The sequence below is a fragment of the Xenopus laevis genome, chromosome 8L (assembly GCF_017654675.1).
Source record: "Xenopus laevis strain J_2021 chromosome 8L, Xenopus_laevis_v10.1, whole genome shotgun sequence".
NCBI classification, from domain to species: Eukaryota; Metazoa; Chordata; class Amphibia; order Anura; family Pipidae; genus Xenopus; species Xenopus laevis.
In genome coordinates, this window is record NC_054385.1 from 38271852 (window position 1) to 38560209 (window position 288358).

Below are 288358 nucleotides of genomic sequence, written 5' to 3' on the forward strand. Positions count from 1 at the left end.
GGGATGCACCGAATTCAGGATTCGGTTCGGGATTCGGCCAGGATTCGGCCTTTTTTAGCAGGCCGAATACCGAACTGAATCCTAATTTGCATATGCAAATTAGGGGTGGGGAGGGAAATCGCATGACTTTTTGGCACAAAAGGAAGTAAAAATGTTTTCCCCTTCCCACCCCTAATTTGAATATGCAAATTAGGATTCGGATTCGGTATGGCCAAATCTTTCCACGGAGGATTCGAGGGTTCGCCCGTCTCCGAAATAGTGGATTCGGTGCATCCCTAGTTCTAACCAACAGTGCACAGAACAGCAGATACTGCTTTAGTATCATTTTTATTTACAAATAAACTTGGGGAAAAAACTCTAAAGAATGTATATCAGATCAAGGCTTAAAATCACATTTGCTTTTTTTATGGAAAAACTTTCTATTTAGGTTTGCATCCCCTTTAAAAATAGGTTGTTTGTTTGATCCATAAGTTCTTCAGGGATATTTAGGGGTCACTTATTAAAGGAGAATGAAACCCTACCTACCCCCTCCAAAGGCCTCCATCCCAGCTCCTGAACCACCAATGCTTGGCCCACCAACACTTTAACACTTTTTTACACTAATTTACAGCCACAAACTGCCGACTACTCCAGCTTTGCTTTCCAGTACAACGAGGGACAAACTCAATGCTTACATTCCCGTTAATGGAATACCTCAATAGAAAACAGAATAGATTTTTAGGCAGGTAACAAAGGGATGTGTCATTGGCTTTACCCTCTCAGTAATCCTAGCGCAATGTATTTCCTGCTCCTCTAGATGCCAAAACAATATAATCTCCTTGTTTTTTCTTTAAAAAAAAACATATTCAAGTGCCGAAAAATAGAAAAGTAATTTAATGGGGGGGGGGAAGCATAAAATAAAAATAACTGTCAGGGCGCTCTTGCTATTTAAAGCTCAGCTGTGATTCGGCGAGCGAATGCAAAGGAGAGAGTGGAGGAAAGCTTTGATGTTACAGCAGGAGCAGAGTTTCCAAGGAGACAGATGAAGTGATAAACTCAACTGTATTAAGTGGAGGGGCCAGGCAATTCTCTCTCGAAAGTGGAAGATGTCATATTTGTACTAACTGGCAGCTAGAAAAACCTTATTTTGCTTGAATTAATTGGCACTGAGCTACGAAGGCTTGGAAACATATACCAAGGCTGCTTATTTGTTGGGGACAATGAGGGTCAAAGAGAAGTCGGCACAAGCTATATGAAATTTAAAATATATATATTCTGTATGTATGCATATCATTGACCTGCACCCGGCATTTGAAATGTGAGGATTAAGAGTGCACCAGGCTGTTTGGATATATATATATATATATATATATATATATATATATATATATATATATATATAATATCATGTAAATCAAGGCACTCACATGACTTAAAATATGGTGAAAAAAAGATCAAGTTTATTTATTATTCCAATAAATTTGATCTCTTTTTCATCATATTTTAAGTCCTGTGAGTGCCTTGCTTTTAGTGATGCACCGAATCCACTATTTTGGATTCGGCCGAACCTCTGAATCATTTGAGAAAGATTTGGCCGAATACTGAACCAAATCCTAATTTGCATATGGAAAGGGGAAAACATTTTTACTTCCAAAAAGTCACACAGTTTCTTGCATATGCAAATTAGGATTCGGATTTGGATTGGCTAGGCAGAAGGATTTGGCCAAATCCGAATCCCGATGGAAAAGGCTGAATCCCGAACTGAATCCTGCATTCGGTGCATCACTATTTACTTTACATGATATTCTATATGACTTTTCTGCAATGTGCACCCAGGCTTTTACTCCAGTAAGTGAGTGCAGCTATTTTCCTATATATATATATATATATATATATATATATATATATATATATATAATATATTAGGGATGTATGGTATCCATACTATTTGGATTTGATACTAGTAATTAAATATCAAATCCAAACCCGAATTTGAAATCACCAGAAATTGCTGAAAATAAATTTTCCACTTTCAATAGTCTGTGCTCAATGGATAATCATAAAACAAGGAATGATTTTTATACAGGTTTTTATAATTCGTAGAATACTGACTATGAAGATTTTCATTCATCCAGGTCCTGTATATCTAGTATAGGTAAATCTATAACAGCTGGAATAGTGTTCCACAGCAACAAAGTAAGCCTAGATTTGAACTCTGACTCACAATCAAGGTGCCATACAGTGGCAGACCCTTCTATCTTCTGACTAATTGTCCCATAAAACCAGGATCGGACAGGCCTGGCGGGACACCGGGAAAAACCCGGTGGGCGCCGGCCCTCATGAGCCCCTGCAGGGCCAGACCCCCTCTCCTGATTTCCTGGCCATACAAAAAGAAACCATTTTCAGTGCTGTACAGCACTGTTCGCTCATGCGTGCCGTCACAGTGGTGGGGCCAGGGAGTCCAGAGGGGGGCCCTGGACAGTAATCCCGGTGGGCCCCAGGCCCCCCAGCCCAACACTGCATAAGCCAGTCACTGTGTAAATGGCCATACATAGGCTGATGGGTACAGTGGCAGTTCCTCTAAATTCTGTCTCTGCTGATGCACCATGCACACACCTACAGCAGTGTATCAGCCGTTTGCACAGATCAAATGCCATGCATAGGACTGCCCAGATGATCAGGCAGTAAGGTCGAAAGCATGTATGTATTTTACAGCAGTAACACATGCTACACATACTCCTGATGCAGGCATATAACGCTCCCTGACAAGAGGCAGGAACGTAGAGAACCGATAGAGCAGCTGCGCCTTAAAGTTAATTGTAAACACATAATATTACACAATAAATGTTTTTCTATATACTTCAGGTATACGCTCCCTATATTTTTACTTAATGAATAGTAAATGGTAACACTTTACTGCTGACTGGTAAACCTCAGATATTTATACATATTTATATATATAATTATATTTTGGTCATTCTCTTTTTATATCTCTCTCTCTATATATATACTGTATGTATAGATATATTGTAAAACGTCAGCACACACAGGACAAGGAAAAAAGTAAAGTCGAATCTATCGTTAGGAAGGCGTCCTTGTTTCTGTGCAACCTGCAAACCCGACTGGAAAATAAGAACTTCTAGTTGCGCTGCCTTTGTGTGTGCAGCTATGCTGCCAGTGATCTAGGAGTTCTTTTGGCACATAAAGCTCATTAGCCTCCTGTTCTCCTCCCCTGGACATTGTACAATATAATTCAATGGCATGGAACTCAAAATGCAACGCTGAAGTTCAGGTTTTTGTATATGTGCGGATTAATGTATATATTCATACACGCACACACACACACACACACACAGTGGTGAAGGAGCTGCACTATCCCACAGTGTGACTGGAGACAGAATCAGCGTTTACAGCTTGGGGTGAGAGGGGAGCACAAAAAGGCAAAGTTAACTCTAATCAGACCATTCATTTTCTTCAAGTTCGGAGTCATCGTCTGACTCGCTGTACTCCACGGCAATCCTTCGAGACAGTATGGTCGCCACGTCATTGCCCACAGGTTCTTTCTTTGCCTCCTGCTCACGTTGCTCTTGGACTTTCCGCAGCTGGAAACCTTGAAATCATAAAAATAGAAATATTGTAAGATATCTGTCACTGAGATACATAGGCAATAAATCAGAATTTAAAAATTTGATTTTTGAGCTAATTTTAGTGTACTTTGACTATCAAATAGTCCAAAATTAGATTATTCGAATAACAAAATTTATCATGTACTGTCTCTTTAAAAATGCAACTTTGACTATTTTTATGACTGTTTTAGTCTATGGGGGACCTCCTAGAATCTATTTGGAGTCATTTGGTCATTTAGAAGTTTTTTGGGGCAAATCCTTTGATTCGAATTCGATCCAGTGCGGTAAAGCTTTGATTCGAACGATTAGAATACAGCCTATTCACCCAAAGTTTAAAATAAATTTCGATAGTCAAATTCGAGTTCTTAAAGGACCAGTATATGATAAATCTCAAAAACTGAATTAGAATTTTTGGAAAAACTCGAATCGAATTGGAATAATTCCCTAGTCGAATTTGACAGTTTTGACCATAAAAAAAACTTGATAATTTGAATTTGAAATTCAATTCAACACTTGATAAATCTGTGTTGCTCTGGAGGTACATTGTTGCTGTAATGTAATTGGTGGGCTTGGCCTAGAGCAGGGAATCCCTAACGGGGGGCCCAGTCTGCAGATTAGGGTAAGATCTGGTTCTATACTTGAATAAAATCCCTTTGCAGTTTGCACAACTCAAGCTGATCTTATTCACTTTAATAATATAAATACTTATTTCTTTATCTGACATTTAACATTTCCGATTTCGGCAACTGTGTCTGCTTGAAATATTTTGCCTGCTGGCTAAAGCACATAAAGGATTGGTACATCTACTTTGTCAGGTGACCATTTTCCTCCAATCAATTCTCAGGCACCATACAAGAAAGCAGAAGGTACTCAAACTATAAGGTAAATTGCAATGCTGTTAAGTTCTCTCTCATGTCACTGAAGGAGCCTGTCATTAGTAGTAATGGAAACCACCTGTCATCATCAGTAATAGTTGATGGGCTTTTTCCATAGAAGGCTAATTGGAACAACCTGTCCCGTGTGCATGAGTCTAACCAACTATCCGGCATAGATATATAATACAGCAGCTGATTCCTTCTTTCATATACACATTGCTCCAATAAATGTTGAACGGAGATAATCCACTTACCCCTTCGAATGGCTGACAGTAAGTCGCTCCTGGCATCACTTATTGGCATGAGTGGAATCTGAGGTTTCCTTGGTTCCACAGTGAGAGTTGGAGGAGAGGCTGCATGAGCAGGGGAAGCAGTGATAGTTGGTGGGCCTGGCGGTGGGGGAGGTGGGGCAACTGGGGGTCCTACAGGCCCAGCTTGAGGAGGAGAGCCAGAATATGGACAGGGGGGTGCAGGAGGAGGTGCAGGTATGTATGAAGAGAGAGCAGCTATGTTGGGGGCCACTGGCGTAGGAGCAGAAATAGGGCTATCGAAGGCAGTTTGTGCAGAGGGAATCACGGGAGGTGGTGGTGGAGGAGCGGGAGGCACAAAGTATTCTGTCATTGGCACCTGCTGACCACTGTAAAAATAAAAAGGGAAAAATAACTAAAATTCTTCCCTCCATGCATGCCATCTCCATACACAGTACCCGGTACATTTTCTTTCTTTAAACAATATGATAAAGTGGACATTCCACAAATTTTAGTGGTATTGTATTTACAACTGCTTTTGGATGAATTTGGTCAGTATTCGTATGTTTATTATTGGGTTGATATGTTTTTATGTATATAGATTTATGCTTTTGATGTAATAAATTGGCAATAGTAGCTAGTAGTAGGCGTTTATATATATATAAATTGCATACATACATACATTACAGCTAAACTGTGAGCTCTCCAAGGTGCTGAAACCTTCTGTTATAGCCAAATGCATGCAGAATGGCAGTAAGTGTGAATGCTTATAGTACATACTGCCTCATTGCTGGGGTAATAGTGGAGTCACTGTTTTTATTATAATTGTAGACATTTCCTGAGTGGATCTGCCCAAGTGTTGGACCAAAGAGATAGACTTGCAGCACCTTCAAACCCATCTCTTTAATGGTATCATTTAAAAATTAGTATTGGTCATAGAGATCGCTACCCTAGAAAAGCTACAGCACGGGATTAGTCAGGAGACATATTTCAATTACTATGAAACCATGTAGATGCCAGTCTATAACCACTGGTACACCTTGGTATTGTATGGATATTCTAACTGAAAACCCTTCTTTTTCATTATGTATGCACTTATACCAAATAATTATGACAATGGACGCCCTTTTGTAAACTATGCTGTTTGAAATGATGATGCTTTTCTTGCCATTTTATGAAAGAAGAAATATTCTTTACCCATAATCCTTCATCACTTGTGGACGTGGCCCATTTAGTATAGCCTCAGGCTGCTGTGGTGCATGAGCTTGCTGTGCTCTGTTCAGACTGTTCTGTCGGCTACCAGGCGCAGAGGAGCGGTAGCCATGCTCTTGGGCCTGAGTGGCCATTAGGATGATATCCTTGTTCTCCAAATGAGGGGCAGGGGCCATGATTTGCTGCCCTGGGTGATTGGGGCTGGCAGGGTAAGAGTGATCCAGATCTGAAGCATAAGACCTGCAGGGAAGAAAAGAATGAAATTACAAGAAGGTTTATCATAAGAGCCCAAATTGCATGATGTCCTGTCAGCCCACACAGAATGGATGTTTGGTAATGTATTTTCTAAATTTAATTCAGAGGGGAAGCAGTCCCAGACTAATGAGATTATTCCTTTCCATATGTTTGTGTTGCCATTTTGCAATCACAGATCTTAAAAAACAAAATAAAGGTATAGGACATGTTAACCAGGACCTGGGGTTTTAAGATAAGGGGTGTTTCTGTAATTCATTTCACCATAATTTGGGGGTTATTTAATAAATGGCACTAAGTCCAGGAGCAGTAACCCATAGCAACCAATCAGCGGGTAGCATTTACTGGTCATCTGTTTAAAAGCAAAGATCTTATTGGTTGCTATGGGTTACTGCTCCTGGGCAAACGTAGTGCCTTTAATTACATATGAGGGTTTCATAAATAATTTAAACATGAATAAAACCAAATGGCATTGTTTTTAATAAGGATTAATTATTTCTTAGCTGGGAATCAACTTCAAGGCATTGTCTTATTATTACAGAAAGATGTGAATTATTATAATGGAGTCCATGGCTTTCCTGTAGTTTGGAGCTTTCTGGTGAATACGTTTCCAGATCATGGATCCTATACCTGTACAGTTCTGCAATCCTCATATTACACATCTTCAGTATATAATGAGCACCATTAATATATATATATATATATATATATATATATATATATATATATATATATATATATATATATACAGTATATATATATATATATATATATATATATATATATATATATATATATATATATATATATATACTGTATATATATTCAGTAAAACCCAACAACCATGTTGATCGCTTCTAGGCACAGATAAGATACAGTTTACATAGGACTGAAATGTCTCCATTAGTTTTGCCTGCTTCCCCATCCTGCAAACATCTACATTCTGACACATCATATATGGAACCTGCCTATTATCTGGGGACAGTGATCCCTCGGATGAAGCCACATGATATGGGGATGGTGAGAACCTGTTATCTGGTCTGAGCTCCTTATCATAGGCCATCATATTCCACTCTAGCCTCCGGTTCCGGGCTTTGCGCACTTTCTTCACCTCTCGTGTTGGATCCTCAACCAACCTTTGCTCCTGTGAATATACAAGTGTATCGTTACAGGGAAATCGGGGTATAAATATAACTAAGTCCTGTGTTTTACATTTTGAAATTTCTGCAGTGAACCATTAGAAGAACTAAGTGGCTTTTGAGAATCACTAGAAGAGTTAAGACCAAGAAGTTGGATTCTTCAAGAAGCAAAATGGTGGCAATCCTGTTGAAAACAGTTTAATACTTTCTAAAGTTAAAAATGTAAAGCTTTGGGGTTCCAACTGTAATATTGCAGCTTATTTGTCTCCTTCCTCAGGCCTCGTGCCACATGCTGTCCTTTTGCACTGCCCTTAAGGGGATGGTTTACCTTTAAGTTAACATTTAGTATGTTATAGAATGGCTAATTCTACGCAACATTTCAATTGGCGTTCATTGTTTCTTTTGTATCGTTTTTAAATTATTTGCCTTTTTCTGACTCCTTTTACCTTCACCTTAAACATGGGGGTCACTGACCCCCTTCTCAAAATCAAATGCTCTGTAAGGTTACACATTTATTGTTACTTTTTACTATTAATTGTTCTATTCAGGCCCTCTCTTATTCATATGCAAGTCTCTTATACGGATCAATGCATGGCTGCTAGTTTAATTTGGACCTTAGCAACCAGATCACTGAAACTACAAACGGGAGAGCTGCTGAATAAAAAGCTAAATAACTCAAAACCCACAAATAATTAAAAATGAAAACAAATGTCAAATTGTCTCAGTATATAATACATTTAAACATGAACAACCCCTTTAACACTCCAGGGGGTAAGAGGCAGGATTGCAGTGGGAATATGGACATGTGCAATAGGGAAAAAGCAGGATTGCAGGGAGAAAAAAAATATCTCATGTATACTTACACATTGTGCCAACCTATCCCACTTCTCAGGAAACACAGCTTTCCATGTTGGCCTTTTCCTGACCCCACCCCGTGAAAAATAGTTGTCTCATAATAAATAATAGGGTTAAAGTGATATAAACAGCAAAGCATTAGTTACCCATAGCAATCAGTCAGTACTGTTTGCTATGATTCTGCTCTCTTAATACATTGACTATAAATAAATATATATACAGTATATATATACATATATATATATATATATATATATATATATATATATATATATATACACTTCAAGAAGACCAGCAACACCAGGATTTTTGTGTATCAAATCAAAGTGTATTCATTTATTGCATGAATAGCCGACGTGACGTTTCGGGCCACGCAGGGACCTTCCTCATGGCTGGTGTTGCTGGTCTTCTTGAAGTATTTAAATTTTTTACCGTGCACCTAGGGAACACGATAACAGCAGGGTGCTGCCCTTGTGAAGATGGACTACTATATATATATATCCAGAAAGTAGATGAGCACTCATGGGTCTTATGAAGAATAAAAGTGAATTTTATATAGCAAATGTATAAATAAATATTGTACTTTAAATATCTTAAATAAGCAAGACAGCTTAGTCCTTACTGAAGGTGACAAATTGTTCTGTGATGAAACAGGAGGAGAGGTGAAAAAGCGTAAGCCCTGCGGCGGGGGGGGGGGGGGTGATGAGCTCTGGCTTTATAGCGTGCCATTCCAGGGTGACAGTAAAGAAAGCCGCCATAACAAATCAACATCAGTGCACATGCAAACTCCAATTACTGCCACCCAGAGCTGCAAGCTGAGTGCTGAGATATTTGGCAAGGATCCCATGCCAGAGGCCTTCACATTAACATCAATGCTATATGTCCAAGACAATTTCATTTGCATTCAAATGTTCTGGGCCCTATCAGAATACATTATAGGGTCACTGGAATGCAGTGGATGGTAAGAAGCTCCTGAATGTAGATAAACAGCAGCAAAAATACAAAAAGGGCATTCTGCAGTACAATTACTTTTTTATTTTGTATTGCAGAGCATGTCAAGATACTGCAGAGCATGTCAGGATCCCTGGAATATGTGGGTGGACAGACGTCCCTTTCCATTCCAGTACCTGAGGGTCTGTGCTACCAATATCATATTACGGGATTTCATAAGAAGCCTTTCCAATGTGTTGCCAATGGTTACAATGATGTATGGTCAGGGTATGTGTATATCACAGAAAATGTCACTATCTGTCTCTGAAATGAAAGACAGACTTAAGGAAGAAACTACCATATTGAAAATGTGTATTATTTTGTGTAAAATTCTGAGCTGTGGAGCATGAGGCGTGGAGTCGGAGTCAGAAGCAATCTTGGGTATCTGGAGTCGGAGTTGCCCACAATGTACAGACTTCGACTCCTAATAATTTAAAATACACCGAAAATAAAATCAGATGTAAGAGCTTCTGTGAGGAGAGTATGACAGAAGCAATTCTGTTTCTAAGAACAAAACTTTAGTTAGTTTTGGATTGTATTTAACAATTATTATACAGCTATATGCAAGGTTCAGTTAATATATATGTTGTTTTAGGTTTTACAGTTGTTTTTGGTTTATGTAGTTTAACTTTGATTTTGGCTTAGAATTACCAGTTATGAGCTATGTAACTGGTGCCTTTTCTACTTTATTCCAGCTTGAATGGCTGCCCCGATGGCTACACAGCAGCTTGTATATAAAGAAGTCGTTCTGAAGCAAACATGCTAATTTTACCAGTGCAAAGCAACAGTACATTATATTTTAATGAACTCACTTTCAGTTTTACTGTTCCTTTACAAACAGAGTAGTCGGAGTTGGAGTTGAAGGATTAATGTACCGACTCCATAGCACTGGTAAAATTCTTACAGTTATTCTTGTTTTTAACTTGTGACTCACAAGTAGGTGAGCAGGTGAGTCAGTGATCATTCATAGGGAGCTTCAGAACTCCCACATTGTGCAGAGAAGATGGTTCTTCCCCTGAGCTGCTCTTTATAATGCATTGGTTTCTCACAGATATTTATTCTAATGCACATTATTTCATTTTATTTCCTACCTAATCCAGCCTCTCCGTGCACAATACACACTCTTCCCCCTTTCTCCAGTTTCTTGGTTCCTCTTGATCCTCCTCTATTTTCTGCTCAACAATGGCTCCCAGGCCTCTCTCCTCTTTTCCCATTCCAGAATCTTTTTCCATTCCCTTGCACGTCAGATCATTCTGTTGCTTTTCTACATCCTCTCCCTCCTCCTCCATTCGCTTGTTTTTTTTACCACTTTCTGACTCCTTTTACCTTGAATCCCATTGATGCACCTGAAATTCCCCCACTACCAGCCAGGTAAAATTTATTATTTTATGCTAACGCTCAATCCCAGCTAAAAAAACACTAAAAACAAGAAGACAAGACTTACTTTCTGTCTTCTCTTTTCCTTCCTCTTATCCTCAGTAGCTTGCAACATCTTTTCCTTCCATAAATTAAAGAAGTATGATGGATCAGTGTAGAATCTAAGGCCATCCTTCTTATCATCTCTGAAATGGAAGCAAAGAAAATATATCCCAATAAATACAGTTTTAGCAACTCATCAGGTCCCTTGATTAATAATTACTATTAATAATTATTGTACTTCCACTAAAGGCATATGGGAACTGATATTTACTGCCCTATATATTCCTGCAAAAAAAGTAGGATGATTGATAAAAGTTTTCACATATTTTATACTTGTTCAGACTGTCCGCCAGATGGACTGCAATGTGGCCATCATCACCATCCAATGCAGGTAAACACACAGTTTTTTTGTCCAAATATAGCACTTGCACCCCAGGGTAACGTAAATCTCCCCTACAGAATATTGGATCTACTGCTACTCCTGGATCCTTGAGAATATTACTCTTAAGAGTGTAACCTGTTTCTTAAGCTTCAATCAAACCTGCAGCAAGGCAGCTTACTGCATGAGCGACAAGATCTCTGTGATTAAGTCACAATTGCAAGATGAAAAATAAAACATTGCTAATTCTCTAATATGCACGAAAACATCTAAAATAATATTTAGGCAAAGTTCTTGTTATTCATGAGTCTTATCTTAATCCTGTGTAAATCAAATCGGTAATAAAAATCATTATTTACTATAAAAAGCCCATTGGCTGCCTAATACACAAAATTCTGAAGCTCATTCTAAATGTATCCGCTACTAATTGTTTATGTGCTTCCTACATTCGAATGCAGAATCACTTTCCTGCCCTTACAGTTTATCATCAGACAGTTCTCTCATTAAAAGGAGTTTATCACCTGTAGGGTGTGAGGATATTGAGCGGAGGAGGTTTGTCGCAGCGATGGTATATTTCCATGACGGGGTTGGGGATTGAGTTCCGGGACACCACCTGCTGATTCTGCACCGTGGAACTTTTAAAAGCCTTCCTCATATTTATATCTTGCAAGGATACTGCAAGCACAAGCACAGCCATATTATTTGGTGAAACACATGTATGTAATATAACTCCAGAGTCATTGCAAGGTTCTCACTTAATCCCATCACACAAACTGGTGGACCTAGCCAGCGCAGACAACAAGCATTAACAGGGAGACAGACAAGAGCATTCAACATACAGATATGGAGTGGAATTAGAAGGGTAATTTCCTTTTGATGACAACCAGGAATATTCTGCACTACTCTTAAACTTCCCCACAACGAGAATACTTAATTAGTACTGAGATGCCACTGAACTACCTATTGCAGCTGTAATACCTGATTTATGATAATTCTACATTCAAATAAATGTATATCTAATGCAGTTCTTTAAAATCAAAATTCATATTCCAGCTCATATTTCCACCCAAGACTGCACTAAGGTAAGGTCTTACTGATTCAGTTCTGTGCTGTTATTAAAGTTATTGAAGCTTCACTTTCCATTGGAGCATAGAAGATAATACATTTTTATGGTCAAGGTCTTTCCAAGTGACTCTTCTAGTCTTGACCTTTAAATGAATAAAACATTGTTTTCCCTACAAACCTGGGACACCAAATGTATCAAGATCAGGAGACTGGAGCTAAAATTAAGATTTTGTGTGATAATTTTCCTTTAAAAATAAGCCTAATTATGTCATAGAATGCTAACGACTCATTTATAGTTAGAAGCTGCTTACTGTGCCAAGACCAAAAGTGTCAATTATGTCATTTTATCTCAGCCATATTCCCTTTTTATTAGTCTATTAATTGCCGGTTTAATTATTTCCTAATGAGCACATGGCCTGATTAGTAGGATACTCATTACGGAAAGGTTGAGTACTTAGAAAACAAACTGCTCTCTCCAAGTAGGTCTGATGGCTCATCATATAGAGCCAAGAAGTGGCTGAATTAATTAAATGGCAATACTAATTATAGCAAGCACCTAGAAGAGGCAGGGCAGGGAGCATAGTATACAGTATTTAGCAGCAATGTGGTATGTGCCCCTCACGCTAGTTTTGCACCAGTATATCAGATAAAAAGTGGATATATTTCTGAGGATAATTATTATGAATGCTATCACCACCCTCTCTAAAATCCTTATCATTCTTCAATATCCATTAGTATTATAGAGTACCCATGGTTAGTATGCTACAGAAAGGGAATTACTCAAGAGTTACATGTTATATGCTAAATCACTTCCTGGATAAAGACCAAGGATCAACCACTCAGTATGTTTCTGGGTACCCTAAGAAGCAAGTCGCAAAGCTGGAAAAAATTTAAATAAACAAATACACAAAATGGAACATTTAAGCGCCAGTTGAAATAAATCTGATTGTCTGAGCCTTCTACTAGAATGCATTTTCTGTTTTTCCATCTTATGTCCTCTGCTAACAAATACAGTTATGGTCTTATCTACTGAGCAATGCTCTTTCCTTTAATAAACAGGGGAAAATAAAAATTGATAAAATCCTGCAAAAGAGGTATATATCTAAAGAGATAACATAAACAATGCCTTGTTATAAAGCACATTTCGTTCATTATACTCCACACATACCAATCATTCTAATGCTGACTACTGGCTATTCTACTTGATATCTATACAGGTATAGGGCCTGTTATCAGCACCTGGGGCTTTACATAATTTGGAATTTCATTACTTAAATCTCCTACAAAATCATGTAAGCCAACAGGCTGGTTTTGCTTCCAATAAGGATTAATTATATCTTAGGTGTGGTCAAGTACAAGCTACTGTTTTATTATTACAGAAAAAAAGGAAATCAAAATGTGCATTATTTGGATAAAATGGAGTCTATGGGAGACAGCCTTTCCGTAATTTGGAGCTTTCTGGATAATACTGGATCCCATACCTATACTATGCTCTACATTTATACTGTACTATTAATAAAACATAACAAAAGCCATGCATTATGCTTAAAAACTAAAACTATGTGTCCAAGCAAACAGGCTTCATTTCATACATATATCACAACTTCAAATAAATAACGTTAATTATATATTCTTCTTCAGGTTAATCAGATTATAACAGAGCAAGTGATGGGGCCAAAGGCAAATACTACTTTGCCTGGTGTTCTTCATTCAACCCGTCCCCGGCTTGCTCACCCCAAGAACTCCCATCCCCTGCTCTGCCCACCACACCTCTACCTGCACACCTACTGCTTGCCTCCCTGAAGTTTGCTGCTTGCTAGCTTCTCTAATTGCACCTCCTACCATGCCTACCCTTAGTTTTGGCGCTGGACTATACATTCATAGAAAATCTGAATTTACATGGTCAAAAAACAATCATTTCCTATTCAAAATAATCACATTGCATACCCATGAATCCCTCCATATGTCTTGAAATTAATTCCAATATAAATTCATGTCCATGAGCACAGTGGGCAGTCAGTAGATCAAGGGAATGTGGAGAGTTGAATTTTAGCAATGATAGAAAGGAGACCTCACTATTCCATTCTGGTACATGGATATAATTTACAGGATATTCATGGCTTCTGTGTATTATAACATATAATAGACAAGAGCCATGGATAGCCTGTAAATTATATCCTTCTAAACAGTGCTTAGTGATGTCATTGGTTATAATCGGAGATTAATGATGTCATTTCTGTCACAGGACTCACTGAATCTTGTGGATTATAATACCCTGTTGCAAAATATGAGGATATTATTCACCTTGGAATTCCATGACCTGTATAAAAAAAAACACTAGGGTCTTTTGCCTTGTTTTTATATGGTCATGGAACTCCTTGGTACTTATAATATATTATAAGTACCAAGGAGTATTTGAATTTTATAACAGGGGGTACATTAGTCACTATATAAATACTGAGATCACTTAAGTAGTATCCAGCAAACTTATATTTGACAGTAGTACTACTGGTTGTATAAAAGCTAAAGGCCCCCATACAGGGGTCAATAAAAGCTACTGACAGACCAAGTCGTCAGCTTATTGGAACGTGTGTCGGGCCATCCAACGGGTGCCCCCGATCGATATCTGTCCAAAATTGGCCAGATGTTGAAAGGGCAGTGTAAAAAATCCCGTGGGATCGCGGCCGCATTTGTTCATTGATGCGGTTGATTGTAATATTTTTCCCTTCCTCATTTACACAAGAAAAGCCAGCCACACCTGAACTCTCAGTTGTATCATTTGCAGGCCTGGACTGGGTTCTGGCAAATGCCAGAGGGGCTGCTGTGTGATGCCATACACAATCACTATTTAGTGGGCTGGTGAAGGGGCTGTTTGTGCCTCTTTGAACTTAAAATGCCAGGGCCTATTTTGACCCCAGTATGGGGTGATGCATGTATAGAATAAACTTTATTAAAGTTACAAGGAGGGGAGGTCAATAGAATACTTCTTTTCTCTGTAGACATGGCAGTTGGAAGGTGATATGACAGTTAGTTTTTTTTAAGGTCAACAGGGTCCCAGAGGAGCTTTTTTAAGTAGAAAAGGCTGTCTTTTATACAGTTGCAAGCAAAGGTTTTTTCCACTATAAGAGCAGTAAGAGTTATGATGGTAGATCCAGATTGGGATTCAAAAACAGGCATTGGCTTTTAACCCTTTGCCTGCCAAGCACGTACGGCGTACGTGCTGGCAGGCAAATGCTCAGGCTGCCAAGAACGTACATTGTACGTTCTTTAGCAGCTGAGCGCTCTCTCTGCTTCGGCGGCTTTTGCCGCCTCCGCAGAGAGTGGGGAGAGAAGACAGCCCCCTAGGCAACGAGGCTGGGGGGCTGTCAAGTCGGATCTGCGACTCGATTGTCGCAGATCCGACTTCAAAGTAGCAGACGCATCGCATGGAGCGTCTGCTACTACACTCACCTTCTTCCTGCCTGCAGAGCCGCCCACGCACTTCCTGCTGCGCAGCAACTCTGCAGACACGCTGCCAGGACTCCTCCAAAGAAGACAGCGATTCTCCTGCTCCAAAAACGGTAAGTGCACGTTTTTTTACACACTTACCTGCACCTACACATACTTACAGTACATTTATGCATTTTAGTAAAGATTGGAATTTTTTTAAATTTTTTTTTTTTAATTTTAGCACACTTGGTCCCTTTTGTACAGTTATTTACACTTATTTACACTTATTTACATGTATTTGCACACTCAGATAACTTTTATTAGTGCACAAATATGTATACACAAACAGGTGTTTTTTTTTTTTTTACGAATTCATTATACTGTTATCTTTTGTTTTTTTTGCCTAAAAACGTGTTATTTTGGCAGCGTGACTATTGGATAATCGATTTCGGCCACTAATTACGCTGTCAGAACAATTATTTTGTTATTTCATTGATTTACGCTATTTTTGTGGTTTTATTGCAATTTTATCCCTGCATTATTGTTCCCTATGTATCTTTAGTATCGTTTTGCTGTTTGGTGCTTTGGTATAGAAAGATAGATTTTACTTAGTTTGATCCGCCAAAATATGTGCTTTCCAAAAATATATGGGTTTCTGGGGGTCTTTTTACAGTTTGGGGGTCTTACGGCACATAACGTACAGTTAGGGTTCTCTTTTCTGCAGCTTAGTTGGCTAGCGTGAAAATTCATAGTTACGTTTTTCATTTGGGGTCCATACACAACACATACTTTGGTAAATCTATACATATTGGGCATCAAACTATTTATTAGACCTCTGACGTCCATATTTAGAGAGATTTTTCTTTGTACGTAAAACATTGTGTCCGATAAATGCGGCAAACTGCAACATTTTTAGGCGATTTTCAGAAATGTTGTAAAAACCTATATGTTTAGAAAAGCTTTGCAGTTTGGTAGTTTCGTGTAGAAAGACGTCGTTATCTTTGTTGGAATCGGCAGAATGTGTACTTTCCAAAAATGTATGGTTTTGGGGGGTCATTGCTGTTAGGAGGGTCTTGAGGCAAATAATATGAAGTCAAGGGTCTATGTTCACAGAAGGCGAATGGGCAGCGGAGAAAACTCATATTCACTATTTTTATTTGGGGTCCGCACATGCCAGCTGCCTTGGTATATCTATGCATATTGGGCATCAAACTGTTCAGTAGACCCTTGGCATCAATATTTATGGTGTTTTACAATTGTATGTAAGAAATTGGGTGAGATAAATGCGGCCAATTGCAATATTTTTAGGCGATTTTCAGAAATGTAAAAACAGTTGCTTTTATCGCCAAATTTAGGAAAGGCTTGCGACTTGGTACTTTGGAGTACAAAGACATGCATACCCAATTTGGATTCGCAGGAATGTGTACTTTCCAAAAATATATGGTTTTATGGGGTGAACGCACTTTTTTCTACCTTTGCCCCCCCCAAAACAATGTAAATGTGTTGATTTTGCAGTACCTGAAATGACAGACCATATGGGGGTCTTTGTTTTGGGGCCCCTATACGCCACGTGCTTGGGTACACCTATACATATTGGGCATCAAACTGTTCAGAGGACCCCAGGCTTTCATATTTGGGGTGATTTGTCTTGATACCTAAAAGTATGTGGGTAACACAATGCTGCAGGGTCGAAATTTTGAAGTCATTTTTGTAAATGTCCCCCAAATCACCAAATTTAGGAATGGTTTGCGGCTTGGTACTTTGGAGTACAAAGACATGCATACCCAATTTAGATCCGTGGGAATGTGTACTTTCCGAAAATATATGGTTTTCTGGGGTGAACTTACTTTTTTCTACATTTTCCCCCCTCAAAACAATGTAAATGTGTTGATTTTGCAGTACCTGAAATGACAGACCATATGGGGGTCTTCGTTTTGGGGCCCCTATACGCCACGTGCTTGGGTACACCTATACATATTGGGCATCAAACTGTTCAGAGGACCCCAGGCTTTCATATTTGGGGTGATTTGTCTTGATACCTAAAAGTATGTGGGTAATACGATGCTGCAGGGTCGAAATTTTGAAGTCATTTTTGGAAATGTCCCCAAAATCACCAAATTTAGGAATGGTTTGCGGCTTGGTACTTTGGAGTACAAAGACATGCATACCCAATTTAGATCCGTGGGAATGTGTACTTTCCGAAAATATATGGTTTTCTGGGGTGAACTTACTTTTTTCTACATTTGCCCCCCTCAAAACAATGTAAATGTGTTGATTTTGCAGTACCTGAAATGACAGACCATATGGGGGTCTTCGTTTTGGGGCCCCTATACGCCACGTGCTTGGGTACACCTATACATATTGGGCATCAAACTGTTCAGAGGACCCCAGGCTTTCATATTTGGGGTGATTTGTCTTGATACCTAAAAGTATGTGGGTAATACGATGCTGCAGGGTCGAAATTTTGAAGTCATTTTTGGAAATGTCCCCAAAATCACCAAATTTAGGAATGGTTTGCGGCTTGGTACTTTGTAGTAGAAAGACATGCATACCCAATTTAGATTCGTGGGAATGTGTACTTTCCGAAAATATATGGTTTTCTGGGGTGAACTTACTTTTTGCTACCTTTGCCCCCCCCAAAACGATGTAAATGTGTTGATTTTGCAGTACCTGAAATGACAGAACATACAAGGGGGGGTCTTCCTTTTAGGGCCCCTATATGCCACGTGCTTGGGTACACCTATACATATTGGCATCAAACTGTTCAGAGGACCCTAGGCTTTCATATTTGGGATGATTTCTCTTGATACCTAAAAGTATGTGGGTAATACGATGCTGCAGAGTAGATATTTTGAGGTGATTTTTGGAAATGTCACCTAAATCACCAAATTTAGGAATGATTTGCGGCTTGGTACTTTGGCGTAGAAAGACATGCATACCCAATTTGGATTCGTTGGAATGTGTACTTTCCGAAAATATATGGTTTTCTGGGGTGAACTTACTGTTTTCTACTTTTGCCCCCCCCAAATCGATGTAAATGTGTTGATTTTGCAGTACCTGAAATGACAGACTATATGGGGGTCTTCATTTTAGGGCCCCTATATGCCACATGCTTGGGTACACCTATACATATTGGGCATCAAACTGTTCAGAGGACCCTAGGCTTTCATATTTGGGGTGATTTGTCTTGATACCTAAAAGTATGTGTGTAATACGATGCTGCAGGGTAGATATTTTGAGGTGATTTTTGGAAATGTCACCTAAATCACCAAATTTAGGAATGATTTGCGGCTTGGTACTTTGGCGTAGAAAGACATGCATACCCAATTTGGATTCGTTGGAATGTGTACTTTCCGAAAATATATGGTTTTCTGGGGTGAACTTACTGTTTTCTACTTTTGCCCCCCCCAAATCGATGTAAATGTGTTGATTTTGCAGTACCTGAAATGACAGACTATATGGGGGTCTTCATTTTAGGGCCCCTATATGCCACATGCTTGGGTGCACCTATACATATTGGGCATCAAACTGTTCAGAGGACCCTAGGCTTTCATATTTGGGGTGATTTGTCTTGATACCTAAAAGTATGTGTGTAATAAGATGCTGCAGGGTAGATATTTTGAGGTGATTTTTGGAAATGTCACCTAAATCACCAAATTTAGGAATGATTTGCGGCTTGGTACTTTGGCGTAGAAAGACATGCATACCCAATTTGGATTCGTTGGAATGTGTACTTTCCGAAAATATATGGTTTTCTGGGGTGAACTTACTGTTTTCTACTTTTGCCCCCCCCAAATCGATGTAAATGTGTTGATTTTGCAGTACCTGAAATGACAGACTATATGGGGGTCTTCCTTTTGGGGCCCCTGTATGCCACGTGCTTGGGTACACCTATACATATCGGGCATCAAACTGTTCAGAGGACCCTAGGCTTTCATATTTGGGGTGATTTGTCTTGATACCTAAAAGTATGTGGGTAATACGATGCTGCAGGGTAGATATTTTGAGGTGATTTTTGGAAATGTCACCTAAAGCACCAAATTTAGGAATGGTTTGCGGCTTGGTACTTTGGCGTAGAAAGACATGCATACCCAATTTGGATTCGTTGGAATGTGTACTTTCCGAAAATATATGGTTTTCTGGGGTGAACTTACTGTTTTCTACTTTTGCCCCCCCCTAACGATGTAAATGTGTTGATTTTGCAGTACCTGAAATGACAGACTATATGGGGGTCTTCCTTTTGGGGCCCCTGTATGCCACGTGCTTGGGTACACCTATACATATCGGGCATCAAACTGTTCAGAGGACCCTAGGCTTTCATATTTGGGGTGATTTCTCTTGATACCTAAAAGTATGTGGGTAATACGATGCTGCAGGGTAGATATTTTGAGGTGATTTTTGGAAATGTCACCAAAATCACCAAATTTAGGAATGATTTGCGGCTTGGTACTTTGGCGTAGAAAGACATGCATACCCAATTTGAATTCGTGGGAATGTGTACTTTCCGAAAATATATGGTTTTCTGGGGTGAACTTACTGTTTTCTACTTTTGCCCCCCCAAAACAATGTAAATGTGTTGATTTTGCAGTACCTGAAATGTCAGACTATATGGGGGTCTTCCTTTTAGGGCCCCTATATGCCACATGCTTGGGTACACCTATACATATTGGGCATCAAACTGTTCAGAGGACCCCAGGCTTTCATATTTGGGGTGATTTGTCTTGATACCTAAAAGTATGTGGGTAATACGATGCTGCAGGGTCGAAATTTTGAAGTCATTTTTGGAAATGTCCCCAAAATCACCAAATTTAGGAATGGTTTGCGGCTTGGTACTTTGGAGTACAAAGACATGCATACCCAATTTAGATCCGTGGGAATGTGTACTTTCCGAAAATATATGGTTTTCTGGGGTGAACTTACTTTTTTCTACATTTGCCCCCCTCAAAACAATGTAAATGTGTTGATTTTGCAGTACCTGAAATGACAGACCATATGGGGGTCTTCGTTTTGGGGCCCCTATACGCCACGTGCTTGGGTACACCTATACATATTGGGCATCAAACTGTTCAGAGGACCCCAGGCTTTCATATTTGGGGTGATTTGTCTTGATACCTAAAAGTATGTGGGTAATACGATGCTGCAGGGTCGAAATTTTGAAGTCATTTTTGGAAATGTCCCCAAAATCACCAAATTTAGGAATGATTTGCGGCTTGGTACTTTGGCGTAGAAAGACATGCATACCCAATTTAGATTCAGGGGAATGTGTACTTTCCGAAAATATATGGTTTTCTGGGGTGAACGTACTGTTTTCTACCTTTGCCGCCCCCCAAAACGATGTAAATGTGTTGATTTTGCAGTATCTGAAATTACAGAACAAACGGGGGGTCTTCCTTTTGGGGCCTCCTATGCCACGTGCTTGGGTACATCTATTCATATTGGGCATCAAACTGTTCAGTGGACCCAGGATTTTATATTTGGGGTGTTTTACATTGATACCTAATGATGTGTGGGAGATATGTTGCTGTAGAGTGGAAGCTTTGAGGTCATTTTTCAAAAAATTCACCAATTTCTATAAAACACTATAACTTTAGGAAACAATTGCAACTTGGTGGTTTGGAGTACAAAGATATTTCTACCCATTTTTGATTCACCAGAATCTGTTCTTTCTAGTAATGGGTAGTTTTCTTGGGTAAACCTACTGTTAGTGGAATGTTTGGCCTTGAAATCAAAAGTATGCCGTTTGGGGAGTGTTGCTTTGGAAATTTGGTTGTGTACTGCTTGTAGATTTTGAGCTATACAAGTGAGAAATCTCCATAAAACTATATATATTTGGTATTGTCGCGTTCAGGAGACATAGACCTTTCTAAATCAGCTGTGTTCTCGTACGTAAAATGAATGATGTTTCTGATATATGTGATTGTTCTTCGTGCAACATGATTTTTTTCATTTTATTTGACACTTAGAATCCAATATTTTTTTAGAGAAGTAGAATTACACCAAAATTCTTGCATATTGTGAAAGTTCAGGTTGTCCTGAAAAAAACAATATATTGTTTTCCTGGGTTAACTAAAAGACCACCCCAGGAAAGGCCCTTAAAGTGAAAGAGTGCAAAATATCTAAAAACTGCTTGGCAGTAGATGTTCGCATCTAGGACAAAACGGCTGGCAGGGAAAGGGTTAAAGTACACAGAGGCACAAATAGCCTCCACCTCTCCCCCCAGGTCTGTTAGTCACTGATGATATCTGATACAAGTATAGGAAGCCTCTGGGGCTCTGGATATATAACAGAACTTTAAGTGGGGATTTTGAAAATTGTAGTTCTCAGCAGTGTGCCAAAGGGTTCCTATGCCTAAACTAAAAACCACTTCAAAGAATAAATAAATAAAAAGTTACCTTCTTCCACGGTGGAGTCCAGCTGAGTGACTTTTATCACCAGCAAGTCTACCCGTTCTTGCAGAGAGTTCATGCGCATGTAGAAGCTATTGGCTTCATTAAAAAGCTCCCCAAAGATGTCCTCTGCATGGCGGCCTGTGCCAACAGGGAAACATTATAAGAGAAAAACAGAAATATTTGGAATATATTGTTCCAAGGTAACAAAGAAACACCATGTTACACCGTGATATTTTTACAGGCAATTTATTTCTAATTGATAAGCAGAGTTCTATAAAAAGAAAGGGCCAGGGCATTTCCGTGGATGAAAATACAATTAATTTGCCATGTTATGGATGGTGAGTGTATACAGGTGCACACTGTGGGCAGTACCAGCTATATTTACAAGGGGACGAGATGCACTGATTCTGTGGTTGTTATGGTTACAGCCTGCATAGCTTACTCATTGCATATTAGGATGGGCCATTGATGAAACATAATCTGCTCACCTACATTGTACACTCATACATGGCAGCAATCGTAATTCCACCCCAATGAGTAAGATACAGGGGGATATTTACAAGCATAATCATACAGATGGAGCTGACCTTGCTGATTCATCTAGTCTAGTGTAACAAATACAAAAGGCACACTTTATTTAATTGGTAGAAAGGCACGTCAGATGCATCATTTAAACCAGATTCACCTGTGGCAACCTGCGTGCGCTTATATATTGTTTTACAGCAATAAGAAGAGCTATACCTCACCCCTTTTTGCTCAGAAAGTTGTATCAATAATGGCAGGATAATACAAAGTCAGCCCCCCCCAACTCCCCACACACCTTTAGTTATGGTTGGGTTTCTCTTTGCACATTTCTAACTGCGCAGCACTAGAAATATCTCACTGCTGTATATATTTAAACTGTGACTAATTCCGTGAATCATAGATGGTTTTCATTCCGGCTCTCCAGTGACACCTAGTGACAATTTTTAATATCCTCAAGTACACATCCTCAAGATTACAGACATATCCCCATATGTAATAAAAGGCGCTCAATTTGCCCAGGAGCAGTAACCCATAGCAACCAATAAGATGTTTGCATTTAAACAGGTGACCAGGAAATTCTACCAGCTGATTGGTTGGTATGGGTTACCGCTACGGGGCAAACTTAGTGCCTTTTATTACATAACCCCCTCATTTAAAAACACTGGCCAAATTTGCACCTGGGCAGTTACCCAAAGCAACCAATCAGTGATTAGCTTTTTTCAGCCAGCTGCAGGGTGAGCACTGAAAGCAATCATCTGATTGGTTGCCATGGGTTACAGCCCAAGAGCAAATTTGCCCACTGTTTATAAATGACCTCCAATAATGTGTTTTTTTTGTCCTGAAAATATCTATAAGTTTTATAAAGATACAAGGCTGCAGGTGACTTGTAATATCCTTATATTTAACAGTAGTTGTTCATCATCTCAGTATAATAGGGATCATTTTCCAAAGCCCCAGGGGTAAGTGCAAGTGCACTAAGGAGCACCAAAAATGTGCCAATGAACTTACGTGCTGCACTCTGGGCAATCGATTCTGCATACTATGCCCTGTACATTTTCTTTCCAAATCAAAATATAACACAGGGTGGAGAAAATTAGTTGCAGCTCACCAGTGTTGTCAGACCATTGTACCAAGGACCAGCGCAGGACCACTAGATGCCAGGGGTTTCTAGACGAAATTGGCCACTGACATTTCAGTTTGTTTGCCTCCTTTCTGCTGGGCACCTCATATGGTAGGTGCTCCTGATACTTCGTTACCTTATCTCTGTTGAGATTTTGGCCTGTGTCCGACCCTGCTGGATTGCTGCCTGCCCTGAACCATTGCCAGGACTTGTTTAATTTGAATATTTCTTACCAGTCTTCCTTTCTAGCCTGTGTGCCTTACTGCCGTGCCTATACAAGAACCTACATGTTAACCTTCTGCCATGACTTCTTACCCTTACCAGTGCTGCAATAAAGTTAATGGAAACCTTACAGAATGGTTTTCTTTCAGGAATGTAAATATAGAGGAAGCAGACCCTGCGGCTGCAGGGGGGTCCATGAGGTATAGGGGGCCCCATGAGGCCCTAATTCATATACAGTTTCAATAAATATTGGTAAAACAAGTCAACCTCTAAACATTTTGGGGGCCTGAAAAATAATTTTCTGTGGGGCCCAGTAATAACTAGTTACGCTACTGTTTTCTTTCTTTTAGTTAAAAGGGCTGTTCACCTTTGAATTAACTTTTAGTATGACATAGAGTGTGATATTCTGAGACAATTTGCAATTGGTTTTCATTTTTTATTATCTGTGGTTTTTGACTTATTTAGCTTTTTATTCAGCAGCTCTTTAGTTTGCAATTTCAGCAGTCTGGTTGTTAGGGTCCAAATTACCCTAGCTTCCAAGCATTGAAAAAAGACTTGAAAATGAATAGGAGAGGACCTGAATAGATGAGTAATAAGAAGTAGCAGTACAAATGAATTTGTAGCATTACAGAGCATTTGTTTTTTAGATGGGGTCAGTGACCCCCATTTTAAAGCTGGAAAGGGTCAGAAAAAGAAGGCAAATAATTCAAAAACTATAAAGGAAAAAATGAAGTCCAGTTGAAAAGTTGTTTAGAATTGGCCATTCTATATCATAATATTAAGAAATTGAAAGTTTAATTCCTAGTTCTGTTTTTAATTATTCACAACCTAGAATTAAGTTATCTATTCTTCATAAACCAATGAACGAAGACGGTTGTGCAATGCCTATGTGTATATAGTCCCCTGTGCACTGAAATCCAATGTGTACAAAAATAAATCAAAAACCAGCACCAAGGGTCTCGCAATGTCAAAAAACAGTGTATTATCACATAGTATGTACAACCTTGTACCAGCCATTCGATAATATTCTGATGAGGAAATACGTTTTTTTTATTTTGCTCTTGTTGAACATATGGGTATACTGCACCTTTAGCCAATGGACCAAATTGTCATCATATTTGTTAATGAGCCAAGGCCTCTCTGGGTACTTACTAAGGCTGCCGAGCTGTTTGATGATGGCAGCAAGGGTGCTGTTGGTGACACACTCCAATTCACTGGTGACTCCATCTGGCACAATTCCTCGGCATAAATGCCGGGGCTCTATGTTTCTCTTAACTAATGGCATTCTTTTGGATGGGTTGGGCTGGGATAAACATCAATACAAGCCTGAAACAAAAAAAATGAAAGAAAACAATGAGTATTTATATCCAGGACTGAAAGCAAATCTGCCAGCCTTTTGTACCTCAAAACTCTTATTCAGATTTAATACAGTTTTGGAGGGTTTGGGCTAGGCTCCTGTTTCTATTAAAAGCAAACCATAAAGGAGACGGAAAGGCCAAAATTAAACAAGCTTTATGAGAAAGGTATATATAAATACACACTTGAGAAAGGGCCTTTGCAGCCCGAAACATGTCTTGTGGACAAAAATAAAAGCATAATAGCAGACAATTTCTGACTGTGTATGATTCTCAACCTCTTTGAGTTATCTATAAATACACCAATAAACCCTCAAAGTAATGCTGCTCAGAGTCCTCTGTCAAAAGAAACACCACATTTCTTTCCTTCTATTGTGTACACATGGGCTTCTGTATCAGACTTCCTGTTTTCAGCTTAAACCTCCAGGGCTTGGGCTTGAGCATGCTCAGTTTGTTCCTCTCTCCCCCTCCCTCCTCCCAACCCTGCTGTAATCTGAGCCCAGAGCTGTGAGTGAGCAGGGAAAACCTCGGGCAGGAAGTGATGTCACACATGAAACCCCCCCACACACACCAAGCTAATATGGCAGCTGCTATCCTAAACATACAGAGAGCTTAGTTGTTTACTCGGCTATGGTAAAGCATTCTGCAGAATAAATATAGTGTTATAGCTTGCACTATTGTGGCTCATATATTGGCAATAAACTGCTTTGGTAGCTTTCCTTCTCCTTTAAGGCTACAGTCAGCAATGACATTCTTCATAATTATGTGCTTTCTATTTTGAGTCAACAGTTTGGGGAAGGCTCCTGTTTCTGCACAATAAAGTCCCCATGCAATAGGTCTCTAGTGAAAAACCTTCCCAGAATAACAAAAGCTGTGCAGACATGGCAGGACCAATATCAATCCAAATCAATCATATTAAAGGGTTTATTCACCTTTGAGTTAACTTCTAGTATGTGTGTAGAGTGATATTCTGAGCTAATTTGCAATTGGTTTTCATTTTTTATTATTTGTGGGTTTTTGAGTTATTTAGCTTTTTATTCAGCAGCTCTGCAGTTTGCAGTTTCAGCAATCCAGTTGCTAGGGTACAAATTTTCCTAACAAACATGCACTGGTTTGAATAAGAGACTGGGATATGAATAGAAAAGGGGCTGAATAGAAAGTTGCAATAACAATAAATGTGTAGCCGGAAGTCGGAAGAAAAAGGCAAACAATTAACACTCATCCCATTTTTTTTTCCACGGGCTACTCCACATGTGCAGTCAGCTCCTTTTTACAATCTGGTCTGCAAAATTTATGGGCCGATGTATTAATTAGCGTTTTCTTTATGAGCAGTACCAATGCATACAACTTGTTAAAAATATAACGAGCGCTGCCGATCAATAACACCCACTGGTAATGACTGCGTTTGATGGCTTAAAGGAGCCAAACATTCTGACAAAGTGAAAGACCTATCTGCTTTGATATATGAGACACCTTGTTAAAACTCTCAGTCTTGATTCCCCAGCTGATCTTGAATAAATCTGCTTTTCAAATAAAATCTTCCCTTTTCCCCCTTAGTACAATAATGTCCCATTTAATTCCACTGCCCACTCCTTAACGTTCAATATTTTTGTCTGCACAACGAGCACTTCTGTTCTGTTCCACCTCTCCATTGATCCGTTCTCATAAAAAAACAATTTATTACCTTCCCAGTATAGTCTGCTTCTAAATATTTTCCTAGGAAAATAATGTATTAATTAACATGAAAATTGCAAGCCCTTAATCATAATCATTTACTTACTCAATTAATTGGCCATTTATGATGGTGAGTACAGTACAGAACTATTGGAAGACGTTATTAATCTGAATTGTGAAAACATACAATCATTTTTGTTCTTGTATAGGCAAGTATTATCCATCCATTCTGTCTAGGTTTAAGACTGAGATTTAAATGATATTTATCGCAGACACTTTAGATTGCAAGCTCTTGTGAGCATGGTCCTCCAATCTTCCTGTTTCGTTTGCAACCATATACGGTAATCATTCTGCAGTGATAATGATGATGGTGAGATCCTTCTGTCGCAGCAAACCTTATCATATAATGCTTTTCGCTTTCTCAAAACTTGAGAACATAAAAATCAAGGTCGAAGCAGGTAAGATTTTGATTGCGGAGCCGGATCAATACGATTTTCATTAGTAGCGGCCCCCAATTAAAGGAGAAGGAAAGTCAAGCTAAGATATAATTAATCCTTATTGGAAGCAAAACCAGGTTTATTTAATGTTTACATGATTTTCTAGTAGACTTAAGGTATAGAGATCTAAATTACGGAAAGATCCCAAGTCCCAAGCATTCTGGGTAACAAGAGTAGTTCACCTTCAAGTTAATTTTTTTGTATGTTATAGAATGTCCAATTCTAAGCAACTTTTCAATTGGTCTTCATTATTTTTTTTTTTTACAGTTTATGAATTATTTGCCTTCTTTCTAGCTTTCAAAAGAGGGTCACGTCTAAAAACAAATGTTCTGTAATGCTACACATTTATTGTTATTGCTGCTTTTTATTACTCATCTTTCTTTTCCGACCCTCCCCTATTAATATTCCATTTTCTCATTTAAATCAATGCATGGTTGCTAGGGTAATCTGGGCCCTAGCCACTAGATTGCTGACATGCTGCTGGAATGCTGCTGGATACAAAGCTAAATAAGTCAACAACCACAAATAATAAAAAATGAAAACCAATTGCAAATAGTCTCAGAATATCACGCTCTACATCTACATAGTAGAAGTTATCTCAAAGGTGAAAGTATCAAGACGGTAGCAGTTTTTATGTGACGGCAGATGCAGCAGCAGCTCCAGTGGGCAATGCGCAGAACTCAGCATCTCCGCCAGCCATCTCTATGGAAACACTGCGAGTAGACAGTCCCTACAGGGAGCTGTGCAACTGATTTTCAGCGTCCTTTTAATTATAGCGCAAGAAGCTCACATGGCTCCAAGCACAGGCACATTAAGCGTGAGTCACACAGGCCACTTGCCTTAAAGAGCATTGGGAGGTGCTGCAAGGAGTTCCAGCTGCAAAATCACTGTATTGATGTACAATTGAGTCAATAACTGCAGAAAAGGGCAACATTGCCATTAATTGCAAATGAGTCACGAGCCTTTTGATCATAGCAATGACCAAACCCACCCAGTGTGCCAGCAGTCTCAAATAGGAGTCATTTATCACAATATCAATTAGCGGAAAGGTGGGTGTTGGTATTACTGCACCCCTTTTGCATCTGCCATTTTTATCGATTAGAAATAAATGAACATGAAGGAATTGATCAATCAGTGTAGCCAGAAGTGTGTTGTACATACCGTAGTTATTTTCAGTTTAGGCAGTAAGTGGCGGTATTGCAACAATAGTTGCGAGTCCCTCCAAAAACAGTCAAGATTATTAAAAAAATGCTAAATTATTTATTAGGACATAGTAAAAAATAGCCTAACACGTTTCATGCCTGTTAGGGCGCTTACTCATAGGCTAATGGGCATACCCCTGTACAGCCCTTATATAGGGGTATGACCAATCAAAACAACATACATCACAGCCAATCACCAAATGAGTAATTACCAATTTACCCATTTGGATACCTATTTACATACAGGCTTATCACATTGGGTTACAAAAGAACCAACATTAAAAACATGTCCCAATGAAATGTACAATACAAGGGTACAAAAGAATTTTAGACATAAAATTACATTGGATAAGTATGTGGTATTGCAAGAAAAGTTTTTTTTAAAATGTCTTATATTTTCAAGCTACTAAGGGAACTTTTACTGTCAACAAGTGGCAGTAACCCTTTAACGTTGGATTTGTTTATTGTTCCTCTTAGCTGTTTCTTATTTGGGGGGTGGGGGGCTCCTAGGCCCTGTAAGCTATATAAGTTGGTGGAGAGGGAGAAGGCCTAATTAAAGGGATGGTTCTCGTTTAAGTTAACTTTTAGTATGCTATAGAATGGCAAATTCTAAGCATCTTTTCAATTGGTCTTCATTATTTATTTTCATAGTATTTTAATTATTTGCCTTCTCCTTCTGAAGCTTTCCCAGCTTTTAAATGGGGGTCATTAACCCCATCTAAATAACAATTGCTTTGCAAGGCTACAACTGTATTGTTATTGCTACTTCTTATTACTATTCTTTCTATTCAGGTTTCTCCTATTCAGATCCCAGTCTTTTATTCAAATCAATGCATGGTTGCTAGCAGGGGCGATGCGCCAATGAGGCAAGTACCCACTAGGTACCAGGGGCGGCAAAAATACTTTTGGCTCCTGGTACTTTATGAGCTGAATTTCCTGTTTTCAAACCAGAAATTCGGCTCTTCTAGCGCAGAGAGAGCAATTATGCTCACTGTACTAGCGTTCTGGCCCTCTCCGCCGCCCTCGTGGAGCCCCCAGACCCCCTCCGTCGTGAAAAAAGGTGAATGACTGGGGGAGGGGGCAGCAGCAACAGCAAGATGCCTCAGGCAGTGGAGGGACCAGGATCGCCCCTGGTTGCTAGGGTAATTTGGACCCTAGCAACCAGATTGTTAAAATTGCAAACTAGAGAGCTACTGAATAAAAAGCAAAAAACCACAAATAATAAAAAATTAAAACCAATTGCAAATTGTCTCAGAATATCACTCTCTACGTCTAAACGTTAACTCAAAGGTCAACTACCCGTTTAAGCTTATGGTTGGACACCAGAAGTAGATTCTTGTGTTTCTCTGGGAAGATGGCCCTGCATATGATGTATACAGCTATCAGGTAGGTAAGTCCTGCTAAAGCTCAATCTCAGTGTTGGAAGGCAGTTGGGTTAGTTAGAAAGTAGAGTGTAGAAGTTAGTGATCCTGGCTAATAGGTTGCCAGTTAGGGAAGTTCATTGCGTAGGTTTAGGCTAACTCCTGGGAATGTGAAATGTTGCCAGTGTGCCAAGTGGTTTGCACATGACAGAGGGTAAGTGGGGGCCAGCTGGTGGGGGGGTCACTGTGTGCTTTCCAGCTACTTTGCTATGAGGCTGGACAAGGCAGAGAGAAGTGGGACTGGGAGCTGAGTAACAATTGGGGCACATACCTGCTAGTGCAAACATGTGTACAACAACTGTAAATGTGTGAACTGCATCTCAAGCAGGACTTTCAGTTATAAGTCCTAAAAAATTCTACTTTATAGAAACTTATGGGTACATGCTTGAAGACAATGGTAGTGGTGTATCAGGCAGATTAAACCCCCAATATTCATGTAGTATAATTGTCTTGAACTCTCTAGGCAACAATAAGAGTTGACAAATATTTTCTTTTGGTAGCCCCTTATCAACATGGAAAGACCTTTACAACACTGTGCCAGTATCACAAGGGTCTGGACTGAGAATTAAAATAGACCCTGGCATTTCAGGTACACAGATGCCCAAACAGACAATTAAATAGTGACTTTCTATGGCACCTTATAGCAGCCCCTCTGGCATTTGGCAGAACCCACAGATTGCCAGTCCGGGCCTGGTACCATACAATGGATTGTGGTAATTATGACGAGCCTGCTCTTTAGGAACCACAGTACACCTTCTCCCAAAACTGCACATATGTACAATAGACACAGAGCTCCCAGAGCTCAACTGTCACTCCAGGCTGGGACATGGTTGTTGGTTCAATAATGGCTGCTCCTAGGCATGTATAACCATAGAAACCTTGTATAAACCATAAGCACAATGCAGAGAGGTGATTAGTGCAAGAATGCAAGCACAGTCCGGAGATTCAGAAGGCAAAATAGGACTGTAATGTACAACAATGTCCTGTAGAACCCCCACTATATAGGATATTCACTGCTCATTCCCACAGCTGCTTAAGCCGTGATTATGCATGGCTCTCATACGATCAAGTGATGCTGTTACTGGGATTATTGTAGCTGTAGACAGTGGCTCCATTGCCAATGTTAGGGGCACAAGTGCTGGAGCGCGACATGAGGGCATGGTTGTAACCCTATAGGACAGAGGGCACTTATGTCTGTGCTACTGGCAGCTTTTTAATCCAGTGCAAAAGGCAAGGTAGCCCTGTACTTAACCACTTGCCATAAGCAGGCATCACAGACAGGGCTCTAGGGTGTCGATTCTGCTGAAACAAACTCTGTCTGTGTGTCAGTTATCAGTTCCCTCTTGTGCCTGTGACCACATGATAAAAGAACTGGCATCTCAGGAAGAGCTGCAGTCGAGTGATTCAATTTCCACCCACTACCAAGCTATTAGCAAGAATACAAAGAAACAAAACCACTTTCTACTTCCTGTACAATAGCGTTGCCCTTTCTAATTCCCACAGTCACCCAATAATAGTACTATTCTACTACAGGTATGGGACTTGTTATCCAGAATGCTTGGGGCCTGGGGTTTTCCAGATAACGGGCTCAGATTACAGCAGGGATAGGGAAGGGAGGGGTGGAAAGGGAGGGGGAGACGAGCAAACTGAGCATGCTCAAGCCCTAGTCCCGGAGGTTTAAGCTGAAGGCAGGAAGTTTGATACAGAAGCCCATGTGTACACAATAGAAGGAAAGAAATGTGGTGTTTCTTTTGACAAACTGAGAACTACTTTAAAGGTTTACTGGTGTATTTATATAGACTTGTCACTTAATTTTAGCCTTTCCTTCTCCTTTAAGTCTACTAGAAAATCATGAAAACATAAAATAAACCCAATAGGCTGGTTTTCTTTCCAATAAGGATCAATTATACGTTAGTTTGGGTCCAGGTACTGTTTTATTATTACAGAGAAAAAGGAAATCATTTAAAAAATGTTGGATTATTTAAATAAAATGCTGTCTGCGGTAGATGGCCTTTCCGTAATTCTGAACTTTCTGGATAATGGGTTTCTGGATAACTGATCCGATACCTATACTACATGGAACCCGTATATGGAACATCAGCTGTTACGGAACTGCAAAAATTTGCATTACCACTTTGGCTCTGCCACATTAATATTGCACTTTCTACACCAATACATTTGGGCTGTGGGCTTCTTCTAGTGCTTCACACAGAAGACAATTAGAAGAGACCTGCAGAGATCCCTAAGTGCCACCATCAGTCTGGCTGACCAGGAGCAGCCCACTCTAATACAGCCTACCATTCCCAGCTGATCATGCCCCCCTCTTTAACCCTAATGTGTATTTACCCAAAAGCATATACCTGGACAATGTGCTCCCATTAAATTCGAAATGTGCCATATTGAGGATTTTCCTAAAACTGACTCTTTGTCCCCTACCTTATTTACAACTGCAAGGTAAACCATCCTTTCCAGTGCTATGTTAGTCACCTCCTTATTACATCACATATTGGAATTACTGTGTAAGTCTTACCTATTAATAATATTACATAATATAATCAGACTTCAGAATGGCAGAGATAATGCAGAGGTTAAGAAAAATACAGTAGAACTCCAGTTTTTAGTTACCCAGGGATGGCATCAAAACCGTGTAAATTCCGAATATAATTTGGGGGTGCTGCTTGCCTGTATGGGACCACGAATAAATATGCATCAATTACAGGCTCTTATAATAAACCAATAATAGTCAAATACAAACAGGCAGGATAATTATTGTTTGATCTTCTTGACATAAATACTATTATTGTGAATGTTGCTTTAAGAATCTATCTCTTTTTTTGGAGAACTAAATATAAAATATGCTGAAGAATGCAGTGAGTTGTAGTCTGGCAACATTAGGGTAGAGCAGCACTGCTATACAAGGTACAGGTATGAATATCCAGAATGCCCAGGACCTGGGGTATACCATGTAAATATTAAATAAACCCAATAGGCTGGTTTTGCTTCTAATAAGGATTCATTTATATCTTAGTTTGGATCAAGTACAAGCGACTGTTTCATTATTACAGAGAAAAGGGAAATCATTTTTAAAAATTTGGATTATTTGGGAGATGGCCTTTCTGGAATTTGGAGTTTTCTGGATAATGGGTTTCTGAATAACAGATCCCATGCCTGTCTCCTTTAAACTGCATTCCCAGAGGAAGCATAAGCAAATTTCAGGCTAACTACTCCAATATGCAAGTCCAATTCCGTGTTTGATACATCTGGTCCCAGACATAAGGTGGTGCGCGGAGCATATGCTTGTATGAAGGAATGTGCTTTGTGTTATATGAGGAACAGCTGTTGCTGTGGAGCAGGAGAGAAAGTGTGCTGCCCGCTAGACACCATGGTTTCATTTCAGGGTTTAATTAGCACCAAGAACGGCAGCATTTTTTTTACGCATTCTTTGTGCTGCCAGAAAGCTGTTTTCCCAATAAACGATTTTTACTGCTTATTTCAGGAAAAAAAGGGTTCCTTCTCAAATTGTCCAGATTATCAGACTGCGGAGTCAGAAAAGCTTATAATAATCACTATGCGCATTAAAGGGGTGGTCCTTCTTCAAGTTAACTTTTAAGTAAGTTATAGAATGGCCAATTATAAGCAATTTTTCAATTGGTCTCCACTATTTGTTTTTTAATTATTTGACTTTTCTTCTGACTCTAGTAAACTGAACAAACGCTCTGTACAGCTACACGTTTATTGTTATTGCTACTTATTATTACTCATCTTTCTATTCAGACCTCTCCTATTCATAGTCCTGCCTCCTATTCAAATCAATGCAGGGTTTCTAGGGTAATTTGGACCCTAGCAACCAGATTGCTGATATAGCAATCCGAAGAGCTGCTGAATAAAAAGCTAAATATCTCAAAAAATACAAATAATGAAAAATGAAAACCAAATGCAAATTGTCTCACAATATCACTCTCTACATCATAAAAGTTAACTTACAGGTGAACAACCCCTTTAATAACAAGGGTACAAACCATATATTTAGTACAATTATCTTCCATCTTTAAAACAGAAGAGCAAATTTTATTTTTTACGTAGAAACCGGCATTGTGAAAAGAAAAGCCCCATTTAGGTCGCTTCAGTCATTGGTTTCCATGGAGAATGATTACATTTTATTCTGCAATGAGAAGCACTATGGAAACTCTGACTGATATGTATATAAGAGAAAACAATAGGCTTTGGCAGAGAGAGAGAGAGAGAGAGAGAGGAAAGGTAGCAGAGATGGTTCAGCTCTGTGCTGGGCTATGGGAAGGGAATCCCAATCATTCAGCAGACTGGCAGCTCAATCATTTTTTCTAATCTCAGCAATAGAGTTTCCAAACTCAATGACTAATCGAGTGGCGTAACTAGATCTCTAATAAAAATCAATGCATGGTTGCTGGGGTAATTTGGACCCTAGCAATCATATTGCTGAAATTGCAAACTGGAGAGCTGCTGAATAAAAAGCTAAATAACCACACATAATAAAAAAAGAAAACCAATCGCAAATTGTCTCACAATATCAGTCTCTACATCATATTAAAAGTTAAATTGAAGGTGAACAACCCCGTTAATTAGGGCTTCATGGGGCCTCTATACCTCCTGTGCCGCAGGGTCTGCTTTCTCTGTAGTTTTGTCCATGGACTAAACGTTTAATAGGATAACAAGTCCTACACATCGCTTTCCTCCCTGTAGAGGCACCCAGCTTTTCATCCCAAATCCCTTGACAGGGAGATCTTGCTATCATTAGTGACAGGGGTTACAAGAGCTGGGGCGTAACTACAGAAGAAGCAGACCCTGCGGCTGCAGGGGAGCCCAGGAGGTATAGAGGGCCCCATGAAGCACAAATACAACAGGGCCTCCTGCAACTAAAGGGTTTGCTTCCCTGATCATCACACTAAAGACCCATTGCACTGGTATATTGTAGGAGCTGTAAATGTTTCTTAACTGTCAATAAATGTTTTTTTACAATCATTATTTTCTATTGGACAGGGAATCAAGGCCATGGTCAGATACAGTAAATGATGGAACAGTATTGCCATCGGCCACTGAGCGGGTGTTTTTTTGCTTAATCCCCTGTCCTGTTTGGTGTAAGATATTAGCAGTCTAATAAAAAGAGTTTTAAATAACCTTCCTGAGATGACAAAAAACATGTCAGACATCTCTTCTCTCCTTACTAAGCAGAGCAACATCACAGGGAAATTCACTTTTAGGGCAGAGACACACGTGGAGATTTGGGGAGATTTAGTCGCCCGGTGACAAATCGCCTCTTGTGCAGGCGACTAATCTCCCCGAACTGCTTGCAAAGCCGGCAGGAAGGCACTCTGAGCGATTTGTTTTCCGAAGTAGCCCGAAGTTTCCTCTTGAGGCAACTTCGGAAAATAAAGTGATCTGAGTGCCATCCCGCTGGCGATTTACATTCTAGATTAGTTGCCCGAAGGAGAGGTGATTTGTCCCCAGGCGACTAATCTCCCGGAATCTCCACGTGTGTCTCTGCCCTAAGGGCAGGGGCACACAAAGCTACTGGGGGAGAATTAGTCAATCGCTTCTTCTTCTTCAGCCGACTAATCTCCCCAAACTGCCTCCCACCGACTAGAATCTAAATCGTCGGCGGAATGGCACTTGAAGCACTTCGTTTTCCTCACGAGGAAACTTCAGGCGAATTCGGAAAACAAAACCCATCCCGCCAATGATTTAGAGTCCCATCCCGCCAATGATTTAGATTCTAGCCAGCAGCGAGGCAGTTCGGGGAGATAAGTCGCCAGAAGAAGAATCGGTTTGTCAACTAATCTCCCCCAGTAGCTTTGTGTGCCCCTGTCCTTAGCCAACTTTAGTGACAGATGGCCAGAAAGACCAGCAGGTGGCGATGTTTCAAACTGATTATATTCGTGCTTTAAAATTGATAATATCTTGAAAACTAGAAAACAATTAATTCATGTAAATTGAAAAGCGCTTAGAAGCCTGCTCTAAGCAGTTTTACAATAATATGAGGGTTTGCATCTTCTTTAAAAGAGCACTGGCAATATGTATCCTTTTTAATGTGTGCACATTCACCTCGCTGGGATGTCAGTATCACAGCTATAAGTAGTATATCATCCACACTTCTCACTAGGAGGTTTGGAAGCAGTTCAACACATATTAGCAGAGTTATTAAGAAGCATTAACAGTGTGTGTATTGATTTCTTCCCCTGGTGCTATGTCCCTGCACTGCTCTCGCTCGCTACATCTCTCAGCCAATACTGCCTGGAAGCGTGCCATTCTGTAGGATAAAAGCCATTTCACGTATAAAGGGCCTTCCCAGTGTGGGATACTGTTAAGTCAGCAGTTTACACCGGAAGGAGCAAGGGAAATAGGCAGCAATGATGGACAGGTGAACTAATAGAATAGAGATCTGGTTTCCAGCACAATGTGGGACATAGAAATGAATGTATAAGGAACTGTTACAACACAGGTCCCCAAACCTTTCTATAAACTATATAAACTGCTTGCTTATATCTATATCTATATAACTTGACTTTATAACGTGCTGACACAAATTCTGGAAAATTGTTCTGTTTAAAGCAGTAGTTCACCTTCAAATTCACTTCGAATATAATGTAGATAGTGATATTCTGAGACAATTTGCAGTAGGTTTTCATGTTTTATTTTTTGTGGTTTTTGAGATATTTAGCTTTTTATTCAGCAGCTCTCCGGCTTGCAATTTCAGCAATCCAGTTGCTAGGGTCCAAGTTACCCTAGCAACCATGCACTGATTGGAATAAGAGACTGGGATGTGAATAGGAGAGGGCTTGAATAGAAAGAGAAGTAATAAAAAGTGGAAAAAAAATGAAGGCCAATTGAAAAGTTGCTAAGAATTAGCTATTCTATAACATACTAAAAGTTAACTTGAAGGCAAGGGTTGTCTGGGGCAGCCCCTATTAATAACATTGGCATCAAGCATCGTTGTTTTCGGGCCAGGCTGGTAAAATACTAGTCAGGTGGCAGATCTATACATGAGATCAAGGGGACACCCATTTGCCAACCCTCAGGCCAAGCCTCATAAATAGAGTGCTGCTGAATCCAAACGCCACTGCATTCACAAGTGTTCCAGTTTTAGTGCTTAATTCTGGACCTGCAAAGGCACATGGCAACAAATAAAGGCCCGGTATTTCCAGCTCTTATAGAAGTTTATAGACTACATTCCTGCCTGATACAAGATACAACAGACAGTGATCCAAGCCTGCTTTTATTCAAATCTCACTTGCACAATCAAGAAAATGTGTTGCTGCTGGATCTAATAGTCAATCCAATAACAATGCCTATATCCTTACACTGTCGCTGCAGATGAACCAAGGTATCGGATCCCTTGAAATTGGATCTCCTTTTTAAAACTGATTTTCTTTTATCTATATTAATAATAAAAACTGTACTGGTATGGGATTTGTTATGCAGACCAGCCCGGACTGGCAATCTGTGGGTTCTGGCAAATGCCAGAGGGGCTGCTATTAGGTGCCATAGAAAGTCAGTATTTAGAGGGCTGTTTGGGCCTCTCTGTGGGCTGATTGGGCCTCTGTGTAACTGAAATGCCAGGGCCTATTTTAATTCTCAGTCTGGACCTAGCAGCAGAAACCTGCTATCCAGGCAGTCCCCAATTACGGGAAGGCCCTTTCCCATAGACTCCATTTTAATCAAATAATTCTGATTTGTAAAACTGATTTCCTTTTTATCTGTAATAAAAAAAGTACCTTGTACTTGATCCCAACTAAGATATAATTAATCCTTATTGGAGGCAAAAGAATCCTATCGGGTTTATTTAATGTTTAATTGATTTTTTAGTAAACTTAAAGGGATACTGTCATGGGAAAAAACATTTTTTTCAAAATGAATCAGTTAATAGTGCTGCTCCAGCAGAATTCTGCACTGAAATCCATTTCTCAAAAGAGCAAACAGATTTTTTTTATATTCAATTTTGAAATCTGACATGGGGCTAGACATTTTGTCAATTTCCCAGCTGCCCCAAGTCATGTGACTTGTGCTCTGATAAACTTCAATCACTCTTTACTGCTGTACTGCAAGTTGGAGTGATATCACCCCCCTCCCTTTTCCCCCCCAGCAGCCAAACAAAAGAACAATGGGAAGGTAACCAGATAACAGCTCCCTAACACAAGATTACAGCTGCCTGGAAGATCTGAGAACAGCACTCAATAGTAAAAACCCATGTCCCACTGAGACACATTCAGTTACATTGAGAAGGAAAAACAGCAGCCTGCCAGAAAGCATTTCTCTCCTAAAGTGCAGGCACAAGTCACATGACCAGGGGCAGCTGGGAAATTGACAAAATGTCTAGCCCCATGTCAGATTTCAAAATTAAATATAAAAAAATCTGTTTGCTCTTTTGAGAAATGGATTTCAGTGCAGAATTCTGCTGGAGCAGCACTATTAACTGATTTAGTTTGAAAAAATTTTTTTTTCCCATGACAGTATCCCTTTAAGGTATAGGGGTCAAAATTACAGAGAGTCTCCTTATCTGGAAAACCCCTGGTCCCAAACATTCTGCATAACAGGTCCCATGCCTGTATTAATACTGCATCTTAACGTGTCTAATTAAGAATAGGGTAAGTACATTTTTAATCCAAAATGGATATGTACCCAACAAGTATCTCTACACTGTAGTCTCCCAACAGGCTTGTCCCTCAACAAAGACACCAAGGGGGATGTAAGAAAAGTCAAGAGTATAATAAATATGGCCACTGCAAACAATTTATTTATTTTATGACTTTTATAACATTTTCACAAACATCTCCCTTATTTTCTATGGAAGGTTCCTGTAAAAAAGTTGCATCGACTGGATACCGCGCTGGAAACGTGTATTGGATTTGTAACAACGAAAGAAGAAGCCGCTCAAGGGTGGAATGACTTGTCTCCCATTTGTTGCTTATGTTACACGGTGAAACCTATCTAAATGTAATCTCCTGGAAAACCATGCGGAAAATTCACAGAACTCACCTCTCTGCGTTAATACTAAATTGATTTCCTAACAGAAATTAGCCACCTCAGCTGTTCTTTTGTCAAATTAGCTAAAGAAATAAAGTAATAAACAGGTACGGGATCCGTTATCCGGAAACCCGTTATCCGAAAAGCTCAGAATTATAGGAAGTTCATGTTCCATACACTCCTTTTTTAATCAAATAATTCACATTTTTTAAAAATGATTTCCTTTTTCTCTGTAATAATAAAACAGTAGCTTGTACTTGATCCCAGCTAAAATAGAATTAATCCTTATTGGAAGCAAAACCAACCTATTGGGTTTATTTAATGTTTACATGATTTTCTAGTAGACTTAAGATACGGAGATCCAAATTATGGAAAGACTCCTTATCTAAGTTATGGTCCAGAGCATTCTGGATAACAGGTCCCATACCTGTAAACATTTTGTGAAGCCATGTGAAGAATAATGCTATATTTCTGTTTAAAATAACCTGCTTTGTTTAGCAAACAAATGCCTACAGCTTACTTTATTTTTTCTTTAAAAAAAAAGTTTTTTTGCAATGGTGTTTACCATCTCATGGGCGTTGCATGTCATAATTTTGCTCCAGTATAATAACCCCTAGCAAGCAAAGAGATATATCCTCTCAAAAGTAGTTGAAATGAGTAACTCCATTTGAAACAAACTCTCAGTCGCTTATTACATTAAAGGGGACACGTCACCCAAAAAAATTATTACAAATCCTATTTTATCCTGTTAGTCAAGCAAAATTAACTTTAATTGCACTATATCAGTTATTTGAAACTTGTTTCCTTCAGTCTGGGAACTTATTATTATAGCAAGCAGGCAGGAGCCATTTTGGGGACATTATTATTAAAGGTGGCCATACACAGAGCGATGGCGATGTTGCCAAATGAGCGGATCTCTCCCTGATATGCCCACATTGATGTGGACAATATAGGGCTAATCCGATCATGGGCCCTAGGGATCAGAATTCTGATTGGATCAGAATAGAAGAAATACGGGCGGTTTTGCAGGACCGCATCAATGAACAGATGGCCCCACACACAGGCCAATAAGCTGCCGACTCGGTCATCTCAAAGTCTTGTCTGTGCAACAGAATGGGGGAACCTTGTGTTCATCCCCATGTCCTGGTTACACAGTTAAATAGTGAAGAGAGAGGGGGAATGTGGGGAGTGCAGTGACATCTAGGAAGTGCTGAATGGAAAGTGAAAGTAATTGCCTGCACTGTCTCTATGTGGCAGGTAATATTCGATTGACAGATGAAGTTTTGAAATGCATTTACAATGGCTATGAACGCTTAGATAACAAAAAAGAATTTGGATTTGATGTTTAATTTGAAGATGACTTTTATTATACAGCTTTGTATATCTGTGTGACAGGCCCCCTTTCAACCCAAAATTCTAACAAAGTACAATAATTATTAAAGGACAATGAAAGTGTAGAAATAGCCGTAGGGCTCCTGCACAGAACCCTCTCTCCCTAAATGCACAAAGGACTACCTCCCATTAAGACCCTTATCCCTTGCACCTCTTCTGAAAATGCCTACCAGGAGTATGCACACTTGAAGGGTCCGTTACCACGCAGAATGCAATGTGCAAAGTGCAAGAAAAGACTGCAATCAGCAATCATGTTTGCAAGTTGCATACTGTATTTCTATTTCTACAGGCAGCACTTTCCATTTCTGATCAGTGGGAAGCACACTTTCTGCAGGTTGTATTAATGAAAAGAGCTGCTTAGTGAAATACAAAATGTGCACTTCTTCTATTGCTAATTTAAGCGCAGTTAAATAAAATGTAATTACTATTCACTTACATTACTTGCTTCATTATTGGCTACTGCTCCTTTGCAGCAACTGCCGAAATCAAGGAAACAGAAGAATGCTGTTCGCTTTGCTCTGCGCAGCTATAGTTATACAGAAGGGTAGGCTTAAAGGGTAAGTCAACCCCACAATGCTTTACAGCGATTGTACTGAACGTCATGGCCAACAGGCCCTGCCCATGGGGTGCTTACGATCCAATATATATTAGTCGTACAAAATATAGTCACTATTACCGAATGTGAAAATAATAGTTTGTTTCATGCTGTAGAAGCTTCAGTTGAGTCGTAGTTGCACATTTTTTGTCAGTGTAAATGACGCACAAAGCATTATGGGAGGGCAGGGTTGGTTCAGTAAATGCAGACACATCTAAATGTGGTCCTTTTATCAGAATGACTGTGAATAGGATAGAACATGAATGGTAGAGTCTGGGTGGACAGTAGTCCTTTCATAATATACTGTCTAACATAGCTGCGCTGTACAAGATTCCTGTGATGACAGATAATCCATATATCTGTCAGTTCAGCACAACGATTACTGCCCACCCTTTATACCCACACCAGGCCTCTATTGTTCCCTGAACGTCATCACTCCCCCACTTACAGTAAGTACAGTGTACAATGACCCTCGTTTACATAGAGTCTGGCTCAAGCTCTATGAAGTCCAAATAAAGATCTTTTTGAGATGCGGAATTCTATTTCAATGTAACAATGTATTTGACCTTAGAGAAGCTTTCAGAGAAGATGTAAGACATGTACTGTATGTGTCTATAATAAAAGGGGAGGTCCAAAGCAAAAAAAAAAAGGGGAACTCTACCCAAAATCAAAGTATTGATGTGAGAAACTGTCAGTCAAAGCAACTTACATTCCTATATTTTTTTTTATTTTTTTGGTCATGTGTAAGGGTAATTGCAATTGCAGCAGCAGCTCTCCTGTTTGCAAATTCAGCAATCTGGTTGCTAGGGTCCAAATTATCCTAGCAACCATGCACTGATTTGCATAAGAGACTATGAATAGGAGAGGACCTGAAAAGAAAAACCAGTAATAAAATTTAGCAATATAGCAATTAGCAATAGAAGAATAAATCAGTAGCCTTACAGGGCATTTGTTTTTCAGATAGGGTCATTAACTTCTGGAAAGAGTCAGAAGAAGAAAGTAAATAACTAAAAAACTATAAAAAATGAAGACCAATTGAAAGGTTGCTTAAAATTAGCCATTCTATAACATGCTAAACGTTAACTTAAAGGTGAACCACCCCTTTAACTGCAATTAACTTAAAAATTGCTGAAAATGTTGCTCAGAATGACATTTCCTTAAGTTTATGCCAAAATAAAAAACATCTTGATCTCTCTTTTAAGGATACACTGGCAATAAGATATTCTTTACAGTAATCTCAGTATTTATAAGTATTCCGGTGTGGAACCTGCCAGACTGCTTGGTGATAAATAAATAAATATATACTTATTTAGTTCCATTTGCAAAAGCTCCCGTTACCAAACAGCCCTGGGTAATGGATTCCTCTTTATTCCCAATACTTATGCTAGCACAAAGCTCTGACTTTATACAGGTAAGGGTGCATGTTTGGGCCCTGAATGAAAAAGTTCACATGCCACTGTCCACATCACCCTACTCTACATACACTACCTAAACAGATCAATCAGTAGGGGTTATTGGCTACATATTTTAGACCATACCCAAAGCAGTGCAACTTGAATGCAAATAAAAGGGCTTCTAATAGTATCAATAAAATAAAACATATTGCAGAGTTGTTTCCTTACTAGAAAAATCATATAATTACTAATGTCACCAAACTCACATATTTACAAATGTATTTAGCTGGACTGGCAGACCAGTATGTAGGACTGAAGTTTATCAGAGCACAAGTCACATGACTTGGAGCAGCTGGGAAACTGATAATATGTCTAGCGCCATGTCAGATTTCAAAATTAAATATAAAAAAATCGGTTTGCTCTTTTCAGAAACGGATTTCAGTGCAGAATTCTGCTGGAGCAGCACTTTTAACTAATGCATTTCGGGGGAAAAAATTGTTTTCCCATGACAGTATTCCTTTAACCTCTGCATACCATGCAGCTGTATTTAGAGCATGTCTAGAAATCCAATCTCTAATGAGAGACACATTTTGGCACAGTCCTTAGTACCTTGCAGTACTGGGGCCCTTGGTTTGGTTACTGCCAGGACCCTATCTACACAGGCTCCCATAAAGGGCTCCCTTCTGCAGTCCCACACATACCAGCAGTCTTACTCCTGTTTGGGTAATCTCACCTACAGAAATGAAATCTTATGATGAAGGGACAGATGTGAATGATATTCAAGCAATTATATGCCTGCATATAGTAGTAATAAAGAAATGGAGCATCATGTGGCATCCCAAAAAGCCTTGATAGAAGGCTTGCCTTCTGAAAATTTGCTCATTGTGCTTAAAGGATAAGTAAACCTTTAAAATAAGTGAATGTAAATTTGAATAGGGTGCTATTCTAAGCAGTTTTGAAATTTACATTCACAATTTTTTTAATTTATTTATTTATTTTTTATTACAAGATATTAAGGGATACATGTACTGTTAATATGAATGAATTTTGTTATAACAGAATTTTGTTATAACCTGCTGGTCAGTTTCTGACCAGTCTGACCACCAAGTAGTCAAGAAAGTTGTCAGGAGAAAGAAAGAGGCTGCTCTGATGTTCTTCTGCTTAGGAAACATTTGAGAAAAGTTTTACATTTTTTTTCCATAAGAGGCGCTGTTGTAACAAAACTCATTCATATTAACAGTACACGTATTCCTTAATATCTTGGGATAAAAACAAAATAAATAATGACAGTAAATTTCAAAAGTGCTTAGAATAACACAATCGTCAATTTTTCATTCACTGATTTTCAAGGTTTACTTATCCTTTAATAGAAATGACTGGGAGCTACCATACTTTCTTGAAAGACTCTTCATGGGTCCCATTAAAAATTTGGAAGGCAGATAGTACTGCACATGGGTGCCACTAGAACCTTGGAAGGTATATAGGACTGCACATGGGTGCCACTAGAACCTTGGAAGTTATATAAGACTGCACAAGGGTGCCATTAGAAACTTGTAAGCTAGATAGGACTGCACATGGGTGCCACTAGAACCTTGGAAGGCAGATAGTACTGCATATGGGTGTCACTAGGACCTTGGAAGTTATATAAGACTGCACCTGGTTGCCACTAGAACCTTGGAAGCTAGATAGTACTGCACATGGGTGTCACTAGAACCTTGGAAGTTATATAAGACTGCACAAGGGTGCCATTAGAAACTTGGAAATAGATAGGACTGCACATGGGTGCCACTAGAACCTTGGAAGGTAGATAGGACTACACATGGGTGTCACTAGAACCTAGGAAGTTATATAAGACTGCACAAGGGTGCCATTAGAAACTTGGAAAGTAGATAGGACTGCACATGGGTGCCACTAGAACCTTGGAAGGTAGATAATACTGCACATGGGTGCCATTAGAAACTTGGGAGGCAGATAGGACTGCACATGGGTACCATTAGAAACTTGGGAGGTAGAGAGGACTGCACAGGGGTGCCACTAGAACCTTGGACTGTAGAGAGGACTGCACATGGGTGCCACTAGAAACTTGGAGGGCACATAGTTCTGCGCATGGACGCTGCTACAAAATTGCTAATAATCTTTGGGGAAACGTAGTAAAAGTCTCAATGTTTACAACCAGAGCAACCAGCTCAGATACTTACTCTCAAGCAGATGTCCATTAAATGAAACCACTCTCCCCTTGGTTGCTATGGGTTGCTTGTGCTTGTGCAAATGTTGCACCTTGTATTACATTAACCCCTATTTGTGCACCAACAGACTCAGAGCAGCAGTTACTATCAGCAGTAAGCGTCATTGCAAAGGTGGACGTCACAATTAAGTATGTACTAGTGTGTGGTAGGATCATGTGACCCAGAGGAAACAAATAAACACAATATCAGGTTTGTAGTGCATGTTGCATTTGTATAGGGGCAAGTGGCAATGCTAGTTAGATCAGTGCAGTTATGCGGAGGGTTCCCATAACAAACAGAATGGTAAACAGCTGGGGGCTATGGTAAGTTAAGTGGTGCTACAAATCAGGGCACAGTGGAGGGAGCTTTGCAGGCGGAATCTCTCAGAGGTTAGATCTGGTTACAGGAGTAACAGGTGCAGGAAGAATATTGTTCATTCCCAGAACTTCTGGATTTATTAAAGTCTCAGATCAACACCAGACACCCTCTAGCATTCCACAGCAACTCCCAGCATCCTAAGCCAGACAATAATCAACCTGGGTTTATCATCACGGGCTTATTTACAGAAAAATAGCAATACACAGTGGGGGGCTGATTCCTAGTGCAAAGGGCAGTAACCCATAGCAACCAGTCAGCAATCACCTCTATTCAGCCTGCTGTACGTTAGGGAAGGGGAACCAAGTGACTGGTTGCTATGGGTTACTGCACTTGCACACTGTTACAGGCTCCATTTATCCTGACAGTTATATATTAATAATACGTAATATGTTATTATCAGTACGGCTGCCATTCACTCCTCGTATTTCAATGGATAAGATACAACTACTCGCAGCATCCTCGGAAGAGTCTCATGGGTTTCAGGGGGATGCTGGGAGCTGTAAATTACTACAATCCTGACTACATATTTTAGTGCATATGGACGCCCCTCTCGTTAAGGTGGGCATACATGGGCCAATTAAAGGTGCTGATTCAGTCCTTCCAAACCAGACCTGGGGCCAACAGAGGAGCCTGCCTGACTAATATCAGCCCAATTGACCCAGCATGTGGGTGGCCCATATTGGGCTTAGATCCTTACCAAACAAGCAGATCTGGCAGTGCATTGGCAGCTTCATACCTTCACCTTTTCTTGCTTTGCCAATGCCAAACTATTTAATGGGTAAATAGACTACAACTCTCAGCATCCCCTAACTGCCTGGAAACTAGAAGTGTTGGCTGAAGGGCTGCACTGTGAATATGCTTGGATCCTGTATAAGAAGTTATTGGCATTATATGCCCAGGGAGGGTCCATAAGAGCTATTTTTAGGGTGGCACTAGCAGGTACGAACATATGAGGCCAATTATTTTTCACAGGGGCAGTTGTATGCCGCTTAGTAAAGGAATTCCTCTGACCCCCAATAGTTTCTTACTTCACTGTTGAAGAGTTGCAGTGAGTAGAAATGGTGTGTATAGTAAGGCAAGAAGGTCTTGGGTCTGTCCAGTATTCAGCCAGCATCTCCTGTTCCACTACAACTCCCAGTATCCCCTCGCAGCACTGGCAGATGGAGCTCAATAGCAGAATGAGAATTACAGGTTGGACAGTTCTGCTTGTCTAAATCATGGTGCCAATATGTGCTCTAATGATATAATAAAGCAGTTTTATTTCCATCTGGTCTATAGAGAGGCAAGACATTAGAGTACGGGGAATCCCTGGCTTATCTTGAGACCCAACTGGCTGTTGCTCAGACACAGCCCAGAGTCTGATGGCAGCAGCTGACTCACAAATGGCTGCTGGGATATGTAGTCCATCCACATCTGGACTGACACTGGGCATGGAATCAGCGTGCAGAACAGGAAGGGTTCTCACACACATAGAGTGACACGCGTGGGCAGCCACTGGATGTGGGTGTAAACATCAGTCACAACCTGGGAACAACCCCCTTATTATTCAGCCCCTCTTCCCAATCCATATTCCCAGCAGCATCAGCAGCAGCATCCTACCCGGACCCACACAGGACCGAGGACTCCCCCGCCCCCAAGCATTGGTACAACCCAATTACTGCCGAACCCAGCCGGGTACCCTATGCTACTGTACCACGCACCTGTCTATGTGTTCTCTTGCCTCCCAGTCTCAGCCCTCCACTGCTCCACATGAGCGTCACAGCCCCTGTCTCCCTTCCCATGGCTCTTACCTTGGGGTCCGGTGCAAGCGGACATGCAGGAGAGGCTCTGCAGCTCCCTTCACTCTGCAGTGCAGCCAGTGCGCATGCGCGTGCCATCCGCTGCTGGGAGTGGGCTGTGCCATGGGAGGGATGGGGGAGTGTGCTGCTGCTGCTGCTACTGCTGCCCTATGGCTTTAACCCTAGTCCCACCAACACTCTTCTCTGTGGGAGCGTTACAGGGACTGAACCCCCAATTGTATCTAAGCCATCTAGCCAGGGGCGCTCCACCAATGAGGCGAGTTGAGACACTCGCCTCAGGCGGCAGCGCCCCCCTGGTTACCAGGGGCGGCAAAAATGCCGCTCCTGGTAACTAAGAGCCGAATTTCCGGTTTTCAACCCGGAAATTCGGCTCTTCTAGTGCAGAGAGCGCAATTGCGCTCTCTGCACTAGCGTCGTGCAGCGCCCCGACCCCCTCCTGCGCAGAAAATGTGAGCGCCGTGAGGAGGGGTCGGGGCGGCAACGGAAGGCCGCCTCAGGCGGCATAAAGGCGCGGATCGGCGCTGCATCTAGCTGTGCCTTTACCCACTAACTGCCATTAAAGTAACATCTAATGTTCATTTGTAACAATGCTTTATCCACTCACCTGCCACTGTTCATAAACAGTCACACACAACTCACCTGCATTGGGGGGAAATGGAATTTCCCTTTCCTAATGTGTCTGTTTTCATTCTCTGCACCTTTTTGACTCCTGAAATAATGTAGCAGAAGCCAGCTTCATTTTTAGTATGATGTAGAATGATATTCTGAGACCATTTGCAATTGGTTTTCATTTTTTATTATTTGTGGTTTATGAGTTATTTCGTTTTTTGGCTCTCCAGTTTGGAATTTCAGCAATCGGGTTGTCAGGGACCAAATTCCCCTGGCAACCCTGCACTGATTTAAATAAGAGACTGGAATATGAATAGGAGAGGGCCTGCACAGAAAAAAAAACAAAAGTAATAGAAAAGTAGAAATAACAATAAATCTTTAGCCTTATGGAACCTTTTTTTATTTTAGATGGGGTCAACAGCCCCCCATTTGAGCTGGAAAGAGTCATAAGAAAAAGTCAAATAATTAAAAAAAATATATAAAAAAAAATGAAGACCAAAGGGAAAAGTTACCATTCTATAACATACTAAAAGTTAACTTAAAGAGAAACCACCCTTTTAAAGGAGAACTAAAGCTTAAATAAAGAAGACATAATCTAGAAATGTTGTACATTATATTTTGTGCTTCTGTACCAACCCAAGGCAACCACAACCCTTTAACAGTAAAGATCTGTGTCTCCAAAGATGCCCCAGTAGCACCCCATCTTCTTTTCTGCTAATTCACTGCACATGCTCTGTGCTGCTGGCACTTACTGAGTTTTAGGGAACCACTCACAATATACAGTACACATCAGGCCCGTATTTGTATTGAGGCACCCCAGGGCCTGTGTCTAGGGCAGCAGGTTTTGGGGGGCAGCCCTCGGGTGCCTATAAATAATTTTCTTGAAATTAAAAAAACAAATTGCCTGCCTATTCTATGGATTTCCATTGGGAATCCGGTGAAAGAGCTGGGGGGTGAGGGGTAGGGGGCCAGGCTGGTTTGCAGAAGTGATGTCACGAGGGCGCGTGACGTCACTTCCGCGAGGTCCGTGCGTATGATGTCATGTGCACAACATGCTGACATCACACGCACGACACTGGGGCATATTTAGGTCTGATGCCTAGGGCAGCATCGGACCTTAATACAGTCCTGGTATACATAGAATAGAAATGTCAAAATATAAGGCTGATTAGTAATTAATACAGATAATTACTACATGGCAGCACAGAAACCAGTGCAATTAGTGTCAGAATATAATAATCAGTCTGTAGCATCAATTTATATTACAGACAAACCTAATTTTCTGCTTGATAATTAGTGACGACCCCTAAGCTGGTGTTACTGATCCCTGGCATTGATGGCACCTCTAGCTAAAATCCATACAGTGCCCCTCATTAATTCTAACTGAACTAGTACAGAGTCACATCAACAGTGGGTGGTAGGGAACGTGCTGTAAGTTGCAATGGGTTGCACACACATGCTCCTCTCATTGGCTCCTTTGCTTAACAACAATGGCTCAGAGACCAATGCTGAATGAAAAATAAATATATAAAGGCATGGGAGGCCTTATTTGGGAAGCTGTTATCCAGAAAGCTCTGAATTATGGGAAGGCCATCTCCCATAAAGTCCATTTTAAGTAAAGATTTCTTATATTTAAAAATGATTTCCATTTTCTCTGTAATAATAAAACAGTAGCCTGTACTTGATGGTAACTGAGCTGCATGGATCAATATTGGTGTAAAAACAATCCTTTTGGGTTTATTTAATGCTTATATGTTTAAATGCTTTAAACCTTAGGTCCCAAGCATTCTGGATGATATAGATGATATATAGACAGACAGACAGACAGACAGACAGACAGACAGACAGACAGACAGACAGATAGATAGATAGATAGATAGATCAGTTAGAGCACATCTGCTGTAGTCCCACCTTCCACCAAAAGATGGTGTTATAAGGCAACACTTCCATTGCTGATTATGCGTACTAGACATAGATTTTATTTGGACCTATTACAAATGATGACCTTTGAGTTAACTTTTCGTATGATGTAGAGAGTGATATTCTGAGACAATTTGCAGCTGGTTCATCATTTGTTATTATTTGTGTTTTTTTTTAGTTATTTGGCTTTTTATTCAGCAGCTTTCCAGTTTGCAATTTCAGCAATCTGGTTGCTAAGATACAAATTGCCCTAGCAACATAGCAGCATTTAATGGAATACGAGACTGGAATATGAATAGGAGAGGGTAAAAGGAGAAAGATGAGTAATAAAAAGTAGCAATAACAATTAATTTGTAGCCTTGCAGAGTATTTGTTTTAGATGGAGTCAGTGCTCCCCATTTGAAAGCTGGAAAGAGCGAATAAAAAAAAAACTATAAAAAATAATAACGAAGATCAATTGAAAAGTTGCTTAGAAGTTGTCATTATATAACATACTAAAAGTTAACTTAAAGGTGAATCACCCATTTAAAGTGGAATTCGGTCATTGAGGTGTGTCACCATAATACACAATTTGGTAGCTTGCACCATTAACACTTATGCCTTTAACAGCTGTATAAAGGTGGCTGCTTCTATATGCAACTTTATTAGTGAATGTTCTTTTCCTCCAATATATATAATATTTAGTGCTGCAGCAAGTGAGACCTCTGTGGTGTGGATAGCTATGCACTATAAAGTCATTTAGCCTTTGCTTTAGGTTTGATACATTGCAGTAGGTGCCCTTCAGCACTGTACAAATTCTACAAAGTACACTGCATCTTTACTCTAAATGGAATTAAATGAAAAATATGGGGTAGGACAGTGATTCCCAAATTGTGGGACTGCTTCCCCTTCCAAACCAGTGGAAGGGGGGGTGTATGAAGGCTAGTTTGAGACTAAATGTTTATATATATATATATATATAGTCTTGGATATTATGGGAACTATATTAAGATGGAGTATTGTGATATTTTTGTAACATCATATGAGCTCAGTAGGGCAAAAACGAAAAAAAAAGTCCATAGACCTCTGCATTAGGGGGTGAATTGCAAATGTTTGCTTAAGTTGTAGATACTCATTACAGGTAGAATGTATTGCTCATATAAGCAAGCATCTGGTTACTAGACCTGAAGCAAATGATGTGCCTGTTATTACATTGTTCCCCTTCCCTGTATGAATGATTAAATCAATTAGAAGCATGAGGGTTCAAATCCTGTTCTGCTGTCCATGGTACTGCTGTTGTGTGCCTTCTAATTAAAAAGGGACAGTTTTTGGGGCTGCTAAAGGAAAGCAATATTTCTTTAAGAATATGGTCCTTGTGTTGCTGGACTACATTTGCCAAAGCAGAATTTGTCAGGGTTAGAATGCTTTGTGCATTGTGTTCTGAGCAGTGTTCGAGCTTAGCAGCAGTGCAGACCCGTAAAACCCCTCATTGACTCCATGATTTCTTCCGATTAAAGAACAACTAAACATCCCAATTTTAGGTATTTTCTAAATAATACTCCAAATGCAGAGTAGGGATGTCACAGGCACATCCAGTATCCCACTCCCTGACATCACTAAGCAAAAGCATTTGCACTAAATGCCAATGGGGCACTGACTTCTACTATGCATTTTCTTGGCCGCTGCACAGCTCTGCATTTGGGGGGCCTGGGGAGTTGTATTCAGTGACAGTGATGAAGTTAGGGAGGCCCTTTGCAAGGGGAGGGCTAAGACATGAAAACAGGCGGTGGGGATGGGGGTTTAGTTCCCAGTTATTTTCTGGGAATTATTAATTCTCTTCACAGCACAGGAAACCCGACAACAACTTGCCAGATAGCATTTCACACTTATTAAAGCCCAACAACACCATGAAGCTATTCTGATTAGCATATGTATGTGGCTTCCCAGGGCCGTTCCAGATAGGGAGATCACAAACACTGACCTGTGTCAATATGCAAAGCAGTGACTTGTTTCCAGCCTGTAGATTCATTTTTAGTTGTCTTAATCAGCACTACACCAAGTGTATCTCAGTTTCTTTCTGGGCTGCCATAAAATGGAGAAATTATAGCCAACATTGGGCAGTTCCTATCAAAAGTCCTTGTTGCACAAAAAACAAGAAATGGAGCTGTTGACCATGGTTTCTGCTCTTCCTTTTTATAATCAACCATGTGTGAAACTACATACATCTGAATAGGCTTTACATATGATGATCAGAGATCCTGTTCGACATGAATGGGCTCCACTGAATACAAAGGGCTGTTGAAAGAGACTGAATCTGCCCAAAGGGCTTCTAGAGAAACCCTGCTGCTAAAACATTGGCTACAAAGTTTAGGATTATTATTATTATCAACATATTCAGCATCTTATACACTGGAAATGCAATTTATAACAATATAGGAGATGATTAGGGCCTCCCCTAAAAAAGCTTGCATTTAAGAGTGGGCACAGCATATTAGCACTGCAGAGTTACAGCTCCAAATTCCTTTATGTGCATATGCCTACTCACATTTATGATGGGTATATACAGATCTGATTTAATAAAATCATAGGTCCGCACAGGGTCAGAATTAGGGGTAGGCAGGATAGGCATCAGCTTATGGGAGAACTGGCAGTGGGCTCAAATTTCGACATTATGGACTCAAATTCTGTGGTTGTAAGCGCACTACAAGTACATTTTTGGATAAAGAACACTTCTATTAACTATTTGTATTGTTCATTTAAAATTAATACTAATTTCTCACTATAGCAATTTTTTTGGGGGGGGTAACTTACCATGGGGTTGTTGAGCTTAAACTCTCTGCACTTTAGTTTTTTGAAAACTAGATGCGTGAATGCACTTGCACTATTTGTAATTTTGTGAAAGGTATATACTTATATTTATATACACTTTGCACTGCATTTCATACCTCCCAACATTTTGTAAATAGAAAGAAGGGCAAAAAGATTTGAAAAAGTTTTTGTGGCCACACCCCCTAATTACAATGTTCATTTTACAAAATTTGGCAGGTTATGGTTACACATTTCTGTGTTTTTTATGTGTTATTACAGTTTTACTAATGAAGGGGAATTGTCCTTTAAGTTGTTAGTCACAGTTTTCCCAAGAGACCTGCTTTTGTTAAATTGTTACAATTGCGTCTTTGCTTATCTTAAATTGTTACAAAAGTATTTACAAAAGTAAAATTGCTTATCTTAAATTGTCACAAAAGTATTGAAGTGCACCTGCCACATATTCTGGGCTCTCTGCAAAAAGCCAATTAAAGGGGAACTCCACAAAACCTAACTTAAGCTTTTTGAAAAGTAAACATAATTTCAAGCAACTTTGCAATACACATCAATTGACTTTTCATTATTTTAATTGGTTTCTGACAGTTCCCTAAGCCTAGCCCTCAGCTCTCCTGCTGATCTGTCTGACTACTTTGCTGAGCTGGCTGACTATTGTTACTTTGTATCAACAGCCAGCTGTCCTCAGCCTGAATCCTCCAAACCCCATAATTCCCTGCACACGTTCCCCTTTAATTTAGAAACTTTGTATCTTTTTCTGGCAGTTCAGTGCAGGAGATCAAAGATAAAGTCAGGACAGTTCTGTAACAATCCGGGACTGCTGGTTGAGCTGTCAAAATTGGAACTATCCCACAAAAAATGGGACAGTTGGGAGGTATGTTATATGACAACTAAAGTAGCTGTTCTGAACAGAATATGGCGTGTGATGGTACAACTCACTTAAAGGGCATGTAAAGGCAAAAAAATGTAATCCAATTTTTACTTTCTTTAATGAAAAAGAAACCTATCTCCAATATACTTTAACTAAAAAATGTGTACCGTTTTTATAAGAAACCTGACTGTATGCAGTTAAATTCTCCCTTCATTTACTGCTGTGGATAAGAATTGTCAGACGGTCCCTAACTGCTGGCCAGGGAAACAATCATACTTATGAACAGTAGGGGGAGCCCCCGCCTTGCTTCCCAACCATGTAGAACTCAAGCAGCTTTGTTTGTTTCCCTGTAGAGCAGTAGGCGATTGTGTAAAGATTTGTATTGGATTTTATTTTGGCTTTACATCCCCTTTACTGTTTCCAACTTGGTGGGCCCCTAGGATGAGGTTCTCTGGTTTACCCCTGTCCGACATTGCATATCACACAAACACATACCAGCAGCCATACATGTGAGCTTACATACATCAACACATATAAATAATATGTAGACTCATTTATGACTGCAAGTTCAGAGTGCGAGTGATGTGTGTGGCCTATACTTTTTTTTTTATCACTGTGCTGATGCAGATCAGCGCCCAATTTGGGAACACAAGGCAGGAAGGATTAAGCACTGCTGAGCGCAACTATTTGGAAGTACGAACAACGCATTTTGATGCAAGTACTTTTAATGAAAGTGGTTGCCCACTGCACTTGCAGTCATAAATGAGCCCTAATGTTTACATCCTAAACTGTTTTGCAGTAAGGCTTTCTTGTGATGGATACAAAACTCTTTAAAGCAAAGAGATCTAGAATGCATCCCTATAAGCCCACACTTACATATACATTCCAGAACATAGTCTTACTTTTAAAAAAAAGGAAAACCCCCACTGACAAACCTACACACACAAAATTGACAAATTTAATGATAATGGAATGGAAGGCAGAAATATACATCTGACTACTCACAGCAAGAAGGGATGAGAGCCCTGTTGAATAATACATAGTGTCGGGATCCAGCAGATCTGGCTCAAGCTGAGCCGACATCTCCTCAGGCCTGTGTTCCCACTCCGGCGCCTGTTGCTGGGTCGAGCGCGTGTCCTGATGCATTTATGTGCGCGCGCGCGCTCTGACGCGAGTGCGCGCTCTGACGCGAGCGCGCGTTCTGACGCAGGCGCGCGTTCTGATGCCAACATGCGTCCTGGGGTTAAAAGGTCACTCCGACCTAGGCCCAGTGCGAGGTGATCGTCTTACTGACACTAAGCGTATTCTACTGATGTCTGTTCTGATTTCGACTACGGCTTGTTCCTGACTACTCTTCTGATTATCCCTGGATTCCTGCATTTGCTCGTCTGATCTCGACCTTGGCTTTCCTGACTACTCCTCTGGATTTCCCTCAACTGGTACCTGGTTCTTGTTCGTTTTCTGTGTATGACCCGGCCTGTTCCTGACTTCGCTTCGTCACCTGCAGATAAGTGCTGGCCCTTATTATGAACTGTTATTTCTGCGGGCTCACCTAGCACTCCTGCTATTCCTTATCTGGGGGCGTCCTGTATCAACCCTCAGGGCGCAACCCAGTGGGAAGCGTGGGGGAGGCTCATACCTTCGGACTCGCCTCGACTCCTGACACATAGTGACAAATCTCATGGAACCAGCAGGGAGGGAGAGAGACAGCACAACAAAGGCCAATGAGCAGCACACGTACCCAGGGAGAGGGCACGTCATGGGGGCTCAAAAATATTATTAGTGATCACTGCAAACTGTTTTTATCTATTTCTGTTTCCTTCATTCTCCTGCACTGGTATGCATTTAATTGGAGTGTTAATTGCAGTTGTATTCTGTGGGTTAGGATCTCCTAAGGATCTACTGAGTCTTTAAATTCTGTATTAGGCAGAATAATTTATTATTTCAAATAAACCAATCCAAAAATTGGGCCAACTTTAACCCCCCATGTCATCTGCACAGCCTGCTGATATACCTGGGTAATAAGACCAGGATCCATTGTTTATTCTTGCAGTGCTTGGCAAACCAGTCTGCCAGAATGGTTGCCATCCTTCTAATATGCTTATCTTTTTTCCCTATGAATAACATTGGGATCAAGCGCCATTTTTACCAACAACCCAAGCCAAAACAAATGGCTCAGAAATATTCACCTTAACTGGCCTTTAACCTTTAACCTGCTTTGTTTTTAACATTACTGATGAGGTCATGATAATATATAAATGATTTAGTACGTAGATAGGGGGATTTCTCACATGAACAGTAATTATCTCGTTATGTTAATCATTACATGACATCGTCATCGTAGTTTCCCGCCAGTTTGTGTATATAATGCATCCCTGTTTGTGACCAATGCACTTTGAGAAAGGCCTCGGAGGAGGCCGAAACGTTAGGCTGTAAGCTTTGCAATAAAAACATTTTTATTTCTATGAATAAGACCTGAGAGTGCGGATCTTCTTGGATTTCTGGTGGATAATATATTTGATACTGCACCCAGGCATATGAACTTTTTATTCGAGAGTGCCGGCTTTCTGTGGTGTTGTTTGTGAAAATTTGAGCCTGGCACCTGTGTTTCAAGTTTATCTTTATGTAAGTATTGTTTGCTGCTGAGCCATTCTTGATTTGGAGAAGACTGGCTATTCATGTACACTTGTCTTGCAGTGGTAAAAGGAACCCTCCCTTCACAAGTGTCTACCCATTATCCACACCGGCGGAGAACAAGGGAATCTTTGGTCCTACAATAAGGGACGCCCTAGTGTTTGCTCGATTCTGGGATGGCAGTGGATGTGATTTACTTGGACTTTGCTAAAGCATTTGATACAGTGCCACACCAAAGGTTACTGGTTAAATTAAGGAATGTTGGCCTGGAACATAATATTTGTACCTGGATAGAGAACTGGCTAAAAGATAGACTACAAAGAGTGGTGGTAAATGGAACATTTTCTAATTGGACCAGTGTTGTTAGTGGAGTACCGCAGGGCTCTGTACTATGTCCCTTGCTTTTCAACTTGTTTATTAATGACCTGGAGGTGGGCATTGAAAGTACTGTTTCTATTTTTGCAGATGATACTAAATTGTTCCATGCAGGATGCTGCCACTTTGCAGAGTGATTTGTCTAAGTTGGAAAACTGGGCAGCAAACTGGAAAAGGAGGTATATAATATAACATGCAAGTTATACACTAAATGGCAGTGTGTTGGGAGTTTCCTTAAATGAGAAGGATCTAGGGGTTTTTGTAGATAACACGTTGTCTAATTCTGGGCAGTGTCATTCTGTGGCTACTAAAGCAAATAAAGTTCTGTCTTGCATAAAAAAGGGCATTAACTCAAGAGATGAAAACATAATTATGCCTCTTTATAGGTCCCTGGTAAGGCCTCATCTGGAGTATGCAGTGCAGTTTTGGACTCCAGTCCTTAAGAGGGATATAAATGAGCTGGAGAGAATGCAGAGACCAAGTGCAACTAAATTGGTTAGAGGGACGGAAGACTTAAATTATGAGGGTAGACTGTCAAGGTTGGGGTTGTTTTCTCTGGAAAAAAGGCGCTTGCGAGGGGACATGATTACACTTTACAAGTACATTAGAGGACATTATAGACAAATAGCAGGGGACCTTTTACCCATAAAGTGGATCACCGTACCAGAGGCCACCCCTTTAGACTAGAAGAAAAGAACTTTCATTTGAAGCAACGTAGGGGGTTCTTCACAGTCAGGACAGTGAGGTTGTGGAATGCACTGCCGGGTGATGTTGTGATGGCTGATTCAGTTAATGCCTTTAAGAATGGCTTGGATGATTTTTTGGACAGACATAATATCAAAGGCTATTGTGATACTAAACTCTATAGTTAGTATAGGTATGGGTATATAGAATTTAATTAAAAGTAGGGAGGGGTGTGTGTATGGATGCTGGGTTTTCATTTGGAGGGGTTGAACTTGATGGACTATATTAATAATGCTATAGGGTTTTTGGGTTCCTTTTCATTGAGGCTTCAGATATATTTTGGTCCTTGAGAAAACAAAAAGAACAGAAACATTTCTATACTAAATAATCCTTTCTAAAGATGATCATTATAATTTAGGTTTCAGATATATTTTTTGAACAAATTATATTCACTGAAGAGAATATGAGCAACGGGGAAAAGCTGCTAGAACACAAATATTTGTGCAATAAATAATACATTATTACAGGGAGCTGCTTCCGGAGGTTGAATGATAATTTACATAGCGCCCTTGGTTGAACTTTACCCATCCCTCTCATCGTGGTTGGGCTCTCACTGATAAACATAATAGCACATAATATGTTGTGAAGTGGCCTCCATTCAGAGAGTAGGTCAGAGGGGTCCCACGGGCAGTACAAGCTGTGTGTCTGTGTCCCACAGAAATGGCAAGGAAGGAGGGCAGGAGTGTGTGGGAGTCTATGGCAAGGGAGGTCTTGCTACTAAGCTGGCACCTGTAATAATAAGCAGGCTTACAGCTCAAACACAGCTTTATTATTCTACAGTAAAAAAAATATATTTATATATTATAAAATCACGATTATACATTTATACATTCTGAAGCCATTCCTAAAAATGATTTATTTTTCTAAAATCCTTTGGCATGCCTTGCTGACACTTTCAAATGATGTATTATGCAGGATTGATACAATGTTTACATTTTTACTGTATATAGATTGGGCTCTAGGGGGAAGCACTGTCACAACAACAATATGTCCAGCTGTAGAGAATCGGAAAGAAAGAATCTGACAGCAGAAAAGAACCAGGCTGCTCTTTGATTCTAGATTGCTCATTTAATTCAAAACTAAACAGGCCTAAGGGTTTTATAGCTGGTCCCTAAAGACTATGAATGTTGCACTTTTTAAGGATACTCCTTGCTTTCTCTGCTTCCTCCGACAAAGGTGCTCAACCTAAGGAAAGGTAAGCCAAGTTTACTAAATCTACTAAAACAGAGATGTGAATTGTGAGGTGTCTGACCATGTCCCATGGGTCAAAGCCCTTGCTCCCCAGCTGATATATGACTCCCCGAAAAACTGTGCTGGTTGAAAGAAGTAGGTGCCCTCTACCACAAGGGCTGGTTGTCTCCCTTTTGCTTGAATAGTTATATTGGTGGGGGGGAGGGCACAAAAACAAGAAAAGCTGGCTTATGCCGGTGCCATTGCATTTATCCTTAATGATGGAGACAACCTGCAAAGCCATTGGTCTGAGGATTTATAACAAATACTGTAACATGCGGTGCCATATAGACTTCATGAAAATCACAGAAGAAAAGCAAGCAGTCCTCTGCTTCTTCAGGGATTCACTGACATTTACTTACACCGGGCAAATTTGCTCCCGTGCAGTTATCAATGCTGGCATCCAATCAAGTTAAATAATAAAAGCAAACATTTGATTGGTTGCTATGGGTCAGAGCATAGAACAACTGTTGGCTCTGGCAGCTCCCAAAGGATTAAGAATTCATAATTATTTACCCACAGCATTAATGTTGTTTAATCAGAAATACTGAGCTCCAAACACAACATTCCATTTATATGCAGGTTTCTGGATCAATCCTGTTTGAACTGGGATTTCTGTTTTGGTTTCAATACACCTACAGCAGCGCTAAAGACAAATAAATTGGTTTTCTGTGCAGTATGCACAGGGATGAATAAGTTAGAGGAACACAGCAGTAGAGATTAGCCACTCTTTGCAAATGGAAGTTGGACAGGTGCATGGAGCTCCATGGGGCTTTGCAGCTGAGCAGAAACTAGGCAATGCTAAATTTATGGAGGTGCCTTGCAGGGAGTGCCAGGCAAGTGCCCCTATCTAGTTATCAGCCTCAGTGCTTGGGCTGTCAATATCTAAGTTACATTAGTGATTGCAAATGGTGCATTTCCTAAACAGTACCAGGAGGACAGAATATGCAGCTGCCTAGTGCTTTATTATGTTTTGGCAAAACAGGACAATGAATTATTGTGACCTTTATTTGCAAAATTGCTCTGCTGCCTTTCTGTATGCCTTTTAATACATTTTGGGCTGTAGCAAGTCACTTTGATGTCAGATGACATATGTCTGATGATAAGGTGGGAACAACTATTGCAATGCGTCCTTAACTGCCTAATGCTGCACTGAACGTTTTCCTAAGTGTTCAGCTCTCACCAGTGGGAATGTTGCTCTGAACTAAAGGAGAAGCAGGAGGACGGGGCGGTCTGGAAATCACATGGACATCGATTTATTCATTTTACTCCAGTTTTGTCTGTTTGTCTTGTTTTTCCAAAACAACCTCCAGTATGTAGTCCCCTGCAGAATCTATCCACCATCATGATTGCTTGCTCTGCACTATGGTGTGGGGTGGACAGTTTTGTAACTGCTTAAATTCAACCAAAAAGTGCACTAAAATACACAAAGTGCCTTAGGGTTGCAGGTAGACTGGTCTTGTAAAATACAGATTCCCAAAGTCACTCCAAGTCACCATGACAAAGACCTGCAATAAAATAGATCATTCAGTCTGTGCTTTGTGGAAGCTAGGGAGAGATCTTTTGTCCTGGTCAGGCCCGGATTTGTGCCCCGGATTTCAGGGGCAACATGCCACCTATACCTCTCCCCCTGCCCACTGCTTGTATGTGAGCGTACGAGCGCACGTGTGTGTGCAAACTCTTTGATGTTGGAGAACTGACTGGACTAGGGGTAGCCAACAGGGAAGGTACATGCCGGGTGCCCGCCACACTTTACACTCTAATCACAAGCCTTTTCTGCATATCCCTAGTTCCTGCCCTGGCTATGGTGTTCCCTTTATCCCCCACCCTCCAGCCAAAAGACTTCCAAGGGTAGGAAGAAACAACAAGATCACTGGGAAAATCCTTATAATATTTACACCCACAATAGTGCTGGGTTCAGGAAGGAAGAAGCCTAATGGTCACACATCCCTCCCTAGATCCGTGCTGGGACCTGTAGGATCCATTGCACTGAATCCATAAAGAAAGACAATAACAAAGTGATAAGTGACATATAAGTGGAGGTGGAATGACCAGTGATACTATATGTGAAAGCTTGCAGCCATAGAATGACCTCCATTCCATATCCCTTACTAAGGTTTGTATGAAAAGTAGTATTTAATATGCAGGGACTCAGTTCATTTACTTATATTCGTGTGTGTGTGTTGGTTTTTTTTTAACTAAAGAAGAACTAAATTGTATTGCGCTTTTGTTAAGTACAGTGCCAACCTTCCTTGCATGTACGTTTTATTCTACAAAGTCTACTGAAGTTCCTCAGTTTTCATATATACGGCATGTCCCTGGTTACAATTGGACAACTACATTCTACATATTTTGGATAAGGACTTGGCTGAGGTTTAAGTGGAAAGGGTGTCTTCTCTAGAAATTAAGTTTCACCCTAGGTGGATATTTACATACTCTCTTAGGAAGTTAAGAGAATATATACTTATAGAATAATAGGATAAAATGAAAATTTGCAGCTGCACATAACCCATATCTTTATTTAGTCAGGTGCAGGTAGAAGAAAAAACAATTCATTCATTGCCATGGGTTACTGCCCAGGTGCAGATCTGCCCAATGTTAATAAATGACCCGCAGTAGACTATCACCATACTGTATTACCCCATTCAAGACCTCAGCTCTCTCCAAATCAGTTAAAAGTAGAACCTATTCCTCTTTTTAATATAACACGTACTGCATCCAGTTGAAGAATTGGTGCTGCTACAAAGTCACAGCTGCAAAACTGCTGAACTAAAATGACTAAAAATTAAAACCAAGTGTTGTAGATCAAAAACAGACCAGAAGAGGTCCCCCTATTACAGCTCAGAATCATTCAGTGAAGGCAAAGTGCTGGCTCATGCATCAATCTGCCAAGTATTTTCATAACATCTTTTTAATAAATACATTCAAATGCTGCCAAACCCATGATATGTAACATTCATGGTTGCATCCTGTTAAGTCTTAGAACCAGAGCTTAATTATCCTTTTGCAAACGTTAATAATCTTCTGATTGCCAGAGAGGCCAAATCGATTACAGAACATGCTGGCATGGGAAGCCTGGCATCATTACAAACCCTGCTGCATTATTTGTCTGTGAGCCATTGTGAGCTCCACTGCCAGTACAAACTGTTACAAGGAACAGAACCAGCAATTGCTCATATCAAAGCATGGGTTCATTTATATAGATTGATAGAAGGGTACATGAACCTATAACAATTTGTTCTGGCCCTGAGTCTGAACCTGGGCTTTGATATTTAAATAAAAACATGCCCTATTTAGTGATTATATGCCATTGCTTATTTAATTGCTTTTTGAATGCACTGAATTCTTCTTAAAGGGGTAGTTCACCTTTAAGTTAACTTTTAGTATGCTATAGAACGGCTAATTCTAAGCAACTTTTCAATTGGCCTTCATTGTTTTCTTTGGAATATTGTTTTTGAATTATTTGCCTTCTTCTTCACAAACTTTCCAGCTTTCAAATGGAGGTCACTGACCCCATTTAAAAACAAATGCTCTGTAAGGGTAAGGACACACAGGCAGATTTGGGGAGATTAGACGCCCGACAACAAATCGCCTCGTCGACAATCTCTCTGAACTGCCTTCCCCTACCTTTCCGCTGGTCTCCAGCGGGATGGCACTCGCCGTGCTTCGTTTTCCGAAGTAGCCTGAAGTTGCCTCACGAGGAAACGTTCAGGCGACTTTGGGAAAATGAAATTCGAGTACCATCCTGCTGGCGATTTTTCATTATAGCCAGCGGGAAGGTAGGGGAAGGCAGTTCGGGGGAGATTGTCGCACCGAAAATAAGGCGATTTGTCATCGGGGCGACTAATCTCCCCGAATCTGCCAGTGTGCCCTTACCCTAAGGCTACAAATCTGTTGTCACTGCTACTTTTTATTACTCTCCTCTTTGTTCAGGCCTGTTGCTTTTCATATTCAAATTAGTACATGGCTGCTAGGGTAATTTGGACCCTAGCAACAAGATTGCAAATTGGAGAGTTGCTTAATAAAAAAATGAAAACTAATTGCAAATTATCTCAGAATATCATTTTTTTACATAATACTAAATGTTAAAGAGGTGGTTCACTTTTAGTATGTTATAGCATGGCCAATTCTCAGCATCTTTTCAATTGGTTTTCATTATTTATTCTTTATAGTGTTATAGTTATTTACTTTTTTATTCTGCAGCTTTCAAATGGGTCGTCGCTGACCCCTTCTAAAAACAAATGCTCTGTAAGGCTACAAATGTAGTGTTATTGCTAATTTTTATTACTCGTCTTACTATTCAGGCCTCTCCTATTTATATTACAGTCTCTTATTCAAATCAATGAATGGTTGCTACGGTAATTTGGACCATAGCTACCAGATTGCTTAAAATACAAACGGAGCTGAATTAAAAGCTAAATAACTCAAGAACCTTGAATAATAGAAAATGAAAACCAATTGCAAATTGTCTCAGAATATCAGTCTCTACATCAGGGATCCCCAACCTTTTGAACCCGTGAGCAACATTCAGAAGTAAAAGGAGTTGGGGAGCAACACTACCATGAAAAATGTTCTTGGGGTGCCAAATAAATGGTGTGATTGGCCATTTAGTAGCCCCTATGTGGATTCTCACCCTACATTGAGGTTCTGTTTGGCAGTACATCTGGTTTTTATACAAACAAAACTTGCCTCTAAGCCTGGAATTCAAAAATAAGCACCTGCTTTGAGGCCACTGGGAGCAACATCCAAGGGGCTGGAGAGCAACATGTTGCTCACGAGCTACTGGTTGGGGACCACTGCTCTACATCATATTAAAATTATCTTAAAGATGAATTCAATGGTTAACAACCCCTTTGTGGGGCAAATTCACTAAGCGCCGAAGCGCCTAACGCTAGCGTCAATTCGCTAGCGTTGGTCATTTTCGTTACTTCGCAAATTCACTAACGGACGCTGGCGTACATTCGCTAGTGTTACTTTGCACCCTTACGCCTGGCGAATTTGCGCAATGGACGTAACTACGCAAATTCACTAACGCGCGCATTGTACTGAATGCTACCTTTTACGCTAGACTTCCTTCGCCACCTCAGACCAGGCGAAGCGCAATAGAGTAGATAGGGATTGCTTCAAAAAAAGTTCAAATTTTTTCTAAGTCCCAAAAAACGCTGGCGTTTTTTCTATATTATGGGTGATAGGCTTAAAAAGATCGAAAAATTTTTTGGGGCTCCCCTCCTTCCCCCCTACATTTCCTAACTCATGGCAACTTAACTTTACAGTGGGCACATGTGTAGGGCAAAATAAAAATTTTATTTGATGTTTTGAAGGTTTCCCAGGCATTTGTAGTGCTGCTACATATTCCTCCATTGAAATTTGAATTTGGTGCCGTATGCAAATTAACCAACGCTAGCGCAACTTCGCAACCTTACGCTACCCCTGAGCGCAACTTCGGATTTTAGTGAATTTGCGGAGCGCTAGCGAAACTACGCCTGGCAAAGTGTGGCGAAGTTACGCCTGGCGCAACTACGAATCATAGTGGATTTGCCCCTAAAGGTGAAGGAAAGGCTGTATTTACTTGGGGGTGCCAAAAGTGATTGTATATACTTACCTGACACTCTGGGCCGGTGCTCCTATCAGGTGAAAACTGCACCAGTCTGGGGGTTATACCAGCGACCACCATGGAATGATCAGCTTCCAGGTTTCTTCGCGTGGGTGCGCATGCGCAGTAGTGCAAAAAGCTGAACTTTAATGAAGAAGGTGGCTATTTTAAACACCCTCCATACTGCGCATGTGTCTGCCCTGGGAAATTTGATGAAAGAAGAAGAAGGAAGCCAATCGCTCTGTGGTGCTCGCTGGAAGAATCCCGGGCTGGTGCAGTTTTCTCCATGAACACCGGCCCGGGGTGCAAGGTAAGTATATACAGTATAATCACTTGGGGTGTCTAACTTTTGCCACCCCCAAGTAAATAGGTCTTTCCTTCTCCTTTAACATATTTGGATGCTTCAGAGCTGCAATGGTTTTGATATATAGCCTTTTGCGAATAATGCTTTTTCAGGAGCCGCTACAGAAAATAACCAGATAATTACTATTGCAGGTAAGCAACAGAATATGTGCTCATACTTCACTATCTAATGGAAAATCAATACCAGCGAGCGATGCTCTTTTTTAGTTTAGGTGTAGTACCAGATGTTGCCGAACCTCGACTCTCAGCATCCCCCAATAGGGATACTTTGAGATACACAGTATTTCTACAAAATCTGCAGTGGAAAAGGTTGTTACTGAGTGTGTATTTAAAAGAAATAGTTTCAGATTGCAGAGAAAAATATCACAGCACTGTTTTTATCTAGTTATTTTTATCTAGTGACCTTACAGCCCAGGTAACAAGCACAATCCAAGCCACCCGAATGTTCCAAGGCATGTTCAGACCTATTAGCTGCAGAGTGACTCAGCTGTATATGTGTCCCTTTCTCTTTACTGGCAGCTGCTCCCTCGCAGGTAACATCCTGCTAGATTGAAGGGCACGTGACATGGTTGGAGTTGGCACAGGTCCTTAAGGCAAACATGGAAGCAGAGAGACAGCAGACAAGGATATGCCTGTTAATTTTTTTAGATAACCAGTTATGCTGTCGCTGAATGCACTATATATGCTGTAAATAGGAAAATGTACCCTTTATATTCAGTATTATAAACAACTATGCAATTAGGCTACTATATGTATTGTCACAAAGCAGATATTCCCATACACGCCCTGGCATCAGTTTGCAAAGGTGCCTTGCACAGTGTGGAGCTTCTCACTACATCTGCTCGTGCCGAGCAATTAAATATCTTGACAGCTCAGTGTGATCCTGGCCTGGATTCTCTTGGCACATATAGCAAGACCAAATTTACTGTGAAATAAAGGCACAGAGAAGAATTTATCACTGTCGGCTGCTCTGCCCTGTATATGTCACGGAGATTAAACCCACAGCTTTTCATGTGTGATGAACTACATATCCCAGCATTCTTGAAACTGTTAAAAGGAGCAGGTGTAGGATTTTTGTATTGTGTTCAAATATGAAGACCCTTATTGTGGTAAAGCCTCGGTTGGCCCACTAGCTGTTTTCAAAAAATGCATCCATTGGATTTTGGAGGATGATGGGAGGGAGCTGTATTTCTAAGACAGCTGCAATATGAATAAAATACTTCTTTCACAGCTCCCAAAGCATTTCAGGCATGCAGTCTGGCACATTTTCTTAGGGTGCCATGGCTAATATATATATATATACATATATATATATACATATATATGTGTGTGTGTGTGTAAAATGGGTATAGGGCAGAAGCAGATCTAGACCACCAGTTCCCCTGCCCCACTCACAGCTCGCAACCTGCTCAAGCCGCTAGTATTGGAAACAAGGGAGTTGCATTGGGGACTGGATGGGCAGACAGTTTGACAGATATTTGAATGTTCTACCGTGCCTTTTTGTGGTTCCATTGTTCCTCAACTAGTGTTACCATCAAAGATTTAGAGTATAGAGAACCCTGGCCTGCTAGACTAACAGAATATCTACCGATGGGTCACTGACACAGAATTCCCATCAAACCTTTATCATTTTCTTAATACCTATATCATATAGCAATATAACTACATCTAACTATTGTGAGAGTGGGTTCAGGTGGCCTTGTGGCCCTCTAAACACCTTCTAGTAACCCAGAGCAGTGGTCACATAAGAATAAGCTCTTGTGACATGTGGTGATACAATATACCCTGCTAGTCTATTAATTATGGTGCTTTTAAGGGAAGGAATCATCTTAGCCATGTCTACATTGCGATTTTTCCTGTAGCCAACATGCTGGTGTCTGTGCTGCACGGTTTTAAATGAATCCCAATTGAATATGTAGCAGCAAGTGCTACACATTACAAATATTCCCAACCATTAATTTTGGAATAAATGGTACTTGGTTCACAAAATATGTCATCAAAATAGACATGTACACATATATTACAGCACTATATTTCAGTATTAGCCTCACCACCAAGAAAAACAAACACACACGTATAGAGAGAGCAAAAGAGAGAGAAGGAAATGATAGCTAGATAGATGATTGATTGATATATAGAAAGAAAGACAGATCGAGAGACTGATAGATAGACAGATAGATAGACAGATAGATAGACTGATGATAGATAGATAGATAGATAGATGATCAATAGATAGATGGATAGATAAAGAAATAGATAGATAGAAAGCTAGATAGATGATAGATAGATTGATTGATAGATGATAGATAAACTGATAGATAGATGATAGATAGACAGATGATCAATAGAGAGTTAAATAGACATATGGATAGATAAACTGATAGATATATGATAGATAAATAAATCTGTTGCAACAATGTATCTAAAACGTAACTTTTAATGATGTTCCAATTAAAACTTGCTAGCCAGACCAATCAACAAACTCACAGCTTATTGAACTCATAGCTGTGCCCCTGATGAAGCTGACTATACAGCGAAATGCGTAGGGTGGTGTAGGTGGAAGGTGGTGTGGTTAGCTCCCACTCTTCCCAACGTAGACAGGTAGCGGGCGAACAAAGGAAAGGGGTGGAAGGGAGGGTAGTACTAAACTACTTAATTTCTGTAAAATATGATACCCGCCTTTGATGAAATATGGATATTTGAATCCTATAAAGCTTTTAACGTTACCCACCACTGATCCACACTATGCTGATGTTTTAATAATGTTTTATCTTAAGGACATGGTCCTGCACAACTATGAAAAATGTGTATAAATAAACCATCGCTGATAGCTCGGGGTAAATAGGAGACATGAGTTCAATAAGCTGTGAGTCTGTTGTTTGGTCTGGCTAGCAAGTTTTAATTGGAACATCATTACATTTACATTTTATTATTACATTTTAGATACATTGTTGCAACAGACACCCAAACTGGTTTGCTTGTTTCAATAGGCTAGGGGTGTGGATATCTCACATTCCTTCCAAATTTGTTACAGTTTTGTTTCTTGAGCGTCTTACTAATTTGTTACAAACTTGCGGGTTATCTGTTGTCAGAAGCACATTCTGCACTACCCAATAGCTTATAGTTATCTAGATAGATGATAGATATATAGATACCAGATAGATAAATAAATGAGAGATAGATGATAAACAGATAAAGAGTTAGGTGTTTGATAGATAGATAATAGATACACTGTATTTTTATTTGGCTAGGCTGAGAATGCATTTTTCACATGCACAAATTTTTAGCAGAACCAGCTATTAAATTCTCTGTTCTGCTCAATGGCGGGATGTGTTTTCAGTTTTACTTGTGAGGATACAAAGGCCACAGTTATCCATAAGTTGCACAGGGACTCATGCAGACTAAGATTACTTCACAGGTCAGGTTAATATTTGGGTTGGATGCTGTCTGAGGTGTGAAAGTGAATACGATGTGATCATCCTGTGGATAAATCATACAAAATATCAGTGTTTCAAGATAATCTCTGAGCAGCTGAGGCAGCTCCCCAAAGTTAATATATATATATATATATATATATATATATATATATATATATATATATATATATATGAAAGCCGTGGTCTCACGCACTTCAGTTAATCACTTGATTTAAATTTTATTTACCACATTTTATTATATAAAAGCATTAACGTTTCGGCTCATGGTCTGGTGCCTTTGTCAGAGTGCATCACCATCACCAAGGCTCCAGACCATGAGTCGAAACGTTAATGCTTTTAGTTAATGAAAAAAAATCACATTTCCTTTATGTATTACTTTATTGTGCTGTTTCTTTGTTCTGTGGCTCTTTGTTTTGGAATTGAAATTAATATCTTATTGTTACGGTCACTGACCTTAACAACTGGGCAGCAGTTTGGATTTCTGAAAGAAAAATTAGAGCACAGGAAGATAATGACTAAAATATTATAATAGCAATAACAATGGGGCCTCACAGTTACCGACTCTGACAATTGGGTCAGCACAGCAGGGAGATAAATATATATGCAGAGAGGGCAAAATAAGAAATTGCAATGTAGCATAGTGGAACACATTCGATTCACCTGATATGCAGAGTTGTTGGGAGAAGACTTTCAGCCAGATATTTGTTGGAATGGCACCGTACACAGGCTAATAGGCTGCCAACTTGGCCTGGACAGGTGGCTGGAGTATGGCCAGTTTTAGAATACATCAATCTACACTAGGGATTGTACTGAATTCACTATCTTGGGATATGTCTGAATCCTGAATTCTTCATAAAAGATTTGGCCTGAATCCCGACCCAAATCCAAACTCTAACTTGCATATGCAAAATAGGGCAAGGGTTAAAACATTTTTAACTTCCTTGTTTTTATGATGAAAAGTCACGTGAGTTTAAGGAATCAGATTTGCTTCGGCCAGGCACTTGGATTCAGCCAAATCCTGCTGAAAAAGGCAGAATCCCAAACTAAATCCTGAATTCGGTGCATCCTTAGTCTACGCTACTAGATAATGGTGAACTCCCCAGTAAGTAAAGGGGAAAAAATCATATTTAATTCACACCCAGGAACATGACATATCCCAGGTTCACATGGACACTAGGGTTGCCAATTTTATGGGAATAAATTCTGCCCATCCTATCTCCTTTCTTCCCTACTGGTAATATTAGCATCAAGTACAGTATAGTATTGTTGTTTCCCTAGAAAGACTAGAAACATGCCCCCCACCCTACTGATCTCCTCACCATGTCCTGGTACCTTACCTTTGCCATCAAGGTCAGTGGGTTGTGCCTGGGTTGAGGGGCCATCGGAGAGGAGCTGAAACTGGGGGGCGGGGGCAGTGTAGTCATACCCGCAGTCTGACACTGTTTGCCATCCATTATTCCACCAATACTGAACACATAAAAACTGTAAAATCTCAGTTACAAATAAGTATTACATTTAATCAAGGGTAATAAAGTCAATAATAGTGCCACACTATGTCGCTTGCTGAAGCATCGGGTGCACAGCTGTGTTCCTCTCTGCAAAGGTGTATATCCACAATACAACAATAAATGCAGCAGCACTCCGGTGAATCAAATATTTATTCGTGCCACAAGCAAAGTAAAGTTCCCGGCTATTCCAGCCCTTTATCAAGGCTTGATAAAGGGCTGGAATAGCCCGAAACGTGGCTTTTATTGTTATATATTTAATCAAGGAAATGCAAATATAATATAAAATCTTAGGGCAGCCCAGCGTAACAGCAACCTACCCACTGCCTCCCCTCGCCTGCTCATGCTGCCGCACAGCTGTCTGCTGCTGATAGTTTGCAGGGGTGTGTGAAATTTCAGGGACTACAACAACTACAGAAGAAGCAGGCCTTGCGGTCCCAGCCCTCGCATGATATCGGGGTCTGCTTCCTCTGTACACAAAAGATAAGGAATGGAGCACCAATCTTCGTTAAAAAAGCTTTTTTTTCTCACAGTTGGAAAGAGAGCACGCAGTATTACCACACCTGACACATTTCAGTCGCTTCCTCTGTAGTTGCACCACTGGAACTTTCTCATTATAATCAATTCCATTTCTAAAAACCCTCTTCACTATCCCCCCTCTCAGCAATTGGTCTCTTTTCATTCAGATTTTGATGGACAGTTAGGTCAAATTCATTGGTGTGCGCTCCCTTTGCATAGGCATGACGTTAGAGATAACTGCCTTATACAGTGGATTACATTTTAGTTCCCCTTTAATTACAACCTTCTGTATGATACATGTGAGAAAGCAGTTGAGAGTAGTAAGGGACAATAGAAAAATAGAACGCAGTTTGTGTAAAGCTGCTCTTCCTATGACACACCTGGGAAATACAGAGAGACACACTGTTTACAATCTCTTTTTAGAGTCTCAGGGTTACAGTATTCCTATGTGAGAAAGTATTTTAAGCCTTGTTTTCGAACACCATTGCAGATAAGTAGGGTTCCCTTTGTATATCTTTTTAATTAACCAGATAACTGGTTAACATATATATATTATTCTTTTTTTTTCTGGATAGAAGGACTAACCCCTGTACCTAGTGCAGAAAAGAACACAATTCTGAGCAGTTGTCCAAGTTGCTGACAATTGTCCGGTAGCTGACAAAATCCTAATGAAGTGTGACATTCAAGGAAATGTTCCCTCCATGAGTTGCAGTTTCAAATTCAAAACATCTCAGAAGTTCTGCATTTTTTTAAATTGTATCAGGACAGGAACTGAAATACTGCCTTTGTACTACAGGTATCAGATCCTTTATCTGGAAACCCGTTATCCAGAAAGCTTCAAGTTATGAGAAGGCCATCTCTAATAGACTCCATTTTAATCAAATAACTCTAATTTCAAAAAGTGATTTCCTTTTTCTCTGTTATAACAAAACAGTAGGGTGTACTTGATAGAATTAATCCTTGCTGGAGGCAAAACAATCTTACTCGGTTTAAATTATGTTTAAATTATTTTTTTAAAGGCATTCTTTTAAAGCAGATCTTTTTGAAAAGCAAATATCTGATTGGTTGCAATCGGTTACTATGCTCAACACTCAGGGGGATTTGTGGCAGGGGGCCGTGCGGATGGTGGAGGGGGATAGTAGGGAGAGATGGTGCCTATAGTAACAGGGGTATAACAGTCTCTGGGAAGGGACTGTGGCTGTGGGATAACAGGTATAGTAGGGAGAGATGGTGCCTATAGTAACAGTGGGGATAAAAGTATCTGGGAAGGGACTGTGGGATAGCAGGTATAGTATGGAGAGATGGTGCCTATAGTAACAGTGGGATAATATTCTCTGGGAAGGGACTGTGACTGTGGGATAGCAGGTATAGTAGGGAGAGATGTTGCCTATAGTAGCAGTAAGGAATTGTGAAAGTATGATGGTATTTATAGTTGTGCAAAAGCTGTTCCTGTAGTATTCATGTTCCAAGACATGTACATTTTGCTTTATTATTTTCTTATTTGGACCCCTTACACATTATTTCCGATTTAACCCCACCCATGCAGTACAGCATTTTTTTTATAATATTCTGTAGAAGAGACTATAATATTGTTCAGCCTATAAGACCGTTTTTCCTAGCTTTGGTGAGGAGGCAGATCTTTAGGCATGCTGTTCATTCTGTAAAATAAATAAAATCTGTTTTTTTTTTCATTGTGTTAATTGAATTTGTATTTTTTTACATTTTAGTTGCACTTTAGCTCCAGAACCTTTCATTCGTCTCATTATCATTATAATAACTTGAAAGCAAGTAATGTGTGCCCTCAGTCCATGCGTCTTTGTTCAGATTCTGACAGGCAATTACTGCTATTTTAGAGAGCCCAAGTACTGGCATGATGATGACATCATTGCCTAATGGCTCTGCATTACATCATGGACTCTGGGGATGCAGGTTGTAGCCTGTGCCCTGTAGGTTCACTGTGCCCAAGGTAGCTGTGGTCACTAGTTTATCCCCCTGGAGTAAATGTGTGCTAGTTACATACTGCTGCTAAACTGCACTGCGGTTACCCATTAGCCGTCCTTTGTACAGATGTCTTTAATGCTGTCTTCATGAAGAGACAGCATTAAAGAGACAATGACCACATTCTTTTCAAGAAGGGCATACACTTGGCAGTTGACACCTGAGCCCTATTCAGATTAAAGACAAAAAAGTAACGGCATTTAAGAATTGCTTCACCTTACCTCACCTATCTCCATTTTTCAGATAAGAAAATAAAGGCTCCATTCTTTGCAGCACATTTGAGTGGAGTATTAGTCTTGCCACAGTATATAGCACCTTCAGAACAGAATCATACCTTGGAACCTAGATATCAATAGGACACTGGATACTTAGAATTCCCATAGACAACACCATCCCATAACTGAGGAATTAAGATAATTCATCCCAATTTCAGCCTAATTTTCCTTTAGTCTGATACCCCTCCGCTGTTGTGGGCTTACCTAGGTAAATTGAGCCCCACAGTATGGAAACCAAGTTGTTGGATTGTAAGCTCTTTTTGGCAGGGCCTACTTCACGGCTTCTATTGGTCGATATGTAAGTAGGTTCATTGAATAAACCCATTTATTGTACAACAGTATGGAATATCTTTGCGCTCTATAAATACATGTTAATACTAAAAATGTCAAAAGTTTTATGTCAGATTCAAAATTTGGCTTACCTCAAAAAAGACAGACCAGGTGTATCTGGGACCTACTTAGTTAAACTGCTAAATGCTGTTCACCATACAGTGCTTGCTGTAAACCTTGTAATTTTTTATTTGTTATGATTAAGCATTACGAGGCAGAAGACCCTGTACTTGCCATGTCCTCCTCTATGAAGGGGTTAAAGGGATCCATTACCAATCTGGCTTCTTTTTATTCCCGTTTTCTCCTTCGTTGTATAGTGCAATACAAATGCAGTGTACTGTTTGGCACATGTAAGCACATAAAGGGGAAAAAAAACCATCCAAAATTGTATCAAATCCTAGTTCAGTATTAGTGAGACCCATTATTTCAATTTCGCACTCTGGGTCTGGGGAAGACTGGTCCATGCAATGGATTGCTTGTACCTTTACATATTGCTTAATTACCTGTTTATCTGTTAGATGCTGAGCCCTGTCCAGAAGTGAGTGATCTTTTCCCAACTAGTCACAGCTGGCTACAGCTATCATAAACTCATGGTGAGAACCAGCAGTGCAGTTTTAGAAACATTGTCTCGCCCCTTACCTATACAGGGAGCTAATAGACGTGCAGATGTAACTGGGACCCCATTTTAGGACCCAAACAAGCTTTGGTAAGAACGGACTTATTGAGATGGATAAAAACTGCTTAGCAATCAATGGAAGCATACCATGTGGATGTATGGGGGCCTAGGAGTAAAGAGGACCCAGTAAGGCCCTAATTAATGAGCAATTCCAATATATCTTGGTACACCCAAAAAACACTGGTCAGCTTACAAATGTTTTGGGGCCCCAAATCAAATTTGCTATGGGTGCCAGTAACATCTAGTTATGCCACTGCACCCTACACGTATTGGGCTGCCCATAGAGTTGCACCCTTGCAGGCAGCTTAAGAATTGGAATGAATAAAATTAAACCACTTGGTTTATTAAAATAAAAAGCCTGTTTGTTTTCCTTCATGGAATAACACCTGGCAGCATAGAAGGGGTATCTGTCTGCTAGACTACTAAAATGGAGCCAGCATCATTAAAATATATTACAAGACCAAAACCCTATGCTGGCATTTGCAGTTTAGCCCCACTTAGAAGGTGAACACCAACACATACATGTTGTGTGTGTGTGTGAGGGGGTATTCTTGCTACAATCATTAATGCCAGAATTCCTATTCCACAGGGATGAGTGTAAAAAGCTGCAATGCTCCCGCAGTGATTTCCGATATTCAGGGACGCAAGCAGGGAGGGAAATGGCTTGGCTTTTTAGGAAACTGCACAGATAATATTTATGATCTCCCCTTGGAATCCCTCCTAGGCGTCTTATTATTTGAATAAATATGAAATCAAGTGTGATGTGGCTTTTCCAGGAAGACAAATGTCCCCATTAGAAATAAATGTCCGTTCTAGGTTATTTTAGAGAAGGAGATGGTTTTTCCTACCCAGACAGGATCACACAGTCGCAGTCATTCATGCTCACAGAACTGAAGAGCTCTGCGGAAAGCCCTGGCGAGGGCTCAGTAGTACAATGTGCTCCTTATCGTGCCAGAATCAAGGCTTGAATGTGGAATTATGAGTGGAACCTTCTGGCTGTGCCTTGGGATCAGCACGTGTTATTTGGAAATGGGTAACCTCCCTCTGGTGTGTGTGCAGAAGAACAAACTGTTCAGGCTGCGCCAGTGCTGCTGTGCACTAGTGTCTGGCCGCTGATAGACTCACAATGACAGCACCTCCCCTGCTTCCCACGTGTGCAGTCTGGCTCCCAGCCGCATGTGCATGTTGTGCTGCAGACAGCCCTCCCCTGCCCTACAGAATGTAAACAGAACAATGCTGCAACTCATACACAACTTCCTATACTGCTACAGTATGCCCAGCCACAGCAGTGTGACAACAGGCATGGCCCAGAGGTGCACCCCACACCCATCTCCATAGATTATAATGAAGATCTAGGCAAGCTTACTCTGCCCCAAAAGATATTTCTATAAGTTCTGCAATTAATAGCCTCTTAAAACAAAAACTGGCCCCCTTCACCCAATGTTCTCTCTAATTCCTTCTTGGCTATGTGCAAAAAAAAAATTTTGTGCGCACGTTTTTATTTGAGCGTGTTCGGGTCAGAATCAATACAAAATGTCTTTGTGTGCACCACAATTTGTTGTGTGCTCTGGCCTCATGGGTGGTGCACATCTTAGAGGGAACATTGCCTTCACCCCCAGCTGGAAAGAAATGATACATTATACACAACTGCATTACCCCCCCCCCCCAACAGGAGCACAGGGTTGCCACCTGGCCGGTGTTTTACCTGCCTGGCCGGTAAAAATGATGGCTGATCCCAATGTTATAAATAGGGAAAAAAGATAAATATATAGGAAGGCCGGTATTTAAAGTGGCAAGCCTATATGCAATGAATACATTATAATCATGGGTCTGTCTTTAAATAGAATAAACGACTGGAAAATCCATGCACGGGAACATGTTATGCAACTGCATGGATGGAAAGGTGTGTTATATGCCCTGCAGCAAGAGCGTTATATCTCATGCATGCACACAGGATAGCAATGGGTGTTTGTGTGTGCAGAAGGGTTATTACATTGCAGGGTTGCCAACCATTGTGTTGCTGGAGCTTATAAACTGTGCTGGGTGCTAATCATCATGTGGTTATAAAATATTTATGGTTTTAGGTGTCAGGGTTAGTAATGCAAATTCCTGCTTCCGGGTGCCAGGTACAGACAGTGCTCAGGGTGCTATTACCATATATACTGTTAGCTGGGAAGGGCAATTGTCATGGGGTAGGTAGGGTGTAAGTGACAGGGTATTGAGCCTATTAGTTGTAGTTAGGGCTGCCACCTTTTCTAAAAAAAAAAAAAGACCAGCCTTCCTATATCGTTGCCCTTTTTTTCCTATTAATAACATTGGCATTAAGCATAATTTTTACCGACCAGGCCGGTAAAATACCGACCAGGTGGCAACCCTAGTTGTAGTGTACTGAAATTCAGTATTTAGTAATGCTGGGTAACCCCTAATATCCTACAAAGAGGCTGGCTGCCAGGCCCGGACTGGCAATCTGTGGGTTCTGACAAATGCCAGAGGGGCTGCTGTAAGATACCATAGAAAATGGCTATTAAGTGGGCTGGTAGGGGGCTGTCTGGGCTGGTAGGGGGCCAGGTTCGGACTGGGGGGCCGGGGGCCCACGGGACTGCTGTCGGGCCAGCAACACCGGCGCTCGGCGCACATGCGCAACAGCGTGTTTCGGTGCGCATGCGCAACAGCGCCGTTTGGCGCGCATGCGCAGGCGGCGCTGCGCATCGCCAGAAATTTTTTTTCCGCGATTGGAAAGGGTTCTGGCCCGGCGGGGGCCCACGAGGGTCGGGGCCCACCGGGTTTTTTCCCGGTTTCCCGCCGGGCCAGTCGGACACTGTAGGGGGCTGTCTGGGCTGGTAGGGGGCTGTTTGGGCCTCTGTGTACTTGGAATGGCAGGGCCTATTTTGACTCCCAGTCCAGGTGCTATGCTGTTGGTTCATCAGGACCCAAAAGACTTGTCATGTGTGACTAGGGAAGAGCTTTTAGGGTGCACTGTGTTAGGGTGCACTGTGCAATCCATAGATTGATCAGAGAAAAGAGAGATTGTAGAACATATGCAGGATGCAGTGACCATATGAAATATACTTTATGTGGTCTGGGGTGCACTGGGTGCAATACTGCAGGTTAGTTGGGGAAGCATGCTTTTGCTTGATATTGGGGTGCATTGCAGTAGTAGTTGGGCAGGACAGTACATAGTGCAGAGTGGGTGCATGTGAGTGCATTGTGTTGGTGGGTGGAGGTGCAGAGAGTGCACAGAGTTGGTGGGTGGAGGTGCAGGGAATGATATAGAAGTTAGGGGCTGGTTACTGCAGGATATTCAGAGTGCAGCGAATACATATGAATGCAGGTTATTAGTGGGAGCAGTGAGTGCATAGAGAGGGGGTTATTAAGGGGTGCAGGGAGTTGAAAGCGCTGGGGATTGTGGGGAGCAGAGAGCGCAGTAGAAAGGAGGCAGATTCCCCACGTGCAATAGACATGTGGGCTGTACAGGAAGCAGTGCAAGTGTAGCGAGCAGTGTGCGCACTTACAGTCCAGCGTGTGGGAGTCGGCGGCTCCCTCCTTGACTGTCTGGGGCTGATATAACGCCGCTGCGCGCTAACTTCTGCATCGGAAACGCAGCGCAAAGTGCGTCTGGAAGGAAAGTGTAGGCAAAAAGAGGGGAGCAGGTAGAGTGGGGCGGGAGGGATGGGAGGGTCCGGGGAGGGGACCAAGGGAGGGAGCAGTGGGGAGGAGGAGGAGAGCCAAGCGATGGAAGAAGAAGCAGAGGAGGACGAGAACCTGCCGCCGGGGGAAGAGCAGGGGATGCGGGACAGCCTGCTCGGGGGAGCCCCGGAAGGGGTTGCGGTGTCAGCCGAGGTGCCAGTGCCAGGGAAGCGAGAGGAAGATGTCAGGGGTCGGGTGCCCGACGGAGGCTTCGGCTGGGTCGTAGTGCTGGCGGCCACCTGGTGCAGCGGCTCCATCTTCGGCATCCAAAACTCATTCGGGATCCTGTATGTGATGCTCCAGGAGGAGATGGACGGCGGCACCAAGGGACAAGGCATGGACTTCAAGACAGGTAAGTGCTCCTGCTGCCCCTACAACTTCTCACAGCACTTGCTCCTTCTCTCTTTCTGGCATCAGTCCTACTACCCCTGTGTAGCACTACAAGCGGACTCCCTGTGCAACTTAGCAAAAGCTCACCGACCACATGGTCCTTTTAGGTTTCAGCCGATGATCACAGGCCTGGGAGAACATAGTTTTGGGTATATAGACACCCAGCAGGCTTTATTGATTGACATCAGCTGTATGGAGCATCTATAGGCATCCACTGGACATATATAAGCACAGAGAACTTATTGGCATCAGCTATTGGTAGTGTGTTTAGCAACCCAGTGCAGTCAAGGCTTTAACTATTACCCCTTACACTGATCATTACAGAGACATGAGCTACACACAGCAACTCTAGGCAAGTATCAGGGGGTGCTCGAGGGTATATTCTCTGACTATATGTCTATGGCATCTGAGTTGTTTCCTATATCCAAGATTGCAAGGAGCACATTCAGTACCTGGCACACAAGACACCTTTCTGTCATCACTTACTGATAACACAATTTTTAGTCCTATACCAAATTACCAACGGGCACTGATAGCAACATGTATCTCCCACCTCTTTCTGATGCTCAGATACCTCTATACAGTTTATAAATACAGTAGGACAGGCCTGTCCCAACTGCAGACTTTCCCTATCGTTTCCCTGTTTAGCTCAAGAAATAAACATTGTTTATGCTAATTAAACCAATAGCCAAAAAATAGAGTCAATACAAGCCCCTTCAGAACTCTTGCTATACAAGGGGGGGTTATACTGCCCCTTTAATAGGAACATGCACCCAAAAATAACATTTTGTCTTATGATAGAAATAAATATACATGAATGAAACATTTTGATGGTTTGAAAGTTATTTGTAAATATAATTACCATTGAAACCAATATGTGTCTGCCTTTGAAGCTTCTGACTTCTGTAACAAAATCAGCTACTAACAGAGCTGTGCAAAATTATTGAAAGTATACTTCAACAACAATATAAGCATCATTACTACTATAGCATCAATTCTCCCTATTTTATCTGTTATCCCACAGCCTTTCCCAGAGACTATTATCCCTCTGCTACTATAGACAATGTCTCCCCCTACTATACCTGCTATCCCACAGTCACACTCCCTTCCCAGAGACTTTTATCCCTCTGTTACTATAGGTACCATCTCTCCCTACTATACCTGCTATCCCACAGTCACACTCCCTTCCCAGAGACTATTATCCAACTGTTACTATAGGCACCATCTCTCCCTACTATACCTGCTATCCCACAGTCACAGTCCCTTCCCAGAGACTATTATCCCACTGTTATTATAGGCACCATCTCTCCCTACTATACCTGCTGTCCCACAGTCACACTCCCTTCCCAGAGACTTTTATCCCACTGTTACTATAGACACCATCTCTCCCTACTATACCTGCTATCCCACAGTCACACTCCCTTCCCAGAGACTATTATCCCACTGTTACTATAGGCACCATCTCTCCCTACTATACCTGCTATCCCACAGTCACACTCCCTTCCCAGAGACTATTATCCCACTGTTACTATAGGCACCATCTCTCCCTAATATACTTGCTATGCCACAATAGCAGTCCCTTCCCAGAGACTATTCTCCCCATAGCTACTATAGACACCGTCTCTCCCTACTATACCTGCTAACCCACAGTCACAGTCCCTTCCCAGAGAATATTATCCCCCTGCTACTATAGGCACCATCTCTCCCTACTATACCTGCTATACCACAGCTACAGCCCCAACCTGGATACTACTTTCCCCAAAGCTACTATAGTAATTGATGTGCAGCCAGAGTCAGGAAGTAAATTTATATTGGTAATTAAATTTTCCAAGCTTGCATACAACAGATTTTATGTAGGGTCCACTGTGTGTGGGACAGAGTGCAATTATCTCTACCAACCAACCCAGAAAGAGTTTGCAGTCATGCAGTAGTATTTATACTACATCTTCCTGCAGTGTGTGATCCATCCTATATCTGTGTGTGTCATCCTATATCTTCAGCAGTTTTCAGAGGCACATGTTGCTTCCCCCTTCCCAAATCTGGGATTACACACAAACACGTTGCAGATTAATCCTGTCCTCCCTAATTAGACTGCATTGTTTAATAAGATTGGTTACCCGCTCGGTGTCCCTTTCAGTGAAACCATTAAGCCAAAATATATTTATTTATGTGATGTGATGCCATCTGCTCTCAGTAGGCAGATGGTTCCTTTCCATTATCTGAAAATACACTGTGCACGAGGGCACCTTCCTCCCCCGCCATACTATAGTAATAAGTGAAACCTGAGCTCTTTATTCTTATTCATTCACTAGGGACTGGTGTGTATACCTGCGTTGGGCTCTATAATCTTCCCAGACATTTAGTGATTAAATGCCTTTCCATAAATTAACACTCTTAAAGCAGCAGTCTGTGTTATGGCTGGAAATCAGAAACAATGCAATTAATATAGCGATAGTAAGTGCTAGTGCATTAGCTACATTACTAGAGACAGATATAGAACTTTTTTGGATGGAAACCTTCAAACTGAGCATAAACGGAAAGTTAATCTTTATGTCTGTTGCATATGCATGTAAACACCTTTGTACTTGTTTACTCTTTCGTTATGTTTTTTTTTTAATTATATACATTTATTCTATTATTATTCTACATGTCTCTGAAGTAAAACCTTTGATGCTATCTGGTTGCTTGAGATAGTGATCTTAGCAACCAGAAAGTAAGATACCAACTCAACCTCTTTACTGCTACTGTTCTGATTTTTCTGCACGTTGATAGGAAAAACACAGCAAGGCAAAGTTCAAAAAAACAACAACCCTGAAATGTAAATTTTAATAGTGTCGCAGTTATGTCCCTGAAACTACAGGAAGGACGTCTGCCATAGACTTCACTTTATCCAAATAATCTAAATATTTTAAAATTATTTACATTTTCTCTGTAATAATTAAACAGTATCTTGTATGTGATCCAAAGTAAGTTGTAATGAATCCTTATTGGAAGCAAAACCAGCCTATTGGGTTTATTTAAAGGAGAAGGAAAATCGTTTACCACTTGGGGGTGCCAAATGTTAGGCACCCCCAAGTGAGTGTATTTACTTACCTGAAACCTCGGGCTGGTGCTCCTATCAGCAGAAAACTGCACTGGCCCGGGGTTATTCCAGTGAGCACCGCAAAGCGATCTTCTTCCTGCTTCTTCTTTCTTCTCACGGCTGCACATGCGCATTAGAGTGAAAAGCCGAACTTTAACTAAAAAGTCGGCTTTTTAATTCTACTGCACATGCGTCTGCCCCGGGAAATTTGAAGAAAGAAGAAGCCGGAAGAGAAGTGGTCTGTGGTGCTCGCTGGAATAACCCCTGGCTGGTGCAGTTTTCTGCTGATAGGAGCATTGGCCCGGGGTTTCAGGTAAGTAAATACATTCACTTGGAGGTGCCTAACATTTGGCACCCCAAGTGGTAAACGACTTTCCTTCTCCTTTAATCTTTACATGATTTTCTAGTAGACTTAGGGTAGGACTCCACAAGCGTTTTCATCGCAATCTGATGCGCTGCGACAAAACGCATGTGACAAAAATAAGGTAAGTAATAGAATTGTCGCATGTCGTCGCAGCATTGATCTGACGCGACACAACTGTCAGACGCAGCGTCTGCATCCGGCAGTCGTGACGCGTCGGATCAACGATGCGACAATTCTATCTCTTACCTTACTTTTGTAGCATGCGTTTTGTCGCAGCGCGTTGGATCATGCCAGAATTGTTAGTTTAGTCCTACCCTTAAGGTTTACAGATCCGTTATCCAGAAAACCCCAGGTCCCAAGCATTCTGGATAACAAGTCCCGTATATACATGTTTATATATATATATATATATATATATATATATATATATATATACGAGAGTGAGTGTGTGTGTGTATAGAAAGGAAGCGCCTTTTTTCCCATAGAAAACAACCCCAACAATCTACCCTCATAATTTGTCTTCCATCCCTCTAACCAATTTAGTTGCACTTAGTCTCTGCACTCGCTCCAGCTCATTTATATCCCTCTTAAGGATTGGAGTCTAAAACTGCACTGCATACTCCAGATGAGGCCTTACCAGGGACCTATAAATGCATATGCAAATTAGGATTCGGGATTTGGTTCGCTGGTTTTCTCTCTTGAAGGAGTCAGGGGTTCGGCCAAATCCAAAATAGTGGATTGTGTGCACCCCTACTTGAAATATACCGTATGTCATAGTTGAGCTAATGGATAGAAGTCATAGGTACCTGACAGTAGCTGTGAAATCTAATTTTTTTTCCTTGAGGGGGTCTCAAGTATCAGTAGGCTTGAATGGGCTGCACTTTGAAAGTGTTCCACAGCATGGCAGTATGGCATAGGTTGCAGATTCCCCATCAAGAATTTTCCTAATGACCTATTTCTACAGGCTCCAGACATCATGCAGTGAAGGGTTAATGCAACACATATATAATGTATACACATTGATATCTGGGGGTCTAGACTGTGAAACTAGTCGGTCTTGTTGAGAAATGGGGCTCGTGGCATGACCAGGCAGGTATATGGAGCTCCATGATTTCTGATGTCATTCACACCTCTGGAACTAACCTCCTGTGCTACCAAAACCTACTTGCACTGGAGCTTTAACAAGGCACCTTTATAGACATTTCAGGACTGATGCAACCACCTCTTTCAAATGCCATGACATCAACTTACACATGAATGGCTGATAAGATATCATTCACTTTTACCAGCACATTTGTTAATTCTTCACCCTTTATGGCTGTTGGCAAAACATGCTTCTCTAGGCCACCTGCTCCTTTGATTTATACTTAGGATCTCCGACTGAATGTGGCGTATTCCCAGCGCACAGGCACAGTAACTGTCTTTGTACATCTGTTGCAGTATCTTAATCAGGCAGCTGGTTTGGTTTTTCGAGGTGTTCCCCTCCCTACAATCACACTTCCTCTGTGGCCTTAATAAGGACTTTGTTGGGGGAGGCTGCTGCTGCCTGTAATGGATAGGAAACCAAAGCCTTGGGTTTCTGCAGGCCCTATCCCATTGTAGATTCTGAGTGCTTCCTAGAGGCGGCTGCCATGTTCACTGTTCACTTTTTAGAGAAAAAGGTTAAAACGATTTATCAGTGTAATCAGCGCCTGGCTATAACATGCTAGTCTGCTAAATGTTTTCAATTATTTACAAGGTCTGATTTCTGTGCCTGCCTTTGTTTTTAACTCTTGCTGGTTTTCTCCTATGTGAGACAACAACCCCAATTCACTCTGACTGTACACCTTGTATTGTTATTGCTAAATGCACTTGTGTTTATTACAGTGTATACTTTAACCGGCACAACATACCTGTTATGGACTTACCATCAGTTCATGTTTGATGTGCAAATAACAAGAAAAAAAGAAGGGCACATAAAGTATCTTAAAGTGACATTGTAGATCTTTAGTGAGACAACTTCTGGCGACTCCGGAAAACGAAGTGCCGCGTGCCGGAGGGTAGGGGGAAGGCAGTTTGAGGAGATTGTTGCCCCAAAGAAGAGGAGATTTGTCGCTGGAAAATCACTGGGGTTGGAGGGGTGCAGTTCCAGCAATCTGCACCCCACAGGGTTAATAATCACTAACCTTGTTCCCTTTTTGCTGAAAAATGCCCCAGCCTGAGGTATACTTCTAACAGTGCCGTGCCATCATCTGTGGCCTTTTATCAATGGCCAGTGGCGTAACTAGATGTTGCTGGGCCCTACAGCAAATTAATTTTAGGGCCCCCAACATATCCAGTGTTTGTCCTGTTTTACCAATATATGTTGAAATTGCTCATCAATTGCTGTACCTCCTGGGCCCCCCTGCAGCCGCAGGGGCTCTGCTTCCTCTGTAGTTACGCCCCTGTCAATGGCCCATTCAACTATATGGGATCCCATGCATTCACAATATACCTGCCCGTTTCATGCATGTGTGCATTATAATTAAAATAGGAAATTTGCTATACTAAGCATGCCCATGGGGCATTGGAAAACAATGATGGTAGCATGGCCCTGTTAGGAACATACCCTGGGTTGGTCCATTTTTCAGCAAAAGGGAGCAATGGCCCAGGGATCTACTGTAATCATTGGGAGAGTGCCTGCCTCACCCCAGTGATGTTTACATTTTTTGTCTTTAATAATTATTTTTCACAAATATTTTCTTAAAGGTATATTTTAATTAGTGCACTAATATTATTTAGCTACCGGATCCTGTACCTGGAAATTCACACTAAAGGCTATGTATAGAATTACCACGGCACTAATATATAAGCCTATACTTTTATACACTTGATAATGATGTATCGTCCCTGAAATGTGTTTCCTAGCAGGGTTTTTTTTCTGTTCTTTGATAAGTTGATGCTCTCTAGACATATTTAATTATCATTATTAATTATTTCATCAGCTTCACCCCAATTAACTTGCTTTTTTTAAATAAAATTTACAAGTACTGACCATTTTGGTGAGGAATAACCCCCTCCAGCCTTGGCTTTTAGGCTGCAGAGTCTCCCTTATGTTTCCAAGAACATAAACACAGGTAACAGGTGTAGGATCCATTATTCAGAAAGCTCAGAATTATGGGAAGGCTGTCTCCCATAGAATATATTTTAATCAAATAATTTGAAATTTTTTGAAACTTCCTTTTTCTCTGCAATAATAAATCTGAACCTTGTACTTGATCTAAGATATAATTAACCCTTATTGGAGGCAATGCAATCCTTTTGAATGATGTTTTAGCAGACAATTTATGAAGATAATAATAAGAATTGTAAAGCTCCCCATAGACGCGACGATTCTTCTTGCCGAACGACCGATTTTAGGGAAGTCCGACCAATCCCTCGAAATTATCGTGCGGTTAGTGGGATTCGAACGATCGTACATCTTACGATTTTTCGGCCGACATCTGTCAGGAAATTGATCGGCCAGGTCAAAAAATCTTTGTCGGTCCCAGTGCAATCTATCTATGTTTGCAGGGCCAAGCAGGCAGCTCCCCTTTGTTTTGGTCTCACGATGAGGATCTGATCTTTTAAAAATCTCAACATCTATGGCCAGCTTTACTCATCAGGGAAGTATCCCAAGGTGCACCGCCCTGAGCCCTTAGCATGGGGAGCGGACAACCGAAAACAAATGTGGAGCAGGCACCCAAATGAAGGCAATCTTCTTTCTTAGTTAAAACAAAGTAAAATAATTTATTGTGTCCTCAGCCTTACGTGTTACAAACAGTCATAGGCTAAATGTACAGAGCTTAATACCAGTATTTAAACATTTGTGCACCAATCAAAACACAACATCAATTATCCAGTGATCCAATCCCTGAGATCTCCACATAAACCAACCCCTATGTCTAATAAGCTCAGGTGTAGGTACTATAGAAAATGAAGAGCTACACCCAGCTTTCAATGGGTGCCATTTTGGTACACCTTTAGTAGGTTTATTTTGTCAGGTGTTAGTCATAAAAAGATACACCCAATTTTAATTAGGTACCATTTTTGTGCACCTTTAAAGTTGGGTGCCATTTTGATACACCTTTAGTAAATGTATTTAGTCAGGTGTACACAAAATATAAAAATACACCAAGTTTCAAATAATTTTGGTGCACCTTTAGTGGGTGCCATTTTAGTACACCTCGGGTAAGATTTGTTAGGTCAAGTATAGATAATATAAAGAATGGGTGCCATGTTTTTTTGTATACCTTTAATGGACTAGAGGTTGGTGGGAGCCATTTAAATACACCCAAGTACAAAAAGAGACTAAAATACAACTTAACAAAATGAATAAAGAAAATATGTGTGTATATATATATATATATATATATATATATATATATATATATATATATATATATATATATATATATATATATATATATATATATGTATGTACTCAAATGTATATAAAACAAAAAATAGATACAAAGAACTATTACAAAATAAATGAATGATTAGTGGCATATGTCACTGAAGATAAAATCTTATTGGATGAATAGGAATACTGACCTCAACAACATACAATGTTGGTAAAGCTGTTAAAAGCTCATTATTAATTTCAAGTACAATACTTAGATTAAGACCCAATTTCTAGAAAACCACATATAAATGCAATGTTGTAGTCTCTTTCCTAAGACCATAGGAATCAGGAATTAAATAATGAGTAACAAATCAAAAATAACATGTCACATCATACTCATTATTTAATCCATTGGGGAACCTAGTAACCAAATTAAATATCCATTAAGTTTCTAGGTAAAGTAATTTTTTAAAATCTATTAAGATCCAAATGACCCCTTATCAGGAAAAACCCTAAGTCCGAAGCATTCTGCATAACAGGTCCCAAAGCTCAACTACTGTATGATGTTGTCAATAGTGCAATACAGATTGCAGACACATGTTGAATTCAGCCAATCAGAGCAGGGGGTTTGTCGGTAATTCACAGCATGAGTGTGTTGTTTTTATTCAAAAAAAATATTATTGAATGTACAAAAAAAACTGTAACTCATAAAATCTATTTGTACAGATTTAATAAACATAGAGCACAGTGTAATGGATTTTTTTATAATCCTGCAGTAAACCCTGTGTGCCAGGGCATATGGCTAAAATCACTGCTGTTTGTTTTATATTTGTATTAAGTTTCACTGTGGCATATTGAGGCTTCTGTGCTGGTTCTTTCTATACTCCCACCATCCCGCTTGTTATAGGACACACTGGAGAGCTATTGTTTGCCCATTGTCAGGTTTTTTTTTTTTACTAAAATCAGATTTAATTCATTTTTTAAAATGGATATTGGGCAAATATTTTCCTCCCAACTAAACTTTATGGGTAAAAATAAGTCTTTATTTAGCCTAGCAAACCACTCTGTTCTGTAATGTGCACAACAAAAAGTCTCAAGCCTGGGCAGAAGCAGTGCAAGTCTACATAACGTATCAGCATAAACATTGGTGCATCTCCGTTTGCAGTATTGTTTAAATGAGCAGTCATTATCTTTCACTGGTTCATGGTAATTTGATGTTATACAGATAAGGAAGCTTCAATATGTAGAATTCAAAATTCCCCTGGTTCTTCTCTTCTACAAAGAATGCACCAGCCTGGCATATTGCTTGCACAGCAAGGCACTAACATCTTCTTTCTAGGAGAGGAGCACCAGTCTAGATAACAGGTAAGCAACTACAGGTATGGGATCTGCTATCCGGAAACCCATTATACAGATAGCTTGGACGTAAGGGAAGGTAGACTCCATTTAATCCAAATAATCCAAAATTTCTCTGTAATAATAAACCAGTACCTTGTACTTGAGTCAAACTTAGATATAATTATTCCTTATTGGAAGGAAAAAACAGCCCATATCTGTAGAATCACTAAGGGGGGCACAACATGGTACTCCTAGTGATTTGACCTTTTCTTTGTCCTTTAAAGTTTAAAAGCACAAAGGGCTTTAACTGAAATCCTGTGAATGTGGCACCCAAACCATAGATTGAAGGTATATTTCCTGACAAGCTATTATGGCAGCCCCTGTGAAGTGATATCCTGGATACACAGATACGTTCAAGGCTACGAGGAGGGGTGATTTGGTGCCCTGTTTTCAACCTACTAAAAAAAAAAACACAGCACGCCCAAAATGGAAGAAGAGGTCAGCCCCTAAGTAAAAGGAAAAGTTTTTCCCAGAGCACTTTTTTCACTTAAATGGGTGGTTCACATTTAGGGTAACTTTTAGTATGGTATAGAATGGCCAAATCTAAGCAACTTTTTAATTGGTCTTCATTATTTATTTGTTTGCCTTTTTCTTCTGACTTCGAAAGGGGGTCACTGACCCCATCTAAAAACAAATGCTCTGTAAAGATAAATTGTTATTTCTTCTTTTTATTACTCACCTTTCTATTTGGGCTCTTTCCTATTCATATTCCAGCCTCTTCTTCAAATCAATGCATGGTTACTAGGGAAATTTGGACCCTAGCAACCAGATTGATAAACATTGCAAACTGACGAATATAAAGCCAAAATAACTCAAAAGGCACAAATAAAAAATTAAAAAAATGCAAATTGTCTCAGAATATGACTCTCTAAATCAAAGGTGAACAACCTCTTTAAATGACCTGTTGTTTAAAGTGATACTTTTTATAGGAAAGTGTCAGTATTACTGGAGAGTTGTCGCACCAAAATCTTCCAAGCCAAATGTCCCCCCAAAGTTACCCCAGCCCAACAGTACCTGCTTGTCAGGAAGGGGGACAGAGAGCAGAAGAAACTATGCTTTTCTTACGCTTGGCTGGAGGTGAAGCGATCTTTCCAGGCTAATTACAAATTACTCTGACTTGTGAAAGAACTGTGCTGCCTGCAGCCCAGAGTGAATGTTGGGTCAGGTAATAACTCCTGGGCAGTAGGCAAATTCGGGGGACTTCTGGCCAGAAACATGTAGGTGCCATAACTCTGAACTCTAGTAATACTAACAAATTCTTATGGATTTTCATAGGAACATGCTTTGAAGGAGAATGCTCCAGTCGATGGAGGTGCCAAATGTTAGGGCACCCCCCCAAGGATTGTAATGAATTAACTAATACCCAGGGCAGTACTCCTGTTCAGGGGTGCTCCATCAATGAGGCGAGTTGAGACAAAATGCAGCTTCTGGTAACTAAGAGCAGAATTTACGTTTTTCAACCCAGAAATTCGGCTCTTCTAGAGCAGAGAGCGCAATGAATGAAGGCCGCCTCAGGTGGCAAAATGCACAGGATCGCCGCTGCTCCTGTTAGCAGAATACTTCATCAGCCCGGGACTAGCAAGTGAGCAATCCTCTTCCTCCCTTCTACTTTCTTCAGAATCCAGTGGCTAACGCATGTCTAGTAGAGGGGAAAACCCAGAATTTTTGTTTGTCTGGCTTTTAAGTTTACTGTGCATGAGCTCCCCCGTAAAGAAAAAAGCAAGGAAGAGGATAACTCTTTTGCTAATTCCCTCAGGCCGGTGCCGTTTTCTGGTAACAGGAACGCCAGCCCAGGATATCAAGTAAGTCATTACAATCCTTGGGGTGCCCTAACATTTGGTTTCCCCATCTACTGGAGCTTTCATTCTCCTTTAAGAAAAAATCTTAGAGAGTTGTTGCAGAGCTAGTGGCTTAGGGCTTATTTCTTTATGCAGAAGCCTCGTACTTAGGGCTCCTTCTCGGTGCTGTTAGCTCACAGCCGTGGGTTTAGAGGTGATAGACCAGCAACCCTCAGCTGCTTCAGTGGGTACCAAGTTTCTGACAGTGATCTGACAGTAGCACCGTGCATGAAATGCAATCTCTGTCAGATCACTGATAGGACTACTGTGTGTGGATAGGGGGGTAATGGGTCTAGAGCAGCTTCTGTGGAACCTAAACGGCCCGATGTGCTGCAATGTTTGCCCTCTGCAGACAGAGCGAAAAGAATCTAGGAGAGCTCTTTTTAAAAATTAACTTACATTCTATAGCAGCCTTTAGACAAATTGACTTTGGACATTTCACAATTTGTCTGGAATGTTATTGTCCAGTTCCTGTTGCAAACAATTGCTTTCAAAATCGTTCGGTATTATTTCATTTTTTTTAATTACAATATGTATTTATAGAGGCTGCTTTAAAGGGGCAGTATACTTTCAACACAAGTTAAAAATATAGGGCTTGTGCCTAATATACATTATTTAATAAGAGATATATACTGTATGTTTTTTTGCTATTTATTGCACTTAACATGGAAAAGACTTCTCAGTTTCCATATGGCTCTTGTGAGCCGCTGTGGGAGGAGCTGAAAGTTATTAAACAAATAAGTCCATAAATACATAAATAAATTCTCTTTACTGGGAGATTTAGTCGCCTAGCCTCTTCTCCGGGGGGCGACTAATCTCCCTGAACTGCCTCCCGCCGGCTAAAATTTGAATTTTTTGCCATGCAGTCGCCTTCCAGTTTGTTGGAAACAGATGGAGCATGTTCATAGGGACATTTCTGTTAGAACAGACGGATGAAGGGGGGAAAAAAGTAGCTTTCTGGTCTAGCTTCTTTTAAAACCAAATGCAAAACAGTTTCATGAGATCTGTTCCCAATGTGCTTATTCCTAATGAAATACTGTCTGCGCCCTAACTAGTCGCCCAGCCTCTTCTCCGGGGCGACTAATCTCTGATTGCCTCCCGCCGGCTAAAATGTAAATCACCGGCAATTGGTGCACTTCTTTTTCCAAAGTCGCCTCACAAGGAAACTTCGGTCGATTTAGATTCTAGCTGGCAGGAGGCAGTTCGGGGAGATTAGTCGCCCTGAAGAAGAGGCAAATTATTGCTGGGCGACTAAATCTCCCTGAATCTGAGCGTGTGTCTCCAGGCCCTGATTTGTGGAAAGGCCACCTAGGCCCGGGCCTAGGGCAGCAGGATTTTAGGGGGGGCAGCACGCTGCCCAACCATACCCACATTGGTTCAAAAACACTGGGGGTGCACTGGAGATACAATAATTTTTTAAATTTCCCGTGCGCCAATCTCCATTGCTCCTGTCCCCCTGGAGAGGACAGGGGTGACGAACAGTAGTTGGCCTAGGGGCGCCCACTATGTAAATTTGGCCCCGTGTGTCCCTAAGACTTAGACGGTGGCTGGGAGAAGGTGCGGGTTGTTTATAAAGTCCTCATTATCTCTGTTTAAACAAAGCATCCTCAGATACAGATGAAAACAAAACAATGAAAAACAGAAATATTGAGGAAGTGTTTTATAATAAACTAAACTATAAACTAAAAAAATAAGTGTTATAATGATAAGAATAAGCAGAAAATATTTGTGCTCCTGTTGAATAAAAATGTATATAGAAGTTAAGTTCACAGACTTTGTTGCAGGTGCTTCTAGCATGAAACTTATTTGAAGGCCAAGGTGAGATGCCATTCTTGGGATATTTGCCCTGTAGTAGCACTGATTTAACCAACAATCTTACCGCGTGTCATCATTTGACTATTTACCAAATACCCCTGTTCTGTAGGTAAATTGCATTCAACCTGCTGCCAGGCAGTCACCTTCCAGTTTGTTGGAAACAGATGGAGCATGTTCTCAGGGACATTTCTGTTAGAACAGACGGATGAAGGGGGGAAAAAGTAGCTTTCTGGTCTAGCTTCTTTTAAAACCAAATGCAAAACAGTCTCATGAGATCTGTTCCCAATGTGCTTATTCCTAATGAAATACTGTCTGCGCCCTAACTAGAGACAGGAGTTTGCATACGTGTACTGTTTGGCTGTCACGTCACGTCACGTCATGTAGCATTTTTAATGACAGGTCTGCTACTGCTGCTTAATAAATCTGGCATTATAGGTAAAAGGACAGCATTGGAGCAGAGCATGTATTCTGCAACAGCCTTTGGCTGTGTGGTGTGTAAGACGGCTTCCATTTTTCTTGACTGCCCTATTTCTCTATGGTGCACGTGGGAGTTTTGCAACACACTGTGCATTGTGGTGGCTGTGCATTGTGACTTCGCTTTTTTGTACAGGTATGGGATCCGTCATCCAAAAACCCATTATCCAGAAAGCTCCAAACTACGGAAAGGTCGTCTCCCACAGATTCTATTTTATCCAAATAATCTGAATTTTAAAAAAGATTTCCTATTTCTTTGTAATAATAAAACAGGACCTCTGATGAAGTGCCAGAAAGAGGCATGACACATGTCATAGAGTAGGAAGTACATCTGTAATCTGATGCCTGTTTGTTATTTTAAATAGTCCTAAATAAAGTCCTTTTGATTTTAACTTCTGCCTGCTGGACACTTTCCTCACCCACCAAACCCTGTGAATAATAAAACAGTACCTCGTACTTGATCCAAACTGAGATATAATGAATCTTAATTGGAAGCAAAACCAGCCTATTGGATTTATTTAATGTTTACATGATTTTCTAGTAGAATTAAGGTTTGAATATCTAAATCACAGAAAGATCGGTTAAGGCCCCGAGCATTCTGCATAACAGGTCCCATACAGGCCCGGATTTGTGGCGAGGTCACGAAGGCCCGGGCCTAGGGCGGCACGATTTTAGGGGCGGAATGCCGCTCAGCCGCAATCTAATATACAGACTCATAATTTAACCAGCTTCATCACGGATATATGAGTGCACACTGCCCTATACTGATGGACCCCTGTGTCTGACTTTCATATAAATGAAAGATTAGCGCCATACCTTGGCATTTAGCTGTGGGCATGTTCAAATCTCTTTGTTGTGAACCAGATTCCAGTGAAAAAACAAAAAAGCAGGATTGGCTGCGAGCCAGCGCAGGTTTATTATAAAAGATGGACTGAAAGGGGTAGGATTAATTATTTAAGGATTAAGATATATTTTGTAATTATTTGGAACACTGGATTGCAGGCCTGTTCATATTTTAGCTGGTTAGGTATGGGCAACCTGTGGATTTTCAGATTTTCTTAAACTACAACTTTCCGCTTTGAGCTGCTGGTAAAATGCTGGGGCAGTAGGTCAGCATTTATTGAGTTGCATTTATCTATTTTAATTTATAGTAATTAATCAGTCAATGAGCTTTTTTTTTAATTAGCAGAAACGGTAATTGAAAGGGTTACATGGATAACGATGGAGCGAGGCTGCCTGTGATGATTATTCAGCAAATCCAATAACAGGTGGAGAGAAGGTATTCTAGCCGTGGGCTGTTTTTGTTCGTCCTCACTCTCTGCAGGAATGCTGGGGGTTTCACCATTGGAAATACTTTCGTTATTGAATGTGGCCGTCTGCTTTGTCTGCCACGGGCATAAAAGCTTTTCCAAATTATTATACCCTCCTATTAACTTGAATCACATACATTTTAGCGCAATGCTTAATAATTTTCGAAGACTTAAAGGGGTTCACCTTTCAATGAACTTTTTGTATGACTATCTTTTTGCTCAGCAGTTCTTCGGTTTGGAATTTCAGCAGCTATCTGGTTGCCAGGGTCCAAGTTACCCTAGCTACCAGCCAGTGGTTTGAATGAGAGACTGGACGATGAATAGGAGAGGGACTGATTAGAAACATATGAAGTAAAAAGTAGTTAGAAGAATGTTGAATCAATGTCAGATGTTAGAACGAAAAAGGAGAGGGATTTGATTATATTAGAATCGTGACAGACCTAAACAGGGGCTAAGACCTGTGGCAAATGCAGCATTTCCTTTACTGTAGTGCTCTCAAGCTGAATTGTATTGGTGAAAACATCCTTCCCCTTCTGCAGCCTCTCCCATTCATATGAAAGAGAAACAATCTGCCTGTGACAGATGCTTGTGCTTTTTTAGACAGAGCTCGCTTATGGACACCAAAGTGAGCTATCGCTGGACTTGGACTTGATTCCATGTAGTTTAATACATCATAGGACATGGCATAGCAGCCCACAGCTACAGCAGGCTCACTACAGCTATAACAGAGCTCACCAAACTTGTCCCCTCTACCTCGGCCGTTAGATGATTGAAAACGTCTTCTTTTAATTTAAAATAAATTATTTAATTTAATTATAAATCATTTGTTAGTTGAACACAATAAACTGTATTTGCAATATATACATTATTAACATTTTGTTTCTTTTTTTTTTTTTTTTGAGTCTTTAAATTCACAATCGTAGCAAGCAGGCAGGTGCCATTTTGTGAACACTGTTATCTAGGCATGTTTTGTATCACCTCCAAATCTTGTGTATGTGGCAGAATCGGGGACCTAATGCCTATGCCCAGACAGTGTCGGACTGGTTGGGTCAGGGCCCACCGGGGCTGCCACATCAGGGACCCCCTCTCCTTCAACTTCAGGCCCCTGACCCCCCTGTTACAACTTCAGGGCTCCCAACCGCAAACCTCCTCTGGCCATCTCTCTCCCCCAACCAGCACGTACCTACCTGCTTTTCTTTCATTGGTCGGGGTGGGCAGAGATCACAGAGCGTGGCAGGCAGGTAGGAGCAGATGTGGGCTGGTGGGGCCCACTTGGGCTGTGGACCCACTGTGTTTTTTCCCGGTGTCCTGCCAGCCTAGTCCAACCCTGTGCCCAGACATAGACTACACAACTATAGACCATTAGGAGGGAAAGGAAAGCAATAACATCTAGGAAGAACAGAATGGAAAGTGAAAGTAATTGCCTGTGCCATGCTTAACGAATAAGGCGACAGGCAATATATATTATTGACAGCTTAGATTTTTAAATCCCTTTATAATAGGTATGGATGTTTCAATAAAAAATAGAATTTGGGCTCCATGTTTAATTTGCAAAGGACTTTTATTATGCAGTCTTTTATGTGTGGGTGACAGGTCCCCTTTAAGTCAAAGACCCAGTCTTCTAGGCTTTCATAGGTTGTCCACTGCTGGTAAGACACTGGGTGGCATTTAGGTTTGGGAAGGAAATGCTGGGGGGAAGGGAGTGTTGTAGGATAGATTTACTTGCGCATAAAGGTCATCTGAAGCCCTAGCCGTATTAATTAAAACTTGGACCATATCTTTGTAAACGTAATCACATTCCATCATAGCAGAACATACCTACAGGGTTTCTCCAGTTGACTCTTTCTCATGAAGCATCCTGAGCTGGCACTGTGGGCCCACACTTTTGCTTTAGCAAAATAGAAGGAAGAGAATGGTCGCCCAGATGAAGGTTAGAAGCTGTGGAATGAGGTGCAGCTGCCCTGTACCCCAGTTTTATTTGGTCCGTTAAAAAGAATAGATTTTTCATTCTTCTGAGAAAGAAATTGTTATTGGTTAATTTTTCTTTGCGCAAACGTAAACTACACTGTGTGCTAAGGATGCAGGGATCTGTAGTTCACATCAACTGGCAGGGTGCCAAATTGGGTTTATTTATATTTCTAAAATGTCTAACTGCTGAGAGGAGGGCATCACGGTGAAGTTCTCTTGGCTGGATAATGAATAGTTTATTCGACTTGCTGGATAATCACAGAGGCAATGGCTAAATCTGTGTCTTTTCAGCATTTGCTTGATGATAACAGCCTGTTATTAGTCACTGGTAAACAACTCAATTCAACTGCGAGAGCCCTCCCCTCCCATCTCCTTCCCAGAGTCTTGAATTAGTAATTCTGCGTCGACAAAAATCTGTGCAACTGGGCATGTTCCAGGCCACTATTCTGACAGGAAAAAGCTGCACATTTCTTTTTTAGTTATGGGCTTCTACCGGATTAGAGATTTTGCCTGTAGGCATGTGAGCAGGTCACACTGACACATTCACTTGTTGCTCCAACTGCCAGCAACTTCCCACTGTCACTATCCATTCCCCTGGACAAGATGTTTTGAACATATATTTGCTCTAATATATATATATATATATATATATATATATAGGTATATATATATATATATATATATATATAGGTATATATACACACACACAGGCAGGACAGCCATCAGGGGGGAGAGTTGTAGGGGGCGCCGGGGGTAAGGGGGGCCCCGGCCACGCCACACTTACTTGATTAGCCGGGCCCCCCATCTTTCTGAGAGCTGCTGACTTCGGGAAGGCATGGACGTTTAAGTGGCCCTGGCCACCCAATTTCCTTATAATGTGGGGGGGGGGCCTGGCCACCAATTTTTTTTTCTCATGTGTCTCATATTTTTGAATGGGGGGGCCCTGGCCACAAATGTTTTTTTATCGGGGGCCCTGACCACCAATATCTTCTTATTTTTTATTAACATGTGGGAACCCTAGCCACCAATATTTTTTTTGTTTTTTTACTGTGTAGTGGGGAGGGCGGACCTGTAGGTGGGGCTTGCAGTGGGCACAGCCCAGGGGGCCCAGGAAATTTTGTCGTATGGGGCCCTGCGATTTCTGATGGCAGTCCTGCACACAGATATAGGACTTGTTATCCAGAATGCTTGGGACCTGGGATTTTCTGGATAACGAATCTTTCCATAATCTATGGGAGAGACTATGGGAGACGTCCATTCCATAATTCAGAGCTTACTGGATAATGGGTTTCTGGATAATGGATCCTATACTGTGTCTATATATATATCTATATATATATATCTATATATATATCAATTGTGGTTGGTGGAGATGATGCTGTTGTGGGCTGTGCAGCTTATTTAGTTCCCCTTTAGGGCAATGGCCCTACCACATATTTAAAAAAAAACCATCAGAAAATACCTTTGCATTGGTATCAATGTGAATCGCAGGTGGTAAATCATTTAAATCAGGTACAAAAGGTATGTGATTTGAATGTTTTTTTTCAACGCTGGTGTTTTGTCGCCCAGCCTGAAGGCGATTAAGTGTCGATGACAAAACCCACTTTGTGTCATTGCACTTAACGTGTGATGGGAGATGTATTCCAACAACTATAGGGTTGGATTCTTTAGCAACAGATAAAAGTTATTTGTGACAGTGATGTGTGGGCTGGGCTGATACCTGCAGAAACACAGGGTCAGGCGGGTTCAGGTCAACTTTCACATACATTTTGCGGGTTTGGGTCGAGCTCTTCTTCCTCTCTCCCTACCCAAAAGCTTACTCTGCCAGCTTTTGTTTCTGGCAGCCTCCATTTATAGGCGCACACCTACCTAACCCCCTTTTGTCACATCACGGAAGGGTCTATAAATGGAGGTACCGATAGAATGCGGTTTGGGAGAGGGCAGGTTAGAGTCGTACATCACTAATTTGTGTGTCCTCTAGGGCCAGTGTCACAAGAGGTGAAAGAACATCTTCCAATGATATTTTGGCAATTATCTTAGTATGTGACTGGTAAGGATGCTTCCCAGAGGACAATTCTCTTGCATCGGTAAGACTTGGAATACCTCATTTGGAAAGCTAGACTAATACTAATTGTTCGTTTTAGGTAAGGAATATAATCTTTCTGCCTTATTGTTGTCCAGACTGAACACTGCTTTGGGTCCCTTCACAGGAACTGCCCCCAAAAGAAGGCAGTATCGCTGTATAGAAAACAAGTACAATTTACAAATAAGGCGTATGTTCCACTTCAGTTTAAATGAATATTTTGTTCAGGTTAAAATATTCATCCAAGTGAAAATGTTTTGGTCTCTGCATCTAAAAGAGATCAACAGGCGTGCTGGAACGGAGAAAGTGAGAATTAACAGCTTAAGTTGCCATGTGAACGTACCAGTATAATCTTTGGGCATTTTCAAACTATAACCCAGCGTAGCTATAAAAAGAAATGGGAGGGCTGTTTTACATTACCAATGTTATGTGTGAGGATGTGCATCTTGAAATCCACCAGTTTACTGCACACATTTGCCATAGACCGCTGGTGGTATGATGGCGTGTTTGACTTAATACATTGCAAAGCAATATAATAATGGTATTACTGGTAATGGCAAATAAACAGGATGAAATGGGGTACCTCTGTAATGGTCTTCTCTATCTTCTTTTGAGCCACTTGCTATGCATCTGGTCTAGGCAGTATTGGGAAGAATTCCGGACCCATTTCTGTGGATTGTTGCACTGTGGAGGTCCTCAGGGCCACTCTTCTCCCAGTGGGGTGTCATTATAGACCCTTAACTTCCACCCTTTATTCTGATGTCTTGCAATTGACAGTCCAGTATAATTGTCTGGTATAGTCATGGTTAGACATGGTTCTCTGACCTCCAAAGAGCAGATTTGAGGGGAGGTAAGGGGGTACCTTCACGCCTTCATTCATTGGCCTTCAGCAAAGAAACATGAGCAGATTCGATTTTTATTTTTGACAGACCAACTACCATCTGGTATGCTCTCCCAGACAAGAAGTCATACAATCTCTGATTAGACAGTTTAGGCACCAGTGGCTGACTACTCGAAAATCTGGGCATGTACAGCCATCTTTTTTTCTGAATGATCTGCTAAACTACCAGTGATATAGGGAGCTATTACGGTGTTACTCCTGGAATCCCAGCAATCAAAGAAGAAATACTGTTGACGCTTTGATATGTGTTTGTGGAAGCGAACATGTGTGCGAATGTCTTCAGTAATTTCTTCATACAGGAGACTTTGTTTCCTTTTTTCGTCCTCTAGAAGCAATAAAATAAAGTACTGACTGTCGGAAATGCTTGCAATCGAGACACAAACATTAACATTTTCCCTGCAGATGTATTCAAAGCAAGAAAGCCCCACAGAGGCCCAGACTTTTGAAGCATTAAATATTCCAGGAATGTTTCTCCAAGCACAAAACAAAATGCATCTGATCAGATAAAGGTAACTCTTGCTATGAAAGGGACTTTTTACTGAAGGGCAATCAGAAAAGTCCCCAGAAAAGCAGAATGTTAACTAAGGTGTGTCCTTTGTTGCCTTTTCGCCATGTTAAACATTGGCAACACTAGAGCATATATATCTATATCGTCACACATCTGTATAGTGTGTTAGCTGTATCTCTCAGAAATCCTGATGAATTTAAACCTTTCATAGTATTGATCCGCCCAAGTGTTAGCGATATGCTCCAATATATTATCACAGTGTTATTTAACTTTTTTTTATGTGTGATTATTTCTCATACTGTATGTTCAAGGGCCATAGTCAGCCTGCAGATCTGTATACACCCAACTTCCTTGTTGGGTTTTTTGTTCTTGCAATCAGACCAAAAGGCAATAAACATGTTTTTGGTTTTTTTCTTGCACCAAATACTGAATTCTAGTACAGGCATGGAATCTGTTATCCGAAAAACCTGTTATCCAGAAAGCTCCAAATTACAGAAAGGCTGTCTCCATTTTATCCAAATAGTTACATTTTTAAAAATTACATATAGTACTGGAAGGCAGCATTCTCACCTGGACAGCTGTGGGTCAGATGGGTTTGCTCAGAGAAAGTACTCCATGTGCAGATAGCTGGAGAGTAGTGGGCCTTTCCCTGCCCTACACATATCATGCCCCCAGGTGACGCCTGAATTAATTGCTTTCTTCTTCTGACTCTCTCCAGGTTTCAAAGGGGGGGTCACTGACCCCATTTAAACAACAAATGCTCTGAAAGGCAGGCACGTTTTAGGGGCTGCTGCCGCCTGAGGCAGCAGCCCCAATGCCGCCCCAGCGTTGGAGCGGGTGGAGGAGGGGCCACATCACTAGTGCAGTGAGCGCTATTGCGCTCGCTGCACTAGAAGAGACTAATTTCCGTTTTAAAAAACGGAAATTCGTCTCTTAAAGTTACCAAAGGCGGCTTCTTGCCGTCCTTGGTCCCTGGACGCTCCGTACTGCCTGAGGCAAGATTCTCACCTTGCCTCATGGCCGGAGCAGCCCTGCTGAAAGGCTACAAATATATTGTTACTGCTACTTTTTATTACTGACCTTTCTATTCAGGCCCTCTCTTATTCATATTCCAGTCTTTTATTTAAATTATCTCAGAATATCACTCTCTACATCATACTAAACGTTAATTTAAAGGTAAACAACCCCTTTAATGTTGCGTAGACAGCAACGCATACATTCATAGTGAGTCTTGTAGGGGTTGGAGCTAACAGCTGGAGAGGCACATGTTAACAGAGCCACAGCTATACAGAAGGCTAAACAAATGGTTATCCAATTGCTTATTACTGCCAGAAAGTTCTGTGAGAAATTTAAATTGGACATATGTGGTGTAGCACAGATACAGAATCCCAACTGATCTACCAAGATCAAAATATCACACTGTGGACATAGTTGTTTGTCCCAGAATCCCACTGGCAGCATTAGTTATGGTCATATGTCATAATGAGATTAACACTCCCTATAATGCTACCTCTAAACCTAATTATTGTTGAGTCACTTTCCATTTTTCATTCTTGTTTGTTAAAAATAAAAAATTGCCATTCATGCAATGTTGATATCCAGCAATGATCCAACACAATCTAAGATCACTAGGGCAGCTTCCCTCATTCACATACAGAAAACGCCTGCCAAAACCCTTTGTTGGTCAACTGTAGCCTCTTTTATTCATATAAATCCGCAGGGACCAAGTTGGGTTTTTATCGCAGCAAGACAGGCAGCAGATAACATAAATCACACAATTAACATTGTCTCTTATATGCGAATATAAAAATATTTCCTTTGATGTTTCTGTTCCTAAACATAGAACAAACATAGTTACTCAGAAGTAGTACAAATTCTCAGAGGTGTTTATAAAACTTTCCTCCGGGTCACGATTCCTCTGGAGGTGTATGTTATTATTCAAGTTGTTCTATTACTTTAAATAGACCGTTTAGTATTAGGTAACCAGTTTATTGTTTATTATAGTTGATATGAATATCTTGCATGCAAGTTACTTACTATCGCACTCATACATTGACTAAACCTGTAAATAAGTGCAGTATTTCACACAGGCATGCTGGGAAATATTATTTGCTCCATTCCAGGAATGCTGCCTCTAATGACAGAGAACTATAATAATTCATGAAAATAAGACTGTATCACATTTTTTTTTCCATCTCTGCTCTATGTTCACTGGAAGTAGGACCAGATCATGTTGTTAATCTGCTCCAGAGAGCCAGGGACTGGAAGACAAGAAGGCAAACATGGCAGCCACCAATCCTAGGCCACAGCTCTTCCATAAGAAGTCCAGTAATGTGGGCAGGGCCAGCCTTAAACTGGTTTCTGTATTTGGGTAGGGGACCTATGGTTTATAATTGGGGGTTACTTCTCCTTTAAAGCTCACTTAGCCCCCTTTTACAAAACTGAGATATGTACTGTGGAAAAACGACAATGGGAAGAAATTGGCAGTGTGCAAAACAAGATGACTAATGTAGCAAATCTTCATAATGGGATTTTAGATGTAGGAGAAAAATTTATCTTGTGCTCAATCCCAGGAAAACTTAATTTTTCTCACTAAAAATGACAGGTATAAAGGAAACCACTAGTTCATATATCTCTAATGTCATACATTCACAGTTGCACAAGTCCTTTCTTGTACGTTTTGCATTGGCTTCTGAAAAGAAATGTGCTTCTTGATGCCTGTGTAGACAAACATAACCATGTTGCTTTCATTAAGACGACCAGATCCCATTGTGACCTGCAGAACTACACTGCACAGAATGATGCCTGTTAGAATGGTCCCCTCTGGAATTACAGAGGAAGCCTGGCCATGCTAATCTGGTACGAGTTTGTCATTAGTGCCTCCGTGAAGTGCAGATTATTTATTAATGTATCTTTATAAAAACGAAGGTGCTTAGGAAATGCTTTATCCTTATCTGTATTGCTATCGGAGTGTCAGATCTGAAATATTTAGGGCTTGTTCTCACTAGCAGTTGAGAAGCAGCAGAGGCAGCTCGGGAAAGGTGCTACAGCCCTGTTAGGATCTAGAACTTCTCCCTTAAAGTCCCATGGAAATCAGAAGGGCCCCTTAACATACCTGGAAACATGCTGAATTTGAAGCATTGGTTTCGAACATGACCTATGCCAACAGACAGTTGTAAAACATAGGCAGTTGTTTTATTATAGTCATTTATTAAGGTGACTTAATCTGAAAGTTTGGAACCAACACCAATACTGCAGGACTACACATACCCATGGGAGTTGACCGCATCAACATGCCGCTGCAGTTTTGCCCCAATGGGATTTTCAAACCTGCCCAGGGACCTTCAAGCCAATTTTGCACCAATCACGTTACTTTGGAGGAGGAATGAGTAGAGAGGGTTGCTATTTATGTACCCACTAACAATCGTCTTCTAAATTGTTTCAGACCTCAGAACCAGAGGACAGAATGGGTTAAGCAAATTCTGCTTTCACTAGCAATTACTATTTTGCTAGTGATTTTGCTTACTGGGGGGTACCTAACAATTTAGGCACATTTAATTAAATTTTTGGTACATTTCACAAATCCCAAGTAGGCATCAAACACAGAGGTAACACATAGTTACTTAGCTTCATGGGGGTTTTTAATGTTGCTGTTCCCCTTATGTTCCATCACTGAAATCCATTATCCTTAAGTTGACAAGAGATTGGGAATCACAGGCTGAGGGCATTGAAACTTAGATTTTTATTGGGTGTCCACACCAGTGCTGGACTGGGATGTGCTGGGGTCACCAGGGCTGCAATATCAAGGGTCCCTATGTGACCTCAAGAGCCCCCCTCCTGGTTTCTGCTTCCCTCCAGCCCTGGCACCCTGCTTACCTTGCAACCAGTGTCGGACTGGCCCACAGGGATACCAGGGAAAGTCCCGGTGGGCCAAGGTTTCAGTGGGCCCTCATGCTGCTAGACATTTGGCCTATTTTATGGCCATTCCCTATTGCTATAAGAACAAAGTGACAAAATAGATGGAATAATAGATTTAGAGTATGTAAAGAAAAGGAGAATAGATGAGTGAGGAAAGATAGAACAATAGTACTAAGAGTGGGCCCCTGGTCTTAGATTAATTGGTGGGCCCCTAGTCAACGGTTTTTGGCTGGGCCCCTGGTATCCCAGTCTGAAACTGCAGGGGATGGTCCACAGGGAGCGGATTGGGGTCAGCAGGGTCCTATTTAGGCTGAGGCCTAGCAGGTTTTTTTCCCCCCATCAACCCAGTCCGACACTGGCCCACATGACATGTTTCGGGCACCAAAGGTGCTTTCTCAAGTGTGGTCTGTGATTCCTAATCGTATGTCTATCTGAAGCCTACCTTTCTTCTTTTGTGATATATTAAACCAAATTATATATATATGGGCTCTGGCAATAATAGAACCCCTTACAATCATAACCACTAACTCAACCCCAGCTGCTGTCCTGATCCCAGCACAAAACACAGTGCATCCAGGGATTAATCAGTGCCGGGACCAGTGTCGGGTTGATATCTCCTTTCAGTTAAAAAATGATCTTCTGCTACAGAGTCACATCATGTAATGTTATAGTCTTTCAGGGAATTCAGACAAACTTTATGTGGACTCCTAGAGCACTTGGCATGCCCTCAATGCTTGTTTTCTAATTGGGAAGAGGAGTATTCCGACTCATAAGTAAATATATTCCTATGTTAAACAAAATGCTCTTTTAAAGAACATTTCAGAGACATCCATTTAGTTTAATAAACTGAAATAGAAGACAAATGTGTTTTATTATCACCATCTACACTATTTTATCTCTTAAACCTATGAAGGAAAATGTAAGGCAAAGCTTCTGCTTTTTCTCTGTAGGAGCTCTATGTCATTCTTAATGTGCTGGAGCTGGCAGGATACACATTAACAAATAAACAATTAATAAGGGACCAGACTTTCTGAATCATTACATCAGTCTACTGGACTCTGGCAAATGTTTCAGTTCTTTTAATTGGCTTTAAGAAGTGAGATGTTTTCAATTTTGAAACATACTAAAGGAACCTATGAACTGCCCACGTGCCACCTCTTCCTTAATGAGGACTTTGAGGTCCATTTTTGTGGAGTTACTGGACTGCCTCAAATTTGCATTTGACAGTTTTTTTCCCCAAAAGAAAATTGAAATAATTCCAAGCTGCTTACCTTAGTTGAAATTTCCCACCGAGTTCATTAATTAGTACAGAGCAGTCTAAATAGTGACAGCTGGATCATTGACCTGTAGACCCTCCCTGATTTTTCATGAATTATTGGTATTTATACTCCCATCTAGGGGGCATAGCTATTGGCATAGTTGGGATGTTCCATGGGTGGGCATGGATACAAATCACCTACATTCCAGATGCCTCTGTGGGCAGGGAGTTTAAAACCATATTACCCTTTTCTAGTCCTTACCCAAAAATGTAACAATTTATTTCTTGCAGATACATTATATAAAAATGTACAGCTATTTTTTGTTGTATCTGTATCTGCTAATGTTCTCAAGTGTTGTTACCCACTGTATAAAGAGAGCATAAGCCTTGCACTCAGTGACACTTTGTCCTGAAACACTGAGTAAGTGCACGTTATGAGCTCGGGGGCTGAATCATAAGTGCTCTTTCTGCGCTCAGGAAACAAAATATAGAATTTGTAATCAGAAATGTATTGAGATTTTAAGGGGGTATTTACTAACTCAAATTTATATCATTTTAGTATTAAAACAAGGTCAACCTAACTCCCATCCATGAATTTAACAAATTTATCAAGAAATAAGCTTGAAAAATTTGTTTTGTTCTAGTGTTAAAGTGATGCCGACTTGTTCCTATCAAATACAGAATTTGCATCAGCATCATGTAAACAAACCAGCATATGTGTCTTTAAAGCCTCCTTTGCCATTCTCTTTAGCCATTCCCCTTTTGGTGTCTCGTGCTCTAGATCCAACATATAGTCCACTCATTTCTACTGGTTCACCTTTAAGTCAACTTTCGGTCAACTTTTTTTTTTACGCATCCATGTTGAGTTAACTGAACGGTGAACAATCCCTTTAACCAAGTTCCTCAGAACCGATCAAACTGAATGACTGTTGCTTGGATTATACAATAGACCCTAGGGTCTAGAACCATCCACAAAGTAGTTTTATACCAATTAGAACAGAAGTCAAAACATTTAATATCTGAAGTGCCTATTCCTTCCAAAACCCAATTGCCCATCCTAAAAGAAATGCTAATGATAGGCTTTCGTTGTAATCATTAAAATGTAAGTTCATTTGGCAAGATAATATTTTGTAACACTCATTATTTTATATCTAATGGTTGCTGAAATTATATGGTTTGTAAGGTTATAAAGAAAATGCCTATATAGTGCCACTATCTGTTTCAGTTGGAAGAGAATTGTTCAAGGGAAATGAATATGGCAGGACGTTTTTTCAAACTATGTGCAAAATGCTAAATGTGGGCCCATTTTTATCCATATGCAGCATTTTTCCCAGAATTCCAGCTACATAGCAGACAACCACTAAATAGTATCTTCTCCATATGTGCGTGATGCACTAACATGAATGCAAATTAGGGAGGAACTCCACAGCGATTTCGTCGCAATCGTAAACAACAGGAACGTCAGATGGTGTCACAGCGTTCGTCCGACGCAACACGACTGTCGGAAGCAGACGCTGCGTCTGGACCCGACAGTCATGTCGCGTCGGATGAACGTTGCGACTTCATCAGATATTTCCATCTCTTACCTTATTTCCGTTGCATCCGACTTGACGCCTGTGTTTTTGGCCAGCACGTCGGATCTCGCCGAAATCACCCGTCGAGTTCCTCCCTTAGCATCTGTTTTGGCAAAAGTTTGCAATTTTTAGCACACTGCATCTGTGCTTAAATGCATCACTTGTGGCATATGGCCTTAGTACCAACATTGGTGCCTTATTCAATTGGCACAAGTGGCTATGGACATTCTGGAATCTAGTTTCAGGCTTCCATTAATTCCAGGGTTCCCTTGTGTCTATGGGGTAAATTTATCAAAGAGTGAAGTTCCGCCACTTGAGTGAAATTCCGCAGCTCTCAATTAATTTCTATGGGATTTTAAAAGGTGTATTTATCAATGGGTGAAAGTGAAAGTTCACCCTTTGATAAATACGCCTTTAAAAATCCCATAGAAATGAATGGGGAGCTGCGGCATTTCACTCTAGTGGCAGAACTTCACTATTAACTTCACTCTTTGATAAATATACCCCCATGTGAGCAAGGGCACTAAGTTTATCAGAAAAGTTTGGGCAAGTGCTTTGGTGCTTGCTGCAGGCTGCAAATAAGCATGCATGGGTACAACTAACTCTTCCAATAATATCAACATGCTTGAATTTGCAAATGAGCCTACTTGCCTTAAAGTTCACCCTTCCCAGCCTCTTCTCCTGGACCCCCAAGAGAGACTGTTAAAAAACCACAGTCCACTCATGTTCTAGATTTTCTTTTATAATAGAACATAAGCCAGAGTGCAATATCCATGTGTCTAAAAGGTGTAAGTGCATGTGAAGGGTAATATCACTCTGGCTCAGTGAGATATAGAGCAGTGTTGTACTTTTAGTCAGGCCTTGAGCTGTGGCTTGAGGAAACTATGGAAAGTCCTGGCAGCTGAGACCTTGCGCTTTTGCAGCTGATTCCCCAGCAGGCTCATTCTCGCCGTTACAGTGAAATAAGCAGCCAGTCTCTTGGGGCTTGTGAGCCCATATGTGGTTAGCCACAATGGGTTGGCTGGATTTTATAAGCAACAGGGGAATGTCAGTAAGCCAGTTAGTAAAACAGCTGACACTCCATCCAACATCATTAGTCACATTCTGAGCAAATCTCAAGTGAGCAGACTGGGACTTCATGTTTCAACCCCAGCTGATAGAGCAGTCAAAGAGTACAGTGTCAGCAGATGGCACCTCTGGGGGTCATTTTCTGACTGGCATGTGGGCTTTTGAGGAATAAAAATAAATATCTTGTCCCTTGTTATCAAACTAGGTGATCTTCCATCTTCAAATAAATGTAAAGGTAACTTGCTTGTTGTGTGATATATTGCCACTAAGATATCACATGATCCAGTGTTGGCCATGAAGCTTGAGTGTTGCCTCAAAGATTCAGGCATTACAAGGTAACCTTGCAACACATTTAGTCATGGGTATTTTATTGGGACATCACTGTATAGCTAAAGTGTTGCTGTGAATTAACTTTATTACCACGAACAAGGCCCACAATACTTTCTGCCTCTGCGGTTGATACTTTTGTACTTATGTTACTGATCCTGGAAATACTTGGCATCATCTCAAGGATGTCGTTTATTAAAAAGAGGGATAGTGAAGGTCTGACAGGGTGGGCCATATAGTGTTTCATTTGTGTCTCGGGAGAAGCAGGCAGATGCACCAGCAGGGGTAAGAGAGATGAAATGAATTCCGTAGAACCTTCCATCCTCTGCAGTTATCAAACCCCTTGTGTAGTCGGGCTAGGAGTAAACCATTAATAGTCTTTCCTTTGCGGAGGAAGCATGTTGGACACAGCTGCCTCCAAGATTAGCGGCTTTCCTGGATTCTACAGGCGCCTCCAAGAGCAAACGGGGGTTCAGCAGGACATCAAACAATGAATTCTGTGTGGTCTTGCTAGGGTAACATTTCCCTTTTTTTTCTGTGAAATTAAAAGCAGCATTCATCCAAGGGGTAATAAATAATCTGGATATTACATGGCGTCCTAAAGTCTTAGAAATTAAATCCTACGCAGTATCATGGGAAATTCATACTTTGCAGAAACAACAAGGCAGATATGTGATTTATTTCTGCTCTAAAGACCCCGAGGATTATGTATCGTGTTGTGTGCATTAAAGGCCCATTTTATTTCTCTTGTCATTTATATTCTGTATGGCGTTGGGTAGGGAAAGGTCCCCTAATGCCAGCGACTCCACCGTCATGTGACCAGAATTTCTTATTTTCCCATAATGTTTTGGCTTTTTTTCACTTACCAATGGGAATTAGGAGCTGACTGAATTGGAAAGGCATTTAACTCATCTATTATGTTCAGATTGCAAGCTTAAAGCACAAGTAAAGACCTGAATAAATATACATTTTCCTAATTGCTTTTATTGTCAGGCCACCATAAAACTCGGGACACCTTATGTATAATCAGTACTGTACTTGCCCTTTTAAAACACATTTTGGGGACAAATATAGTACATACTGTTATCTGAGCATGGTTAACCTTGGGGTCAGGCTTGAGTAGCATTTTCTGTGAACAGAATGAAACTCCATTGTTATAGTTTTTCTGCAAATGGTTTACAAGTTTGATGGTGTGTAATGTGTATAGTACGGCTAAATGATGTAAACTGCAATCGCTTTATCTTGTGCTACTAATGGCTGTTGAACGATTCTGGGAGTTGTAGTCCAACAGCTGTGCAAGTTGGAGAGGCCATTTTGCCCATACATGACAGCTTACTGCTTGGTTATAGTCTGTTATAGACAGCTTTTAAGATTCCCTGACCCTTACTTTTGGTGAACTAAAGCTCAGTTTGTGATGTCTGACATTTTTATGGCCAACAAACCACTTGGTAATTGAATCTGTGCATGTTAGAAAGGCTCTCATCCCTCAGTGAGCCTGGAAGAAAAATATGGCGATATAACAATTAGCAGTGGTGTTAATAACTTCACTTCATTAAAAGAAAACTTAATTTCATTGTTGTACTATTATCTCAAAATCTCCCTTAGAAAATATTCTGCTTAATTTTTAGGGCTCTTACTGACGAGCAGTTGTAGCTGTGCTCCCCTGCGTTCCGTTTTTCTGCGTTCAGCCGCAGGGGAGCGCAGGAATAGACGCATTACGTTTTTTCCAATGGGGCTGTACTCACACAGGCGCGTGTAGGCACCGAACGCAGGTTGAGACGCAACATGCTGCATTTTTCCTGCGTTCAGAGCCTACATGCACTTGTGTGAGTACAGCCCCATTGGAAAAAATGTAATGCGTCTATTCCTGCGCTCCCCTGCGGCTGAACGCAGAAAACCGGAACGCAGGGGAGCGCAGCTACAACCGCTCCTCCGTAAGAGCCCTTATGCACTTCTAGTTAATGCTGCACAGTTTTCAGCTATTCATATTAGATACTTTAAACCTGCAGTTGATTGTCTTGCTATTCTTATTATTTACATGTGTGTATATATATAAAGCACTAACTGTGCATTGCTGTACAATAGAAGGGTGTATACATCAAACATATAAAGCTAAAGAACTAACAATCTAATCATTCTACTAGCTAAAGGGGAATTAGCAGAATCCACCCAAGCTATAGTGGATGTTTAAAGGAGTGGTTCACCTTTAAGTTAACTTTTACTGTGTTATAGAATGGCAACTTTTCAATTGGATTAAATTTTTTCTCTTTTATAGTTTTTGAATTATTTGCCTTCTTCTTCTGACCCTTTCCAGCTTTCAGGGTCACTGACCCCGTCTAAAAAGACAACTGCTCTGTAAGGATACAAATGTATTTTTATTGCTACTTCTTATTACAGATCTTTGTAATCATTCCACCCCTATTCCTATTCAGTCTCTTATTCAAATCAATGCATGGTTGCTAGGATTAATTGGACCCTAGCAACCAGAGTGCTAAAAGTGAAAACTGGAGAGCTACTGAATAAAAAGCTAAATGACTCAAAAGTCTGAAAAAATCAACAATGTAAACCAAATGCAAATTGCCTCAGAATATCATTCTCTATGTCTTATTAAAAGTCCATTTCAAGATGAACAACCCCTTTCTGAGCATCTTTCCAATATGAATAAAATCAGGAAAAAAAATCATTTTTTTTTATTTTTTATTATTTCTTAACCTAAACAGGGATACTTAAGGTACTCCATGTTTGGTCTTTGTGAGGTAGATAATTAGATTCCCAGTTCAAAGATAGTCCACCTGCATAATGGACTTTTGTAACTGTCAATCTTATTATCTACCTCGCAAGGACCAAACATGGAGTAGCTTTTAATCTCCTTGTTATTTTAATCACACAAAAATCTATGTTCAGCACAAGACCTGTTCATTGAACTCATGTAGGGCTAGGGCAGACGTTTATGAAAAATGTATAGAAAAACTATAACTGAGCAACCTTATAGTTAATAGTAGTAATTGTATGTAATACTGCAATAATATGCAATACTGCACAAGACACACAGCCCCTAAAACAAAGGGCGTAGCTCTGTGCATCAGATCCTCCAATGCCTTAAGTGCCATAGATGTCCTTTTGTGTCATGGAGTCTCAAACAGACAGTAGAATCTAATTTCCCCTTATTTGCATGGTTTACAAGGAGTTATTTGCCAATTTGAATTAAACAAGTGGTGGGCAAAATATGGCAGATCCAGTTGTCTCTGACTCTGAACCAACAGTTTAATAACCTGGATTCTTTGCAGCCTTGTGGCAGTGGACCTCATCTACAGCCTGATGCAACTGTCACCTGATGGATCTTGGTTAGTGAATTGTCTACTAAGAATGCAACTGCAAGCCAAGTTCAGGGGGATCCAAGAGTCTGTGGGCATTGGGAAAGCTAGAAAAAGACAATTCCTTAACTACATTGGAATGTCAGTAGTGAGTTTCATGACCAATCCTAGTCCTGGGCAGCCTTGTTGAGGACAGTATGCTTTTTATATCTTGGGTCATACTCAAGAAAACTGAAGCTCTCCAGAGGTGTAAGAAGTTTGGTAACTCTAGTTCAGTTGTGCATGGAGGCATACAAGTTTGTCATCAGTTTAATATAAGTATTTCCCTGTCTGCATCTGTGTTAGTTTGGGCTTGCATGCTCTGGGTTGTCCTGAGTAGAGGGGCATCACACCCCGCAGCTTGGCAAAGTTGGGATGAGGCATAGAAGGTGAGGGTCATACATCAAAAGGCCACTGTTTTGTATGCTTTCTCTTCAGCCCAGTAAAAAGGTATAATGTAGTTAAAAATCATGAAAAACACATATAGCCCACACCGAAAAGGCATCTGCATGAATATGAGATTATGGCAAGTGTTTCTTTCTTCCTTAGGGACCCCAAATTAAGGCGGAGCATTAGCTTTATGGCCCAAAAGTTGGTTTATGTACCTTTTTCTGATTACTTTGTATAGTACAAGGAACATTCAATGTACTGAGGGTGGTCATGGTGACCTATTATTAATTAGAGATGCACCAAATCCAGGATTCGGTTCGAGATTTGGCCTTTTTCAGCAGGATTCGGATTCAACTGAATGATTCTGCCTGGCCGAACTGAATCCGAGAGGATACGGGGAGGCGGAGAGGGAAATCGCAAGACTTTTTGTCACAAAACAAGAAAGTAAAAAATGTTTTCCCCCTTTCCACTCCTAATTTGCATATGTAAATTAGGGTTCGGTATTCGGCCGAATCTTTCGCGAAGGATTCGGGGGTTCCCCAAGTCCAAAATAGTGGATTCGGTGCATCCCTACTATTAACACAGGCTAAGAATCCCTGCATTAGATACTTGAGATATGAAAATTGTATTTCTTCATCTACAGTCGAGACAGAGAGACACAAGCCCAATATTTGACATTCTTTAAGGAAAATCGTTGACAGTCGCGTCCTGAAATCAAGTCAATGCTGCCCATGTTCAGAGCTGGAAGCATGAAATAGCAACAGGTTGGTTATGTTCTGAGCCCTCTAGGGGGGTTAAGTAAGGACACCCGGAGTCAGTTGATGTGATTGGCTGAGAGCAGCAAGTGCTTTTGCTTTAGAGCTCAAAGATCTAGCTTTATTTTCTCTCGTTATGAAATAGCTTTGAGTGATTGCATAACATAACACAACACCAGTCTATATATCTGGCTGTTTGCTGCAAGGAAGCACCCCCCCCAGTCATAATGTTCTTGATCCGATGCCAGCTAATAATCCGTGTGTTTCCATTTAAAGACGTCCATTTCCTAAAATGCATGTAAACAATGGACGCCCGAGGTCTGGCCCCCAACTGGGCAATAGCTCTGAACTTAGGATGTAACATGGAGGTTGCTATAGAAAGCGCAACTCGACTGACTTTGTACGTCAGGAGCAATAACATGGGCTTGTTTTGTTTCGTTGGTTTAGCATAGGAGGCTTAGAATACAGTGTTACAGCACCGGGGAAGCTTATAATGACATTCATCCTCCGCTTCCCAACACAAAAGGTACTCTGTGCCTCTGTGGAATGTGACAATCGATTATAATCCGGTTTAACAGGCCAAGTAGCTACAAAGAACAGTTGCTACAACAAATCTATTAACCGTATCAAAGCAACACTTATGCACTAAAATAAATGGAAATGATTTATAATGTAAGCAGGTGTCCCCAGAACACACGAGGTTTGGCTGAAACACCCACAGGCTCATTTATTAACAATGGTCAGATCTGCACCTGAGCAGTAACCATAGCAACCAACCGTTTTGTTCAGAACAATGAAAGCAAACTTTTGATTGATTGCCGTGGGTATCTGCCCAGGTGTATATTGCCCAGTGCTAGGGGTAAAGAAGCCCTTTGGTGTCTTATGTCCCCACAACAGCATGTGGTAGCAGTAGATTCCTTTCTACAGATGCATATAACAAAAATACTTTGAAGCCCTTGTTCATCCTGCTCAGTTGCATTTTTTAATGTGAGACAGAGTTCTGCTTTAGTGTATGAGCGGAACCTTTTGCCAGCCAGAGTGTCCCATATCTCTTGCATGGTTAAAATATTTCTTAAGGACAGCAAGACAGGTATGACACACCTGCAAGAACATGAGTGGGAATGCGCTTTATTTTTATTTTGGGCACACTTCCATTTTCCTGAGATGCAGTCGGGGATTTCAAAGAATGCACTCTAAATTTTTTCCTACATCTTGAAAGAAACCAATTTAATGCCATACAGGTGGCAGTGGCGCACTGGTGGTAACTGCACATTCCTAATACAAACTCCTCCATAACAAGTGTCAGATATATATCCAAAGATTCAAATAAACATATATATATATATATATATATATATTCCCCACAATAGCTGTTCCCTGGAAGTAGGGTTAGGGGGTATAGAAATTATTTTTGCTAAAATGCTGCTATTGGTATTTATTGTAGGACTGCCTCCTCTAGCATTGAGAGCATGGTTAATGCCAGCTGGTTGTTCTCATGAATTGTATGGTTTACCTGCCTTAATCTGAGGGGCATGTGCACCAGGATGTCATGTCTTTTTTTTGGGAGTATACTGCAATATCTGGATTCCTGTCTAAAAATAGGCATCCCAGTTCTTCCATGAATGTCATTAAGGTGGTACAGGGATGGAACACCAGGAGATGCCAGACAGTCATGGTATATAGTAAATGAACTAGTGTCTTGGCTGCCTGAGTTATTTTTTTTGTGTATCACAAAAAAGGGCAGGACTGGTTCTTTGTAGTTCATGCATTTTATTAGCCATAAGGTACTGTGTTCTTTTGAGTTTGAGTTCTTTTGAGCGAGTACATCATGCTCACGCATGCTGTGTGTTAATCTTTTTGGATATGAAAAGGCAGGTTTATGAATAGCAAATTGTTTTGCTTTTCTTTTATTCCTTTTCCAACTCGGCGTTAGACATGGTCTACTTAAATGTACTGTGTAATTTAAGTTTCACTTGGGGTTATGCAGAGGAGGAGGTAAGGGAAGGTGAGGCGGGAATTTGAGAGGCTCGCTAAATTTACCAGAGCTTGGATCGAATAGCAGAATAGAATGTTCTTGTGCAGGTACACTTGGTAACAAAGAGCTGAAACATTAGGATACAGGGGATCCGCAGATGAACAGAATGGAAATTCTCAGTTTAATGGACAATAAAAGCCAAAAATGAGAAACGTTGCATAGGTTGTGACCTGTGATGGTAATGTAAGATGCATAACAGCAACTAAACTGAAGTATTAGGGGAATTAAACTCCCCACTGACCCTTTATCTACTGCCATCCTGCAAAGTCCTTGGTCTCCTCCCAAGCCACATCAGGCCAATTAGCAAAATTTAAAAACTTGCCCCATATCTGATGGAAAAATGTAAAGCTGCAGGTTTGGTGGCTGCCATGTTCAGAAGAAAAGCATCTGGTCAGCGCTTATTGCCAAACAGAATCATGCACATTGGAGGCAGACTTGGTCCTAGTTCCAAGGCACATGTTCCTTTTTTTGATGTGGGGTTTAGGGCCGAAATAAAAATGGTAGAACAAGCATCATAACATTTTTCTTACATTAGGGTGAATTTTGAAATTGTCTCTTTAATATTGGGCCAGTCTCCAAGATGACTAACTGTAAGAATAAAATAATGATGCTGTGGGAAATGTATGACTTTTGCATGCTGCCATCTCATTTTCATGGTATACATCCAGAATGTAGGGCAGGAATATCCAATATGGATTTTGGGAATTACAGTTCAACTACAGCTGGATGGGTGCGGGTCGAATATTTGTGAGGTAGAAGATTGCAGCTGTGCTTATTAAAAAGCTGAAAGGAGTGGCTGCTCTGAAAAGTAATTAGAGATTTATATTTGGCTTTGGTTCTTCTGAAAAATGTTTATAGTCCATGTTTATTGTGTAAGGAACTGGCAACACTTACCGTATATAACACAGGGGAATGAGGGAGGCGGAGAGGGTGAGCGTGAGAAAAGTTGAGATAGGGACAATGAAGAATGTGAAGATGGTTTAAGACAAATGGGAGGTATGATGAAAGGGGTATCGGTGGGGCAACAGAGGAAAGTAAAGGTAAGGGCAAATACAATTAATTGTCACCTATATTCAGCACTGACAGCGCTCTCCAGATTGTTCTTCATTCTCTGCCCCAGTGCATTTTACAATCTAGGATCTGCCTGTATGTTTTTGGAGTGTGGGAGAAAACCATAGCACCAAGATATAACCCATGCAGACACAGGGAGTGTATAGACTCCTATAGTAGCCAGAAAAAAAGAAAGAATTAAGCTTTGTGTATGGGGTAGCCATGGGAGGTCCTACTAAGACCTACTAAAGCTGTATTCAAATCCTGAGTAGTGGTTTGGAAAGACTAAATTTTCAGTCTGGACAAAATGAGTAACATCCAGTGGGATCAAAACAAATGATGATGGTGATAATTATCATGATAAAAAGGCAGCTATCTTCAACTGCCCCTGATGATTAAGCCTTGCTTTCCAGCATCAACATAGCTTCATCAGTGAAATAAACAGTTCACATTCATAAAAGGATGGTTCACCTTCACGTTAATTTTAATATTTTATAAAACAGCCAATTCTATGCAACTTTTCAATTGGTCTTCATTATTTAACTTTTATAGTTTTTTTTTTATAATTTGCCTATAATTTGTTTTCTGACTCTTTCCAGCTTTCAAATGGGGTTCAGTGGCCCCACCTAAAAAACAAATGCTCTGTGAGGATATCCATGTATTGTTATTGCCACTTTTTACTACTCCAAGACCGTCTACTATTCATATTCCAGTCTCTCTCGTTTAAATCAATGCACGGGTGCTAGGGTGATTTGAACCCTAGCAACCAGATTGCTGAACTTGCAAACTGGAGAGCTGCTGAATAAAAACTCGAAAAAACTCAAAAACTGTAAATGATAAAAAATGAAAACTAACTGCAAATGTTCTCCGAATCAATCTCTCAATCAGGCTAAAATTTAACTCATAGATGAATAACCTCTTTAAGCTGCAATTTTCAGTAATATCAAATTAAGATAAGAGTAAATCAGTCCCTGATTTCGGTCACTAAAGGTGGCCATACACGGATAGATCCGCTCGTTTGGCGATGTCGCCAAACGAGCGGATCTCCCTCCGATATGCCCACCTTGAGGTGGGCAATATCGGGCTGATCCGATCGTGGGCCCTAGGGCCCAACGATCGGATCCTAGCATTCGCCAAACGGGCGGTCGGATCGCGGGACCGCTTCAACGAACAGATGAGGCCGCGATCCGACGGGATTTTTAATCCCATCCGATCGAGATCTGGCCGACCTCGATCGGGGAAGCCCGTCGGGGGCCCCCATACACGGGCCAATAAGCTGCCGACACGGTCTGTCGGCAGCTTTTATCGGCCCGTGTATGGCCACCTTAAGATTCTATGCAGTTGGTCATAGGTGCAAAAAAAGAAAGAAAGATGCAAAGTATAAAAACCATAAACCTTTCTGTGCCGTGGTCAGCTCTCTGATCTATGCCATGGGCTGCCACATCAAAAAAAAACACTGGATCTAAGGCAGAGGTCCCCACAGTTTTTGTACCCATGAGCCACATTTAAGGGGCCGATTCACTAAGGGTCGAATATCGAGGGTTAATTAACCCTCGATATTCGACTAGGAATGAAAATCCTTCGACTTCGAATATCGAAGTCGAAGGATTATAATTCCTTCGATCGAACGATAAAATCCTTCGAATCGAAGGATTTTAATCCAACGATCGAAGGAATATCCTTCGATCAAAAAAAGTTAGCCAAGCCTATGGGGTCCTTCCCCATAGGCTAACATTGACTTCGGTAGCTTTTAGATGGCGAACTAGGGGGTCGAAGTTTTTTTTAAAGAGACCGTACTTCGACTATCGAATAGTCGAACGGTTTTTAGTTCGAATCCTTCGATTCAAAGTCGTAGTCGAAGGTTGAAATAGCCCATTCGATGGTCGAAGTAGCCCAAAAAAAACTTTGAAATTCGAAGTTTTTTACCTTCGAATCCTTCACTCGAAGTTAGTGAATCGGCCCCCAAGTGTAAAAAGAGTTGGGGAGCAATGCAATGCCTAAATAAGGGTAGACCTTATGTGGACTAGTAGGTTAATGGATTCTCTTTTTGGCAGTAAACCTGGTTTTTCTGCAACCAAAACTTGCCTCCAAGCCTGGAATTGAAAAATTAGCACTTTCTAAGCCACATCCAAAGGGTTTGTGAGCAACATTGCTTACATGCCACTGGTTGGAATCACAAATATAAGGTGTCATAACTGTTGCTGGTTAATTGCTATACCAAATCTCTCCCATGAACACCTTAACTTTTTTGTCTGTGCTGCACAAGCATTGTTTTTGCTTACTCTTATGAGTCCAAGAGCTGAGCAGAAAAGGTGTTACAGATCCACAGATCTCAGCACACTCAGTAAGTTGTGATTCTGCAACAGCTGCCCTGATGAAGGGTGCTAGTCTTAAGGTTTATAGAACAAAGATCTTTGTAGAAAAGAGAGAAAATGGAACACAAAGGACATGAGATATGTAAGAATAGAGACAGATAAAGAAATGTCGGAGGTGGAAGGAATCCTCCCTTGAAATGATAATTATGTACTGGTTAAAACAAATATCTGCTTTTGCTTGCAAAGAAAGGTTAAAAAAACCCAAAGATCTGCCATGCTGATCCAATTAGAATGCTGAAGTCTGACAGGCTCAGCATGAGTAAGAGAGGAAGACAAGCTTTTGCACTTCCCTGTGCCGCTGGAAATCATTCAGTGGTGGTATGCAGCTATCACCGGCCACAAGGGGTAAAACAGACATCACAAATTCCTCGATCTGCAACTTATCAAAAGTTCTAAACAAATTAGCCCCAGAGCCATACATACAATATGAACGTGGGCGGCTGATTTGGAAAGGAAAGGAGTGGTTCATTTCTTTATTTTACCGCTGTGCTCAAGGGGACTGCTTGATTACATTGTGTAATTATGGCGGGACCCTACAACCTTCTGGCACCATGCAAGGAACAAGGTTGGACGGGCCTGCAAGGGCGAGTCTTCTACTGTAGGACAATTCCCATTAGCTGTCTAATTTTCAGCTTAGCAATGTGTCAGACCAATAATATTTTGCTTATTTTATCTCTAGTGGCGCTTACAGTGGCCTTAGATAATAAGTTCTCTGATGGACGATGTGTTTGTGAAGATTCTCATTCATTCAGGTCAGGGGCGTAACTATAGAGGAAGCAGACCCTGCGGTTGCAGGGGGGCCCAGTGAAACCCTTATTAATTAGCAATTTTAATATATCCGGGTAAAATAGGCCAACTTATAAATATTTTGGGGCCCTAAATTGAATTTGCTATGGGGTCCAGTAACAACTAGTTACGCCACTGATTCAGGTTGAACTTGATGGACGTGTGTCTTTCAACCTAACTTACTAATATGTTACTATGTTACTATGGTAGATCTGTAGAAATAAGTAAAATCAACAAGATTTGATGTTTTTCTTGAAGACATTTCACCAGTCATCTCAATTCTGAATTCTGAATTAAGAAAGCCAGTTTAATGATTGGTGAAACGTTTTCAAGAAAAACACAGCAAGTCCAGTTGATTTGACTTATTTCTACAGATATATTCTCTGGTGGACCATAGGAGGCCCAGTCTGGCATTTCAAGTCCATCGATTAAAGGAGAACCTTCTATGTTGGTGATGTGTTTTTTTTTATATAGAGGTGAGTATTTTAACCAGAATTGCCCACTTTCCACTCCATATAAGACCGGTTATTAAACAGCTAGTAAAGTCAATTTATATGTTTACCAGTGGATGGTACTTTTTACGTTTCCAAGTGGATGGTACTGTAACATAATATCAAAGTAAAAATGCAACTGCGTATTGTGTATTTAATTCCAGCCTCCTTGAATACTTGTAAGTTAATATTATAGGAGTTTGATTATTTACAATTAGGGATCATTTCTAGCACCACTGCAAACTAATCAGCATTTTGCTTTCATGAGTGTACTAAAGGTATGGGATCCGTTATCCGGAAACATTTTATCCAGAAAGTTCCGAATTATGGAAAGGCAATCTCCCCTAGACTCAATTTTAATCAAATAATTAATTTTTTTTCATTAAATGATTTTTCCTTTTTCTTTGTAATAATAAAACAGTACCTCATACTCCCAACTAAGATATAATTAATCCTTATGTGAGGCAAAACAATCCTATTGGGTTTAATTAACATTTAGATATAGGTTACCTACACTGCTGCAGTTTAATTATTGAACTTCATTAACACTGGGCAAATTGGACCCCACAATCTTCAACGTTATTGGAAATATTCTAGTAGATAAGGCTTTGCTACATTGAGCTGTTTACTGATTCACCTCCCAACCTTTTCTACTTTTCATTTCTATGATTTTGTCTTTACCTTCATCAACAGGAGAGCTTAAATATCCTAGAAATAATAATTGTAGCCCACGATGTGTACAATGAAGTATGTTAGCAGAACAGATCAGGTATACAATCCAGGTTAAAAAGCCTAAACTATTCAGAAAAGTAGATATTTTGTAAATGATTGACATAAATGTACTGGCAGATGTCTACTTTTTCATTAAATTTCAAAATTATTATCATTTTATTTATCATGCTCAAACATGTTCTGCAAACTTTGCATAATTTGAAACTTATAAAAATAGACTTAAATTGATGCACCAAATCCTGAATTCAATCTGAGGCTTTTTTCAGCAGGATGAAGACAAATTCAAGAGCCTGGCTGAACGGAATCCTACCCCCTTAAAATCATGTCAATTTAGGTCACGTGATTAAGAGGATCAATTTTTTTTATTCAGTTTGGGATTCAGCCGAATCCTTCTTAAAAGATTTGGGGTTCAGCCAAATCCTGAAACTAGGGCTTTGGTGCATCCCTAATTATTTGTCAGACACCTCTAGTCCTAATTATATTTTCAGAAGAGACGTGTAAGGCCTTGGCAGAAAAGGTTTTGAGAACTGCAGGTGTAGAGGAGCTACATTACTTGCATTAGAACCTGTATATTTATTCTTGCTACTAGAGATATTGGATCCATATCATAGGGAACATTTTATTCTATTTTTTTAATTGCTTTTTTTCTCTGTAATAATAAAGCAGGAACATGTGCTTTAGCCTAACTAACCTAGTAAAAATCCATATTGGTGGCAGAACAGTCCTATTGGGTTTATTTGGTCTTTAAATGGCTTTTTGCAGCCTTAAAGGAGAAGGAAAGTTTTTTTCCACTTGGGGGTGCCAAATATTAGGCACCCCAAGTGATTGTATATACTTACCCGAAACCCTGGGCCGGTGCTCCGATCATCAGAAAACTGCCCGGGGTTCTTCCAGCGAGCACCACAAATCGATCCTCATCTGGCTTTTCTCGCGGCTGCGCATGCGCAGTGGAAGGAAAAGCCGAACGTTAACTAAGAAGTCGGCTATTTTGTTCTACTGCACGTGCGTCTACCTGGTGAAATTTAAAGACAGAAGAAGCTGGAAGAGGATTGCTCCGTGGTGCTTGCTGGAAGAACCCCATGCCGGTGCCGTTTTCTCCTGATAGGAACACTGGGCCGGGGTTTTGGGTAAATATATAGAATCACTTGGGGATGCCTAACATTTGGCACCCCCAAGTGGAAGAAGACTTTCCTTCTCCTTCAAGGTATGGTGATCCAAATTATGGAAATTTCCTTATCCATAAAACAATGTAATTTCTCCTTCCGCACACCTGTAGTTCACCAATCCTGCAACTGGTGGTGCGTTTCTTCTGTTGACCCGGCCAGGTCCCTTAGCAACGTATATGTATAGAAAACGGATCCTCACACACACTGGTTAATGCAGTAGGGGAGTATCCCCTTTTATTTAGCCACCGTTTATATGTGTGGATCCGTTTTCTATACACATACCTTATCCATAAAACCCCATTTCTGAAGCATTCTGCATAATAAATGCCATACCTGTAGATGATAAAGGATGTTAAATGCTTATGCAGTAAAATCCAAGTGGGCTTTGGTGACAGGACGTCTATTGCCACCCATTATGATAACATCATGGCAATTGTATTGTTCAGTATTTATTTTTTCTGCTACAATACTGTATTTTCCGGACTTAGGGGGCCTCTGGTTGAACCTGAAGTCTGTTTCCAGTTGCCTGTGGGGGGTTTTCTGTTCTTGAAAGGGATTCTGATATCCTGTGCATTAACCTTATATTTCCTATCTGTTCTATGTGTATAACTCAGCTCGAAAGAATGTCAGTCTGTGATCTGTTTACCCCAAGATGTTGTAGGATTCGTTTCATGGCCCCAGTATGTCTAAGATGTTATTCAGTGCCACTGAGAAAATGAGGTTTACATTCTGCTATGTGTATATTGATCGGAAGGGAATAATCATCTAAAATCATATTTATACAGTTGAATGCAAACATTTGGCAAACTTACTTGGTTACCTAATTTTGTGAAAAATAGAAATCAACTACTGCAGGAATCAGGCTGTTAAAAACATTTCTGAATGTTGATGCACAGTTACATTTACAGCACATCTTATTTCACCAACTGTTACAACAGACAAATAAAGAAAATAGTAACGACACCTTTCCATTTCACCAGTGATAAATTGTTTTTGCATGGTCCCTAATTAACCAATAAGGCCTTAATAACCATTATATGTTGTCACTTGTTAATGATATCTCTGACACCAGTGTCGGACTGGATACAGGAAAACTCCCAGTGGGCTCAGGTATCAGTGGGCCTCTTGCTTCTTAACTTTTGGCCTATTTTATGGTCATTCCATAACTGTGTATGGGAAAAAGAGTAAATGAATTGAAGAAAATATTGTAGTATGTAAAAAACAGAGACTAGGAGAATATTGAGGATGGCTGAAGGTTTTCTGGTGGGGTCCTGGCATCTCAGCCCTACACTCTCTGACACCCCAACTTTAGGATTTCACTCAACAACCATGGGCTTCTAGAAACAACTAAGTGAGGATCTAAAATTAAGTGATGCCTTCAAAGCAGGGGAAGGATATATATATATATAAGATTACAAAATGCTTCCAACTTCCATTGTCTTTGATATATTTAAGAAATAGCAGTAAAGGCAAACTGTGGAAGTCAAGGCAAGATCTGGAAGTGCAAAAAATATCAGAGAGAACTGCCTGTGTTCTGCCAGAAATGCCAACCCTCGTATGCTCAAATAATATTTTAAAAACCAATGTATTTGGGGCAATTTTGAACTGGAGTATGGACCTATTCGTGAACTGTATACCTTGCAGTGTAAGGCTTTGGTAAGACATTGCTCTTTCTCAGTCTGAATGCTCCGCTTTTGGATTTGGTTCGGCTGAATACTTCATTTGAATCCAAGGTGCTAGTATTTAATCTATTCCTGGTAAATTTAAACTAATCCTGGTAAATTTAAGAGTCAAATTTCCTGTTATTATACCAGAAATCCAGCTCTTCTAGTGCAGAGAGCGCAATTTTGCACTCTACACTAACATTATGGCCCCCTTCTGGACCCACTCCTGCACAGGAAAGGTGAGCGAGCAGGACGGCTCAGGGGACAGAATTGGGTTTGGTGCATCCAAATTAAGCAAAGATTGTAACTGATGAAATCACTAATGAAAAATTAATTTTATAGGTTATTCACAGCTCTTGTGAATTGCAATGGGTCAGTGTCGGTCTGGGGTACACAGGGCCCACCAGGTGCCTGATTGAAGGGCTCACCACACAACCGACGCATCAAAATCCCCCACATCTGCCTACTGCCTTTCCACCGCTCTGCACCACACTCACCCTTCTTTCTACTTACTGTCTTACGTCAATCAGGCCACACACCTAGTAAAAAAAATAATGATAACAGTTCTTTCAAAGATGAAACGCACAGCTATCTTTTTTATAGTTTACAAAGTTGCTCGTTGGTGGCTGACTTGTGGGAAAGCGGCAGGACTCAACAGGATCGGGGCCGACCAGGATTTTTCCTTCAGTTTGACCAACAGTAATTTTTGATGCCCAAACTAGTCATACCCGTTTACAAATAATTGGGGATTATGTAATAAATTGTCTAAAGTTTGCTACTTTTCCCGTAACCTATCGCAACCAATCTGCATGCAATATTTACTGCTCATGTGTTTGAAAACATACATCTAAATGTTTGCTATAGGTTACTAGATGTGGGCAATTTTTAGACCTGTTATTACATAACCCCATGTTTGTCTTTTGGTGCATCTGATATCTTTCCATCCTATTAATAACTTTCGCTTCAAGCCTTATTTTTACTCTCTGGCCCAGTACAGTACCGGCTACGTGCCAACCCTGGCACACAACAGCACCTATTTGATGAGGCTTCACAAGTTACTAAAGCAATACAGAAGAGATCAAGCATCTAGTAAGCTGGAGAGACAGATGTAAATGCCAGAAAAGTTATAAAATCTTTGTATAGAGTTTGCAGATCCACGCAGTCAAGTTGGTCCGAGGCTTGTACTCTCAAACATTAATAAAAAACACAGGATTCAAGCCATTTCTCTAAACATTTTAAAGTTGTCTGTAATCTTTAATCCCAACGTTTTCAGTAAAGTGGCGTTTTCTGCTGCTTAGTGAATTAATCGGGATTTTGCAGCTGAATCTTTGCTCCCTGGTGCATATCTCATGCAGAGAGAAAGGATTCAGACAATTATTTTCCTCTCTGGAAATTGTATGATCAGAAGGGGTCGGGACGAGCTGTACCGCTCGTTAAGACTTTTGACAGATCCTCTTGTGTTAAAGTATGCTATATTCCCCCTCTGCTGTAACAACAGATTTAGCAATAGCTGGAGATTATGCAAGATACAGTCACCGGGCCAGCTATTGCATTTGTCTCAGATGAATTGAAAATGAAACTTGTGTCTTGTAAGCAAAACAAACAGTCCTTTCTTCTGTTTTTATAACATTTAGTATGTTCTAAGATATAATTAATAATAGTACTGGGGCTCATTTATAAACACTGGGCAATTTTCCACCTGGGCACTAATCCATGGCAACCAATCAGATGATTGCTTTCACTGTTCAACCTGCAGCTGAATGAAAAAAACTAATCACTGATTGGTTGCTATGGGTTACTGCCCAGGTGCAAATTTGCCCACTGTTTATAAATGATCCCCAGTATGTTCAAGTTTTTTTAAACCATTTAAGATGGCAATCGGTTCTTTTTGAAGTATTCCATGTTGTGGGCCATTTCATGTGTTTGGGGGCTGCACTGAGTAGAATACTTCAAAAACCATAATTCATCATAAGAGGTTTATATATCATGCTGCGCAAATAGTTGAGTGAAACATTACCGGTGATGTGACTCATATCAACCAATCAGAGCCTTGCTTTTTCTAACTGTTGAAATCGAATTGCTCTGTGCAACATCACGGGTAAATGTTTATTTCATTGGGAACTACCCCTTTAAGTATATATATATGTATGTCTTTCCAAGTTCCAGAAACAAATAACCACATTTCTGGAATTTTCCTTTCAACTTATTTAAGTCACAAAGAATGTAAACGTAAAGGTTTCTGCAGATGTTTGTGACAGCCAGTAAAAGTAGCTTTAACAGATAGTCTCATGCTAAGCTCAACTGAATTCTGAGTCAGTATTTACCCTCCACAAAGCCTTGGAAAGTGTTTTGTAAATCCATTATACTTGTATGTTAAGGTTTTTAGGCACTTAGGGGGAAATATAATAAAATTCACAAAGAGAACAAATTTGCGAATAAAAATGTGCATGTCGCAATGTAATATTCTTTATTAGGCTTTTATTGCGAATCTTAATTGCGCATCGTGAACCTTTAACACCTGTTTGAAGGTGGCGTCAACTTTTGGAGCAAACGTAACAACTTTTTCATTAAGAAGTTTTATTACATACACTGTCGCAAACTATAAAATTCGCAATCGCAATCCTACTGTCTCGTGAGGGGCAAAGTGTTGGCAAAGGCAAAATTGTTCACTTCAGTTATTCGCATTGCGACCAAAAAATATTACATTCCCCCATAAATGTATTTTGCCCAGCCTTTCTTGCTTAAGGCTATGGACACATGCAGTCCGCGCAACGGTTTTTCAAAAAGCTGATTCACGCCACTAGCTGACCGCAAGAACAAATGCGTTAGTGTAGCATGCCATTGCTGAAAGTTGGTACCGCACAAGTATTTACGTGTGCGGTACCAACTTTCAGCAATGGCATGCTACACTAACGCATTTACACTGCGGTCAGCTAGTGGCGTGAATCACGCCGAAAACACGGCAAGTGTCCGCATGTGTGTCCATAGCCTAAACAACCTTGGCCAGATCCGTGAAAGGAACATTCAATTCCTTTATCTTTTCTACTACCATTAAAGAGTTACCGAACAGAAGGAGCCAGCTTGTAAATACATGCACATTGTAGACAATAAGTCGTATAATTAGCCTAACTTTAAGCTATGAATCTAACATGGCAGGAGAACGCAGGTACCGGGCTTGGTTCATAAAAGATTAACCTCGAGGAATGGTCAGTTACGTTCAATAAATATTTTACCACATCTGCCTTCTAAATACTGTATATACTGTACATATATATTTACAGTATTTTTATGTATAATGTTTTGCCAGAACGTCTCATATTAAATTCCAAGCATATATATATACATTGTGCTTGATGAACCCTGCTGGTTCTTTTTTTGGTTGCAATGTTTGTGATTCAATGGCGGTTATCTACCCATCCGGAGTAACAGCAGCCCTGTTTTGCTTTATGGTATAGATTCAAGAGACACACAGCCATCTCAGCAAGAAGGTCACAAGACAGGATTTTGTTAAACTTTATCTGAAAGGCACATCAACTTTGACAGCACTCATACTTGGTCGGTGACTGATACTTGGTCTGTGACTGATCTAACTGGGGGTGGAAGAGCAATGATCAGCAAAGAAAATACATGCAAAAGTTGGGCAGCTTCCTTGCGCGATACAAAATATTTATGACACATTAAGTACAGCTTAAATAAAGGAGCAACATTGGCTCCAACAGAAAGGACTGCAGGATCAGTTCAGTGTAAAAAACTGGGTCATTCATGCATGTTGCCTAGCACTGTCTGAGTACAAGGGTACCTAAAATTGGCAGCTTCTGCCACTCTGAAGCTTTCTCACAGAGTTCTCTGGGCGCAGATCGGCTCTGGGAGGAGGAAGTTCATGCTCTTTATATTGCTTCATACTTTATACATTAGATGGAACAAGCTACTTAATAGCTAGACCACATTGTGAAATGCCCTTTGCTTACCCCAAGATCCTTCTAGTGTTTAAAGCCATATACTCCTCGCACTATATAGCTATTATTTGGGTAACCACTGAGTGTGAGTGTTCTATCCTGACCTTCATTCCATGAGACATAGCTGTGTGTGATTATCCCCGAGCACAGGATATTTAAGTGCACATAAGAATTTTTCTTTGGGTGTTAAATTTCATTTTATAAACTGTCTGTCAGTTTGAGTTTTCTGAATGGTGGAGGGGGGGGGGTTAAACTGATTGGTGAGGAGAGAAGGCAATGGGTCTAATTTGCCAACCCAAGGGACACACAGTATTGCACTTTTCAGTTTATACAAAACATACAGAAATAGACACCAACTCCCTAGCAGTCTCTTGGTCGCTGTGACATCATGTAATATTCATCCTTGAAATGTCAGCTCAAAAAAATAACAGATCTGGTGAGGAAAATCTAGAGTGACAGAGGTGTAACTACTAGTGATGTGTGGTTCTGTCACAAATTCATTGGGGCAGTATGGGCCCACCAATGGTCCCTAGTCCATGGTACATTAAACCAGCCCTGGATGTTTTATCCAGTGGAGAAGTACCCTGCAATGGAAACTGCCTAAAGCAGCTAGTACACCTATAGGTGAGATATTCAGCTGTTCCCTTGGTTGGTTTTGAGTGTTTTTCCTATGGTATATAAGATTTTCATCTAAAAACACTCACAGGCCATATTTTGGGCTGAAAGACGCTGTTACTGGATGTTGTAGGCATTTCTCATCATTTATAGGAAGCTGTAGGAGCTGTTTCTTTGCATTGGACCAAGATGTCCTAAATGCACCATTACAATGCACATTGAACCTTCACAGTGAATTTCAAAGAGAAACCCATACTTGAATGATAATTGTCACTGCAAGCAATTTCATGCATGACAAACTTTTCAAGGTATTTATGCTTTTTCATAATAATAGCAACACTCATATGAGGGGCATATACTTATGAAAGTCCCTTAGTGGGTCTTATTGGTTCTTCTCAAGAGAATCTGGAGTCACAAGTTAAATGTGCAGCCAAAATAGATACATGTTTGAACGAAGCATTTCATCCATCCTAGTTCCCTAATTTCCCTTGGAAATTGGAACAGCCCTTTAGTTTATAGTCCATGGTTTAAATACGCTACCTTATCTACTCAGTTATGGAAGGCTTCTTAGAAACCACTGGTGTCCCCTAGACCAGCTGAAGCCTTTATACATTTGGAGAAGATGTAATTCATGCATCAGGTGCCTTTTGACACACATTAATTCAGAGCAGCTGCCTGGTTGGACATTGAGCACCACAATACTAAAATGCCCTGTTTGTGTGTTTGTGTAAAAAGGAAAATTAAACCTTAACTAAAAAAAACCCTACCTTTCTACCCTATGTAGACCCCTCCTCCCCTCCAACATAGCTGCTTACCCGGGGAAATGCCCCTAACTTTTTACTTACTCCTTGGTGCAGATTCAGGGATCTTAATCTGAGACTGAGACCGGTGAAGTGGCGCATGCGCAGTTGGAGCAATATCCCGGGTTTGTGACAACTGCGCATACTCCAAAATAGACTGAAATTGCGGAAGACACAAAGACCCGGAAGATGGCTGCTGTGAACTGCGATCCCTGAATCTGCACCGAGGGGCAAGTAAAAAGTTAGGGGCATTTCCCCAGGTTAGCAGCGGGGGCTCTATGTAGGGTAAGGTTTTTAAGTTAAGGGTTGAATTCTCCTTTAAAGAAGCAAAGTTCATGTGAAATGAGGAGCTAAGAAGGGTTAGCGGATGGGGTATCTGCACCACCATTATCCCATGGGAAATGTATTTTACTGTAATTTTCTTTCGGCTGCAGCTTGAAGGAATTGTTTGCTTTTGGCACAAACACTTTTTAATGACCATCATTATGCCATCAGTAATTAGTAATTAGGGAAGGGTCTGGCTGTAGGATGTGGGTATCATTGTTTTATCGTCCTGCCTATAACAATGTAAAGTCTGTAGGCACAATAGCATCATGCTGGGTGCACGCTGGGTTAAATCCTGTTATGCAACCCTAAATATACATATACATTGAGATACGTGTGTGTATTTAATTTAGATGTTTGAGAAAGCACTGCCCTTCAGTTCAATGTCATCCCCATATCTCCAAATCTTTTGCAGCCTCGGCCACTGTTCCTAAGCGAAGCTCTGTTCCTGGTCAGGCCTTGCTGGTACTTTGTGTTCTGTTTCGTCTAATAAAGAATTTCCTGCCAGTTATATCTCAGCTCAAAACAATACAGGAATCAGTATCCCCAGAGAGCTGAAAATCCCACACATATCCAAAACTGAAATAAGTTCCTTATTTTGAATGAAATTTCGGAGCATATTTAGGATTTCATGCTGACTTAACCCCTTGCTGGTTTGCGCGAGATCTAAGAGTCTTGTGGTTTGTGTATGAAATGGGAGCACTTGCTGAGTCCTCTGACAGGAGACTTTATTGTGTGTCTGGAGAGTGCCAGTCCTATAATTTGTAGCCTTAAAGGAGTTGTTCACCTTTTAGTATGATGTAGAAAGTGATATTCTGAGACAATTTGCAGTTGGATTTAATTTCTTTTTATTTGTGGTTATTTAGCTTTTTTATACAGCAGCTCTCCTGTTTGCAATTTCAGCAATCTAGTTGCTAGGGTCCTAATGACCCTAGCAACCATACACTGATTTGAATTAAAGACTGGAATATGAATAGGAGAAACACTGAAGCAAAATATAAAGTAATTAAAAGTAGCAAAAACAATAAATTTGTAGCCTTGCAAAGCGTTTGTTTTGTACATGAGTCAGTGACCCCCATTTGAAAGCCGGAAAAAGTGAGAAGAAGGTAAATAATTAAAAAACTATAAAAAATAAAGACCAATTGAAAAGTTACTTAGACTTTTAGCTATTCTATACCATACTAAAAGTTGATGTAAAGGTGAACCAACCCTTTTAAGTCTTGATATATGGACAACAGAGAGAGCAATTATTAACCCTCTATAATAAAACGTGCTGGATGCACACTGGGTTAAATGCTGTTGTGTATCCCACTAGAGCCATGCACCTACACACACTCCAATGCGGTTCAGCCTGCTTTAATGATTTACTTACAGGGTGCAGAGTAGAGGGCCCCGGGAAGCAATGGACCTCTGACATTCACACAAGGAGGTTGCTCCTACACATGCATTGATTTGCACCTAGACGCATTGACTAAAAAAATCTAATATGTTAATTATGCACAAGTTGCTATTTTGGTTAAACGCTGTTATGCTGGAACACTGGGAAAAAAAACTCTGCTTTGTTGTTAAGAGACATGGCAATTTGTGTATATATTTGCACCTAGTGGTTTGCCACTGTGTTAGTAAATGAGCACTTTAGGTTGCATATATATATATTTATAGATATATATAATGTTCAAAGTGGACCAGCGCACCAAAATCTTCAATTGAAGATTTTGGTGTGCTGGTCCACTTTGAACATTGTATACGCTGATTGACCAAGCACCCACATTCGACTAACAAGGAAGGAGTGCAGGTACTTTGTGAATGTCTATATATATATATATATATATATATATATATATATATATATATATATATATATATATATATATATATATATATAGACACTGATATGTGTATCTAAATAAAATTTGGAGAATTTTCACAAAGGGAAGTGCTGGTCCTGGGATGATTCATTCATACAGGCAGTCCCTGGGTTACGTACGAGATAGGGTCTGTAGGTTTGTTCCTAAATTGAATTTGTATGTAAGTTTAGACTGTAAGCCCTACGGGGTAGGGTCCTCTAGCCTTTTGTTTTCTTGATACTGAGCACTTAATCGCTATAGAAAATTGCACCGTTCACTACTATGAGCTTCATCCCTAATACTGTACTCCGGATGAGACCTTAATTCTTAGGGGGTAAGCCCTCACAAACAGGCCCGAATTTATGGAGAGGCCACCAAGGTCCGGGCCGAGGGCGGCAGAATTTTATGGGATGACATGCTGCCCAATCACAGCCACATTAGTTCAGAAACACCAGGAGATACGATAGTTTTTTAAATGTCCTGTGAGCCAATCCCCATTGCTCTGGTCCCGATAATTTGATCGAATAAAAGGGAGGGGACAGGGGCAATGAACGACAGTGGGCCTAGGGCTGCCCGCTATGTAAATTTGGCAGGGTGTAGTATAACTGTAACTTGGTGCAGGGTACAATAATTGGGTGCCAGTGGTTCTTATAACTTAACCAGATAATATATTTATTGAGCAAGATAATCCACACAGGAGTGTACATACAGAGCAAGCAGGATCATTCAGCAACAGTGAATAGGCATAAACTCACAGCACCTTTGGTCAGTATCTGTCCCCGTAGGGAAGATAACATGTACAGCAGCGAGGAGGTACACCCAGCTTTTAGCCTATTCCATAACTGGAACCTGAGGGGAATCTCTATATCCCTAAATCTGTACACTTAGTCCCTACTTCTAGGCAATTAGTACCCGGGATCTTAATCCCACTCACAATACTTGGAGGAGCCTCAAGCTGCTTGGCTAAATAGCCTGTCTGTCTATCATTCCTTGAGTGACCTCTTAAGGTGAGTAGCCTATCCTGACTAGACCTGACCTATCTAGGTTCCACTAGAGCCCTGCCTACCTGCTAAGGCCAGGACTAACACAAAATGGACCCTGAGCACATGGCTGCCCAGGACTTTATACTTTAGCACAATGCCATCTACTGGGCACTGACAGAACACCAAGCTTTAAGCAGGATAAGGAAACAGGTCCCCCTCCTAACTGTATTTTAGGACCCAGTTAGGCATCTATAACACTAGGGGAATGCCTGCTGAATAATACTGGGAGACTAATTTACCAGTCCCCTACATATGTGAGTTGGGTGTACGTAACTCGAGGACTCCCTGTACACACATATATATATATATATATAGATATATATATATATATATATTAAATACAAGTATATTATGTCTGGATTTCTTGATCTTTAAGTTCATGCACGTATAATTTATAGTCAGTAGTGCAAAAGGATTATTACAAAATCATGTAGATCAAGATGTACACCTGAATCAAGATGTACACCTGAATGCATTTGAACCATAAATGCTCTCTTTTTTGTGTCCTCAGCAATCCCTCTCAGTTCCTATTCATCTGTGTGTAAACATATCCATAGGGTACAATGATCTCTGTTTTTTCTTCCATTGCTGTTCATTAGACGACTATACAATGTTGTACAGATATGGGATCCATTATTCGGAAACCTGTTGTCCAGAAAGCAGAAATTATTGAAAGGCCATCTCCTGTAGACCCCCCCCACTTTAATCAAATAGTTTTTTTAAAACAATTTTTCCTTTTTCACTTTAATAATAAAACAGTACTTTGTACTTGATTCAAACTAAGAAATAACTAATCCTTATTGGAAGTAAAACCAGCCTATTAGGTTTATTTAATGTTTACATGATTTTTAGCAGACTTAAGGTTCCAAATTAAGGAATGACCCCTTAAACAGCAAACCCCAGGTCCTGAGCATTCTGGATAACTGGTCCCATACTTGCACACGTTATTGGATTCCTTAATCTTATACTTTTACAGGTTTGGGATGCCTTATCTGGAAACCCATTATCCAGAAAACTATGGAAGGGCCATCTCCCATAGACTCCATTTTATCCAAATAATCCAAAATATTTAAAAATTATTTCCTTTTTCTCTGTAATAATAAAACAGTAGCGTGTACTTGATCTAAATTAAGATATAATTAATCCTTATTGGGAGCAAAAGCCTATTGGGTTTATTTAATATTTACATGATTTTCTAGTAGAAAAGTATAAGGTATGAAGATCCAAATAACGGAAAGATCCATTATCCAGAAAACCCCAGGTTAGAAGCATTCTTGATAACAGTTCCTATACCTGTATATCATACCTCCCAACTGTCTCTTTTTTAGAGGTACGGTCCCTCTTTTGACAGTTCAACCTGCAGTCCCTCGTTTGTACTGGAAAGTCCCGTTCTTCTCTGCTCTGAACAGTCAGAAAAAGAAACAAAGTTTCTAGCTTAATTGGCTTTTGGCAGAGAGTCCAGAACAGCCACAGCAGCAAAGATATTTTTGTAACAATTTTGAGATAAGCAAATAAGCAAATAAGTAATTGTAACAATATAAGATAACAGGTCCCTTGGGAAACGTTAGACTCACAGCTTAAAGGGCAATTCACCTTCATTAGCAAAACTGTAATAACTGAAAAAAACACAGAAATATCTTCAAACTTTCCTAACCTGCCAAATTTTGTAAAATTAACATTAGGGGGTGTGGCCAAAAAATAGACGTGGTCAAAAAAACTTTTCACCGCACTACGCACGCCAACCTTTTTGTCGCTCTTTTTATTTCCAAAATGTTGGGAGGTATGCTGTATATGATTTACCACCAGACAGTCGCTACCCAAATATTACTGTAAATTATACAAATTAAGCCATCGGTTTAGCCTTATTTTTTTTTGTAGTTTGATGTTTAATCCAGAATAAATTTGTACATTTTAATCAATTTTCATAATTTTTCATCACATGTATATCTGTGGAGAATATGGTAGTTCTCTTTACTTGACCGGCAATGCGATTTACAGATGTAACTATTTCCTGGGTCTTATTCTACACAATAAAATGGGGAAGATGGAAAATGTAGTCGCTTGCCTGTTTTTAAAGTTACAAGGCTGTAAAAATGCAAGTAGCGTGGCCTTCGTTTCAGATCATTAACGATGTACAGTTGTGCTCGAACTCTTTATTATTTGATTCAACCAAAACTAGTGTAAATTTCAGCTCTGGAAAAAATCCAAGGTTTTTTTTTTTCTTAACATTGGTCTCCGCTGAATAAAAGATTTACAGTTACTGTGATAGTTTTAATGCTCACCTGAGAATATTAAGAGGTTTCCAGCGGCAAAACAATGCAAAATTTAACCCGTGGAGCGAGTGCAGCTGTAATGCCAATATATAGTTATGATAATGTATTTATGAAATGCCAGAATATTTGGGAGCCAAGAATGAAAAGGAACTTGCGTAACAAAATGAGCAAAGCAAAAGGTCTCAAGTTTTCCTGTTACCCCTAGCAGCCAATTTAAAAGTGACATTTGCTGAGCATCAAATGGGTGATGGGGTTTTGTAGATCAGATCCACTAAAATGTGTTTCCTCCTGTAGCTCCATTGACAGGTCTGTGCCATGCACTTGTGTATGTTTATCATTGTCCATTTTTTTCTGCTCTAAGCAAGTACAAGTAGCTTGAGGGCTGATTTTTTTTTTAAATATGTAGACCCCTCTGAAGCTGCTGCCTTAGGCAAGTACCTCAGGTGCCAATATTGAAAATACACCCCTGACTACTTGTGTAAATGGCGTTTCTATAATATAAGTATGGGATCTGTTATTCAGAGTGCTTGGGACCTGGAGTTTTCCGGATAAAGCTCCCCATAGACGCCGCGATTCTTCTTGCCGAACGACCGATTTTAGCGAAGACCGACCAATCCTTCGAAATTATCGTGCGGTTAGTGGGATTCGAACGATGGAACATCTTACGATTTTTCGGCCGACATTTGTCAGGAAATTGATCGGCCAGGTCAAAAAATCTTTGTCGGTCCCAGTGCAATCTATCTATGTTTGCAGGGCCAAGCAGGCAGCTCCCCTTTGTTTTCCTGGCAAATTTGTCTTTTTAGTTGATGGTCAATTCGTACGATCGAACGATTGTTCTGAGAAAATCGTGGTCTCACGATGATGATCGGATCTTTTAAAAATTTATGGCCAGCTTAAGGGTTATTTTTGTAATTTTGATCTTCATATATCTTCATAGATTTATCAACGGTTGAAGTGAAAATTCAAATGAAAAAAATTCGAATTTCGAGCTATTTTTCATGTACAGGTATGGGACCTGTTATCCAGAATGCTCGGGACCTGGGGGTTTCCGGATAACGTAATTCAGAGCTTTCTGGATATCGGGTTTCCGCATAAGGGATCCTATACCTGTACTTCGACTAGGGAATAGTCCAAACTGGATTTTACTATTGTGTGCTCTTATTAGATCTACCAGACAGCTGTTGTCTTGTGTTAGGAAGCTGCTAATTGGTTACCTTCCCATAGTTTTGTTGTTATGCTGCTGGGGGGAAAGGGAGGTGGTGATATCACTCAAATTTGCAGTACAGCAGTAAAAAGTGACTCCGTTTCCCAGCAGCACCCAGTCACGTGACTATCAGAGCACAAGTCACGTGACTGGGTGCTGCCGGGAAACTGACAATATTTCTAGCCTCATGTTAGATTTCAAAATGAAATATAAAAAAAATCTGTTTGCTCTTTTGAGAAATGGATTTCAGTGCAGAATTGTGCTGGAGCAGCAATATTATTAAGTGATGCGTTTCGGGGAAAAAAATTTCCTTTAAATAAACCCAAGAGGCTGGTTTTGCTTCCAATAAGGATTAATTAAATCTTAGTTGGGATCAAGTAGAAGCTACTGTTTTTTTTATTACAGAGAAAAATGAAATCATTTTTAAAAATGTACATTATTTGGATAAAATGTCTATGGGAGATGACCTTACCATAATTCAGAGCTTTCTGGATAATGGGTTTCCGGATAACGGATCCTGTACCTGTACATTCATAGTATAGCATCATTATACCCACAATCGCTGGAGAAGGAAAGGGCTAAAAGTGTGCACCAATTAAGCCTGCATATGGCAGCTAGGTAGTTGCGTAGTTGAAACACATCTTGTGAAAGAAACCCAGTACAGAACAAGTGACATCTAACAGGCATGAAGCCACCAAGGAGATAGAGACTGACTGTTACCATGACATACCCAGTTAGTGCTTGTGCTTTCTGATAATAAGTTAGATAGAACGTTTGAAGTTTTTCCAAACAGATTTTTACCTGAAGCTTTTAACAAAAAAAAGTATCTGATTTCAGAATAATCATTTCTCTTAATATTAACCAATTAACCTTTGAAGATTAACCCCCAGGTGATAGTAATAGAAATATGAGATGTTACTACTCAGTATAGTCTTCTGTGTCTTTTTTATACCCCCCTCTCCCGCGTGTTCTAAAATTACAGTAACACATAAACTTAAGAACAGAGTGAAAAGGTAGAGATCTCCTTGTCATGGATGGAAGTTATAGGGGGATTCTTTGTTTGGATTGGGTAGTACTAAGGGATTTATTGGTTGGAATTGTTTAGTAATGAGGCATTCATTAGATGGACTTCTAGGTGAACCATTTTAACGAGGGCTAAAGGGATTCTGTCATGATTTTTATGATGTCGTTTTTATTTCTAAATTACACTGTTTACACTGCAAATAATTCACTCTACAATATAACATTTCATTCCTGTATTTTCTTTTAGTTGTAATATTGGTGTGTAGGCAGCTATCTCAGGTCATTTTGCCTGGTCATGTGCTTTCAGAAAGAGCCGGCACTTTAGGATAGAGCTGCTTTCTGGCAGGCTGTTGTTTCTTCTACACAATGCAACTGAATGTGTCGCAGTGGGACCTGGATTTTACTATTGAGTGACTGAAGTTTATCTGAACACAAGTCACATGACTGGGGGCAGCTGGGAAACTGACATGTCAGATTTCAAAATTAAATATAGCAAAATCAGAGCTCTAGAGGTCCACAAGTAACCCAGGGCCTACAGGACAGTTGTCTCCAGAGAGCTGTAGCATTCTACTTTGCCTATATAGTGACACAGTGCTATAATGGCATCACCATGACTCTACCATGATGTCATGACATGTGCGGGGCCTATTTATTATTATAGGCATGCCCGTATAAAAACCAGTGTACTCATCAACCTTTGTACTGATTTCTGGCAACCACGTACCTCAATTTTCCCTTCTGACTTTTATGGATTCAACAAGGTCTGAAGTAGCAAATAATAAGGCCTGGATTTGTGGAAAGGCCACCAAGGCCTGGGCCTAGGGCGGTAGGATTTTAGGGGGCACCATGAAGACCAACCACACCCACTTTGGTTCAGAAACACCGGAGATCCGCAGGAGATACAATAGCTTTTTAAATCCCCAGTGCTCCCAACGCAATGATGAAAATTTGTGCATTTGCACAGATAAAGGGGAGGGGACAGGGGTGACGAACGGCAGCGGGCCTAGGGGCACCCGCTATGTTAATCCGACCCTGCAAATAGTCAAGGTGTACACACCTTGGTGAATTCACCATTTAATTTACATTGCTTTTTCTCAGAGATTTATTTTACACAGCATAATAAATAGGCCCTGTGGATTTTGGTTGGGGGTTCTCAATAAGTTTCTAATGTGTTTGTGCAGTGCTCATGAGTTATGACATAATAATAGTTACATAAACATTACATTATAATAATTATTATAATAACTATTATTATAGCATTACATTTAGCATGCACACTTTGCTCTGATCCCGTCATTTATAATAATCATTTTTGCAAGTTAGAAAGAACATTGACGTGTCTTGGTTTCTCATGTGGGAGTGTTGTCAGGTATGCATTCTTAACATAACAAAATGCCCATCTTTGTCCTTATAATATAATTGACACTACTATCTAATGTATATACATGGAACCATTTAAGCTGCCAACACTTTTGGTGTGTTCCCTGTATGCTGCAGCCAACACTGTACAAGTGCTGTACATAACATTGTGGAGTGTGGCTACACTTCAAAAAGATTTTTTTAGAAGTCATTTAAGTTGTATAGTCCAGGGGCATTTCTAACGTAGGTTCAAGGAGACATTGGAAAGGTGGCTGCTGAAATGACTCCAATGTGTATTGGCTTTTAAAAAACAAATGTTATAAAAGTAAATATAACATTGGCCACCTCCAACTCTTTTTAAACTATAACATACAGCATCCTGTATCACCCTTCGGCTGATGTATGTAGTTCAGCAACACTTGCTTGCATATACCTGCAACATTTACCTCTGTATTCTGCATGAAGGGTAACTATATGGCAAACCAAAACCAATTGGCTTTGGCTAATAGTAGTTTAACAACAGCGCCACACAGGTTACATAGCATGGATCCAGAGGATTGATGGCATTCTTTAGAAATTCTTTAGAAAAGAAAAATAAAGATTAGCTGGTCCACTCTCTGTCAGTGAGAAACAGATACAGATAGTAACGCAAGTAAAACAATGTGGAAATGTAAAGGGCTTCTTTTGTGGTGTTGGCTCAGCCTGTGGTTTCATTCTAATTCCGGTACATATTTTCAGACACGCAACGCCAGTATTAGGTTGAAACCATGTGTTACGGCCTTTAATTGGAGCGTTTATGGTACTTTGGGCAATTTGCAGCATTATGGCTGAAATATTTCATTGGCAGCAAATTTGAAATATACCTTTTTTATTGTGCCGTTGAACACATTTCTTTTCTGATGTCTGTGGAACCGATTTATCTTACTGTCATAATACAGCAGATAAGAGGATTTTTTAATGAGCTCTAAAGGCCACGATCTTTAAATGCCCCTGAACGGATAGGGAAAGGGCACGACCCAGAGTTTCTCCCTGCTAGTGCCTCTTGTTGTAATGTCAGCGGTTCTTGGTTTAAAAAGAAAAAAAAAAGTATCCTGTTAATGGAAATCCTGATTTATGGCATGTTTTCTTATTCAAGAAAGCAATATGTTCATAAAACACCAATTGCTTCCATATGGGCACAGTGAACCCTAAAACATTTTTATAACCGGAGCGTACACGCACTGCTCTTAATCCTCTTTCCTATGGACTTTTCATTCCCGTTGTTATGCTTGGATCCCAATCTATATCTTTATTTTTTTGCACTTTCCTTTCCCTGTGTTTTTGAAACGTTAAAAAATCTGCGCTCAGACTCCTCTCTTGTTTCAATCCCAGCAGGAGCGGCTGCTCAAATATTTTGAGGTGCAGAGAAATGGGAGTGCAGAACTGTGTTTCCTGCCCCTGCAGAGCCCACCAGTTGGTTTCTGTATGCTTTCTCTGATGCCCAGCGTTAGCAGGATATGTATAGATTCCACAGTGCTCTGGGAAGGTAAATATACGAACACTGGGGAAACAGGTCTTTGTGTCTTAGCAAAACAAGAAAAGAATTTAGCATTAAAAAAATAAATAAAATATACGTTAAGACAGTATTTCATTTGCAGGGTATAAAAAAATGTGGTTATTTCCTAGAAATCCATGTGCTGTTTTTTTTAAGTATCTATGGTAGCAGCTACTATATTAAATTGTTTGTTAAGATGAGTTATTCAGAGAGCTCTGCACAAGTCAGTGCCAAATACAGATTCTGCAAGGTAAGGCTGTCAAAAAATTAAATTATTAGGACAAGGATTTATTTCTATATGGAAAAATTAGAATAAAGAAAAAGGCTTGGCCCATTTCCAGACAGCCAAAAGGCCATTTGCACAATATTGAATGCACAGGGAGATGCTCAGAACCTGGGGTTTTCCAGATATAGATCTTTCCGTAATTTGGATCTTCACACCTTAAGTCTACTAAAAAATCATGTAAACATTATAAATAAACCCCATAGGCTTGTTTTGCTTCCAATAAGGATTAATAATATCTGAATTGGGATCAAGTACAAGGTACTGTTTTATTAATACACAGAAAAAGGAAATTATTTTCAAAAGTTTGATTATTTGATTATAATGGGGTCTATGGGGGAAGGCCTTTCCATAATTTGGAACTTTCTGGATAACAGGTTTCCAGATAAGGGATCCCATGCCAGTGACATGCTGGAGCATAGAACAGTGTAAGACCCATAAAGGTAGGATCTACAGTCCTGGTCCAATGGTACTCTGCTATAAATGAGTTAATGGGGATCATACCAAGGCTATTTTTTAACTGAACTCTCTTTCGTGGAAACCACTGGAAGTCTCCTCTTATTATAATTATTAGGAATGCATGATCTGAGGGAAACAAACTGGCAGCACGATCATATTTACTGTATAAATTGTAAATACATAGAATAGGAGAACCTTGTAACACAATGAATACAATAGGCAAGCTTGGAACTTAGGGGCAGATTCACTAACCGCGAAAAGTCGCCAATGACCGCTTCGCACCCATCGCAACACTTCGCCAGGCGAAAAAATTCACTCAAACAACGCGAATTCATTAAAATGCGGAGTTTCGTCGTGGATGGCAAACGCTGGTGACTATCCGTAAACGTAACTTCGGCAGTGCGAGCAATTCAGAGTGAAGATGCGCTAGCGTTCATTTCTGCCTAGCTCAAATACAGCGGGAAATTTAAAGTTGAATGGACGTCTTTATATTATACGTTGCAGCAAGTACATTACATTTCCACTGTTAATTACACATGTCCAAGGAACCTTACACAGGAGCCCACTGTATAATATAATTCCATATGTTAGAGAGTGTATGGGGGAAACCAGTTACCCCAAAAAAAATTTTAAGGACTTTTGCAGGCTGTCACTCTGAAAAAGATGCCAGCTTTTTTCGAACTTTGATGCTTTTTCCACTAAAGAATATGATGTTGGTAACAGAAGATCTATGCACTCCAGTGCACTTCGCCAGAGGAGTGAGCGCTAGCGCCTATCTCTTTCGCTAGCGAATTGGAGCCTGTGCCCACTAGTAAATCTTCTATGTCACTGTGGGCGGTAACGCTGGAGAATTGTCGCCAGCGTTTGCCACTTTGCCCTTTAGTAAATCTGCCCCTTCATTTCTACCTTTTAGCAGTGCATATCTCCCCTTTCAACTTCAGCTTTATTGCTGGAGATTTTCTTTTGTTCTTCTCCACTTAAAGGTGCTGTTCACCCAGGTGCATGGGTCATTATCCTCTGTATTGGGCCATGCACTAAAACTTAATTTGCTCCTGCTTTAATGAATAAGGTGCAAATTGCATGGTGCGGGTTACATGACCAAATGAACTTGTGCCGGCACCATAAACATTGGCACTTTAGATGCAAATTAGCATTGGTAAATTGAATGCTAGTTAAGGTACATAATACTTAGTGGGCACCCACAGTTGCAATGGAATTCTGGGAAATAATACTGCTTTGTGTGGTTTAAAAAAACATCATAATTTGAAAGCACTTTTGCCCAATGCACTGGTGTTAGTAAATGATCCTATTTTAGTCATTGAGTTTGGATTCCAAGTGTTTTTGTATTCATTTATTCAATGAGCCTTAAAGCACAGCCCTGTTAAAATAACCTTTGCAGAAACTTGCTTCTCTCGCTGCATGCATCTTGCTTCTCTTGGACTGCCTTCACATTCATTTGGTGGTGACACATGTACTAACATTTCCTAAGGAAAACTTCCTCCTTATTCCCCCTGATAATCAGCACAGTTGAGTCCTCATCACATGTCGTGCCTTGAAATTTTTGTCTGTAGAAGAATTTTCTTTTCTGAAGCTGCGTTGGAAGCATCTGAGTCTCATGAGCATGTGGAGAAAGAGCCGTGCTTTGTTACTTAAATTATATTCATCTGCTGCCTGTTTTGGTGCCCATTGGCTAAACCGCAGAATGGTCATATAGTTGAAATGTTGCTCTTAGCTAAACATATCACTGGGAATAAATCCTATTAAGCTGTTTAAACCAAACAAAACAATAAAGATGTCAGAAATAATTGTTCTCTGTCATTTTATTTCCATATAATATGTGGGATTAAACATGTCAGTAAATAAAAGGCCACGCCTCAGTTCTGTGATTTGTATTAAAATACTTTTACATTTTTAAAGGGAAGCTATACCTTTGAGCATTGCAGGCCTCTATAAAATATATCAAACAAAGAAGCCAATTTGTAAGACACCATTTCATATAAATAAAGCCTTTTTTTGCAGGGACCTGACCCAATGCAGGAGTCTACCTCAAGGTAAACGATGTATTTGACCGGAAATAATGTAGGTTCTAGTTGTAACCAGAAGTAATGTAGGAGTAAAGGACACAGCTCTGTCCATTCATTGGCAGATGTAACCTAGCATGTATGTATGTGTGTGTGAGCTCAGTGCTGGTGCAGTGTGAGGACAGAGCCTCATAGTGATGTGCACCCGGCCCGACCTGAGCCGCCTGCAACCTACCTCCCCTCCTCTATTTATAGGCATGCGCCACCCTGCTGATGACATCACAAAAGGGGCAAGGCTAGCGAGCTCCCATAAAACCAGAAGCAGAAAGCTGGCAGTGTAAGGGAGAACAGGCAGAAGAACTCAACCCAGGGCCAGAACTTGGGGTAGGCAGAAAAGGCACGTGCCTAGGGCACAATGGTGATGGGGAACAAGGCAAATACCTCTTCTACCGCCTTCCACTATCTCAGACCCTTCTGTCTCTCACCTCTGGCAGCTCCTCTTGGCTCGTTGGCACGTGCCTGCGCTTTTCTGTGCATACGCACATGTGCTTGTGTTTGAACTCTTGTGTCCCCCACCACTGGCAGCACTGGTATCCTCGGCACATGCACTCCCACGCATGCAGCGTAGTTGAACGGGTTGCCTAGGGTACCCATCACTGGCTCAACCCGAACCCTCCCACCATCCACAAATGGTGTGCTGAGCTCAGCCCGAACCCGCCCGATCCAGGGGGCGACCCGTTGGTATATTTACCCCCAGTAAATCAACCTTTAATTCTTCCTTACATTAAAGGCTAGCAAATGACTATGCTAAATTGCATCTTAGAATCTCACAGTGCTCAAACTTGTGGACAAGCAGTGGCTGCCAATAATAACATACCCTTGAACTAGCCTTTCATTGAAACTTGTTGAAGCTGAATTATGTCTTTGTATATGTAATGTGCGTGTGTGCCATAATAACATACCCTTGAACTAGACTTTGGAAATAAATAATCTTTGGCTGTGTAACATATTGTTAAATATTACTTTGAGAAACATTGAGGTTGCAAATATTATCTTCATTGTGTTCTAAATATTGTGTCTAGGCTGAAGGCACCTGCTCCCTATGCCCATTCATAGAGAATGCAAAAATATTCAAGGCATCTAGTGCAACTCTTTACTATATCCTAGCTCTTGTACACATCCTATGATTTTATTTTGCTTCTCTTCTCCTATTATGTCACGTTCTCAATTGCCGGATTTCTCTTTCTAGAACTCCCTGCCACAGACCTTTTGGGGCCCACTTTTATATGGACCCTTAGGGCAGAGACACACGCTCAGATTCGGGGAGATTAGTCGCCCAGCAACAGATTTCCTCTTCTTCGGGGGGACTAATCTACCTTAACTGCCTCCCGCCAGCTAGAATGTAAATCACCGGTGGGATGGCAATTGGTGCGCTTCGTTTTCCGAAGTCCCCAGCAGTTGCCTCACAAGGAAACTTCGTGTGACTTCGGAAAACGAAGCGGTCCGAGTGCCGACGGGAAGCAATTTGGGGAGATTAGTCGCGAAGCTGAGCGTGTGTCTCTGCCCTTAGGTATCTTAATATTAACATACCATAAAGGATAATTACCTGTGCTCTACAAAGTCCTTTTGTCTCCTTTATTCTGCAAACCTTATAAAAGCTTATAACTACTGAAATGACATTGCACAAACCAGGAAATTAATAGAACCTGGTGGAGATGTTAGTTCTGCTTCATTATTTCAGTGGTATGGCTACACAAAATACAGCTTCAGAGTTATTATATTTATACAAATAACTTTAAAACCACTATAAAATGTTAAATATATTGGGAGGTTGCTTAAAGAGGTTGTTCACCTTTAAATTAACTTTTAGTATGATGCAGAGAGTGATACTCTATTTGCAATTGTGTGTGTGTTTTTTTTTTTTTAATGTATCAGCTAACCAGTTTGCAATTTCAGCAATCTGGTTTCTATGGTCCAAATTAACATATTAACCATTGACTGATTTGAATAAGAGACTAGAACATGAAAAGGAGAGGGCTAAATAGAAAAAATGAGTAATAAAAATGAACAATAACTATAAATTAGTAGCCTTATAGAGCAAATGGTTTATAGATGGGGTCAGTTACCCCAATTTGAAAGTTAGAAAGAGTCAGAAGGAGAAGGCAAATACTAAAAAAGCTAAAAAGTAAAGAAGTCAGAAGGAGAAGGCAAATATTTCAAATACTAGAAAGAAAAAATGATGTCCAATCTAAGGGTTTCTTCGAATTGGCCATTCAAAAACATACTAACAGGGGAATGTAATTAAAGTCGAAAAGAGCAAAACAATTTGCGCCGATAAGACTAAAAATCCACATCTCACAATGTAATATTGTTCCTTAAACTATTATTGCATTTCGAGTTGTAATTGCGCACTCTTTAGAAGTGTTTGACGGTGTCATAATCTTCTGGAGCAAACATAACGACTTTTTCAATAAGAAGTTTTATTACATTGACTGCACATTGTCGCAAACTATAAAATTCGCAAACGGTCTTCCACTGTCGGGAAGTGGTCGCTAAACAAAATCCGGGTTCGCAAAAGCTATATTAAATTCGCGCAAAGCAAAATTTGTTGGTGCAAAGGCATAACTTTTCGCATTGCGACTTATATTACATTCCCCCCTAAATGTTAACTTAAAGGTAAACAACCCCTTTAAAATGATATATTTTCATTATGCAATGGTTAGAGATGTAAGGCCCTTACTGATTCTAATATTATGTCGGCGTGTCGGTTGCTGGTGCTGTATAAATAAATGATAAGAACGATCATGGATGTGGTAAGCAAGGACTTCCATATATTGATGAGACAGGAAATAAACAATGCTACATAATGCTTTCTTGTGTATATGTGGGGAAAGATATTTCTCTTTATACGTTTCCCTTCCTGTCCAGGAGACTGTTACCTGACATGGCAAGACACAACAGGATGTCATAAGGTCGAGCTAAATTTATTCCCCCAGTCAATACCACAAACCGGAAATGTTAACACAGAGAATTCATCATATATAACTGGAAATAGTACACATTATCTTGGACATGAGCAATTTAGTTAAAGGCTCCTTTAAATCGCGCCCAGATAGAAGCTGAATGTATAGGGTTTCCAACTTTCATGCAAATATTGACACGGATTAGTGGGGCAATTTCCATTTTGTAATAACTCACAAATGTAGAACCACTACTGAGCGCAGGGTTCTGCCTGAGCCAGACCTTTCCTATGTAATTTAGTTCCTAAAACAAATGAACATTCCGAGAAAGGAGATTATAGGGATTTATGGAAAATTTGCAATGGAAGGCGAAGGATTTTCTGCTATAATGTTTTTCCTTAAAGACCGAATCAGATGTCAAATCGTCATTGAAGTGGAAGTTTAGCCAGCAAATTTGTCTGACTTTAATGGAAGGTTTCAGACGTGGTGTCACTTGTTCACAGCCTATAGATGGAAAGAACAAAAGGGCGGGAGAAGGAATAGAATATCAGGTTGCGTAAAGCAGTTTATTTAACTGTTCCTTTTTCTGCACAGGGACTGTGGGCTGATATGTCCAAATACTTATTTGTATTGTGCTGTCCTGTTGGTTGGCAAACAGGAGACAGGGTCATTACCTGTGACAGCGTTAACTAAGGTGAGGGGGCAGAGGTCATACATTAATGCAGACTGGGTTCTGGGTATTGTAAGCTCACGACAGACGGTCACAGTTAATCAGTATGGTACAGGATGGTTTCAACCAGTTAACTTTGTTGACCTGTCAGCTCAGAGCTCTTTAGAGCAGATGCCATGTCCAAATTCTGCTTTACAATATATATATATATATATATACATATATATATATATATATATATATATATATATATATATATATATATATGTACAGGTATGGGATCAGTTATCCGGAAACCCGTTATCCGGAATGCTCCAAATTATGGAAAGGCAGTCTCCCATAGACTACAAATAATCCAAATTTATAAAAATGATTTATAATATTTTAATATTTTTTTAAACTTCCCCATTGCTCCAAAAATTTTCAGTAATAAAGGGGAGGGGATGGGACGACGAAAGACAGCAGGCCTAGGGGCGCCCACTATGTAAATATGGCCCTGATGAAGAAACAACATTACGGACAGATCCAGAAACCTCCAGGTCCTGAGCATTCTGGATAATAGGTCCCATATATATATATATATATATATATAAACCCAAATTGTACTTTTTTTTACCGATTAGCTAAATTTTTTCGGGTTTTTCTCAGATTATTATCTGTCTAAACCCAGAACAACTTCCAATTGGGATAGGGCCATCTCCCATTGACTCATATATTATCTTGACAGGTCTGAGATGGCGGATTTTCGTATTTGGGCTTTTTGCAGCATTGGATTATAAAAAATCTAGAAAAATTCTTTTTTCTTTTTCAGACGAAAAATTTGTTTTTGCCCTTAGTTTTTGTTTTCAGGATAAGTCTGATCTCCATACCTTAAGTCTACTAAAATAAATCATTTAAACCTTGATTAAACCAAGTAGGTTTGTTTTGCCAGCAAAATCTTAGTTGGGATCAAGTACAAACTACTGTTTTATTATTACAGAAAAAAGGGAATTTAATTTTAAAAATGTTAATTATTTGATTCAAATGTCCATGTCCATGTGAGATGGGCTTTCTGTAATTTGGAACTTTCTGTATAGCAGGTTTCCTGATAACTGATCCTATACCTGTACATATCTGTAACTATTAATAGTTAATTTTTTTCCTGCAGTGAAACATTCAGGCATGCTGAAAGGCAGCTACAAAGTCCTATTTTTTGCTGCTGTCAGGGAAATTATGATTGTCACAACATAAAATATTCACCTGTCTCGTTTATTTAATTAATGTAATAATGTACAGCCTTTAAAGTTTGCACAGATTGTATACAGATCGATTATGGATTCATCTGGATACAGGTGGAAGTGATGTAGGTCCTACTCATTTACACAAGTGAGAACAAGCAGTTAGAAATAGTGCAATATGTATGCAACTTGCATTATATTGTTACTTCTTGTGTCTCGCAAAGCCTCCCACCACCCCACTGTGGCCGGGGCGTGCCTATTTAAGGAAAGAAATCTATATGGATTTATTTTGGGGAGAAGTTTTCACTTTTCTGATGATAAATATGGGGCAGTTCCTCCACATGCATTTGCAGTCTGTACGCTACAGTATTATACCAAACTTTTTGTGGGATGATTTAAAAAAAATATTGATATGTAGTCGCCTTTTCCTGATCATGCCTTTGAGCTGGAAACATCTGAAATGAGTGATTGTAGCACCATCTGCCCCAAAGCTGTTCCTCTTGGCACCCAGACTTGTTTTCTTTATAGGAAGGTCGCTGATAATACAGTTGTCCCACTGAGTCTGAGAAGATGGTAATTTTCCCTCTGCACATGTGGGTGGATTTTTGTGGTATGTTAGACAGGATTCCAGATTGTTTCTCACTGCAGCTGCCACAGGGAATATGCAGATATTATTCAGCTCCAAACAATTATTTCATATTCTATTTAAAGGCATTAACCCTTCCTTTAATTATTTTCATTTTGCAGTCAACAAGGAAAATGTCTTGTTTAGGACTGGTGTTCTGTGGCCCTTTATTTTTGCTTGTTTCCCAGCATTCTGTGCACTTTGCCATGGTGAGCGAATATCAAGAAGAGTCCACAAGTGTGTTCTACAGTTCTATTTGTGCTTTGCTCTGGCTTGCATGTTAAGAACACCCTCAGCCACTCCCCATACAACAACCACCTCAACTGAAATCTGGTTGAGGTCTGGCCAGATAATAATTCAGCTGGGTGGAAAATCCGCCTTAGATTATGGATTTGTCCTCTCCAGGATTGGCCTTTACTGGCCCATCCTGTGATCAATCATGGTGCCAAATAATTATATCTGCCCATACATGCAAACTCACCAAATGAGCTTATTTTACTATTTGCAACCAGCTTTATTCCTAAAACTCAAGGTCAGATCTTCTCCCAGTTGGTATGGAATCCTGGTAATTATGGTCTACTCTAGTAGAGGTGGGATATGCACAGCCCTGAGCACGGTGCCGTAACAGTGGCATTAGAGTTCTATTTACTAAAAGTGTATCCATTAAAAAAATGTAATATTGGGCAGCAGTATACAACAGAGACACACCTATATTTTGACATTTTGGTTTCTTTGATTTCTAGTACTGGTCTGGGAGCTATTATACAGAATGCTTGGGACCTGGGTTTTTTTTGGTAAAGGGAGCTTTCCATAATTTGGATCTCCGTACATATAGGGGGTATTCACTAAAACTCAAATTAATCTCAGTTTTAAATTAAACCACAGTCGAACTAACTCTCATCTATGAGAGTTTTCAGAGTGAAAAAACATTGTGACAAAATTGAGCGTCAATTCGAATCGTACAATTTCTGCTCCCAAAACTCGACTTTATCAAATTGACGCCACGAAAACTCGACTTTTATCATATTGACGCCACGAAAACTCGAATTTATCAGATTATTGGGTGAAACCCAGCGTGGATCATAATGTCAGGAGACACCTGTAATTGATTTATACGTGACCTTGACAGGTTTTAGGTGGAGTATTTTTGAATTTGGATTTTTAGCAGCTTTGGGGTATAATAAATCTCCAAAAATTGAGTTTTCTCCTTTAAACACTCAACCAGAAAAATGTGTTTAATAAATGGGCCCCTAAGTCTACTTAAAAATAATTTAAACATTAAATCAACCCATTAGGATTGTTTTGACTCTAATAATAATTATAATAATGTGAATTATTTCATTAAAATTGAGTTTATGGAAGTATGCCTTCCCGTAATTCAGAGCTTTCTGGATAATGTGTTTCCAGATAACGGATCACATACCTGTAGAATAATCTATTTCTGTTTTTATTTTGGATAGCTGAAGTTTCTTCCCGAACATAAATGTCCACTCAAGCCATTCTGTCGCTGTGTATGCAGCAAAAACAGAGCCCCAAGTCATTCATACTTGAATTTAGCTGTATATAAATAAAAAAGCAGTTCATCTATAAAAGAAGGATATGCATCTTGACTTGTGGCACTGAACAATAAAGCTTCAAGGACTTGAAAGACTCCTCACAGTAAGGGAATGAAGGTTGAGTTATTGAGTAATGTAAAAAAAACATCCCTGTCATGTCAAATCAGGTGAAACACAAGTTCAACAGCTCTATAGTGTTCAGAGCACCTTATTTATTAACATGATGCCCTTATGGAAACTGGAGTTTCTAGCTGCTGGGTTTTTCCCAGTACTCCCCTTATTCCCAAATACTTAACTATAAGAGTAAGTGTGGAATTAAAGCAACCCAACCAGCAGAAACTGATAATAGCAAATCGATTATTCAGAATATTAAAAATAAATTCTTTTAATCACAGGCCTTTATCTTTTATTGGTTATTTTGCGTTATTGTGCGTAAATCTTTATGTTCAGTATATACATCCATTTATTGTACAGCCCCGCGTAATATGTTGTCACTTATATAAGTGATAATGATAATATCTTCACTTGGTCCGGTGAAGATGGTGCACATATCGTTCAGAATTGAACAGGTATGAGACCTGCTCGGGACCTGGGGTCTTCCGGAGAACGGATCTTTCCATAATTTGGATCTTTATACCATAAGGTATTTGAAAATCATGTAAACATTAAATAAACCCAATAGGCTGGTTTTGCTTCCAATAAGTTTGCATTACGAACAAGCTACTGTTTTAATATTATAGGGAAAAAAGGAAATCATTGTTAAAAATTTGGATTATTTGTATAAAATAGAGTCTATGGGAGACGGCCTTTCCGTAATTCTGAGCTTTCCGGACATCAGGTTTCTGGATAATGGATCCCATACCTGTTTTGTTTATTGAATTCATTGAATGCCTAGCAAGTACAAGATATGCAAACACACTCACGTGCATACCCGAGCCCTATGAAGTAATAGACCCGGTGCTCAGACCCTAGGAAGTCGGCACTTCCGCAATACGACAGGAACGAAGAAAACAGGTACCGGCACACAGGTGCGATTCAAGTAGGGGACTTGACCCTTACGTGTTTATTAAGTCGACACAACGTTTCGGGGGCAACTCCCCCTTCGTCAGGTGACTTAATAAACACGTAAGGGTCAAGTCCCCTACTTGAATCGCACCTGTGTGCCGGTACCTGTTTTCTTCGTTCCTGTAGCAAGTACAAGGTCATCTTCTATATTGTCAAAGAAAAATGTAAATGAAATTGCCCTACACAACAGATATCCTTCTCCTCAATTGGGGAGGAGAGAAGAATCCTTGCTTACCGCAAAAATGGCAGTTGGATCAATAGTCATTATTTGATTGCACTATAATTAAACACAAACGCCCTTCATACCAGAAAGGTATTTTTAATTCAGCCAATCATTAGTCATCCATAGTGTGGGACTTGTTAATGGTCACCTCAATTCCCCTGCTTTTTAATATAAACAAATCCATTATCACAAGTCTGTTTGTTACTGAACTTTAAAAGTACTTTAAAGTAATGTACTTTATGCCACATTGGTTTTCCCATTTACGTTCCCGTGTTGCCTCTTCCAAGTATTAATTCAGTATTGATTACTCTGGCGTCTCCAGCTTTTGGGTTAATAGCTGCAGATGTTTAGTACTGTATGACTACATTGTCACATTACTTTTGCATGCAGAAAGCATGTTATTTGACAACATTCGAGCAGATGAAGTCATGCATAGAAACAATGGCAGTACAACAATAACAATTTATTATATATTCTTGACATTTTTTTCATCTTTTAAGCAGCTTCAAAGGAGGATATAGGAATTTTCCATATTGTTCAATTTGGTTATTTGCATTTGTAAACTAGTACTTATTATCTTATTATTAAAGCACAAATAAGCCTTTAAATCCTCTTTCATTTTGTAGCTTTTACATCCCCTTTAATTTTTCTGTACTCATACAGTTTACATTAGTAATTTTGTTGGGAAATTGTGCTGGCTTTTTGAAGGACAAATTTACCCAGTACATTATACCTTTAAAATCTTGGCGACTGTTAAAGGAGTGGTTCACCTTTATGTTAACTTTTAGTATGCTATAGAATGGCTACTTCTGAGCAACTTTTCAACTGGCCTTCATTTTTTTCTGTTTTATAGTTTTTTGAATAATTTGCCTACTTCTGACTCTTTCCAGCTTTCATATGCAGGTCGCTGACCCTATCTACAAAAACGAATGATCTGTATGGCTACAAATTTATTATCGCTACTTTTTATTACTCATATTTCCATTCAGGCCCTTTCCTATTCATATTGCAGTCTTTTATTCCAATCAATGCATTTGTTAGTAGAACCAGAGCTGTACCTACTATTACATTATCCCTTAAATAACCTAGATAATGTAGGGACCCAGTGAGTTATTACAGAGTTGCTTCAGCCATAGGCAAGCAGGTGCTTTTCCAAAGTTGCATCAGGACAAGAGAAATGGAACTCCACCCAAATTATATATATATATATATATATATATTTTTATATATATATATATATATATATATATATATATATATATATATATATATATATATATATATATATATATATATACTATGTATGTATGTGTGTGTGTATATATATATATATATATATATATATATATATATATATATATATATATATATATATATATATATACTTTCCAGAAAAGAACCAGCAACACCGGGATATTCATTTTGTTGAGATTCACCTATATATATATATATATATATATATATATATATATATATATATATATATATATATATATATATATATATATATATATACGAAAAAGGTTATCGAATAAATCAAATTATTTAATCACATGCAAAGTTCAATGTGTATAGAGTACGTGTATGTATATATTTATATTTGTATATATACATGCATACACAAGTCACTTGAAAAATTGACATTTATAATTAAGGCATCATGGAAAGGTGCTTAGAATGCAGTTTCTTTCATTATAGAATAAACTGTTTTTGGGTGGAGCTTCCTTTTAATATGACTGGTAACATCCCAGAAGGCACTTAGTAACTGGTTACTCACTGCCTTATTTAATCTGTCAGGCAAGAGGGTTAATATACAAGGAATAGCAACTTAATTAAGTAACCCAGCACCGCAGCATATATGACGTCAGTACAATATTAGTGCCAAAAGAAAGATATCACAATGCATAACTCATCATGAAATGTCATGAATAGGTTATGGCTGTGGGCGAGGGCGACCCATTTGTAAAAAATGCAGTAAGCAAAAGAACATGGATCCTACACCCTGGGAGTTGGGTTGGTAAATAATTGCATGGCCTGTTGTTCCTTATGGATCTATCCTGCCAAAAAACACTACATACAGTACATCTTGCCAAAATACTGCACTGCGTTTAAAATGTCAGAGTTCAGTACGGTTACATACAATATAAATATAAAATAAGTTTATGCTCAAGGTGCATTATAGGTGCAGGCATTTTAAAATTACAAATAGTCTTATTCAGTAGTAAGTAAGTAGTAAGTGTGTTTCACTAGTGTAAGATAATGAAGACAGATGGATTGTTAATGCCTTAGCAATTTATAGCCTGTATTAAACAAAGTGGATTTGATGGCATATTAGAACTTACTGCTACTAATCCCCAAAAATGTCAAACATTCTCTATTGGCATTGCCTGTGTTATCTTGAAGGTGTTTTTGAGTGCAGAAGGACTTTAAGCCTTTTGGTGCCAGAGGGGAAAGGACTATAATTGCAGCTAAAAGAATTAGTAAGGGTACAGTTAATCTACACAATATATGACACATCAGTTATTCATACATCACAACAAATACATTATGATCAGCACAAAGCTTGTGAATGCAAGTCTGGGAAGCAAAGAATACCGCTCCTTGTGCAGGAATATATAATTATGTGAGTAACCTTAGAATTTCTGCTTGGCCCATTTTACTTTATGTAAACCTGATGAAAGCAAACGATGCTGTTAAATCAGTTATGTCGATTATTTTATAGACTTGTCAATGTTGTGTAATTAGAGGAACAGAGGCTGCTTTTGTTAGCGCACATAATTGGGCCTGTTTTGTACCATATCCTAACCCATATCTTGCAAACATGCCTTTATTTTGGGGCATTTCTAGTTTCAAGTGTCTTAGAATTGTAAGGGAATGCTGTTAAATAGCTCATTTTGAATGCTCTGGTTGGCTGCTGCATTTTCAAAAGCAGCAAAATGAAAGAATATTAGATGATCAAAGACATCCCCAAACACGCTTAAGAGTGATGTTATGCTTAGGTGCCATATACTCACTTCCGATTGGCTCCCTCTGCATAAAGAAGACAGCACTAGCACTTGCCAACTAGTTTCATTTCATTAAATCTGGGGCACCATATGGGATATTTCCTGATTGGTAAAAAAAAAAAAAAAAAAGTAAAAGGTTATTTTGATGGATTCTAAGTAAATCTCTACACTAACTGCCATTTTTAGTACCTTTAAAGGAGAACTAAACCTAAAAAATGAATGTGGCTAAAAATGGCATATTTTATATACTGAATTTATTGCATCAGCTTCTCAATAGCAGCAATCCAGAACATCAAACTTGTCACATCGGTCACCATCTTGGAAAGTGTCCGACGCTTACCTGCTCAGTCTAATCAGTCTTATCAGCCTAAAAGAGGATGGGGAGTTACAAGGGCACATTCAGAGACACAGATATTGCCTGCTAAAAGGCTGTGGCTGCCTTGGGTTGATACAGAAGCCCAAAACATAATGTACAACATTTCTAGCCTACTTCTTTAGTTAAACTTTAGTTCTCCTTGTTATAATATAGATTTATTTAGTACTCCTTTAGCAGGTTACATTAGCAGAGTCACTGAGATAAGAAAACTTAGCAAGGCAAACAAAACAACAAGGCTAGTGCCACATGGGGCTGAGTCAGAGTCTTGGCCTGGGTGCAGACACATGGAGTGGATTTTGGTGTCAGTATGCGATTTTGCTCTCAAATACACTCTGTATGTTTGTGCGGAGGTCAGCACAGTGCAAGTAAAGGAATGAACAGAGGCTAGTGGATCGGCCCATTCTCAGCCTGAGTTTATATGCAGCCGAAAATCAGACCCCATGGCACTACCACTATTCCAATGGCACACAGGCTGAATATGGCTGTCATTTACTTAAATAGAATGTGCATGTCACTTTCTAATGACCATATTTTGAATTCAAATAAATGACAGGACGTTTGGGAAATGGTCCTACAGTAGGAAACCTACAAAACGGTTCAGACCCTTGATCAATTCTCTTATTTTTGAGCCACTCTAATGTTAAGTTTGCCTTGTCTTTGTGATCATTGTCCTGGAAAGGTGGATTTTAATAAGACTGAAACAGGTTCCCTTATAGTATTACCCTGTAATTCTTCCCATCCATTCTTCCCTCTCTTTTTACAAGATACTCAGTGCCTTTTAAATGTCTCATTAAAAAAAATGCGCTGGGGGGGCTGCATTCTTCCTTCGTTTTTCATGTGGCTTGCCTTCCCCTTTAACAATTCAGAAGAACAAATGTAGCAGCTACTCAAAGAAAACTTTAAAATTGGGTCTTTAATTGCCTACCATATTTTCCAGCCCCCGATTGTCTCCTAATTACCGAATTACCACATTCTGTTTGTCATTTTCTTTTCCTAATTTTAGACTTGGAAGAAAACAGTGTTTCTTAGTAAAAGTGCTCAGGGGTTTGGCCATTTTCACAGGCTGGTTATTCGCAGATCCCTTTCAGTCTGTGTATAATTGGGCAAATCTTTGCCTGTTACTTCACTTAATGATTTCTTTCCTCCTTCTTTCAGCTAATTAGTTTGTACCAGAGCTGGAGAGACGGTGGTCCCCCACTGAAGTAGTAGTAGTAGCAAACCTACCCAGAGCTACCAATGGCGGTGGGATTTTAGTGAGTCTCATTTATGGCCAATAATTAGAATTTGGGTGAGCAAACATTTTATTAATGGCAGAAGACTGATTGCTCAAATGAGCACTTCCACTGGGCAAATCATTTTGATTTTCTCATGGCTTGTGGGTTTCTTTTAAATTCTGTACACAGGTTTGCGTGCAAGGCAACTTCCTCTCGAGCCTCATTTTAAAAAAAACAAAAACGTTTTCTGAAGGAACTTGCACAATGACTTTGAATGGAAAACAAAAGTAATACAGTATAATTAAAGGGGCTGTTACCCAATGAAGAGTTTGTATTTGTGGCTGAAAATAATGCCGGGAAGGGGATGATTTCTTAAATAATATCAGGTGTCAGGGGGCCTCAATTATTAACCCATTGGTCACCTGGGTAGAGGGCCCTGTCAACAAGTACATTAGAGACCGAATTATAAAAAATGGCCTGCTTATTTGACATTTCATTGATCCGATTGGCTGAACCTTGCCAGCCAATCATATAATAGATTGCAAAGGAGGCAGATGAGACGGAAATCTATTTATTTATCTTCCTGCATATCATACAGTCAGTGGTGTTAGCGATACCCTGATACAGAAACTTTTAACATTACTAATCCACAGTTTAGATGCCCTACTTCTCAATACACCTGTCCAGAACAGCAGAGTAGATCATCGGACAAGAACACTTACTAGCATAATGCGATAATTGCAGTATATCAGCATTATCAATAGTTTCCAGCTATGTGGAATGGGTTAAAGAGATCCGTTCAGCAGCTTGCTCATATTTTGTTCCTCTGTGTTTATTATTGGTGTATATAAGAATACATTTGTATATGGGATTTGCATACAGGAAAAATAGCTGATAATTTATTGGATAATGCATTGCATATATTGTATTATATAATCTTTCTGGCAGGGCTGGAAAGGCAGGATTCTTGCTTGGGGACAAGTTGGACGTTGGAAGGTATCATTAATTGCTTGGATCTTCTTTTCCTGGAAAAATACATTTGTGGCCAGATGTGTATTAGGCAGCTGCCTTACTTCCCTGCATATCTGGGCAGGAAAGAATTGCTCATTTGTTTAGGACAACACAGCCTGTAAAATGTAAACAATAGCAGCTGCCGCAGAACACCTTGGGTTTGTCACAGATACAGCATGCAATCCGCAGAATTTGCTGAGTTTTTTTTTTTTTTTTTAATTGATATTTTAAAAAATGTATTAAAAAAAAAATCCTTGAGCAGTCTTATAAATCACCAACATATTCTGCAGCGCCGTATAAGAGAACTTTACTCTGTCTTCTAGTTATCTAATATAACCCATGGGAAGTGCATTTGCAAATATCCCTTTGGCTGCAGAAGTTGATTCTGTATGAGCAGCAAAACAGCAGATTTTGGTTGGCAGAATTGAGAAAAACATTAGATAGCAAAGTTAACAAGTTATGCAACAATATTTGCTGCTGGGAATTAGGAAAGTCTGCCAGGAGTAGTTGTTTTTACTTTTGTCATGCTGTTAAAGGGATACTCCTACCTCGTATCTTCACTTTTCGATTTTTTTTAACACAGGCTAAAATACTGCTGTATCATTTTTCATGATGTTTTTGCAGCTCCATGTTTTTCTCATTCTATTTCTAAAATTGGACATAAACTGATTTATACAATTTATACTTCCATGGGGCAGGCAAACGTCAGACCTCCCATGATTAACAGCGCTTCAGCTTATATAATAAGTAGCCAGTGCAGCTCTGGGCACCCCAATTGTCACCATGATTGTTTGGGCACAATGACATTGCCAATGTAAGCTGGATATGCTGCAGTTTGAGGAAGACCAGTGATAAACAATATACAAGGGATAGTGTTATTAGTACAGTTAGTAGGAACTGTTCCTATGTTACTATGCCTTTAATATACTACCCTGCCCTAATTTCACATTTCTATTATGCCCCCAGTTTACCCACAATCCCTGTTGCTACTGACCCTTAGTCGCTCAAAAACACAGCTCCAGTCCCTGTTTGAAGTTGATATTGAGTGCTGGGGCGCATGGCTTACATTCTAAATAGACTTTCACACAGTTTACATTTGTCCTCAGCCAATCAGGACTTGTAGCTCACACCCATGGGCAAGTCCCAACAGATTTGGGCAATAAATGTGTCAGCGACCAACTCACTTTAGTAACAGGGACTGCAGGGGGCAAAATATAAATGAGAGATTATCTTATTAAAGGTATAGTGACACTATCATACTATTGATATCACAAGGTAAATAATAAAAAAACCTCTGCTCTTTGCAAGCAAGAACATTGCAAAAAGTGTATTTTACTATTATTCTTTGAGCACATTTTTGCAACCGTTATAACATTCTTCATGACACTTCTTTAGCCAAATAGAAACAGCTCTATGAAGTTTAATGACAGTTTCAGAACTAGGGGTAGACAGGAGAGGCACCTACTTATTGTGCAGTTGTGGGGTCTGGGGGCAGGTCAGAGCAGGATCTGATTGACCAACAGGTAAAGGGGGTAGTGAGCAACTGGTGGGGGAGTGAGGAAGTGAACAAAAGACAGGTGTAATTGGAATGGAGGGGTAGCGACTGGTTAGGGAGATGCAGTGCAGGCTATTGCTTTGGGCACCAATCAGGCCTGGACTGAGAATCAAAATAGGCCCTGACACTTCAGGTACACAGAGGCCCAATCAGCCCACACAGACGCCCAAACAGTCCCCACCAGCCCACTAAATACTGGCTTTCTATGGCACCTTATAGCAGCCCCTCTGGCATTTGCCAGAACCTGCAGATTGCCTGTCCAGGCCTGGCACCAATACATATTTTATGATTTATCAAAGGTTTCCTGACAGTTGGGAAAGTTTTTAATGAGTATACACATTTATCAAAGCAGATACCAGTGTCAGTTTGTCAGAACATGTTGGCTGATTCATCTGTCCAAATCCTTGCTCTTTGCTGCCAATCTCATGCAGGGAGAAAGTATTTAGACAATTATTTTTCAACTGGCACTTAACAAGTAATAAGTAATGTGTTACCAAAGTTTAATAAATTAGTCCCTTCATATAAAGAGATACTTCTGTGATCATTTTTGTTTGTCTATGGTAGGGCAAAGGTTGGATGAACTTATAAGACCCTTCACAAACCTCCAAGTGAAGTGCCTGTAAAATATTATCTCAAACTCAAAAAACAGTCTGGTTCCAACCCAGTGTCCTGGATAGGATTGAGTTGGTGGAAATCATTCATGATGCTTCCTGGAAATGTGACATTGACAACTTTGTCAAAGTTCAGGCTTTTATTTGCAGACTATGCAGCCGGTCTAACCTGTTGGACTATCAAGGATTTGCAGATACGCAGCTGTAATTCATAGGGAGTCGGTTCCCCTGGCAGTTTATTTTTATCAGTCTAAAAAGCTGAAGTTAGCACTTTGCTCAGCACGAACCAATCACTGACAGCGTGAAAAGATAGCAGTTTTCTGGTTGAGCATTAGCAAAGAAGAAGACATTTGCACCAGCAAGGAGCCTGTTTTGCAGATTAAAATAATTCTAGAAAATATTGGTTTTCTTCAGATATCCTTTATCAATCAACCAGATATTTGCTTACTATCTAGGATGTAGACTGTACTTGGCTGGGGCAACATACTCAGGGTCGGACTGGGCCGGTGGGACACCTGGAAAAACCTGGTGGGCCCCAGCCCTCATGGGCCCAGACCAGCTTCCACCGAAACTCTGGTACCTGTGCCGCCACATCGTTTGCTGAGTTCGCACAGGAGTCGGTGAGAATTTGGGGGTCGGAAGGGGGCCCCTGGGGACTGAACAGACTGTTACCTCCATAATGAGTGTGACCTATATAGCAATCACCAACCTGGGCAAAAAATATTTCTCCATTTTCTCAGCAACACAGGAATCTTCTTTTAGAAAGCAAGGTGCAATACTGCTCTGTTGCATTAAAGTGGATGTTCATTTTTAAATTAACGTTTAGTTTGTCGCAGAGAATGATATTCTAAGGCAATTCGAAATTGGTTTTCATTTTATAATATATCTGGTTGCTAGGGTCAACATACGCAACCGTGCATTTATTTGAATAAAAAACTAGAATATGGAGTGGAGAGGGCCTGAATATGAATAATAAGTAATAAAAAGTAGCAATAACAATACATGTGTAGCCTTACAGAGCATTTGTTTTTTAGATGGGGTCAGTGACCCCCATTTGAAAGCTGGAAAGAATCACATGAAAAAGGCAAATAATTCCAAAGCTATAAAAAAGAAAAAATGAAGTCCTATTGAAAAGTAACTTTGAATGAGCTATTTTGTAACATGCTTATAAATGAACCAACCCTTTAACATACAGTTCTGTATGTTTTACAGGCTGGGCTCATAACTGCTTATGGGAATTGCCCTTGGACTTGTATACAAGAGTACGGCACATTTAGTGAATGATGTCTCTCCCAGAACATTATTAGGTGTGGTGCTAACTCCTTAGTCAGATCCTGGCTTGGTCCTGCTGAATCTGATTCATGGCATGCACCATCCCATATCTGCCCAGGTTTAACAAATAAAAGGTACTGGATTGTTTGAAATTTGGATAAATTTATTTCAAAGGCTGTCTGACAAGTTGTCAATGTTCCATTTCTGTTCTTCTGTGACATCACATGGGCAGCTGAATAATTGTTCTCAAATCACTTCTTTTGCAGAAAAAAGACTGTTGAATGTTAATCGGGTGGTTCACGTTTAAGTTAACTTTTAGTATGTTAAAGAATGGCTAATTCTAATCAACTTTCCAGTTGGCCTTTGTTGTTTCCTTACATCTGACTCTTTCCAACTTTCAAATGGTAGTCACTGGACCCATCGAAAAATCAAGTGCTACAATTATTTTGTTATTGCTACTTTTCATTACTCCTCTTCGATTCAGGCCCTCTCCTATTCGTATTCCAGTCTCTTATTTAAACCAATGAATGCTTGCTATGGTAATTTGGACCCTAGCAACCAGCTTGCTGAAGTTGTAAACTGGAGAGCTGCTGGATTAAAAGCAAAATTATCTCAAAACCGCAAATAATAAAAAATGAACCCCAATTGCAAATTGTCTCAAAATATCACCCTCTACATCATACTAAAAGTTAATTTAAATGTGAACAACAGCTTTATTGACATTGCATATGTTATTTGTCCCAATATATTATAAAGTATTACAGAGATTAGAACCTGGATAAATTGTATTACCTGCCTATCTATTATCTATTGTTATGCCAGTGTACCTTCTAAACACCTTTATTACCATAGTGCTATTCCCTAATAAATATTTTTGTTCAGACAAAAGTAAATATTCTTTTATTGATCTGTGTCTTTGTACCTGCAGACATGATAGAACTCATTATCATTAAATTCAAAACTTGAGCCTTGCTCTGCTCATCTACCCCACTTTTGTAAAAATCGTATAATCCCAAATGGCAAATGATAAATACTCCCTGGGCCAGACCATGGTAATACGGTTCATGAAGCAATTAATATTGTAGATAAAACAGCATATGACTCTTTATGCAAACATTGTAAAAAGTATGGTTGACATCACCGATGTAACATCTGGCCTGGGGTAGTGGGGGAAATATTAAATCCGAAATGTTGATAAACACAGTCATTTGTAGACACTATCAACAAATGGCATTCAAAATTAGTCAGAGGATTTATTTTTTCAACAATAGTTCCTTTCTCGCAGCTGTTGTCTTAGCTGAGTCACTCAGAGGCAGACGTTTATCGCTGTAAATTGAGTGGTAGTTGGCCAATTAAATAAATGAAAATAAAGAAAAAATATCTATAGGGCCCTCAATTTTTTCTCTGCACATGCTATTGAAAAACCTACATAGTTGTCCCTGCTATGGAGCGTGCCATTTGCAATCCAGTTTATGAACTCAATGACATCTTTCCATGCAAGCTTCTCTCTTCTATTCATGGAATTAGAAGACAATGGGGAGTAGTGATATATAAGCTAGCTGCAAGCTAAACCTTTAATACCTGCAGATAATGTAACATTAAAATAGATGTAATTTCCATTAGAAAAAGCCATAGTAAAACCAAGAAAGAAGCTATAATATCCATTTAAAAGTGTGTTATCGTTTTACACTATTCAAGTTTTAGCACATTTTTGTTTGTTATGAGCAAGTATTAGTTATAATAAATTTTCCATTACTGTTAAAACCATTTTTAAGGGCTCTAAAAAGTAAAGTGCTAACAATCATACCTTCCAACATTCCTGATTAAAAAACTCTTGACATTTTAGGGCACTTCCCACCCAATGACAGGCTCAAATTCTCCCACCTTCAGGTAACACCCTCCAGGTATACTAAATTAAGAGGCCTTTTTGCATGGACCAAAAAGAACCGTCAAAACTCGAGTAACTTTTTTTCTCGAAACGCCAGCAGGAATCACATTGTTCCATTCATTTTCGATTAAGCTAAAAATTTTTAATGTTTTAATGAACTGAGAAAATAAATAATAAAGTTGTTAGAGACAATTCCCATTGACTTTTAGGGGCAGATTTATCAAGGGTCGATTTTCAAAGTGGAAAATACTTAGAAATTTGACCATCGAATTGAATACTACGAAATTCGAAGTCGATCGTACTTCAAATTGTATGATTTTCCTTCGAATACAAAAAACTTAGAAATATGCTCTGGAAGGTCGCCAAAGGTTAACATAGCACTTTGGAAGGTTTAAGTTGGCGAAGTATTGAAGTCGAAGTTTTTTTAAAGAGACAGTACTTCGATTATCGAATGGTCGAATAGTTAGTCGAACGATTTTACTTCGAATTGAAGTTGAAGTCGTAGTTGCCTATTCGATGGTCGAAGTATCCAAAAGTTACTTCAAATTTTTTAACTTCGAAAATTCCCTCGATTTCACTTCGACCCTTGATAAATATGACCCTTAGTGAACCTCGACGGCTTTTTGTTTGAAAGTTTTTTTCTGGTGACTTTTCACAGTTTTTTCTTTAATAATTTCTGACTCTTCCTGGTTCCGAAAATCTTTTTGAGTATATTTGCAGTCGTTTTTTTTCGCAGCGTTTTTCAAATTTTGATAAATCTGTAGTTGAATCAGTCACATGACTTGCTTAGTGGAGTTGTCTTTGCATTTTCCAGTCCAATGTCCTTTTAAAGATAGTACTTTATGGGAGTATTCTGCTTCTGCTAGTGACTCTAGCAACTTATTCACGCTTTTAGGATTCTATTCTGTTACCTAAGAGATACTTAAGGGGTTTGTTGCTGATCCCTACAGCTGTTTTTACAAACGTTCCAAGCTAATAACGTCTGTAAATAAAACATAGGAAAGCTTGCAGAGTTCGAGTGAACAATGTATCTATTTAGGAACTTGTCTCTCATCATTAAGGAGATGGCTATATTATATGTTCTATGCATCAAAGGGTTAAGTAGAGTTGCTTGTGAGGGCTTTGTGCTGGTATTTCTGAAGCAGTGCCCCTAATCCTACTGGCCAGACTTGGCTTTAGAATCCTTATTCCATCAATGGAAAATATGTCCCGAAGACAATATATGCCACAACCGCACCACAATATGTCTTCTGGATTTATCATTTTTCCACTCATGAACAGAAATGCCTTTTGAATCTTCTGCAAACGCAGATTCCCCTCTTAGTGAAGAAAATATTGTGTTTACTTGAAGGACTCTGACCACTTATATAATTTAGTGGCCATCTTTCAATCTGATCCGACGGGACATGTTCCTCAGGCTTGTAGTTTAAATTAAAATAAGGCACTCACGCTTGTTATTAATTAAATTAATTTTGTGTTTTTAGCTATCTAGTAGTAATTATGACATAAGCAAATAGCATCACATGCTCAGAGACGGCCACCCTCATAAGTAAGTGATCATGGTGTCTACTCCTGCCGGCCTCCAAATGCTATTGTTTGATTCAGGTGCTTATTATTTAATAATAGAGTGTAGCATAGATCCTCAAGTGAGCGTTTGGGGAGTGGTTTGGATAAAATGCGGGCATGGTCTATTGTGTCTCTTGTTTCATAATTCAACTCCTGAGAGGTATTGTATGGCAATGTTCTAACAAATAGTAAGGGTGCCAAGACCTACCGGCTCAGATATGGACGTCAGGACCAAGGAGGAAGCCAAACGGGTAGCAAAGTCCAAGCGAGGTATCCGAAGGGTTAAACAAAGTTTGTGTTTGTCTTTATCCAGGCAGAGGGTCAATACAGGCAGCAAGATTCGTGGTCAGAATGAAAGCTGAGGTCAAGATCAGGAAACAGTCCAAAAATAGCAGAATTAGCACACCCAGGAATGTAGAGAAAAGATCCTATACACAGGCAGTGATTCAAATCTTTTGCCAGCTTTTAAGATTTGAATTTGGCACCATTGTGCTGCTCGTTGACATCACGTGCCGGTGTGATGACATCACTGTGCCGTGACGTGGCGTCTTCTTTCCCTGGGTGATGCCATCTTGCAAACGGTGCAGAGGAGGAGTGCCATTGGACGCTCCTCACAAAGGGATAGCGGATTATCAGTAAACTTAGTACTGGTTTTGTCATGGATAGTGACAAAACCAGGCAAGATGGATAGATAGACAGATGATAGACAGATGATAGACAGATGATAGATAGATGATAGATAGATAGATAGATAGATAGATAGATAGATAGATGATAAAAATACGAATATGAATAGAAAGGGTCCTGAACAGAGCACACTGTAATAAAAAGTAGCAATAACTATACATTTGTAGCATTACAGAGCATTTGTTTTAAGATGGGGTCAGTGACCCCCATTTGAAAGCTGGAAAGAGTCAGAAGAAGAAGGCAAGTAATTCAAAAACTATAAATAAGAAAAAAATAAAGGTTGCTTAGAATTAGCCATTCTAAAACATAATAACCCCCATATGTAAAAAAGGCACAAAGTTTGCCCAGAAGCAATAACCCAGAGCGGCCACTAAGATCTTGGCTTTTACAGTAGTCAATCCATGCTTTGCTATGAGAGAATGAATCAGAATTTTGGTGGCATCTTGGGTGATAAAGGTATTTTAGAAATATTCCTTAAGTAAAAGTGATATGATTAATTATTGATTGGCTATAAGAAGTGAATGACAAAGCAGAATCAAAGAAATCCCCTAGGGTTTTTCCAGTCATTGTGCCTCTATATAGTTATATAAATATTTGAATGCCATTCCCTAAGCAGATTTCATGACACAATAGGGAATCTTTTATGGACACATAGAAAGAATAAAACAAAGTCATTTCATTGAAGTGATACATGACTTCATCAAATGGATCCTCTTCACAATTGCCTCGATATTGATTTACCATAAGATATTACTGTAAAATCACTAACACTTGGGAACCCAAAGGAAAGTGAACGTATTAAGTAAAAGTGACATGATATAGTTATTGTTTGGATATGAGAAGTGAAAGACAGGGCAGAATCAAAGATAACCCCTAGGGTTTTTTCCTGTCATTGTGCCACTATATAGTTATATTAATATTTGAATGCTATTCTCTTGGCATATTACATGACCCAGTAGGGGATCTTTTATGGAGAAATAGATACAAAAAAAACCAAGCCATTTAGAAGGTATACATGACTCCATCTGAGCCTGTTCACAATTGCCTTGATTTTGATTTGCCATAAGATATAATGTAGAATTACTAACACTTGGGAACTGAAAGGTGCTTGTTATAGATGAAGCTTCTACTTTGCTCCTAGCAGTTCTCCTACTTTTAAACCTCCTTTAAATGTACTTTATGTTCCTGATTCTGAATAGAAACAAAGAAAAAAGTCTGAAGGTACTTTTCTGTTGATATCAGTGGGTGATACAAAGGGTCACCAACATTTTTGGGTGATAAACATGCTTCTGGGGTGACCCTCTGCACTTTGCTTTCATAGCAACAGAAGAGTGAATTAGCCAAACCGTATTATGCCTTGACCTTGCCTGGTAACACCACTGGCCACAGCCCCAGCTATGTCCAATGGTTTCTGTGCTGAGGTTAGGGACTGGGATGGAGACAATTTACTTTTTTCCCAATTTATCAGCCACCAATGGTATACTAGGAAGCTGAGAACTCGATCCCGATGCCTGAACAGAGTCTCCCTTTCTCTTGCTGACAGAAGGATGTCATCCAGATAGTACCAAATGGAAGTCCCCTCCAGCTTGAGGGCTGCAATCAGTGTGACCAAAAGTTTAGAGAAAACTCTCGGAGTGGTGGACAGGCCGAAGTGAGATCTACTGCACCCTCAGAGATGAAACCTGTGGCAAACCTGAGCTCTGATAGGCTAGAAGAAATCTCCTTCTTGTCCACTTCCTTAGTAAGGGCTCTGTCAATCCCATCTATCCAGAAGGACATGGCTTTGGCCACTGAAACTAGAGCAACTGGTTGCTTACATGCTGCCCCTGCCGCCAGAAAACCCTTTCTGAGGTCCAGTTCCACTCGTCTGTCCATGGGACCTCTCAGGGCAGAACTTTAGTCAATTGGCAGGGTAATCTTTTTTGCTTAGTGTATAACTGCTAGATCTACCGAAGGGGCAGTAACCCAATCCTTGACCTCTGAATCCTTGAGCAGATACAACTTGACAAACCTTGTCCCCTGAGAGACAAAAGAGGCCTTCTTAGCAGCCTTCTGCCACTTAGCTTTAATAAGTTTAGAAACCTCTTGGAAGAGAGGAAAAACATGACAATTTTTTGCAGGGTCGGCAGAACCTTTAGGGTAACAGACCCCTCCCCATCCTCTTTTAACCCTAGAGTCTGCCTCACAGCCTTGATAAGTGGAGTGATCAAGGAGAGATCACAATATCTTTTGAACTATCTGCCTCCTCAACAGAGTCCAAAAGTGCATCAGAGTGTAAATCAGGGGACAGACATTCATCCTCAGAGAAATCCTCAGCTGCACCCCAAGCATCATCCCCCACACTGGGTATCAACATTTTGGCTCTCTTCTTCATTCCCAGGGACAAGATCCAGAAGCAGAACTGCAGAAATATCTCCAAGAAGATCTGCAAAATGTTTTGCCTGCTAGCTAGGACTAAAACAACCCATGCATTCTGGAGGACCCCCATGAAGAACCTAACAAGCTAAAACAAGACAAAAAGAGAGACTTTAACAATAGAAGAGATTGGCAGCCAGAGCAAAACCCTCCATCCACAGTCACCTACCGACACTGAAGAGAGCACTTCCACCAGTGCCCTAGAGCTCGCCCCTAAACCAAGAAGGCCACTGCATCCCCACAGAGGAATGCGTAGCTCCCGATAAGAAGACTGAGCGCACACCTCCCCAGGCAAATCGTCAGGGACCCACAACAAGAATGGCCGCAGCATCCCTGACGGAGGCTGGGCAAGCTGGTGTCCCAGGCCATTTCCAATCCCCTCCTATGGTGGGAGTAGCAGCGGGGTACTGCAGCACAGACCCCTCTTCCACAGGAGATAATGAGATTACAAGGGAAGGGAAGGAAAATTGTATTACTTCTGACACATGCAACCTAAGTGTCATCTCCATAACATGCCTCAGTAGAAACAAGGAGCATCTGGGACAGCGCTACAGTACTCAATAGTCCCACCACTACACCTGCCAATCCCTACCTTTACAAGAAAGGGGGGAAGGGGAACCCACTCTGCCACCAGGAAGCTTACAACTGCCTAGGGAATCTGATACACAAACTAGTAAAGCACCCTCTGGTCAGGTGGGCTCTGGACGTGCCTTTAAAGATTCTGGGAGGGACTGTCTGGTCTATGGGTGGAGATGGGAGGAGCCTCGGTTGTAATGCTTATAAGGGGGGGGGCAGAAAAATAGAATTCTACCTGCATCTGGCAACTCAACAAAATTTTCCAACTTGTCCGATTGATGAGCCGACCGTTATCTAAGTCTTTTGCGGATATCTGTCAACTCTTCTTCCGCCATGCACAAACCAACTTCAACTTAAACATGTATATTTTTTTCAGTCAAGTGTATGCAAATGATACACAGTTTAGGTTCTGTAGGACAATATTTTCTGTGAATTATAGGACCAGCAAAAACTTATTTTAGTCTGAGAACAAATGGTTAAATTGCCCTGAACTTTGGGATTTGAAATTCAGGGCACTGAACGGCGGCAGCTATTGCAGGTTATGTGTACTCAGTTTGTGAACTGTAGGGCCAGTGTGCTTATTAGTTCTGGCGAAAGTGGGTCAAGTACAATGGTTAGTTTGATTGCACTGGATTAGAAGAGACTGTTTTAGGAAGTAGGATTTAAACCACAAGATGTGTTTTGTTCAGTCTTCTCATTAAAATATTTTAGCACAATAAAATGTATTTATATCTTGGCACAGTGTATCACTATCAGATGTGTCGCCCACATCACACACTGGTATTGCTCTTCCTGTGTTGCTGAGATGCTTAAAATACCTGCGTGTTTTTTGTTTAACTCCATGTGGAATCTCAATGGTCCAAATACATTTCCAAAAATCATATACTGACCACCTATGGAGTTCGGAAATCGGGGATCTGAACCAAATAGCCCTTTAAAGTGACTTGCCAGAGTGGTCCGGAACCTGTTGAATTTATAGTAGTTTTTCCCAGTAATAGAAGTTGTGCTTAGCTTTTTATGCTGGTTTTGTTTTGCCAGAATCAATATATTTTTGGAGCTAAACTGGTCTGAATATGAAGCTCTAACACTCCACTAAGCACTGGAAGCTATAATTCTCTCTGGATGCAATGTGAATTGCTCTGCTTATTTGTGGGCTGCACCAGCTCTAGTTATTTCCATGAAACAAAGTGCCAACCCCAAGTCGTGTCCTGGGTATGGCACTAATGCATCACTTAGAAAGGTGTGTGTCAATATTTGCAGGGTTTACTTTGTCAATTGTTGTTCTAAAGATATAGAAGTGCCCTTTGGGGAGCCCTCACCTAGGGTCACCACCCGGATGGTATTTTGCCGACCTAGCTGGTAAAACACCTGCCAAGGCGTGGGCCGGTATTACAACTTTACCGGCAATGTAGTTGCCTGTAAATTTGTAATACCCTAAACAAAACCCATTGGCCTGCCCCCAATCTGCTGGAAACAACTTTTTTTCCTCCTGGCCATCGTTGCGATGTGGCTCTGCCCCTTTGTGTCAGGGCCTGCCCCTTTTTTGTCACGACCCACCCCTTTTGTTTCTGCCCCCACAACAGCTGGTACAAATTTTATAAAAAGGTGGCAACCCTACCCTCACCAGAAACTGGTGAGTACCACTATAACTCATCTGAGACAGCAAGTATGCAGTATTTCCCACTTGTAGTTTGTTCAGGCCAACGTTGGAATGAACCAGATAGATAGACTATGCTGAGATACACGAGGGTACAGCATATGCCAGTGAGCCTTCACATGACATCAACATTAAAGTCAAATTGACTTTCCCCATTAATCAGGTAGGGTGATCATATGTGTACAGTATGTAGAATGATGGTGCCAAAGAATGGTGTTTCTGACTGGTTACTGACTTTGTTACACTCATGGCTAACTCACATCTTTGTTGTAAATGATCATATGTCCAAGAAAGTCTTGGAAGTCTTTATGTGCATGAATCATTGTTCTATATATTGTACAATCTATCATATAGACGTTGCACGTGTCCCTTGCAAGATTTTTCTCCATCACTGTTTGTTCATGCATAGGGTTTCATTTTCCAAAAGTGGACTGCTTTAGTATTCATAATATTCTTCTCGATTGTTTAGATTTAAGATATTCCTGGGGTGGAGAATTAGGCAGGAGAAGGGTTACGAGGAGATTGAAATAGCTCTATACAAGGACTGAATGAAAACCATGTGTAGGTTATCAACACTTTAGTTAAGGCTAGAAGGCTTCAATCTGAGCAATTTCACGGTTGGTGCGAAAAAATAAACATTTGTGGCTTTTGAAATCAACAGGCTGTGTAATAACGCAAGGACCATCTATCAAAGCAAAAGAGTGCTCTTGTTGGCTCCTGGGGGGGAAAAATGATTTTCAGTTTGCAAGCCCTTCAGATTATTAGGTTAATGACAGCACAATGGGGGAGAGAAATGTTTGTAAGTGCAGTATATCATGAGCTGACCTACAGTATGGAAAAGTTCTCTAAATTCTTTGGCCTTTTTACATAGGCGTTGGATTTCCAACTGCAGCTGTCAAAAAATCAACATAAAACTGCAACTACAATAACCTTATGCAAAATGATTGGATCTGGTTTTTTATGGAAAGATATTTTCCAAAAAGGATTAGGAACCAGCTGGTCAGAGGTGAATCAGTCTTCATGTAGTTACATGAGATTCCATATACGGGAGTGGGTATTTAATAATTTTTGTGACTGGTTGGATGGGACAAAAATATGCGTAATTCTCACTGGCTGTACAGATTGGGATCAAAGTAAAATACCAATGGACAAGAGGCCTTAATCACTTTACAATCACATCAGAGTCAACTTGCCTGTGAAATATAGCTCTGCTTTTTAGGGATGCCTTCTGAACACGTTAAAACCAGCCAGATGCATAAATAATCAAATGCTCAAAGGCTAATGATCATTTTATTTATGTGAATATTATATAACAATTTTTTATGCATCATACATAGTTACATAGTTACATAAATAGATAAATTGGGTTAAAAAAAAGGCCATCAAGTTCAACGCCTTCAAATGAAAACCCAGCATCCATACACACACCCCTCTATACCCTCACATAAATTATATATACCCATACCTATACTAACTATAGAGCTTAGTATCATAATAGCCTTTGATATTATGTCTGTCCAAAAAATCATCCAAGCCATTCTTAAAGGCATTAACTGAATCAGCCATAACAACATCACCCGGCAGTGCATTCCACAACCTCACTGACCTCACTGTGAAGAACCACCTACGTTGCTTCAAAATTCAAATGAAAGTTATTCCTCTAGTCTAAAGGGGTGGCCTCTGGTACGGTGATCCACTTTATGGTTAAAAATGTCCCCTGCTATTTGACTATAATGTCCTGTAATGTACTTGTAAAGTGTAATCATGTCCCCTTGCAAGCGCCTTTTTTCCAGAGAAAACAACCCCAACCTTGACAGTCTACCCTCATAATTTAAGTCTTCCATCCCTCTAACCAGTTTAGTTGCACTTAGTCTCTGCACTCTCTCCAGCTCATTTATATCCCTCTTAAGGACTGGAGTCCAAAACTGCACTGCATAAAATATAATATATGTGGTTGATATTTATCAGCTGATAAAACATTGTTCTATGCCCTTTGAAAAGCTGCTATGGTGGTATTTTACCAGACCGGCAAAAAGTACGTGAAAAATCGTGAAACCGGAAAGTTCACGAAAAATCTTGACATTTGAAGTTTTCACGTAAAAATTGTGAAATTCTACAGTTTTCACGAAAAAATGGAGCAATTCCAACGTTTTCACGGAAAAATTGTGAAAATCGGAAATTGACGCTGGAGAATTTTCACTGGCGAATTTCGCCAGAGATTCGTGAATTTATTCACCAGCGGCAAAACGCGGGAATTCGTCGCGAATTTCTGCCAAGCGAATTTATTCGCCCATCAATACAGCTCAACGACGGCAAAGGCAGGCAATCAGGATGAGGACCTCATTAACAAGCTGATGCAGCCCTCGCTCTGATGGGAATTTTAAACTGTATAACAATATCATATCTGGCTGATTTTCATGGGCAAAAATACAAAAAGAGGTTGTGGGAGCACTCCAAGGCTAAGAAAAAATATAAAAATACCATAGAAGTTCAACTGGTTTAGCCAGATTAGCTACAAGCAAACAAAAAAGAGGGGGGATTGATCAATGCACATTCCCTGGTACCCTGATTCATAAGTAATTTAGTATCTACGCAAGTGCTTATATTTTTAAAAAAACATGGGTTTTTTAGTTACAAAGTTATCATAAAATTGACATGCCGCCTTACCACGTCAAGGTAAACCCCATACTAGTTACCTCCAGTCTTATTTTTCAAAGGTTGGCACCTCCCTGCATGGTAGCATTTCTTGGGATAAGGGCCCCAGACCTAAGCATTGGTTTCAGTCAGAGGGCTTAGTTCTCCCCCGCCATTAGCTTTTACAGGAGAGAGAATGCCAAGACCACAGCATTGGTTCCACAGCCATAATCCTCCCCCACTTACGGCTTTTAAGAGAGAGAGACTACCCAGACCAACACCCATTTTAAAGGCATAAGACCACCTTGTAAAGGGACAGGTGTGGGGGTTCTATAACCACATGGAAGCCTGGCCTGCAGAATGTACAAAAATACAAAAAGGGGGGTTTGGGGAGCATTCCAAGGCTAAGTAAAAATATATAAATACATAAATAAATATATAATTACAACTGCAACTGGTCTGGCCAAATTAGCTACAAGCATACAAAATAATATTTTCATGGGCGTATAGGAAAGACCTGTTAGCTATTATGTGGTAAAAATGACAAGTTGGGTAGATATCATGTTGGCACACTACAGTACTTAAAGCCACAAGCTAATCTTTCAAAGCCTACACAGCTCAGCTACGTAGAAACGTAATAGAGTTACTGTGTTGGGTCACACAGTGTCATATCTCTCGCACTGTACTGACAGATGTTCAGCCTGTGGTATGACGGACACACAAATTGATGAGTTTTGTTTTCTTCCTGCAGCTTGGGTTGGATCGCTAGCTATGGGAATGATCTTTTTCTGCTCTCCGCTGGTGAGCATCTTCACAGACAGACTGGGCTGCAGGAAGACATCATCTGGAGGGGCTGCACTCGCTTTCGTTGGATTGTTGTCAAGCTCCTTCACAAAGTATGAATTTTTCTTTCCAAGTAAAGGGTGGCTTTAAAGGAAAATTCTGTTGCAATGAGTGATAAAGTATTGGGAAAAAGTACCGTTATGGAAGGCTCTGTATCTCTGAAGGAGAACTTGTATACCTTATTCACAATGCTTGCACCATGGGTAACACTCTGAAAATGCAGTTAAGCTTAGTCCCATGCAGCATTGACTCTTGGACTCTTGGCCTTCAGACTGCCAGTATGGCAGAGGGACCTCTTCTTCCTCCTCCAGATATACTTTCCTTCACGAAAAGTTATTAGTCCCACATAAGCACGAACATGGCAAGCAACAGAGCAATTATCAATCTACTTCATTACCATCACAAGCAATCCATTTCATTCTTGTGCATTATTTTGACTTAGTGGAATAACCACATCACTGTTATCTTTATGGTATAAGCACTGAACCACTAACCTCACTGTACTTCTCCTGTTGTGTTAGATGACAGTAGCTGTAACCAGGTGGCAGAGATACAGGGGGAATTCTTACAAGCAATCATGCCCTTTTTTCCTACTTTCTATACCACTTACACTGAGTGTTTTATAGAGATAGATAAATATAACCCATTGATCCCTGGAATCCTTGGAGAACATCTACAGAAAATTGCAGGAGCCACACAACTGCATCATGTTTTGAGGCAACAAATACTCTTATCTCTTATCAACTGAATATTCCCCTACTGTGCAGATGTCTGATTGGACCAACCAAAAAACATGCTAAGCCAGATAATGTCAGATCTACTGCCCTGCTGCTCATCTGCTCTGCCTGCACCTGGAAGCATTGTTTCCTCTCGGGTTCAGGGCAGGCAGACACTGCGATGCAACATTTTCCGCATGCAGTTCAAAGGGCAACTGGGCAACATATTTTGGTTATACATCATCTGGCCCTAGCCATAGACCGATTAACTTCTTTGACTTGACTTTGACTTTAATCAGGTTAGCTAGAGCCTTCTAAACAGAAATTTCTGGTAGTGATAGATCCAGTTACAGAAAGTGCTGAAACTGATTTATAACTAAACTTTATCTTGCTTATAGAGTTGTAGGTCTTTACTGTTGACTTAAACTTACAAAATGCATAGCAAGTTACTGGTTCAGAACATAGTATAAAGTAGGCTCTAATAATATTGTTGCACCTCTGATTCTCTACCAAAATATTTATAAAGAAAAATCCACTAACCTTGTATATTCTCTCTGCAAATACCCCTAAATGTGTAATCATGCCTGACACCATTCTTTTCCCATAATTAGATTCTTCTGGATAAAAGGCAGATGAATTCCAGATGAACCATAGCCTGGCTGTAACACTTTTATTACTTTTCCCTTTAAGTAGAGCAGCCTCGGCCTGCTAGCATTAGGCAAACCATCAAAGCAACAGGAATACTAGTTAATGAGGCACAACATTACAGTAATTATTTATCAGTTCACAGAGTGTTCTTGGGTACAGTACACTGTGTCTCACAGCCATATTCACACAGCTCTGCTACAGAAATAGAGGTAAGCCTGGGAATTGGCTTATCCTTTATCCTGCTAGCTCCTTGTGCCTGAACAACACAGAAGACAGGTCTGTAACTACTTGCTATTGTCTCTGTGGGCACTTTTTGAAGGGCTTATCTGGGTTTATGATGCGTTTTGCATATCATAAACCCACATGATTAACAGTAGTTACTCAGTGCTTTAATTAGAATACAAAGCCAAAACATTATTGCTATTTAGGGCAGAGACACACGTGGAGATTTGGGGAGATTAGTTGCCCGGCGACAAAATCACCTCTTTGGGCAACTAATCTCCCTGCAGAACTGCATTCCCTCTGGCTAGAATTAAATTGCCGGCGGGATGGCACTCGGATCGCTTCATTTTCCGAAGTTGCCCAAAGTTTTCTCGTGAGGCAACTTCGGGCGACTTTGGAAACAAAGCGATCCGAGTGATTTCGATTCTAGCCGGCAGGAAGGCAGTTCGATGAGATTAGTCGCCCGAAGACGAGGCGATTTGTCGCCAGGTGACTAAATGTAAGGTACAGTAACACAGCCTTATTAGACACATGACTTTATGATCTGCAACAATTGCAATTTTTCTAGCCTGCTCCCGGCCCTTTATCAACTTGGTAAAGGGCTGGGAGCAGGCCAGAAACATTGTAATTGTTGCAGATCATAAAGCCATGTGTCTAATAAAGGCTTTTTTTTAAATGTGGGACCTTTAACGGTGCTGTGTCATACATGGAGATCCAGTTGGTGAGTGGAAAACGGAACACGTGCACCAGTTTGTTGAAATAGTTGGAAAAGTGGTGATTGCTAACTGCAAAGCCATTGATACAGTAATATATCTTAAAAAGAAAAGAGTCATTGCAAGAGAGAATACTAGTTGTTTGTAGAAAAAGGCCAAGTAAAGCTGTCTATACACATGTGTACAGTCAAAATATGACTTCCCTGCCAATTTCTAATCAATGCTTATTAGAGTTCAGTCTGGAAGGTTAGAAAATCTTTATAATGTGATTGGTGGCCATTAATAATATATAATAAACTCATTTTCTTCCTTTCTACCTCTTGCTAGGTCCCTTGGAGTTCGTTATTTCACTTATGGAATCCTTTTTGGCTGTGGTTGCTCTTTTGCTTTCCAGCCCTCCTTGGTCATTCTCGGTCACTACTTCAATAAACGCCTTGGTCTAGTAAATGGCATTGTGGCTGGTGGCAGCTGCGTGTTCACTATGTGCCTTCCATTTTTACTGAAGATGATGGGAAGAGCCATTGGCCTTGAGCACACCTTCCAGGTGCTCAGCGTGTTCATGTTTATCCAGATTTTCCTCTCTCTCACATTCAAACCACTCCTTCCACCACCAGTCGATTTCAGCAAGGAAAAGGAAAAGGTGGCTGGGAGGAGCAAGGCCCAGCAGTGTCTGGCACACACACAGAAATACTTTAATATGCAAGTGTTTCGGAAGAAAACCTACACAATTTGGGCATTTGGCATAGCCACTACAGTCCTTGGTTACTTTGTTCCCTATGTCCATCTGGTAAGCCTTTTGTTGAAAATTAATTTCTGCAATATTTAGAATAAGACTGTTCTAGGAGACATATATATATATACACTAGGGATGCACCAAATCCACTATTTGGTATTCAACCGAATCCTTCGTGAAATATTTGCCCGGATACCGAACTGAATCCGAATCCTAATTTGCATATGCAAAATTAGGGGCGGGAAAGGAAAACATAGAAAAGCATTTTTTTACCTCCTTGTTTTGTGACAAACAGTCATGTGATTTCCCTTCCCAAATTCGGATTCGGTTCTGCCAGGCACAAGGATTCGTTCGTATCCTGCTGAAAAAGGCTGAATCCTGGCCGGCCGAATACCTAACTGAATCCTGCAAAACTAATATGCACACATGGACACATACTGTATGGTTGACTAAATCATTTTTGGTCATTATGCACAGTTTAGATCAGTGGTCCCCAACCAGTAGCTCGCGAGCAACATGTTGCTCTCCAACCCCTTGGATGTTGCTCTCAGGGTCCTTAAAGCAGGTGCTTATTTTTGAATTCCAAGCTTGAAAGCAAGTTTTGGTTGCATAAAAACTGAGTATAGTGCCAAGTAGAGACTCCTGTAGGCTACCAGTCCACATAGGGGCTACCAAATAGCCAATCACAGCCCTTATTTTGCACCCCAAGTGACTTTTTTATGCTTGTGTTGCTCCCCAACTCTTTTTACATTTGAATGTGGCTCACAGGTAAAAAAGGTTGGGGACCCCTGGTTTAGATAATAAGTGAGATCTACTCTAATTATATGAACCCTATTTAGTAAGTAATAATGGAATTACTACTGAACATTTTCTGTAACCATTAATAGCTTTAGAAAATGTTGTTCCATTCTTCAACACCGGACTGTTTCAATTGTTTAATCCTTGTTAAAATTGCTTTGTTCTGGTGATTAGGGTTTCATTGTTAAAGCACACTTTTATTGCATGTGCCCCCCATTGTGAACAGATGGGTGACTTGATATTCCTCTCTTGAATTTAATTCTGCACAGCTATCATGGCTCCATAAATGATGGTAAGATCCTAATGCAGAAAATTGTTTCTAATTCCTCTTCTGTAAAACCAAGCATTTGGGTATGCTTCCTTGGAGTGGTCTTTTTTTTTTATTTTGCCTATAAAAATCACCCTTCAGCTTCTGAATCAGTCTGTAGGGGCTGCAATCTGCCCATTTATGGCTATGGCCACCTTTATCTCTTAATTGTGGTATGAATTGTTTCTACTGTTTTATAGTGAAAACCATACTCATGACATTATAGGTAAATTTCAAGCTCAATTGCACTCGGATTTACAAATCTCCTTTTTTATCCTGGAATAGATTTGTCCAAATGCTAAATTCCCCCTGTAAATTTGCGCTATTATCCCATGGAATAGATGCTATTTGACTTCTCAAAGCACTCAAAGACATTCTAATGAATGGCTCACATTCTGTATCTACAATAATAATTCTTCAGAATTCCCCAGTTCAAATCTTATCAAATCCAGGTATTGGGAAACCCGTTATCCAGAAAGCTCAGAATTCCAGAAAAGCCATCGCCCATAGGCCCCATTTTATCCAAATAATTATCTGTAATAATAAAACAGTACCTTATACTTGATCCCAACCAAGATATAATTAATCCTTATTGAAAGCAAACCCAGCCAATTGGATATATTTAATGTTTACATGATTTTCTAGTATGAAGATCTAAATTACAGAAAGATCCATTATCCAGGAAACCCCAGATCCCATACCTGTAAATTCATGGATTTATAAATTTCATTTATACCATGTAATTCTACAAGTGTAGGATTAATTATCCAGAATGCTTTGGACCTGAGATCTTCCGGGTAATGGATCACCATACCTGCTAATAGACATTAGATAAGCCCAATAGGATGGTTTTGCCACCAATATGGATTCATGCAGCTTTGTTCTCATCAAGTACAAGCTACTGTTTTATTATTACAGAGAAAATAGAAATAATTTTTAAAAATTACCATAATTTGCTTAAAATGGTCTTTCCGTAAGTCAGAGGTTTCTTGATAATGGGATTCTCCAAAAATATTTATTGGAAAAGTGAGTGGAGATTATGTTCTCCCATTAAGAAACATACTTGAAGCTGAAAAAACTTTGAGGAAATGGTATACCACCCAAACACAACGAGTTAACAGGCTTATGGTTTAAAAGAAACATGTCATTGGTTGATGTGGATCACTAGACCGTATACAAATTCTGCACCTGTTACCATAGTTCTTTTTTACATTTTATGTACATTTTTGCCTTTTGTTCTTGGCATGTCTGACTCTGTGCTCTTACCCTTTTAGATGAAGTTTGTAGAGCAGCGATTTCAAGAGAACACAAAGGAATGGGTCCTGCTAGTTTGTATAGGAGCCACATCTGGAATTGGGCGCCTTGCTTCTGGAAGAATTGGCGACTGTATCCCTGGCCTAAAGAAGATTTACTTACAGGTATTAAGTTTGACAACTTCTTTCCGTCCTATTGCCTCTAATTCATTGTGACTAATTCCTTTTCAGCGTTAATAAGACCTGGAGTATTGTTTTCGTTCATTTTATTTATAAAAAGCCCATTATGAATCCATTTATACAACACGGTACTTGTGGGAGCTGCAATATTTTGGTCAGTTTAAGCCATGAATTGGGTTCATTTGATGTACAGGCCACTGGACCAGTATAATTTTCCCTAGGAGCTCTATACAATATGTCACAGACTGATTTTTTTTTTTAATGGAAAATCTTAAAGCCGTTGACTTTGCAACGTGATATTTGGCGCCGTCTTAGGATCCCCCCCCCCTACTTTTAAAACCAATGGAAAATGCATTCACAGCAAGTTCATTAATGTGCACTTAGCTGAACAGATTTATTGGTCAAAACAATAGGTTTCCACCCTAACGCCATACCTAATAGTGAGCTTTGCCCTGATCTTCTGGCTGTGAGACTTTGATAAATAACCTCAGAGTTGTTACGATTTTTTTTTCTCCTTTTTTTGTTAACCCAAGCATATTGTGAATATTTTACTTTTATGTGGTGCAGCTGCACCATTGTAATTTATAGGGTAACATTAATTTCTTTATCCAGGGTTATAACATATAGAATGTCCCTGCAGGATTTTGGAAATGAAGTGCTGTGTTTAGCAGGTTTCTTGGCCAGCAAAGGCTTGAGGTTTTATAAGATGCTGTATAGGCTAAAGGAAATTTTATACCGCTGACGTGTAATGGGTCCCGAGTCCAGACCCTATATAACAAGGCTGTTAAATCATGACATGTGGGTACAGACAGGAGAATGGTTTATTGGTTTTCGATTCCCCTGAAATAACTAAGTGTTCATTAAAAGTGTATTTTTTTGTGTCCCGAAATGAAGACGTAAGACAATAAATCAGCACTCGGTAGAAGTCTACACTCTTTTTCCATGGCCTAGATACTTCTGTACGAGGATGTGATATGGGAATAAGCCATCTACAGCACAGAACCGACATTCACAGGTTCAAGGCATTGACTTTTTGCTTTAGGTTGGGCTCTGACTCTGATATATTCTGTTTGATACCTTTTCTTTTAAAATAGCCTGCAAAACAGTAATGTGCTATCCAACTTGTTCCATGCAGTGGAGTGTACCATAGGTTTGGAATCTAGATGTCAAAAAAATGCCTTTTTTGTTTAGGTAGTGGTCCATTAAAATACCTTAGAGGAACTTGTTGATTTACAGCAGATCTCTTCATATACTTACAATACTTGCTCATCTCTACAACACCTGAGCTTTAATACTGCAAAACGTGGCTGATATCTACACCTGTCAGGGGACCATTGGGTCTGTTGGTGGGGATGTCATTTGACCTCAAAGACCATCATCCTCATTCAACAAATATAGACAATGGGATTTTGCTTCTGGAACCAAACCTAGATTGTAACCTGTGAGGATAGCAATTCATGCCTTTAAATAACTAGTATCTCTGTACAGGTATGGAATTGTTATCCACAAACCTGTTAACTGTAAAGCTCCAAATTAGGGGAAGGCCATCTGCCATAGGCTTCATATTAAACAAATAATTACATTTTTAAAAAGTGATTTCCTTTTTCTCTGTAATAATAAAACAGTAGCTTGTACTAGATCCCAACTAAAATACTCTGTATTGGAAGTAAAACACTTCTGTTGTGTTTAATTAATGTTGAAATGTTTTGATAGTAGACTTGAGGTATGGAGATCCAAATTACGGAAAGATCCCTTATCCAGAAAACCCCAAGTATTTTGGATAACAGGTCCGATACCTGTATTAAATCACAGTACAAACTATAAATTACCCAATTACCTGAGAGTAATACTGCACAAGATAGTGATATTCCTTGCTTTTTTAGCTGTACTTATCTTATTGTCATGGAGTGTTTTCACCCTAAATGGACAGATTAATCACACATTCACGGCAGATATGTACAAAAGTATTAAAAAGTCTTATAACAATGACTGTATATTATATACTGTACATTCAAAGCTTTCTATTGAAGTGATGTATTTGTCCTTGAACTCATATGATATGATCTTTATTGCTATTATTTTCTTTCTTTACGTTGTGAGACGACAACATTTTCAACAATACCATATGTATTGAAACTTAACAAATGAATTCACAGCTTTATCGCTCCAGTAAAAGGGAGAGCATGATGTTCATACGAAGAAAGGGTTTGTTTCTGACACATCTCCTGGTAATCTTTGCAGTTGTTTTCCTGTGGGACGGATGAGAGAAACATCTGCACTCAAGTACAGAACCATCAAGATTAGTGTTTAATCTCACACTTTTTCACTCCTCATAATTCCAGCAGCTAACACCCTCTTCTGCCAGGGCGGCTCGGAAAACCAATGTTGTGCTTGGCCACCACGAATCGTTAGTTGCAAACACTATATGGATGTGTGTATATGTACAGAATGTATAAGCACATAAGTCTTAGGTATAGTGATTTTAAATTATGGAAATACCCCTTATCTGGAAAACCCCAAGCCCTGAGCATTCTGGATAACAGGTCCCATACCTACGATAACTGGGTGTATATATTGTGAATAAAGTACCCCCTCTTGTAAAATATAAGGATATTATAAGTTACCGAGCAGTTTCATGACCATATAAAAAGCACGAGGCCGAAGGCAACAGGGGGTACTTTATTTATTACAATACTCAAATTTCAGTGAGTCATGTGACAGAAATGACATCAGAACTCACCGTTTATAACTGATGACTTCAGAACTCACCGCTTATAAGGATATGATTTACCAGATATTTATATATATATACACCCAGTTATTACCAAATAATCTGAAAAAAAAAACAGTATGGATACTTATAAGACTTTAGCCATTAGATCCATTCCTGCCCTTTTGAGGCAACAAAGTATATCGCTGTCACAAGATATATACTGTAGATGATGAAGTGTGGAATAAATATGAAGCCAGTGAGGATGCTTCTCTGCTTTGTAACCTATGAAAAACACACATTTACCTTCCATTTAGCAGGATATTAGAATTGGGGATATAAGGGGCAATTTCTCCAGGTATATGATTATGAAGATTTTCATTCATCCTGGTCATCATCTTCCATCATCTTCAATGATCACTCAGCAAGTCCAGTTGTTTTAGGTTTATCTATACTAGATTCTCCAGGTCTAGTATCCCATAACAGTTGATCAGATTTTTGCTTTCATGCAGATGACCAGTAAATAGTACCTGCTTATTGGTTGCTGTGGGTGACTAGACTAACACTAACACTTTTAGGCTGGTGCCATATGGGGGCCGACATCAGCCTGCTGAAATACACAGGCTGAAAATCAAAACCCCTACTAGGATTGCCACCATTTTTGTTTGGGGAAAATGGGCCGGTGATGTTGGGGGGGTGACTTTGGGGATGGGCCGGCGGCCGAATGGCGCCTGGGGCGGGTGATGTAGGGGCGGGATGATGACATAAGGGACGGGACTGATGACACGGTGATCAGTGTTTGGCTGATCGCCATGTCATTCACTTCAATGTCCTGTCCGGATTTCCTAATTTTCACTCAGGCAGCCCTTCCAAAAACCAGGCTGTCAGGTGAAATCCAGACAGGTGGCAACCCTAGCCTTTACAAGGACAGTAGTCTCCTCTTTTGTTTGCATAAGGAACTGTGTGTTGGCTCTGATGCTAAAACTTAGGGCCACCATTGGAAATCACAGGGCCCCATACAAGAACATTTTTGGGGCCCCCTGGGCCTCGCCCACCCTGGCCCGCAAGCCTCACCCCAGATCCCGCCCACACCACAGTTAAAAGACCACACACACAAACATCAGCACTAAAAAAGTCAGGGCCCCCTTATAGGTTAAAAAAACTGTGGTGCCAGGGCCCCCCATACAAGTTTATTCATATAAAAGGTTTTCGATACCCCGGAAATAACTAAGTGTTCGTTAAAAGTGTATTTTGATTTTTTGTTTCCCAAAATGAAGATGTAAGACAATAATTTAGCACTCGGTAGAAGTGTACGCTCTTTTTCAGGACTTCAATTTCGGGCTGTTTTCATGACTTCTGGTCTTTTCGCCACTTCAAGACTTCAATTTTGGGTGTTTTCATGACTTCGGGTCATTTCCTCGCTTCAGGACTTCAATTTCAGCTGTTGTTGTGACTTTGCGTCTTTTCGCTGCTTCAGGACTTCAATTTCAGTAGAATTGAACTCATGGCTTCAGGACTTCAAAATTCGCCTCCTTTAGTGACTTTGGTTCTTTTCCCCTCTTCAGGACTTAAATTTTGGCTGTTTTCTTGACTTCGGATCTTTTCGCCGCTTCAAGACTTAAATTTCAGGGTTTTCGTGACTTTGGGTCTTTTCTCCGCTTCAGGGCTTCAATTTCTGCAGTTTTTGTGTCTTTGGGTCTTTTCACCTCTTCAGGACTTCAGCTGTTTGGAACTTCCGCATTTTGGCTGTTCGAGACTTCAGGAGAGGTGTCACGGCTTTGTCACTGTCAAGGGGGGCCCAGCTATTTCAAAAAGTGCAACACAGCCAGCCCCCCTTCAGGCCCAGCCCGATATAGAAGTACCTCCTGTGCCCCACTGATGGCGGCCCTGCTAACACTCTCGGTTGATATCAGTGAAGAAACAAAAGACTTTGCATTTTTGTGCCAAAATCAGCTGAATAGGATGTGCTAAAGCCAACACAATGATTTCTTATGCAAACAGAAGAGTAGGGCACTGCCTGTGTAGGGGCTGATTTTTGACCTACATATTTCAGCCCCCATGAGGCACTGGCCTTAGGGGAAGAATTCCTTATAATGAAAAGAATCCTATTTATTTTTTAGCATGTAACTAAAGGAGAATTTGAGTCGGTTAAGACAAACAGCAAGTTAACATGATAACATTATTATCCACACTTGACAAAATAGCACTTCTCACCACAGAACCCACATCTCAGCCCTGGGACCTACACCTGGGTTGATGTCTCTCTAGGGGCACTCCAGAACTGCGAAGCGTCATTACCAGATAAAGCAACACACAGAATCTGATTCCCTCCACTGCAAATTCACACTTCCAAAATCTTACAATACAGCTCTACTAATAATTCTTCTTGAGAGTATGGAGCTCACCAATTGGATCCAGACATCCACATGTTCACTAGTCCCACCTCCTGACAGTGCTTATGAAATGGGGCATGAAACGTCAGTAGTTGTTTATTGCACTGAGCCAATGCTGATACATTTTAATGTATTTATATAAATAAAGAAAGCAAAGAATTTAGCATGATCCTGAAGAAAACGTGTTTCAGTTTGAGTCTCTACATGTAAGACTGGGATGTTCCCTTTTGAATATAAACACTAAAGACTGACTAGTCACATCTGCTCTATAAAATCTTCTCTTGATCCTTTTTGTAGACAAAACATATATATATATATACAGTATGTATACACTGTATATATTTTTTTCAGGAACAGTCATTACCCTATAGAGACTAAAGTCTTTTTCTGGACTGACTGAGCATGGGAAGATATTGTGAATTCTTCTTAGTGCCAAATCGTAAAGTCAACGTTCTAGAGTCCACTGTAAAATTCATTGAATCATTCTACTGTAGGTGTGTCAGATGATCTACCAGGAATAAGGAGTCATATTTTTTTTAACTTTTCCTGTATCAGATTGCTTCATTGTTTCTGATCTGTGCTGTTATCCTGTGTTTCAGGTGGCCTCCTTCTTGTTGCTTGGAATAATGAGCATGATGTTACCTCTGTGCCAAATGTTTGAGAGTGTCATTGTGGTATGCTTATTCCTGGGACTGTGTGATGGCTTTCTAATCAGTATGATGAGCCCTATTGCCTTTGAGTTAGTGGGACCAATGCAGGCATCCCAAGCCATTGGTTACGTCCTTGGACTCATGTCTATCCCAATGACTGCTGGACCGCCCATTGCAGGTTGGTTTGAAATGGGACACACTGAAGAGTCTCACGTATTCACATAGAAGTAGGGATGCACGGAATCCAAGTGCCTGGCCAAATCCTAACCCTAAAAATCACCTGACTTCATCACACAAACATGGAAGTTTAAAAAAATGTATTTTTACATTTTCTCTTTACCCCTTCCTTGCTCTAATTTAAATATGCAAATTAAGGTTCAGATTCAGTTCGGTAGTCTTAAAATAGTGCAGCCTTTTTATAACACAAAAAAATACCTTTCCAGGTGCCCTCCCATTCTTTAGTTCAAGCACCACATGATTCCTAATAGAATTATATATAACATACAGTATAATGGTTTGGTGTGATTGGATTTGAGAATAACATGGCTCTTTCTGTTACTATAGGCCTCTTACGTGATTATTGTGGGAGCTATGACCTTGCATTCTATCTGGCTGGCATCCCACCGCTGATTGGAGCTCTGGTCCTTTTGTCTGTACCGCTGATCCATGAGAGAGAGCTGAAGAAGAAACGACAAATGGAGGAAGAAAAAGAGAAAACACAGGACAGCGTGGTGAATGGAGAGCTTCTGCCTGGGAGCCCAGTAACAGATGAATGTGTTTAGCCCAGTTTCTTCATATCCAAAACCCACAAGGCATCCCGCATATGTAAGCCACCTCTGTGCTACAAAGTTCTGGTGGAGTACAGTGCTATATCTCATTCCTCATTTCACATCCTTGACCTGGTTGGCACTGGAATGTAGATGGACTCTGGTTGAAATGCAGTTGAATGGGGTACCAAACATCAAAAAAACTAACAGTTATGAATGTATGTGCAAACACATTTTTACTACTCTAATTATGTGTGTCTATGCATACTTACACAGTCACACATAAACTCGCAGTCACCTGTGTATATATATATATATATAACATATATATATATATATAACATATATATATATATATATATACATATATATATATATATATATATATATATATATATATATATATATATATATATGGGTTCATATCAGTTTAGGCTACAATGGACATAAGGAAGGTCTGCTCCCTGTGTGCATACTGTATATGGAGTACAGATATGAGTTTGAATGTATCTCAGACACAAGTAAACAAGAACTGGAAAAGGTATTTGCAGCACAAAAAAATGTACTGATGTTGTGATTGCAGCATCTGCTCTTTCCTTGTATGCTTATATGTATTTTTCTTGACTATATAGTAACTGTGCTTAATATTGAGCCAGTATATGCTGCAGTAATCTTGGATAAGGAACTGCCCACAGGGGCTAATACATCAGCACACTGTCTGCTTAAATGTGTTTGTACATGGCTGAATTAGAACTGGGTGCCCAGGGAAAATAGGTAAATGGCTGTGCCACAATGGGTGTTTTAACTGATGTTAAAAGCAGTAGCACTTAAAATAGAATGGATCGCTACAAATACATAGCTGAGAATAAGAAGCTAAATAAGTTTCTTGGTACCCACAATTGTCAATAAAAAAATTGCATTCCTGTACATGGAGTCTCAGCAGTAGGGAACCATGGTAGACATAATTGTTTCCACTGAAATGCCTTGGGTACCATAGCCCTTAGATGGTGATAGGCTGCTACTTACTGTATAGAGGAAGTGCAATGTCATTGAATCAGCTATCACCTGATCTGCAAATATTAAGTGCAATTTTGCATTGAACTGATTCAGTTTAACTGGTCTGTATTAGCTTTTCCCTGCAGAAAACATAACAGAATTCAAAAAAAGAATTCCAAAGAAAAGGTTGGATTATAAGTATAGAAGTGAAGGTTAAGGAATATTGAGTCTTTCTCTTTATACAGCGACCTTATGAAAAGAAATGATGGCACCTCCACTCTTCCACATATCTCCTAGAGTTTTTATCCTTTAAACTATATCAGGCATTTCTGTTCCACGTTGGGTGGTACAGTATTGCGTTTTCATTAGCTGCCCCTTATCTGCAGGGCCCACCTTCTGCTTGACTTTCAGCTGCAACATTTCATTTACACAAGTCTGCAATGTGAACTAGGCCTGACTGAAACACAGACCATCTTTCATTTTTGAAAAAAAAGCAGCCATTATTTTCGGTAAAGGGTTCATACATTTCTTAGTACAGTGATCGCATTAGTACATTATGGCATACACAATATATATTTTCCGCAGAGGCAAAGGATTTTGTTTGCAGTGGCTTCTTCAGGATTCTATTACAACCTGTAGCAGTCACACCCTTACCCGTATATCTCAGTGAACCTTTATTGCACCTCATAAAACGTTTTCTTGGGACCATCTGCACTCTGTGAAAAAAGTGGGGGTTATTTTAATGATGATTTTATAAACTGGAGTTCTTATTTTGATTGTGAGGAACACATTGCCATGTCTTATTCCTGAGAAGGTTCTATTCAGTACACTGATGTTCAGCCTTCATCCATTAAGTTGCTTATATACTGCAACCTCCCTTCAACCGTTCATTGTCAGGGAAATTGGAATTTTTGTACAGTTAAGCTGACCATACACTGTCCAATTCTGGCGGTTTGGCCCACAGGCCAAACAGACAGTCAGAACAGTCTCCTTTATATTGTTCTGTTTGTTTGGAACTAAATATCGGTTGGGTTCCTTTGGCATAAGAGTACCAAAAATCATGCAAAGCTTCATTCGGTGTATGGCCAACTTTAGAGGACTGAAAGGTGAGCACCACTAAATGAATTCAAGTAATAGTCCACTACTGTCAGATATGCAGACAACCTTCATAGTTAGCGCTTGCGTTTATTCTAATGATTCATATACTGTTCTATTTTGAGGCAAACCTCACAAATCTCACAAACTAGCTTTAAAACATAAATTTAAAAAATATAGTCAAGCTAAGCTTTTTGTTTAACTATGTGAAATGTAACTTGCTCCCAATGTCCCCAATAGCTGGGTTAGGGTGCTGGAAATTGGAATTCTCAGCAAATTAATTTGATATCCTATTTTTAGTGGGGAGATCTTTACTAACACTGTATGATATGCATGATATTGGTGCAAATCCAAAAGCCTGATCCATATATATATATATATATATATATATATATATATATATATATATATATATATATATATATATTTAATGTTCAAAGTGGACCAGCACACCAAAATCTTCAATCAAAAGAGGTTTATTTCAACATCACTCATGTGTCCAACGTTTCGGCCCACATTAGGGCCTTTATCCTTGATAAAGGCCCTAAAGTGGGCCGAAAAGTTGGACACGTGAGTGATGTTGAAATAAACCTCTTTTGATTGAAGATTTTGGTGTGTTGGTCCACTTTGAACATTGTATACTCTGATTGACCAAGCACCCACGTTCGACCAACAAGGAAGGAGTGCAGGTACTTTGTGAATGTTTATATATATACATATATATATATATATATATAGATCAATGAACAAGGTGCACACCAGGATTTTCAAAAAAGTTAAAATTCCATTTTTATTAGTTTACATTAAAAAGAACTGGCCAACGTTTCGGTCTGATTCGAAGACCTTTCTCAAGACCATGTTCACTGTAAAACCACCTTGTTTAAATAGCTAAAAACATGATATATATGTACTGTGTGTGTATATATATATATATATATAGAGAGAGAGAGAGAGAATGTGTAGAAACAGCAAACAGCCCAGGTGCCTCCAAAGGAACAAATATAACAACATGAAACTGATGGAGCACTCATGGGACTTAAAATGTGTGTAAAAATCGATTAAACTAACAAATATATTTTCCACAAATTTTTAAGTCCCATGAGTGCTCAATCATTATCATGTTGTTATGTATAGAATATGTAAAGTCTGAAAGGCAGCGCACTCACACCAAAACGAAAGACAGCCCAGGTGCAAGAAGTATGAAGGACATGGAGCACTTATGGGACTTCATTTATGTGCAAAAACATTTTTAATGGTGTAAGTCGAAGTTTTGTTCATATTCTACATAGAGGACCTTTCTCAAGACATCACAGTATATATATCCATGATAAAGGCCCCAATGTGGGCCGAAACGTTGGATACACGAGTGATATGAAAAATAAAACGACTTTGAACACTTGAAAATCTGGTGTGCTAGTACATTATGAAGGATATGTATATATATATATATATATATATATATATATATATATATATATACAGTTCTGTATGGTTGCCTTCAGGTGGCTTTGCACTAATACAGTATATCAAGTATGTTAGCTGTGCACTGCTGTGTATGTATATCTCTCCTAGTACATTTAGACTTCTCATCTTTTGCCAGGGTATCATTGGAGTGCACATTGGCAGAGAAGGAACTCTATGTAGTTTTACTGTTCTTTATATGTAAAGTTGATGGAGCTATTTAGCAGATGCTTGTTATATATATCAAAGCAAAGACAATCATAGAAGGAAATGTTGCCTTAGAGAGGAGCTGATATAGACTATGCAATGTGTCATGTTTTGTCAACCTTTGGATCTCCAGATGTTGCTGACACCTTGCTCATTGAACATAACTGGTTAGTAGGCAATGATAACTTGCAAGCGGATTGCCATTGTTGATGTTAATTAGCATTATTCTTAAAAGGAAAGGTTGATTCAGGCACTGAAACTACGTACCAGGCCTGTTTTTGTAATAAGCAGTGCTGGACTGGTCTTCAAGCACCCACTTGAGAATCTGATATCAAGATATTTTACAACAATATGATGTAGACAAAGTTGAATGCCTATGTTGGAAATAAGAAAGAGTTTATGGGAGATACTTTGGTGGACCAGTGTGACCCTGGTCATAAGACAGATAAATACATAAACGTACAAAGAGCTTAGTATGTTCTAATGCACCAAATCATGGATTTGGCTGAATCTGACCATTCTATGCCCAGTAGAGTGCCTTGAAGAACTGAATCTTATTATGTACCCTTAAAATTATGTGACTGTTTTCCAGATCATGGAATGTTTGCTCATATTTGAATATGCAAATTATGGGTCAGATTCAGTTTGTTTTTCAATATTTATCCCTATCCAGAAATTATTGATCCAGTATATCCATATTATGCTTTTTACTGTTACAGGAGGATACTGGGAGTTGTTTTTCTAAACTAGTTAGAGAGCTGCAGGTTGAATATCCCTAACTGATGTAATACCTGCACTGCCAGGGCCCCCCTCTTTAATTTTTTTTTAAACCAAGATTTTCTAATGTTTTTTTGAGAGTAAAGACGGAAGGAATACGCATGTGTACATAAAGGATGGGATGGAATAGATATGTGCAATACACATATCTACACATGATTCTACAATGCATTGAACATCTATTTTACTGTGAATTATTCTCCTTGTATTCCTGCCATGGCTGCAAATTTGACTTTGTGGCTAGAGAGTCCATGTCTAAAAGATCAAGCTTTCATAAGCTCATTGTAGAAGTTTAAGGCTTTATTTTCCCATTATCCACATCTGTAGGAGGTATAGACAAGCTCAGGTGCTCAGTAATTGGGTAGCACATATATATATGGCCACATTTATGGATAGCCAAATTATACTGATCAAACCCCTGGTACCACAGGTTAATTAGTTGGCCTACATGGTCAGAGAAGACCAGGCATTGCTGGGTGCATATATACAATAGAAGGGCTAAACTTGGCAATAAGAAAGGAAGTAAACACTTTATCTGTCACATATTTCTATTAGACAAATCAAAAAAAAGCAAATGAAATCATTTGGCCAGTTTAGAATCTCTGGTGCACAACACCCATATATTCTGTTGTATTCCAATAACTTAAACAGCATTCAAAGAGCTAATAGTTGATCTTTTTCTGGCTGTGATCTTGATCCACCTCCATAAAATGGCACCCCATCTGCTTCATGCTGGTCACCTGTTCTCTTCAAAAATAATTTCTATGCCTAAAACATTCCATCAGTGCTCCATCCCATTCCCTAGTGTCCTGGTGCAACCAGCTTTTGAGAAAAACTGTCTGCCTCTATACATTTAGTCTAATGAAATTAGCTCTTATACTGACACTGCCCATATTGATGATGGATTCTGATATCTACTGTTACTCATTTTGGTTAGGTCATATATGAAAATACCTGCTTTGTTCTGTGAGTAGCCAACAAAGTCCAGGTAGGACAGATATAATAGTACTGGCAATGTCTAGTAGACAAAGAGTAGATGAAAATACTCATATTAATGATTATTTACCCAGCTCCATCTTTCTCTCCCTGTCTCTCCTTTTATGTTCTTTATAGTTAAAGAAAAGGTTTTGCTAATATATTTAAATGGTATATTGGAATAGAGTGCCTTTGCAGGATCAGGTAACTTGCAGTTCTGTAGTTACAGATATTCTGCGCATTACCCAATGCGTTAGATTGGCCTAAGATAAAGGGTGTTTCTGTAGAGGTGCAAATTGCCGACCCCCTGCACCATTGTATGTCCAGTACATGCTGCTAGATGGATTTGCACCTTAATAGTCTAGGTTTAGCTGAAAAGTGCCATTTTTTTGATTGCTTTAAGGACGTTTACCGATATTTTGTATATTTTATAAGGAAGGATTATTTAGTGTTGTGTTCGGTAAAAGACTGTACTCGAATCTTTATATCAAGCCTTAATTCCTTCTCTTGTGGGTGCCAATGATGTGCTGATACCGAGCTTGCAGAATTGGGTTATACCACTGTAGCTAGTGCAAAATCCCTTACTTAAATCCCACTACAATCCTTTCATATCAGTATTAAAAATCTGATTGGTCAGTCAGTTACTTCTTTGGATTTACTACTTTGAAAAACCATGATGACTCCACTCGCATATAGCTGCAAGTATTCAGCTGTGTTAAACGCTGTTGAGTGGTTAACAATGGAATTGAATTTTAGTGTTGTGTAGACAGTGGTTGCCATTCAAAGTCGCTCATTTGCAGGCAGTGGGTTGAATAACAAACTGGGAGAAGAACACCAGTGCTGTAAGGACAGAGACACGCAAAGTTTCGGGGAGATTAGTCGCCCGGCGACAAATCGCCTTTCCTTCGGGCGATTAATCTACCAGAACTGCCTTTCCACCGGCCTAGAATGTAAATAACCGGCGGGATGGCATTTGGATCGCTTCATTTTCCAAAGTTGCCCGAAGTTGCCTCATGAGGAATCTTCGGGCAACTTTAGAAAATGAAGCGTTCCGAGTGCCATCCTGCCGGCAATTTACATTCTAGCCGGCGGTAAGGCAGTTCAGGGAGATTAGTCGCCCGAAGAAGAACCAATTTGTCACTGGGTGACTAATCTCCCGAAATAGCAGCGTGTGTCTCTGCCCTTAAGAAAGTTCTAAAAATATATCTGGTTGATAATGTCACTGATCCAAACAATCAGATTTTAACTATCCAGCTTGAAAGAAGTCGAACAGAAGATCACTTAGTAACCACAGATAACCACGTTACTTCAGTGTACCGGATATTGAAAGATAATGCTATGGGAACTCCGCCTTTATGTAATTTGTTATTTCCCATTGAGATTTGCTGTGTTTTTATAGACTTTCATTAAAAATAAGTATTTTGTAATATCTTGAATCCTGCCTTCATCCCCCCCATCAAATATGGAATGGCATTTATTTTTTACCAAACTTTATTGACAATGTATACGGATAATGTAAACTGCCAAAGTCACAGTTCCATGGGGCAAAATAGACTTAAGTTCAACAAGAGTCCAGTAAATAGTGTTTGTACTAGAAATGACAAATTAAAGGAGAATTAAAGCTTAACTAAAGAAGTAGGCCAGAAATGTTGAACATTATGTTTTGAGCTTCTGTACTAGCCCAAGGCAACCACAGCCCTTTAACAGGGATGATCTGTGTCCCCAAAGATGCCCCAGTAGCTCTCTACCTTTTTTCTGATGATTTACTGCACATTCTCTGTGCTGCTGTCATTTATTAAGCTTAGGGGCCGAATCACAATATACAGTACACATAGAATATAAATGTCACAATAAAAGGCTGATTAGTAATTAATAAAGATAATTGCTACATGACAGCACAGAAACCAGTACAACTAACATTAGCATTTAATAATCAGTCTTGTAGCATTAGCTTATATTTTCTGCTTGATAATTTGTGATGACTCCTAAGCTCAGCTTCTCAACAGCTGCTCAGAGCCCACTGAGCATGTAAATGCCGCAGACACTTTCCAAGATGGTGACCCCCTGTGGCAAGTTTGTAGTCGTGGATCATTGCTGCTATTGACAAGCTGAAACTTTAGGCTGATGCAATAAGTTCAGTATATAAAATGTGAATTGTTTAGCCATATTCATTTTTAGGGTTTAGTTCTCCTTTAAAGGAAAACCAACTGAACAAAGGTGAATTTTTGTAGAAGGCATTTTTTAGTACAAACCCTTTGTTTTTGGCTCTTATTGAACATGTGTATCTGCCCTTTAGTAAGTAAATTGGAGTTTTGTTTTGTTGAGTCCTTGCCACTGCCGGATGTTCTCAATACCAACCTTATAGCACCGCACCCCTTCTTGGAAGTAAGAATGTGCCCCGCAGACAATGGGTCTTTGTAAAACATGAGTGCAATGTATAATATAGGCAGAAAATGTATAGTCATTTAAACAAATAACAGTATTATTTACATTACAAACCCTTATTCGTAATGGATGTAATGTAGAGAGTAGAGATCCGACATTTGGGACTCAAACAGACTGTGAAGATCGGAATCTGATCTCCTGTAAGATACTGACAGATGCCAGGGCTTAACTGCATAACTTTTTTTTTTCAGGCTTCCTACAATGAAACTGCTGAATGATAGAATTATCTGTATCTAGAAATGAATTTCCTGCTGCCAATTCTACATTTACTTTGTGTTTGTCGTTTAATCAAGATAGGTTTAATTTAACAGGCATCATTGTATATAGCAGGAGTAATCTCTTTAGAAATGCTTTGTACGCTGACTGGTCAGTAATTTTCTTAGATTTTGAGAAGTGACCAAACCACCACTGTTTTAAATAAAAAACGTAATAAAAAAAATTCTACGGCAAAAAAAAAAAACTTTCTGCATATGAAATGGAAATCTGTTCTTTGTGCTTTTTGATGTGTAGAATAAAAAAAAATATTTTGTAGTACAAGTTCTTGGTCGTTTTTTCCATTATATCTTTTATCTGACAGTTTAAGTGGGTGCAGAACCCCTGACCTCTTCATTTCCTTCCTCCAAGCTTGCAAAGGGTTATGGGGGTGTCCAAGAACCAGCAATAGACGAACAAGTGTTCCATATACCTGTAAACAGTGTGTAACTTTGTGTAAGGTTGTGTAGATTTAGGGGGGGGGCTTTTTATTTCAGAAAAGATGAAGTTCACTTTCACAAGGGGCAGTGTATTTGCAGGTGCTCATAAAGGCTTCTGTTTCCTTCTGGCAATAAAACATCTGGTCTCGTTTTATAGGAGGCACTCTACATATACGCTAAGGATCAGAGCGAGAGTCCCCTAAGACACATGGCAGGATTAATTAGTGCTCAGCTAAAAGGCGGCTTCACATTTATTACAATGTTATCAGGGCCAGAGACCTTAATGCTACTTGAAAGCCTGTAGACGTTGCCTGTGCCCTCGGCAGATGGGTGAGATTGCAAATTAGAAATCAGGAACTTTCATTACTGGATCAGTAGTTTTGAGTGATCTTGTGTACACATGGACTTCTGTATCAGACTTAATGTTTTCAGCATAAACCTCCAGGGCTAGGGCTTGAGCATGCTCAGTTTGCTCCTCTCTCCCTTTTCCCCCCTCACTGCTGTAATCTGAGCATAGAGCTATGAGTGAGCAGGGAGAGACTCAGGCAGGATGTGATGTCACAGCAAGCTAATATGGCAGCTGCTATTGTAAACAAACAGAGAGCTTCTAGAGCTGCTTATTCAGATATGGCAAAACATTCTGCAGAATAAATATAGTGTTATAGCTTGCACTATTGTGGCTAATGTATTGGCAATAAACTGCTTCGGTAGCTTTCCTTCACCTTTAAAAGGCTTGATCACCTTTATATTAACTTTTAGCATGAAGCAGAGAGTAATATCTGAGACAATTTGCAATTGGTATCCACTGGTTGATGAGTCATTTAGCCTTCTATTCGGCAGCTCTCAAGTTTGCAATTTCAGCAATGTGGTTGCTAGAGTCCAGATTACCCCAGCAACCATGCACTGATTTGAAAAAGAGACAGAAATATGGATAGGAGAGGGCCTGAATAGAAAGATGAGTAATAAAAAGTAGCAATAGCCCCATTTGTTTTTTATTTTGAAAATGTTTTATTTGATTTTCATATTAAACAAGTGTTAACATTATGACAGCAAATATTATGCAGATGAAGAAAGACATGTATTCAATATGATGGCATAGTGAGATTGAAAAAGGAATACAATTTTAAGAGACTTGACAACAATAAACTGAAAATAACAAAAATTAACTAAGCCAGTGGAAGTAAACATATTGAAAGAAAGAAAAATGTCCATTCGTTGCCTGGAATGTCTGAACGCGTAATTTACAAATGAAGAAACCGTCCTATTTGTTTACCTGAATTAGAATTACAAGCTTCAAGATAAGGAGACCAAATCAGTTTAAAAGAGTCTATGGAATTATTCCCTTTGGTTTTGGATAATAAGGCTTCTTGCGAACTAAGCTGGTTCATAAAAGAAATAGCATCTGCTAATGAGGGGGGTTCTTTATGTAACCAAGAATTAAATAAAGCTTTCTTGGAAGCAGCTAGGAAAAAAACTGTCAAAAATTTATCTTCATCGGAATATAGCCCCATTTGAAAGCCGGAAAGAGTCAGAAGACAAAAAATTCAAAAAAAAACTATAAAAAAGACAAAATGAAGACCGATTGATAAATTGCTTAGAATTAGTCCTTTTATAACATACTAAACGTTAACTTTAAGGCGAAGCACCCCTTTAATTAATTAGTTCTGAGCAATAGTAATCAATGATGGTCCGCAACCTCGCTGGATATCAAATACCACTGCCCCTAATTCTTAATTTACCAGGTACTGCAAAATTCTTAATAATCGTCCTTTCCTAAATATAATAGATTGGTTAATACCCAGAAATAGAGAAAGGTTTGGATCCAATATCAGTTTATAACAGTGTTTAGTAATTACTTTACACATCACCCAAACAAAAGGATAACAAAACGTTGGGTTATTTTAATTCACAACAAAGGTGGACCTAATAATATCATGGTCATATCATAAGGTAAATATGATCATAAATCTAATGTTCGGTCATTAGTCAGGCTAATTTTCTGTTTTGGGCCATCAACATTGATGTGTTCACTACTATATTAAGTACATGTCTCAAACACACAACGTCCTTTTATTTCGTCCAAATGCTTGAAAGGGGCCTTATACATGGAAAATGATTTTCTGCCTGACTGACATACAGGGGGTTATTTATCAAAGGTTGAGTGTTAGTGTTGAACTTGAATACACTCGAATGGTATCTTATTTAAGAAGAACACTAGAGCTTATATGCAGGGTCATTATGTGACTTTATCTAGTTCCTTTTTAAACACTGGGAAGACCTGTCAGTGATTGTCAATCAACAGACATACCAAGGTGATTTATTTTTATTGGAGTCGCTCATCTCCTAGGATACAGTAAAGATCCCTTAGGCATGAGAAATAGTATTTAAGATATACATGAAAATGGAGCATCGGAAAAAGAATTATGAAAAATGTTTTTTTAATACTCTATGGAAAAACAGAGTAGCCTGTAGCTTAGCAACCCATAGCAACCTATCATATGTTTACTTTCAAAAAGCTGATAATACACATTACCTACTGATTGGCTGAAGTGGGTTAGGAATATTTCCCCCATTGTTTTATTCTATTTTGAACTAAATTCTCAGATGTTAGCTCACACGTTGGATGTAGAACTCCATATTTTCACTGGCAACCCTAACTAATTCTGTTGTGTATGAATTAAATCAGGCAGTCTGGGCTGGGCCTTTAGAAGCCATGCAGCTTTACATGCTGGGCTGGGCATGTTTATGACAAAACTACTGAGCTGAATTTTAAACAAACTCTACTCCTTTCACAGCAGTCTGGTTCCACCACTGAGGCTGGACCCCTAACAACTCCCACAGCAGGGAGTTCAAAGTAAAATACTTTTTCCCAGTAAACGAATGGGAGATCTTGCCATGGAGTGCACCTCTGCTTACAATATAAATGTAATACAGATTCGCAGCCTATTACAAATTAAAGTACCAGTGGTAGAAGTCTGATCTGCTAACCCTAGTTCCAGCCCTGCTGGAATTTATAGACTATTTTGATCTCTTAGATCACCTGCTGCTCTACATTGTTCTGTTATTTGAACCCCAGATTATCCTTTGATATATTGATGATTTGTACAGGTTCTCAAGACCTTAATCTCCCAACTTCATCATGGTTCAAGCCTCCCTTCAGCGCTACTCATGCTTTCTTTTCTTATCGATTATTTATTATTTTATTGTCTCATTAGCAGGCCTGGCACTTTTCTACAGCCTATTCCACGAGTTCAGCATCACGCTAACCTTCCCATCAGAGCAAATCATTTCATTAGAAAAAGCTGCTGTGACCCCTCAGTAGCTTAGCCTGAGATTGACCCTAGTCCCTATTGTTCACTAACCGGTGGTTAACCCCATCTCCGCTCTTTTTTTGTAAATAAATGCACATGATTTATTGAAGTCCTAACTCCTTCTTTAGTGTGCTAATTTACATTTATGAGCAGATACACATCTATACATCCTTGTTGTTGATCTTATTTACAAGATGACAAGGCATTTCTGCTAGTAATATACTATTAAAACACTTTTAGTTCCTTTTTTCTAAGGGCAGGTTATTAATATGTATTTTCAAATTCAACATCACAGACTGGAAAATGTTTTTTTCTAACATAAAAGGAAGCAGAACACTGCAGAGCTGATGAAGTGTAAGCTTTGCTAGTACATGGTTAATTACCATAATTTTTCATGAAAATAAATCATTGTATGTATTTTAGCTCTACAGCACAACAAAATACCATTTATAATGCTTCATTTTAGATACAACTTGATTTGGTTGTTCAGTGTTGTTTCATGTAAGCATTAAATATCACCAAACATAGAATTTAACATATTTTCTTTTCTGTAGGTTTCCTACAGCATCCCCAACCAATACCTGCTGATATAGGTATGGGATCTGTTATCTGGAAACCCGTTATCCAGAAAGTTCCGAATTATGGGAAGGCCGTCTGCCATAGACTCAATTTTATATAAACAATCCAAATTTTTTTCAATTATTTCCTTTTTCTCTGTAATAATAAAACAGTATCCAGTACTTGATCCCAACTAAGATATAATTAATCCTTATTGGAAGCAAAATCAGCCTATTTGGTGTTTACATGATTTTCAGGTAGACTTAAGGTATGAAGATACAAATAACGGACAGCATTCTGGATTACAGTTCCCATACCTGTATATTAGTTGGCTTGAATGGAAAATCCTGTCTGATGTGGATCACATTTACCAGGTTGTCCACGGGGCCTCTATGTGATCTGATCACTGGCCTGTGAGACAGTGTTGGACTGGGCCTACAAGGACCCACCAGAGAGCCTGATTCCTAGGGCCCACTCTGCACACCATAAAATATATTAAAAGGTATCTGAATTACACAGCTCTATGGTATAAATATATGAAGGGCAGTTTAAAGGGGTAGTTCACCTTGAATTTAACTTTTTCTATATTATAGAATGGCTAATTCTCTCAATTGACCATCATTTTTACTTTGTTATAGTTTTTTAATTATTTGCTTTTTTGACTCTGGTCAAAGTTTTTTTTTAAGGCTACGCGTTAATTGGTATTGCTAATTGTTATGACTCATCTTCAGACCCTCTCCAACCTCTCTCCTATTCATATCCCAGTCTCTTATTCAAATCAATGTATGGTTGCTAGGGTAATTTGGAACCTAGCAACCAGATTGCTGAAATGGCAAACTGGACAGCTGCTGAATAAAAAGCTAAATAACTGACCAAATAATAAAAATCAATCAATCAATAATAAAAATTGAAAACCAATTGCAAATTATTTCAGAATACCACTCTCTACGTTATACTAAAAGTTAATTTAAAGGCAAACCCCTTGAACCCTGCTCAATATGTCAACTCAATGCAGCCAACTACCTGGATGGTAAAAATAGACAAAAAATATGTTTCTGGGTGCTGCAAGTGGGCCAAAATATAAAAGCATTATGATGAGTGATAATTTGTCAACAGATTTATAAGGGTATATAATAAAAGTCGGTAACAAGAAAATATTTCACAATGCGAAAATGTATGCCTCTGCACATTTTACTTTGCACACATTTAAAATTGCTTTTGCGAACTCGGAAACTGTTTAGCGACCACTTGCGACAGTGGAAGGAAGATTGAAATTCATATAGTTTGTACCAGTGCGCAGTGTATGAAATAAAATATCTTACTGAAGAAATTATGTTTACTCCATATTACGCCACCTTTAAGCATATCTTAAAGCAATACTGACACGTTCCTATAAAAATCATAGGCACGTATCCATATCAAGAGGTGCTGCATGCAAAATATTTACCTCCAAAAGCCCCCCCCAAAGCCTCCCCAACGTTCCTATGATTTTTATAGGAACGGGTCAGTATTGCTTTAAAAGTGAACAATTAATATTCTCAATGCAATAAGTGTCTAATGAAGGATACGACTTTGCAAAATACAAACTTTTACTATTATGTGGGAAAATTTATTTTCTCTTTGTGACTTTGATTTCATTTCCCTCTTAAACTTTTTGTCTGTATCATACAGTTGATCATGAACTTTTCCCTGCTAATTGATTGGTTTGGTTTGCAAATACAAAGTCTGAATGTGATTTACATTGTGCCTTAAAGGGATACTGTCATGGGAAAAAAAAAAATAAGTTAATAGTGCTGCTCCAGCAGAATTCTGTGCTGAAATCCATTTCTCAAAAGAGCTAACAGATTTTTTTATATTCAATTTTAAAATCTGACATGGGGCTAGACATTTTGTCAATTTCCCAGCAGACCCAGTCATGTGACTTGTGCCTGCACTTTAGGAGAGAAATGCTTTCTGGCAGGCTGCTGTTTTTCCTTCTCAATGTAACTGAATGTTACCAGCTACCAGGCAGCTGTTATCTTGTGTTAGGGAGCTGCTATCTGGTTACCTTCCCATTGTTCTTTTGTTTGGCTGCTGGGGGGAAAAAGGGAGGGGGGTTATATCACTCTAACTTGCAGTACAGCAGTAAAGAGTGATTGAAGTTTATCAGAGCACAAACCACATGACTTGGGGCAGCTGGGAAATTGACAAAATGTCTAGCCCCATGTCAGATTTCAAAATTGAATATAAAAAAATCTGTTTGCTCTTTTGAGAAATAGATTTCAGTGCAGAATTCTGCTGGAGCAGCACTATTAACTGATTCATTTTGAAAATGTTTTTTTTTTCCCATGACAGTATCCCTTTTCCCTTTAAGTTCTCTGCCCTGCCTGAAACTATATATATATAATATATATATATATATATATATATATATATATATATATAGAAAGGCATAGGGAGCGCACAACCACGTGTCCATATTCGCCCTGGGTGCCAGTCAAGGTATATGTAATAAGAATTGCAGCAAGCGACGGCACTCCTAGGAATTTATTATATATATATATATATTATGTAGGAAAGGTGAAGGGATGTTTGGTAAATGTTATTTTATTGTCCCGGCTTCTAAAATATTTACAGCCCTAAAGAAACTAAAGGTGGCCATACACGGATAGATCCGCTCGTTTGGCGATGTCGCCAAACGAGCGGATCTCCCTCCGATATGCCCACCTTGAGGTGGGCAATATCGGGGCTGATCCGATCGTGGGCCCTAGGGCCCAACGATCGGATCCTAGCGTTCGCCAAACGGGCGTCGGGATCGCGGGACCGCATCAACGAACAGATGCGGCCGCGATCCGACGGGATTTTTAATCCCATCCCGATCGAGATCTGGCGACTTTCGGCCAGATCTCGATCGGGGAAGCCCGTCGGGGGCCCCCATACACGGGCCAATAAGCTGCCGACACGGTCTGTCGGCAGCTTTTATCGGCCCGTGTATGGCCACCTTAAAAAGGCATCCAATGTCATCATGTCAACCCTGAATGTAACAGCAAATACAACAATGTCAGATGTAGCCATGGGAACCTGCAAAGGAAACAACTCACTGATGTAGATATAGATAGCATTTCCAGATAATGAATAACCAAAATGCAACAAAAAACATTCCACTTCAAGCTCTAAAATAATAAATAGCAGGCTACAGAGAATTCAGCAGATCCGGTGTGTCCTTGATAACAACACTTTTATCTTTTTTTTCCTCACACCAGCTGACATTTTTAAATGCCAGTATTTTGCCACCTAAGAGGGCACACCAAGGTACAAATATCCCTGCATCATAAACTGCAGACATATGATGGGACTATTTGTAATAAAAGGCAATCTACCTGTTGTTGTATGATATCTCAATCAACATTAATATTGCCACAATGGGCTAGGATAAAAACAATGAGAAGTTTACAAAATATTGCTACCCTTAGAGCTGTGGGCAGGACAGTGCCAGGAACAATGATGCCTCTTTGCCCTCTCCCAAAGACATAACATTGATCATTCTTGAATAGGGACTGATAAGAGAAAAGGAACACAAAATGGGCCTATTTATTATGCTGTGTAAAACGAAATTCGCAGAAAAAAAACACTGTAAAAAGCTGTGTAAAATAAATTGAGGCTTTATCAATGTGTGTTTTATTTTCCACCATGCGAACGCCAGATTTGCTGCCATTATTTTACATCACTTCAGACCTTTGTAACTAAGTTCCCATGGAAGCTGCTCAAAGAAAAACCACGTTAAAAAATTATGCCTAATTTACACGCCGGGTGATATGTGGCAATATGTGGCTGCCCCTAAATTACATAGTCATAGGCTTCCTACAGTAAAGAATAGAGGGCAAGTTTGGATGGGACAGGATGGTGACAATATATAGCGTCAGTTAGAACAGATGGATCTGATAGAATTAGATCTAGAAAAATCAATAGAGCTGTGCAGAAGCCAGACAGACTGTAGTAGGATTTAGCAGGCAAAGAAGCAGGAATGGAAATTAGATCAAGACAGGATCCAGCAGGATGAAAGCCAGGAGAAGCAAGAGCCAGGGACAAGCCCCAACGCTCAAGCAACAGAGGTAATGCAGGAGAAAGGTGTAATAAGGGAGCACCCATATCAGATTGCTGGTCCTACCAGTGGTTAGGGAAGTGCACCCAGGAACTTCGAGGTTCTAGGTTTAAATCCCAGCAGAGACTTTCAACAAGAAAACTAACTTTGATTTTGTTATCCAGCAATGTCATACCTACTTTGGTCTTATTAACTGCCTAAACAAGCAGTGTGCTGCCCTCTATCATGTCATTGTGGAATGCATTAAGTACCTGTATACTAACTGCTGAAGAAGCCTAGACACACGCCTCTAGACAGACATTGAAGGCAAGATACATCCCTTTATTCATTATCTCATAGCTGTAATATTCCATAATGCTGAGTGACTGACGTGTCCATAATGTTTCACCGCAGGGTGGAATTTTCTCACGTCAGATTAAGTTACACTGTTTGGCAACAACAGGAAGTTCATTGGCCCTGTTCTTAATTGTTATTGTTAAAACATTATGTTCACAAGGACCTCAGCCTTGCATGAAGCATGTTGCCATTATTTGTGAGGATTGTGAGTAGTACGTTCTGGCTTGGGGATGTGGGTTCTGATCTACATGCCAGCTGCGGGTGTGTCCTTGTCTATAACATTGAAGAAATATAGAAATATTGTTTTTTGGAGCCTGTGGAAACATGCCCAAAAATCCTTTTAAAAGGTAATAGAGTTTGAATAAAGGACAGCCGTCAGGACTTAATGAAAGCTGTCAAAAACATTTCAAGGCAGAATTGCTTCTTGGGACTCCTATTCTTTGTTGTGAGAATGTGCTACAGTATCTAAATCACCTGTTACCACAAAGCTATAACTCCCAGTATCCTCTGTATGCTTTCATTCATTCACTGGGTCAGTTTCTTTGACCCAACTGCTTGTTCTTTACCCCTAATTTTAACCTTTAGATTCTAGCTCTAAAAAGAATTACAGGGGCAGAGTAGGAACCAGTGGCAGGTGGGTAATTTGCAGGATTCAGGATTTAGTGCATCACTAGTCTGAATGAATAAGAGTAATCCACTGCATCCTGATTATGGTTATTCTGGTTATTTGCAACTTCTGAGTCAGATTGTGAACCCCTTTATATATCTATCTACATATTATAGAACTACAATCCACAGAAACCTCACCAGCCTGATCCCTCCAGTGATAACTGATATAAATGTAACTTTCAATGCAACTTTGCCATGAGTTTTTTCTAGAAAAAAAAAACGTTTACGATTTATTCAGTTAAAATTCTTATTTAAAGGGTACGAGTCATTAATAGAAAAAGTAACAGTGCCATACTTTAGCAGTCAGTGTAATTATTACATAACTGCTCTGTCAGGATAAAACCCCACTGAAATGACCCATTGTGTACACACTGTTTTTTGGGAAGTGTAGGAAGTCAAGTAAAAAGCTGGAGAAACTGCACAACAGAGAACATCATTAGCACAGGAAGAGCTGGCTCAGTTGGACAGATCTTACTTAAAGGGAAGATATACCTGATTTCAGTGCTCATCTGCAGTTTAATTGCCTTTAAAGGAGAAGGAAAGCTTCCAAGGCATTTTATTGCCAATAGATTAGCTGCAATAGTGCAAGCTAGAATGCTATATTTATTCTGTAGAATGTTTTACTATTCCTGAGTAAAAAGCTCTAGAGGCTCTCTGTTTGTTTAGGATAGCAGCTGCCATAGTAGCTTGATGTGACATCACTTCCTGCCTGAGTCTCTTCCTGCCCTGGGCTCAGATTACAGCAGAGAAGGGAGGGGGGAAGAGGATCAAACTGAGCATGCTCACGCACGGGGAAAGGAGGTTTAAGCTGGCGGCAGGAAGTCTGATACAGAAGCCCATGTATACACAAGAAAAATGCAGTGTTTCTTTTGACAGAGGACTCAGAGCAGCACTACTTTACAGCTTTACTGGTATATTTAGGTGGGCCTTTCTGATAAGGCTTACTTAGTTTTGTAGGTGATTGATTTCCTCTGTTGAGCTGTTATCCATAGAAGGCAACATCAGCGCCCTATTTAGCACAGTTTTTTAGAGGGTGCGGAACCTGAATAAATTGGGAAGATTGTGGTTGACTTGGAAGATAGAGATCATAGTAGGAAAGATGATACCATAATTAGCAGTAGTATCAATAAAGTCTCTGAAAGGTACTGTGAGTTGTGGTTGATTAGCAGGATTTATAAGTTAGATAGAGATGGATTGCCTGAGGCGAGTGGTCAGGATATATAGTCTCATGGGTTACATGGGAGTGTATACTTGAATAGCAGGTAAAAGTAGGGAGAGATAGTTGGCCTATTTGTAACAAGGATTTGGGCAACTGATCCCCTAACTTGGATAACACTGTGGCTCGTATGGGTTTGCTCAGGTTAATTGTGTAGGAGATAATCTGTTTGCCTCATAGTGAGGCAGCTGAGGATTCAATAGTGTAATCTGGGAAGCGTAGTTGTACCGTGGCACTAGCAAGTATAGTAGGAGACGATGGCGCGCCTATAGTAACAGTGGGATAAATAGTCACTGGGAAGCGGAGTGCTAGTGACCTGCTGGGGATACAAGGTATAGTAAGGGAGAGCGGATGCCCTATAGAACAGCTGGAGACTAATAGTTGCTGCGGTAATCAATGGGTCGCAGCAGGTGACTGACTGGGAATGAAGCAGGTAAATATTAGCTACTTGGAGAGAGATGTAGCCATATAGTAACAGTGATCATTAGTTCTCTGGGAATGGAACCGTGGTTGTGGCGAACGTATAACATGGGGTGCTATACGCTAGCACACATAATGTTGTAGATTGCGCACAGACCTCTAATACATATAAACAAAGATTGTTCCTATGTGTTTTTTAATTCTTACCTAGGAAATTGCATATATGTCAAGCTCCCAGCAGCCTATCTATAAAAAAGCCATAATTATAAGTGCGCAATAAATAAGAGACAACAACTGACTACATCTTATATATTCATTTAGTTACTTTTGTTACAGCAGGGCTGTTAAAGCTGCTTTTTAAACCATCAAAGTATCTTCCCATCATTATATCTGGTATGATGCCTTACTATTCTCCGTATCTCTATGATTAGTGTACGCTGTCAACAACTCCATACCTCCAACGCCATATGTTATTTCATATATTTATTAAGTCCTTTATAATGCACAGTATATTGATGATAATCTGTGTGCTGGCCTGTTTGAGCCCCTATCCATTATTAATGATCTTGGAGCCATGTACATTATACAAATTGGGTTGAGGGCCTTTTATTCATGTACCATATCTTAATACATAGATATATCCTCCAGCAATTATCCTTATAGCTGATTAGCCATTTTTCCATGGAAAGATGGTCTTACAGTCTTAATTAGTTAATTAGTTTTAATTATGGATTTAAATTCTTTGTGAAAGGTAATAAAATACCTGAAAGGCAAAGTAAGCTGCTTGATGTTGATGTAGTCAAACAAATAGACCTTGCCTTCCCGCACTGTGCATCAAATTGAGTTAATCTCATCAGATATTAGTCTGGGATACTATTATTACATTTAGTTTGATATACACATTTGTAATCTGTCTTAATTTGTAGTTGTGTGTTTTTTCAGCTATTTAGCATTTTGTGCATAAGCAGTCCAGTTTGGTATTTCGGTGGCTATGCAGTTGCTAGGGTCTTATTTACTCTCATAATCAGGCAGTTGTTTGAGTGAGAGCATGGGTGTAGCTACAGAAGAAGCAGACCCTGCAGCTGGGGCCGAGGAGGTATAGGGGGCCCCATGAGCCACTAATTAATGAGTAATTTTAATATATATTGGTAAAACAGAACAACCTCTGGATTTTGGGGACCCTAAAATTATTTTGTTAAAGGCCTGGTAACATCTAGTTATACCACTGAATGAGAGACTGGAATATGAACAGGAGAGGGAGCGAATAGGTAGATAAGTAATAACAGAATACAATAAAAATTGCAGCCTCACAGAGCAATACTGTTTTAGCTGCCCCATTTACTGTAAATGTGGGAAATAAGCAGTAGAGGAAGGCAAATAGTTCAAAAGATAAAAAAATAGATAATGAAGACCAAATGCAAAATTGCTAGGAATTATTAATTCTAAAAAATAAACAACTTGCAAAGTTATTAGCTATAAGCTAACTTAATGGTAAATCACCCTTTTAAGGAGCAAACATCTTCATTTCTCATTTGTTCTGGGTGGGGAATCTAGCAAGTGTAATGCATGTATTTACTATACAGCAACATACATATGGCGTGTGGCAACCCCTTCAGCCTTCTCTCATCACTTACAGACCAGTGCAGTTGCTGCAGGGCTTAAGGCTGTGGAATGCCTTGCTAGGTGATGTTATAATGGCAGATTCTATTAATACCTTAAGAGGGGCTTGGATGATTATTAGACAAGCATTATCTCCAAGGCTATTTAAAGGGATGGTTCACCTTTCATTTAACTTTTGGTATGTTATAGAATGGACAGTTGTAAGCAACTTTTCCAATGGTTTTCATTATTTATTTGTTGTAGATTTTGTAATTATTTTCCTGTTTCTTCTGACTCTTTTGAGCTTTAAAATGGGATCATCTAACAACAAGTGCTCTGTCAAGATACAAATGTACTGTTAATGCCACTTTTTATAACTCATCTTTCTATTTTATATTTGTCTTATTCAAATCAGTGCATGGTTGCTATGTTAATTTGGACCCTAGTAACCAGGTTGCTTAAATAGCAAGCTGGAGAGCTGTTGAATAAAAAGCTAAATAACAAAAAACACAAATAATAAAAAATAAAAACCAATTGCAAATTGTCTCAGAATATCACTCTCTACATTCATACTAACATTTAACTCAAAGGTAACAATATATATATATATATATATATATTATATATATATATATATATATATATATATATAATATATATATATGGTTGCCACCTGTCCATTTTGACCTGGACAGCCCGTTTTTATGAAGGGCTTTTCGGGTCAAAACTGGCTGCCCGGTTTTCTAAATTAGAAAGGATTTCCTGGGATAGACGTGTCGATCTGCGATTGTCATAGCCCCACCCCCAACATCACAGTCATGCCCCGCCCCCCGGAGTTCATCGTGGGAAAGGTGGTAACTCTATATATATATAGTTTATATATGTGAGTCAATAGATAGGTCTGTGTAACCCCTGTTTTTTCCACCCAAATTATTAAACTATGAAACATTTGGGTCGAGAAACACTTCTATGGTATACATCCATCCATAACACATCTCTAGCATACTTCCCATTTTGGAAACAAAAAGAGGGACAAAAAAGTTGGCATGAGTAGCGCGTGACCATGCCCATTTTTGTGGCCACACCCCCTAATGACCATGTTCATTTTACAAAATTTGGCAGGTTATGAAAGTTTGAACACTTGATTTTTTTCAGTTATTACAGTTTTGCTAATGAAGGTGAACTGCCCTTTAAGCTGTGAGTCTAAACTTTTCCCAAGGGATCTGTTATCTAATATTGTTACAATTACTTATTTGCTTTTCTGAAATTGTTACAAAAGTTTCCAAGTGCACCTGGTGGCTGTTCTGGGCTCTCTGCCAAAAGCCAATTAAGTTAGAAACTTTGTTTTTTCTGGCTGTTCAGTGCAGTACAAATGAGGGACTGCAGGTTGAGCTGTCAAAAGAGGGACTGTCCCTCTAAAAACGGGACAGTTGGGAGGTATGCCCCTTTTTAAAAAAATTTTACTGGCCAGTGGTGGGAGTGGGAACTAAAGGGGCGGGCCGTGATGCAAAAAGGGCGGAGCCATGCCATAAAAGGGGCAGTGCCACGTCACACAAGGGCCAGATGAAGAAAAGGTAAGTTTCAATCGGAGGGCAAGGTCTTTTGTTAAGCGTATTACAAATTACCGGCAGCTACATTGCCTGTAAATTTGTAATACCGGCCCTGGCAGGTGTTTTACCAGCTAGGCCAGTAAAATACCAGCTGGGTGGCAACCCTACATACCTCCCAACATCTTAAAAACGGAAAGATGGAGAAAAAGATCTGCAGCTCACAATGTCAAAATCGGGACTGTCCCGTGAAAAACAGGACATTTGGAAGGTATGCCATATTGAGTTTATTAATCCATATGTAGGGGAGCTATATATATTTGTCTCTGTGTTGTTCTGTGTAAGGAGGGGGAGGAGTCACACCCCTGTGATCTGACAGGAAGGAAGTGCTGCACAGGAAGTGCTGTGAGAGAGATGCAGCAGAGGGAAAGCAAAGGGCTGCAAGGTCCCAGTCCCTCTGTGTGTGTGAAAAGTCAGTAGGGAACCCCACTGGCATAAAGGCTCACTCTATTTAGGGTGCGGAAGGAAAGGGGGTCCTTGTCAGGACTCTGAAGAGCAAAGCATGTTCTTCTCAGGGCACGGAAAGCCAAAGGGAGTCCATCTGAGGACCCTGAAGAAACTGCCACATAAGTGGGAATCCCCCAGCAGCTCAGAGATAAAACCACTTGAAATATTATGAGAATTTGCTCCTGGCTAGCAGGCTGTATGTGTCACAGTTATTTAAAGGATCAATGTCCTGCAAATAAACCTAATAAACCTTTCCTCTGTGTGGTGATTGTGGATGAGGGAAGTTCCCAGGGAGGGGTATCACAGCCCAGTCCATCCTGAGCCTGTTGGAGGCATGTCAAATCATAGTGTACCCGCTCTGTAGCTGAGACACAGGACTCCTGTAACGCCAAATAGTTCAAATCAGAGCTGTATTTCCTACAGTAGCAGTATAGGGCTACATATTTGAGCAAAAAGTGTATTCTCCCAACACGTACAGTCAGCAATGCCTTCTATACGCAAGGTATAGGTATGGGACCTGTTATTCAGAATACTCGTGACCTGGGGTTTTCCAGATAATGGATCTTGACATATTAGGATTTTCATACGTTACGTCTACTAGAAAATCATGTAAACATTAAATAAACCCAATAGACTAACAATACGTTTTAATGATATTTTAAATTGGATCAAGTACAAGCTACTGTTTAATTATTACAGAGAAAATGGAAATAATTTTTAAACGTTTGGATTATTTAGATAAAATGGAGTCTATGGGAGATGGCTTTTCTGTAATTTGGAACTTTCTGTATAATGGGTTTCCGCATGAGAGATCCCATACCTGTTATTAGACAGCACTCCTGTAATAATGTCATATGCCTAGTTAGTGATCTATAAATTGCATACGTCGCAACATTTGGAAAATAGAAAGAGGGACAAAAAAATGTGCCGCACATTTTTGGCCACAACTGTTTTATGACCATATCCCCTAAATACCACATCCATTTACAAAATTTGGCAGGTTATGGAAAGTTTGAACACATTTCTGGGGGTTTTATGGTCAGGTTTTATGTGTTATTACAGTTTTGCTAATGAAAGTGAATTGCTCTCCCAAGAGACCTGCTTGTTTTAAATAGTTACAATTGTATCTTTGCTTATCTTAAATTGTTACAATGTATCTATGCTACAATGTATTCTGGGCTCTCTGCCAAAACCCTCTTATTTAATTAAGCTTTGGAAACTTTGTTTCTTTTTCTGGCTGTTCAGTGCAGGAGATCAAAGAGAAAGTCGGGACATTTTAGTAACAATCCAGGACTGCGGCTTGAGCTGTCAAAACCGGGACTGTCCTGCGAAACATGGGACACTTGGGAGGTTTGAAATTGGAATAAACATGAAAAAAGCCCACACTCTCAACTAAAGTAAATATTTCATTATTGAAGTTCAGACCTTTTGATCACATTTAGTGGCCTTCCTTGTGCAACTACTCCATAGTTAAGTCCATAGTGTGTGGTATTTTACATTATATATATATATATATATATATATATAGAGAGAGAGATAATCGGCACTCACCATTCACTTGGTCACTTGCTGGGTGCTAACCAATCAATACTTATTTATTCACAGTCCATGAAAGCACTCACAGCAGACGCCATCCAGCGTGTATCAAAAGGTTATTTATTGGTGCATGGTGTATCGACGCGTTTCGGCTCACCTGGACGACGGCTCCTTTTGATACACGCTGGATGGCGTCTGGTGTGAGTGCTTTCATGGACTGTGAATATATATATATATGTGTGTGTATATATATACACCTGTATATATATATATATATATATATATATATATATATATATATATATATATATATATATGCATATATATATATATATATATATATATATATATATATATATATATGTATGTATATATATACAGTGGAACCCCCATTTTACATCCCCTCATTTTATATTGTCGTTTTGTGGTCCCACCTATAGATAATGCATAATACATTTCCTCCGATTTTACATTTACCTGGATTTTACACTATTTTTTAATGGTCCCCTGAAAAACATAAAATGGGGTTTCTACTGTGTATATATATATATATACTGTATATTAAACAGTAGAAGTGACAGTAGATGTTATGTTGGCTTTATGGAGTACATGCAGTTTCCCTATATTTATAGAGTGGGAATTAGAGAGTCATAGGAAGTGCACTCCATGTACCAAAACTATGTGTAGTGTCTCCACCGCATAAAAAGATTATGTTTGCTTGCTTTATTCTTGTAGGGGAATTTGGGGGGTTAGGTGTACTCAGACATTTGGAGCCAAATGTAGATACATCTGACCAAAGTCTGGAATTGACATAAATTTCAAATAAGGTGTTAAAGAGCAAGCAACACAATATTTAACAAGGAAAACCTATAAAATTTGCCTAAGACAACACTGCATATGTTTAATAGCCGCTCACACAGCTATTCAGTTTAATGATACAGGCAATTTTTGGAACTTTTCTGTACAAACCACCATTTGAGGTCCAGCAGATACAGTATTTGAAAATATTGGGGTGACATTTTCCCTCCACCTTTTGGATTGTTCTCTTATCTTGGCCACTTTTTCTGTCTGGTCAAATTCAGACTGGCTACCAGGTCTACGCATACTCCCTTGTAATGTTGTCTGTCCTTCTGTCATGCACATGTTAATATCATCCTCTTTTGTAAGTGGGTCTCTACCATGAGTCACACCCAAGCAGCTATGAGCATAGGCTCTGTATGAGAATTCTGGATAATTTTGCTTATACCAAGATTTTGGTCTTCCTTGGAATTTCACAGCCTGTTTTTGGTCTTTTATAAAGTTTAGAATTACATTATAACCGGAGAAGTTCACAAACATGCACTGTGTTCTTTTCTTGGCATCCTTCAAGAATGTGGGAATTATCACTGGTTGGCCCATATGGCTGGGCCTTACACCAGTTCATTACCACCTTGTAAATAGTTTCCTTTATTGTGCAGATCAACATTTTGGCGGCCCTCCCTGTTATTTCTTTCTAGTCTCTTTTTGTAATCTCTCTCCTCACCCCTGTTCCCACATTCTCAAATATCTGTGGTTCTTCATTGGCAAGTCCAATACTCACAATGTGAGAGTAGCATATACAGTCCCTGATCTGATTATTTACTTTTTCCTTCCCATTGCCTTCTTTTCTCAGGTTGTCCTAAACATGGTATGCAGCCTGCCCCCCTCCAGATGCAATCTCTGCTACAGATTTGGTTGTGTGAGGCTCCATTTGGCCCCCAAGGGGGTGCGGGCCCTGGTGCAATCGTACACCCCCAAGTAGTTCTACCACTGCATTACGTTCATATTGATATAAAGGAGAACTAAAGCCTAACTAAAGAAGTAGGCTAGAAATGTTAAACATTATGTTTTGTGCTTCTGTACCAGCCCAAGGCAACCACAGCCCTTTAACAGGGAAGATCTGTGTCTCCAAAGATGCCCCCGTAGCTCCCAATCTTTTATGCTGATTCAATGCACATGCTCTGTGCTGCTGTCACTACTGAAATTAGGGACCCACTCACAATATACAGTACACATAGAATAGAAAAGCCACAATATAAGGCTGATTAGTAATTAATACAGATAATTACTAAATGACAGCACAGAAACCAGTGCAACTAGCATCAGAATTTAATAATCAGCCCTGTAGTATCAGCTTATATCACAGGCCAACCTCATTTTCTGCTTGATAATTTGTGACGACCCTTAAACTCAGCTTCTCAACAGCTGCTCAGAGCCCACTGAGCATGTGAGTGTCACAGACACTTTCCAAGATGGTGACCCCTGTGACAAGTTTGAAATCCTGGATCATTGCTGCTATTGACAAGCTGAAACTTTAGGCTGGTACAATAAGTTCAGTATATAAAATATTGCAGTTTTAGCCATATTACTTTTTAGGGTTTAGTTCTCCTTTAAGAGGCTCCTGATGTATATTTTCCTTCACTTCATTGTGTTTTTTAAAGGAAAACTATACCCATAAAGGTCTCACCCTCTTTCATATCTACGTCTCTCTCTCCCTTTTCTGTTATTGTATTGCTGAGTGACTCATACACATACTTTTAGCATTTTAGCTTTATTATGCTCCCTTTGCTCATTGCATTTGTTTGGTGTCTCGTGTCAGAGCTCTGAGGAGCCAAGATCGTGTCTTATCCAGACGTTATAGCTTAATTTTAAGGGCATCAATTCCACAGTTTAAACTTTTAAAGAAACATTGCTGGAGAGGTGTGCATCCCCTGGTAGAAAAGCAGGGCTATTCTATGTTTCAACCAAGCAAAACAGGATGAGTTGGCTTGCTTTGCTCTCTTCTATTAATTGAACCACAATGGTGAGAAATTATACACAAACCTGGCATTTTTCTGTTCCACCATAGGTAAACAAACCCTGCTTATATATAAGCAGGGTTTGTTGACCTTATATAAATCCAAAGTATTTATTTTGTTCAAAAGTGGTATGAAGCCAGTTGAACAACCAGTCAGACACTGGGAAAGGGGAAGTAAAAGGTGTATAATCAAAAAACATGCTCCGTTCAGAGAAAACAATGAAACAAATTCCAATGTAGGGCTGCCCTACTAGCTGGGCCCAGAGCCTTGTTTCAGGGTGCCCTACTAGTAATCCAAGTTAGATGACATTTAAAGGAAAACTATACCCCCAAAATGAACACTTAAGCAACAGATAGTTCATATCATATTAAGTGACATATTAAAGAATCTTACCAAACTGGAATGTATATTTAAGTAAATATTGCCCTTTTACATCTCTTGCCTTGAGCCACCATTTCGTGATGGTCTGTGTGCTGTCTCAGAGATCACCTGACCAGAAATACTACAACTCTTACTGTAACAGGAAGAAGTGTGGAAGCAAAAGACACAACTCTGTCTGTTAATTGGCTCATGTGATCTAACATGTTGGTTTGTTGGTATGTTTGTGAGTACAGTGAATCCTACTATCCCAGGGGGCGGCCCTTATTATTTAAAATGGCAATTTTCTATTTATGATTACCCAATGGCACATACTACTAGAAAAGTATATTATTATGAAAATGGTTTATTTACACCAAGCAGGATTTTACATATGAGCTGTTTTATGTAATATCTTTTTATAGAGACCTACATTGTTTGGGGGGTATAGTTTTCCTTTAAGGAGAATACCCATTTGCCCTTGTAGTTACTCTGGAAGCCTACACTGAAGGTCGCTTGGGGGTAGATTTATCTAAATGTGAGATTAGCGGACACCAAATATAAACTCACCCATTTTCTATTTATCCCTATGGAATTTTTAACAGTATATTTATCAGATGGTGAAAAATCCCATAGGAATGAATAGAAAGTGGGAACAAAAACTGAACTAAAAATAAATACTGATAATTATTATTATGTATTTATAGAGCGCCAACATATTGTCCAGTAAATGTGTTTATACAACTAAATCACATTACATACGTAGAACATATGGAGTTACATACATCACAACCAATACAGGTACAGGTGAGGAAGGCCTTGTGCAAAAGAACTTACAATCTAAAGGGAAGGGAATAAGACACAAGGTACGGGAGTGGGCAAGATAATGTTGCATTTTGCTTACAACTTTGTATAACATAGAATTTCTGCTTTTAGTGCCCTTGTATTACAGATGAACCCTAGAAGCTGATTGGTCCAGTTGTCAGCTGTGGGTCATGATTCGTAGATGTCTAGGTTTCCTGCTGTTAGAAAATAAGGGAGTTAAGAAAACCCAACAGATGACTAACTACACTAATGAGTATCGTAGAGTTAGAGGTGTTGTGATGTCAGTCTATATCAATGCCACAACAGAGGTCACCTGAGGTTGTAAATTGCTGTCCCGGATTTTTTTGAAAAAAAATGCCCCGTCAGCAGGAAAATAATGTAATACAGAACACTCATTACTCATGAAAACTTTGTGAAGCAAAAACAACTGAGCGCACAAATTCTAATGAACTTGCGTAAAGATGTTGGCTAGACAGAAGGTCAATATAATCAAAATTAATTCCCAAAGGCGGTGTCCTCAACTAACTCTCTTTAAGAGAATGCAATTCAGTATTTAAATAGTTCTATACTCATACAGCAAGTGAAGAACATTGTTCCAGTCACTTAAGTAAGATGAAGAGCTCCACTGGGATGGGATCTCTAGAATGTATAAGGACTTTACCCTTTTCTTATCCCAGTTGCAAGGTCTTATTAAGAGTCCACCTTAATGCATTCGATCAATGACGCCACTGAAACTCCAGTCCCTTTTCTTTTCCTAAACTAGTGGCACTTGCTGACCATCCAGCCCGTCAGCAACCCCATCTACAGGCAATTAGGAACTGCTGCTAGATTCTTTCATAGTAGAGTGCATGTTGAATTTCTCTGTTCTCAGAACGTGCTGATTGTGGCATTTAATTCAAGTTCCAAATTCTCTTTTGGAGTCTTTCATTATCTTAAAGAAGAAGGAAAGCTACTGAGGCAGATTATTGCCAATAGATTAGCTGCAATAATGCAAGATAGAATGCTATATTTATTCGGTAGAATGCTTTACCATACTAGAGTAAACAGCTCTAGAAACTCTGTTTGTTTAAGATAGCAGCTGCCATATTAGCTTGGTGTGATATCACTTCCTGCCTGAGTCTCTCCCTGCTTACTCATAGCTGTGGGCTCAGATTACAGCAGGGAGTAGAGGAGGGAGGAAGAGAGGAGCAAACTGAGCATGCTCAAGCCCAAGCCCTGGAGGTTTAAGCTCTGATACAGAAGCCCATGTGTACACAATAGAAGGAAAGAAAAGATGTGTTTCTTTTGACAGAGGACTCAGAGCAGCATTACTTTGAGGGCTTACTGGTGCATGTATATATATTTTAACCTTTTCTTCTCCTTTAAACATTTAAATACTCCTTATTTTCATCAGTCTAAAGTTGTACTTTCTACTTCTCACTAAAGGTGGCCATATATGGGCCATAAAAGCTGCCGACGGACTAGGTGCCAGGTTTGGGGCCCTCCAATGGACCTACCTTACCCAAATCTGGCCAATAATTGTCCTGGAGCCCAGTTTCACACTGGGCTGCACAAGGCCCACTGGGGCCATCATCTCAGGCCCACCCTTGTCGTGAAACTCAGAGCTGGCCTACACTCGCCCACTGTGTGCCACATATCGCCAGTACCTCTGCTTGTGACCGTAGTCTGGTGTTATGGAGAAGTGCACATTGTCTTGGATCAGATTGGAGAGGGTGCTTGGGTCTGCGGGGCCCTCCGGGTTTTTTTTTTACCAGGTGTCAATTGAGCAGGTTTAAGAATCCCATTGAGGCAAAGAGTGCATCAACTTGTTGATACTTTCCTCACCCCAACTGCCTGTACCTCCATCATTGCGATCCAAATAGTTTGGCCACTATACTTTTTCAGTTTCAATGGTTTTTAAGTTATTTGTAAAAGCAATTGAAAAAGTGAAAGCAGTACCTGTCCGACTGTTTGTATTCTTCGTTCTACTGACTTCTGAAATAACCAAGCAGTTGCAGAAGCAGCTGATAAACAGATCTAAAGAACAACTGGCTTCTGCTACCACGCACATATGGATAAAATTCCGTGTGCTATGGTTACTGGTTAGTTCCTCTGCCTAGTCATTTGAAAATGTCATGTGATGATGCACTTTGCATTGTCCACCTTAATGAATGGTTCAGTACAAAGGAAGCCAAATTATGTACAGCCGCTCGTGAGAATGGCTTCATTTAGGGACTCCACTTCAAAGAGCAAGCCTAGATTAACATGAAGTAAAGTACAACTAACATACACTGAGACATGTTCAAGTATGTTAATAGTAAAATAGTGTCTAATCCCTGGGAAGCACACGCTACACTCTGAGACAGGAATCTTTTTTCAGGTGCCATATGTTGCAAGGTCTTTCCCAGTCTCGTGAATATACAGATTATTTCAGGTAAACGCTGAAGGGAATCACTGCTCCCATTAACTTATTCAGCACCTCCTGCTCATGGCCTTCAGCTCATGCCTGATGCATAGGAAGAAGTCATTTCACAGAGTACATGTGAATAATTTGTATAATGCTCACGGTGTCCCAGTTCTGAATAATGAATTAGGACTGTCTGATAATCTAATTACAATTCACAGTTATCCTCTCCCACCATAAATAAAGCAACAGTCGCACACAGGCATGGAAATAGAGGGACCCCAACTCTCCAGCTGGTGTTGGATTACAGCTCTCAGCAGTCACTGCCAGATGAAGAATGCTGGGGGTTGTTGTTCACCAGCAATGGGCAGGCAGCGGTTTTCACTAGAGCAACTATACAGTGTGATATATTTGGGTTAAGATATTTGGTGGACAAGGTCCCTTCCTCTCCACTGCTCCTGTTTCCAGGCATTGCTTCCAATGGGTAAAGGAGGAGGTCAACATTAAGGGAGTTATTTACTAAACTCCGGTCTGGCTTTTTAGGGCAAAGCTCAAATTTTCCAGCTTTTTTTTTTTAAACTCAAATTTGTTGAGATTTATTAAAGTCCGATGCAGCAAAAGCCTGAATCCAAAAATCAAGCTTTTTTTTACTAATAAATAAGGTAAAATCGCGGATTCTAGTCAGATCTTTTTTTATTAATATAATCAGAAAGATGCAGGTTTTAGTAAATAAACCCTCTTAAATAAACTTTTCTGTTGCAAATAGAATTAATCAAAAGAGCTTTTTTTTTTTTTATTTGCCGTTTTAGTCCTCCTTTCTCTAAAATCTAAATTCATCCTTCCAACCAGACATTATATTGGCTGAAAAGTTAGATTTTGATTGGTATTATTACTATTGCACTGTATATATTACATAATAGTAATAAAGCTTTAATATTCAGGTAGTCTTCTATTTGTCCATTATTCTGCAAATGCCCGGTTGCTACTCCAAGTGAAAATAACAACTAGGGACACACTCAGACCCGGGCCTGGCCAGCCAGCCGCCCTAGGCACCCTGGCTGGCTGAGGCACTGGCTGAGCGCACGCATGCGTGGATTAGCGCCCGTGTTCGCATGCTGAAATGGAGCGCGCTTATGCATGCATGCCCAAAAGCACTGCGCGCACAAGCACAGGAGCACAATAGATGAAGAGAAAGCAGCGACAGTCTGGGAGAGAGGGGACTGCACATGGGGTAGACGACAGAGAAGGTATGTGCCTGGTGCCCTCACAGCTTTGCGCCCTAGGCACGTGCCTATCTGCTAACCCTAGTTCCGGCCCTGGACGCACTGAATCCATTTGGTTCAGGATTTGGCCTTTTTCAGCAGGATTCGGCCGAACCAAAGTGCCTGACTGAACCAAATCCGAAATATCAGGTGACACCAACAAGGAAGTCAAAAAATGTTTAACTGTGCGCTGCCTCTTTCCCTCTTTTTCCCTGAAATTACAAATGCAAATTAGGGTTTGGATTCGGTTCGGTATTCAGCCAAATCTTTCCCAAAGGATTCAGGATTCGTCCGAATCCTAAAATAGTGGATACAGTGCATACCTAATAGCAAACCAGGTAGCTGTTAAAATTCCAAAACAGAGAAGTGCAGAATAAAATATACATTTTGCTATAGTAAAAGTGGCAAATATTCTTAGCATCCCATTGTTTACATGTTTCCATGGTAAAGTGAACTTGTCTTTTAAGTCTGGTTTCACAAATAATGGACCCTTAAACAGCGCCGATTCTGATGAAGAAGCCGCCTAATGCGGCTCCTCAAATGTGGCCCCCCCTCGTCGTCTTACCTATCGGGAGGGGAGGCAGGAACACTAGTTGCGGAGAGCGGAATTGCGATCTCTCACTCTAGTAAAGCTGAATTTCCAGTTTCAAAACCGGAAATTTGGCTCTTAAAGCTACCAGGAGAAGTTTTTTGCCACCCCTGGAAACCTATCTGGCACTCAACACGCCTCATTGGCGGAGCGCCCCTGCCCTTAAAATGAAAATGAGGTCATGAGGGCTTTAAACCCCGAATGGTTAAAAGCATTGAGACTTGTTCTTAGCGCCAACAGTCTGTTTAATCTGTAGCAGCTGTGGCAAAGGACAATAAATACTATTTATTGTACTAAAACAAAAATGGGGAGTTTGGGGATTACTGTGCAAAGGAACACATTAATACATGGTAACGGCCTTTGGAGGGGCTCCAGCCTGTAAGGGAACATTAAAAACAAGATGAACCTTGTGAAGTACAATAGGCTGGGAATGAACATTGAGCTCACACACTGCAATGCTTTAGCCCTGTACTAATTACCCCAATGAGAGCAGCCTGTCTCCCACAGCATCTTTTGTCTCTGCAAATTGATGGAGGGGGGCTTGTTAAGCTTTTCTCTGATATATTCACACTGGTGTGTGGTGTTCTCCTTCCCTGGCACAGCCCATTGTTGTTGGCTTCTGTGCTAACAATATGGTTAATTGCTGACATAGTAGAACACTGCATGTGCCTTCAGATGTGCCTGACAGCCTGAGACTGGATGTGCTGCCAAGTGATATTTCATCTACCGTGTTCCTGTGATTCTTGTGATCCATAGCCATTTTAAGAAAAAGTCCAAACTGTCACCCCCAGCTGTTGCTGAACTACAACTGTATGATTCTTGGCCATCTGATTGGATTGAACAAAGCACAGAGAGGTCCAAGAAGGGGAAATTGACATGGACCCCATACACATTGTGGGGACTTAAAAAAGCATAATAATAATGCACCACAAAGCTTGCTTCTTGCTGATAGCTTCTGAGGACGGAGTGTGGCTATGAGATAGCAGGTATAGTAGGGAGAGATGGTGCCTATAGTAGCAGTGGGATAATAGTCTCTGGGAAGGGACTGTGGCTGTGGGATAGCAGGTATAGTAGGGAGAGATGGTGCCTATAGTAGCAGTGGGATAATAGTCTCTGGGAAGGGAGTGTGACTGTGAGATAGCAGGTATAGTAGGGAGAGATGGTGCCTATAGTAGCAGTGGGATAATAGTCTTTGGGAAGGGAGTGTGACTGTGAGATAGCAGGTATAGTAGGGAGAGATGGTGCCTATAGTAGCAGTGGGATAATAGTCTTTGGGAAGGGAGTGTGACTGTGGGATAGCAGGTATAGTAGGGAGAGATGGTGCCTATAGTAGCAGTGGGATAATAGTCTCTGGGAAGGGAGTGTGACTGTGAGATAGCAGGTATAGTAGGGAGAGATGGTGCCTATAGTAGCAGTGGGATAATAGTCTTTGGGAAGGGAGTGTGACTGTGGGATAGCAGGTATAGTAGGGAGAGATGGTGCCTATAGTAGCAGTGGGATAATAGTCTCTGGGAAGGGACTGTGGCTGTGGGATAGCAGGTATAGTAGGGAGAGATGGTGCCTATAGTAGCAGTGGGATAATAGTCTCTGGGAAGGGAGTGTGACTGTGAGATAGCAGGTATAGTAGGGAGAGATGGTGCCTATAGTAGCAGTGGGATAATAGTCTTTGGGAAGGGAGTGTGACTGTGGGATAGCAGGTATAGTAGGGAGAGATGGTGCCTATAGTAACAGTGGGGATAATAGCCTCTGGTAAGGAAGTGTGGCTGTGGGATAGCAGGTATAGTATCGATTTTGCCCACTCCTACACCTTGTGTATTACTCCCTTCCCTTTAGAGACTTCCTCACCTTTTTGTACCTGTATTGATTGTGATGTATGTAACTCCATATGTTCTATGTACTGTATATAATTCATGTGATTTAGTTGTATAATCACATTTACTTTACAGTGCTACGCAATATGTTGGCGCTATATAAATACATGTTAATAATAATAATAGTAGGTAGAGATGGTGCCTATAGTAGCAGTGGGATAATAGTCTCTGGGAATGGACTGTGGCTGTGGACAGCAGGTATAGTAGGTAGAGATGGTGCCTATAGTAGCAGTGGGGATAATAGCCTCTGGGAAGGGACTGTGAGATAGCAGGTATAGTAGGGAGAGATGGTGTCTATAGTAACAGTGAGATAATAGTCTCTGGGAAGGGACTGTGGTTGTGGGATAGCAGGTATAGTAGGGAGAGATGGTATCTACTGTATAGTTACAGTGGGATAATAGTTTCTGGGAAGGGAGTATGGCTGCGGGATAGCAAGTATAGTAGGGATTGATGGTCCCTTTAGTATCAGTGGGTGAAAGCAGGAGCAGGAGAATATTAACATTTTTATCTGTTAATATACAGTATGAGCAGATCTAACAGAGCTGGCATTGTGGTATTAGGGGATTTGAGAACATAACATATACTGTAACAGCCTCAAGCATCAGTAGTGTGTTCAGTAAACCTCAATGTAAGGTAATCAACCCTTACTTGTTTATAGCAGAGATTTAAAATCTGCAACTATACTCTACCTTGCTATGCCTAAATTGCATCTCCCACCAGAGTTAGAGTGGAAGTGGTCCCTGGCAATCAGGGCCTGCAATTCTTAGAAGGATGTTAAAGGCCTACGGGTTGACTATCAAGTCAAGTCAAGTCAAGTGGATTTTATTGTCATTTCAGCCATATACAGTAAATACAGTACATAGTAGAAACGAAATGGCGTTCCTCCAGAACCCCCCGGTGCATGGTGGGCAAAGTGAACATTTCAGTTCCTTATGAATATATTCAGTTCAGTCCTTGGGAGTTGAGATACCTGATGGCTTGTGGAAATAGACTGTTTCGCATTCTGGAAGTCTGCTGTATCTTTTACAGGATGGCAGGAGGGTAAAGAGATCATTTGCAGGGTGGGTGCTATCCCTGCTGGTAGCCTTCTGGAGACAGCGGGTGTGGTACATATCCATAATGGCAGGAAGCGAGACCCCAATGAACTTTTCCGCTGTCCTCACCACCCGCTGCAGGATCTTGCGATCTGATACAGAGCAGTTTCCATACCAGATAGTGATGCAGCTACATAAAATGCTAGAATGGGTGGTGGAAGGTGGGCTTTTTTTCAGCTTTCGCAGAAAGTAGAGACGCTGCTGTGCTTTCTTCACTATAGAGCTGGTGTTAAGGGACCAGGAGAGGTTCTCCGCCAGATGTACCCCAAGGAATTTGGTGCTCTTGACAATTTCCACCGGAGATCCGTCAATGTACAGTGGAGAATGATCCCCATGTGTTCTCCTGAAGTCAACAACCATTTCCTTTGTTTTGTTTGTTTTGTGTGTATCGAGTACACACTGAAAATATTTAACAATTCTTACTAAGAAAAATACATTCTTTGTACTTATATTTCATTTTTCTTTCTCAATGAAGCACTCAAATACAGGGGTGTGTGGCAAATGCCTACTCTGCCCTTAAACCAAGCCTTGCTCCCAGCATAATGGCATAGCCTTCTGCTTGGGGTTCTGCTTCTTTAAAAAAAAACATGGGGGACTTTTGGGCACAATGGGCTGCCTTTATCTGGATTCAGGCTACCGGGTATCCCATGTGCCAATTTAAGTTGGGTGCATCTGCAGTATCACAATATACAAACAAATTCTGTACTGCACTTGCACCTACCCAGGCGATAAATGGGCGCCTGGAACAAGATGGCAGCTGCTTCTGCTGCATAAAAGTACTCTGGGCCATTGATTAAAATAATAGGACATTCCAGCCTAGGTAGGAGGTTAGCAATTAGTCACTTGAGGTGCCCAATAAATTGGTACCTCCCAGTTTCCTTGTCCTTTAATTATAGCTATAGGGTGGCCCACCAAATGCTGCTTGCCTAAGAACCTGCATTTCATACTATTAGTATTCTCACTCGGTTCTTGTAGGATTCCATTGTCTGTACAGTAAATTACAGAGACTGGGATGTGGATAGAGCTGAGAGTAGAAATCTGCCAGCATTTCTCCAAAACTGTGTTGTGTTGAAGATAGAGTAAACATATGGCTGTTTTAAAAGGCATTACATTTTTGAGAAGCATGTTAACCCTTTACCTGTCTCAGGAGAGCAAGGTTGTAGAATCAGATCAGAGGTCAACCTGCAGATATATTGGGGAGAGGGACATAATACATGCAGATTTTTCATATTAGTCTCCAGGATTTCTAGCTAAAGCAACAACAGCCTTTGGTACTGTCACTTTTGCAATAAACAGGTCACTAACCAGCAAAGCAATTGGGCATCTTTAGAATCACACAAGTAAGCCCTTAGAACTCAACTTCTCCCCTTCTACCCTGGGTGAGCCAAGGAGACAAAGGGTGTCTATATAACCTTGGGAGCACGTTATATAAAACCCCCTTATATAATGCTGGCTATACACATGTGAGATATATATCTGGTGAGATTAAAAAAGGGGTCTTTGTCCTAACTGGTCGGCCATGGGGTAGGCGAAAGTGGTCTAATCTAATTGTTCAGCCCTCAGCAATTGTATCACATGGGGATCCCATGAAATGAAATTAATTTGCAGACACTGCAGCCAAGCTATGTGCTTTCATTAAAAGTGCACATGATTGTGAAAAGTTAATGGTTTAGTATGTTATAGAATGGCTAATTCTAAACAACTTTACAACTGACCATGATTTTTTCTTTGTTATAGTTTTAGAATGATTTGCTTTTTTTGTCTGACTCTTTGCAGTTTTCAAATGGGGGTCACTGACCCCATCTAAAAACAAAGGTTCTTTAAGGCTACACTTTTATTGTGTGCAGACCGAGATGGAGATGGAGTGAGCAAGCTGGGAAAGCCAACAGGCAGGGTGCAGGGCCAATGTATTTGCCTTGGGTTCTAATATTACTTGGCCTAGTAATAGAGATGTGTCTTATTTACTTCCTACCGAAAATCATAGAATCCATGGCATCTGCTATCAAGAACCTGACTGCTACTAAAGACTACTCAATTATTTGCTTCATGCACCTCAAAATAATATCCCACCACATTTACACAATAACCCCATGTGTTTTGACACATACAAAGTATGGCAATCAGTTAGGAAGAAACAGAACTTATCACCACACATATCCCCATTCATATCATGGAAAGGAAACAAAAACTTTCCAACGGGTATACGAAATCCAACCCTACTCCAATGGAGAAACAATGGATTACAAAACCTCCACGACATACTAGACAACAACTACTCAATCCCCTCCCACAAAAAACTGGCAGAAAAATTTCCAATCACATCACCACACACATTGTTAAGTTTACAAATCCTTCACTTTGCAACTCATACTACAAAACAATTAACAGATAGAGAGAAAAATAACCCACTCAACCGAATATGGAAAAACAAAGACATGAAACAAAAACCTCACAAATTTACCAGACTATTAGAACTCTAATAAAGATGGAAAACTGAGAGAAGCCCATCTTTATGTGGACCACTGAGGTTCCAAATAGCACAAAACTAGAAATTCTTAAACAACATAGAAACATCATGAAGCTATTCCCAGCAAGTAGATATCAAGAGATGGCCCTCCAAATCCTCCATAACTCATACCTGCTCCCCAAAGGCAGATTTATTACACATCCTATGGTCATGTTCCAAACTACAAACCTTCTGGCAAGAGGTGGTCTGGTATGGTGCGCAGATGGCTGGAAAACCCCTCTAAAGGAAATTAGAATGGCCATTATTCAGAAAAACCACATCATACACCCAATTAACGAAAACGGAAAAAAATCTGGTTGGAAGGTTGGCAGTAGCCGCCTGAAAGACAATATTACAACAGTGGCTAACTCCTGACCCTCCATTCAGTGATTAGCGGGTCGGGTTTCTCCTGACCCGCACCAGACCCTAACCCACCCTCCCTCCCTCCACCCGCGCATGCCCAAGCCCGACTTCCCTTTATAGACATGCGCGCGGAAGCCGGCAGTTGAAGGTGGGGGCAGGAAAAGCAGGAGGAAGAGTTCGACCCACCACCCGCACAGGGGGGTGGGAGGTCGGCCTGAACCCGACCGACCTGCTGGTCCAACGGGTATTGGGTCGGCCCGCACATCCCTACCTCCATCCATTCTACTTGTTAAACAAAAACTCCATCACATCTTCCACATGGACTGGCTGGAAGCAAGAACCAGAAAAGAACATATGGATAACTTACATAACATCCCTCCCACAACAAATCAGACATCTCACTGTCTATACAGACACACTATAATGGTATGACATTGAAACCCTGAAAGAACACCCAATATCCCAATATCTTAGAAACTCACAGCAAGAACCGGAACGTTAGAAGATAAACCGTCCAGGAGTCATCAATAGAGATGTCGCGAACTGTTCGCCGGCGAACTTGTTCGCGCGAACATCGGGTGTTCGCGCTCGCCGGAAGTTCGCGAACGTCGCGCGACGTTCGCCATTTTGGGTTCGCCATTGTTGGCGCTTTTTTTTGCCCTCTCACCCCAGACCAGCAGGTACATGGCAGCCAATCAGGAAGCTCTCCCCTGGACCACTCCCCTTCCCTATAAAAACCGAAGCCCTGCAGCGTTTTTTCACTCTGCCTGTGTGTGCTGAAGAGATAGTGTAGGGAGAGAGCTGCTGCCTGTTAGTGATTTCAGGGACAGTTGAAAGTTTGCTGGCTAGTAATCGTTTTGATACTGCTCTGTTATTGGAGGGACAGAAGTCTGCAGGGGTTTGAGGGACATTTAAGCTTAGGTAGCTTTGCTGGCTAGTAATCTACCTTCTACTGCAGTGCTCTGTATGTAGCTGCAGTGGGCAGCTGTCCTGCTTCTGATCTCATCTGCTGACTGCTGCAATAACAGTAGTCCTTGTAAGGACTGCTTTTATTTATTTTTTTGTTGTTTTACTACTACTACTACTACTACTACTATAAGAGCCCAGTGCTATTAGTCTAGCAGTGTTGGGGAGTGGGACTGGTGTGCTAATCTGCTGCTCCTAGTAGTTCAGCAGCACCAACTTTAATTTTTTTTTTTAATATTCATTTTTTTTTTATTTTACTTTTTTTATTTTACTACCGCTGTAGTAGTGTATAAGTTGACCTTTTAGGCATTATTTGCCCTGTAGGCATTATTTGCACACTGTTTTCTTCAACCCGCCATCGAGCTGTGTGACCTTGTTCACATTCTGTCTAAATATCCATAATATTACCGTCTCCAGAAAAAACACCGGAGTCACTTTTTTCAAGCAGCCATAATATATTTTACGTAATCCGTATCCACCGCTGTAGTAGTGTATACGTTGGCCTTGTAGGCATTATTTGCACACTGTTTTCTTCAACCCGCCATCGAGCTGTGTGACCTTGTTCCCATTCTGTCTAAATATCCATAATATTACCGTCTCCAGAAAAAACACCGGAGTCACTTTTTTCAAGCAGCATTCATATATTTTACGTAATCCGTATCCACCGCTGTAGTAGTGTATACGTTGGCCTTGTAGGCATTATTTGCACACTGTTTTCTTCAACCCGCCATCGAGCTGTGTGACCTTGTTCCCATTCTGTCTAAATATCCATAATATTACCGTCTCCAGAAAAAACACCGGAGTCACTTTTTTCAAGCAGCATTCATATATTTTACGTAATCCGTATCCACCGCTGTAGTAGTGTATACGTTGGCCTTGTAGGCATTATTTGCACACTGTTTTCTTCAACCCGCCATCGAGCTGTGTGACCTTGTTCCCATTCTGTCTAAATATCCATAATATTACCGTCTCCAGAAAAAACACCGGAGTCACTTTTTTCAAGCAGCATTCATATATTTTACGTAATCCGTATCCACCGCTGTAGTAGTGTATACGTTGGCCTTGTAGGCATTATTTGCACAGTGTTTTCTTCAACCCGCCATCGAGCTGTGTGAGCTTGTTCACATTTTGTCTAAATATTGATAATATTATCGTCTCTAGAAAAACCACTTGAGTTACTTTTTTTCAAGCAGCATTCATATATTTTACGTAATCCGTATCCACCGCTGTAGTAGTGTATACGTTGACCTTGTAGGCATTATTTGCACACTGTTTTCTTCAACCCGCCATCGAGCTGTGTGACCTTGTTCCCATTCTGTCTAAATATCCATAATATTACCGTCTCCAGAAAAAACACCGGAGTCACTTTTTTCAAGCAGCATTCATATATTTTACGTAATCCGTATCCACCGCTGTAGTAGTGTATACGTTGGCCTTGTAGGCATTATTTGCACACTGTTTTCTTCAACCCGCCATCGAGCTGTGTGAACTTGTTCCCATTCTGTCTAAATATCCATAATATTACCGTCTCCAGAAAAAACACCGGAGTCACTTTTTTCAAGCAGCATTCATATATTTTACGTAATCCGTATCCACCGCTGTAGTAGTGTATACGTTGGCCTTGTAGGCATTATTTGCACACTGTTTTCTTCAACCCGCCATCGAGCTGTGTGACCTTGTTCCCATTCTGTCTAAAATATCCATAATATTACCGTCTCCAGAAAAAACACCGGAGTCACTTTTTTCAAGCAGCATTCATATATTTTACGTAATCCGTATCCACCGCTGTAGTAGTGTATACGTTGGCCTTGTAGGCATTATTTGCACAGTGTTTTCTTCAACCCGCCATCGAGCTGTGTGAGCTTGTTCACATTTTGTCTAAATATTGATAATATTATCGTCTCTAGAAAAACCACTTGAGTTACTTTTTTTCAAGCAGCATTCATATATTTTACGTAATCCGTATCCACCGCTGTAGTAGTGTATACGTTGACCTTGTAGGCATTATTTGCACACTGTTTTCTTCAACCCGCCATCGAGCTGTGTGAGCTTGTTCACATTTTGTCTAAATATTGATAATATTATCGTCTCTAGAAAAACCACTTGAGTTACTTTTTTTCAAGCAGCATTCATATATTTTACGTAATCCGTATCCACCGCTGTAGTAGTGTATACGTTGACTTTGTAGGCATTATTTGCACAGTGTTTTCTTCAACCCGCCATCTAGCTGTGTGTATTATCGTTTCCAGAAAAACCAACTGAGTTTTTGTTGTTGTTGTTGTTTTTTTAAAAATAATGCCAGGCAAAGGCAGGCCGCCACGCAGAGGCCGTGCTAGGGGCCGTGCTGCTATGCAATCCTGTGGCCCTAGCAAATTGCCCAGTTTTAAAAAGCCAATGACCCTGAACTCCCAAAATGCTGAAGAGGTAGTTGACTGGCTTACACAGCACACCCCATCCTCTACCGTTTCTAACTTTACCACAACATCCTCCTCATCCTCCACTGCTATGGCCACCCCACGTAACACTTCCTCCACCACCGGTGCCCCTTCTTCACTGGGGTCAGAGGAGTTATTTTCCAATGAGTTTCTTGAACTGAGTAATGCGCAACCATTATTGCCAGAAGAAGATGAAGGAGATGAGGACCTTACACCAGATTTAATTCTGGCAGAGAACACGATAGAGATGGACATAATGAGTGATGAGGAGGAGGTCCCCGCTGCTGCTTCCTTCTGTGATGTGTCAGAAGAAATTGATGCATCTGAGGAGAATGATGATGAGGAGATTGATGTTTTGTGGGTGCCTAGTAGAAGAGAGCAAGAGGAGGGTAGTTCAGATGGAGAGACGGAGAGTCAGAGAGGCAGTAGGAGAATAAGACTTAGAAGAAGCAGGGAGGACAGCCCGCAGGGATCAGCAGGGCAACAACATGTATCGGCACCTGTGTTCAGCCGGCCAACGCACCCGCCATTGCCGCCAATACCGCCAACTCCGCCAACTTCTACTGTTACCGCCAGATCGCACACTTCCAAAAAGTCAGCAGTGTGGGATTTTTTTAATGTGTGTGCCTCTGACAAAAGCATTGTAATTTGCAATGAGTGCAGTCAGAAACTGAGCCTTGGTAAGCCCAACAGCCACATAGGTACAACTTCTATGCGAAGGCACATGAGCGGCAAGCACAAAGCACTTTGGGAGCAACACCTCAAAGGCAACAGGCAAACTAAAAGCCACACTCCTTCTGGTCCAGCATCTTACTGCTCTACCTCTGCTCTCCTTGACCCGTCTGAACCACCCTCCACTCCGCCTTCCACCTTAACCACCTGTTCCCATTCCCAGTCATCTGCCACCAGCCAAGTTTCTGTGAAGGCCATGTTTGAGCGTAAGAAGCCAATGTCTGACTGTCACCCCCTTGCCCGGCGTCTGACAGCTGGCTTGTCTGCACTCTTAGCCCGCCAGCTTTTACCATACCAGCTGGTGGACTCTGAGGCCTTCCGCAAATTTGTAGCAATTGGGACACCGCAGTGGAAGGTACCCAGCCGCAATTTTTTTTCTAAAAAGGGAATACCACACCTGTACCAACATGTGCAGAGCCAAGTTACCGCATCTCTGTCACTTAGTGTTGGGCCAAAGGTCCATATGACTACTGACGCATGGTCCTCCAAGCATGGTCAGGGCAGGTATGTCACCTACACTGCCCACTGGGTGAACTTGGTAATGGCTGGGAAGCAGGGAATGGGTAGCTCAACAACAACAGTGGAGTTGGTGTCACCGCCACGGATTGCACGCGGTTCTGCCACCACCTCTACTCCTCCATCGCTCTCTACCTCGTCTTCTTCTTCTTCTTACTCTGCTGCTGGGTCCTCCTTCTCCTCCTCCACACCTGTGCACCCCCAGCTCCCCCTAGGCTATTCGACGTGCCAGGTACGCCGTTGTCACGCTGTCTTGGGGATGACGTGCCTGGAAAGCAAAAACCATACCGGATCTGTACTCCTGTCATCTCTGCAGTCACAGGCCGATCGGTGGCTGACCCCACACCAACTGCAGATCGGAAAAGTGGTGTGTGACAATGGAAGCAATCTGTTGGCAGCGTTGAGACTAGGCAATTTAACACATGTGCCCTGCATGGCACATGTGTTAAATTTAATAGTCCAACGTTTTGTCTCCAAGTACCCAGGATTCCAGGACGTTCTCACCCAGTCCAGAAAGGTGTCGGCCCATTTCAGACGTTCCTACACAGCCATGGCACGCCTTGCTGACATTCAGCAGCGCTACAACATGCCAGTCAGGCGTTTGATTTCTGACAGCCAGACTCGCTGGAATTCAACGCTCCTTATGTTGGAACGTCTGCTGCAACAACAAAGGGCCGTCAACGAGTACCTTTTTGAACTGGGTGGTAGGACTGGATCTGCACAGCTGGGGATTTTTTTCCCCCGTTACTGGGTGCTTATGCGCGATGCCTGCAGGCTCATGCGACCTTTTGAAGAGGTGACAAATATGGTCAGTCGCACCGAAGGCACCATCAGCGACCTAATACCCTTCGCTTTCTTCCTGGAGCGTGCCGTGCGACGAGTGACAGATGAGGCTGTAGACCAGCGTGACGAGGAGCTGGAAGCGCACGATTTCTGGTCGGAATCACCAGAACGAACCCAGGCACCTGCTGCAACGCAGGGAGAGGTGCCAGAAGTGGAGTCAGAGGAGGAAGGTGGCTTTGTGGAGGAGGAGGAGGAGGACCAACAGGAGCAGGCTTCCCAGGGGGCTAGTGGTGACCTTTTGGGGACCCCTGGTCTTGTACGTGGCTGGGGGGAGGAGACCGTGGATGATGCAGTCCTTGATAATGAGGAAGCGGAGATGGATAGCTCTGCATCCAACCTTGTGAGAATGGGGTCTTTCATGCTGTCATGCCTGTTGAAGGACCCCCGTATCAAGAGGCTTAAGGAGAAGGACCTGTACTGGGTCGCAACGCTACTAGACCCTCGGTACAAGCATAAAGTGTCAGAAATGTTACCAACATACCACAAGTCCGAAAAGATGCGGCATTTACAAACCAGCCTGCAAAACATGTTGTACAATGCTTTTAAGGGTGATGTCACTTCAGGAACTCATCAACATTCCAGGGGCAGAGGTGCCAGTAATCCTGCCACGAGCACACCTGCAAGGACAAAGCCCTTTGGCCAGTCTGTAACGTCAGACATGCAAATGTTTTTCTGTCCAAGGCAGCGCCACAACCCTTCTGGATCCACCCTCAAAGAACGCCTCGACCGGCAGGTAGCGGACTACCTGGCATTAACTGCAGATATCGACACTCTGAGGAGCGATGAACCCCTGGACTACTGGGTGCGCAGGCTTGATCTGTGGCCAGAGCTGTCACAATTTGCCATGAACCTCTTGTCTTGCCCAGCCTCAAGTGTGCTCTCAGAAAGGACCTTCAGTGCAGCAGGAGGGATTGTAACTGAGAAGAGAACTCGCCTAGGTCACAAAAGTGTCGATTACCTGACCTTTATTAAAATGAATGAGGGGTGGATCTCGGAGGGTTACTGCACGCCGGAAGACTTGTTCTGACTTCTATGCAGCTGTCCTTCTCTTCAAGCCTCATGACTCCACACACAGCTGTCCTTTAGCGTCCTCCTCCTCCCTCCGCCACCGTTACAAACTAGGGTGCAAACCCTACTGGTTTAATTTTTTCTGGCCTCTGTGCTTCAGTGGCTGCAACCAAAAAAACTGGGCAAACAATGTCTACAAGGTCAACGTATGGCAAAAAATGACTATTTTCAGCATTTATATGGCATATTTTTTCTGGCAACTGTGCTTCAGTGGCTGCATCCAAAAAAATGCATATTTTCTGCATTTATATGGCATAATTTTTCTGGCCTCTGTGCTTCAGTGGCTGCAACCAAAAAAATGCATATTTTCTGCATTTATATGGCATAATTTTTCTGGCCTCTGTGCTTCAGTGGCTGCAACCAAAAAAATTTATATTTTCAGCATTTATATGGCATAATTTTTCTGGCAACTGTGCTTCAGTGGCTGCGTCCAAAAAAACTGGGCAAACAATGTCTACAAGGTCAACGTATGGCGAAAAATGACTATTTTCAGCATTTATATGGCATATTTTTTCTGGCAACTGTGCTTCAGTGGCTGCGTCCAAAAAAACTGGGCAAACAATGCCTACAAGGTCAACGTATGGCAGTTGTTTAAAGAGAACAGTAGATTACTAGCCAGCAAAGCTACCTAAGCTAAAATGTCCCTCAAATCCCTGCAGACTTCTGTCCCTCCAATACAGAGCAGTATCAAGCAGATTACTAGCCAGCAAACTTACTATCATCTGTCCCTGAAATCACTAACAGCTCTCCCCCTACACTATCTCTTCCAAGCACACACAGGCAGATTTTTCAGATACATTTTTGCCCTTGATCCCCCTCTGGCATGCCACTGTCCAGGTCGTTGCACCCTTTAAACAACTTTAAAATCATTTTTCTGGCCAGAAATGTCTTTTCTAGATGTTAAAGTTCGCCTTCCCATTGAAGTCTATGGGGTTCGCGAACCGTTCGCGAACCGCTCGCGTTTTTGCGCAAGTTCGCGAATATGTTCGCGAACTTTTTTTCCGACGTTCGCTACATCCCTAGTCATCAAACCAACAGATTATTAGCCTCTCACTTTTAAGCATTATCATAGGGTCATATACCAGGTATCAAAAGAGCTGAACATTAGAAATGTTATTATATAATGTTGATGCAACTATTATGTACATTACAACTACATTATAACTACAAATAAAAACATTTTACAAAAAAAAAGCATTTTACAAAAAAAACAGGAAATTGACTGCTAAGAGATAGAGGGACACTTGTTGGTGGGTAGGTTTTATTGGCACATACAAACTATGTAAAGTGTTTGGTTTTTAAGATACCGACAATATTTTGAAGCTGCATACTTAAATATATTTACTTCTAACTTGGTCCAGTCAAAGCACTCTGGTCACAGACAAGGTGAGAGGTCCTCATTCAGATCACCAATCATTTTCTTTAACAGACTGGAGAGACAAGAAGAGCTCTATGGCAATTTTATGATTCTGCTGAGTGTCTTATTCTGCTTCACTATTGTTGTGTCCATAAATCATTAGGTAGAGAGATTGTGGAATATTAGTTTTTTATTATTAATTTTAGTTGTCAGTGGTTTGACCCTGATAACAGCAGTAGCTGACCACTCACTACCTAAGTTAGTGTGGGGAGTATAGCCGGTTGTACAAATTAAAACTAAAAGTCACCATAAGGGCAGGGCTGTATTTACCAAAAAAATGACAATGCAAGCTAAATATTTCAGTGGAACAAAATCAGCTCCTATGAAAGAGAGAGGTCATAGTTATTGGATTATTGAATTAGTATTTCTTTCTGTACATAGGCTTGGAGTTGGGAGTTTGTATAAAATATCAATATCTTTTGCACATTCCTGCCCTCTAGTGTCTATCAGGCACATTGCATAACATGTGAGCAACAAGTCGCATGGTCTCACTCCAAAACTCTTTATTCTATTCTATTAGTAGCATAAGTGCAGGGCAGTTATCGCTTCTGGGCCACACTATCGAGCAACATTACCTCTTTTGCAGTTGCATTGCCAGAGCAAGTAATATGGCAGCTCCATCTGATGTGTATAAATGCAACTGAACAGAAAATACAGTACGGTATACAAATATTGTTGTAGCAAAAAGAAAGATTTCCTCATCTGATAAACAGCAGATTTCAGTAAGGCTGTGGGGATGCTTTGGCCTCACACATATACTAGTGTCAGGTCATTGTGACTGCCAAGACTCATAGCACGTGGCATTTTCTCTGCCAGGACAGAGAAGGCCCAAACCTGGCCCGGCAGGCATTTTTTGGCTGGACAATACTAATTGTAAATACATTGTGTGCCACAAGCTTTAGTAGTCAGGCTGAGCTCATTCATTATTTTGAGAACATTTCTGTGGCTTTTGCTCCAGGCATGTATAATATGGCCCTTCTATATGTATTACAGTACAGCAAACTAGGCCTGAATAGTTCCCAAATTTTGGACAGCATTCTGACCAATAAAACCAGCATGTCAATAAGGTGCTGATGAAAGATCAATGTCTTGGAGAAGCTGTGGAGTCTGGCTGTTACACACTATAACTCAAATTTTGCTTGTGGCAACAAAGCTTGACCAGCTCAAAAGAAACCCCAGCACTGTAGACCTGTAGGGAGCCCAAAACAAAAATTGTGCATGACTTTTCTTGCCTGCCAATTCAGCTTCTGCAAACACAGCACCTTTTTTGTTTTGTTTATTGTAACATAGTAACATAGTAAGTAAGGTTGAAAAAAGAAACATGTCCATCAAGTTCAACCTTTTTTTTTTTAAAACTACCTGCCAGTTGATCCAGAGGAAGGCAAAAAAAACCCATCTGAAGCCACTCCAATTTGCCTTAGAGGCGGAACCACTTTTCTTCTAATCGGAATGGGTGACCTTGTGTCAGCTGGAAAGACCTACTGGTAAATAAAGCATTAGAGAGATTATTATATGATCCCCTTATATATTTATACATAGTCATCATATCACCCCTTAAGCGCCTCTTCAACAGCGTGAACATCCCCAATTTGGCCAGTCTTTCCTCATAGCTAAGATTTTCCATACCTTTTACCAGCTTAGTTGCCCTTCTCTGTACCCTCTCTAATACAATAATGTCCTGTTTGAGTGATGGAGACCAAAACCGTACAGCATATTCTAGATGGGGCCTAGCACAAACCCATCATTTTCTAAATTACTCAAGATTATTTCATAAATATCATTCTCTCACTATTCCTTACCGTTTTATTCTCTCCTTTTTTCTATAACCCTCTCTGATGCCTCCACCTTCTTTATCTGTTTAACACTTCTCTATTCCTCTCCTTTTATCTTCTATATATTTTATCTCTGCATTTTATTTGCATGTAGACGTGGAGAGGAGCAAAAAAGTTCCGGGATTCAAAACTAAAGTGAAGGGATGGCATCCATGTGCACCCCTCCCCAATTTCAGCACTGAGTCTAAACCATTTTTGCTGACAAACAACTGCTGTGTTCCGGCGGAGAGCCCAAGTATTGATGTTTAGCATATTGAGATTCATTGGAAGGGTCCTTTCTTAAAGGGCACCTGTTGAGTAAAAATGTTATCCCCAACCAAAGGTGCCGATTGGGGATTACAGTATTTTTTTTTTTTAAAATGCCCCTCGCCAGTGATACGATACCCGCACCGGAGGGAGCTCCCTCTGCTAGCAGCCATGTCCAGTCACTGGCATGCACATAACGCACGTGACATCACGCGTGTGTGCATAAAGGGCAATTCGTGGCATTTTCATTATGCGAATGCGAGTGACCGGACATGGTTGCTTACAGCGGGAGCTCCCTGCCAGTGTGGGTAGCGTAGCACTGGCAGGGAGCATTTTTTTTTTTGAGTTGTTTTTATTAGTTTTCAAAGCATGTTATATGTTTCTTGGACAACACATGTGTCCAATTAATGATGCACAATGGTAATTGCTGTTAAAGAAACATGCATTCAGTATAGGATATGAGAAATTAGAAAATGGAGAAGGGCCATTTTTTTTTAAAAAAATTGACTTATCCCCAACCGGAATGCGGGCTCTATTAGCCTGCACCTTTGGTTGGGGATAATATTTTTACCCAACAGGTGCCCTTTAAACAGGGTTGTCAAAATTCCCTCTCCTGGTGATAGTTGCTTCCCATTTGTGAGGTCAGATTCTGCCATGAGCCTATGTACATGAAGCAGAGAAGTGCCTGAACGTGGGCATCCAGCCTGCCTTAGAATGGATATTGACATACTACTTGGTGTATTTTGTCACTTCTCTTCCAGTACTGTATGAGTGGAGATTAATGTGTAGCAAGTGATAGATTTTGACTCCCTTGCTGTTTTCAAAGCATGAGCTTTCTCTAAAGCGATGGATGTCACGAAACGTATTAAAAAATCCGAACTGAAAAAGCACAAGTGGGAAAAATCGCTAAAAAAAACCTGCGACTTTTGAGTAGTGTTGAACAAAAGCCAGCATCAAAAATACCTGAAAACCACGAATCAAAGAAAGATCTTCCAGTTGTAAAAGGGACACCTGCCGTTGACTTCTACATCATTTTGACAGGTTTTAGCTGAAGTATTTTCTGATTCAGAATTATCGCTGTTTTTTCCTGCGACTTTTTGTTGTAAAAAAAGCCTGTCCTGAAACGATTGCGGCTTAAAAAATCAGCTACTTGTCACAAGTAATAAATGCATGTACGTGATTGATTACTACTACGCACAATATAACGGACTAGAAAATAGAACAACAAAGAAAAACAGAAATCTGTCAAAATTCTGCTGAGCTACTTCTCAAACTGTGTCTCGTGCTAGATTTATTTCCCTGGGATACCTACCTCTGACTCTGGACAAGTCACTAAACTGCAGCTGTCCCAGAATGCTCAGTGTACCTGTACCTTGACTGATCTAATTCAGTGGTTATTGGACATTTTCTGTTCCCTTTTGGAGGTCCAACCTTTGATCAGCACCTTCTTAGCTCATAACAAGGTTACAGATATAAGAAACTTGTGTGAAGTTGCCTTTAGGCTGGGCCCCCTTCTATTGCTCCAGGGCACCAAGGAGAAGCCAACCTTTAGAGTTTGGAAACCAATGGGGCAGTATAATCATAGACATACCTACTGCATCATACAGTAATTGTACATATACCTTTTACACCTACAGAACCATTCATTTTTTGCCTGGTTTATCATTTCTTTCTTTAAAAAAATAATCTATTCCAGCAGGTGTCACCAGAAACTTCATCGGTTATAAATGGACCCTTTTCTTTATCCTTTAAGGGGTTGTTCATCTTTCAATTGACTTTTAGTATGATGTAGAGTGATGAAATTGGTTTTGTTTTTGTGGTTTTTAAGTAATTTAGCTTTTTAGTCAGAAGCTCTCCAGTTTGCAATTTCAGCAATCTGGTTGCTTAGATCCAAATTACCCTAGCAACCATGCATTGATTTGGATGAGAGACTTGAATATGAATAGAGGTCTGAATAGGAAGAAGAGTAATTGTAGCAATAACAATACATTTGCAGCCTTACAGAGCATTTGTTTTTTTTTAGATGGGGTCATATGAAAGCCGGAAGGAAGAAAAAAGGCAAATAATGAAAATAAGAACACAAGAGTGAGTCAAAAAGGTATATGTAATAGCTGTGACCTGCAGGTTAGTATTGCTTTACCAAACTGATAGATCTTGCAATGTCTGTGAGCTCCAAGCTAACCAGTTCAGATCAAAGTAGAGTATACGCAAATTAAGACTTCACTTTTAATAACTCCATTAAAATCCATATATACACGCTACCAATTCCAAATACAAACAAATTCAGTCCTCCTTACACCGGGAAGTAGTGTGGGACCATGTCCCTAAAAAACATAGGCATGTGGTGGTATTTGTTTATTGATAAATTTTAAATTGAAAAGTAGCCATGAAGTATTGCGGCTGAAATCTTTCCTAGTCCCTGTCTACGTCGGGAACGAGTGGGAGCTGGTCCCCCACCGTCCACCTATGCCGCCCTACGCGTTTCGCTGATTGCTCGACTTCCTCAGGGGCATAAGTGCTGGGTGCGCGTCTCCTCCATTTTCATTTTAATGGAGTTATTAAAAGTGAAGTCTTAATTTGCGTATACTCTACTTTGATCTGAACTGGTTAGCTTGGAGCTCACAGACATTGCATGATCCATGTGTAACGATTTCAGTGAAACTTACATTTTTGTGTATGAAATAATGAAAAAAAAAAAAAAAATGAAGACCAACTGAATTAGCAATTCTATAACATACTAAAAGTTAACTTAAAGGAGGACCACCCCTTTGAAATATTGATCCTTTCGTAAGCACAGAACAGGCATCAAACTATACACAACCCATGTTGTATGTCTATGAAGATTCTCATTTATCCAAGTCATGATAGTGGAACTGAAGAAGCCACTCGGATGAGTGGTGAAATGTTTTCAAGAAAATTGTCCAGCTGCTTTTGACTTAATTGTACTAGATACTGTATATCATTTTATATGGTGGCCTGGGGATACACACAAAAAGGGCTAAATACAATACTTGAATCTATTTCCGTTTATTCACCAAGTGTTGGCACTCCACAGTTCAGCACCCACAAACCATACATTTCCATACTCAAAGAAATAAGTGAGCAGCAGCATCTGAAATGCTTTATGGGTGTTACATGCAGTTACACGAATGTGTAAAACACTGTTTGAACTGACACAAATATTTTTTTTCACAGATTGACCAAGATAGTCTATTTATGACCCTTAGGGACCCCACCCACTTTAGGCTAGCAGAGTTATTGAACTCACCCCTCTCTTTGTCCCCATGCATTCTAGGACTTCTGCATTCTAAGTTCTGCTGCACTCTATGGTTCGGATTCTCTGGAAATCAGAGGGTCTTCCAGTCCACTTCAACATGAAACAAAGCAAGGGAAGAGTTGAATGACTTCTAGCCTAAAATGATCTGAGAATCCAAGCCATACTATAAGAGATTGACGGTTTCCTTTCAATCTGAGAAATCATGCATTTGTGTAAATTTAATTACATACTAATATAATTTTTTTTGGAATTCAGTGTTTATGCACTTTTTTTTTGACATAAGCCTAACTGAATGAATAAAAAAAAAAAAAATGTTAATGTTAATTGAATTTCAACTGGACTACATATCTCTATCAGAGAAATGTACTTAAAGGGGAACTCCACAAAAACATAACAAGCTTTTTGAAAAGTAAACAGAATTTCAAGCAACTTTGCAATATACATCAATTAAAAAATATGCAGACTTTTCCAGATTATTATTAGTTTCTGACAGTTCCCTGAGCCTAGCCCCCTGCTCTCTCCTGCTGATCTGTCTGACTACTTTGTTGAGCTGGTTGACTACTGTTACTTTGTATCAGCAGCCATCGGTCCTCAGCCTGGAACCTCCAAACACCACAATTCCCTGCACATGTGATTTCAATGCAATGCATTGTGGGTTATGTAGTTCCTGCATGCTGTCTGTAAGATGTGGAGTTTGTTGCAATTGTTACAATTTGTAACATCAGTGTTTAGTTCCTCCTTCCCTGCCAGGATTTCAAATGATGCAGAAAGAGAAGAACAGTTAAACAGCTGGATTTCAGCATAGAAAATGGAATTTAGTCATACTTTTTGAAGAAACAGGTAACTGTGATGGGTATATTAGGGGTTTCTGTGTTATGTGGGTCTCTTTATCAAATTTTGGTTTGAAAGCAGGAGTTCCCCTTTAAAGGGGTTGTTCACCTTTGAGCATGATATTCTGAGCTATTTTGCAATTTATGGTTTTTGAGTTATTTAGCTTTTTATTCAGCAGCTCTTCAATTAGCATTTTAAGCAATCCAGTAGCTAGGGTCCAAAGTACCCTAGCAACCATGCACTGATTTGAATAAGAGAGTGAAACATGAATAGGATTGGGCCTGAATAGAAAGACGATTAATAAAAATTAGCAACAACAATACATTTGTAGCCTTACAGAGCATTTGCTTTTTAGAAGGGGTCAGCGATGCCCTTCTGCAAAGAGTCAAAAGAAAAAGGCAACTAACTATAAAAATAAATAATGAAAGTTAATTGAAAAGTTGCTTAGAACTGGCCATTCCATAACATACTAAAAGTTAAAGCCGAACCACCCCTTTAAAGCTGGGCATACACTTTTGGACTAAATCAAGTTCATCTGATCATTTGGACCCTAGGATCATAATGGGGTTGTTCAGAGACCTGTACAGAGAGGAAGGCAGCAACATGTCTATGTGTTTCACACCTGCCAAGCTATTGGTCGGATTTTCATCAACGTATAGGACTGCAGCTTTTATCAGTCTCAGTAGGGCCAGCTTCAAACTACATGGAGGAATGTCCTGCTGCAGTTGAGCTGTGTCACTGCTGATAAAACGGAGAATTGTGTTTCTTCGGTTTAAAACATTTAGTCCAATTACAGGTTAGCAGCCATCTTTGAACATATATTGAAACAGGCGCAAGGCCCTCTCTCATAAACCCCTTTCCAGCAAAGCTGCAAGCAATGTATATGTAAATTGATAATAAGTATTGAAAAACGTGTTCATAATGTCCATACGTGCACATTTTTGTCTTGTTGAACTTGTCAAGTAAGAACTGTGCATTGGTGGTGGGATATGGTGGGGGGGGGACAAAGCTTCTACAAAAAGCTATACGTTTTAAACAGTGATTTTTTTTTTTTTATTCAACAAGCATAGACATTTGTTATATTTCACAAGATAAATATCCCGAATTTAACTGAATCAGCAAATTGCTACAGTATGTCACCGATGAGCCTTCCGACATACAGAATGAGATTCTTTGTTTATTTACACAAAGACCTATGGCGAGCCGGCAGAGAGTGACATAGAGAGAGAGAGAGAGTGTGTGAGATAGAGTGTGAGAGAAAGAAAAAAACAAAGACCTACGGCAGAGTCAGAGATAGAGAGTGAAAGGGAGCTAGCACACAGGCAGATTCGGGGAGATTTAGTCGCCTGGCGACTAGTCACCTCTTCTGCGGGGCGACAATCTCACAAAACTGCCTTCCCCCAGCTATAATGCGAAAACGCCAGCGCCAATGCACTCGCGGCGATTCGATTTCAGAAGTTGCCTCACGAATCTGCCCGTGTGCTTGAACCCCAAGAGTGTGAGAGAAAGAGCAAAAGACCTACGGGGGGGGGGGGGGGGGGGAGATAGAGAGAGATTGTGTGTATATGCTGCCATTGGTTACAAACTTTATTTTACAGATTTGCCACCTCTGCACCCTTTCAGTGCTGGAAGGAAGAGCAGATCCCCTTCAGGAAAAAGTTGGACTTGCCCACTTTTGTGATATAGGATGAACCTTGAAGCAAGGCAGAACACCAAGCCACCGAACACCACATATACATTGTTTGCTAGCGTACAAAGCCTCAGTCTCTTAAAAAAACAAAAAACTGAAATCCCTTTAAGGTTTCGTCCAGCAGGGGACCCAGACTGGGGTTGGGACTCTATTTTAATAAGCCCACGCTGTGTATCGATACTCAAAGTGAAGCTTAACATGTAGACACACTGGAAGATTACGTTGGGTATGTATCTTACCATAATTACATTTTAACTAAATATAGAAATGGAGGGGGGATCATTAGAGGGGTTAAATGCCAACCTTAAAACATTTAGACTTAAAAAAGAAAAAAAAAACCTTTTTCCACATGATTCAAATCTACATTTGCAGGATGAACCCATGGGTCACAATTTGACAGATATAATGCTCCAAATGCCTTGGATGTGAAGGTGCTGCTTGCACTGAAAGCATTATGGGTAACACAAAAATTACACTTAGTCTGCAGCCAATAACTAATAAGTGCAACGCTTTTAGTCTTCAGTCAATTCTGATCTGAGTTTATTCAGCTTCTTGTACTTTTAAGGGCACAAAGGACTTTTTCTTGCTTATGTTGAATTGTGAGTGTATGTCACGGTGGGGTTGGGGGCGTAGAGCTACATGAATACACAAGGAAATGAATATATAAAACAGTGAATATCTGTGCATATTTACAGTTCTGTGCTAGGATATATGGCCACAGAACACCGTTGAAGTAAACACTTTCATTCCAAAAAAAAAAAAAAACACTGATGCGGGGAGAAATACACATAAAATCGTATACATGTACATTTAAAGCAGCTCTTGCGACTAGAAACAGTTTACTTAAAAGAAAACTTGGGTGAGGGATGCAAACATCGATCCAGGCGGCAAGTTCATGTCCTCGTATCATTCCAGCACTGAAAGTTAAAAACTGCTGGGGGGAAACAATTGTCCTTGCTTAATACATGTTCAGGTGGTGGAGGAATACATGTCCTTAGACAGGCCATTCACTTGTTTGGTGAACTGTCACACATTTCATTAACACAATTGAATGCAGAAGGAAAATGAAATATGTGTAATCAAACAGGACAACTCACTCCAAGCCAAAAACCTAATTTAAAGCACCACTCAAAAAGTGGTCATAAAAAGCATATCCCCCCCCCCGTCTCTACTCCACGACCCTTCCCAGGCTCTGGAAACGCCAGAGGCGTAACTAAGAGTTTATATTAAAGGATTTACACAATGCTCTCTCTGTTGCCTGCAACCAGGACTGCTCGGCGACAGATGGGACAGGTAGAATTTTCGGACAACCAGCGGTCAATACAGTGGATGTGGTACTCGTGGGAACAAGGCAGTTTGCGCAGCTTGTTCCCTTCTGTATATTCTGTTATGCACACGCTACAGGTTTTCAGGGCATCATTTTCACCATAATTTCGGGTGGACAGGTTGTCGATTTGCTCTTTGGTGAGTCCTCTTGGCTGATCATCATCATCCTCATTAAGCAGGAAAAACTGGGCCAGACTAAGAAAAGGTAGAGATCCGCTTTCTTCCAAAGTGACACCACCTCTGCTATTGCGACCCTCCCTCCTGGTTGCAGATGTTGCAACATTGCTGCCTTCATCACTTTCCACTGGAGCAACAGGTTCTGCAGGCTCAGCAATAGGAGCTCTGACCTCTGCGCTTGGGTTGTTTTGTACTTCACCAGGAACTGCTGCAGGAGGAGATACTGCTGTGGGGTTGTTAGGATCAGCGTCGTTATCATTGTACATGAAGTAGCTGAGTTCCCCAAAGCCAGTCATTATTTGCCTCAGCATTGTCTGGATGGCTACAGATGTGGTCTCACTGAGCCCAGTGTTCAGGATTCTTCGGATTGGAATTCGGATGGTACTTACATAGGTTCTAACCCCGGCACGTTCAGACCGCGAGAAAGTGCGACGAAATCCTCCTCTCTCGCTCTCATATGTGACAGTGTTGTTGGGAGTCTGAGAGCGTGAACGTGTCCGGTTAGCTATGCTGTCTCTCTGCCTGTAATCACCTGGGCGCACGCGCCTTACTTGCAGATCTAGCACAATGGTGGGAGGCCTCTGCCCGGTACCTGTAGTCTCTGCATTACTGGGGGAGTCTGTCTGAGGAGTTTGGGAAGAGCTTCTTGACTCGGGGTTTGACAGATGAACAGTGCTTTGGCTCTGACCTTCAGTCCCAAGAGCTTGTTGTCTGGCTGTAATATGCTGTCTAGTTCTAGAACTACCCTCTGTTTCATTTGATGAAGAGCTGTGCACTTGAGAACTAACATGGTGCCTAGTCCTAGAGCTACCCTCTGCTTCTTCTGTATTGGAAGCATCAACAGTCTGTGATGAACTATGCTGAGCCCTTCGAATAGGTGGATCAACAGTTTGATATAGAGGGGATCTGCTTCTATCGGTTCTAGCTCGCGTCCTGCGCTGATCCGGACTCCTGCTTCTGGCCCTCCTTTGCCCCCTCTGTATTGGAGCTTCCTCTACTGTCACCTCTACTGGTGCTGGCCTTGTGGCAACAGGTACAGATTCAGGTACAGGTACAGATTCAGGTACAGGTACAGATTCAGGTTCAGCTATTGATTCAGGTTCAGCTATTGATTCAGGTTCAGGTACAGATTCAGGTTCAGGTACAGATTCAGGTTCAGGTACAGATTCAGGTTCAGGTACAGATTCAGGTTCAGGTACAGATTCAGGTTCAGGTACAGATTCAGGTTCAGGTACAGATTCAGGTTCAGGTACAGATTCAGGTTCAGGTACAGATTCAGGTACAGGTACAGATGCAGCTACAGATTCAGGTTCAGCTACCGATTCAGGTTCAGCTACCGATACAGGTTCAGCTACCGATACAGGTTCAGCTACCGATACAGGTTCATCTACAGATTCAGGTTCACGTATAGATTCAGGTACAGTTTCAGGTTCAGGTACATTCTCAGCCTCACCCTGACTACTCACTTCCATATCCTCAGGCCCAGGCATTTCAGCCGATTGGTCAAGCGAAGGCATGCTTGCGGTGCCAGAAGTACGATTCACATTGATTTCCAAACTAAACCTGAAATCCCCACTGTTTGGATTTGTCCTGCTCACTGCCCTCCAGGACTGATTGCCTCTCTGACCACTTCGTGTTGTGTTCCCAGTCTGTCGCACTGAATTCAGCCAGTCTATTATGGAATCTCCATTGGATGAATCCTCTGCAGGGTCCTCACCTGTGGAGACAGAATCGCCTAAAATAAATTAGATCTGATGTAATGGGATAGTAAAATAAGACAGCTCACAGGAAAGTCTCTCAAGACAAAAGCCTTATAAAACAAAAAGGATAAATTACAATTAACAGTAAAAGTGACACTCGATTCTGGGATGCCTTCTAATGTTAGAAATTTTTGCCAGCTGACAAATTTTTTTTGTAGTCTACTGCTCATGTTTGCCAGTGCAGACTTTCTAAAACAAAGAAGCATTGGCCTTGAGAAAATATACTTAGCAATTATTAATTTGTCACCAACAGTGAATTAGCCTCTCCTTGTGCTTTAAAGAGTAATGGTTAGTAATGGTTAGCCTAAGAAATAATTCCAATAATTTGCTTGTTGGTTAAGCAAAATAATAACTTCCCATACACTAAGGGGGTTATTTATTAAACCCCAAACTTTTTTTTTTTTTTACTATAAAATCGAAATTTTTAGTGAAAAAAAAAAAACATACGAATTTTGTTCCCCGAGGATGGGAAAAAAGTCAGAATCCGAAAATCCGGCATCTCAGAACTGCAGAGGTTGCATATAAGTGAATGTGAGAAGTCGCAAAGATATCTGCGTTGGGTTTTATGCAATAATCCGAAGATTTTTTGGTTTTCGGGCAAAAATCTGGGAGTTTTTGGGTGGAAAATTCGGGAACATGTATTGATGAATAAGAGGAAAAAACCCGTGTCAATTTGGTTGGAGTATTTTTCAGAAAAGAATATGAAATGAGATAAATGCGGACTTTGATAAATAGGCCTTACAATAAGCGATTTAAATTGTGTTTCCTTCAGAATCACATAAAGCAGGCCAACACCAAGAAGGCAAGCGATGCATGATCCCAAAATCTTGTGTATGCAGCCAAAATGATGCCCAGGCAGAAGCTATGCAATTATAGACAGAGGGGGGCAGGGAGGAGGTCAGTGACATGAAGGTGTAAAAATATCTTATCTATATCTATTTCTAAATATAACAGCTTCCTGTTTAATTTGACAAGGGTCAAAATACAGCTATTTACATCTGGGTGACAGGTGCCCTTTAAGTAAAAGCCAGTTTAACCTAATATGATCAATATTTTGGTCATTAAAGGGCACCAATCATAACTAAAAACATATCCTAAGTAAATACCCTATGTGAAAGTTCAAGAAATCTGATTTTTAAAACAGAATTGTTTGTATAATGTAAATCATCAGCTCACTATACCTTCTGCAAGATCTCCCCTATAACCACTGCAGTTCTAGCTGAAGCAGCCATCTTGGATTTCACTGGCTCCTACCTATATCTTCCCAGCCAACTGCAGCTCATGAAATTCCATGTTGCTTATCAACCCTTCTAAGCTATTTTCAAATCAGCCAAACCTGTGTGTTAGCTGCTGTTCAGTAGTGCTGCCACCTGCTGGAAGTTAGTGTGTGCCCTTCATTTGCATAATAACATCACCAGCAGGGGACAAGATAGGGAAATCTCGTGAAACTTTTAGTGGAGGAGTTTACTAAAGCTAGGCATTCTGGGTAGAATACTCAATAAGCAGTGTTACAATCTGAGCATGCTCCTGAAATTTGCATATTATAGTCTCTGTTATAGTCTCAGTATGGCCTCACACAGTGAAAGAGCCCATTTGACAAAGTAAGGGATTTTTTAAAACCTGCAGTTTTTTTCAAAAAACTATATATGTAGTTTGATTAAACGTGTTTATGTTGTACTGGTCAGATTGTTAATACGTTTGATTTTGGCTGTGATAGGTGCCCTTTAAGGAGAACAAGGTTTTACAGTAGTTCAGTAGAAGCTGATCTCTTAGCAGCGCAAAAGAGCCCAATTATACCTCTTGTTTCTTCTGTACTTGGCTGTGGTGGCCCTTCTTTGATTTGCTGAAGCCTTTGCAACAATTCCTCTTTAGTAATTTCCCCTGTAATACACCAGACAAAGGCAGTTTTGAATGAATACTTAATGCATGTCAAGGAAACATAGTGATATGGTAAGCATCTGCAATATTAAACTGGCAGTTCCGTTATCATGAAAGCGGATACAAAGAAAATAAGCTCTGCCTGTAGAACTGCATGAATAGTGCCAAAACTAAACAGTTCTTCCTGCTCCATTTTATTTTACTGCCAAGGTATCTTGATCTTGGTTCCCCAACCAACTGCTACACTCAGACCCCATTAAATGACCAAGGCTGCAGAGTTTTGTACTGAAGGCAAATACGGAATTAACATTTTATGTAAACATTTCATGTAAATGCAAATCATGTAAACATCAAAAACCCAATAGGCTGGTTTTGCTCCCAATAAGGATTAATTATATCTTAGTTGGGATCATGCACAAGATACTGTTTTATTATTGCAGCGAAAAAGGAAACCCTTTTTTTAAAAATGTGGATTATTTGATTATAATGGAGTCTACGGGAGATGGCCTTTCCGTAATCCAGAGCTTTCTGGATATCGGGTTTCCAGATAAGTTTGCGTTACTTTAATGGAAGCAGGGACCCAAGCTCAAATAATAGAAAACGTGTTTCAAACTGCAGCAAATGTTTTCATTGACATTATGACTTTACACAGGGGTTCTCTCCAGGAATTTGCTGAACAGGCATTTATTATTCCACTTCTTCAGTGACCTTCAAATCGCTCCAGCCAATGTTTAGCACCGCACATGATGTTACATTCGCTTTCCTCTGATTGGCCAAAAAATCCCCACGCTGACATTACATTTTGGAGGGAGTTAAGTCTTCCAGTGTCATGATACGTCATCTAAGATGGTGTGCCTCGTTACACATGCAAGGCATTATATATATATATATATATATATATATATATATATATATATATATATATATATATATATATATATATATACACACACACACACACACACACACACACACACACACACATATAATAGACAATGAATATTCTGTAAATTATATCCTTATAAACGGTGCTCAGTGATGTCATCTGTTTAATCTATAATATAAAGTACCCCCTGTTCCAAAATAGGAGGATATTAGAAGTCACCTCAGAGTTCCATGACCTGGCCTTCGGCCTCGTGCTTTTATATGGTCATGGAACTCCTAGGTAACTTAGAATATCCTTATATTTTACAATAGGGGGTACTATATTCATGGACGCAAGCAAAAATCATGCAACTGGCACATAAGGCAGTTCAATATAGTCATTACCTGCCCCAGACTCCCATATGGGGTAATGGGGAATTCCCGGGCCTGGTCGCTTTAAACCCTCCTAGAATATGGCGTACGCTGAACCTCACTACCCTAGAGGATGTGTGGGAGGATGACTGGGTAAGACCCCTCCAGGTACTCCACAACTCTAGGCACCTCCAGCAATCACAGTGGCTGATGCACCACAGGTTAAAGGAAAACTATACCCCCAAAATGAATACTTAAGCGACAGATAGTTTATATCAAATTGAATGACATATTAAAGAATCTTACCAAACTGGAATATATATTTACATAAATATTGCTCTTTTAAATCTCTTGCCTTGAACCACCATTTCGTGACTCTATCTGTGCTGCCTCAGAGATCACCTGACCAGAAATACTACAACTCTAACTGTAACAGGAAGAAGTGAGGAAGCAAAAGGCAGAACTCGGTCTGTTAATTGGCTCATGTGACCTTACATGTGGTTTGTATGTGTGCACAGTGAATCGTACGATCTCAGGGGGCGGCCCTTATTTTTTAAAATGGCAATTTTCTATTTATGATTACCCAATGGCACATACTACTAAAAAAGTATATTATGATGATAATGGTTCATTTACATGAAGCAGGGTTTTACACATGAGCTGTTTTACTCAGTATCTTTTAATAGAGACCTACATTGTTTGGGGCGTATAGTGTTCCTTTAAGCACGGCACTAGCAACTCAAATCTGGCAGGGTAAAAATTGTAACATGAAAGTCACCTATAATGGACATCTTGCTAGAGCCTGCCCAAAAAGGCAAGGTGTCCACTCTGTATAAACGTATGCATAAACCATTGTACAGTGACACTATCCTGGCTAGGGACGCTTGGGAAGGGGATCTTGGTGTTATCACAGATGACCAATGGGAGTGGGTGTTGACCACACCACTAGTAGTTTCCATGTCCTTAAAACATAGTCTGCTGCAGCTGTATAAAATACATACAGCATACTATACAGTTTAGAGATTGTTTGGGATGAAGGTCCTCCAGTCCTCAACGTGCCCAAGATGCAATACAGAAGTAGCCACCCTGGAACATACATTGTGGAGCTGTATAAAACTCTAACTGTACTGGAAAGGTATTTGCGAGTGGATATCTAATGCTGCCCAGGGTGGAGTAATTGCAATGCCAGGTCGTGTCTCCTAACACTAGACTTGAATATAAATATGGACTACCATATGAAAATCTTCATCACCAAGGCACTATTCCAAGCCAGGAGGGTGCTCACCTTGCATTGGAAGGACGTTACCCTTCCTACCTTCCAAGAGTATAGACCTATGAAGGAGCTAGCAACACTAGAGAAAACAATAATGGATAAAAAATGGTGTCTGGACAAGTATGCCCAAACTTGGCATTGCTGGACAGAACACCAAAATAGAGAGGCTATACCCCACCCCTCCCGTGAGGAAGCTAAATATGAATGTGCGGGGGTTAGTTTACGGGGAACTAATCTGAGTTAGATCAAAGCATAAATCTTCTATGTATCTGTAATAAACCGTCAGCATGTGTAGAATTGTGTAATACAAAACCATACATGTACAAGTCATGTGTGTGAACCTTTCAATAAAAACTAACACTCCTGATCAAAAAATAAATAAATAAATAGCATGGACGACCTGTGGCCATCCTGGTCCATTCCCAGCATCCCTTGATAACTGGTTAACCTGAAATGTAACCATAACACAATATACTCCAAAAATGGTCATATTACTTCATCACTTCTAGCTGTGCAAGTACTTCTTTATTTAGCCAGATTTAATACACAGAGAACACTTTGTTCCCATCAGCAGACCTTCATTTTTCCCCTTTAGTCCTTGTTATATTTTAGTACTCTTCATACAAGATAGGGTATTGTGAAATGAAATGCAAGTATATAGCTCAAACTATATTTTAAAAAAAACAAAGAAACTTACCTGGAGTCCCCAATAAGTTGTTATCTCTCATTAGTCTGTAGTCCTCATCATTTAAGTTATTTACAAACTGATAAAAAGCTTCCTCTCGATCTAGCCTGTCCATCTGGCTTTGGCGCTGAGACTCGGACTGTTCAGTGCTCCCTTTTCCGGTGGAATCCGCACTCTCCATGATGATGAATGGATACAATGATGATGTTGTCTAAAGAGAAAATAAACAACTCAAGTCATTTAATCCATGGCGCATATCTATTGAAATCTAAAGGAGTCAACAGAAGGGTGGTTTGAATTAGGTCCAAAAAAGGGGTGGTCAAACTTTTTAGGTAACAGAGCAGAAGGTAGGTTTCTAATAGTTCTAGGAGGCACAACATGAAGCAGGCCCAGTAGATAATGGAAAACACAAGCAGATACTGTCCATTCGTAGTTCTAAAGTAAATATGTGTTCACTCTAGATCTTTACATAATACACTTTCGAACTGGACTCTTATCAAGTCATTCTCCCCAAATTTTACCCTAACCTGCCTTAAGGCTGCTTCCACATTCAAACCCCAACTTCCAGTGTGAATACTAAGGATACCCTAAAACTAAACTAAACTGTGAGTATATTGGGAATGATCTCACTTGTTTTTTTCACTGCATAAATTATGAAGCTACTAACACAGCTTGCCAATCACCATACAGGGCCCCTAGACTGGTATCTCATGTCTGCCAATATATGGGCAGTTTTACACAATGACATGCTAAAATTTGACCACTCTTTTGCAATAAACCTAAAAAGAAATGTAGTGGTATGGCCCGTTAGTTCTGGGAGGACATGCACAGCCAAAAACAGGCAAATATGATAAAGACCAGGCAGTTGTGTATTTCCAGAAAAATCTGAGTTTTCTATAGTAGTTTCAGTAAAAAAAAATTCGGGATTAAAAAAACCCCCAAAATTTCAAGATTTATTATGCCCCAAAACTGCAAAAAGTTTCAATCCAAAAATAATCCAGCTAAAACCTTTAGGGCTAGTCCACACGAGGAGATTCAGGGAGATTTTGTCGCCTTGTTTTTTGCGCGACTATCTCCCCGAACTGCCTCAACGTTTTTCCCCATAGGCTGCAACGCAAAGTCGCCTGCGCTAATGCACACGTGGCGATGCGTTTTCAATAGTCGCCCAAAGTTGCCTCAGTGAGCCCCTTGAACCATTTGAAGATGTTTTTTGCCTTCATGATTTTCGTTTTTTATTTCTGGTGGTTTGCACTATCAATTTAAACTATTTTTATCGTCAGTAACTCGATCAATTCGAGTATTCAAGGACCCCCCAGAATGCATTCATTTGGTTTTTCCCGCATTCGAGGTCTTTCATAAATAAGCAAACATTTGAATTGTGTGTTTATTAGAGGTATAAAAAAAAAAACCCCAGTGACAAATGGGCCAAACTCATGGTACTATAGGCGGAGTAAAAACCATACGAATACAATGGCAGTAAAATCTGAATTTACAAATGCACTTTCATCAGATCAAAAGCAGACCGGAGGCCATGCACTGATCCATCTAGGTACCATCCCATCCCTTTTTGGGCGTCAACGTGACAGTTGCTGCTGCTGTTAAACGGAGAAGGAAAATACTCACAAAAAGACCCTTTTATACATACGGTATTGCTTCTGGTTCTACTGCTGCTCATATCACAATAAGCTCAATACATACAAGTAGTGACAGGATAGAACTTTAAGCTAATTGTTTTTCCTCAAGATAAATGTATTTATTTTCCCTGTGTCCCACTGCCATGTAGAAACACTACTTTACACTGGTGTGCATCTCTGACCCAGTAGTTCAAGCATTCCTAGCCTTACAGAAAAACCTACAATTATGTAATCAGTGGGAAAAGCTTGGCATTAAAATAACTTCAGTCAATATAGATTGAAGGCGCTTAGCTTAGCCGTGGAATAGGGACACACATTTAGATGCGTGTGTTGTGTTACAAAATAGGCCTCTCTGTCTCCAAATGGCATTACTTCTGGTTTTATGGAGGAGGGCAGTTCCACCCAAATGAAATGTTTGTGGATACACAGGTCCTTGAGAAAGGTCATACTGTAGTGATCAAAACGCTTAACTTTACATATGCTTTAATAAATATTTTTAATTTGCCACAGACCAACAAGTGCAGGACTTTTTTTTTTTTTGCTTAATTTTTGTTTTTCTTGCACCCTAGCAGCTGTTTTTTTTACAAGTGGCGCAGCGACAGTTGGGTAAGTAAAGCATGTTAGAACATAATAATAATACCTTTATGCCTCTTTCTAGGAAATAAAACTTACTACAGCACAGACCAAAACTGGATTCAACTCAGGTTTCAGGCTGAAGAGCAAGAGAGGGAAGGGATTTAACTATATCGACTCAACACAGCGACATTCACTCAAAGAAACCCTATTACATTTTCCAAGAAAAAGCAGATTCATTTACCCATGTGGGTCTAATTCTGTCGTCACATGCTTAACAAACGACCAATGTAACATTCATTCTGAACGGAAAATCGAACAGGATCTCAGAAAAGCAAATATGGAGAACAGAATTCTGTAAGGAAGATCTGAAATTTGTATGGTGGAATTTATAATCCATTCCTACCACATCAATAGTGCGAATCTATACATAAATAATCACAACAGCCATTATACATGCGTGTGGAACCTGGGGGTTTTCTGATAAGAGATCCTTCCGTAATTTGTATGTTGATGCCTTAAGTCTACTAAAAACATTAAACAAACCCAATAGGCTGGTTTTGCTTCCAATAATGATTAATTATATCTTAGTTGGGATCAAATACAAGGTACTGTTTTATTATTACAGAGAAAAGGAATTATTTTAAAAAATTTGGATTATTTGATTAAAATCAAGTCTATGGGAGATTTCGGAGAGATAATTTTTTTCTGGATGACAGATACCACATATAGGTATGGGACCCATAATCCGGATACCCATTATTTAGAAAGCTCCAAATTATAAAAAGGCCATTTTATCCAAATAAACCAAATTTTATTTGAAATGATTTCCTTTTTTCTCTGTAATAATACAACAGTACCTTGTACTTGATACAAACTAAGATATAATTAAGGCTTATTGGAAGCAAAACCAGCCTATAGGGTTGAATTTACGTTTCCGTGATTTTCTAGTAGACTTAAGGTATGAAGATCCAAATTACGGAAAAATCAATTATCCGGAAAACCCCAAGTCCCAAGGATTCTGGATAACAGATCCCATACCTGTATGTATGTATGTATGTATGTTTGTTTACAGGATGTTGTGAAATACACAGTACTTTAACCTTTTTTTTTTTTTTTTTTAAGAAAGAACACCTTTAATTCTTGCTTAAACATACTTCTAGGATTAAAATTAACTCTGAAATCAACAGTCACATTAGAAAACTATCTTGGACCAGGAACAATTTAAACTCCAGGACAAGGTGCTAAATGTGCACAATCATTCCTATACATCATGACAAATCACTATTCATTATAATCACTTACTTCCTGATTCCATAAACGTCACAAGCCACTTGCTTAGCTTCCTTACATAAATCTGTCAATATGTAAAAGCGAGCAGGAAGCTCCTATTTAAATCACTGAAGCCCAGAAAAATAAATATAGCAACTGTACTATTCCAAATACCTTGAAGTGGGCGCTGCTGAACATGCGCATAGATAACACGAGCATACACAATGTACTCGATGCATATGATCACCACGTAAGGGAAAATGTCAATATCACACGCCTTTCCCGACAGGCAATAATGTCAGTATTTATTCTGACTTATCTGTGCGTGTTTCAAGGAACGGAACCAAACTCCTGATCATTCTGAAATGTTGCAGCTGGATTTGCATCCCTACAAAGTAAAATGCTGGAATACTTACTGAAATAGACCCAAACGGATGATCTGGTGCTGAATCATAGGGCTGTTACCAAGAGCCAGTGAGGCAACAATACCAGCCTTTCACATGTGCAAACAGAGAACTCATCTCTCTCTCTCAAGCTTGCGTGCAGGGTTATTACTTTTCCATCAGAAGCACTAACACATCAGTGTTTCTTTCAGGAGCACCTGAAATGCTCGGTGTTCTTACTGTAGTAAAACTACTGGAGGAATTCATTCAAAGTAGGGAGGTGATACATACACCCACAAAGATTACCGGGTTTTCGAAAACCATGAACCGGCTCCCTACTTGGTCGGCTCCCCCAGACGATGAGCCATAACTCCCGACACCTTTTTTTTTATTTTAAGTGAATACCTAGTGTATGTGCAGTGTATATTACCGGTAATACATTATTTATACAGGGGTGAAATATTCCACAGCAGTTTAAAGAAATGTTAAATCATTCACATCACTCCCAGTGATTTCAGTGCAGAATTCTGCTGGAGTAGCACTATTAACTGATGTGTTTTGGAAAAAAACATGTTTTCCGATGATAGGATCCCCTTAAGGTCCCTATACACATTACGGTCAGTTTTATCAGAAGCCTATTAGAGAAAAAAACTATACCCCCCCCACGAACAATGTAGGTCTCTATAAAAAGATTTTCATAATAATATACTTTTTTTTAGTAGTATGTGCCATTGGGTAATCCTAAATCGAAAATTGCCATTTTATATAATAAGGGCCGCCCCCTGGGATCGTAGGATTCTCGGTGCACACAAACATACCATGCAGTAGGTCACATGAGCCAATTAACAGACAGAGATCTGTCTTTTGTTTCCACACTTCTTCCTGTTAGAGCTGTAGTATTTCTGGTCAGGTGATCTCTGAGGCAGCACACAGACCATCACAAAATGGTGGCTCAAGGCAAGAGATGTAAAAGGACAATATTCACTTCAATATATATTCCAGTTTGGTAAGATTCTTAAACATGCCACTTAATATGATATAAACTAACTTGCTTAAATATTCATTTTGGGGGTAAAGTTTTGCTGCCTGTATGTTTTTTAGGGATGCACTGAATCCAGGATTCGGTCTTTTTCAGCAGGATTCGGCTGAATCCTTCTGTCCGGTGAACCAAATCCTAATTTACATATGCAAATTAAGGGCGTGGAGGGAATTCACGCGACTTTTTATCACAAAACAAGGAAGTAAAAAATGTTTTCCCCTTCCCACCATATGCAGATTAGGATTTATTTCGGTATTCAGCCAAATCTTTCAGTCGAATCCAAAATAGTGGATTCGGTGCATCCCGAATGTTTTTGCACACCCTAAACTTGTTTAGCAACTTGCCCAGGTGCTGGTAAATAAAGTGACATAGTACAACACCCAACGGTATGTGTGTGTGTGTGTGTGTGTGTGTGTGTGTGTGTGTGTGTGTGTGTGTGTGTGTGTGTGTGTGTGTGTGTATATATATATATATACACACATACACACACAACAGGCAAACTGGCATCAGTGCAGTCACACAGAACTACAAATCAGCAAATAGCTTTGACCAGTGTACTAGATGATTAAAAATGAAATACAAATGGGGCAGCAGGGTGGATCAGTGGGTAAGTTTTACTACCTATATGTAGCCCAAGGTTACATTCCAGGCAGGGCATTATCTACAGAAACTTTGTTTGCCCATGTCATGCCAGCCTGTGTTTCCTTTGGGTATTCTGTTTCCTTAAACAACCCGAAAGCAGGTTATTATGTTCCTGATTAAAAGAATAAAATAAAAAATCATTGGCCATGGTGTGTGTAAATGGGTTGGGGCATTAAAGGAAACCTATACCCCCAAAACGAATACTTGAGCAACAAATATTTTATATCAAATGAAGTGTCATATTAAAGAATCTTCTCAAACTCAAATATATATTTAAGTAAATATTGCCTGTTTACATCTCTTGCCTTGAACCACCATTTTCATGATGGTCTGTGTGCTGCCTCAGAGATCACCTGACCAGAAATACTACAACTCTAACTGTAACAGGAAGAAGTGTTGAAGCAAAAGACACAACTGTCTGTTAATTGCCTCATGTGACCTAACAAGTATAGTTTGTTTGGTTTGTTTGTGTGCACCGTGAAACATATGAACCCAGGGGGCGGCCCTTATTTTTTTAAAATGGCAATTTTGTATTTATGATTACCCAATGGCTCATACTACTAAAAAAGCATATTATTATGAAAATGCTTTATTTACATGAAGCAGGGTTTCACATATGAGCTGTTTTATGCAATATCTTTTTATAGAGACCTACATTGTTTGAGGGGTATCGTTTTCGTTTAAGGTGGCCATACAGAAGCTGAGAAAAGCTGCAGACAGACAAAGTAGGCAGCTTATTGGCCAATGTATCGGGCCCTCAGTGATTGATATCTGGCCGATTTGTCAATTGGCCAGCTTTAAAATTCACGGTGGATCAACGCCTGCGTTAGTTTGTTGATGCAGTCCTTGATCCCACCACCTGCATTCCTGGCCTTGTGATCTGATCGTCGGGCCCTAGGATCAATATATATATATATATAATAAAAATCAGATGCAAATGTGCTAAATAACAACAATCTCAAATAAACCACTAGAATTATTTAGCACATTTGTTAGTGTGTGTGCCATCTGATTTTTAATATATATGTATGTATGTATGTATATATATATATATATATATATATATATATATATATATATATATATACACACACACGGATTGTTGAAACGTTTGGATGCAGCAGACAGAATCTTGTATTGTTTCATATTGGATCTCATCATTGGATCGGTCTGATAAATTGGTGCAAGATCTGTCCATGTATGGCCACCTTTAGACCTGGGACAGGGAATGATGGCTAATGTCAGTATAAAGCACTGCAGAATATGTCAGCACCACTATAAAAAATAAAGACTGACATTGCCAGTTTGGTTGCTATGGTTTGGTTGCTATGGTTTGCCACACTACTCACCATGAGAGAAAGAGGGGATTAGTAACAATAACTAGGAAGTACATTATAGAAGCCATGGCCTATTTATGATTCTGCTGTTCTCTTATATAACACCTCCAGCATATTCCTATGACACAAATGTAACATCCGCATTGCTGGAAGGTTCTTCCACATTCAATAACAGCATTAATCTGTAACCCCATTAACAAGCGATATGGCAGCTCCAGCTGACAAGGATAAATGGACAGAAAAGGATTTCTCGGTACAAACGAAGCTCTCTGCTGTGTTTCCACTGGGGGCAGCGAATAAAGAAGCCGACTGATAGGCGAACGAGCACTCACGGGACATCACCCTCCTCCCCAGCAGCAAATGGAGGGACCCGAGAGTCAAGATCGCGGCTGTACATAGAGGGACGGGCTGGGGCAGGTCCGAGAGTGACTGCAGACAGTACTAACAGCGACACAGCACCGTGACATGACACAATACTGCGGCCTGGCCTTTCCCCAGGAGCGCAACCAACAACTCTCGTACTCTTTTTCCTTTACGCAATTGTCTCCCAATAGCCTTGGAGCGCCCTCCTGCCTAAACTACCTACAGTACCACTGACCCAACGTGAATCCCGCTTCGCTACCGTCAGCTTCCACATACCACGGGGAGAGGCCGTTCGCTCCGGTCTCTGCTAGATTCCGGCTTCCTCCGCCCAGACCTTTCCTTACTCCGCCATTTTCTCCATTGTTACGATAGTAGCGGCTAGTTCCTATCCTCCGTGACGTCACGGACATGTGATTATACCATGTGACCGCTCCACTGCGCACTACCTATTAGTGAGCGGTAAATACAAACTAATGGATTCTACTGGCAGGCAGCGTAGGTTCGGTACAAGTCGCAGCCTCTACTCTAGGTTTTTAGGGCAGTTCACTGTGTCTCTCTCTGGATGTTTGTACGTGGTGAAAGGGTTTAACTGTTCTGGATGCTCATGTGGGGGACCTCCCAACTGTCCAGTTTTTAGAGGGACAGTCCCTCTTTTGACTGCTCAACCCGCGATCCCTCGTTTGTACTGGAAAGTCCCATTTTTATCTTCACCAGGGTCGGATTGGGGGGGGGGCAGGGCTACTGCTCTAGGGAGGGCCCCCCAGTTGAGCCAGCATGCTGTGTGTGTGTACTGTACACGCTGCATGCGCAAACAGTGTTTTTGCCACAACCTCCCGACAAAGGGAGGTTGCAGCATTAAGAAACCTTTTTATCGCTTGGATTTGTGTGCGGAACTTGGCCGGCGGTGCCCACAGGCAGGGCAGCCTTCAGGGGGGAGAGTTGTAGGGGGTCCCGAGGGTAAGGGGGGGGCCTCCGCCACGCCACACTTACTTGATTAGCCGGCACCCCATCTTTCACATTTATAATGTGGGGGGGGGCTGGCCACCAATTTTTTTTTCTCATGTGGGGTCCTAGCCACCAATATTTTTTAATGGTGCTGCTACCTTAAGTTTCAGTGGATTTAGAATTTAGCTTGAGCTCCTGTTCTATACATTATATACCTCTGAGCAACTGTATACCCTCATGGTTCATTTGCCTGTTACTGAGTACAACAATATATATATATTGACGTAGTTGGCCAGCTTAAATATATTGCAATATATGGACAAACAATCCCTGTTTTGTTTAAAGGGTAAGGCATTTTTTAGTAGCAGTATGCACAAAATGTCTCTGTCTTAAATATATTGATAATGGGTTGAGTGCAGAGGAATCTTGTATTTGTCTATATATATATATATATATATATATATATATATATATATATATATATATATATATATATATATATATATATATATATATATATATAATGTAATTTCACAAACTCTGTTTAAAGGGGGGATTTTCCTTTAAGTTAACTTTTAGTATGTTATAGAATGGCTCATTCTAAGCAACTTTTCAATTGGCCTTTTTTTTTTTCAATTTTTTATATTTTTTCAATTATTTTTCTTCTGACTCTTTCCAGCTTTCTTATGTGGCAGGCCCAGATCCCCCCATTCCAACACTGGAAACTTACATCAGACACTAAAGAATGGGCCCTTACACTTGATTGTAAGGGGGTTTCGCAGGAACAGAGGGGGGCTGCCAAACATGCTGCTACTGGCCAGGATATCTACTATGTTATGCAGTTTGGGGCAAACACAGCATTTGTTATGCAAAGTGTAATGAAACATTTGGTGATTGTGGCCACTAAGGAATCTCTCTCTAAAGATGCCTATGAGGCCTAAATTTGGCTATAAGAGAGGGATACATTTCAAAGATATTCTAAGCCCTTCTGACCACAATGGCACAACAGTGTGCTGGTCCATCTGTCTAAAAATAGATTCACATTTAAATAAGCTGCACATACATATTTGCTTGATCACCAGCTATCTGATAGCTAAAACGTGGAAAGGGATACCCCCAACAATGCAACAGATACCAACAAATTATGGTGGACAATAGAGATGGAGAAACTTACAGCACTGCTCAACAATATCCTCCCCAAATTTGAAAAATTATGGAATATATGATGATAAAGGGACAGTATGTTACACACCTCCTAATCTCCCTTTACCCCCCCCCCCACCTAATTACCTCTCTGGCAAATCAGGCCTTATAGTTTATAATGATAAAACTACTAGACAATTGTACCAGTAGAAACATAGATTTTATTTACTATGTGAACATGTAAATAATAATAAACACAATGTAAAAAACATATATATATATATACAGTATATATATATTTATATATAAATAAGTTGCAGGGATACTACTTTTTTCAGATTCTTTTCAGGTTCTCTTCATTGGTGACTGTGGGCAGGGCAACCATCGGGAACCAACTGGGGCCCAGGAAATTCCTGGGGCCCAGTTTTTGGTTTTCAGGGCAAAGACTGGGGCCCCTACTCACCCCCCCTAACCCACCCCCCAATGGCTGCCCTGGAAGTTCTGATGTTTTACTGCTCCGCATTGGTTGAATTCAGAGCAGTTAAATTCCTGGAAGCCATGTTGGATGTTGGCTGCTTTCTACACAAAGGGAAAAGGAATTAGAATTAGGAAGTGTGATAATGATGCCCCCTGTACCCCAACCTCCTCCATCTATAACTGGTCTGATCCCCTAGACATTGTCAATGATATTGCTGCCTGTAGTAATGCTTTATTAGCCCTTAATTATCCTTAGCCCCCTGTCCTCTAGATAATGCTACAGCCAGAGAGCATCTGCTTATATAATAGGAACTAATCTAAATATTGATATCTTTTAATACTACGAGATAGGTCACATAATAATCACTTACCATATTATTTACAGTCCTATGGTTCTCCTTTTTATCCATGGCTTGATTGTTCAGTGAAGCCTTTTGTTTGGGTGCCTTCATTTCTCATCTTTACTCTGCAGGCTTAAATAATTCCTGAAATTGGCCTTGGATTTCCTCTGAAATGGGCACGTTACTGTACATCGATGTTAAAACCCATTCTTTTTCTCCTGTGAAATGTATCAGACTGGGATAGGGAATGAACGGGGCATCTACTTGCTTCTTGGCAAGAGCCTCCCAGTCTATGGTCTGCAGAACAGGAGGTAGAAATAAATCACTTTATTAGTTCTACATTATCAATCCCCTACTATAAGATCATTCCCATGTGGATAAACCTAAGGGCATCATATAATTATAATACAAGGCCCTAAGGCTCCTGTAACTGGTGATTATAACAGATTAACATGGAACCAAGCATTTGTATTATAACCCAATAGAATTTACACTGATGTCCATATACGTGCCCAGCAAGACATCTACAGGAACATACCTTAAAGAAACATTGCTGCTTTATCATTTTTATGTTGTATACTTTTCCTCCAAGGCGGAATAAACTGTTTCTAGCCAAGAGCTACAGGAAGAGGAAGAAGAGATAAATGTGATTGGTGAGTTCAGCCGTTATTAAAGCAAGTATATTAACAGTTTGGCGCATATCTTCCTATAGCCAAACCATAGATTTATTTCTATAGATGTTACTCTGAATACTTACTCCCTGTAACAGTCTTCTGGTTTCCATATGCAAGTATGGTGGATATACTGGGCTTGCTTTGATAATCTCTTCTTTTAATTCCTGATTGGTTATTCCATTAAACGGCAACTGGGAAAATAGACAGGGACATGTTTAGGAACTCAAAACCATAGTAGCACTAGCCTTGATATATGATATAATGCTTTTATACTCAGCCCTGTAAAGTTTCTAACAGATAGTGGATACACTATGGTGTATCCAGTTACAATATTATCAGTAATGTGTGCAGTAAACATCTTGGATGACTAAGGTCTCATTTATCCATGAGCCTCATTCTCCCACCCCCTAGATATATCACCCCTAGGGTTGCCACTTTTCCCCGTTTCCCTTCCCAAATGAGAGGGGCAGGAGGTGATGTCATGGGGGGATTGATTGTTCCATCAGGGGTGAGGTATTGTCGTCTGGAGGGTGGTGTGATGGCTTTGCAGGGGCGACACTGCGCCAATATATGGGAATCCTGCCTGGTTTTCTTAATTTGGAAAACCAGGTAGGCAGTTTTGACCTAGGCAGCCCTTCTGAAAATGGAGCTGTCTGGCAATCTGTGGGTTCTGGCAAATGGCAGTGGGGCTGCTATAAGGTGCCATAGAAAGTTCAGTATTTAGTGGGCTGGTGGGGGCTGATTGGGCCTCTGTGTACCTGAAATGCCAGGGCCTATTTTGATTCTCAGTCCAGACCTGTGTCCAGGTCAAAAACCTGAACAGATGACAACCCTAATTACCCCCTTTCAGCAAACAAAGGTATGGATGGAGCACATAAGACGCAGTCTCTGCCGCAAATAATTATTTATTGCATCACAACATGTTTCGGATCCCAAAGATCCTTTATCAAGTCTTGATTTGACTTGATAAAGATCCTTGGGATCCGAAACATGTTGTGATGCAATAAATAATTATTTGCGGCAGAGACTGCGTCTTATGTGCTCCATCCATACCTTTGTTTGCTGAAATTGTCTATGGGTCTTCTAGTGTGGCCTGACTGGAGAGTGAGCACGATACACAGGTGAAGGTGACTGAACGAATTTGCTGATAATTACCCACTTTGGGGCGTATTGCAACACTGATTCCCTGCCCTTAGTCTTAATTCCGCTTCTAGTCAGCAATACAAGAGCCAGTTTGATGTGACTCTTCTTTGAGGCTATCTCCAGTGTTCTACAAATGATCCCTATACATGACAGATTCCTACCTTTCCAACCAGCATTTCAAACATGGTCACGCCTACAGCCCACCAGTCCACACATCTGTCATAGACATTTTTCATGTACATTTCTGGAGCCATGTAGCACCGAGTTCCGGCCAAGCCCATTATTTTGTCATCGGGGTGATGCACTGGAACACAAGCAAAGAGGAATTAGATTAGAGGGGTAACGTCACAGTTGGTCTGGCTAATGGCTAAATGTATTCTATCGATCAGTGATTATCACTAATCAATATTGTCTGAAGAGCCAGAGGGCGAGTATAACTGGACCAGGAAATCTTACCTGCTTTGCTGAGCCCAAAATCTGCCAGTTTGGGATATCCAGTTCCATCAATCAGTATATTCTCTGGCTTTATATCTCTGTAATAAGAATATATATATAATTAATTATAATAACTCTTCCTGATCCCAAATCTACGAGCCTCTGTAATGATCTTTAGTGCTTACCGGTGGACGATGTTGTGGTCATGCAAGAACTGCACCCCGAGTACAATGCAGGCACCGTAAAATCTGCAGAGATAAACTCACATCAGTATCAAGAAACAAGGGTGTGGGTCACGGGCCAGAAGAAGGGGAACAAACTGCTTTTCTGCTATTTTAATCAACCATAATAACAAAAGTGGAAAGAAATGCCTCCATCTATCCAGATATCTATGGCCTGGTTTTGGTGATCCAGCTTAACTTGATCCCCCTATAACAGTCCAGTGATACTTACCTAGTTCTTTCCAGTGGAAGTGGGCCATCTCTCAGATGTGATGTCAAAGTGCCTCCGCTGGCAAATTCCATAGCTAAAAGCACGTGATGTTCTGTCTGCAAAGCTGAGAATAACCCGATTAGGAAAGGGGTTTTCTCCTTCCGCGCCAGCTCTAGAGTGGAAATCTCTGTTTTCAGACTGAAATATAATAGCACCAAAAACAGTCAAAAAACAAAAGAACACACAGCTTCACTAATGAGAGAGAAGCTGGGATGGTATTAATATAAATATGATTTATACTATGAATACTGACTATGGCATCATGTCCTTCTCATAAACACGGGTCTTCTTCATGGCTTTCACTGCGACCATTGTCCCCGTTCTTACGTGCTTTGCAAGAAATACCTGAAACAGCAAAACATTCCTTTACTCCCCATAAATTCCTTTATAAATAGGTGAATATCACTCGGACTAGGCAGGTACTTACGTTTCCAAAAGTCCCTTTGCCAAGGAATTTACACATCTTGTAGTCCTTAACAGGAACACTAGGGCTCTGCTGGTCACTGGAGAAGAATAAATAAGAATATCAAACCTGGTAAAGGCAACAGGTGCTCTTATTTTATTTGTATTGATAAAAGTTCCACATTATCTTACGGTATTTGAGCCATTTCAGGGGGATCCTGGTGTATCTGTCCAACTTGCAGCTCTGATTCCTTCAAGATGAAAATAAGACCATTAATATTTAGACTGCTCATTCCATGTAGTGGTTTATATATTCCTATGTATTCTCTTAAGAAACAATGGGTTTAAAATCTCTATCAGTTCTATGGTTACAGGAAGACCTGAGACTAAGGGACCTATACTTACATTAGAAGATACAATGCTAGATACCCAGCTAATCTCAGAACTCCATTTCTGCACTTTCATGGAATCCCAAAATGGCAGGGAACCTTCTAATGGGTTGGCTTGCTTGACATTTTCTGTAAAAAAAGAACAGAATTAGATAATGACTTTTGGAGGTGGATTGGGACAAACTGCAAACATAAATATATATTTAGAGAGAGAGAATCAATACATTTGAGGTGTGTTCTCTAACAACAGTTATATATATATATATATATATATATATATATATATATATATATATATATATATATATATATATATTTATATACAGTATATATAGATACATGGTTAAACATCTCCAAACACTTTACCTGCAGATTCCTTGGCTTCTTTGACATGTATAATGTTCATTATGCCAGCACTTGGTTCATCTTTCAAGGAGTCTGAAGTCTCTACTGAATAAACCTTTTGCAAAGGCAGGATATTTCCAGCACCTACGGACATAGCTGAGTCAATTTCTTCTGGTGTCGGTGGCACTGGACATTCTGCAAATTACAAAAGAAATGTTCTATGATCCACACATGGTAGAGGCAAATAGGGATATTGTCCTCAGAGAGCCATAAAGCAGATACTTGGTTCAGATACATGATAAATACTGTACCTGGTGATTCGATTACAGCTTCTTCTGATAATCCAGAGCTCAAGTCGATCACTTCAAGTGAACTCTCTCTAGAATCCTGGAAAAGATAATGTTTATAAATATGAAATATGGTTTGGAAGGAAAAGTGAAAGATTAGAGGCTGCCCGAAGGCATTTATGATTATGGATATACTTACTCTGAAAGTATGAACCAGGTTACTCTCAGTGTCTGAGCTTTCTTTCCTTTCTGTTCTTAGTGACATGGGATCTTCTAAAAGACCAAAAGAATTGTTAGATAATCCCACTACACACATGGATTTTGTATTATTGTCTACAGATCTTGTCAGTCCTAAACACAGAAATGGTTATAAGTAAATAAATACTGTACCTGGTGATGCTTTGGCTTCTTCTTCTTCATCGGATAACCAAGCATTCCCAGCGAGGTCAAGCAAACTGCCTATAGATTCCTGTAATGATAATAAATGATAATAAAAACCTAAACTATTGTGGCAAAAATTACAATTATGATATTTTCACATATTTCAAAATTATATTAAAGACTTTGTATCTAGTGAGTAAAATGCACTTACGCTCCAAGAGACCTCTGAAACACAATCGGAATCAGTATCGGAGTCTATAAGAAGCTCCTTCAGCCGATTTGGTTCCTTCAGCTCAGGTTCTGGTTTAGGACACTCTGTAAAGTCAAAGAAAATGAATGAATCACCCAGGTATTAAACCATTCAGTGACTCAAGATAAACAGATCGACTGCTGAAATAATGTACCTAGAAAAATCTCATCTTGTCTCATCAGTTTCTCTTTCACTTCTGGTTTAATCTCCTTATCAGACTGTAATTTCTTCCTAAACAAAGTCTTCCTTTTCTTCTTCTCTTTAGGTCTGACTTCTGCATCCTGGAAAGTCAACATGGCTGCGGGTAAGTAACACTGAGCTATTTGGTAACAGCACAACACATTGGTATCTATATTGTAACATAGCAGGGATTGTATTTATGTATGAATATTAAGGGTCAGATTTATCAAGGGTAGAAGTGAATTCAAGGAAATTTTCAAAGTAAAAAAATTCGAAGTAATTTTTTGGATACTTCGACCATCGAATAGGATACTTCGAATTCGATTCAAAGTAAAATCTTTAAATATTCGACCGTTCGATAATCGAAGTACTGTCTCTTTAAAAAAACTTTGATTTCAATACTTCGCCAAATTAAACCTGCCGAAGTGCTATGTTAGCCTATGGGGACATTCTAGAGCATTTTTCTAAGTTTTTGGAAGTCGAATTAAAATAATTCGAACAATCTTTGCAATCCTTCAAATCGTTCAAATTACTTTCGACCGCAGGATACCCAAATTCGATGAAAAAAAATTCGACTTCGATATTCGAAGTCGAAGTATTTCAATTCGATGGTCGAATTTCGAAGTATTTTTAACTTCGAAATTCGACCCTTGATAAATCTGACCCTAAGTGTTGTATGTTAGAGATGGGGAGGGAGGCCATAGTTTGTATCTTGCCAAAGGCCAAAGTGTAAGGCTGAAAAGAGGAATAAGGAATTTGGTTCCCAATCTTACAGGTGCCTGTATGAGACATGGGTTTAATAGATCCTTAGTATTAAGATTTGGCTCAGACTAGTAATTGGAATTCAATCATGTAAAAACAGGAGAGTGGGAAGTCCAACCCCTAAAGACACTTGTTTAAATGCATTTACATGCACTGCCCTAGTGGATTATAGACTCAGTAGCCCATGTCAGCTCATTAGGTGCTACTAAGAACATGAAAGTGATGAGGAAATGCACAGAAGCAAAGCAAAGCCAATGAAAGACATGGAAATAACCAACGAATAACTAAAAAAAGAAGGATGGCAGAGACTTACTGTAGCAATTGAGATCTCTGAATCCTAAAAACAAAAAGAAAATAATGTTAAAACATGTGGCTCTTTATTGTAACCCCCCCCCCACAAAAACAGAATAATGTGTGTGTTACCCTGGAGTGGTTCCTAAGAGCACATTTCCCATAAACATATAGCGAAGGTCCCGAATTACTTTCATTTAAATAACAACTGAAGCCCAGAAGGCTGAGAATGTACCAGTTTACTTGGTTCCCTTTATATTACAGAGTAAGAGCAGCCTTACCTTTGTCTTACATCGGAATACATTGCGGATAGCTTTATATATCCTTCGAAACATTGTTAATCCTGTGCAACGACAATAATAATAAAATATTAGAATCAATATGGAAAAATGTGAACATATAGGTAAAAATCAGTCATTTTGAGCTAATTCTTTGAAAAGAAGGCAATAGAGAGTGGAAAAGGGCGAGCAATACAGAGCATTGATATCTGCCTCACATAAAGCAATAGAAAGTGTTGCGCCAACTAAAGAGGCATCAGGTTAATTAAAAGCACATAAAGCAGTTAATACATTAAACATAAAAAACAAAAAACAACTTTTTTCTTATATGTCTGTACTTACAGTTATTTGTATAGATCAGTTGGTGTTAAATAAAAGTTTTAAAAGTTTTAGTAAAAGTTTTAAAATAAAGTTTTGTTATTCAGGTACGAGCAGCAAAAAAAAACACTACTGCACCGTAGCTGAACAACTCTCAACTGGCACAACACCTGCTAACTCTTACTAACTGCTCTCAGAGCATTGTGACATCATTGTGTCATCACATGATCGGCATTACTATCTGCTCTTGGAGCATTGTGACATCATTGTGTCACCGCATGATCAGTATTACTATCTGCTCTTGGAGCATTGTGACATCATTGTGTCATCACATGATCAGTATTACTATCTGCTCTTGGAGCATTGTGACATCATTGTGTCACCGCATGATCAGTATTACTATCTGCTCTTGGAGCATTGTGACATCATTGTGTCATCGCATGATCAGTATTACTATCTGTTCTTGGAGCATTATGACATCACTGTGTCATCACATGATCCACCTGCAGGAAGTAGCCTGATGCCTCTGCCCATTAAGCACATAGTCTAAACGATAAACAATAAAATTTTGTCCAGTTTAGTAACAATGAGCCCAGATGCACTGTTGTTTTATAAGGAACTACCAATGGAAATAAGGAAATAAAAACACACAGGCCACAGAAGTGTATTTGTAATTTTTTTAACACAGTTTCTATGGGATGTTGCTCATATGGAGGTGTGTTTGACCAGTGATGCAGTTGTACTATGTGAAACAGACAAATATAATGATGGATAAATAAATGGGGCTTGGGGATAAATGGGGCTTTCCTAGCTTCAGCATGTGACATCTCCCCTTTATCAATAGACTGTATCCGGGTATCAGTGGTGCCCAATCATGTGACCAAACCAGTGCCAGTAGCTTGTATAACTGACAAAGCATGTTTAACTGATACAAACATCTATGTTAACTCAAAAGTCACCGCTCCTCCTGAGATGGAATATAAAGCTAGCATGTTACTGTGACATGAATGGGCAGATGTGATGTCTGATATTCTTAGGAAGGGAATCAGGCTGCTCCTCCATGCAGTGTCAGTCTGGAACTCCAGGGGCCCACCCAAATACCTTAGACTAAGGCCCCACTCTCAGTACTATTATTCTTCCTCTCCTCACTCAGCCTCTATTCTCCTAGTCTCTTTTCTTTCCATACTATAATCTATTATTCCATCTATTTAGCCTCGTTGTTCTCATAGAAATAGGGAATGGCCATGAAATAGGCCAAATGTTTATCAGCATGAGGGGCCACTGACACTGGGAGTTTTCCAGGTATCCCATTGGGCCAGTCCGACACTGCCTCCATATATGACAGACTACCTTGATCCTCTGGCCAATGGGCCGGTAGCATGAAAGCCCAAGGTTGCCACATGCCCTGGGAGTAGTGACCCAAGGTATTGAAATTGCCCAGTGTGTGGTGGCCCATGTCACTTCACGTTTTAATGCTGCACTCGCTTCTTTTTCAGAATTTTTTTTATATTTCCACCCATCAGTCAGGGCCATAACCATGATTTTATTATTTTACTATTTATTATGCACTCCATTGTGTTACTTTTTAAAATATATTTTTATATAGACACATTTCCCCCCCCATGTCTTTTTCACTTTGGGGTTTGACGGAGCACTTGACCCATTAGGGTGCTGTCACACAGACGTAGGGTGGACACCGTGTGGCCTTTAGGTTCCGGTCCACCCTGAACAAAAAACAAGACTTTGGCCTTGGAAGAAACCCTGGGGGAAGCCTCTACCAGGGGACAGTCAGGAAGCAAAGTAGAGTCTGGAGACTTTTGTCTTTTGGAGCCTTTGGCCAGGGTTTGGGGATAAACGGGGCCTCCCTAGCTTTGGCGAATTTCATCTTGAAGACTTGTTTTTAATCTGTGCCTTTTGGCCTGTGGGGTTTGAGTATTTGGCTTTATTTCTTATAAGGATGGGCTATTTTTGTACCCTTTGTTTATGTGTGATTTGCACTTTCGCACTTTTTTGAACTTTCAGACTTCGAAACAGCGACCTTGGGCTTTCAATAAAAACAATCATTTCTACCCAAAACCCAGCACTTACAATAACAGTCAATGAACATTAAGGGTAAGAAAGCAATGAATAGGAAGAACAAGGGATAGAGGAAGGGCTGTCACCTGTTGGTATTTTACCGGCCCACCCAGTACAATCGGTGCTCAATCCCAATGTTATTAACAAAGGTAAAAATATAAAAGGATGGTGTTTTTTTTCCAAAAAAGGTGGCCCATGATAGGGGATAGGAGAGTGGCAGTGCTAAAGCGGTGACAAGGTGCTGCAGTGAGAAAATGGGGGACTGAGAATCAGGCAGTGACTTCTGTCTGAGAGTTATGTGGGAGTCAGGCTGGAAGTTATCTGGGAGTTATTTAGGAGTCAGGCTGGGATTTAGACTGGGGGTTATCTGGGAGTCAGGCTGGGAGTTATTTGGGAGTCAGGCTGGGAGTTATCTGGGAGTTAGGCTGGGAGTTATCTGGGATTTAGACTGGAAGTTATCTGGGAGTCAGGCTGGGAGTTATTTGGGAGTTATCTGGGATTTAGACTGGGAGTTATCTGGGAGTCAGGCTGGGAGTTATCTGGGATTTAGACTGGGAGTTATCTGGGAGTCAGGCTGGGAGTTATTCGGGAGTCTGGCTGGGAGTTATCTGGGATTTAGACTGGGAGTCAGAATGTGAGTTATCTGGGAGTCAGTGAGTGGTTACAGTAAAATAACCTCTAGAAAGATTGCTTTGTTGTATTTGGATGTAATGAAATTACAATATATCACAATATATTAGGCTTTTCTAGATAAGAGTACATAGAAAAACATGTGGTGGTGTTTTTGAGTGGGCGTGGTTAAGGAGAGTGGTTAGAATGGATTGGGACCTGATCATTTTGTTTTGCACCTTGGATTTCACTCTTAAAATCTGGTAACCTTAACTTGATGGCAGTTATCAAAGTGCAACTAGGACCATAGATAAAATTGTATGTGAACCCAACCCCGGATAAAACATGCATTTACTAAAGCTACCACTAGAGGGCGATAAAGAAGAAGCTTTGCGACAGCGCATGTGTAATTCCCTGGCAACAGCAGGTCTATAATCAAGAGCAATCGATGACAGAGTGAGCAGACGCGAGTAGTCGAGCTCTGAGAGAAGGATGTTGGCTGGCTGTAGGGTGGCTCTGCCCAGGGGGCTAAGGTGCTGCCAGAGAGTATTATCGTGGGTGCCTGTTGTTATAATATCACTGGTGGTGCTGTGGTCTTACTATGCTTACGTCTGGGAGCTTTGTTTAGGTAAGTGCGGAGCGCTTGGGCATTGTATGAGGAGGAAGTGTCAGCCGGGCTTTTGTAAATCCGTATCTAGGAGTGGGCGGGGCTGTGGGAGAGATTGACAGGGGCTCGTTGCGGGTATAGAGAATTTTGCGGCTGATGTGCTAATGTCACTGCACATTGGAGCAGTTCTATCCAATTCTTACTGTCTGTGTGCTTAGGGGAAGGTCTGTGTGCTTAGGGGAAGGGGTGTAAGCGGTGGCTGGTGATTCAGTGATGTAGATGAAGCCTGTAATTACTAAACCCTTAATGGAGAAGGAAAGGTGAAGTCACTGGGGGGATTCTAATTTGTTAGGCTCCTCCAATAACTAATGGCTAACCTCCTACCCCTGGCTGGTCTTCCTCTCCTTTAACAGGATACACAAATCTGGGCTACTTCAGTGCATCAGCACATTGCCACTGTCTAGACACTGTCAACAGCTTGTCTAAATCACCCTCCTGTTTCCTGCTTTTCATTCAGATATTTATTATGTTAAGGTTACATAAGAAATAGTTGTTTGTGAAATATAACAATGTACATGTTCTCAAAAATCAATATTTAAGTAATATTTTCCATGGAACATAATGTCAACAATGCTTTTATTGCTGTAGATCATAATGGGACATCATCACTAAAAGTAGACCTCGCATTAGTAAAGTATGGGCACTCTTGGTCTAGGTTCCATCATGGCATCCTACTCTGGATGAGCACACGCGTGTGCAAAACCTTATTGGAAATGTATGTATTGCGTACACACACAGACACAGACAGGCACAGGCATTGTCCATATCTAGGCAATGCCTGGAATAAAATGGCAGCTACATTATCTACATAGACCTTCCCTGGGCTGGTACCGGGGGATTAAATAAAGTGTTGTGATTATAGTGTGAATTAGTGTGTAGGGTGGAGATTTGGGATGGGCTTTCAACTTTCGGGGAATAGGAAGGGTAACCGTTATAGGCAGAAAGAGACAGTTCAGTGTAAAAATAAATTCTGAGTAAATAGGCTGTGCAAAATAAAAAAAATATATATTTCTAATATAGTTAGTTAGCCAAAAATGTAATGTATAAAGTCTGGAGTGACTGGATGTCTAATAAAACAGCCAGTACACTACTTCTTGCTTTTCAGCTGTATAACTCTGAGTTAGTCTTCGACTTGAAGGGGGGGGGGGGTCACATGGGACATAAGTGTTCAGTGAGTTTGCAATTGATCCTCAGCATTCAGCTCAAATTCAAAAGCAACAGTTATGACCCATGTGGCCCCCTCAAAACACTGATTGGTTATTGACTGGCGACCTATCAGTGGAAACCAGGAGAGCTGCAAAGCAGGAAGTAGTGTTCTGGCTATTATTAAAATTAAAGACAGGTGGACTGGTACCTTTGAATACAAAGCTGTAGCCAATTCCTTGTATACAGCGTCGGACTGGGCTTCTGGGACAGTGGGAAAAATCCCCATCCCTTGTGGGCTCCATTGGCCCAGACCTGCTAGACATAGCCGGCACTCCTGACCTCCCCCCACCTGATCGCTCGAGGAAGGCGCGAAACAGGTATGCAAGGGGGGATAGAGTTACAGAGGGAGCCCAGTGGCTGGGGTGGTGGGGGGCCTTGCCACTGGAGGGGGAGTGGTGGAGGGGCCCTGCTACTGGGGGGGCGTCGGGGTGCTGATGTGTTTCCACTTGACAAAGCCTGTAGGCTCAAAACATGTTGTTCTTATACAATAAACCACATTGAGCAGTTCACCTGCCTCCAGGCCGTTCCTCATTTTTCCTAATCATGTGTTCTGGCTATTATGTTAGACACCCAGTCACTCCAGCCTTTATACGTTACATTTTTGACTGACTAACTATATTAGAAATATTGTTTAATTTTGAACAGCCTATCCATTTACCCAATTTTTATTCTTATACTGAACAATTCATTTAACATTCTGTTGTTCGAGAAGCGAGGAGGTATGAGGCCCAATTACAGTGCAGTGGCCTGCAGTTACGCAATGCAAGACACATCCTGCAAAGTGCAAAGAAACAGCAGATTGAGGCTTTGGAGGAATGTGAGCAGTGATATAACTATAGAGCAAGCAGATCTTATGGTTGTGGGGGAACAGGGGGGCCCAGACTGCAGGGCCTGCTGCCTCTGGAGCAGCTATTTACCCTGAAAATTCACAGGCCCCCTGCAGCAAGCGGCAGTTTCCTGCTTGTGCCAGGCCCCTCTGAATTTGGCTGAATGTGAGACACTCTTTGGGTACTGCAGAACTCATCTAAGATTAACCGTTGAAGCTTCTATTATTGCATTAATTTAACATTTATTTGATTTTCCTCCACAGTGACTGTAACAAACCCAGCGGAAAAAGGTAAGTAGCCCAGTAACTCCATGGAACTCTTCATATTTCTCTATATGTATATTATAGACTTGCAAAGCTGATGGCATTATTTTAGTACAAGTATGGGACTTTTATCCAGAATATCCAGATGTTATCAGCAGTGGGCATAAACTCGGCACTAGTGGTGAGCGAATCAGTCCCAGTTTGGTTTGGCAAAAATTTGCAAAACTACAGAAATTCACAAAAAGCCTTAAAGTTAAAGGGCAGGTTTTTGCAGTGACTTATTTTTGCACAGTGATTTTCAGTGCACAATACACTGCCTGTGAAACCTGCTGAAAAATTTTGCTTATCACTGCTCGGCACAGAATATTAATTTAGATAGAATTTGTTTTAAAGAATTAAATAAAATTAAAGCAGGCTGTCATCTGCTACAAGGAGTTGTGCAGTGAGTTATCTCTTTTCTACTGTGTGTTAAAGTCCCTTCTTTCTCATCACCAGCTGCATACCTCTTGATCTTTCATACGGTTTTTCTGCTCTTTATTTGGACCTACTGGAAAGCAATTTTTACACCCCCAAAGCAACCAACTAAAAAGGTAAGCAACAAGACACAACCTGCAGCTACAGGTGTAAGTGTAAAGATTTGCTTAAAGGAAAACAATACCCCCCAAACAATGTAGGTCTCTATAAAAAGATATTGCATAAAACAGCTCATAAGTAAAACCCTGCTTCATGTAAATAAACAATTTTCATAATAATATACTTTTCTAGTAGTATGTGCCATTGGGTAATCATAAATAGAAAACTGGAATTTAAAAAATAAGGGCCACCCCCTGGGATCATACGATTCACTGAACACACAAACATACCAACAAACCATACTTGTTAGGTCACATGAGCCAATTAACAGCAGAGTTCTGTCTTTTGCTTCAACACTTCTTCCTGTTACAGTTTGAATTGTAGTATTTCTGGTCAGGTGATCTCTGAGGCAGCACACAGACCATCATGAAATGGTGGTTCAAGGCAAGAGATGTAAAAGGGGCAATATTTACTTAAATATATACCAGTTTGGTAAGATTCTTTAATATGCCACTTAATATGATATAAACTATCTGTTGCTTAAGTGTTCATTTTGGGGGTATAGTTTTCCTTTAAGCTGGTCATAGACGCAAAGATCCGATCATACGAATCCTCGTTTTGTACGATTTTCGGACCGTTTGTGGAGAGTCCCAAGGATTCGAATGATCGGATTTTTGCGTCTATTGCCAGCTTTAAAGGGGTTGTTCGCCAACTTAACTTTTAGTATGTTAAAGCATGTCCGATTCCTAGCAACTATGCAACTAGTCTTCATTATTTATTTATCATTATTTAATGATTTTCTGCATATTTCCAGCTTTCAAATGAAGGTCACTGACTCTAGAAGCCAAAAAGCTATTGCTCTGTGATCTTACAATTTACATATTACTGTTCCTTTTTAATCCTTATTTTTTCCCTATATTATTGTTGCTTTTAGTTCTGTCCCTCTCCTGTTCTGATTTCAGTCTCTCATTAAAACCACTTCCTAGTTGTTAAGGTAAACGAGACCATAGCAACTTTATTACCCTGCATATATAAATGACGCCTGACTACTGCTCTTTTGAAATTCTAAGTAACTGTTCTCATGGCAGTAGTTTACATTAATAATATATTTATTCAAAAAAATAAAGGTGAAACTATCAATATGAGTATGATAGAGGAGTAGAATGAGCCTGGCATATTAGAAACTAGAGTTCTGAACCAGTGAACTAAATACAACAGGGGTATTTCTGTTGCTGAACTGCTTTGTATACTTTGTAACATAAATACTTATTCTCAATTACACATCTGTGTATTGAGTTTTACTATTGCAATAATTAACAATACACTTCATTGAACCAGACTATATATATATATATATATATATATATATATATATATATATATATATTCATGAATCTCTGTAATCAAGGCGTAACTGTACTTGTAGTTTTTGCTGCCGTACGCCGAAAAGGAGCGGTACGATAATGAAGAACGACCCGAAGCTCAGAAGCAAATTGTGGCAGAGTTTGCAAGAAAATTACCAGTTTATACTCGGACTGGAAGTGGAGGTCTGTACTGGTCATTCTACTGAGTATTCTTGAGATTGTTAAATATAAACACACAGAGCATGTGCTGAGCACCCCTTATTTGAGTACAGGTCTCTGAATGTTGTTCTTAGAGTTCAGTGTGTGAATATCTATAATCATGTCTGTTTGCTATCCCTAACTTTGCAGCAACTCGATTTTGTGACACGTGCCAGATGGTGAAGCCTGATCGCTGCCACCATTGCTCAGTCTGTGGGATGTAAGTGTTTGTGCTGAAATAATGGCTAATCTTTCATGAATCTTTCTATTCAAGCCCTCTTCTATTCAGATACCAGTCTCTTCCAATCAGTGTATGGTTGCTAGGGTAATTTGAACCCTAGCAACCATATTGCAAACTGGAGAGATGCTGAATAGCTCAAACACCACAAATAATAAAAAATGAAAACCAATTGCAAATTGTCTCAGAATATCACTCTCTACATCGTACTAAACATGCATTTAAAGGTGAAAAAAACCAATTACCTGATTGAGAGAGAGCATGCAGAATACTTAAACTTGCAGAAATTGAATTATTCAGCTCTTTATCAATAATATTCTTTTCTTCCTGGTGCAGGTGTGTTCTAAAGATGGATCATCACTGTCCCTGGTAAGTAAGCAGCACACCCTCCATTCATCAACATACCTGATTTCAGATCATTATAAAATCAAATCTTGTCTTTTTCTGTTATTTATTTGAGACTTATGACCTCTGGTAGTAAGCAGCTTTCTACATATACAGCTCCTGAAGTCAGGTTATATAAATTTATACATGGGCACTGATATTGGCAGTGTGTTACACAGTGTGTGAAATATAATTATATTATAATTTTACAAATATGTGTGTGTATATATATCTATATATATCTATATATATCTATATATATATATATATATATATATATATATCTATATATACACACACACACACACACACACACACACACACACACACACACACACACACACACACAATGTGGAAAAATAGAAAATTCAAATACTATGCATCAAAATTCAAATACTTTACTGTTTTTTTGTTTTTTTTTTAAATTAAGCACTTTTTTTTATTTTACTTCACGATTTATCCACTATTTTAACCAAATCGCAAATGTAATACATTCAAAAATATGCACATTTGAATGCTGTTTGGCACAGATGGGTAGAATATAAAGGCTGTGACACCATCTTTGTAGTATTTTATGTGTACTTCAACATCATCTCCTTTCAATATTGTTTTTTACACATTGATATTTTCCAGGGTGAATAACTGCATAGGATATTCAAACTACAAGTTCTTCCTTCTGTTCCTTGCCTATGCAATGTTGTACTGCTTGTATATTGGCTGCACAGTTTTCCAATACTTCATTTTGTACTGGACGGTAAGTGTTATTTTTACAGAGAATCCAGTGCCAAGACACACACACACACACACAAACACACGTTGCCTGATGCTCTCATACATATGGAAAGTTGCCTTTTGCTCAAATTTTTTGGTGGGTAATGGGGCTTTAAATATAGACCGATATTTATACAGTTTGGTCAGATGTGCAGGGCCATCTCTATTCTAGTATGGCTGCAGGAAGCATCGTAAATCAAATTTACATTTAAAACTGCAGTGGAATTGTGTCCTGAGCTTACTTGTTTCAGTCACTCTGCCAAAAAATCCTGTTAAGGACTCAAAATACTGCGTAGATATTAGTATTGTATTTTGAAAAGGGTAATATATATATTTACTAAAGCAATATCAGTATGACCACAGCAAAACTGTATGAATAGTGACACAGTTATGGTATTTCACAGCAGTATATTAGTGTTGTATTTTTGTTTATTGCAATAAACAATTAGACATGCTCTCCTTCTTATAGGATACATTGTCAAATGGCCGAGCAAAATTCCATGTGCTTTTCCTCTTGTTCGTGGCTTTGATGTTCTTCATCAGCCTGATGTTTCTCTTTGGATACCATTGCTGGCTTGTTAGCCTAAACAGAACCACACTGGGTAAGAGTTATACAGTAAACCATTATTATCCTTTATATAGTGTTATGTGTACATCTATATTTCCTTTCCCGGTGATCTTACAGGACTGTAGCTTACAGTTCTTATAACATTCACACAGGGGATGTGGGTGGTAACTGGATTATCTCGAGAATAGCCTTGCAGACACGAGAAGAACATATGTACTCCTTGCACATTCTGGTCACAGTTGAAGCTTCCTCCCCACCGCATCCATTCCTTTTAAGGGTGGTGGCAGATAGGGAGAATAGTCACCCAGCGACAAATCTTCACTACTGCATGCAACTAATCTCTCCAAATGCCTTCTCACTGGCAAAAATATAAATTGCCGTTGGGATGGCATACGAACTGCTTCAGATTTCCAAAGTTGCCTCATGAGGAAACTTGGGGAGACTTTGGAAAGCCGAATCAAATCGTATGCCATCCTGCTGGCGATTTCCTATTCTTGCTGGCCGGAAAGCATTTTGGGGAGATTAGTTGCCCACAGTAGTAAAGAGTTGTCCCTGGGTGACTAATCTCCCCTTCTTCCACCACCCCAAAAGTCTCTCTGTATCTTGATCTGCTACAAATCTGCAAAATTGTGCAGCAGAATTAAAAGGTTCTGTTTGTCTTCTGATCCTCTTCTATCAGTTGCTGTTATGGATCTTGCGGTAGCATGCGCAGTAGAAGCTTGTTCAGGACGTGATTGAACTATGCATGCTCGTGTAAGATCTGTGTTTCCATTATTACAGACAGAAGATTGCACCTTTGAGCTCCGCTATATGCTAGATATGGTTTACATCCTGCCTTGCTTGTTGCAACTTGGCATCATCAGAAATGTCTTAACCACTTTAAAAGAGAACTAAACCACCCCACAGCCAAAAGCCCCCCCCCCCCCGCACAGTTCCACTCCAGAACAACCGTCCCCTCTAGCAACACGACCCACACATGCAGAACAGCACAGCGGAGCACAGGGACACCATGTTCTTTAAGTGAGCGCCAACACTTCAGCTACCGGCATACGTGCAGTTGGAGCCGAAAAGCTCTGTAAATTATGAAAACAAAGAAGAGGATCCACAAGATACTGAAGCTTGAAAACATAGGGCCCCTTAACTCCGCTGCACTATTCTGCATATACAGGTCATTGTATCCAGAGGGGACACCCAGTCCAGTACAACACCATGGCGGGAGGATTTTAAATGAAATTCGCAGTCATGAGTGGCAAAGTTAAATAAAGGTGCTAAACGTCACTCTTGTAGAAACCAGTAGCAACGAATAAAACATTTAGGGAAAAGGCTCAGAGTTTGCTTGTGATGTAGTAGTGCATGGCAGCCAGATCCTTCCATTTAAACAGCACACCAGTAACTACTACATGCTGGTTGGTTAATACTGGTTACTTGAACTTAAGAAAGCTTTTTACTTGTTATTGTTACAATTCCCCCCTTATTTTTGTTGCCTAGACTAACGAAAACTAACTGCTTTCGATTTGACACGTCCAAGTAACAGGAACATGTCACCATGCATATAAAAGCCCTTGCATTGCTAATCTTTTCTCCTGTTGGTGTACCCTTGCCCCTCAGCATCTTCTTACTAATCCATACTGTTCTCGGACATGACTGGAAGACAGATGTAAGCATAGCCCCATGTCCCATCCCCAAACACGACATATCTCATGACACATTAGTTAGAAGGGCCCTGGGGTGAGACTAGGAGACCAATAAAAAAAGTAAAGAGTAGCAGTGCCAAGGTTTAAATAGCAATAGCGATGCATTCCTGTTAAAGACTGTCTTTATCTACAGTAAATCATTTATTGTTAATATCAAGGAACTATTCAATAAAGATCCAACACTTATGTGTAAATTATGTATTTCAATTTCATCATAAAATCTTCACAGGTGCACATTTATATACTGTGTTCCTTTAGCCTGATTCCTCGCTGTGTTTCCAAATGACTGCCTGTATTCAGGTGGTATTTTGCAAATGTAATTTCCCTTATGCTAGAAAACAGCAGCAATGTGCCTAATAAAATAATAATAACAACTTGTTCCTGGGGTAACCCACTCACATGCTTTACAGACTCCTTTTTGCAGTTGGTTTTCATTTTTAATTATTTAAGTTTTTTGAGTTATTTAGCTTTTTATCCAGCAGCTCTTCAAGTCCAAATTACCCTAGCAACCATGCAATGATTTGAATAAGAGACTGAAATATGAATAGGAGAGGGCGTGAATAGAAAGGTAATAAAAATTAGCACTCACAATACATTTGTAGCTTTACAGAGCATTTGCTTTTTAGAAGGGGTACGCAATGCCCATTTGAAAGCTGCAAAGAAGCAGAAGAAAAAGGCAAATAACTATAAAACTATATAAAAAAAAACCAATTGAAAAGTTGCTTAGAATTGGCCATTCTATAACATACTAAGAGATGCCTTAAAGGTGAACCACCCCTTTTAATAACTGGATATTTCTGTACATGGGTGTATGTATTGAATGTTTCAAATCTGCTGCACGAGTAAAAATAATTTATTTTTGTTTTTTAGAGGCATTTTCCACTCCGGTCTTTCAGAGTGGCCCGGATAAAAATGGCTTCCACCTGGGTATTCGCCGGAACTTAGAGCAGGTGTTTGGAAAGGAAAGGAAACTGTGGCTTATTCCTGTATTCACAAGGTAGGTATTTTGCAATAAACCACGTGTCGAAGTACTGTCTCTTTAAAAAAAAAAAACTTCGACCCCCTACTTCGCCACCTAAAATCTACCGAGGTGCAATGTTAGCCTATGGGGAAGGTCCCCACAGGCCTTCTAACAAGTTTTTAAGAAAAATCGTTTGATCGATGGATTAAAATCCTTCGAATCCAACGATTCGAAGGATTATGTCGTTCGATCATTCGATCAAACTATTTGCAGTAAATCCTTCGACTTCGATATTCGAACTCGAAGGATTTACATTCGGCAGTCGAATATCGAGGGTTAATTAACCCTCGATATTCGACCATATGTAAATCTGCCCCTTAGTGTTATTTGAAAAGGGACCCCCTTTGCACTCATACTGACCCTACTCGATTGGAAGAAGGCTTGGCACCCAAGTACTAAACTGAAGTGCCATAGAAACAAGTCTGAGTATAATCCACACAATAACTTGCTTATGTAAAGCAAGACTTGGTTTATTTAAACTCTCATGGGGAAAACTATAGGGGAAGTGGGTCCTAGAAGACCAAGTGGGGCCTTTCTGATGAACTAGATGTGTATATGATTGTAAAATAGTCCTTGTTCTTCTTTTGTGAGGCTCTAAAATTATTTTGCCATGGGACCCAGTCATATCTAATTATGCCATGGAGAATAGAGAGTTTGTAGATGATACACAGGCAAAAGAATTTGAAAAGGCAAAGCCTAGGCTCAGTGTTGTACAAGGAAAAGGGAAGGCCCAGTCAAATACTGGTATAAAGACATAGATCTCCTGCTTCCCATGGTCATCTAAATCAGCTGCAATTACAGCTTACTGTCCAGCTGTGCAAATTCAATGCACAGTGTTTTACCTTGCAATACATGGTACATACAGTATGGTGCCTTCGCCTCTGGGACAGTGTGCTATGTATGCAGTTCATCCTTGTTTTTTATTGCACTACTTGTACTACTTTAATTGCTTGTAGTTGCTTGTAGACTTTGCATGTGAGTGCAGTGATGTCTGACTTGCATGTCTCCTCTCCTTTAAGCCTTGGGGATGGTTTTACCTATCCAATGAGAATGGCCTGCGAGTCCCGAAACCCACTTTTAGCTGCAGAGAATCAGTGGGAAGATGATTTGACGGATGAAGAGAGCCAAGGTAGGTAAAAAGAGGGACTTGATCATTTGCGATTCCTAATGAAATTAAGTCTGGTTTTGGAGATTGAAATAAAAACATTTCCTTTGTTTTGCAGCATATTGTGAAACTTCACACATAACGGTACACATCGAGAAATAGTATTTGGGATACTTAAAATAAAGGTAAGTGTATAAACAGGTGTGTGATATCCAGTTGGATGAAATAGTGAACACAAAAAATAATGTCCCCATCTATAAACTCTATAAAGATTGTCTTTATTTCCATTTCTTTAGCTGTTCCCTACTAGCACAGGATACTTTTTACTCTATTTCCATGTTGGGTTAGTCTCATTTTCCTTTGTTTCAAATAGGGATGCACCAAATCCAGGACTTGGTCAAATTAAAACAAATCAAAGCGCCTGTCTGAATCCTAAACTTTGCTATTTTCACCCGTGTGCCAGAAATTTCCAATCAAAGTGAGGGTTTGGATTTGGCCAGATCCAGTGAAAGGTTTTCAGGTAAAACAATGGATTTGGTGCATCCCTAGTTTCAGATCCTTAGAAGTTTTGGATACTACTCATAATACCTTAGAAGGGACTGCAAGGCAACTTAACTATTGGAATAATGGATCATTTTTTTGATAAAATTACAATAGCTAGGAGGAAGAAAGTTTTCCCTTTCTTTGAGGATGGGTCCTGGCACCAATTCATGATACTTCAATGGGTGGACTGGGACATAGAAATATCAGATACTGATAATTAGGTTTGGTGTATGTATTCTTAGTGCAAAATTGATTTTTTTTTTAATTTGCAGGGGCAAAAACATCACAAAGCTTCTTTCTCAGAATGCCCCACTAAAGAGACTGAATCCAGTATCCCTATACCAGACTGAAGTGATGTAGGAACACAATGTACTTCTCAGGGGCGGCCTAGTCTGAGCCGTTGTATTAAGGCTGCTATTCTTATGGAATTAAGGGGGTAGAGGATGTATTTAATGAGAAGGGAAAGTGGGCCAGTCATATTTTTAAACTACTTATTTTGTGGGTTTTCAAAAACACTGATCAGTAACTGATCAGTGAGCTTGGGGTATTTGTATAAATGCAGTTTACAGATACAATAATACTGGAAGGGAATGGCTTTTTTTTCCTTAATTCATCTTTTCATTATTTCAAATATATGTGCACCTCTTTGCTGTGCCCGTGTGTTTGGAACAGAAAAGGGGTTCTGTAGGGGTTGTTTTTTTATATTGTTCTTTTTCTATTTAAACCTAAATTCATTATTATGTAATCTAGGGTAGGGATGAAACTCCTCCCAACATCCTTCAGCTAATTCAGCTTGTATAGGATAATGGGAATGAAAGATTTATACAGGTATGGGACCCCTCCGGAAACCCGTTATCTAGAAAGCTACGAATTATGTAAAGGCTGCCTCCCATAGACTCCATTTTATCCAAATAAAAAAAAAAGATATAATTTTACATAGTTAAATCAGGTTAAAAAAACCAAAGTCTGTCAAGTTCAACCCCTCCAAATGAAAACCCAGCATACTTAATCCTTATTAGAAGCAGCACCAAGCTATTGAGTTTTTTTAATGTTTGATTTTCTAGTGGACTTAAGGTATGACAATCCAATTTACAGAAAGATCCACTATCCGGAAAGCCCCAGGTCCCGAGCATTCTGGATAACCGGTCCCATACCTGTAGTAGCAAAAATATAGATGGTGGTTTATCCCTGCTCTACCCACTTGTACTCCCAGGGTTACTTCTTGAAGGGACAGTATACCCCCTTGTTCAGCATGAGTGCAATAATAAAGCTTGTGCTGAACATACATTTGGTTATTGTATAAATCACAAAAAAAAACCTGTGGTTTTTGTTCATTCTTGAGCTAAACAGGAAAACAGAAGCCGCTCCATGTTAGATAATTAGATTACCAGAGCACAGATTATCCCCCTGTCTAATGGACCACTGCTAACAAAACAGTTACAACAAAAGTGTAGAGGTTTACCATACAACGAGCAGTCGGTATTTATAAAATAATTTAGTGTCACAAGTGGTGTCGTTATTATCCCCTAAATCATAATACATGCTTCAGTGCTACATGCCATAAGATACAGAACTGCATCACATTGAGTTTCAGGATTAGATGCACATAGTATACTCTATAGTAGTCAGAGCTAACACTATAGAATATGTATGGAACACACTGCTAGAGTACAGTTATATTGCCTGAGTACAGGTACACAAGCAAGGGAGGTTGCCAGTTATGAACTGATAGATATAATAGTGGTATGTGAATATGTATGTTTACACTTCTTACTACATTCCAAATTGTATTCATCCATTGCCAGGGAAGCATGCACAAATAATGATTCATTTCCTACCTATAGGTACAATTCATGCGTGTCTTCTATATTTGCCCTTAAACTGCTGGTTAATCTACTAGCCTGTCACCTTAATTCATTAAATTAGAATACTGTACATAGGATGGTTTGTTAGAACTTGAAGCCCCCCTTTAGTCTGCTATTGGTTTATATGGTGCTCCAGTACCGAAGATGGGCAAATTGAAACCCAAGTCTTTCGGTGGATTGCTGGGAGTTGTAGATCGTAAAAATCGAAAAATAATTTCTCAATTTTTTTTTTTTTTTTATAATTCAGATGTCTGTTTTATCTGAAATGTTACTGTATCCCATAGGGCAGAGACACACACACACTGCTATTTCGGGAGATTAGTCACCCAGCGATAAATGGATTCTTCTTCAGGCGACTAATCTCCTCGAAGTTGTAGATCGTAAAAAAATTTCTCAAGCTTTTTTTTTTTGGGGGGTTTTTTATAAGTCAGATGTCTGTTTTATCTGAAATGTTACTGTATCCCATAGGGCAGAGACACACACATTGCTATTTCGGAAGATTAGTCACCCAGCGATAAATGGATTCTTCTTCAGGCGACTAATCTCCTCGAAAATCCTGCTCACCAGCTAGAATCTAAATCGCCCGCAGGATGGCGCTTTGATCGCTTCAGCTTTCCGAAGTCGCCCAAAGTTTCCTTGTTAGGCGACATCAGAAAACGAAGAGTTCCGAGTGCCATCCCGTCGGAGATTTACATTCTAGCTGCCGGGAATGCAGTTCGGGGTGATTAGTCGCCTGAAGAAGAATGTGCGACTAATCTCCCGAAATAGCAGCGTGTCTCTGCCCTTACTGGCCAAATTGTTTTCTGTCTGTTAATTTATTTACATATATCATTGTGTTTGTAAAGCTTTTATAAAGAAACAACAAGGGATTTCATTTGTGCTGGCCATAGCACTGCATTGACTGCTTCCTTCTAATGCGTCCAACATCAACTACAATATGTAAACTACAATAATATATTAGTCCTTCAGCCCAACCCTAGAAAACACAATATACAATCCTCCAGTAACATTTAATTTATAATTAATGAGATAGCATTGCCACATTTCAGATAAATTAATTACAATTCATCAAGATGCAGTGGGTGTTTCTGCTTTTATTCTATATAATCACACATACATTATACATTGATTATACTCCTTCATTTTTACAATTAATACATTCTTAGAACATCGCTAATTCTGTCGGTCAAGCATAGCCTAATTCCTTTGGGCTCATGTAATTAAAAAAATGAAAGTCCATAAGCGCTATCTGAACTGCCAAATGTATTTATAAAAACTATCCTTATCCTTATACCATGTTAAAAGAGCAATCCCTCTGCAGAGCCGTGACATAGTGGAATCAGGGGTGTAACTACCGGGGGAGCAGGGGTTGCAAATGGGCCAGGGCCCGCACCCCCGCAGGGCCCCCCCGGAAGATCGTACGCGCTGCAGCCGGCTGGAGTCGGCTGCAGCGGCACAGGAAAATAGCGGACAAGAGGGTGGGGGCGGGCCCGTCTGCGCGGCTCGCACCAGGGCCCGCCCCCACCAAGTTACGTTACTGAGTGGAATTTACCCCAAAGGGAACGTTTGACATTAGTGTAAAAGGGGGGCAGTCTTATAAATAGATATTTAATTTCATGCCAAATTCTAGACTTTTTTTTTCTCACTGTTAAAACAAAACATTAAATATGCAGCTTTATAAATATGCCCGTAAATGTCCTGCAAAATGTACTTCATATTTGTATATAACGATTATTCTGTATATTTGGTTGTAAACTGTATTTATGATTTGTAGGTTTGTGGCGGGGGTGTTTTATGGGTGTGTTTAATCAGACTATGTGGATAAGCAGTATTCCTACCACTTGAACTAACCCCTTTCTATCACTCAAGGGAAAGTCATTATTGCTCTCACTGTGGTTCCTTCTGTTTTTTGTTTTGTTTTTTTTAGAAGGGAAATGTAATGAGAAAAAAGGGGCATTGTATGCCTTAAAGGAAAACTATACCCCTAAAATGAACACTTAAACTTAAGCAACAGATAGTTTATATCATATTAAGTGACATATTAAAGAATCTTGCCAAACTGGAATATATATTTAAGTAAATATTGCCCCTTTTACATCTCTTGCCTTGAACCCCCGTTGCATGATGGTCTATGTGCTGCCTCAGAGATCACCTGACCAGAAATACTTCAACTCTAACTGTAACAGGAAGAAGTGTTGAAGCAAAAGACACAACTCTGTCTGTTAATTGGTTCATGTGACCTAACATGTATGGTTTGTTGGTATATTTGTGTGCACAGTGAATCGTACGATCCCAGGGGGCGGCCCTTATTTTTTAAAATGGCAATTTTCTATTTAGAAGTACCCAATGGCACAGACTACTAAAAAAGTATATTATTATGAAACTGGTTTATTTACATGAAGCAGGATTTTACATATGAGCTGTTTTATGCAATATCTTTTTATAGAGACCTACATTGTTTGGGGGGTATAGTTTTCCTTTAAAGGGATGGTTCACCTTTAATGTAACTTTTAGTATGTTATAAAACATTTTCAATTGGTTTTCATTATTTATTTTTTATAGTTATTTGCCTTTTCTTTCTGATTCTTTGCAGCTTTCAAATGGGCTTGCCCAACTCTAAAAAAACAAATGCTCTGTAAGGCTACAAATGTATTGTTACTTTTTATTACTGATCCTTCTATTCAGGCCTCTCCTATTCATATTCCAGTCTCTTAGTCAAATCAATGAATGGTTGCTAGGGTCATTTGGACCCTGGTTACCAGATTGGTTAAGATGCAAACTGCAGAGCTGCTGAATAAAAAGCTAAATAAGTCAAAAACCACAAATAATAAAAAATGAAAACCAATTGCAAATTATCTCAGAATATCTCTCGCTACATCATATTAAAAGTTATCTCAAAGGTGAACAACCCCGTCACAAAAAATCCAATTGTCATTCACTACTTGCTTCTAATGCATTTTCCTTTATACAAATAATGCCAATAGATTGTGTTATTGTCAATTGTCCCGCAATAGGAATGGGTTGTTATTATAAGTATAGGATACTTGCTTGACAAATGTGTCTATGAATTGCTTAGGTGCATTGCTGTTATTTATTGTGCGATTCCTGCTTTTTTTATGTTCTAATCAGCCTAAAGAATGTATATTTTGTACTTTTTTAACATGGAGCAATTGTAAAAGGGGAGTAACTGTAAAATCATTATCTCTGGTTTAAAAAAAAAAAATACAGTGTTTTTGTTACAAAATGTAATTTTGATTTGTGTGTTTTATTAAAATCTTATGGATAATTCGTAGCGGAGCTTCAGTACATCTAATATACATATTTATATTGTGGTAGGATGGAGAAATGACATGAAAGACGTGAAGTGTAATTGAAGCTTTCCCTTTATAAAGCATAATTGCATTAAAATGACATAGAAATAGGAGCAGCGGCTCTCAAACTGTGGGGCTGGTCTCTAAAAGAGCGTTCAGTGTCATGACTAGGAGGGCTCGACCCAAAGAGACGGTGAGAGAGAGGTTTTGCCTATTGGATCTCCTAGATATGTCTGGAAGCCCAGCTGCTGTGTCAGAACCATAACATTGTTGATATGACAGCAATGTTTGTATGTCTGTGCCCTAATAGAACAGATCTCAAAATAGATTTTGGAAAGCCAGAAAGAAAGCAACTATACTTAAGGAACAGTTGATGGCTGTCCATACAATCTTGCAGGAGGACATCTACTACTTCTGCATTAGTAGAGCTAGGCCTTGGCTCTCCCCAGCAAATCTAGTACCCTGACTATTATGTAGTGTGACGCTATTTTGGGCTATACAGACCAACGGGGTTAATTAGCAGCTAGTGCACTACAGCATGGGTTACATGTGACTCTAACACTTCAGGCTAGGGCCTTCACTACATGGAAGATGTAGTCTGTAGTGTAGTGTAGTGTTACTACAACTCCCACAGGCTACTGTGCAATAAAACAGGAAAATAATGGGCACCAGGAGGTTCTTGCAGTCAAACAGAATAAGCTTTTATTGATCTACAGGGCACTTACATCAGTACAGAGGCATTTGCAAAATATATGTAGGCACATAACTCACACAGAGCTTCAGAGGTAGAGGCAGGTGTATTTTCCTATGGATGTAGTCAAGGCAGTACAGCACCTCCAGGCAGAAATAACTCACATGAGGTCTGGATCCCACCCAGTGAAGTGGTCAGGGAGGAGAACCTAAAGCCTGACACCCTATCCACTGTGGTCCCTTCACTGTAGGCAAATCTTACAGCCTATAAGCTTATTGGAGCACAAAGCTGCTCTTTCTCTCTTCCCTCTCTGTCTTAGTCTCCTAGAGAGTCTATAACATTATATTCCTGCCACTCTCTAGCCTCATTCACGGGGTCCCTGCTCCCCAACTTATCCTCTAGAGGTACTGGTCCCTCATTTCTGGGCCTTGCTGTACCCAGGCTCCCCTGGGTACACCCAGCTGGATCAGCAGCCAAAGAGAAAAATCCACCCCTTCTCAATCACTATACCAGAGTATGACAGGGTGTGGTCACAGCACCTCCTGGCCAATAGCACAGCTATGCAAATTACATCTAGCTACATGGGCATCTGCCCAGCAACAACGATCAGGAAGTATAGGGTATTAAAGCCATAAGGGCATATTATCCCTGTGAGTCCCTACAGTAGCAAAAACTGTCATGTATTTCATGTTACTGCTCTCAACTGCCAATAGGCTTTCTACTGTTTATGCTGATATATAACAAGTTAAAAAAATTTTTTTTATTTTTTACAAATGTATTACATTGTAAGAAAATGTATAATTTATGTTTATATTGCACATTTAGAAGTTTCCATTTCCAAGGTAAGTGTGCTCTGAAAAAAAAAAAGAGTGGATGTCAATTGCAGATGAATGAACTTGAACAAAAAAAAACATTGTGCTTCAGGGGGTTATTTATCAAAGGTCAAATGTTAGAGCTATGTGAGCTTTTTTTTTTTTTTTAGACCTCGAATGGTTTCTAAATTAAGAAAAAACTCGGATCCGAATCCGGGGTTAAAAACCCAAAAACCTGAATTGATTAAGTTTTCTGAGGAAAAAACTAGAATAGTTAGAATTGTGTTTTCGAGCAAAACACACCAAAAAAAACTTGAACGTCATAAAGTCTTTTTACAATCTTCACATGGTTCAAGGGACGTCTGCCGTTGACTTTTACGTGACCTCGACAGGTTTTAGATGGTGTATTTTTGGATTCAAGCTATTTCCAGGGTTGAAGTATAATAAATCTCGAAAAGTTCAAGTTTTTAATTAAAAAAAGTTATTTTTGTAACCTAAAAAATCGATTATTCTCTCAGCAAAATTTTCTGGGCCCCCTGGTCCCTGTCCACCCCAGATCCCGCCCCCAATCCAGACGCCGCCCACACCACAGTAAACAGTCCACACAGATACCAGCGCTAGAAACAGTAAAAAAAATGGTGCCAGGGCTCCCCATAAAGGTTTTTACAAAAACATTGGTGGTCAGGGGCCCCATAGAATATTTTTAAAAATTATTGGTGGCCAGGGGTTTCATAAAATAAAAAAAAAGTTGGTGTTCAGTGGGAATTACCTCAAGTTCTTCTTCGGCTCCTTTTGTGGCTTTGGGTCTTTTTGTGGCTTCTGGTCTTTGACGTGGCTTTGGGTCTTTGGTGCCGAATGAACTTTCCAGCATAGCGGGGGCCCCCCTTTAGCCCTGGGCCCGGTACACAGTTCACAGCTGTATCCCTGATGGCGGCCATGTCTTCAATAACTGCAGACAGACGGAAAGACATCAGGTAATTTAACATTCCTAGCAAACAACTCTACTGTAAACTGGAAAGGAATATCTCAGCAATGCTTAAAGGAACAGTTCAGTGTAAACATAAAACTAGGTAAAAATAAAAAAATTATTTTATTATAGTTATATAATAAATAATTAATTATCTAAATAATGGCAGGTGACAAGTCTTGCCCTAACAGGTAAGAGAGATACAGATTAGAGGTTAGAGAGATGTATAGGAGCAAGTAGTGTTCTGGCTATTATGTTAGTCATACGTTCTCTCCAGCTTTTATACATTACATTTTTGGCTAACTAACTTTGAACCCTTTTTAATGTTTTTACCTTGAATTTAAGCGCACCCTGGATAGCTAAATAAAGTGTATACTATAAGCAATACTGCATTTCAGTGCATCCGATTCACAATCTCTTCCCAATAACATCAGTAGCAATATGCCTGCAGTAAGAGGCAGCCATTGCTTTAGCTCAACTGTAAGTAACTGTAAGTTAGCAACCCAAGGGTCCACTGAATCCAGACAGAATCACACAATACCGTAATAGTGGTTTTGGAGCCGCTGCCAATTTAGCTGCTGAAATTTCATATTTTGCCTCAACTTCGTCTATCACTTCCGCCATTGTCTTCGCGTATTTGTAGCACTCGCACTTCACTATCACCTTCCTTTCTCCTATAACAACGACTTCTAATTCTTCAGGCTTTTTTCGACAACACGGGCAGAAAACTTTGTAACACTCAAATGAGTATATGCTGCCAAAAAGGGAAAAGAGGAGAAAGAAGTCAAAAAAAAATATCTATGGAATATCTGAATTTCACATCTTAGTAACAAAGAAGGGCAGAGGCATATTTATTAATGTTCCAAATTGTAATATGCTGTGATTAAAAAAAATTCTAGTCTCAGGTATACAATTTTCAAAATCACCTTTTTAGCAAATAGATAAAAAAAAACATTTAAAAAGCAATTATTTTTGAAATCAAGCCTTGAAATTTTTTTTTTATTTATGATTGTCCATTTTTTTGCATTATTTAAAAGGAAAAAACCCCTTTGATAATGGAGAAAAAGACATTCACTTTTAGTTGGATTTTTTTTTCTTTTTAATTGGCTTCTAAAATTAGGATAAGGATTCTAATGTTATTCAAGCATCAATATATAAAGCAACAGAACTCACCAGTGGTAAAGGCTAAGTATAATCGCATATCCCAAGATAAAAATGATTGTGAACGAAGTCCCGAAAAATGCTGCTGTTAGCAAATTGCTGTTCTTAATAACTGCAGATAGAAGGAAAGACATCAGTTAATTAAATAGCATAATATCAATTCACACACACACACATATATATATATATATATATATATAATCCATGTTAATAAGAATAAAACATCACGGATGCACTGAGTTCATATTAAATTCAGTAGGACTTACTTGCCACTTGCTGATCTGTAAAAATGCTAAATCCATATGAATTGGTAATAAAAGATAATAAGATCAAAATAAAAATATTTAGATCCATGACTGTTATGCTCTTGTTGTTTTACCAACTGGCACTGTTTTTCTTTCCTTGTGAATACTTGCTGTAGTACATGTTTGCTGCATTGTGACATCACAGACGTATCTAGGGGGAGGGGCCAATTGACTTGATTATGTCATAATGCAACAATGAAACAGGTGTGTGAACAAATATTATGCAAATAATTAAGTACTGAGATGCATATAATGACACAGAGAATCCATATTGTTATGCACTAATGCAGTATGTTAATGAGTCAAAGCCAAACCAACAACTGTACTGTACAAAAGAATGTCTCAACAATAATTAACAGCACTTCATATTGCACTGTAAGGCAAGGACTGTCTGTGCTGTGTGATACTGCTAATGGCTCAGAAACACAAGGCTGAATCAACTGAATCCATGAAGTGCATAGAAAATACAAAGACAGTTAGGGTCGTTAATAATCTGGGCTGAAAGCCTGTTAGCTGTATAATACTGCCTATTATTACCCAGAATGCTAGGGACCTGGGTTTTTACTGGAAAAGCTTGTTCTGTAATTTGGATTACCATACCTTTTCGGCAAATTTATTAAGGATCGAATTGTATTTTCCATGAAAATTTTAGTTTTCAAGCTTATTTTTGTGGTTAAAAATCTATTTTTCAGGTTAAGAAAAACTAGAATTTTTTTATTTAAAAAAACTAGAATTTTTCAAGATTTGTTATACTCTTACCCTGGAAATAGCTCCGATCCAAAATGATGTATGACACATGTACACATGCTGAATCACTGGCCAGATGGATTTATGATTTGGCCAATGCAGTCCACATCCCAGCAGTTACTGGGGTTTAGATTTGGTGTGTGTATTTTTAGTGCAAAATTTAAATACCTTCGTTTTTTTATTTGCAAAACATCAAAAAGCATCTTTCTACCTATATCCACTCTTGGTGGATATGCCTGATTGTGGCAAATCTCTGGACAGAAACTTTCCAATTAGATATTCAATATACAACTAGAACCAAACCCAGAAATGCCCCTACTATTTTTTCCCTCTATAAAACTCACTAAACTTTAGAATAACTTATTTTCCCACATATTAGTAACAACCAGATGGACAATAGCAATTGAATTGGTTATCACCAACTCTGTCTCTAACCCAAATGAAATCCAGAGTGGACCACATACATTCAATGTCCTATCTTTCAGCACTATTAACATATACTAGAGAGCAGTGATCCCCAATCAGTAGCTTGTGAGCAACATGTTGCTCCCAATGGCCTCAAAGCAGGTGCTTATTTTTCAATTCCAGGCTTGGAGGCAAGTTTTGGTTGTATAAAAACCAGGTGTACTGCCAAACAGAGTCTCAATGTAGGTTGCCAATCCACATATGGGCTACCAAATGGCCAATCACAGCACTTATATGGCACCCCAAGAACATTTTTCATGCTTGTGTTGCTCCCCAACTCTTTTACTTCTGAATGTTTCTTACGGATTCAAAAAGTTGGGGATCCCTGCTATAGAGGTTCACAAACAAACTTGAGACTATTATTCCACTGCTACTATAGACACTTCTCTCCCTACTATACCTGCTATCCCACAGTCACATTCCCTTCCCAGAGACTATTATCCCACTGTTACTATAGGCACCATCTCTCCCTACTATACCTGCTATCCAACAGTCACACTCCCTTCCCAGAGACTATTATCCAACTGTTACTATAGGCACCATCTCTCCCTACTATACCTGCTATCCCACAGTCACACTCCCTTCCCAGAGACTATTATCCCACTGTTACTATAGGCACCATCTCTCCCTACTATACCTGCTATCCCACAGTCACACTCCCTTCCCAGAGACTATTATCCCACTGTTACTATAGGCACCATCTCTCCCTACTATACCTGCTATCCCACAGTCCCTTCCCAGAGACTATTATCCCACTGTTACTATAGGCACCATCTCTCCCTACTATACCTGTTATCCCACAGTCACACTCCCTTCCCAGAGACTATTATCCCACTGTTACTATAGGCACCGTCTCTCCCTACTATACCTGCTATCCCAGTCCCTTCCCAGAGACTATTATCTCAGAGGCTGCAGGGTAGGGTGCATTCCCTGATCAACTGGCTGTCCAACTGGCGACCCCCCCCCCCTTGTGTGGCCCTCCACTTCAAAGTCTGCCTGCTGTGTTTGCTTAGCATTTGTAAGATCTAAAAGGTATCACTAGAGATTAACTGGCCCCTGCATTGTTTAAACCTCAAATTCACCCATGTAATCCACCCTGCATTGTTCACATTTGTGACTCCTCTATTGTTTACATCCTAAAGGCCCACACTTGAGAAAGGGCCCTTGCTGCCCGAAACATGTCGTGTGGAATGCACAATAAAGACTGAATAGCAGGTATTCTGCTTTTTGCTGTTTTTTCTTGATTTGCCATTTTAATATATTGAAGTTGACTCCTCTATTGTTTACATCCTAAAGCCCTGTACTGTTCACACCTGAGACCCAGACTGAAACTGCCCACATTGTTCACCTGTTCACACCTTCTACAAAATACTAATGAGGCACCAGCACTGTGTCACTGTATGCAGTACATATTAGACTGGTCCTGATTCCTGTCTCCTGCTCTGTTCTGTGTTCCCTATGCTCCCTGTGTGTGTCATACTTTGCCTGCTTTTTGCACCCTGTGTTTGCCATACTCTGCTGACCTATGAACAGCATTTGAAAATTATTGTTAGGGGCCCCTAAGGTGTTTAATCATATGCTGGGGTACTGTATTATACACAGGGGAGGAGGAGGCATATGGATTTATGGGTATGTCTTATTATGACAACTTTTCACATATGAGTGACATCCCTGCCAGTGCTGGGCCAAGGTAGTTTGGCACCCTAGGCAAGAGCTTTAATTAGTGCCCCCTCTGTCTTGCATTACCATTTACCTCCTTACCATGATGGTTTTTAAATAAAGAGAGCAAGAAAATGTACAGCACTTTTTCATTTATATTACTGCCCCCTGTACCTGTGCCAACAGCTATCCATCATACTGCCCCCCCCATACCTGTACCAGCAAGCAGAGCAGCCATCCATCATACAGCCCTCCAGCAGCCATCATATTGCCCCCAATCTTTACCTGTGTCATTAGCAGCCAAAAATAAATCTGATCACATCATATTGCCCCCAAGTATTTATGTACCTGTGCCAGCAGCAACAGCAAACATATGGGCCCCAAATCTGTACCTGGCTGTGCCAACAGGAAGCTTCACACTTTACAGTATTAGGTAATAAGTAATGGGTGTGATTTAAAGTGGGTGTGGTCTAAAAACAGGGAGTGGCTAACACTGGCTTCCATTATCGGCCCTCCACTATGAAGATTAGAAAAATTCCGGCCCTCGGTACCAGAGAAGTTGGACAGCACTGAACTGGATGATCCCATAATGGATCTGTATTGTTCTCCACTGGTCACTCAACAAAACAATGCCTTTCAGATGTCAAACTTGAGGTCAACCCTTGCGGTCATCCAACAAAATAATAATAATAATGGATCTTTGGCACAGTAAAATAAAAAATAATTCCAAGCAACTTCCCAAAATACATAACTACATTTTTTTTTAATGGTTTTAAAGCCATTTGTAAATGCAATTGCTGTTGATAGTAGTATTTGTTTATCGTTTTCTGGGTCTGACTCTAAGGGCAATGACATGCTGCTATTTGTTGCATGGAAAGGCATTTGAGTGATTTTGTGATTTTCGTGTTTTAGCATTTTTAGCAGCTTAAGACACAAACGGCTTGATTCAAGTCAATGCAATAAATGTGCGATAATGGAAAGATGTGTTTACCTGCAAAAAACAATGCGCCAATCTACCAAATTAAATTAATTGTGATATAGAATTTAGTTTAAAACCTTCAATTTCTGCGTTACCTTGGTTTCCGGTTTTAACGCTCGTTTTTTTGCGCAGATGGTTATTTTTTTTCCGGAAAATCGGAGAATGAGCACGCACTCCAGTGACACACCAGGTTGGATGAAATCTCTATCTTTATTCCATAGGTTAAAACAACTGTCCTAACGCGTTTCTTATCTAGAGATACGTAATCCTAGGCACATTTCAAAAACGAACCGTAAATAAATTTTATCCAACCCGGTGCGTCACAGGAGTGCGTGCTCATTCTCCGATTTTCCTGCATTCTCACCCCAAGATATGGGTTCGGGCGCTGCATCTAGGCCACCAATCTTTAGCGGTGAGTGCGAAATATATTTATTTATTCAGTTTGCAGAGAATGCCGAGCTTGTAAGCGACGGACCTGGGGCATGTGCACCGGGTAAGGTTTTTAACCAGCAGTTTTGAGGTTTACCGTTTGGATAGAGCCGCAGGTTTCCTTGTTATTTTTTTCCCACTAATCACGCCGCAACTTAACAAGCAAAGTTCTACCTCCATCTACAGTTGCATATATATAGTACAACATATATCAAGTTCAAAACGTTTACATTTTTTGATGTGAAAAATAACTTCCAGCTACCCTTTAAAGGAAAACTATACCCCCAAATTGAACACTTAAGCAACAGATAGTTCATATCATATTAAGTGGCATATTAAAGAATCTTACCAAACTGGAATATATATTTAAGTAAATATTGTCCTTTTACATCTCTTGCCTTGAGCCACCATTTTGTGATGGTCTGTGTGCTGCCTCAGAGATCACCTGACCAGAAATACTACAACTTTAACTGTAACAGGAAGAAGTGAGGAAGCAAAAGACACAACTCTGTCTGTTAATTGGCTCATGTGACCTTACATGTATGGTTTGTTGGTATGTTTGTGAGTACAGTGAATCCTACCATCCCAAGGGGCGGCCCTTATTTTTTAAAATGGCAATTTTCTATCTATGATTACCCAATGGCACATACTACTAGAAAGTATATTATTATGAAAATGGTTAATTTACATGAAGCAGGATTTTACATATGAGCTGTTTTATGAAATATCTTTCTATAGAGACCTATATTGTTTGGGGGGTATAGTTTTCCTTTAAAGGTCAAGGTAGCCTAGGACTCCTAGCACTTGTCTCATCACAACCAATCAAATAATATATTTTCAACCCCCCACCTAGACCTAGCTATAAAAAGAAGTTGCTGTTCTAGAAGATTCGTGGAAGTGCCTTTGCCCCTCCATGTTGCAGGTGCTTGAGTACTCCAACTCCGCTATTCCAGGTAACTGTATTCAAAAAGAAACTCAACTTTACTCTTTTGTCACATTTTTCCACTTGCACACTTAACCCTATCCAATAAATGGTTTGAATAATATATATATATTAAAAAAAAAAAAGGTTATACAATTCAGAAAATATTAGTTATCCTCTTTGGCAATTTTATTTTAAGAAATAAAGATGTACAATTCTACAACAAGATGTGATCTTATATTGTTGCTAATAAATAAATCAAAATGTAAAAATGAAAAAAAAAAAACCACCAAATATGCATAATTTTAACAGAGAACTAAACAGATGCTGGAGTCCATTCTGGCGGCAAAATGGACGTTCTTCTTTAAAGTAAAGGACAAATTAGCA

General features: G+C 40.0%; 5 protein-coding genes and 1 long non-coding RNA gene across 9 annotated transcripts in view; 2 read left to right on the forward strand and 4 right to left on the reverse strand.

The window, feature by feature from the left end:
- Positions 1 to 1675: 1675 nt before the first annotated feature.
- Positions 1676 to 46780, reverse strand: LOC108698377 (wiskott-Aldrich syndrome protein family member 3). 2 transcript variants are annotated; one of them, XM_018229810.2, is made up of 9 exons: positions 46645 to 46780; positions 24877 to 25050; positions 21861 to 21995; positions 11496 to 11649; positions 10621 to 10738; positions 7221 to 7336; positions 5926 to 6180; positions 4735 to 5117; positions 1676 to 3589 (listed from the first exon to the last, which is right to left on the reverse strand). In XM_018229810.2, exons 2-9 carry the CDS (start codon positions 25007 to 25009, stop codon positions 3432 to 3434), a joined length of 1452 nt encoding a protein of 483 aa, XP_018085299.1. In that variant the 5' UTR covers positions 25010 to 25050; positions 46645 to 46780; the 3' UTR covers positions 1676 to 3431. The 2 variants fall into 2 exon arrangements, with proteins under 2 accessions (XP_018085299.1, XP_018085298.1); XM_018229809.2 differs by having other exon boundaries at positions 7161 to 7336.
- A 20216-nt stretch (positions 46781 to 66996) lies between these two features.
- Positions 66997 to 69060, reverse strand: LOC121397369. Its single transcript, XR_005963623.1, has 3 exons — positions 68566 to 69060; positions 67682 to 67709; positions 66997 to 67271 (listed from the first exon to the last, which is right to left on the reverse strand). It is a non-coding gene; the product is annotated as an uncharacterized LOC121397369 (long non-coding RNA).
- Positions 69061 to 76183: 7123 nt separating this feature from the next.
- slc16a2.L (solute carrier family 16, member 2 (thyroid hormone transporter) L homeolog) lies at positions 76184 to 182462 on the forward strand. The gene is made up of 6 exons (XM_018229811.2): positions 76184 to 76570; positions 167912 to 168056; positions 170630 to 171089; positions 173415 to 173558; positions 179276 to 179504; positions 179891 to 182462. Exons 1-6 carry the CDS (start codon positions 76201 to 76203, stop codon positions 180106 to 180108), a joined length of 1566 nt encoding a protein of 521 aa, XP_018085300.1. The 5' UTR covers positions 76184 to 76200; the 3' UTR covers positions 180109 to 182462.
- Positions 182463 to 233775: 51313 nt separating this feature from the next.
- rlim.L (ring finger protein, LIM domain interacting L homeolog) lies at positions 233776 to 250572 on the reverse strand. Of its 3 annotated transcripts, none has more exons than XM_018228517.2 (4): positions 250254 to 250572; positions 242788 to 242986; positions 239501 to 239584; positions 233776 to 237660 (listed from the first exon to the last, which is right to left on the reverse strand). In XM_018228517.2, exons 1-4 carry the CDS (start codon positions 250290 to 250292, stop codon positions 235676 to 235678), a joined length of 2307 nt encoding a protein of 768 aa, XP_018084006.1. In that variant the 5' UTR covers positions 250293 to 250572; the 3' UTR covers positions 233776 to 235675.
- Positions 250573 to 262709: 12137 nt separating this feature from the next.
- Positions 262710 to 274581, forward strand: zdhhc15.L (zinc finger DHHC-type containing 15 L homeolog; the record flags this gene model as incomplete). Its single annotated transcript, NM_001095789.1, is given in 12 exon segments — positions 262710 to 262864; positions 265200 to 265226; positions 265695 to 265789; positions 267199 to 267319; positions 267485 to 267554; positions 267909 to 267941; positions 268590 to 268710; positions 269197 to 269329; positions 271860 to 271986; positions 273030 to 273139; positions 273234 to 273300; positions 273931 to 274581. Coding segments are annotated over 11 exon segments (1017 nt in total). The 3' UTR covers positions 273278 to 273300; positions 273931 to 274581.
- A 13557-nt stretch (positions 274582 to 288138) lies between these two features.
- The window catches only part of uprt.L (uracil phosphoribosyltransferase homolog L homeolog), a 10296-nt gene continuing 10076 nt past the window's right edge, over positions 288139 to 288358 (reverse strand). The window contains exon 7 of the mRNA XM_018229815.2: positions 288139 to 288358. This exon is cut by the window's right edge and continues 2628 nt beyond it. The gene's annotated coding sequence lies outside the window, so the exon portion shown is untranslated.

What these genes read in the sequence shown, in the direction of transcription:
- LOC108698377 (XM_018229809.2), bottom strand. Translation starts at nt 25,009, where the DNA reads ATGCCATTAGTTAAGAGAAACATAGAGCCCCGGCATTTATGCCGAGGA. An exon ending in AGGAAAAGAGAAGACAGAAA is followed by an intron (nt 7,337 to 10,620) that starts GTAAGTCTTGTC and finishes GTATATTCACAG; the next exon opens with GAGCAAAGGTTGGTTGAGGA. An exon ending in ACTGTCAGCCATTCGAAGGG is followed by an intron (nt 3,590 to 4,734) that starts GTAAGTGGATTA and finishes TATGATTTCAAG; the next exon opens with GTTTCCAGCTGCGGAAAGTC.
- slc16a2.L (XM_018229811.2), top strand. Translation starts at nt 76,201, where the DNA reads ATGGGAGGGTCCGGGGAGGGGACCAAGGGAGGGAGCAGTGGGGAGGAG. An exon ending in AGGCATGGACTTCAAGACAG is followed by an intron (nt 76,571 to 167,911) that starts GTAAGTGCTCCT and finishes TTCTTCCTGCAG; the next exon opens with CTTGGGTTGGATCGCTAGCT. An exon ending in TAAAGAAGATTTACTTACAG is followed by an intron (nt 173,559 to 179,275) that starts GTATTAAGTTTG and finishes CCTGTGTTTCAG; the next exon opens with GTGGCCTCCTTCTTGTTGCT.
- rlim.L (XM_018228516.2), bottom strand. Translation starts at nt 250,292, where the DNA reads ATGTGGAAGCTGACGGTAGCGAAGCGGGATTCACGTTGG. An exon ending in CGAAGCGGGATTCACGTTGG is followed by an intron (nt 242,987 to 250,253) that starts GTCAGTGGTACT and finishes TTTTCTCTTTAG; the next exon opens with ACAACATCATCATTGTATCC. An exon ending in CAACTTATTGGGGACTCCAG is followed by an intron (nt 239,585 to 242,787) that starts GTAAGTTTCTTT and finishes GGTGTATTACAG; the next exon opens with GGGAAATTACTAAAGAGGAA.